The sequence below is a fragment of the Clarias gariepinus genome, chromosome 26, assembly GCF_024256425.1.
Source record: "Clarias gariepinus isolate MV-2021 ecotype Netherlands chromosome 26, CGAR_prim_01v2, whole genome shotgun sequence".
In the NCBI taxonomy this organism is placed as follows: domain Eukaryota; kingdom Metazoa; phylum Chordata; class Actinopteri; order Siluriformes; family Clariidae; genus Clarias; species Clarias gariepinus.
This window is the reverse complement of record NC_071125.1, coordinates 1,700,452-1,988,809: the sequence shown is the minus strand read 5'-3', so window position 1 is coordinate 1,988,809 and position 288,358 is coordinate 1,700,452. Positions and strand designations below refer to the sequence as shown.

Here is a 288,358-nt window from a genome sequence, read left to right as displayed (position 1 = left end):
TCATCCTAGATTTTTAAGACAAATCATTGAATCGGTTGGACCAGGCCTAGTGTCCTTTTTTAATAAATGTCTCTAATTTGAAAGTGGCTACTATCACTCCTCTCCTCAAGAAGCCCTCACTCGATCCGTCTGTTTTAAAAAATTATCGTCCTATCTCTGTTCTACCATTTGTGTCTAAGGTCCTAGAAAAGATTGTGTTTCTTGAACTCCAATCTTTTCTTGCTTTAAACAGCTTGTTTGAGCATTTTCAATCTGGTTTTAAGGCGGCCCACAGTACTGAATCAGCCCTCTTGAGAGTGTTAAACGACATCCTTTTAGCCACTGATACGGAGGATTCTGTGGTCCTTGTTCTTTTAGATTTATCAGCTGCTTTCGACACTATTAGTCAGTCAATTTTATTACATAAACTAGAGTCTTGGGTGGGTCTCTCTGGCATAGTTTTAAAGTGGTTTCAGTCATTTTTATCCGAAAGAAAATATGTGGTTAAGATAGGAGATTTTTCCTCATCGACTTCTTCTTTTCCCTGTGGTCTTCCACAAGGCTCTGTGTTGGCTCCTACTCTATTCTCATTGTACATGCTACCTCTGGCCTCCATATTTAGGAAACATGGTGTATCTTTCCACTTTTATGCTGACGACACGCAAATCTACTTACCTTTTAAGAAAAATGATGACCTGGCCATGACTACTTTGTTATCCTGCTTAGATGAAGTTAAATCTTGGTTATCTCATAATTTTTTATCCCTTAATGAAAAGAAAGCTGAGGTGATAGTCTTTGGCCCTTCGGAATACACGAAGGCCCCTGATCTTGATCTGGGTCCTCTATCAGCCTTTAGATCCTCTCAGGTTCGGAATTTAGGTTTCCTATTAGATGATTCATTAAACTTGAGAAACAAATCTCTACCGTGATTGTATCTAGCTTTTATCAACTCCGTACGCTCGCAAAGATTAGACCTTTTCTCACTGATAAAACTCTAGAGATGGCCATTCATGCTTTCGTTAGAACCCGCCTTGACTATTGTAACTCTCTCTATTATGGTATTTCTAAATCTCAAATCGCCCGTCTACAACTGGTCCAGAACGCCGCTGCTAAATTTATCTTGAAAAAGAAAAAAAGGGATCATGTGACTCCGCTTTTGAAAGCCCTTCATTGGCTGCCTGTTCACTTCCAAATTCATTTTAAAATTTTACTATTTGTGTTTAAATCGTTACACCAGCAAGCACCCATTTACTTATCTGAATTGCTGCACCACCATACCCCCCTGAGAAGTTTGAGATCCTGTGACCAAAACCTCCTCTTAATCCCACACTCCAGACTTAAGCGTAGAGGTGACTTTTAGCCTTTTTATGATGTGGATGTACAGCACTTTGGTCAGTCTCGCGGCTGTTTTAAATGTGCTATATAAATAAACTAAACCTAAACGTAAACCTAAAATTTTAAATTAAAGACTCCCTCTATACCTATTTTTGACTGTCTATGCCTCCTGAATCATACATTCAGCTTCAATTATCATGAAATAATTACGTCTAATTTTAATATTTTTTGTGTGTTTACTCTACTAATTTATGTAAACAGTTGCATAAAACATCTATTTTCTGTATTATTTGTAATTTTAGTAATTAAAAAAATAAGTTTTGTGTCTGTCCCTACGTTCTGGTCAACTCTGTTAACTCTGTTTCCTCTGATAAAAAAAAAGCATGTGACTTGCTTAAATTTGAAGTGTGTTCTATAAAAATAAAAAAGTTTAACATAAAAAGAAAATACTATTTTTTGTCTTCTTTTTCTATTTGAAATGTACCCGCAATTCTAGAATGACCCATATATATATATAGTTTATTTGCTGAATACAACACGACAGCACGCTTGGAGCCGAACACCCGTAGAACCCCCCAGTTACTGTAATGCCTCTTCTCAAAGTTATCAAACCGGTTTCCCTGATTCGGGAATTGGCTGAATTGGGGGTTTTGAAACAAAATAACAAGACCGAGCAGACGTCTCTGCCTATAATGTATTTTACCAGCAAAACATAAAAAATAGAAAATAAAATGTTAGATGGTACCAATTAAATCAGGCTTCACAGTTGGATTTGATACTTTGAGTATAATTCATACATTTACTGAATATATTCAAATTTTGTAAAATAACGAAATCTGATGTCTCCATTTCCTTCCTCCTTCCATTTGTCCACATCACCATTCTTTCATAATTTTTATCTGTGTATTTAAGTAAAATATTTACATTTACATTACATTTAGGCATTTGGCAGACGCTCTTATCCAGACAAAAAGTGCTTTAATGTTTACATCATTGGATACATACTTACACTGGGTTAACTAGTTTAACAACTAAGTGCCATTAGTCCAACACAACTGGGAAGAGGTGGTGGGTTTTTTTTGTCCAAGTACTGGAGAAACAGATGCGTCTTGAGTCGTCGTTTAAAGATAGTCAAAGTCTCTGCTGTACGGGCATCTAGAGGAAGTTCATTCCACCACCTAGGTGCCAGAACAGAAAAGAGCCTGGATGAATGCCGCCCTCGATTCCTAAGAGTTGGTGGGATGAGGCGAGCAGTGCTGGAGGATCGAAGGGAACGTGGTGCAGTGCGTGGTGTAATTAGCACAGAGAGGTAAGTGGGTGCTGGGCCATTTTTAGCTTTGTAGGCAAGCATCAGTGTTTTGAATTTGATGCGGGCAGCTACAGGAAGCCAGTTCAAGGAGCGGAGGAGTGGGGTGGTGTGGGAGAACTTGGGAAGGTTAAAAACGAGACGTGCTGCTGAATTCTGGATTTATAAACTGAATTTATAAACTGCATATATGGAATGAAACCTGAGATAGTTACATATACGCACTGAATGACGCATAGATAGTATGTGCGATCGCTTGCGCCATCTGCTGAAAGAAATGAGAATCCCAGGTTGGAAAAGGCAGGAAACGGCATGACCGGCACGCAGCTGTCAGTGATTTCACGTAAATAAGAGCAAAATGTTGAGATTTTTAAAAATGTAAGCATGCAGGGTGATTAAGCTCACAGATCTAGAAAAAGTCATGAAAGGAGGGTTTTTCTATTGTGAAGTATTTTTTTCCCCATTGCGGTCAAAATGACCGGTGCTCGGCGCTTTTAGTGTTAACCCTGGTAAGACCGAACTATACTCCTCTAACACACATACAATCAACACGGACTTTGGACATTTTCCACTCACTCGCACTCATACACATACCGTTTATTATATATAGTTTGTAAATATTGTTTATATCTTTGTTTGGTTGTGGTGCACCTTTATCATTTACTTTATTTAGTTTTGTATAATACACGTTTGCTTTATCTACTTGTTTGTGTTTGTCCTTTTTGCTTTTTTTGGCATGTACACACCTACAATAAACACAGACTTCGGACATTTTCCACTCACTAGCGTTCACATACACATACAGTTTATTATATGTAGTTTGTAAATATTGTTTATATCTTTTTTTGGTTGTTGTGCACCTTTTTCGTTTACTTTATTTAGTTTTGTATAATACACATTTGCTTTATCTAATTGTTTGTGTTCGTCCTTTCTGCTCACCGGCCTTTTAACGCAACATCCACACAAAGATAAAAGACCTCTCGATTTTTGTAGCCACAGTTAATATAAAATTAGCTGGTCGGTACACGGTAAAACCAACGCCATCTTTTCTATGTATTGACGGGTCTCCAGAGCCGTTGTTCAGTTATGGTAATGGGCGTTTCGTTTTCCGACACGCTTTAGCGGTATATATATAAATATATATAAGTATATATATAAATCACCGCGCCATCTGACCAATCACAGCAGTGAGGGCTCACGGAAAGGAGGGGTTTAGACTGACTGAATCTTTGAACTGCTTCACACGAGTCGTTTACGAATCATTTAGAAATGGGGTAAAATTTAATCTATTTTTAGAGAAAACTAAAGTGTTTTTTGACCTTGCATACATGTAAACCTGTTTTAAGAGACTAATTAAGCAATATTAGCAACCTTTAAAATGGCATAATTGGACCTCTTTAAGTGATCTCTATTCATAGTTTTTTTTATCCACATTTCTTCTACAAAGGTGACAGCACTCTTTTTCTAGGTTTTGATAATGTTTTGACCCTTCTGAAATGATGAGGGGTTTTTTTTCTAGTGCCTAATACTAAGCATACTGAGATTTTTTACTTTCATTTATATTATTTATATTACCTGTTTAAAGTAAATGTAAAATATGGTTATTAATTTAAAAAAAGATTTTCTTAAACCATGTCAAGGCTCTTTTGTTATTTATGGAATTGATTACTGGAATATTAAATAGAATAATACTGTATATTGATATGCCATCAGTAAGAACAATTCTTTTAAGTCATGTTATTGATTAATTGCATTTATTGATTAAATAACCTTTTAAATGATGTGTAAAAAGAAACAATTTCTAATTTATTTAAACAGTATTTTTATTAATCATGTTAAATACATGTTTATGTAATTTTACACAATACAGTTAATGTTATAATCTAATATGATCTTATCTGCACAAAATCTATATTTAATGTTATTTTCAATCTTTCCCTCCTTAGAGGCTAATGTGTTATAGTCAAGCTTTAATGCTTTGACCATCAGTCTAAGTTTCCATTATTAAGAGCTAATTACAGCAACAACAACAACAACAACAAAAAATGTTAAGACTTTGAGTGTTAATTAATAGAAGCCTGATGGATTTAAACTGAGTACATGGTGTAGACTCTGATTATCATCAGTAAATTCAGTTTGATCAAAATCCTATTATTCCGAGTAAATAAAAATGTGTGCTTTTTTGTCTGACTTAAAATAGTGGTCTGTATTGAAATTATTGGCTTCCTCCACTTTGTACCAGCGACTGACAACATGGACAAGACATTTGGGATGAGACTTGCAAAGAGACTCAGCCACAGATTCAACGTCACCTTTCTCTTTCTCTATTTGATCGGTTATCAGACTCATGTTGAGTGGTTTAGGTTTAGCAGTGAAAGACACCACAATCTTTTTTTTATTTTTGCTCAGAAACTCAAAATAATTGACACCACTGACGTGGTGCTGCTTGCCAAGGAAAAACTTCACAAGTTTCCAGTCTTCATGAATAAAGACCCTAACTGACCAGGAGACCCAGTAATACTTCTTGACAAGAATATCCAGTAGGGATTCGGGGCTCATTGTCTCATAATTTATCTTATCTAAATCCTCCCTGGCTTGCTCAGCAAACTCATTCACACATTTATCCACTGCCGCCTTCATGAGCTTCTCCACCTCCTCCATGCGACCATGCCATTTCTTCATCTTGTCCTCTTTAACAGGGCCTTCCGTTAGTGCATTGTAGCCCATCAATGCTACAACACCAACCAAAAACACCTTCTTTATGCTAGCACAGAACTCCTCCACTGCCTTCCTGCTCCTTTGCTCAGTGGTCAGGATCTTATCCAGTATTCTATCTCTAGTGATGGCATTGTACAAGCATTTAAGGTTCTTTTCTCTCTCATATTGCTCAAAGTAGATGAGGAACTCATTTATTTTCACCTTCTTAAACTCGGGTTTGGCTGTGAAAATATAGTTGAACATTTCATACTGTCCGATTATCTGTGAGTAGATTTTAAAGTACTCTATGTTCAATGAAGATCTCTCAATCAGCCGCTGTGTTTCTTCTAAATCACCTTGAAGCTTTTCCATTGTCTGGTTGACCTTTTCAAACTGTTTAGTGAGGAACTTAGCCTCTTTGCCCTCTGGGTTGCTAAGAAGCTTAGCTGAGATCCTAAAAACTGCCCCCAGGATGGGATGCAACTGGCCTACAGTGTCTGCCAGGATCGCACATCCTTGGCCTACGATCTCCACTGCCTTTTCAATTTGTTCTTTATTTTCAAGAATCCATACTCCCACATCAGTCACAGAGGATGTCAGGGAAGAAGTCATGACTTAATCTGTTAAGGAAGGCAAATTTTATTGATTACACACAAAATCATACACAGTATGACATTAAAAGTAAAATGTTTTTTAATGACTGTAAAGGTAAAATAATTTCAAAGGAAGGAAGAGAAAATATTAAACGTAACTATAATATTGTAGGAAATACACAAGATAGGTGGCAAAAAAAAAAGAACTGTCATGGAATAAAGTGCAGATACTCCATGTGCAGTTGAATGTGCAATACAATGCTATGCAACATGCAACTGAGGTAGTTTCAGTAAAATGTCTACCAATGTAATGTATATTAATACAGTACATGTGTGATATACTGTGTTGTGTTGACTGTCACCAACTTTCTTTATAAAAATTAAAGCACTTCATGTCTTCCCTATGGAAAAAAGGGTAATTTGTAAGAACTGTCATTCTAATCTTTCCCAAAAAAACAAGCAAATTGTCTTTGTATTAGTTTCTGTGCTCAACTTTGTAGTTCTATGTCAAATATTTGCATTCATGAAAAATATAAAAGTGGTTAAAAGACTTATGAAGCAAACTTATCTTAAAATGCATTTAATCCCTTTGAATTTTTAAAACTCTTAACCTAAACTTAAAAGTTGTAGTTGGTTATCACCATTGCCTTTAATTACTAGCTACAATGACAGTGCAGACAAATGTTATGCAGGTGAATATTTATTTAAGAATTTATACATTTACCTGTTTTGCAACCGTTCCATATTATATCTTACATAAACCAGAAATCACCAAATACAATCCATATTTATGCCATTGTTCATTGGACTTAAAAATGTGAAAATCAAACAAGCAAAAAGGGAAAGCAATTATCAAGGTGAAAGAAGTGAAAAAAGGTGAAAAAAGCTTACAGTAAGCTTACTTATAGAAATGTGCAGAGGTGTTCTCTGTGGTGTTCCAGTGAAGCCTATGTGTGCTGAAGAGCTGTAGGTTTAGTGGATTAGCACGTATTTATATTCCCGCTCCTTACGGCTGCCCCACATTGGATAGACTCCATCTCACACAAACATTCCTGGGAATTTTAAGAGCAATTGGTAGCATCCTGTAAACTTTGCCAATTTCATAGCCACTGATTGTTTTCCTCCAAAAAAAATGAGAAAAATATCAACAATAACAGTGATAATCATTTAATAATGAGAAAAGATAAAAGTTCTTCACATTATGCCAGTCTTTCATTGGTCTTTAGGGAGGTTCCATAAATCATCTTTATTTATCAGTATTACTTCCAAAGCTTTTGCACAACTTGCCACTCATTTTTAGAACAGTAAATCTAGACAAGTAGATTTTTTAGATTTAGGAACCTAGTTATTGGATTTCATAGGTTAAGAACAACAATGTTGATTAAAAACTAATTAGCAAGCAGTTTAAAGCTTAAATACAACATTGCATACTGTAAAAAAAGAAAAACATACAACAGAAACCAAAGCACTGCATCACAGAAGGTTCAAAGCAAAGATGGTAGAAGCAATTTGCTAAAAATATAATTGCTTAATGACATTGTATGGCACTGATTTTAATAAATTCTCAATTTCAGTAAATCAGTATTAATCTAAAAGTAACTAATACTGATTTGTTTGTAACTTTACGGTATATTTCTAATACATCTGAAGGCAGACAAGTTTGACGAGGTGTGAAATAAACGTGCCATTCCCAAGATGACTTGATCTTAAAAATATGATTTTCTATAAAAATGTTGCATTGCATATTGGCCCATAAGCTTGGTTACCATGGACTACAACTCACTAACATCATATAGTTTCTCATAGATACCTTTTATTTGGTTTAACTGGTTCTGATACTTTTTGTTGTTTTCTCGGCCTGATCTTGTTGATTTGTTTGTTGATCAACTGATCTTTACCTGTTTCCTGATCATGCAAACTTTATTTTTGTTGTGTCAATTTAACACTGCAATGCTAAAATAGGCAGAACCTGAGCCATGCCAAGTCTTGTCATATTGTCTTGACAAAAACTAGTAATTTTACTTCAACTTACCCAGACCAGACAACAGGGAAGTTTACCGAGGATATAAAGAGACACAGACTTCATGTCACAGTCACATAGCTCTTTAGGCTATGTCATGTCCTAAAGGCAGTCAACCCAGGTAATTCTAGAAGAAACTATCACACCAACATCCCTTTACACTGAAGGTGAACCCGCATATATTGTCAAAGCAATCTTAGATCGCGTAGAGAGGGCAAGCTTCTGCATGTTTTTTATTGGAAGGGCCATGGACCAAAGAAAAGATGCAGTTTGGATGGATTTCAGTCCATGATGTCCTTGACCCTCTGTGATTGCAGGAGTTACATTCTTTTTAACCAAATAATTCAGACTAAAATTAGGCCGATAAGGAACATCACTCCCAGACGTAGCCCTTTGGTGGGCATGTGTGTTGTGGAGGATATGTTATTTATACAACAATATGGAACTCCACATCCCTTGTCCTACAAACATGGCACCACACCATACCATGCACTACAACTCTCAGCCATTATAGACTGTTTTACTTTTACATGCACCTTATTACAGATTGCACACACTTGATTCCAATCACACTCACATTCACTTACAGTATAATGTGACTTTCACTGCTACAAATCATGTTTAACAGAATGTTTTTTATTCCTATTTTACCATTTTTTACTAGGCCAGGATTCTTCTTTTCTTCACAAAGTTAAGTTTCTCTTTTCATGATTTTGAACTTGTTTGTACCACTGGCCAAGTCCAATATATCCTTTAACCTGCTTTTCTGCTTTCATGAAGCACATGCTTGTTTACAGCACGGCTGTCGTTTTCCACAGAATAAGGATGTGTGTATAGTACATCCGTATTGTGGTTAATTATTTGTAATATGTTTTGTTCTTGTGTGTTTAATTTACATTTGTAAAAGGCACACCCAGCACAGATAACTTTGAATTCTAGTAATAATTTTTTTGTCATATTTTTCTCACAGTAGCTTTAACAGTACCACAGCTGCAACTCGCAGGTTTATTACAACACACTCTATTTAATGTTTTTTTTATTTTCTTTTTTTAAATCTCCTGATGTACACAGGAACTGGAGTGACTCTGATGAAATAGCTTTATTAATGATTAACTTCATAGAATATGTTGTAATGAAATAATAACTCTATCATACTATTCAGTGTTCCCTAGAAGAGATACTTAAACTGAAACCAGGCAATGGATATTTAAAATGCTTATCTTTTGTAGTATACAGTTTTAAAACAGTAATAATTCTTTAGTTAGTCATGATAGTCATTGATAATGGGTCACTGACTGGTGTGGTTTAAGGTTTGAAGATTAGTATTTTGTGAATATCTTTAAGTCGTAGCAAAGTACTTTTAGTTAAGATAGTTTATACTAGGTTGTATCAAAAAGTTTCGAGAAGTTTCTAGTTTTGTAAGATGCCAACAGATGGCAACACAAAGCTGCCTGCACAGTCACAGAGCGCACCGACCTTCATAAGTCAGTGCCAAAGAATTCTGGGAAATTTTGCCACAGAGACAACTGACATGAATCGGCAAGTTTACAGCGATGCTGCGCCCCCCCCCCCCCCCCCCAAAAAAAAACAATGTTTGTTTTGCCATTTATTGATGTGTCATATGGTACAGTCCAGATAATCCTTATGTCGACTTGATCATGCGCTGTGTTGCTGCAACATTTGTAACCAGGCTGCTGACCTGGGAGCAGTTGGAACATCGCATCGAAGTTTGGCAAGAAAAGAATGCCGAACGAAATGATAACGAAAACTTGTGTGTACGGGTATGACTATAAAAAAGGTGAGGAAGGTCAACCAAATGTATGTTTATTGTGTTTTTCGACATTCACGCCGTTGTCCATTGAGAATTTGTCACCAGGGTCTGGTCTGTCAATAGCAAATTTTATTGGAACTTGAAATCGAAAGCACTCGAAATTAGATGACACGTTTCTGTCGGGTGGCCGGGAGGGCAGGGCCTCAATGGCGCTCTCTCCCCTTTTTTCATCACGTGTTTTTCGTGTCATCGACTTTGATTTATTTGAATATCATTGATGCGGAAGCGCAGGGTTATATGATGATGCCCCAGATAGAAGAGACGCTTGCAGGTTATCTCTCTCCTGGGACATCATCCTACCTGAAAAAGCCAACACTTCCTTCCAACTGTGTAGACTTTTATCTTTCCTGGGGGGAAAAGCTTTTCAGGCAGCAGGTTAAGCTGGTGCTGCACTGCACACCATGGCGGTTTTTCAGGCTTACCAGGCTGACCTGCTAAAAGACTTGAGTACTGGCGGGGCTTTTGAGGATAGGGCGTTCTTGGAATTACGCCGAGCCACAGACTTGTCTCTTCGTGCAACAAAGTAGACGGCTCCTGCTATTGGCTTTTCTATCACTGCGATGGTTTCCGCAGAGAGGCACTTGTGGCTGAATCTCACAGGCATCAAGGATAAGGATCGTGCATTCCTCCTTGTTGCCCCCATCTCACCTTCCGGCCTGTTTGGCGACGCCGTTAACTCGACCGCCACTAGGTTTTGGGAGGCAAAGCTATACGACCAAGCCTTCAGGAAATACCTTCCCCGCCGTGTTCAAGAGACCAGGTCTGACTCTCATGAGGCGTGAAGCACAGAAGGAGAGTGTTTTGAGCCAGACACCCCCTCGTAAAGACTGGGGTGCGGTGCGCCGTGCTTCGTAATCCAACTCACAGAAGTCGGACCGGCGTACACTCGTGCCCCTTTTGGAGAAACTGGCAGCATGAAAGCTACTGCTAGGTATATCTCCTTGGGCATTAAAGACTATAGAGAGAGGCTACAATATTCTCGCACATCGCCCTCCACGTTCCACCGGCGTGGTCTCCACTTCCGTGAAACCGGAAAGGGCGCACTATCTGACTCTGGAATTGCAATGTTCCTGGAAAAACGGGGCCATAGAAGATGTTCCCCTACCAGACAGAGAGTCAGGCTACTACAGCTGGTATTTCTTGGTTTTAAGAAAAACAGGGGGGTTGCGTCCAATTTTAGATCTTCGCAGGCTTAACCGCTATCTGAAAAAGTACAGTTTCAAAATGTTGACTGTCAAAATGATTGTTCTCATATCCCACTAGGGGATTGGTTTGTGACAATCAATCTGAAGGACGCATATTTTCACATAGAAATATTGGCAAAACACAGGAAGTTCCTGAGGTTCGCTTTCAAGGGTGAAGCTTACCATTATCCGGTCCTTCCATTTGGCCTAGCTCTGTCACCCGCACATATACAAAATGCATCCATATTTTGTACGACATAGGCAACTGGCTGATTATGGCTCAGTCATAGAAGCTAGAGCTCTGACATAGGCATGTCGTCCTAGCTCATCATGATTCTTTAGGATTTAGACTCAGCGCCATAAAAACGTTCTCTTTCCTGCTCAGAACACAACATATTTGGGTGTCACATAGGATTCGATCGCAATGCAGGCACAGGTGTCTCCTGCACGTGTCGAAACCATTTCCAAAACCCTGAAGGAAACCAAGCTAGACCAGAAAGTGACTGTTCATCACTTTCAGAGATTTTTAGGTCTCATGGCAGCTGCATCCACAGTGATACCTTTGGGCCTTCTGCACATGAGATAGTTTAGTTGTGGCTGAAAGCAAGGGAATTTGCTCAAGGGTCAATCCCTGGAGGCAAATACGGGTTATGCGCCAGGTGGCTTCGTACCCTTTCTATGTGGTTCAGATCCCGATTTCTGACTTTGGGTCCCACTCTATGTGCGTTTAGTTGTCGCGAGACGCTAACGACATACGCCTCCCTCATGGGCTGGGGTGCAGTCTTAGATGGCTGTCCAGCCCAAGGGAGCTGGAAAGGCCATCTTCTTGCGTGGCACATCAATTGCCCCGAAATTATGGCTTTATTTTGGCCCTGAAACACCTCCTTCAGCAGGTGAGGCTACCATGTCCTAGTGCGGGTGGACAACACTTGTCTTGTACATTATCGACAGGGCGGACTGTGCTCACGCCGCTTGAATAAGCTAGCACACCAGGTTCTGCTTTGGGCACAGGAAAAGTTCCTGTCCCTCAAGGCGATTTTACATTCCAGGGCATATGAAGTTGGGAGCCCTGGAACTTACATGCACTAAAAGAACTAATGCCCACAAGGTGAGGGTATTTGAACGTGGTGCATGGTGAAACATGTAGACCCAGTCCACTGCCGAATTGTTTCAGTGCTGGAGTTCTGCAAGAAAAGTTGCCCTCAGGCTTATGCCCTAGTACCCTAAGAATGTACGTAGCCGCTATTTCGGCTTATGTTCTGACTGAAGGAGTCTGGTTGACACCCCTTCCAAACCACTAGAGTCAGCGCCTGTTTGGCTTTTGACCCTTAAGATAGTTTTTCTCATAGTTACTTCTTTCAAGAGAGATGCTATTGCCCTAGCCTATGGGGCGCGTGGTCACACTTTGCCTCTAGTAATCAGGGCTCATTCGTCCAGGGGGATTGCCTCATGTATTGCGCTGGCAAGAGGTGTCCCCTTGCAGCAAGTGTGTTATGCTCACAAAAGTTGGTCCTCTCCGGACACATTTGTTAGATTTAATAGTTTTTCTATAGTATTCTCATTCCCACAGCGTTTTCACGCAGCATCGAGTGTAGCTTTTGAAAGGGAACATGTCGGGTTACTTTGCTGTAACCCTGTTCCCTGAAAAAGTGGGAACGAGATGCTGCTCTCCAATGCCGCACATCCACTGAGGAATGTTTCCGGTTCACTCCTATTTATAACCTGCAGGTGCACTTCATCAGAAGACGTCACCTGTCCGAGGTTATTTACACATTTGCACATTTAAATTTATTCCATTTATGTATTTATTTTTATGCATGCGCTTGATTTACAAATTAGTGGTAATTGGAAACTGTAATTTTTTTATATTGATAACCTGCTGGTTTCGATGTGATAGACAGAGGTGAGTATAGACACTGACTGAGGTGGTGTTTGTCATGGCTCATCACTGTATGCTGTTATTTGATTTTTTTACATGTTCAATAAAACTTGTATATTTGTATGTATATATATATATATATATATATATATATATATATATATATTTATATATATATATATATTTTTTTTTTGTATATATATATATATATATATATATATATACACACAATAAACTTGTATATATATATACACACACTCACCTAAAGGATTATTAGGGACACCTGTTCAATTTCTCATTATTGCAATTATCTAATCAACCAATCACATGGCAGTTGCTTCAATGCATTTAGGGGTGTGGTCCTGGTCAAGACAATGTCAGAATGGGAAAGAAAGGTGATTTAAGCAATTTTGAGTGTGGCATGGTTGTTGGTGCCAGACGGGCCGGTCTGTGTATTTCGCAATCTGCTCAGTTACTGGGATTTTCACGCACAACCATTTCTAGGGTTTACAAAGATATGAAATTAATTGGGGTGCCAAAACCATTGCATTCATTTGTACCTGTGCAATAAACAAAACAAACAAAAAAATAAATGAATAAATAAAAGTTAGAATATTTAATATTATAATATTAAAAATATTTAATATTTTTTAACTATCCTAAACTTGTCATTTTTCACAGAGCTGTTTTTTTTAAGGAAAGAATATGGCAATTCATCTCTCCCTAGGCACTTCAACGCACTGTGTTTAAGTCTTTTGTGATTACAGTCTGTATCTATAATGTGGGTAGATTCTACAGAAAAGGTTCTCCAGACTTAATCGGAGTAATGGGCGTGTCGAAAAGGTTGGGTGTGCCGAAAGGTAGGGGGCGTACTGAAAGTTCTTTATGATTGGTTGCGCAAGTTGCCTGTTTAAAGACTAATAATAAACGCTATTGTTCTTTCTCATGCGTTTAAGTAATGCAGCCAACATAATCCTCTATATTAAAATTCCATTTTTTTCCTGTAAAATATCGATATGACAAATATTCCTTTCTAAACATTCTACTGCGTTTCCACGGGTTACTGACGTCATCCTCGCGCGTTTGAGTCATGGTCGTGGCTAAAAGGGATATATAGCTCCGACCGGAAAGTAACAATAAAATTAATTGTTATACCTATTGGATCATTTTTCACATCTAAAACTAATCCTTTCTGTAATAAAAAAAGTTTTATTGTTGTATAGTGAGATAAAAAACGTTAGATTGATGTGCGCATGCCCAATAGAGCTCGAGCTGTATTCCTTCTAGCCTTAACTGTATTAAACCCATAATTAAAATCAAATTACAATTATTTAAAAGAATATACAGTAGTACCACAAGCTGTTCATAACATTTTTTATGTAATTTTAATATTTTTGGAATACTATTAACTTTGTATTGGTTAAACAAGACCAAAAAAAGTTACAGAATTAGTAATTATGAATGTTTTGAACTGACAGTTGTTTTTTGTAGTTTTACTAAAAGTGCATAAAAACTAAAAACATTCTTGTTTATACTGTTTTATATTGCTCTTTATAATTTCACTTTAATCAACTAAAATAAGCACACTTGCACTATTCTTATTGCACTGTTCCGTTTTTCACCATATCAGCCTTCGGTGTTCTAAACTGAGAGATAACGAGAGAGATGATGAGAGAAACGTAATTTAATTCTCTATATGTATGCCCTGTACATGTAGCAGAATTGACAATAACGTTGACTTTGACATTGCCTGATAAGGACAAATTTGGTTCATAAAACACCACAATAAAGAGGAGGAGTACAGTTTAGTAACCTACACAATTTTAGCAAATAAAACATTTTCTTTAGAGGCAGAGCTGCTTTGTTTAAAAGTGTACTCCACCCAACCTTACGTCCATGATGAACTGCCCGAAGTCTATGGCCTTGTAAATGAGCAAGTGTCTTGTGTCTTTAAACCACAAAAGGCCTAAAAACATTGGTAGCGCAAAACGGACATCGATACAAACTGCCAACCCTTACTTCGAGGGAAAACCTGTCCGTGTTTTGTCTCACAGTAATATGTGTCTGTCGACATCAATTAAACGAACAATTAAATGACGAAAATAAAGGAAAAGAAATATTTATATTGACTAACCACACCAAGCCTTACCGCCGCCATGTTCTTCCACGCTAAAATAAAGGTACTTACATATAAAAAGGATTACCGCTGATTGGCCAACGCAGAAGCTCCTTTGACCAATGAGAAAGCTTTCAACACGCCCCCTACCTTTCGGCACACTGATTAGCCAACGCAGAAGCTCCATTCACCAATGAAAAACCTTTCGGCACACCCCTACCTTTCGACATGCCCCCTACCTTTCGGCACGCTCATTGGCCAACGCAAAAGCTCCATTCACCCACCAATACAACATTATAAGAACAGTTTAGAACCAGAAGCCATGGGTCGATAAAACCATTTCGCACTGCTCCCTACAATGCAGGACCTGCCTCTGGAAAGCAGAGCTCAAGGAGCAGAATGATGAACATGGACGCATCTCTGGTGGACGAGCTGACCACCTTCTACGGTCACTTCAAAGCTGCAGCAAAAAGCACTAGCGGTGCTCGCGATGGTAACAGTGCTAGAAGTGCTAATGGCAACAGACAATTTTATTTTAGTGTGGATTTGATTTGATTTAACTTACCTTACACTTTATTTTTAAAAGATTTTACTATATTTCCCTTTTCAGTCGTGTAAGAAGACATGTAGTTGTGTATGTGACAAATAAAATGTGAATCTGAAACATTGCGTTTGTAACAAGCTAAACGTCAATAAAAAAAAATAAACCTCTCAATTGATTTATTGATTTATTTTATTCATTTATTATTTTATTAAATTTTTTGTGGTTGATGGTAAAACTAAAAAATTTATTTTTGTGAAAACAATGAAACGGTATGGTCAGTAATTCAAATGAATAAGACATAATCATCATAAAATGCAAGTATGTTGATTTGAAATATATAGCTTTTACACTACATTCAGCAACACTTTAGATTTATGGAGTCATATACAATGTTGTATGATCTGTATTAAATGAGAAAAGATTAGAAGTGCTCATCTAATTAAAAGGCTTAGAAAAAATTAAGCAAAAAAACGTTCCAATTGCTCATAATTTTAATACAATTTGTTTAGTTGATCATTGGCTGCATTATTAACCTGCAGAAACTAAGGCAGTTGTGATTTAACAAATTTTCAGAGAGAACAAATTGGCATCGCTCCTACTCACTACATTTATCTAAGGCTTCTTTCATTTTAAATAGTGGCCCGAATGGTGTTAAAATTCTTGCTTCATTCTTCCATGAATTCATCCTTATTATCCTCAGCGATGACATAGTTGGCCATAGTAGATCAAATGATCGCATCTAGCCTTTTTAATTTTCTTATCACCTTTACACTCCTCTAGATAGACTTCTAACATTTTCCATGATGCCGTTACTGCACATCTTCAAATTCAGGTCGGCCCTGTTGTTTGATATAGATTTCCCTGAAATCCTTTCTATAACGCGCACCATTTTCTGATCCGTCCATTATTTTCTTGAAGGCTCTGTATTGATGCTAGACGTTCTTTTCCAAGACCAAGACCTGTCACCATGGTTTTTGTCGATCTCAGCCATTATGATTGCACTCAGAGATGTTCTCCAACTTGTCGTGAATCTGCTGGAAATTCTTGTACAGCTCATTGGCTACATCTCCCACTAGGCCTTTCCTCATTACATGAACCAATGAGGTGACGATGCCAAACATGGGGTTGAAGGTAGAGGGGAAGGAGAACACTTTCTCCACATAACCCAGCACCGTGGTTCTAGTTTGTTTAAATGCTCCCTGACTGCCATGGATAATGAGTTGTCACTAGTTTAAAGAAAAAAGAACAAAAGAAAAAATACACAAAAGACCTCCAGTTATAGTCACCTTATTCTTGGGAATTATATTACAGAAATCTTTACGGACACAACTCCCAGTAACTGAGTTTTGTGCTGAAAGTTGATTGTGTTTCATGGTTGTTTCCTAAATGAGAAGCCATAAAGGTAAATAGAACAACTGCAGGCAGTTATACATTAACTTGACCTGCAAGTGAATATCATAAAGCTAAATCTGATGATAAGGTATTACTTTATTACAAAATCAAAGAAGTCAGAAATTAAACTTGAAGCTCATAAGAACAATTCTCAGGTCATTCTGTCCAAATACTAATTACATTTATGTATTTATAATTTAGTTTCAAACTATAATTAAGAGTTATTCTATGGTAAGAATCAACTGATAGTTGATGAGCATATTCAGAAATAATTTTTCGAAGAAACTGAACCAAGGTAAACATATATAAGCTTTAAAATTTTTACAAATTGAGATTTACCTTCTTCCGGCAAATATTAGATCTGTATTTTTAATTTATATAAAAAATTGCTTAGACTGTCTATAAAGCTAAAGAAGGCATGGCTCATTACAAATTTCTATCTACATAATGTCAGGTGAAGTAAAGCTCCAGTTCCAATTTCAAAAGGTCTAACAAGAACTGACATTTGAATAGCTCAAAGTAGCTGACTGGAATGAGGCTCTCTAAAGTTATTTTTATTTGCACAAATTCACTGGGGGTTTTATGCAGGAAGTGTAGAATTGTTGTTTAACCCTGGATATGAGGTCTCAGAATGCAGGTCTAGTTTCTGCCCATGACCCAAAACAAAGAGCCACTGAAACTCACGTTCCTCCCTTCTATTGACCTAATTTTGTCATATTTTAAACTAAACTGTTTCAAAGCCTTATTTTTTTCTCCTTGATATGTAATATAGCATTTCACATCTTTATTTGGAAAATCTTTTCTGAACAGGCTCATTAAACTGTTTTGTAATTCATATGACAGACAAATTCTTCATTATAGTGTGGAACTGCATTGTAGACCAGATGACCTTAGCTTTGTTCTTTTTAACTTAACAATATTATATCATTTACTTTAAGGTCATTTTATGAAGACCTGGGATTGGTCATTTTTATTTTAGGTTTTTTGTTTTATAGCTGTGAGACAGAAATGATAAAAGAAAAAGCCTGGTTACATATTAATGAGAAATACACATATGATTACTTCAGCCTTTTAGCAGATTCCACTATTTGATGGGGAGTTTGTTTCACCAAAACTGAATCCACATTGACTGTTTTGCTGGAAATATTTTTTTTTTCTTACATACTGTACAGTTAAAAAGCAAAATATAGTCTATTGTCATTTCTAAAAGGAGTATAGTGTACTATACAGTACTATAGGCTTTACTATCATATTCTATAGCAATTATCTGACAACTGAATGCTGTTTTGTGTCTAGGTTTATGTCCACTCACTCCACCTGGACCAAGACCTGTAGACCTGGACCACTGCTCCACTGCTAAGTTGTTCTTTAAATCTCCTGCTGGAGAGGGGACTTACTGTGTCAGGGACATGCTCTCCAGTCTGATTTAGTGGCTATACCTTTAGGGAAACAGCAGTACCCATGGAAAGTAAATTGTTATAAAGCAGACACCAAGTGTGGGGCATTTTTTATGTCGTTTTTAATCAGTATGTCTCATGTGAAGTTATTTTGCTGATTGTTTTAGCTTTAAGCTAGCCAGTTCCACCTGATTGTAAACAAAGCTTTAATCTGAGTATTTGGTATCATGCACATGTTAAGAGGGTTAACTATGGCCAAGAATATCGATTTTTTTGCATGACTCTTAATAAAGATCTGGGTACAAGAAGCCAAGCTGTTTGGTGTAGAATTAACAGTCACACACTCATCGTCTATACTGTGTTATCCTGTATTCAGGATAACGGGGGGCCTGGAGCCTATTCCAGGAGACTTAGGGCACGAGGCGGGGTACAGACTGGACAGGATGCCAATCCAATGCAGGGCACACACATACACACACACACAGTAGGATTAACCAAATTACAAAAAGTAGTCAGGTGAAAGTGAAGATGAGAGAGTCTGTAACAGTAGAAAGATCGTAGTCCTGAGTCTACCTGGGTCATTTCTTAATACTATCTTAGTTTCTAATGATTTATTATAAAAACAAGTAAAACGTTTGACATTGTTGACATTTAGGTTACAATAAGATGCATTGTATAATAGCATTCATCAGTCCCTGATAAATATATATAAATTTCAGATGAAGTCCAGTACTGCATGTTATCAAGATGCATACCTCAAGATGCAAGATACAGTACTATATATATATTTTTTTTTTTATTTATTTATTTTTTTTTTTTTTAATATAGTTATAGTACATCTTTTTGGATAGTATGGTATATTTTGGGTATATCCTGACCTGTACTTTTCTAGATCACAATAGACACTATGGTCCCAATGCTGTTTGAAGTCACCCATCTAAAGTTGTGTATCCACAAACAAGCATAACCTAGAGACTGATTCGCATTATAAAAAATATTTTCGAATTAGGTTAACTCAGGATGGAGTGGATCTCTGAGCTTGGACATTTTTAAGGACCTACATTTTTTACCATAACATAAATTATTCCAATCAGAAAAAAACTAAGAGTGCTAACACAAACCACTGGGTACTGCCCGAAGCCCAGACTGAAACACAAACACTAATAGAACTAAACAACAGGCAAAGGAATACACTTGACATCATGTGACTATGAGGGGTGACGTGATGGAAATGGACTCGCGAAACGTATGTCATCATTTCCCTACAACACAAAAGTAAAAAAAAAAAAAAACTAATTTTTGGTGCTTTATATTCCAGTAGCTTTAATAAAAACAATTAAAATAAAGTAATTGAATGTAGTCATATTGGCAATATGAGTAAGGGGCTAACAGAAAGAATGGCAACTGATGTTAATACCCAAAAAATTATGCTGGCTTCATCTCTTGTAAGAGATATTATAACCATGATTAGATTGCACTTAAACAACACTACAATGTTGTAACTTCTGTACCAAAGGTCGAAAGCGTAATAAACTTTTGTACTCAAGTACAAGTACTGTTACTTCAGTGAAATTTTACTGAAGGACAAGTAAAATTGCCATTATAAAAACCTACTCAAGTAAAAGTAAAAAGCAGCTCATTAAAAATTTACTCAGAGTAAAAGTTACTGAGTTACTTTTTTTAACAGCGGGTGGGATGGGGGATTCTAGTGTAGTTCAAAAAAGACAAGAGGATATAAATCTCAGACTACTTGTTTTTAATTAAAGGAACACCTTTGCATAATAAAGCTTTTGCCTTTCTTGTGCTTGAAATCCAAGTGGTCGCTTAAGTATGATGTTACGCTTTGTGGCGGATAGCCGGGGGGGAAAAAAGAGTTTAGAGCCAAGAATAATGTTCAGGACAAAACTTTTATTAGTCTCTTTTAGCGACAAAATTATAATACAAATCATAAAGTAAAAGTAAAGAAAAGAGTAAAAGAGTAGAGCATTTTGGGGGTGAGCAGCACACCTGAGCTCCTACTCCGTTCTCTCCTTCTCACACACACACCTCTGCAGCGCACACACTGGGGTAGGGGCGGCAACTCTTAAAAGGGCAACATACATACTGTACATACATACATACTGTACATACATACATACATAGTAGTGGGCGTTACAATGGCCAGAGGTTTGCTTAATAAGAAATTTGATGGCAATTCGCTTTCAGTCAGATGGCAATCAAAAAACCAAAAGTGGTTTCCGGGGTGCAATTTTTTTTTTATTTCCCGTTGCATTATTTTTATTATTTTTCATTTTCATTTATATATTTTTTACTCAGTAGTGAATATGATTTCAAATGTAGCGAAGTACAATACTTCAAACAAAACATACAGTACTTAAGTAAAAGTAAAATTACACATTTTAAAAACTACTTGTAGAAGTACACAAAAAACTACTCAATTACAATAACGCGGGTCCACCTCTGTTAACTACCACTCAGGAGCTCTGAGTCCTTACTCAATAAAAAAATACACCTAATGACCCCAATGACCCTGAATATGAACATTAAAATGTGTGTACCAATATACAATGGTGTCCTTGTTGTTAAGGATATTGACAGTAAATCGTGTCCATGTAACAAATATGTGTGAATCAGTGGAAAGGAATCACTTGCACCTCCGGAGCACCTCCTGCATCCTCTCTTGAACCTTCTGCATCTTCTCAGCCCACTCCTCGCTCAGACCCTCTTCGTCATCACCGATGATGGCAGCGTAACCCATCAGAGCAATGAGGCCGATACAGAACAGGTAGGTGAGGCGTGTGCACAGGCGCTCCATCACCCTCCGATCTCCTTGAGAGTGAGTCATGTAGACCTCGAGGATGGGCCGGCTGAAGAGTTTGGGCTTGCCCATGACACCGTCGTAGAGTGTGTGCAGGTTCTGGTCGCCCAGGTCGTTGGCATAGCTTTCTTCGAAATCATCACGCTTGCGTTCCTTGTGCGCGGGCCGTGCCTCCACCACCTCCATGAACTTCCGGAACTGGTTGCGTAGGTTCTCCTCCACACGGCTGTACTGCCCGTCCAATGTCTCCTTCTTGATCTGAAGCAAAGTTCCACTGTTCTGCACTGAAAGCTCATCCAGGGCTCGGTTCACGCTGCCGAACTCACGGCGAAGAGTCTGAATCTCCTCATTATCCACGTGGTGCAGGACGACGCGGATCAGTGAGCCTGCCACGCCGAAGATGGGGTTCACCACAGCTGCTGCTGATGAGATGGTGGCTATGGCCTCCATCACCTTCACCAGGCCTCGCTTCAGCTTGTCTCGGTCCTCCAAGATCTCGACATCAGCCATGACCTAAAAGAGAAACGTTGGTCTGACGAGGAGAAGAAGGTATACTTTACCAAGTTATAAAGACCTTTACTCAGAGCACTCTGTTTTTAATCAAGTTAGATTCTGGATTAAACCATGATGCATAATATAAATATGTGGCACTTATTTCTTTTAAAATGTGACTACATGGAGGAATTCTCAAAGTCAAAAACATGGGGACAACAAAAGCAACAGCTTAAGTGAGAGAACTGATGCGAGAACTGATGCAGCTGTTTCTTCAACGGCTGAAACGGAAAAAGTTTCTCAATGTGGTGTGGAGGAAGTATAACCACAACGCTGTTTTGAGCTGCATGAAGTTAACTAGCTATGTCTTGGTGTCTAAGACCTCACAACAGTACAGACTAAATTTCTCACAGGTTGGTTACTTTTAGAGCTTATAAGCTTAGAATGATTTTGTAAATAAAATTGAGTTAATTTTTGTATTATTATTGTTATTATTATTATTTGCTTTGATTATTATTATTATTTTAGTTGCTTGTCCTTTTTACATGAAAGTTTGTTATTAAATTTACATTTTTATCTCAACCTTCTTGACTGGGACTCTTCTTCTGGTAAGGATGTTTATTTTTTAATCTTTGGGTTTACTTATTGTAAACTAATGAATAATAAGAAATACAATAAAATTCATAAACAGTAAAAGTTGGTTAACTGTTTATCAAATTTAATCTATTACTTATTATTATTATTGGCTTGGTCATTTAAACTTTTAATCTTTGTTTAATGGGCATACTGTAATACATTAAAGACGGAAAGAAATTATGGATTTCTTATGTGGATAGAGATTCATACTGTACTGTAGTGTGTTGGACCTTTTAGCTTTTTAAAAAGTAAATGCAGTAGACTACTAAATCACTTTTATCTATTTATTTAAGCTTTTTTTCCCTCCTAATCCTAAAGTCGAACTAATTAACAATTATATGTTTTTGTGCACATGGCTTATTCATGACCCAGAAATAAAAATGTAAAAAGTGATCGATTTATTCCTTAAATTTAAGTCATTGCATAAAATAGAGGCGGCGTCCTGCATTGTCAGTCTAAACTGGTTCGGTTAAAAGAAAAGACATCCTAAATGACGACTCACCCCATCAACTTGAGTATGAAAAATTCTTACACTCAAGGCTTTAAAGTGTGAACAGAAAATAATTAAAGTCAGTTTAAGGGCCTAAGGATTTTACTTACCTGCTTTAATGTCTGTAGGTTTTCTCTTCTTATGATCAGGGCGAGTGTTCGTCTCGTATCAGAGCAGTGCGCAAAAGGTTAGGGGGAGGACAAGGGAAGAAGTTCATCATTGTAGGGGAAGATACTGGCATATTTTATGTAACGGAAATATGCAAATGCTATGGAAAAGACATTTCATGTACAAGCTCTTCCCATTTATTTGAAATGGTTAAATACTAAATTATTTGAATTTAATTGTTTACAATGTAGTTGCAGGCCCTTATGCAGGCTTTCTATGTGTTATTAATCAGATGATACACCAGAGTCATCTTTATATTATTTTTGATTATTATTAAAAAATATTGAATTTTGTTTTGTCTGGGGTTTTTTTTGCCATTTTTTTAAAGATTGTTGATAAAAGTGTAATGATAAACCTTGCACCTCTGCTTAATCTATTTAGTTATTTTTAGTTCTTAAAATGACATTATGTTCTATTTAAAATTTGGTTTGTTCATGGATTCATAGGTTCTCTGTCTGTCTCCCTCTGTGGGACCCTATTAAAAGATACAAAAATTATATAGTTCCATTCAAAAAACTTTTTATTTTTTTTGACAGGGGTTACCCAAAGAAGTATATACTATATAGTATAGTTTTCTAAATATTCACTTTAATTTAAACACTAAAAACTCTGATGATGGTAACAAGTTCTACTGATATAGTAAGTGTCACTTCTATTACTAGCAGGAAAGCGGAAATGGCGGTGTTCACACACAAACCACAAGCATACATAAAAATGACTCCATGGATGGATTTTTAACTATGATTGTAAATGTGATTGTACCGCATTAATGAAGGTAAGATCACTAAAATAACTTTCTGTTGTTGTATAGTCTTAACAAACTGTAAGATTATTTCCAGAGAAATTGATAATAAATGTTGTATACGTAATACACAGTTTATGATCAATTAGCTCAATTAGAATGATACAATTGCTATCAATCCATCCGTTTAAGCCAACATCACTAAACAATGGTTTGCCCCAGTGACCTATGGCTTCTTTTTTTTCAGTTTGAAAATGTGAATCAGTCTACTTGAGCATATTGTTTGGACTGTGGAGGAAGCCACAGCACTCAGAGGAAACCCCCTTGAGAACATGGAAACTCTACACAGGTGCGGGGTGGTAGTGCTAACCACTAAGCCACCATACCACCCGGCTAATCATGCTGCTTTAATACAGAACCAAATTTTTTTATCCACCGTTTGAAGAATGGTTATTATTATTAGTATTGTAGCGTTTTTCACCGCCACGAAGGGATTAGGAGAGACGAGTGAGCTTCCTTGCTGCCCAATGCAAATGGCTGGGAGTATTTTATTCAGCATAGCACATAAACGGCACATTCAACAAGTCACACAATCACAAGACACACTTCTAACTCACACACACACACCCTGGCCGAAGCCACTAATCCAACCACCTTTCCTCGACAGGGTGAACACCTAACAACCCCTCCCGCAAAGCATGATGGTTACTAGTCCCAAAACCCCGCCCACGCCACAGTATTATTATTATTATTATTATTATTATTAGCTGCACTGTGGTTTATTGGTCACCTGGCACCTCCAAGTGTCAGGGTTCAATTTAAGATTTGGGGTCTGAGTTTGCATGTTCTCCTCAGGCTTGGTGGGTTTCCTTTGGTTACTCCTTTTTCCTCCCACAGTCCAAAGGTTAGGCTAATTCACATTCCCAAATTGCCTGTTGTGTGTGTGAAATTAAGTAAAAGAGAGTAAATAAGAATTATATAATAAAAATAATAACAATAATAATAATATTTATTATTATTATTATTATTATTATTATTATAACGATAATAATAATTATTATTATGATAATGGTGGTGGTAGGGTGAAGTAGGAGAATCAGCGCCCTCTGGTGGCTACTCGTTATTGCATGCCCGTTCACTGAAACCTCTGCAGCACTGAAACACAGCACCAGGAAGTCGACTGAAAAAGGTCAGTTAAGGATTCAAACATATTTTATTAACTTAAAAACAAAAGTTTAGTAATGTAAGAGAATCTTCTGGAAACAAGAGACATGCATGAATCGTCTGGAAATAACGCGATATGGCTTCCAATGCACTGTAAACAACATCAGTTTTCTGTAAAATGGAGTCGAAAAACCTAAGATAAAAGTCAGCAATATATATATATTTTTTTCATTTATTTACAGCCACACGTTGCTCGTTTTAACGCATAAAACATGGAGGTGTGTGTTTAATGGAGTTTTTGGACATGTGAAAATTCTAGTTAATGCGGACTAAAAACGCAGCTCTTTTTCATTTGTTTATAAATTAAACCTGCAAAAACATTATTATTTATATTTATGATCTAAAAGACACAGAATAAGATATGTATATATTACATTCATTATAACCTGAATAGCTTTAACTTAATTAATTGAGTTATTCCGTTCATTTAAAACAAACGGAACGAAACTGAAAATGGATGTGTTCCTGGAAATGACTGCTATACAGACGCCACCTAGTGGCCATGTAAGGTATTTTGTCCACAATTATTTCGCACTACAGTCGCCGCCTAGTGGCCATGTTTGGTATTAACTCGTTTATATGTTCATGTCATGCGCCACCCAGGGGAATGCAAGTTATTAACGCTGAAATACTGACGTTTGTTACTATATAATAATAATGATGATGATTAAATCTAATCTCTAATATTTGTTTGTTTTGTAGAGCTTCAGGAATGTCCCTGACGATCAGCAGGGCCGAAGGGGTGACGGTGTACACTGTTAACTCTGACACCAAAAGTAAATGGCCACTTTGTTGTCAGATCCTGGGCACCCTGTGCTACAGCCCCGTGTGCTCGGTGTCTCGGAGCCTGAAGCAGCAGTTCGGCTGTACTCTAACAGCACTGGCGGTTTGTTTTGCATTCAAACTATACACACAGCATTCAGATGTTTGATAAATCAGGACTTAACGTAGTGTAAGGGCGTTGAAGAGGATGAAGAGTGGAAAGGCTGTTGGTCCTGATGACATACCTGTGGAGGTATGGAAGTGCTTAGGAGAGGTGGCAGTAGAGTTTCTAACTAGTTTGTTTAACAAGATCTTGGAGAGTGAGAGGATTCCAGAAGAATGGAGGAGAAGTGTATTGGTGCCGAAAAAAAGCTAATGAGCCATACAATGAAACTGTGGGAAAGAGTAGTGGAAGCTAGGTTAAGGGCAGAGGTGAGCATTTGTGAGCAGCAATATGGTTTTATGCCTAGAAAGAGTACATCAGATGCAGTATTTGCTTTGAGGATGCTGGTGGAGAAGTACAGAGAAGGTAATAAAGAGTTGCATTGTGTCTTTGTAGATTTAGAGAAAGCGTACGACAGGGTGCCGAAAGAGAAGCTGTGGTGTTGTATGAGGAAGTCTGGAGTGGCAGAGAAGTATGTTAGAGTGGTGCAGGACATGTATAAGAGCTGTAAGACAGTGGTGAGATGTGCTGTAGGTGTGACAGAAGAGTTTAAGGTGGAGGTGGGTCTGCATCAAGGATCGGCTCTAAGCCCCTTTTTGTTTGCTCTGGTGATGGACAGGATGACAGATGAGGTTGACAGGAGTCTCCATGGACTATAATGTTTGCAGATGACATTGTGCTCTGTAGCGAGAGCAGGGAACAGGTGGAAGAAAATTTGGAGAGGTGGAAGTACGCTCTGGAAAGCAGAGGAATGAAGGTTAGCCGCAGCAAGACGGAATACATGTGTGTGAATGAGAGGAACCCAAGAGGAACGGTGAGGAGACAGGGAGCAGAGGTAAAGAAGGTGCAGGACTTTAAGTACTTAGGGTCAACGGTCCAGAGCAACGAAGAGTGTGGAAAGGAGGTGAAGAGGCGGGTACAGGCAGGTTGGAATGGGTGGAGAAAAGTTTCAGGTGTGTTATGTGACAAAAGAGTATCAGCGAGAATGAAAGGAAAGGTGTACAGGACAGTGGTGAGCCCAGCGATGCTCTACAGCTTAGAGACAGTGGCACTGAAGAAAAGACAGGAGGCAGAGTTGAAGGTAGCAGAGCTGAAGATGTTGAGGTTCTCCTTGGGAGTGACAAGGATGGATAGGATCAAGAATGAGTTCATCAGAGGGACAACCCATGTTAGATGTTTTGGAGATAAAAGTAGAGAGGCCAGATTGAGGTGGTTTGGACATGTTTAGAGGAGAGATGGTGAATATATCGGTAGAGGTTGGAACTGCCAGGCAACTGGTCTAGAGGAAGACCAAAGAGGAGATTTATGGATGCAGTGAGAGAGGACATGAAGTTAGTTGGGTGAGAAAAGAGGATGCAGAGGATAGGGTTAGATGGAGGCAGATGATTCGCTGTGGCGACCCCTGAAAGGGAACAGCCGAAAGAAGAAGAAGAAGGACTTAACGTAGTGTGACAAACGCAGATCATGGCATTTTTAAAAAAAAATTACAAATTACAGTGTGACCACAAAATAATATATTCATGCAGTTTGTCAGTGTTCTGTAAAGTCCACTCTGTAATAGTTCAGGACTAGAGTTAAGATGATGTCACACACACTATTGTAAAACGTTTAACTATTTTCTCCGGAGAGCCTGGGCCTAAATGATGACCACCTTCTCTCTTCCCACAGACTATCCAGATCATGGTTGGAATAATGACTCTGGGCTTCGGGGCTTTGATTACAGGGATTTTTACTCTTAGTAACCTGGAACTTGCTCCCTATTGGCTAGGAGGCATGGTAAGAATAATATTTCGTTAAAATGTAATTGTTTAAGTCAGATTAACCTAACCTTTTAATGGTTCTTGTAAGATGATTTATTACGGTGCAATAAGTGACTTTTTTTCATTTCAGTTTGTTGTAGTTGGATTCATGTGTATTCTAGCAGAAAAGTTTCCGAGCCAGTGTCTGGTGAGTTTCCTCTTTTCTTTCGAAACAAGCTCCTGCTGTACAAGCACAAGTCAACTCTCAAAAGGCCCTGTGCCATTTTATCTTAAAACTGGTTAATTCAAAATAAATAAAATGCATGCTGTTAATAAACAGGTACAAAAGGGTTAAAATGGTGACGTTTTCTCTGAGGAGGATTAACACCGTTGATTAGTTTACCACAAGAGTCAGTAATGATCATGAGCGTCTTCTCATTTTGTCTATACAGGTTGTCCTGACTGTGGTGATGAATATAGTGAGCGCTGGATTAGCTATAGCTGCCATCGTGCTTTATTCATTGGATTTGGCAGTACGGGGTAGTTACTGGTGTAGGGAACCTGAACCTCACCAGGAGAGGTATTCCTGGACAACTGCATCTCCTTCTAAAAAGGCTGAGTGGGATAAAATCTTTGAGAAACAACTAGAGAACTACACAGTTTGTAAGCAAAGCGCACTTATTCTGAAGGTAATTAGTTTTGCAATTTTCTGTTTTTGTACTCAATTTATTTAAATGTAAGCAACGTGATCCATGCCAAGGTTTGATTAATTGATTCTCTTTGTGTAATTTAACATTTTAAGTGAGACGGTTGTCTCTATAGTGACAATCAACTTACATTAGCAGTGCATATTTTAAATCTCCATCACCATGCTTTATCAGAGAGTTCGACTGAGGTCTGTCTGCATTAGATTTAAGTAATAAAAATAAAAGTTGCTGACCTGGAATGAAGGATTTCAACTAGTCAAAATTTCATCTGCGTGACCTAAACGAATCGTTTTCTACACCTAGACAGTCGCTGGAGGCATGGACGTCATGCTGATGGTGTTGGCTGTTCTTCAGCTCTGTGTCACTATCAGCTGGTCTGTCCTGAGCATTAAAGCATTATGCAAGAAGAAAGCCAAAGGACAGGTATATCCATTTTTAGATAAATATAATATATTATCTGATTTAAACTGCTTCAAGCTGACCTGTGTTTTATTTTTTCAGGATGTAGAGGATCCAGAACTTTACAGACCCCTCATAGATGAAGACCTTTCCAATCCTGAGTGTTAGAACACTAAAGACACTACACTACACTTAGACTAGTTCATATCAAGCACTTTCCTAATTGTCACATTTCCAAAGAAATAACCACAGTGTTGTTCTTAAAATAAGTGTTTACTATATTTACAGATTAATTATAATTACACAGTTTCAAATCACTAATAAAACATGCTCATCTGTTATACTCTATCAGCTACCATCATGTATATACCTGCAAAAAATCTAATGAATGTAAAGTAAATAAAAAACGGGACATTTTGTTCATATAGAGTCAGTTTTTATGTTCTGTTTGTGTTGAAGATTTTAAGTATATACTTAAACAGTTTATTTTAACAGTGGTGCTAAGAACGTGACATTAGCATTAATGATAATGTGTGGTAATGATTTATGATAAGCCTTTTGCGTAATTATGGGACGTTTACTGCTAGGATAACAAAAGAAAAGATCATCCCTAACGAATGCCTGAAAAAAAAAAATCAACCATTTTTATCAAGAGGTAATTGTGAAACACTTTTTTACTTTAAATATTAAATAAAATAAATCACGCTAACTATGTATTTTTTCCTACTTACTTTAAAAATATAGACACAACAGTGATGTGCATTACATATAGTTTTGTATAATGCAAATGCATTTTAACTGCAGAAATAATGAATTGCTGAAATAAGCAGTCTGCAGTTACTACTGTACTTTGTAAATAATAAATAACATTTGTGTTAATAGACTGTCTAAATCTAAGATCTAAGCAACATTCTTAATCGTTACTTACTTTTTATCTTCAAGTTTTGCTTCTATTAAGTCTATTCTGAACGTAGCGATGGATTTGTTCTCGGGCTTTGACCTTTCATGCGTTCTGAGATTCTCTACTGTTCACACAGAGCAGATATTTGGGTTACAGTAACCTTCCTGAAAAGCTCCAACCAGTTCACCTCGAGTCATTCACCTCTGTTGAACTTCTGTTTACTTGATGTCTTGTTGTTTTTTACAGAGAATGCAGGGTGTGAAAATCACACATTAGCAGTTTCTGAAATATGATTAATTTGACTTAAGAATATTTAGATAAAACGTTTTGATGAACTTTCTCCATACTGGTTGTTCAGTGTTCCAGTACAGTATTTTAGTAAAACTCATCATTAGTAAAGTCATCATCAGTTTTCCTCTAAAGAACCCTTTTAGTCTAAAATCTTTAGAGTTTTTTCCCCCCAAAACTGCATTCTCAAAAATGCTCATCATTTTTTTCAAGCTTTCTAGACTAGTACAGTCATCCACCACCAGATGGTGCTCAGAGAACTCCACTAATATTATAACTCTGTGCATTTCGAGAACACCGGGAGCCATTTTGAGAGAGAAATGCAGAGAAAATGAAGGCGGTGTTCCAGTAGTGGACTCCAGCAGAGCCTGTTTCCTGCCCGAACCCGTGGAGGTCGAGGCAACGCAACTGCAAAGTTCAGAAGCAGCGGAAATTAGAGGAAAGACATTTAGTCTGATGTAATTTAAATATAAATAAGAAATTAAGCTGTAAGGAAAAAATATAAAAAAGAAAATCTGATTTGATGTCTGTTATCTGCATGATGTGTCACAGCTTACTGGCCCTAAACCTAAATATTTAACAATTAAGCATATTCGAAAGTGTCTACATTTTAATGGCCCTAAAAAAGCAGAGAAATACACAAAAAAAAAATTCTGAATTATTCATCATGTAGGTGGCTTAGTGGTTATAATGTCGCCTTGCACTTCCAAGGTCCAGGTTCGATTCCTGCCTCGGGGTCTGTGTACATTGAGTTTGCATGGTCTCCCTGTGTTTGCTGGGTTTCCTTCCACAGTTCAAACACATGCTAATTGGCATTTCCATTGTGTATATGTGTGTGCCGTGCGATGGGCTGGAACCCTGACCAGGCTCCAGGCCCCCATGACCCTGTACACAGGGTAAAGCGGTATAATCGATGAGTAAGTGAGTAAATTAATATTCATCATACGTGGCTGTATTCAGATTGTGATGTAAGTGACAGATATTGCATTCTGTTGCGCAGGTACTCAGGTTAATTTTCTTGGATCCCCATTGAGATTATACATATTTTAATCATATATGTCTAAATAAGGTTTTAACCTTTGTCTTAAAAAAAAACCTTGATCCAGCTGACTAAAAAAACTATTTTTTGGAAGCTGCGGCTTTTTCTGTGTTTATTGTCATGGCAACCAGTTCTGGGTTGCTTGTTTGATAGTTATGCAATATATAAGGGCAGATCAAGTCAAACCAGGACTTTCGATTGCTCAAAATAACAGAGCACAGTTCTAAAAGTAAAAATGCCCTTTATTTCTCTATATAATTCCCGGCTACATTAATGCACTTAATGCACATAATCCCAGTGTTTCACTAGTGCTTGGATACCATCAAGATAGAAAGTTTTCTAAGTTTGCCAGAGCCATGATTGGACTGCCTACTTTTACGTCTGAAACGCTGACCTCCCAGGAACTCTAATAGGCCAAACATGTGAAAATGGCTTGTAGTAGAATTCATGGTTCCATCTATCACAGCAAGCCTTCCAGGTCCTGAAGCAGCAAAACAACCCCAAACCATCACACTACCACCACCATATTTTACTGTTGGTATGATGTTCTTTTTCTAAAATGCTGTGTTACTTTTACACCAGATGTAACGGGACACGCACCTTCCAAAAAGTTCAACTTTTGTCTCGTCGGTCCACAAGGTATTTTCCCAAAAGTCTTGGCAATCATTGAGATGTTTTTCTGCAAAATTGAGATGAGCCTTAATGTTCTTTTTGCTTAAAAGTGGTTTGCGCCTTGGAAATCTGCCATGCAGGCCGTTTTTGCCCAGTCTCTTTCTTATGGTGGAGTCGTGAACACTGACCTTAATTGAGGCAAGTGAGGCCTGCAGTTCTTTAGATGTTGTCCTGGGGTCTTTTGTGGCCTCTCGGATGAGTTGTCTCTGCGCTCTTGGGGTAATTTTGGTCGGCCGGCCACTCCTGGGAAGGTTCACCACTGTTCCATGTGTTTGCCATTTGTGGATAATGGCTCTCACTGTGGTTCGCTGGAGTCCCAAAGCTTTAGAAATGGCTTTATAACCTTTACCAGACTGATAGATCTCAATTACTTTTGTTCTCATTTGTTCCTGAATTTCTTTGGATCTTGGCATGATGTCTAGCTTTTGAGGTGCTTTTGGTCTACTTCTCTGAGTCAGGTAGCTCCTATTTAAGTGATTTCTTGATTGAAACAGGTGTGGCAGTAATCAGGCCTGGGGGTGACTACAGAAATTGAACTCAGGTGTGATAAACCACAGTTAAGTTATTTTTTAACAAGGGGGGCAATCACTTTTTCACACAGGGCCATGTAGATTTGGAGTTTTTTTTCTCCCTTAATAACGTAAACCTTCATTTAAAAACTGCATTTTGTGTTCAATTATGTTATCTTTGACTAATAGTTAACGGTTTTTGATGAGCAGAAACATTTAAGTGTGACAAACATGCAAAAGAATAAGAAATCAGGAAGGGGGCAAATAGTTTTTCACACCACTGTATAAACTATTACATATAATTATAAACTATCAAATGTTTATTAATTTGCATTTTTTAAAATGTTTTTTTAATACCAAACACCAACAAGCCACCATATTAAACGGGGGTCATAACGTATGCAAATAAAAAAATTAAATATGTATTAAAATAAGTGGGCATGAATTTGAAAGTAAAAGCTTGTGTAGTAAGTGGTGTAGAAGAACGGGGGGGAAACGGTTTCTATTAGAGCTGCTAGTTTCAGGGGGTTTGATACTGAGAATAAACAAGTGATTCGCAGACAAATGCAGATAACAGAAGTTTGTCTCATAATCCCGCAGGCATGTCTGTATTTTTGTATTCCATTGTTCACATTAGGTTTGTTCTTTCTCTCTACTTTACCTGGATTTGTTTTAGACTGAATCACTGGGTTTTTTAAAACCCTGCTTACATTAGGTGTGACTACTGTACAGTATATACCAGTCTAACCTGATATGAAAACCTGAAAATTGTTTGATTGTTCATTTGAAAGTATAGTAATATAAATGATGTCATCACATTTTGAGATGCAGCACCCTTACCCCTACCTTTACAAGTTTTTTTTGTTTGTTTGGTTCAGTACACCTTATATTCAAATAGTAAATTTTTTTTAGGGAAATTGAGAGATCCTCTTAACAAGACAGGTAATGTAATACTTAAATAAAGTTATACATCAATTAAAATAAAAATATATCAAGGAAACTGTGGTGTTGGCTTATATAATTTCTTCAATTCATTGCATAATTTCATACCATATGTGAAAAACCATATATTTTATAGTTTCTTTGCAAAAATTACATAGCGTGCTACAGTATAAAAAGATATGTTCTCTTTTCTCTGGTTACATCGGGTCCTGCTTAAAAGTCTGGTGGCCCTGCTCATGCATCACTGGAGCCAGTCATCCGATAAGAACCATCTTTTTCCTAGACTCTAAAATGAAATTATTTCCAAAGAGACCAAATTAAGCAGTAGACAGGGTAACATTTCGGGGATAAATGGCAGCATATAACGTATTCCTGCACCGCAAACAAAATGTCCCCATGCCACGTGGTGTTTTTCTGCGTTCCTGAGATCACCTGATGGGGCCGGACTCAATGCAGGGCTGTCTGACCAAATCATGTTTCTGGAAGAGTAATTCTGGTCAGATTTTTTTCTTTTTACTATTCTTAAGCTATTTATTTGGGTAACATGTCCAGGACAAACTCACACTTTGTGCAATAATTAAAAAAAATAATAATTTTCAAATTTTTAATGTTTACAAGATATTATTTATTGGCCATACACCAATCATCTATAATATTAAAACCACCTAGGTTTTGGGTACCCTATGTGCCACTAAGGCAGCTCCACAGGACCTCTGTTGTTGTTGTTTTTTTTTGTGGTGTGTGGCACCAGGACATTGGCATTGGATCCTTTGGGTGCTGTGGGTTGTGGTCTCCATGGATAAGACTTGTTTGTTCAGTGCATCCTCTGGGTACTCAATTGAATTGGGATCTGGGGAGTTGGGAGGCCAGTTTGGCGGCCTTGGGTCCTACTGTATGCCTGATGAGCCCCATGCATGGTGGGCCATGGTGCACTGGGTGTTCTTGTGCTATTCTTTTGTGGCCAGCATTGACTTTTCTGTGGGATTAGACCAGACAGGATGACCTTTGGTCCCTGTGGGCATTGGTGAGTCTTCGCTGGCCATGATCCTTTGACCAGTATATTGGTGTATAGTTGGCAATCAAGGTTGTTCATTTCCCCTGGCAATGGTGTTGATGTTATGACTGATGGGTGTATGATCACAAACACAGCTTTATGAGTTTAAAATAATGTAACTATATTTTAATTTTGTCTGTTTCTTAAAATCACACATTAGTTGTCGTACTGTAGATTGATATTTGAGGTAATAGTTGATGAAGAACATGGACTATAACGCTAGATTGTCATTGTATTTCTTGAACATATAAAGAATTTAGTTTTTCTTATGATTGTACAATGACATTTTTAATAATTATTCTTATGGTCAAAAACTGCAGCAGATTGCATTGCCTTCTGGAAAAACTAAACTTCTAAAATTTGCAGTTTTGCAATTTTTGATTCCTACAAAAGCTCCTTTCTTGCACTAATCTCAGTAATATAAATGAAATAAATTAAATACATAATATATAATAACAACATTTCTGAAAACATCCTGTCCGCCATTAGCATGCTTGAGTTTGTTGTATTGTCAGTCTCCACAGTTCACCGAAACAAGTTTTAGGAAGTTAGTGTTTTACAATGTTAAGATATGAACCTAAAAATGGTTTATTGTACAAGTTCTCTCAGGGTTAGTACAGAATGTGACTATTCCCACAAAAAAAGATGTAAGCATAAAATGCTAAACATTAACAATTTTAATGACATAAATTGTCAGTTACAAACTGTTTTACAAATTGTTTTCCAGATCTTAAATTAAAACTTATATTTTGATACCAGTGAAACATAAAATAAAATCATGTTTAACACCAAAATACATTATGTATTAATTTTATTATATATTGTTTTTTATATTATTTAATAATTTTCCTTAATACATATGAATGCATTTTGTTTTATCTGCTTTAACAAAAAAATGATTATTACACTAATAATGATAAAATCATCATGTGTCTGGCTAAATAATTTAGAATGTTTTACATGATTTTAGTAGATTCTGCTAGGGGGGGGGAACAAGCTGTAAATACTACTTAAAAAATAATATGGGTCTGGCTAAATAATTTAGGATTTTTTACATGATTTATTCAAGTAAATTCTTCTAAAAAAAAATCAAGCCTTAAAAAAAACTGCTTAAAAATAAAATGTGCAATATTGTTACCATTTTTTTAAGTAGATTTTTTCCAGTGTGTATTTTTTTAAACCTCTTCATAGATTCATTTAAAGTTGTAGAATGTTATTTAAGAAGTAATTTTCTAACGACTTTAGAGCACTGTAAAGCAGCTATAAACGGCCTTCCATGGTACTGATAACCACAAAGCGTACATTTCTTTTTCATGAAGATGTCAGAATATTTACATGTAAGTCGCAACTTTAACACTGGAGACACTGTTACACTGGAGATGTTACTGTATATATAAATGTATCAACAATATTTACACTTTTTATAACCAGGTTAAAGCAGGCTGTCCAGTTGTTCAGTAAGTACTGTGAAAACCTTTATAAAAGAGCATCTGTTAGTACATTATACTTCTTTATTTTTCACCTTTAATAAAACAGTAACACAAATTTTACACTCAAATATACAGTATATTCGCAAGTCCAGTTTACAAGATAGATTGGTTCTTTCAGCAAAATAGCTCATTCATTAGAATTTAAAATGGACCATAAGATAAAACATTTGTTTTTTGGTTGTGCTTTGATTTAATCCTTGCCTGTGTCTAAGCCTTGTTTTTAGTTATGATGTTTAACATTCATTTTAATGGTAATGTATTTTTACCTTTTTTTTTGTTTTGCATGCAGTGGATTGGAGCCTTATATAGAAACCTAACAGTCTGCTGTTCTGGTGCGTAATTACAGAGTAAGAAGGAAGGGTGTTTCGCTCAGTGCACAACCGCATCTATTTCTCCACTGAAGTGTGTCTATAACTCCTCAACTCCTCTACTAGTGTTACAATCTATGATCTGTGGGGAAAAAAAGAGGAACTTCCTTGCCTGTAACTTTCTTTTATGTGAAAAGTGCATATATAGTCATCTGCTGATTTATATGTTTGAAGTTAATTATGTCAGTTCCAGACAAAAAACAAAAAAAAAATATTTTTATGGACTGTGTATGTTTTTCTGCATTGACAATATAAAGTTTATATCGTAAAAAGAAATGACATGCTGACCCAGGTTAAAACAAATAACTGTGTCCACACACACATTCGCTTAGTTAAATTTAGATTGTGCCTTTTTTGTTGATGTGTAATAATAATAACAATAATAATCATAATAATCAGTGCAAATTAATTATACATGTTTAATAGAGACAGAGAGAAAAACAATACATAAACATTATGTATTGGCATAATGTTAAAAACATAACATAAGTTGGAAGTGTTGTCGTCTGGGTAATTAATCAAAGGTGCATTTCAGCTGTATAACCTGCTCAACCAGCTCAGATTGCTTGTATCTGACGTAAATAACGAACTGACACAGTAATCTTAAACTTAAACAAAATCCCAATTTACTTAGACATAAATTCTGTATTAGTCAAGAGACAAAAAAAATAAAATGCATGCTTACTGCTATAGTGTTATTATCAATTAAACATATAACTGAATAATAATGTATAATTTTGTAGTGAAATTAAAAGAAAGCACATCCTACACTGGGAGGCTTCAAATAAACTCTGCAGTACATTTTAACCAAAAGCCACATGACCATCATTTATCATTGTAAACTACTGAACAGTAACCAATTTTTTCATGTTGGAGTACAAATAAGAACTCTACCACTTTGCAGGATTTTTTTTTTTTTTTAATAAAACTAAAAGCATATTTTAAAAACTATTTAACTGGGAAAATATGTCAAAGTCCAACAGAATGGAAAGAGTTCATAAGGAAACAATTTCTTATCCGTTCATGATCCGACATGTTCAGACATGTCCAGCTTTAATGAATGTAGTAATTCAAGGTCTGATTTTGTCCTTAAGAACCCAACACACCATAACACACACAGGGACAAACAGCTGTAGATATGAAGTATTTCTACAATTTTACAACATAATGCAAAACAAGGCTGTAAAAACAAACCAGGAATTTGGCAGCATTATTGCATCCAGGCTGTTTTTGTTCAACTTCATTAGACTTACACCTTTTATAAAGCCTAACAGACATTCCCCTAGGACATACAAAATGATCCAAAGACACAAGTATGACAAGTCATAAGGCACATTTTAAAATTGCAAAGGTACAGTAATGTTTATAACTGACTAAGATTAATTCTAAAAACTCCCACAGCATTTGAAAATTTTAAAAAAAGAGAACTTGACTAATGGCTAATCAAAATAGTCAGTCATTGTTCCTGGTATCCAAAGATGTTTTGGTCTGTGACTTAAGAATAATGAACAAACAAGTAAAAGTTCTTAAACTCCTCAAAGAAATGAGACTCATCCTGAAAGCTCCACGAGTAAGACATGGGTTTGCATGACTTCTTCACAGCATGGACCACACACTTGGGGAACTTCTCAAAGACAAGCTCTGCCACTGTGACTTTCTTCTGCTCCTGGATTAACTGCTGGATCTGAGCTTTGTCTAGAGGTTCAGGAGAGGCGCTGTAGGAAACCACAACATTCAAATTCTCATCTGAAGGCACCTGAAACCTGCTCTTGCCTGTGGCGCACTGGTAGTCCTTCTTGCTGGTGAACAAGCCTTTTGGCGAGTTAAAGACGCGGACTGACCAGCTCACCCAGTCGTACTTCACTTTCAGGTTCTTGATGATCATGTCAGCCAGCTCCTGGTTGCTTTTGTCCTTGTGATCCCTGACCAGGCGCTTGATATCGAGCTCGGCCTGACTTGGGAAGCTGTTTATGCAGTCCTCGATGACCGCACTCATTTTTGACTGGACCACCTTCATCTTCTCAGCCCAATCTCTGAGCTGCTCCTCTTCATCATCAAAACCTTTCAGAGCTGTGTGGCCCATCAAAGCGATGAGACCTATGCAGAACAACTGCTTTAGTCTGGCGCAGAAGTCTTCCACGGGTCGCCGGCTTTTCTGTTCATAGTTAAGAGTGATTTCCAGGATGGACTCTCCTTTGAAGCTATCTCCGATTGCAGCACCGTAAAGCGTGTGCAAGTTTTTGTCTCCACCAGTTTTCATGAAATGCTCCAGGAATTGCTTCTTCTTGGCTTCCCGAAACTTTGGCTTGGCGTTTAGGATGTCCATGTACTTGCGGAACTGGTTGGTTATATTCTCCTCCACTGAGAAGTAAGCTTCGTCCATGCCGCTTTTTTTCACTTCGTCATTTATGCGCTGGATCTCCTCTGATATGACCTCCAGACGCTCACGGACTTTCTGAAACTGTTCCTTCATGTATTCTGCTTCCTTGCTTTCTACATTATCTAGTGCCAGCTTTACAATGGGAGCAGCGATGGAGAAAACAGGGAACAGATCTCCAGCGAAACTGGCCAACACCTCTGCTCCTTGCTCAAATACCTCCATTACATTCTCTACCACATCCTTCTTAGATGCAACAAGTTTCTGTAGATTTTCCGCCATTTTTTAATCTCTTTGGAAATCTGTGTGCAAAAGAAAGTAAAAATGGTCAGAATAAAAATGGTCATATTGCTGATACACTTAAACGAGTAACCAGGTGGCAAAGATCCCAAACATGAAATATTTGCAGACAAGCTTTAAGCCAGAAGGTGGTAAATATAGAACTTACACTTGGTTGTGTTTTATTTTCAGTCTGTTTGCTGTGCCGGAGTGGGAAAGGGTGAGATCACTGTGTGAGAAAAAGGAAGACAAGCGAATCAGCTTAGTTATCAGAGTAAGAACCGCTCAGTAACATCCCACCCATGAGCTAATGACTCAACAATGCACCAAGAATTCACACTGAGGGACAGAAATGACACTCCACAGGCCACATACCAAGGATAAATCGACATTTAACAGTGTCGCCTTCATCACTCACCATAATCCCACCTTCCCCAAATAAATAAATAAATAAATTAAATATATTACCACTGGCCTGTATAACAGGCAGCTTTATCTCTAAACTCAGGACTTTCCCTGTTCTAACACCAACACTGCAGCTTAAAACATAGATTAGGTACCATAGACACAATATTTAAAAAGCATATGAGCTTTTAGACTAGCCTTGGAAAGATCAGTTGCTGATCTTACAAACACAGGCTAAGTGATGACTGTAATTAAATTCAAAATTACAAATGAGATGTGGCTTATAGTGAACGGAAACATGATATCTTCATATAATTCATAAACCAGATAGAATTTGGGATATTCTTTCCATTTGCAGTGTGTGCAAGTGCCACTGTGGGCGGACAAACGGTTAATAAGGTAGTTCGACTCGCTGAGCAGGAGCACATTTTCCAAAGCAACCCTGACAGTTTCTATGGAAACCAGACAAAAGAAAAATGAGGCTGTCTGTTACACTTTGATGGAAAGCCTTCCCAGTTTACTTGCTGTTTACTTTTTTTAACAGCTTTCTTCCCCCAACCACATGCACAAAGAATTAGACTCTAAACAGAACTGATCTCCGTATCCATTTTGTTCTGTGAATGCATGACTTTACAGAATTTATTTTATTCATGTTACACCACGGTGCTAAATCACTCTGGATTCTGATTTTCTATAAAATGCTCATGCTGCTTATATTAATTCATAAATGTTCTAACGTTATCTTTTCTACACTAACCAGGATTCATTTGGTAGGTGCTTACTAAAATCTATGGTTTAATAATAAGCACATTTTTAAAAAGGTGTTGTTATTAAACTAAGGAAATAATTTAATAACTGGTATGGTAAAGCTTTCTTTAAACATACACTGATTCACTATTTATGAAAGGAGTCTCCAGTGTCAGAATTAAAACTAGAACTAAGCTTTCTAACCTAGCACTGTCCTATTTGTAACAAAATAAACTATATTAACTTAATGAAAGTGAGGGAACAACTGTACTGTAAGTGATAATAGAAACTAACTTCTAACTAACATTAAAAAATAATGTGCCATTAATAATACAATTAATGCAATTGTCAGCATAACGTTAAAATATTCTGGGTCATGCTGTTATACTTTAGTATTCTATTATATTTACTATATCTATAATATATTCTATATGTAAGAATATAATCAAGTCTAGGTTGTTTACAGTAACTGACTGATAATTACTAACTTCCTGATGTGGCAATTTAATAAAATATAATTATACTTTTACACTTGGCAATGTTTTTTTAAATTACCTGGATGTACAGCAAACACATTTATAAACAGTATTTATTTCAGTGCAACATTGTTAAAAGGTAGGTGTACATACTTTACATTACCCAATTTTTGGATTTTAATAAGCAAAACAGTTGAGATTTTGATTGGATAATTACTGCAGTGATTAGTACGTTTCAGCTGCAACAATTCTTTTAGTCCTTTGCTTTAGTTTCAGGTCTAGGCTCAGCAACCGTATGTTGTAATAAAATGAAGTCAGCTGACGACCTGACTGTACTGAATGAGCATGCTCAACTCTCCCATTGACATTAGTGTTAAGTTGCATGAGGTTGCTGGAACAATTCCATGGTGAATATGTCCCTCAATCAAAGCTAAAGGCCACCTTTTTGGCCAGGCAGTGTGCATTTCACATTTTAATGATTAGTCTAAATCCTGAATAAACATTTAGAGCTTACAAAATAACTGATTTATTTAATGAGTAACTAATAATCTATTGCGCTTTTCTACTGAAAAACTTCCTCCAAGGCTTTTTTCTGCACAAGACAGCATTAGAAGAGATTAGACAGAACATTACAGACTGCCTCATCCCTTTCCCTCCCCTGGGTTACTGCAGCACTTGAAAGAATCAGGAATTACAGTAAAACACACCACTAATGCAGTGTTAACATATCGGATAATGGTTGAGGTTTTAGACTTCTTAAATCCGAGGTCTAAAAATCATTATTTTGAAGTACAGACACTCCTGTAGATGTTCCCGCCTAAATACAGGAGCTCCACAGCGCAAGAAGCTAAAAGGCGGAATTAATAAAACAACTGACAGCTAAATGTCCAGAGAATGTGACCCAAATTCTTTTTACGGCAATAGCTGACCCTTACTAGAGCTTTCCACTAGAGCTCCTTTGTAAAAAATCACCACAGAAAAAAAATATTTGGATAATGTTCCATTTCCCTAACCCTTTCCCTACAGTTGTGTTTGGATCACATTGTACATTTATGCGGAGGTGTACAAGATATGGACACAGCTTAATAAAGTATCATCTTTACAGTTTTAATGTATAAAGCTGAGTGAAGTAATGCATACACCTACAATGCTTAAAAACAGATACATGATGCGCAGAGACACTGGAATTGACGTGTCTGTAATCTTAAGAGCCACAAAGATTTGATTCTCAATAATGTTAGGTCAGATACGCAGAGATGCGTAATCCTCTTTCCTCAATTTTTCGAACGATATAATACATATAATGTGAATGTAAATGCATTAACCTAAGTAAACTCTACAGTAGAGCTTAGTGAAGTATAACATATAGCTATAATGCACCTATACCGTACAATAATACAAGTATAAAGCCAGTGTGTATCTTTTAGTCCATATTGTCATGGCGCGAACTTGTGACGTGCATGTTCCTAAATGTTTTAGCCCCTCACTCCCTACATAGTCTGCTTCCCCTTCTGCAGGTATGTGAAAGGGCAGGGCTACTAGATTGGGCATGACTGGCGCAGGCTAAGTGGAATGGATCTGGGCGTGTGTCACTTAATAAAAGCAAGCGAGGAGCTTTGCTCGTGGTAGAGTTCAAAATTCAGAGTTTAAGGCTCAAAGGCGGTTAGACTGAACGAGACAGTCTTCGTGATCCAGCCGCCAAGAAGGAAAAGGCCACTGTGTTCGCTGGTAAGGCCCCTGTTTCCAGTAGGGGTAAGCCGCCTAGACGTCGGAAGTCACTAAGGGCTCATGCGTAAAGCCACACCAATGGGTGGCTGGGTGGGCCAGCTGATTGTGACAACAAGAGGAGCCGCTTAAAAAAACCCTGCAGGGACTGCTGTCCATGAGGATTTAACGCTGCCAACCTAAACACATTAATGACATGCGCCCTGGGTACTTCAAAAGGTAAGCACACATTGAAGGCGGGTAGATTGAATAACGCCATTGCAACAGCCTGAGCAAACTGTGCTCCCATTGCACCTGCCTAAGCTTACTTCACAAAGGCGAGTGGACTGTACACAGCTGATTCACCTGCTTGAGGTCACTTCACAAAGGCGAGTGAACTGAATACTTCCAATTGACCTGCCTGAGGTCATTTCATAAAGGCGAGTGGACCGTACACTGCCATTTCACCTGCCTGAAATGGTTCATGAGAGCAGCATGTAAGAAGGGTGATGCCACGCGGCCTGGGGACATCGAGGACGGATGCACTGAAAGCCGCCATTTAATCGACACTTTGGAAAAAGCAGTAAAAAGGCCTGCACAAGCCACAGTGGCACTATCACTTTTGCCGAATGTCAGCCTGTGCAATCCAGCTACCGAGAAGGAAAAAAAGCTGCTGTATTCGCCGCTACGGCCCCCGTTCCCAGGTGGGCAAGCTGCCCAACTGATGGACATCATCAGGATCCCGTCTGAGGTGGCCCAATGGATGGGTGGACGGGGCCGGTTAACTGTGTCTGTGGAAGCCGTATCAGCGTGCACACGTGCACAGCCTCACTACATTACTCCCTCCATCCTTTCAATTCCTTCTATTTATTCCTAAAAAAAACTACCCTTAAGACCTCCCCTTGTGGGTATACATACATACATACTGTACATACATACATACAGTGTGTTTACACACACATACACACTCACGTGTGTGTGTGTGCGTGTGCACTTTAGTAAATGTATAAAGAACACAGTTATGTCAAAGGTACAAAAAGTCAGTAAACAGAACACATATCCTTATTGGATAAGTAAAAAAAAAAAAAAAAAGGTTTAAGAAGCTCGCGCTCATAATATTTTTTTGTATAAAGGGCTCGCGCTGGTTGAGTTACTTCCTGGTTGGCCGAAGACCAGAAAGTAGAGTTTTCAGTGACTCTGTTTTGAGATATTAACATACTTTCAGCGAACTACGTGATCGAGAAAAGCTTTTGTAACTAGCCTAATACATCATGAAGTCGAAACAAGTTTAATTTGTGTTTAAAAAAAAAAAACCGTCGGGAATAACTTCCGGTTGTTTGGTTAAAGAGAGAGAGAGAGAGACGCCCTGGGTTTTACTAAACTTCTCTCCTACAACAAATTACTTTTCTGCATTCACACATCTTACGCTACACTGTTTGCTGCGATGTAATATCAGACTGACATTTATTCTATGACCAAAAACTCACCTTAAACTCGCGGTAGAGTGAAAGAAAGAGAGTCAGCTCTGTGTTTAAACCCGACTTCATCAACTGTAGTTTCCCTTTTTTTCAGCCGAGTGTCGGACACACCCATCTGTAAAGGCATGAAGTTTAATCTTCACCATTTTAACCCTTCCTGGGGTTATTACTGTGCTGAATTCACATTCACAGTTGAGTTCCAGCATTGTGTGGATAATAAACTTTTTATTTTTTATTATAATTATTAATAAATAGAATGACCTCTTTCTTGTAAACATTATGCTATTGTTTATTTTTGGGCAAAAACAGTATTGGTGCTAATTTTATTTATTTATATATACAGAAAATGTGTGTGCCAAAGAAGCTACATAGAACATTGAGAACATTTATGCAACATGGAAGTGACCAATCTTGCTTACCTTAAGTCAGTTTCTAACTTCAGATTATTTTTTATGTGCCCCAAAAAAAGCAATTTTTAGGGATATACTTTCTCGCTTTAAACAATAATAATTTCAAATGCAAATCATTATTTTTTTATAAGTATTCATTTTACAATTGGTGTAAGCTTTTTCAGTTTACACCATATGACGTATAACAAAAATCTGACCAAAAAATGGCTTAAATTAAAAAAAGAGAGAGAGATGGTTTTTGGTAAAAGCTTTCCATACCACCATATTAAATTTATGTTGCAACATCTACACAATTTTGCATTTTAAAATAAAACACTTTTTAAGGTTTATATCTTTTCATCTGGAATCTAAAGTGGCAAAGTTTCATTTGGATAAAAATTAGCATTTAAATTCGAAAACGTTAAAGACACTATATAAAAGGTGATAAAATTGTATTTAGCAAATGTGTTTCTTTTTATCTGATAAAAATATAAGACACTTTTTAGTCTTTTTTAATATGAGACAAAACTTTTAGCACCAATACCATGTTTCGGCAGTTGATTTTTGTATGGCTGAATGATACGAACACAACATGGGTTAATAAATCAACAGTTACCTAGACAGTAGTTTGAATATATTTTAATGTAATTGATCAGATGCTTAGGGTAATCATTTGTAATGATTCTACCAGCATATTCAACAGCATATGGTACAAATGACGCTCATAAACACGTCTTAACCATGAAAGACAGTATACAAAAGTGCTCAGGCACGTACAATATAGTACTTTTGATTAAACATGTTTGACTAAATTCATACATCTTTTCATAACATTTGGATTTTTACAGTTTACAAAGAACAAGTGGAATTAAAATAATAATAATAAAAGGAATTGGACGTTTCAGCACAGTTGCCATCATCGTGTAGTGTTAAGACAAAAGAAACTGGTGAGATATAAGACTGATTGCCATTGATATATTTGAGTTTGATTAAAATTTTACTACTCTGAGTGGATACAAATGTGTGCCCTTTTGTGGGCTGCATAATAATAGCACTCAGGGACGAAATTGTTAGCTTCCTCCACCCTCTTATAACGACTAACAGCATGCACAAGGCAGTTGGGAAGACTCTTGCAAAGAGACTCGGCCACAGATATCATGTCACCTTTCAGCTTCTCATTCTCTATTTGATCCTTGATCTGGACTTTGTTGAGGGGTTTAGGGTTTGCAGTGAAAGACACCACAATCCTTACTTTGTTGTCAGTCAACAGGTCAAAATAATTGATACCTCCTCCACTTCCATGGTATCGCTTGCCAGCCAGCCAATTCCAGAAAAAAATGCCACTATGATTAAACACTCTAACTGACCAGGAGACCCAGTCATACTTTTTAGCAAGAGAATCTAGGAGGAATTTAGTAAACTCAGGGTCAACACTGCTCTGCCTCTCCACGAGCTTGTGTTCTACATCCTTCTTAGCTTGTTCAGGAAAGTTGTTCACACATTCATCCACCGCCGCCTTCATACGCTTCTCCACGTCCTCCATGCGGCCTTGCCATTTCTTCACCATGTCCTCTCCAACAGTGCCTTCCTTTAGTGCAGTGTAGCCCATCACTGCTATGATCCCAACTACAAACAGCTTCTTTAGGCGAGCGCAGAATTCCTCCACTGCCCTCCTGCTCATCTGCTCGGTGACCAGTATCGTGTCCAGCATCGCATCTCCAGAGGTGTTCTCTCCAGTGACGGCGTTATACAAGCCATCGAGGTTAACATCACGGTCAGTGTTCTCGTAGTGGCTTAGAAACTTTTCCTTCTTCTTCTCCTTGAACTTCGGTTTGGCGATGACAAACTCTTGAAACTTTTCATACTGACTGATCATCTGAGCCTCGCGGTCAAAGTTTTGCTTGTTCAGAGACGTTCTCTGCAACTCCAGAGCTAATTTTTCAATCTCATCCTGTATCCCTTCCAACTTCTGGTTGACCCTTTCAAACTGCTCGGCGAGATACTTAGCCTCTTTGCCTTCTGGGTTGCTAAGGAGCTCAGCTGAGGCCACAAAAACTGCCTCCAGGATGGGATGGAACTGGCCAACAGTGGCTGCAAGGACCTCACAGCCTTGGCTCATGATCTCCACTCCCTTTTCAATCTTATCCTTGTTCTCCAGAACCCATTCTTCCACTCGACTCATATTGGATGCCGGGAAAGAGGTCCTGTCTTAATCCTTTAAGGGAGGCAAGTGCTCTCTCTCTGTAACATAGTAAGATAAGTCATTTAAAAACCCTTTCTTAGCCAAGTAATACTAAAATCAATGCCAGAATTAATGCGGCCACCTTTAAAGGTCACATTTATTTCCCCAACATAAGTTTTTTGATGCAACCCGAGAACAAAAAGCAGACATTTTGATCACAGAGCTCAAACAAGTGTAGGTGTTTTACTGTTCACCAGTTCAGTCAGTTCAGTTTTTCAGGTTCCTTATAACCTGAAGCCAGCATATTGTGGGAAAGTTAAAAGCTGGACATGTACAAACATGCCCGGAGTCATAATACACCACACCTTCTGATTGCGGAGCTTGGGAACGATCAGGTGTCTCTCAGCATTGAATGAGAATAAACATGCAGAAAGTTTACCCCTGTTCAAAGTAAACATCTGGGGGGGGGGGTAAGTAATGAGTGTGTCTCAGTTGTGAAATGATGCCAGACAATAATGGGGGTAATTCCAGCACTAGTGGGGGAAAAGTATAAAACATCTGTTTCCAACATGCGTTTGCTGGGAAAAGATGTTTAAATGGACAAGCTGTTGAACATTTCATGGTATTTCTGGGTAGTTTCATTACACGGGGGAGATGAGCTCACACATATATCTCATTTCCCAAGACCCTGCGTATTCTACTACGGCAAAAAAAGGCACACCCAGATCTGAGAAAATGTGTATCCGTTTCACTTGTTCAGCAATGTACAACACAGGATTTGGACTACCCCAAAATAAAAAAAATAAAAACACAAGACTGTAACCAAAAGTAAAATTATGCAACATGCAAATGAAGACAAAATCAAATCCTTGGTTAATGCAAATAAAGTGCAAACAGCCCCCTTAGTACATTGTTTTTAATATTTCAAATAAAAAAAGGCTTAGTGGAATTAAAATGTACTCACGACGTCTAATGATTATAATGATGAAGTTCCGTTTAAAAGAATCCATTTGTGAGTCAACACTCATGACTCAATTTGCCTCATCAAAGCACAGCTATTTTAGCATACATTTAAAATAAGATTCTGACCATTTTTCATATTTATTTTATACAACATGTATGAAAACATTATGTTTTTCTAATTACAGGTCCATTCCATATTTAAATTAGATAAATCTGGGAGGAAATAATCTGTTTTATCAATAGTTCTGATTCATTTAGTAGAAAAGTAAAAGAAAAATGTGAGCACCAAGACCATATTATTATTATTAAGGCACATACAGTATGTAGGCAATAGGATGAATTGCCTTTGATCATTTTTATATAATATAGTCTTTTTTCCCCCTCTCTCCCTCTATCTCAAAACCACATCCTTGGTTACTAATCCTGCTACACTGACATAGCAGAAAAAGTCTTATTCAGGTCAATATTTACTTAAGCACAAGATCCGGCCATCTCACACTGCGTCAAAAGAACCTTTATCTTATTGTATGTATTATAAGCCAGGACTTACAAATACAATCCAGATCCAAAGATCATTTAGTTTTTTAATATCTCATTCTGTTTTATGTCAGTGTTCACTGAAGTTACTTTTGTGTGTTAAAAATAGCTGAGCAAATAAAAAGCACAAAAGAAGAAGAAGCAAAGTGAAAAACCATTAAAAAGAGAGAGAGAAAAGAAAAGAAATCATCAAAGGCTGAGAGGAGAAAAGGGCTTACAGTTAGTCGGTGAAATGTGCAGAGGTGCCCTCTGTGGTGTTCCAGTGAAGCCCAGCTGTGCTGAAGAGCTGCAGCCTCTGTGGCACGACGTGTATTTATAGCCTCTCTTCTTCGCGACACTCCCCCTTTGGATGTGCTCCATCTCCTGCGAGCATTCCTAGGAGCCCACTCTGGGAGGGATGGGTAACATCCTGTAAACATTGCCCTTTTTATCATTTCATAAAGTTCTACTTTGATTAGTGAAATGATTTTAGACAGCACTAGATTACCAAAAAAGTAGGCATGCTAATTTAAGTACAGTATCACAGTCTGCGTTGGGAAAAACTGAGAAAGTTAAAATAGATCAAATTAGAGCTTTTCGTGGTGTATCACAAGACCAAGCGTGATACATGTGGTGTGAACGCTGTCTTTGAGCCTTTACACATTTTGAGTGAGACTGTTCAACAATGGAGTGAAAGGCTCCTCTGTTTTCCCCAGCGGCCTCTGTCAGGGAGGCTGACCGGGAGCCTTTGTGCTCTTCTTGTGACCCGCTTTGCTAGAGGCGCCTACTGAATGAAAAAGAAAGCAGACTTCGGTTATCCCCGGAGATCCGAACCATATCAGAAGCCAGCTAATGTGCCAACATGATGCTGTGTCGTGTCGCTACTAGATCTCGCACTATGCTAACCTGAAACAAGAAGGCTCTCACAGAACCACACTCATATGCGGCGTGATGGGTAGAGAAAGTTTGCACTACAGTTGCACAACCTAATAGGTTGTCTTTGGCTTCCTATTGCATTTGTAGTCTTTAAAGCTCAGAGCATTTTAGACATTAATTGTTTTGCTGTTTCTTTTTTTTTCTAAATATATATATAGGGTTCATGGTTTTGAGAGATGTTAAGAGAGTGATGTATCCTTCTTTTCAGTACAACTTATGATGGCTATATGTACAACTTATACTGTATAAGTTACATGAATGAGCAAAAAGATTTTAAGATTTTAAGGGTCAGATTGGCAAAGAAATAGCACAGATACTAATGATTATGTGTCTTTATTGTTTTCAGTTGTTTTAATGACCAAATAATAATAATAATAATAATAATAATAATAATATGCCTATTTTAAGAGTTCTACATTTTTGCGACATCATTCCCATATCCCATATCCCATTTTGTTCTACCTGAAATATCCGAAAACCCAAATACATGTATACACTTTGAAGTCTAAAGTCCCACCAGTAACACACACCAGCAAGACTTTCTTATAAGCATTTTTTTTAATCGTCATTTGCCCATGCTGTATTGCCGGTAAGCATCTGTGCTGTCTGAGTTTTAAGGGTTTTAAACTGGATTCGAAGACTCTTATTATCCGTATTGTAAAATCACTCACTCTTACTCTCGTCTGTACCGCTTTATCCTGTAAACAGGGTTTATTCTGTATCCCCGGAGCCTTAAGCACAAGGTAAGTTATGGGCAATTTGGGAACTCAAGTTAGCCTAATCTGCATGTCTTTTAACTGTGGAAGGAAACCGGAGTACCCTAAGGAAACTCATCAGGCACAGGGAGAACATGCAAATTCCATGCAAACAGAAGTGAGAATCGAACCAGACCGGAAATCAAACCCAGACCCTGAAGGTGCAAGGCAACATGGCTAACCACTAAGGCGCCTTATTGTAAATCACCTTACACCAAGTAAAAAATTATTTAGATGGTGCATGCCAATCAGAAACAGCATACAGTACAGTGTAAAGTTTTATGTGTCCTTTCTATTAAAAAAAGCATATTTTTTAACTAGACTATAACATATATAAGCTGAAAAAGAAAACCAAGCTTTGATGCTAGAACAAGGTTTATAGAGCAGCTTCATTAGCAGCATTCTTTCTTATTATATCCCTACAATGGAAAAGCTTTTACTCTAATTGTTTCCAGATTAGCAAGGTGCGCCAAACAAGCAAGTGTGCCCGTTTGTCTGTTGGAGCCTGGTTTCTCTGGTATTTAGTATAAGAACCCAATTGAAAGCCAATTGTGCTAATTTGTGCATAAGATCTAACAGGTAAAATATTTCCTGAAGTGCTATAATAAAGGATAAACTGGAACATGGCACTAGTTAATGCACTGAAGATAAGAAGGTAGCAGAATTTCAATAATAAATAAAAAAAACTAGTATTTTAATGAAGAAAATCCGTCAGTAGCAAAAGTAAAAGTTGCTGATGCATCGTGTATTGATCACAAACAGCCTCCAGCGCTTGACCTCGAGCCCTCTATTACTTAAGTACATTATTAATTACTATTTTAAATCACCTTTGCATTCCTGTTGAGATTTCAGATCAAATACAGTACATTAAATGCAATTTTTAGTTACAGATGAGCAAGTAGTGACTGTGCACATGAGGAGTTTTTTCAGGCTGATGTGGAATAAGTCATGCTGTAGATCTGAGCTATATCTGACTGCAGACGGGCACCGACAGGACTCACATGAAGGAAGTGTCATTTTGTAATTGTGGCGTTAGAGAGTTAGCTTCGGGACATTTATATATCAATCAGACAGGTTTGTCTTGTCTAGGAGATAATTAGTCAGTATGTATTTCAGTTTCACATCGGGGAACCGACTTTGTTTTTTCCAACTCCAGCCGTCTTCCAGAGAGAAAAAAAAAAGATGTTACTTCAGTTTTGTTATGCTCGGTCTTCAAAATATGAAATTCTAAGGAAATAAAAGCTGCTATGCAAAAGTGTATTCATAAGCTAATAAATAAAGTAATGCAACAGATAAAGAAAACAAACATTTGAAATACAATGCCTAAAGGCTAAAACATTGTGATTTATTTGAAGACTGAATTTTTTAATTAGTGTGTACTGTATATTTGATGTGGTTAAAATAATCACAGACTTAAAAAGAACTATATAAAAAAAGTTGTGTGTGTTAATTGAGAAAATCTGTATAATAGAACTTCAGGACATGTTGTTACAGAATAAGATTATCAGCTCTAAGGTGATACTTTAACACTACGTCCACTTCTTTACACCACTCTGTCACTGATCATTTTACTAATCAAATTATATTGCAGTTTAGTTTTAATCAAACTATTCCCAGACTGGATGTTGACTTAACTCAAAACATGGAACTGATAAAGCATGACGTGGTTCTGAGATAAGAAATAGAAACCTCGTGTCACAGAATTCCTGTGTCAGTTTGGTTCACCATTACCAAATTATACTGAACAATTAACAAGAATAATAATCTTCTAAAGCAAACTTTGCCATGGACATTTAGCTGAAACTGAGCTTACATCCTGGAAACTTGTTCAGTTATAAACAGACACTGTGATGTGCAGTCGTTTCCGGTGCACTGAATCAGAACACGGCTCATGGCAAATCGGGGGAAGCGAGGTCAAACACACTCACACTCCAGAGAAATGCAGATTTAATGACAGATGTGAATTTTAAAGCTTCCTGTGGTTCAGTTGTATTGCAAAGAGGAATAAGTTACTAAAGTCAGTTTCATATACATGCTTTTTATGCTTTGCACACTCCTGTTTACAAAATTGTAAGATTGTTAAAATGACAAAAGATCCTAAATGACAAACAAGAGTTTGGTCTAAAAAACATGTAAAGTTTAAAGAACTAACCAAGGTTCCAATACACCCGAAAACAGACAAGATGTTTATTTAATAAAAAAATATATATAATAAAAAAAACTCTGTCTTGTACAAAAACAATAAATCTTGGAACAAGGCTTGTTTGCAAACACACAATTACACTTCTAAGTGCTTTATATACAGTAGTGTGTCCCTGTTTAAGCATGTATGGTTGAGTCCAGGTGGAAACAGTCAACAATCAGGTGAGTTGGAACCTGATGGTTCAGCTGAGCGCTGGGAGAGTCTGTACAGTCCTTGCCGGCCATGTTGGAAGGCCACGGGGCATTTGGTTAACACGACATACTGTACAGGTATTACTTGTCACACAGTCACAGTTCTGTTGATAAATACCTTATCTTCTTGATCCTTCAACAGAATTTAAACATTGCTTTGAAGCAGTTTAATAAGCAATATCCAATCTGGTTAGTCCAGTTTTGATACAAATCATACCGAGTTCATTTATTTTATAATTCTGCACTGCTGGCAAAGATGTTTTTAAGGGAAATTCTGGTTGTCAAAATGAAGCTGAGGGTTCCCTATTTCTCACACTTTCCCTTACATAATCCTCATTTAAATATTCTAAAAATAGGATTTCAACCGATTTTTACAAGGAAGCTCCTCATAAACCAACTCGCACTGGCCATATCTCTGCAAACAATCATGATACAGTGTACAATAATAACCTTGATATCAAAACGGAGCTTATTGAACCAGGAATCTAAAAATATGCATACATGCAACTTAAATCACACAAAATGCAGCTTATTTGGATTTGTATGCATGCTAGTCTACTTTGGTTACCACTTTGGGTTTAAATTAATTAATGAATCTAAATTTCACACGGTTCTCATAAAGTCAAATATCACCTCAAATGTCACCTCAACTATTAACACAATCTTAACAGATGAACTTTTCTGTTTTCTGTCGTGTTTAAGGTTAAACTTGTCTAATTTAACATTTTGTTTTAAATGTGATTTTTTTTTCTAACTTAATTCTTCTTAACTAAATAGGTTACAAGGGTCATGTTTTTAATGATAAACCAATTATTAGGCTTAGCTAGGTTTGGAACGAGGATGTGGGTGGAGTTTTTTTTCTTTCCTGGCCTAGTTCAAAACTAGACCAGTTCTGCCATGATCATGTTAGATAGCCGTTTTAGAAGCCAGATAGCCATTTCCAAGGCTGTACATTTGAGACTCATCCTTCATACTCATGTGCATAAACACGCACGTGCACATACAGTAAATGAGACTAAAGAGTTTACGTTGCGCAGTTGGCATAGCAAATAGGTTACTGTTAGGTCACTGCTTGACACAATTTTAATTTAAGTTAAAACGGACTAAAATTTAAATGCTTTAAGTAACCTGGATAAAATCTGTATTACTTAATGTATTTATTTATTTTTTATTATTATTTTTTTTAAGTATGTTTTTTTATCATCTCCAAAAATTAATTTCTATCTTGTGATTTTGAATAGGAACGTGCTTGTTTTAATTCATGAATATTTGATTATAAACATAGAAAATACTTTTAGAACACTTTTTATGGACTTTGTTAAATTGTAACAAAAACTAAGACATGATATTACAGTAATCATGCAAATACATTCAAACATGTGTGTGTGTGTGTGTGTGTGTGTGTGTGTGTCTCTGTGGCTTGACATGTTTCTGTGCACTCAACAGAAAAATGCAGTTTTGATGATAGATGTGATTTTCCAGATTCCTCTGCTTTAAAGCGGAACAGAAACGTTACTTACTGCGCTGCAGGACAGTCTTCCTTCCAGTTTCCTTCTGCAAATTTAGTAAAAACCCCGGAAATCACTGTTGAATCTCTAGGCTGAAAAGTTTCCCTCTTAATGTAAAATGCTTACTGTCTCACTGTGACTTAACAAATCTGTCTGAAATGTGGTAAAACTGTCATTTCTAATGATTTGATATCATTCATTACATGAACAAGCAAAATTCCCAAGTGTGTGTAAATGTCCTGGGTATTATCCCCATGTTCGACTTTAATGACAAAAATGTCTCTGTTGGTGACGAGAAATCCTATGGACAAGATGCTAATAATTTTATTTATTTAGTTAGTTGGTTGGTTTATTAGTTAGTTTGTTTGTTTTAACACTAGAAGCGCCGCGCCAGTGTCAACTACTAATAACGCGGTTCAGCGGTCATTTGACCGCCTATTGTTTTGAATGGGAAGCTGCTGCTGACACACAATGATCGCTAGATGGCGCTTTCACCCAAAGCAAATAGTTTAGCTCCAAGATCAACTTGCACTTGGACAATGCGCCATTCATTCCCGCGTTGATAATCAGCTGTATCTTTTTTTCATATTCAACTGAGAAAACCTACTACAGAGTCTCTAAGGGGACAAAGGAAAAGGGGGAAAACGGCAGAAAAAAGCCATGTTTTGCATTATAACCGAAAGTGTTTGGCATGACATTTTTCTGTCGTTTTTTCTCCTCCTTTGTCCATCTAGGGGCTTCGTACTATAACAAAAAGGAAAGCTCTACTTAATTTTATATCGTATGGAGAAAATTTATTAGTTTGTTCATTCTATTTGAAGCTTCTGAACGTCTCGGAGCAGCGATTTAGTTCTGAACTCGCTTCCGTGAAATTATCGCTAAAACAATATTAAATTTGAATAAATTAGATCTACTACAGCAAATAATAAACTATGCTATGTCATAACCGAAGCAAACACCACGATTATGCCTCGTTTCATTCAGTGTTGCTAGGCAACGGACCACGCGCCTAATCGGCGGCAACGTGGTTCACTTGGCCGCGGTGTATTATAAACCTGCGGGATGTTTCACTGTTTATGTTCATGTAATAAAAGCGAGGGAAATGTGGAAGTGATGTGTGGCCACTGAATGAGAACTAAACCAAAGATTTCGATAACTACACTGAGTGTAACATCTGCATAGTGACACTAAACAGCTGAACAACTTCACTTTTCCGTTTACCTCTGAGAAAAAAAGCTGTATTTTGTTTGTTTATATTTAAACAAAAAGGTACACGAAGTAGGCGTGCACGCGCACACACACACACCTCCCCTGAGCCCTCGGTCAACATCTAATGACCGTCGGAGTCAAGACGTAGCCTAACGTGGTGTCGTGTCGGATTACAGCGGTCACGGAGTGGAAAGACTTTGAAGCAGTTGCAGCGGTTTTTCAGTTACAACAAGCACAGCGATGAGTCCACGTTGTTTCACTGGTTATGACATAGTGACACTAAACAGCTAAACAACTTCACTTTTCCGTTTACCTCTGAGAAAAAAAGCTGTATTTTGTTTGTTTATATTCAGAGTAACACCTTCCAACCACCTCTCATAGTCTATTGTTAGATTTAATGATTTGGCAGAAACTAATTATCACTACATAAGTACCCCAACACCACTGATCATGAGTTTCAGCTGAAACTAATTCTATACATGCAACACGTGTGCACGCTATATTCAGGGGCAAGAGGGGCAGCGCCCCCTCAACTAAATGTCTGCAAATGTTAATATATTCCTAAAATTAATATATTACAAGTTGATAAACTGATCTGCGTTAGCAGAAAAATCCGCTGAAAAAGGGACACTACACAATACGGTATTAGATGTCCCTCATGTCTCTGTTCTCGGCTGTGCGTATTCATTCACAGGCTGCAGCGCGCGCACGCGCACACACACACCTCCCCTGAAGCAGTTGCAGCGTTTTTTCAGTTACAACACAGGCCCATAGCCAGGGGGGGTTCGGGTGGTTCGAACGACCCACCCCTCATTGCCAAAGGTCCAGAATTTTTTGTTATTATTATTATTTAATTTTTTTATTTTTTGAGACATTAAATTTATTAAATTATTCTATTAACCATAGGCGATGCTGTCTAGTGTCTATATGCGGTGTAGACAGCATTCGAATGAAGTTTATTATGATTAATTGTTACATAAAACATAAAATAAGCCCACAAAAAATAATTTTTATCCATCCCACAGTCTTGTAAGTACATTAACTGATCGTCTTTTCCCCGTAATATTTGTATATTATTATTATTAGATAATTATTGGTAATATTTTTATATTTGTTTATATTCCTCATTTCAATCTCTTTACTTCACGTTCTGAATGTAAATGATAGTCTACTGTAAATGCTCGACATGCTTATAAAGATTGAATTGTGCTATATGACTGGGATTTTAAAGGTTGAATTTAACATATTTTATTATATTTCGCCTAATTAATATACTATATAAATAACAATTCGTTGAATATTAAATATATTTTATACAAGTTCAATAAAGTGAAGAGGCAAAGACAAAGAAATGAGAGAGCATGTTGATGAGAGAAGTTGAGTTTGTAGTTTAATAATATTCCAGTAAAAATTCCTTAAATGTATTCTGTTGTTAGTGTGGTTTTTAAACTTTTGAACACTGAGTGTGTGTGTGTGTGTGGGGGTGTGCTTTTGAAGTGAAAAAAGTCGCACGTGATCTTAATAAGCAATTTGACAACATTGTAGTAAATATTTTTGGTGCATCAAAAGCATGCACATTATGATACCAGCAGACAAGCTAATCCAGCACATGTCACTAAAATGCAGTATTTAAACCTCAAAATTAAATACAAAATGAGTAAAAACTCAAATACAAAATACTGAGAAAAAAGGTCCACTTTTTTTAAAAAAAAAGAACCCCCCGTTGCACTAGGCTAGTGTTCTTGTATAGAATAAATAAATTAATATCACATTCCAACCACCTCTCAAGAGAGTGCCATAGTTTTGCAAAAATACTTGCAAAACATCAGCATACATTGGAGGGAACTTCTGAGGTGGTCAGTGATTGATGGCACGGTCGTTCGGAGGGGGTTGTGATCACACCTACAGTTCTTTTGTTCTAAGCTGTCGGTCAAATATCTCTCCACTTGAAATGGAAGCACAAAATTGAGGGGCAACATGCAAGGGATTTCAGCATCTCGACGCACAGTATACTAAGCTGTTTATAAAGAAGACACTGTTTGTTTTTTCATTTTGTAATCTTTCTCGTGTTTACCTTGTACTGTACAATGTATATATATATATATATATATATATATATATTTTTTTTTTTTTTTTCCAGATAAAATTGCTATTACTTGACCCTGAAGTTTAGTTTAGCACAAAAAAAAAAATGAAACGTCCTTTCTGGTAAATCAATTGCATATGTAGTTTATTTACAGCAATTCTTTAAAAAAAAAAATATATATATATATATATATATATATATATATATATATATATATATATATATATATATATGAGTCTGGATACAGACCAAATATATAGCATGCATCTTTATACATTTGGAATCTGCATCTACATTTTCTGTTGCATGTATAGAATTAGTTTCAGCTGAAACTCATGATCAGTGGTGTTGGGGTACTTATGTAGTGATAATTAGTTTCTGCCAAATCACTAAAATTAACAAAAGACTGTGAGAGGTGGTTGGAAATATATACAAACTAAAATACAGCTTTTTTTCTCAGAGGTAAACGGAAAAGTGAAGTTGTTCAGCTGTTTAGTGTCACTATGTCATAACCAGTGAAACAACGTGGACTCATCGCTGTGCTTGTTGTAACTGAAAAACCGCTGCAATTGCTTCAAAGTCTTTCCACTCCGTGACCGCTGTAATCCGACACGACACCACGTTAGGCTACGTCTAGACTCATTTGCATACCGACGGTCATTAGATGTTGACAGAGGGCTCAGGGGAGGTGTGTGTGTGTGTGTGCGCGCGTGCCTACTTCGTGTACTTTTATAAACATTCTAAATATAAACAAACAAAATACAGCTTTTTTTCTCAGAGGTAAACGGGAAAGTGAAGTTGTTTAGCTGTTTAGTGTCACTATGCAGATGTTACACTCAGTGTAGTTACCGAAATCTTTGGTTTAGTTCTCATTCAGTGGCCACACATCACTTCCACATTTCCCTCGCTTTTATGACATGAACATAAGCAGTGAAACAGTTCGCAGGTTTATAATACACTGCGGACATATGTAATGACCCCTCCTGAGTATATACAGTAAAGCCTTATTTTTGAATTTGAATAATTCAGATCTACTACAGCAGATAATAAACTATGCAGCTGTCAGCGATTTCACGTAAATAAGAGCAAAATAGCTTTATACTGGCTTTTACTGGTGCGATTTTAAAAATGTAAGCATACAAGGTGATTAACCTCACAGAACTAGGAAAAGTCATGAAAGGAGGGTCCTGGAATCTGATCGAGTGTGAAGTATTTTTTTTTTTTAACCCCCTTGCGGTCAAATGACCGCTGCTCGGCGCTTCTAGTGTTAAATGTACAGTAAGTGCCAGAGAATAGTAAGAAATTAAAATAGAGTTTTTTCTTTTACAGATGACCTCCCAAGATTAATGTCTCACCCATTTAGTTTCTTTTGGGGGATTTTAAGCATGGCGTCTTGCTAATTCACAAATTGAATAAGTAAAAGTAATAGCTACCAGAAACAAATCACTTTCACATTCACTTTTCATACTAACTGCTATTTAATTTAAGAAAATATCCAGGAAAACCTGTGCTGATCAGTATTCTCCTCGTCTCTGTGGTGGGATGAAACAGACAGACCAGCCATCGACCATGCAATCATAATATCGATGCATGCACTGGAAAATACAATACAAATAAATAAAAATGCCCAGGGATTTATTCTGGACTGTGTACTGATTTCACTTCTGATTTTATTTCGATCTGAACAAATGTTTTAACCCCTGAAAATCCCATTTCCCTTCAGGAATCTCAAACTGACTGATTCAGAGACGCTGATTCAAAGTGAAAGCTTTGACTTTTTTTTATTCATAATTAAATGCCACCTTTCTCTGAGCAGTGTAGGTCAGTGTGATTTATCACTGTCTGTCATCTAGGCATAGCTTGTTGATATTCAGTATTCTCCTCTACAGTTGCTCTAAGAATAACAAATGCAGTTTGTTTAAAAAAAATGTCTGTGTTGTGACTGCACGCGTCAGTCTGGAGGACGTTTCTTGGGTTCTTGTGTTTAGTGGAAGGCCAAGGTCATGAGTGTGTACTCCTGGACATATGAGAATATTTTACTAAGTAACAGACAAATTATTTATCACTTGTGCTGGGAAGATTAATTTTCCAAGTGTTAAAAATCTCACAGAATGTATTAGACACCCCAGTAAAAGAAATAAGGAATAAAGTAAGAGCAGATCCCAGTGTTTGATTTCTTTTATACTGTTGCCATTTAATAATTTTTTTTTTATTTATGAACATGTTGTACATTTTATCATTTTTTTTTTGTTATGTTTAATGTTGTAGAACATTCACAAAACAAATGAATGTCTTTCCAGTTGTGGAAAAGTCAATGTCACACTTTTATTTCTGACTGTTAAAACACTCACGCTAGAGACTTCTGAGGTCGAAGATCTCACACGCGTGCTGATATTCAGCACAACAGCATAACCTTTTCTTTTATAAAATAAGGTACACTACCGTTCAAAAGTTTTAGAACACTTTCTAACTCCATGATGGTTCCTGATTTTTATTTCTTTCTACATTGTAAAGGAATGCTGAAGGCGTCCAAAAAATGCATTAATTTTCTTTTGAACAGTTAATGGTGAGATGTTTCTGCTACTTCTGCTCTGTAAAGACTTCATAACGCCTCTAATCTGAGGTGCTGTTAATTGGTCATTTTTCAGGCTGATAACTCTAAATGAACTTCTCGTCTGAGGCAGAGGTAGGTTTTGGTCTCGCCCTCCTGGGACGGCCTTCATGAGAGCCAGTTTCATTATGGTGCTTGACGGATTTTGCAAATGCACTTGACGATACTGTTCTTGCAAGAACTATTACAGAAAGGCTGACCTCTGTGTCTTAAAATAACAACTAACTGTTGTTTTTCTTGTTGTTACGTAATTACCTAATTCCATATGAGTTATTTTATAGTTTTGAAATCCCCAGTATTGTTGTAGAATGTAGAAAATAAATCACTAAACCAAAAAAAAAAAGGAATTTGCAAGTGTTCTACTTTTGAACGGTAGTGTATATTAAGGTATTTGGTTTATTATCAAAGATTATGATTTGTTTCTTTATTTAACCAGATATTTAGCTCCAACAACACATGCTTCCACGACTGGTGTAATTAACTAACTGCGGCTGGTGAAGGCTGGTATATTTCCACTTATTCTGCTTTAGAATATCAACTCTGTTAACTTCCTAGATCTGGAGTCGAAACCCAAAAAACTGGCGTCTAGTGCACTATGTACAGTAGGGTGTTCCACACACCAAGTAGGGCCCTTGATCAGGGGTTATAAAGGGATTTGGGATTCAGCTTTGTGTTAGAATCTAGTCAGCCTTAGCTGTAAACAGGACAACAATGGTTCAGAGGCGATTCAGAATGACTAGGAAGCAATTATTAAAGAGACGGCGTGTTGTTTAAGACGACATAACGTTATCAGATGTGTGTTCTTGCTGAACGGTTGTGAATGTGGGTTTTGGCAGGCAGCTGCTCTCTCCGCAGTACTGCGGACCGTACAGACCTACAGTACTCTCACCCACACTAAAACCCACGGTTAGTGTCATTAATGATCATTAAAACACCTGTGAAATGACCTGTGGAATGATACAGATAGGTAAATTGTCCAATCAGATTACTCGGTCAGAACTAACGTTTGTATAATAAACATTAACTTACAAAAACTTTTTTTTTTAAATCTGTATATCTGACACATCTGTCACAGATCTTTTATTTGCAGCTGCTACTGTCAGAGCTGCTGCTACAGAAAATTAATCACAATCATCTGACCAATTAGATTAGAGGATTCAACAGCCATTTGGTTTTAAAAATGTGCAGCAAAACATTTTAAGTATAAAGAAGAACTACTTCAAAGTGTATGTTGCTTTGTTGTTGTTTTTTTTGCCTTTTTTCCTCTTTGGTTCAGACAAGATGAAATCTCTCTCTCTCTCTCTCTCTCTCTCTCCTTAATACACACACACACACACACACACACATCTATTCAGGGTTTACTGTCTAGAAATAAGCCACAAGTAAAAAGTTAATACTCATGAGATGATCCAAGATGGCTCCCAGTTTGGCACAGAGTGCATTACTTAGCATGTAAAAGCCATTAGTTCATGCCCTGTGCACTTTACTGCACTTTATAGTGAGGCATGAAATTAATCAATCTATATCGCTATCAGCCATGGCTCCACTCTGTTTATTTCTGGTGCATCACTCGCTAGTGGCTTTATTACTAGTCCACACCAACTAAAATGATAAAAACATTACTCAACCCAAATACTTACTGTTATGCTTCCTGACTTTCACTTCCTTCCTTCCTTTTCTCCTTCCTTCCTTCTCTCTCTCTCCCTCTGTCTCTCACTCCTCAGCCAGTCTCATGCACTTTCACCGCACAGTGCCTCTGGGGCTCAGAGAGTGGAGCAGTCTTAATTAAATGTCCTTGGAACAGTTTACCTAATTTGCTGCCTCATTTGGTGGCAGATCACCTTCAGGGTTAACTACGGCTCTGCTAAGCTGAAATCATATTTGTCACCATGATAAGCCTGTTTTGATTGTGGCATGTGGCATAGATTGTCTAAATCATTCAATTTCTTATTGGGAAACCAAAAAAAAAAAAAAATTGGATGTCTACATGAAAAATCGAACATCAGTAAAAATCGAATGTGCGTGATAGACTAGGTGTGGTATATGACGTAAAACAAAGCAAAGCTATAAGGCAAACAAACCAAACAAATGGAGAGTATAGTTGCTCGGGCGGGAGGGACAGTGGACGATGGCAGGCGGGGATGGGGCGAGCTCCACATTTTCACATTGATGGATTGAAAGAGATTGTGCTGTGGGAAATTATGGTGTGTAAGATTAGCAAAGATTAGCACACCCTGATATATTGCAGAAGACATTCACTGTGTTTGTAGTCGAGACAAGGGTAGAGGGGGGGCTTATCTCATCGTGAGAATGCGTGGGTGTGGGAGGCAGGGAGAGAGAGAGAGAGATTCCTGTGTGCTGACGTGGTCGAGGAGACAGACAGTGAATGATAATGAGACTGCTGAGGGAGAAGACTGCAAGCGTATGCACACAGCGTCAGTCTATATCACCATTCTGTGGTCTGCTAAACTGCATCGTGACACCTTTTTCCAGTTCACTACCACTGCTAGCAAGATATACTGTATGTCAGATTGACTCTGACCTTCTCTTTTAAGCTTAATTTAATAGAAATTGAGTTGATTCATTTTTTTTTATCTAGTATTTAGTGTCTTGATATACACAAAACTATTTATTCCATCCATCCAGCAGCCTAGTCCAACTAGGGACTTTGGAGGCCAATGGTCAACATTGTATCTATTCCCATTTGTACGACCGTAGTAGGACCTCCACATTCACACACCACGAGCAAACAGCAATTAGCATAATCCGCATGTCTTTGGACAGTGGAAGAAAACCGACCAAGCACGGGAAGAACATGCAAGCTTTATGCACGCAGGCCCGTCATGAGAATCAAACCTAGGACCTGAAGGTGCAAGGCGACAGTGCTAACCACTAAGCCACCAACTATATATTACAAATAGCAAAAAGTTATTTCATGTACTGTATGTCTCACAGACTATATAAAAATAAGTGTATGCTATTAGCTATTGAATTCTGCCTGGCCAAAAAAAAAGGTCACTTTTTCAGAAGGGTCAAATTATTGTCCTGAACCAAACAAAGAAAACAACTAAGGAGATCTAAAATGTCAGAAATTGGTTGAAAATCGTGCTGAACCCTCAACTCCATAGTAGAATTGTAGTCCGAAAAAAAATCATGACATGGGATCACTTAAACGCCTGAAGTTGCATAGAAAAAAAAATGTACAGTAGAATTCAAACCTATTTTTAATTACATTTTTTGTTGTTGTTTTTTTGTCAAACTAAGAGCATTACTCATACAATGTGACATGAACTCAAAGGATTGGGACTAAACAGCTGTGTGTCCATAAGAAAACCACTTGTTAGTGAGACTCATCAGAAAGAAGAAAAGGCTCGAGCTTTTTAGGGAACATAGTTATTGGTCTTTGGAGCAAAGGCCATATGGTCAGATGAGTCCAGATTAACCCTATTCCAGAATAATGTGCGCATCAGGGTAAGAAGGGAAGCACATGACGTGATCCACCGATCATATCAAGTTAAGTCAAGTGGAGTAGGCTGTTATTGTCATTTCAACCATATACAGTTCAGTAAACAGTGAAATTAAACAACATTCCTCCAGGACCAAGGTGCTACATCCAACATCCAGCAACTAAACGAAACTAGCCAAGATAAAACTTAACTAGCTAGGACAACTAAGTAACACTATAAATTAACAAAACTGTATAAAAAGACAACACAAACATTTTGCATTGGTCACTGTACAAGCCTCTGGAGACTTGAGTGTTATGATCACGGGTTGTTTCAGTTGGTCAGGTCGAGACTCAGCAATGAAATGAAGTCAGCTGACGACCTGAATGTACTGAATTACCAGGTTAACACACTTGTGAAGTTTTTCTTCCCTGATGGCGCGGACATATTTCAGGACTCGTATTATGAAAGAATGGCATGAGGAATATAACACGCATGGACTGGACACCATATTGTCCTATATATTTGTCGCCTAAGCCATATTAGCAAATACAATTTTAAAGTTTAATGTTAAAATTAAACTTACTTTGTGATGTTAATATTAATACTAATGAAAAAATTTACTTTGACTAAAAGACCTTAATAAATATTGGGATGAATATGAAAGTTAGAGTGACAAGGTATAATTTTAAAATATTTATTAATAATAATAATAATAATAATGAAACAAATATATCCTATGCCCAAAAATACTGCCAGACATCTTAAAGCCAATCTATACAGCTGTTCGCGGTGAGCTGCTGTGTGTCACTGAACAAATGTTTTAATGCTTTTTATCAGATCAGGCCACTTAGGGAGTAGTGAGTGGGTCGATGGTCCACTCTGACTGATGGGTAATATCATTAGCTCTGGCTGCGATTGGCAGATGTAGCCGGACTGAGGCATCCTGGGATTGATCGAGCTCCTCCTGCAGTGCTCTAAACCTAGTCGACATAAAATCACTCATTTGTTTATGAAATATTGATATTGGCTGAAATCTCTTCCTGGAGGAGGCCGGGCTCATCAAAGAGTCTGTATACAGATCTGGAGATTCTTTCCTTTTCTGTGCTCTGTGTTACAGTATATCTTTCATATCTTGCTAAATAATTTAAATATGAACGTGTGCGCTTAGAGGCAGTAGTCAAGCCAGGGAATCAAACACACACACACACACTTACACACACAAACACATAGAGAGATAGAGATAGATAGATAGATAGAAAGAGAGAGAGAGAGAGAGAGAGAGAGAGAGAGAGCTTTTTCTGCAATAAATGTGTGACTAGCGCCATCTGCCACCTGAACACGCACACTTACAGACGCATAACGGAGAAAGGAGGATGTTTAACGGTCGACCAGGTGGTTTAGAGAAGCGCAGGTTCTCCGGCTGTGACACTGAGGCTTGAAGGAAGCCACAGTAAAACCTTTATCAGAGATAATAGCTTTCCAGATCAATAACATTAACCAGGACAAAAGCCACTCAACCACTAATGAATACAAGAGTTTCCACTGGCTGCGCTTTGGGTTTCTTAGCAGAAACAGTTTCACATTCTAATACAGTAACACAGGGTTTGTGTGCGTAGAAATAAACCACACACATCACACGGTTCTGATGTTAAAGTCATACTTTTGTTCATATTAATTTACTATCATGCTGCTAGCCTGAGCGTTTATTATAGCTCCTTTTCTCTGGTGGAAATGATGGATGGTTCCCTAGCTCACCATCCCAGCAAGCGTAATGTCCAGTTTTTATTGAGCTGACTTCAGCATTCTAGGCCTCGTCTTCTCTGCACCAACAAACCTGCACAGTGGGAAATGCTGACTTACGTGCAAATCCCGTAATTAAATTAAACGTGGCTTTGAGTGGTGTACGTGTCCGCTGCACAGACTTTAACAGCAATCGACGTCAGCTCGCGGTTTGTAAATCGTGATATTGTGTAACAACAGGATGCAGAAAATGTGATTATGTGAACGATACATCGTTCCGATGTAAACTGACAGCAGATCCGTTTCTGAAGTTGTGCTCTTTAAATTAGACTAATGATAAAATTGTATGTAGGAGGTGCAAGTCCTCAGGATTTAGTTTAATGCTTATAATTAGGTCAGGGTTCTGCAGGAGAACAAAGATGTAGGAGTTTGGACTCAAATTGTGATCTGCTGGATCTGGATTCATAGCTGACATCTTTTATTCTCTCGTTCAGGTCTGGGCAGGCCATCCTGAGACAGCAGTCTTGCACAGAATTAATAGGGCAGCACTTTGGCACGCACATGTAATGCCTAAAGCTATGTTTCTTGCCATATTGTTCAGCAAAATCGATATTCATGGCGCTTAGTCTGCAAGATGTTCTAAACTGCAGTATCTGCGAAATATAGGGTCAAAAATAGGCAACTGCACTGCAATACATAACTGCCAAAATTTATATATGTAGCCTAGTACAAGATCCTTATAATGCACCAAGCCCTTTAAGCACAAGGGGCATTCAAGTCCAATTAGGAATTGTTTAGACATTTCTCATGAATTAAGGTTAACTTTAAGCTGTCAGTGCGGTGATGAGACTTTTAGCCACAGTAAAAAAAAAAATCTGAATGGTGCAAACTTTTTAAAGAAGGCCATAATTCCATGAAGGATGATCTTGGTGACTCGGAGCACACTGCAGTTGTTTTGAGCATTTAAACATTCAGATATTGGAACACCTGATCCTTGAAAATCAACAGATAACTTGTCACCAACTTGCCATCTGTTCGTGGGGACTGTACACACAATCATTCACCAACAACAATTGCATGTTATAGGAACTCGGCTGGTAGCGATAGTCACATCCCCCATATACAGTCATGACCTTGCTCTAAGCCACATGTTTGCACCTGAGTTTTAGATGAGATCCAGGCAGTCCTATCACGTCTCCGGCGTCCTTTGGGAAGGTTCTACTTTGATGGTATCCAAGCATTAGTGAAACACTAGGATAAGTGCATTAGTGCAGCAGGAGATTATATAGAGAAATAAAGGGAGTTTTTACTCTTAGAACTGTGTTCTGGTAATCTGTACAATCAAAAGTCCCGATTTGACTTGAACACCCTTTGTGTGATGTCAGATTTCTAGTTCAATCTAGAACATCTGGTACTTTTTCATTTATAAACCCGTCCACTTTCTCAGGAAGGTACTTGACTCTGCAAATGGTCATACATGTTTACTTACCAATTTGAGTAAAAAAAAAAAAAAAAAACATCAGACCGCATGAACTGTTTGGTTTTAACAAAGTGCACAAAGAGCATATTTTACGATGATGAAGTGTGAAGAAAGGCTTGCAAAAATTAGACTGACGCTAAGACTAGGTGACCTGCATAGCTTTTAATGGGCAAAAGGCAAGACTCGATCAAATGACTGGGTCAAGATTTTCTAGTATCGTGATATCCGTTCCTCTAATTCCTGTGCTACAATATGCTAGCATGACATTTGTAACATAGCAAGTAAGATTTAGCGGATTCCAATCTTTAAGAAGTCTTTTGTTGTTGTTTTTCAATAATGCCAAAGTGCATGCTGTGGTTAACTCCTTTATCTACTTAATGAGGATTATGACTTTGGTATTAAGCCCTGTCCTGGACATTAAGACAAAACAGTGATTATGAATATTATGATTATGAAACCTCTTGGATTGCCATATACAACCATGTATGGATCAATTATTTGTCTTTTATACTTATGATTAAAAGTGTCCAGTTTATAATGACCATAAATCAATAAGGCATCTCATTTAAGCTCTTGACCTGGCAGCTAATCTGAATGCACACAGAGAGCCACAGTCTTGCCCTTCTTGGCCATCTCCCAATAATGACATTCTTCTGGAAAGTTCCAAGCCGCAAAGCTCTGTTTATGGCAGCTGACAGCGTGGACCATAAAACCAGACAGATGCTTTTCCAGGTTCTCCACCACAGCTTTCGCATCTCCCTTCTTTGTCAGACCGTCCATCAACTGCTGGATGTTATCTTTGGGAACAGGCTGTGGATTGCTGCAGTAAGACACGACTACGTTGGTGTCGTTTACCTGCAGCACATCAAACCATTTCTGTCCTGTAACGGACTGGAAGTTGTCTCCAGCACGCCAGTTGCGGTAGCTGCTTCCTGAGTGGTTAATAATGCGAACAGACCACCTGACCCAATCATACTTCCTCACCAGGAAATTGAGCAGTTCCTGAGCTGTGTCTTCGAGACTCCCTGCCTCTTTGTCTTGGACCAGCCTCTGGACATCCAGACGTGCCTGCTCTGCAAATGAAGTCACACATTCTTCAATGACTGCCTTCATCTTGGTTTCAACCTCTTGGATTCTCTCGCTCCATTCAGAGATCTTCTCCTGCTCTATATCCTCACCTTGAGTGAGGGAACAATGACCCAGCAAGACGATCAACCCAAGGCAGAAGAGTTCTTTCATACGGACACAGAAGTCTTCAAGGACCCTCCTGTTCTTAGCTTCATATCTCACCACCACCTCCAGGATGGACTGGCCAAAAGTGTTTGTGCCCATCAGGGCATCGTACAGTACATAGAGGTTCCTCTCTCCTCCTGTCTTGCTGAAATGATCCAAGAACAAACGTTTCTTGACCTCCCGAAACTCTGGCTTGGCATTCAAGATGTCGAGATATTTGCGGAACTGGTTGCGTAGGTTCTCCTCCACGGAAAAGTATTGCGAATCGACACGCCCCTTCTGTATCTCATGGTTGATGTCTTCGAGCTGCGACGAGATCACGTCAAGCCTATTCCTCACGACTAAGAACTGCTCCTTGACATAGAACACCTCCTTGCTTTCAACGTTGTCCAAAGCAAGCTTCAGGACGGGCGCAGCGGCTTCACACAGCGGGAAAATCTCCCCGACGGTGCTAGCCAGGACCTCGGCTCCTTTCTCGAACAGCTCCATCACAGCCTCGATGGCCTCCTTCTTCTGTGCCACCACTTTCTCCAATGGACTGGGCATGGCTGAAATCAACAACCAAGCAAAGGATATTAGGAACATGCAGTCTTGTTCATCTGGAATCATTATTACAGTGATAAATACATTTCTTTCTTTTTTTTAAGAAAGATACTCAGTAGTTTATGCGATGGTAAGTTAGATGCGATGATAAAGCACTTAAGAAAGGGACAAAAGGAAAGAAATATCTACAAGTCAGATTTATGTTTAGGATGCTATTTTGTGATATGATGTATAAATAAAAAATCAAAAGCATGACGCATCAGCTGAACTTTCGAGGAATAATAGGTTTTCCAAATAAAACAAAAAGATTTATTTATAGACAAATAAATAAATAATGACGCATGGAAATGCCACCTTTCATGTAGGCTGGGAAATGTGCTATTTTTAGCTCGCCCTATTTAAAAAAAAAATTCAATGAAAACCAATATTTAAAAAAATGAGTTGGTTACATTTGTTGCACTTCTTCTTCTTCTTCTTTTTTTTTTTTTTTTAAATATCCTTAGAAGTAAAAACAATTCTAGGGCCCTTTCAAAGAGACACACCTTAAAATCCCCTCAGCTGCAGGGACGATATGAATATAAGAACAGAAGGAGAGATGGCATTACCTGATGAAGAGTCACAAATCCAAATGTTTCAGCAGGAACAAATCCTTCTTTAAAGAAAGGAAATAAGGAAGGTCCCTTAAGTTTTCCAGGTTTAGTCGTGTGTTAAGGGGGAAGCATCCGGAGAGGAATGGTGCGTATGGAAAAGAGGGAGAGAGAGAGAGAGAGAGAGAGGGGAAGAGAGAGAGAGAGAGAGAGAGTCGTGCGCACTGAGCCATGAGCCATTTTTGGGAAGCTCTTCGTGACAGTCGGGTAAAACCTCTCTCTGCTTTAATCACACCTCACTAACACACCGTGTCTTTCATTGCTTTTTTTAAAGTCTGAATTTGTTTGCTTTTTGTTTTTCTGTTTGAAACACTTGTCTTTGAGCTGTGTCGTGATCCTTGGAGAGGAGGATATTTACGCATGGTGCGCAGCATTTCTCCGATCCACCGGCCACACGCATTCCATTGATAATTCTCCCACCAGCACACACAAAAAAGGTAGGTGCTTGATGAATTATTGATGGAGAAATATCAGATAACTGATGTCATAATTTCTAGGATGCTTTTTCACACTGTTGGGAATAATGGTGATACTCAGGATATTTGGAAAGATTGTAGACTGGATACACACGAGACTTGCCTTTTCTCTTTTGATGAGCTGAGAATCGATCAGTAGGAATTAAAAAAAAAAAAGTATTGAAATTTATATGTAAACATTGTTTCCACATAAAGGTCACGCCTCAATTATTTATTCAACCTGCGACAGGAGCTGGGCTCACCACCCTGACCTCGACAGGATCACAAGCATCTAATTTAAAGAATTGTAGATAGATATGAAATTGCAATATTAGGTCTGATATGTCAGTGTTTTGGCCTTTAATGGAATAAATACATCTTAAAGCGTATGAGTCTTGCCATGTACAATAGAGTATAAATGATACATAATGCTTCACCTACTATCATACTATAAGTGTTTTTTCTTATTTTTTATTTTATTACACTACTTGATGTTTCGGTATTCCCTTTAGAAGCTAAATAGGCAGAGGGATTTTACATGTCTCCTTTTTTTATAGTGATTATGGGTTAACATCAATAAATCAGCATTCAGGCATGTTCTGTGTAACCTTCCTCAAACGCAGGCCCCCAAACCTGTTTTACTGGCCTTGAGAGGAATGTCAGAGGGGTTTTAAAGTGTGTTTCTGACTTAGGGGAATGTATTGCATTGTTGTCTTTTGAAATCCTACACTTTGTGATTTTTGAGTACATTGTGTAATTAACTTGGCAAATTGTCAGGTTTCAGAAAAAATAAATCCGTTCCTCAAAACTTTATATATTCATATCTAACTAACCAGCTTTAGGAAAAAAGGAAGCTAACGTTGCTTCAGTTTTTTTTTTTTTAAGGCAGGAAATAATAAATTATTCATCTGTCTTGGGGAGCACGGTGGCTTAGTGGTTAGCACTGTGGCTTCGTACCTCCAGGGTCCGGGTTTGATTCCCACCTCAAGGTCTGTGTGCGTTGAGTTTGCATTTTCTCCCCGCGCTCGGTGGGTTTCCTCCAGGTTATCCGGTTTCATCCCACTGTCCAAAGACATGCAGATTAGGCTAATTTGCATTCCCAGATTGCCCGTAGTGTGTGAGTGAGCATATAGGTGTATGGATGTGTGTGCCCTGCGATGGATTGGCACCCTGTCCTGGGTGTACCCCGCCTCGTGCCCTACGTCTCCGGGGATAGGCTGTAGGACCCTGCATACAGGATGAAGCGGTATAGACGATGAGTAAAGTATAGTGGTATAGTGAGTGAGTAAGTGAGAGTCAGTAATCATTCTGGTTAGCACCACAAATAAGCTTTTTACGCATTCATAAGAACTCTATTATTTCTATCAAAGAATGCAGATTCTATCAAGTGTTCAGATAAACAAACATTAGTGATCAGTAATTGGTCTTTTGAAACAACTATGATTAATGAGTATTGATTAGTTACTGATAACAAAAATGATCTGTGATTGGTCAGTCCTAACAAATTGTGATGTGTGATTGGTCACTGGGAACAATAGTCATCGGTGATTTGTGATCAAAGCTTGGTCATTGGGAAGAATAATGATCCGCGTTTCTTGGTGGGGAACAAAACTGTGATTGGTTATTTGGACCAGTAGTGATCTGTAATTTATCATCAGTTCTTGTTCATTAGGGACAAAACTGATCTTTGATTGGGTTGTTCGAGCAGTGATGATCAGTGATTGGCCATTTGGAACGATACTGATGTGCCATCGGTCATGAATAACGGGTGCGGTGTAATGCTATGCATATTCATATTTGTACTGTTGGAACATGACGTTCAGTCTGGTGCAGGCTGTGGTTTAAGCGAATACAGTCCAGCTTTAAGTAGCGCCCGGTAATTTTTTCTATTAAGTTAGTTAATTGGAATTAATGTTTGAACTTATTTTATATACATTTTAAATTAGATTGTATATGATAATATAAATGTGTATTTTAAAAAAAAAATCATGTTTAACAATTTAAACCAATATAAAGAAAAAAAAAACAGCCAAGATAAACAACCAGTGTGTCACTGAGGACCATATATTTAAATATCATTTCAGATATATGGAATTTACAGGTTTGTAAAGACAGATGAACAGGTTTATGTGAAATATAATGCTGTAATTTGTCAGGTGTCATTTTTTGACCTAGACATGTTCAAAAGACAAAGCGGGAAACTGAATGCCTCAAGCTAATATAACATCTTTCAAATATTAAGATATAGATATAGCTAGTGTTACTGTTCCTAAACAATATCATTCACCAAGATACCTAGACATATGGTTTTTGTTTGTTTGTTTTTTTTAAGAAAGAGATAATTTTTGGAGCCTTTGGTGCATTCTTTATGTGTTTAGGAAATGATGGCCAGTTTGCAACTGTTTACAAGTGATTATAAGTTTATATTTGTACATAAAGTCATAATGAATTAAGTTTCAGTTCTTTACTCTGCTTAAAACATATTTATCCATGCTGAACGTGACTTCTAAACCGAGGTTGGTACTGAACCGTGATGTTTGGATGCCATTACACCCTCTAGTGATCAGTGATTAGTTGTTGTTTCACAAGTGCAACTCAGACAGGCTTATGCGCTGGTCTTGAGTCGAGTGACCTAGTTCTTTTAATTTGTCCAACCAGAAGCTGTGATGCACAATATCAGGACAAACACTTCTCTCTCACCTCTTTTCTGTAGTATTTGCCAGAAGGGTCAATACATTTAGAGGTCAGGTTTCTACACTGGTGTGACACTATACACATTTTTACACTAATTTATCCCACCATCCCTCGCACAAGGGTGGGCCTTGTTGCTGAACCACTGAAAGGTATTAATTAAACTACTGAAGTGTCACTGAAGACAATCCAGTAATGCATTGTGTATGGGGTTTTTTTGCACTTTATTTATAACCATGTAAAATTCTTTTGTGTAAAAACTTTCTTAGTAATGTCATGAAAAATTGGGAAGTATTTACTCAGAAAGCTCCATGGCCTTAAATTGATTGACATACAGTATGTATACAAAGTACTAAAGTATTTAAAGGTGGCATGGTACTTACCAAACCTTGTGGTTTTGACTGTATAACTTGAGAGATTTCCTTACTAAATATTTTTTTAAGTTCGCTTACACAGTGAAAGAGAGAACAAACTTGATAGAGAGAACAAACCTTTTATACACACTGCCCTGACCAAAAAAAAAAAAGTTGATCATGTGGTTAAGGTCATGAGGAATCATTTTCACACATGAACTGACCCCCACTTTATGTGCTGCAATCAGAACTTAAGGTGACTGTGTGAATTCATAGATTGTGCGATTTTTTTTATTATTTATTTATTGCTGTCATTCCAAATTGTAACAGATGGAGCATGTTGAATTTCTTGTAGCAGTAATTGAATATACTTTAAAGTCTGTAATTTTGGAGTCAAGTCAGAACGTATGTCCAAAAATAAAAATGTCTATTAAAAGGCCTTCGTCCTACCAATATGGGTTAGTAAACGGCTTGTTTTGTTTTATACACCTGCAGGTTTTTTGTTTATTTTATTTATTCATTGATTTTTTTTCATTCGTTTTCTTAATTCTGTCCTGCAATTCAGTAAAGGCAAAATATTTAAAGCAGTTTATTACAGTAGTAATAATAAGTAATGGCAAAGAGCTGTAACCATAGATTGACACTAGAGGTCACTGTGGGGTCAGTACAGAGTGCTAGATTTCCTCTAAAAATGTAACTGCTTTCAGAAATACTTTTTTAATTTTTTATTTTTTTTTATTATTGAAAATGCAGATAACCTATTAAAGGCCCGGTTTTCTCCCATTTTAGCCCCAGGATTTTTTTTCATGTCTTTGGTTAGTCATATCTAACCATATGTTTAGTTTCCTTCTTAATGAATAACACTTTGTCAGCGTCTGTACATACTGTTTTTATATAATTAAAAGCACTGTGTTAATATTTGCTAATATAGGAAGACACTTTGAATTTTTACTTTAAAAAATGCTGTAAAACACATTTGGACTAATAATGTGACTAATAGGACATTAATGTTTTATTCCTGTTTTAGAACAGTATATTAATGCTCATTACAATTATAAAATACAAATAATTATAACTAAAATATCTGGTACATGAGTACAGGATGCCACATTTCATTCTGAACTTGAGTTAATTTAACTATTACTTATTTTAGTAATTGTGATGTGTAATATTTACTATTTTTGTAAAAATCATAAAAATCTCCTTATGTTGAAACTTTTTAGAAAATTCTTTGTTAATTAAAGAGCATCAAACAAACAAAACCTAAACAAACAAAGTTACTGTAAGAGGGACTTCTTACACTGTATGTCCCAATTAGCTTTCTCCTGGTCAGGGCACGCTGAGTCTGGGGCCAATTTGTTCAACACTGGGTCCAAGACGAATAAGACACCTGTCCATAGCATGTCACCATTCACACTTACAATTTAAAGTAATCAGTCTACCTACAAGAATGTTTCTCTTGAGTAAACTAATATAAATATTAGAGAATTATGACAGTAACCTGATCTCCGGACCAAGCCTCAGACTGTGAAATTGTCTGGACCTTTTTCTGCATTTCTGTTATTTCTTTGAGAATTAATAAGGATCCATTTTTATCTTTTTTAGCTATCAATCTTTGTCATCTTTACTGACCTCTAGTGCTAGAAAGATTCATTAGTGGCTCAGCATAAGGGAAAGGTGGCAAACATGCTGACGTTAATTTTACGCAATTTTATCTGTTTGCTAATGACCCCACATTTTTAGAGGTAGTGTTAAAGGTTGTTGTTCTTTCGGCTGCTTCCGGCAAGGGGTCGCCACAGCAGAATATCCAGTCCGCACAACAACTTGGCACAGGTTTTACGCCTTTAATTAATTATTTGTAGCAACTATTAATTTAATTACTTTTTTTATGAACTGGTAAAGTGTTAAGCTTGGCAGCACGGTGGATAAGCGATTAGCACTTTTACTTTGCACCTCCAGGGTCTGGGTTCAGTTCCCGCCTTGGTTCTGTGTGCATGTTTTCCCAATGCTTGTTAGGTTTCCTCCAAGAACTCCGGTTTCCTCCCACAGTCCAAAAGCATGTAGATTAGGCTAATTAGCTTCTAAAAGCTAAGCTTAACACAAAAAAAATGAATGTGTTAAATATATTAAATAAGACTACTGGCTGTAGGAGCAGTGCTGAAAAATCATGATGCATTATTAAGAAATATAATGCTGTATGTTTACACTACAGGGTGGAAATTTGTATTTTTTTTTTAAATGATTTAACCCTTGCATGTCATAAAAAGTGTACAGTATCTCGTTTTATATGTACAGTACATTACTCTATATGCCTTGGCATATGATGCAGACTTGTGGTTGAAAAGACAATGGCGGCATCTAGTGGCAGTAGGTGGAATTGTACGGCTTGTTTGACGTCACACGTTGCAATTTAATGCTGAGTCACGATTCACAGTATTACACTTCATTGTTCCAAAACAAAATGTAAGCTTTAAATTCAACCAAAATTGATTACAGAGAGAATAAACGATAAACGATCATTTTAATGTGTACTTGTGGAAAATAATCCAAGCCATTTTCTGCATTCGTACATCCATATCTTTATTGGTAGTGCATAACTTTTTTTTTTTCATGTACATCTTTGATCAGCAACTAAAAAAAATCTTTAAACAAAAGGAAAAACAGGAAAGCATCTTCATTTTTACAATGCCTTTCATTGTTTCTGGTCCAGAGACAATGAATTGTTTATTAAAAAAAAAAAAAAGATCTATAACCTTCTCTTATTTTATAAGTGCGTCTGTAGATTTCAGTAACGTATATAAGCTTGACAAAGTTATCTACAAATTGTTCAATATGTACGTGCACAGACGAGTAAAGGCAGTAATAGATTTATAAAAGAAAGTGAAAGCTGATATAAGGAACAGTGTAATATATGCAGGAGGCACTAATGGCAGGGTTCAGTAAATGGACCAGGGAAGATGATCATGTACTTTAAGCAGGTTGATCTAAATCGATGCTGCAGATATATAATGCAAGTATAAGTACAGTTATGAGCAAGACACTGGAGCACAAATCTGAAAAAGAATACATATTTCTGTAACAATAGGCTTAAACGTTCTTTCCTGAAGTTTTTAGATTTTCTTATTTAATTGTTTGGTCCTTGTCAAGAAACTATGAGGATTGTGTTTGAGGCCAAACGTAAAAAAAAAAAAAAAAAAGCCTCAGACTTTTAAACCTCTCAATATTATTCCACTGTTGCAGCATTAAGAACAAGTCTGGGACCATTACCTCATGTACTACCTCATGTAGTGTAGCCAACGCAAAGTAAAATCACATAGAATGCCATACTGATACAGTAACGCAAGACTGCAATGGGTTTAAAGAAAAACATGTACTTGGGATGTTTGTAGTGTTTAGTCTCATAAGGCTTTAGTGTTTTTACATGTTAACATGAGCAAAGGCATGCTGTAAACCAGAAGCGTGTAGTGTAAGCTGTGAGTGTTCCTCCGTAATCCAACATTGAAACCAAAGTTTTAAACCTAAGTAGTGTTCAGATTATTTAAATAAAAAAATAAAAAGAAGAAGAAGAAGTAGTTAGTGTTCACAATACCAGATGCACGACATTCTTCATTCTAGATTGTTTAAAAGCTGTAGTAGAACCACAGGAAGTACAGGAAGTTCTGTTGAATGGATGAATCTCAAACAGCTGGATGTGGATGTGACAATACACACACACACACACACACACACACAATCGGTAAAGAGTGACATTGTTTTTGGTTTAGTGATATAAGATTTGAAATATAGTATACTGTATGTTGGTGTAAATTGGGCAAATACAGTCCTATATTAAGCTTGAAGTTCTGGCATCATCATCATACTCCTTTTACAATGTCCATAAAGCTGAAAGTGCAAGATTCTATGTAAGGCCTAGGCTTTGTTTATAATATTAAACATTAACTAACGGGAAATATTGGCTTTCAAAAATCGGTCTCTTAATAGCCACAGTCACACATATGGCTATTTCTTAAAAAAAAGGGGGGGGGGGGGTACCCCTAAAAAAAAATATATATATATATATAGTTTGTGTTTTTTAAAAATATAAATATATATATATATATATATATATATATATATATATATATATATTTATATATATATATATTTATATTTTTAAAAAACACAAACTATTTGAAAATGCTCACATGAGCAATCCAGCCCAGTTGATAGATGTGATGATAAAACAAGGTCAGGTTATCAAGCTTAATCACATGAGAAATGAATATGATCTCATAACTAAAATTTATATGCAGATGGGGATTTAATCAAAATGGTGTATAACCCTCCAAGGACACTGTAGATCAATCAAATCTCAATCAATCAGCAGTTGGCTGTCAAACCCTTACCACTTCGATAAGAAATCTTTGGCTTTAAAGTATTCTTTAAACAATAAAGAAAAAATCCTCAGGTGGAATGAGTGAGACTGTATGTACTATATGTATGAGAATGTACCAAATAAATGAACTATCATGTTCTTACACCAGGGGGCAGTGTATGTGACAGCATCTAAGAAAACAGAGGGGATGATAAGGAGAGTGAGTTAAAAAAAAAAAAAAAAAAAGAAACACCATGAGGAACAGCAGTGAAGCCCTAGAGAATATCGAATACATGACAAAGAGAAGTGAGTGGAGAAGACCTAATCAGACACAGCATAGACTTCTATGAACTACATAAGGAGTCCTCTGTTTCTTTCGATCAGGGAAAAAAAATCACTTGCACCTCCGGAGCACCTCCTGCATCCTCTCTTGAACGTTTTCCATCTTCTCAGCCCACTCCTCGCTCAGACCCTCTTCGTCATCACCGATGATGGCAGCGTAACCCATCAGAGCAATGAGGCCGATACAGAACAGGTAGGTGAGGCGTGTGCACAGGCGCTCCATCACCCTCCGATCTCCTTGAGAGTGAGTCATGTAGACCTCGAGGATGGGCCGGCTGAAGAGCTTGGGCTTGCCCATGACACCGTCGTAGAGCGTGTGCAGGTTCTGGTCGCCCAGGTCGTTGGCATAGCTTTCTTCGAAATCATCGCGCTTGCGCTCCTTGTGCGCGGGCCGTGCCTCCACCACCTCCATGAACTTACGGAACTGGTTGCGTAGGTTCTCCTCCACACGGCTGTACTGCCCGTCCAATGTCTCCTTCTTGATCTGGAGCAATGTGCCACGGTTCTGCACTGAAAGCTCATCCAGGGCTCGGTTCACGCTGCCGAACTCACGTCGAAGAGTCTGAATCTCCTCATCATCCACGTGGTGCAGGACGACGCGGATCAGTGAGCCTGCCACACCGAAGATGGGGTTCACCACAGCTGCTGCTGAGGAGATGGTGGCTACACACTCCAGCACCTTCACCAGGCCTCGCTTCAGCTTGTCTCGGTCCTCCAAGATCTCAATGTCAGCCATGACCTAAAAGAGAAACGTTGGCCTGACGAGGAGAAGAAGATATACTTTAACCATGTTATACCTTTATTCAGGCGCAGTCTGTTTCAAAACAGGTGATGTACTGCAAATACAAACCATACAAAGTAAATTGTAGTAGAACATATTTGGTTCTATGAGAAGTACAGAATTCAGAGATTTTTTTAATGTAATGTCATATAATGTAATTCCTGTTAAACCTATTTCTCCAGACAAAAGTTCATGGGGTGAATATTTATGTATATGCCAAGAGCCTGGAAACGCCTTAGGGTTATTTCTTATAGAGATCCACTTAGATATACTGCAGTGACACTAACGCAATCCTTTGTAAAGCCTGCAGCTTTCAGTATCCGACTGAATGCAAAACACTCATTTGCATTCTGCTCCATGGCGAGTATCTGAAATGCTCAGTGAGCTACATTCCCTTAAAATATATCAAAACGTATTCTTAGACTTTTACAACAACTACATTAATAGACGAACTAAGATAATAATCAATCAAACAAAAGGCAGAATTTTTACTTGGAAAAGACAAATATTTATTTCTGCACAGTATGGTCCACAGTTACAATGTATTGGAAACAGTCAGGCAAAGTGAAGAAATTAAAAAAATGAAATACACGAGTCCAGCTTGCATGACTATCCATTCAGCAACACCTAACATTTATATATCATGTAACAGTTCTTGCATAACCTCCTCAAAGTGAATAAAAAATGATTGGAATTTTAAGTGCTAAGCCAAAAAAAGGCATCAAAAACAATACAAGAATAGAAAGAAACTGTTTTCTTATTGCCTATAATATAAATAGCATTGATTGTTTATAATTGTCTCCATTATAAAGCAGTAGAAACTAAGACAGCTGTGGTTTAACAACCTTTCAGTGCATTTGGCATGACTCCTACTAGTTACACTCGTCCAGGGCTTCTTGCATCTTGGCCTGAATGTCGAGGACCCTTTGAGTCCACTTATCCCTGACTTCATCCTCATCATCCTCCGTGACTGCGTAGTAGGCCATCAGTGCCATGAGACCGATTTGGAAAAGGTGAGCCAGTTGACCGCATTTAGCCTCCATGACCCTTCTTTCCCTGTCGCAGTGCTCTAAATAAACGTCCAGAATTGGCCTCGCAAAAAGATTCTTCTTTCCAGTGATGCCTCGATAGAATACGTCCAAGCCCAGGTCGCTTTTGTCCTTTTCATAAGTATCCTTAAATTCTTCCATGTAGTGCTCGGCATTGTCAGGGTGCGTCCTGACCCGTTCGACCATTTTGTTGAAGGCACCGTATTGGTGCTTGATGTACTCCTCGTACTTGCCAAAAGTTTCGTTGATTTCTTGGATGCGGATTTGGCGGAGCATGTGCTTGTTCTGCTGAGAGATGCTCTCCAGTTTGGCATGAATCTTCTTAAAGTCCTTGTCTAGCTCATGGGCTTCCTCTTCGACCAGGCCTTTCCTCACTACACCAACCAGCGAGGTCACGATGCCAAACAGGGGATCGATGGAGGAGGCGAAGGAGGACACTTTCTCCACATAACCTAGCACCTTGGCCGCAGTTTGTTTAATTTGCTCCTTGTCTGCCATGGATGCAGAGGGGTCGCTGGCTTTTTGATGTCTAACGAGCCCTTGGTCCCCTGGAAAAGGAAAAAAAAAGAAGGAAACATGAGTTAAAAACCCCAATGAGAATTGCACAACCACTGACTTCTAATATTAATTATCGAAATCTGAGCCATAATTCACTACACACGTTAGATATTTCAATAATCATGTTCATAATCTAACTATCTACTTCTGTTACCATCCATCCAGATGGAGAAGGTTGCTGTCCAGTTCTGAAACAACCGTGGACAGAAGCGGAGAATGTGCCAAAAAATACACTCATAATTACGGATCAGCTTTGAGAGCCAAGATTTGATCCGAGATTCGATCATTATTAGAGTACATACTGGAGTTGTTCATGGAAAATCTAACTCTAAACCATCAGGGAAGTCTATATAGATTTATTCCAAACCAGATTTAAATAAAGCATCATATAGGCTACTGGAGGCCAGTTGGCTTTCTTTCCTGAAGTGTAAACAGAGTCTACTTTAATGTCATATATGATTGATTTTCATTCAACAGTGAATCATAGACTGTATCGCTTGTAATCCCAAACCACAAACAATTAGCTGGCCTTCTTCTACCCACTGTTTTAACATGTGACAGACATTCGGAGAAAGAACTGCCATATGAGAATGACGCCCTTAGAATATATTTATACATAGCTCCATGAATTAGGTTACCTAATCTAGAGTCTATGCTGCACTGAAGCACTGCCCAATGTCAGGCTTAGCTGGTTAGCTCAAAATGAAAACAACCCTGATGCTCACGCTCTCAACCCCAATCACGAAGCTCGATCAGTAACAACAAACTGACTTAACACGAGGCATGCTGATTAAACAGTGAACAGGAAAACAGAAAACGGGCCCAAGCTAAGGATCTTACCTGCTTTAACGTCTGTAGCTGTTCCCTTCCTAATGGTGCTGCTGTGTTTTTCGTGCAGGCAGCCACTATCTCAGCCTCTGGCTGGAGAGACCGCCCCTGCCTCTCTGCTATATATGGCCAGGGTGAGGGAGTGACGCATATCTGAGCAATGCTCATTGGGTTAGGGCGGGGAGGAAGAGAAGGAGGAAGGGGGGGGTTAAAAATGCAGCCGTTCCGCAGTCCTTTCTTACAGCTCAGGAAATGGCTGCCACACTCCGCGCTGCAATTGGTTAGCAGCGATTCAGAAGTATGTATTCGCTTTTTAGACCTGTGCGTAATGAGAAAGGAGCAGTCTAGAGAAAAATGTTCAGGAAATGGATGCCATTGTTGGATGAGGCATTGAGAGGAAACTAGAATGTCCAGATACCGACATAAAAAAAGAAAGTGCGGTGTGAATAGATAAGTAAACAAAGAGCTGACGGTTGGGGAATGTGGTGCGAATACTTTAACACTGTTCACATTGTCACGGCAGCTGCTGGACAGCTGTTCACACTGCAATCGAATTCTGTGCAGCTGCCCACCAGAACAACTGTGACAAGCTCTAAAGACAGAGTCTGTCCCCGGCTGCTGTTTAGACAAACTCTAGGTTTTAAGTATTATTAATGAGGTTTTAATGCTTGGATTGTAGGTACAGTATGGCAACCTGTATGACCTGCTGTACTATATGTGCAGCTAGAATTTGTGGACAGATAAAAACTGTGATTCTCTTCTTCTTTTTTATAAGACTTTTTATTCATTTATTTATTTATTTAATTTTTTTCATCGTGGTATATTATTAGAACTTCACCTTTTTAAAGATGATGTAATTACATGACATTGCACTGTGGTAGCACTTTGAGTAATGGTGGAAGATTTCAAAACAGATTCTAAATGTCGTATAAAAGAGGAACTGACATGATGACATTTTGACATAATTATTCACAAATCCATTGCTTAGGGTGGAAACTGTAGCATTTTAATCACTATTCTAATTATCCATACTGTTTGGAATATGGCAGATTCTATGATGAGGCCTATTTAATTGTTTTTAAAAATCTTAAAATTAAAAAAAGAATGCGTCGTCGTCTTTATTCTTTTGGCAGAAGAAGACTTTGTTTTAATCGCTGATCATTGGCTTCTCTGCAATTTACAAAGGTTGTCTTTAACAACTTTCAAACTAATTATCTGAATTATAAGAGTAGTCATTCCTAATTCTTTAATTAGCCCTTCTTTCATTTAATAATACACTAATAATTACCTCTTCAAGGCCATCAGTCAACACCCTACATTCGACATTCTACTAGAGCTTGTGAATCCAGATAAAACAAAAGCCAACACCTTAACAAGAAATTCCTACATCATGGGGTGAAGAGAGTAAAGTCAAATCCACGTGACTGCTCAAAGCATCAGCAGTAAATGAACAGCATCACTTAATATCACTTTTAATAAAGTTATTCTCCCTGTACTAGAATTTACTTTAGATCAGGCAAAATATAGGCATGTTTGCATTTTACCTCTATTACATGGACTAGTAGTGAAGCGAATCACCAATGGGTTGCTCGATACCATATTATCACGAGACCTGGGTGCTGATTTGATTTGTATTTCCATTCTATAATTATCATGATTTTATGAATACCCCGATTCAATATTAATTTCTAAGTTCTAAACTAACTTGGCAATTATTTTATTCCCAGTTTAGAGTGCACCACCTGCAGGATTATACAGGAACAGCAGCACTTTCCCACCTCAAATGCAAACATATAAATTTAAATAATAATTTATATAAAAATACATTAGTTGCCACACAGACAAATTGTGATACGCAGCTCAATTAATTGAGGAGGTAATTAAGACAAACATAAGGGCATGCACAATTTTTTCCCCTTCAAGTTTGTAGCGATGCACGCAAGTCAAAAAAACTGTTTTATTCTTAGCTCTCGCATCCTACATTGAATAAAGAGTATGATTTTTAATTAGGTTTTTAATTAATCTGACATTTCTTTGATCTCATCTGAAATTCTTAAGGCAGTGGTTTGGGGGTGTGTGTATGATTACCATTCCTGACCTTCATAAAGCATGTGTCTGTGGTATAATATATACAAAAGGTGTTAATTATGGGCTTGTCTGAATATTTTCCAAGGAAATAGAAAAGAAACTGAAATGGAATTTTAATTATCATTATTAACTCATAAATAATATCAATTACTATTATTTTTTTATGTATTTTTTTAAGCCTAAAATAAACATGACTCCCCTTTATAGTCTGGTTTAAATATTCATAATGTGGAAATAAGGCATTTCATTAAGGTGTTAATGCATGGATTAGTGATACGGTACAATAAAAGTGACCCTCAGTGACAATCCAGAAGTGATTTGCATTTTTCTTTTTTTTTAAATACTGTAACCCTAAAATAAATAGCCCTTGAACCATAATTTGTCTAAATGTAGAGGAGGTTTTAGACATGATTTTGTCATGGACATTTGCGATTATGGTGGACTGCAAGACTCGTTCAAGTCAAAGCGAGACTTTTGATTGTGCAGAATAACAGAACACAGTTCTGAGAGTAAAAATAACCCCCTTTATTTCTCTATATAATCCCCTGCGTTAAACATGCAGGTATCGTCCCACTGCACTCATCCCAGTGTTTCACTGATGTTTGGATACAGTGTAGAAGGTTTTGTCAGTATGCTAGAGCCATGATCAGACTGACTGCATCACATCTGAAACACCGGCCTCCCAGGGACTCCTTTAATGGCCCAAACATGTGGACATGGCTAGACAGATGACTCTCTTCTGCGAGTTGATGACAAGTTATTTACTTGCTTAATGTTTATAGTAACGACTGCAGTGGGCTCTAAGCCTCGGATGGGATCGTCATTAAAGTGTTTGCACTATTCAAATGATTTACTGCAGCTAAGAGACTCATCACTCCACTATTTATTATTTATTGTAAATGTCAATCAGGTTTCATTACAAGTCCCGGTTTGACTTGAACACATCTCAATTTTTTTGTTAAGTGCTTTATGGGAATAAGGTGTAATATAGTTTATTTACTACATAGTGATGTATGTATCTTGTGGATCAGTTGGGTATATGGATGCCTTACAACCTGACAGCCGTTACAGCATTAATCTGATACCGAGCACCAGTATGAGGGAGGACGATACCTGCATGTTTAACGCTGTGAGTGCCAGTTATTTTCTACCTGACATAAATAATTTACATTTGGCAGACGAGCTCATCCAAAGAAACTTACAAAAGTGCTTAAGTTTCCGTCACTGGATAGATCCTTACACTCGGATAGTAGGTTATTAACTGTGTAACATCAGTCAAACACTGTTGGGATGGGGTTTTAGGGGTTAACTAAAGTGCTGAAGAAACAGTATGTTTTAAGTTGTCATTTAAAGACACAAACATTCAAAACTCTTTTGATTTCTTATGAGTATGTCAATATTTTAATATGTTATGTATATTTTTCATATGTATAAAGATCAAACTTCTGTATTGCATTAAAACTTTGACAGGAAATGGGACTGATTTGGCCCTGAGTTTCGGTTAGTGAAAAGTTGGTCCTTACGTTGCAGTCTTCTCTGGGGAGTGTGTGTTCACAGGAAATTCCAAAAGTAATAGTGTCTTTTCACGTAAGAAGAATTCCTGCAAGAAAACAAAAAGAGGTTACTTAAGGTCATGTTATAACTAATAGCCAGTTAAAGTGTTATTATATATTTATGTTCAAAAATGGACATGGCAGAATGAAGATTAAACTCAACCTCTGAATATCTTAAACAGTACAGTACAAACTTTAGTGAGTAACAACAGTAAAAAAAAAAAAAAAAACTACTATACATAAATCAGTAATATACTAGTAGTGTTTTTTTCTTTTCTTTTTTAAATAAAAATTTAGATTAAAGTTTATATGACCAATCAGAAATTGACATCTCTGTGTGTAAGGGGTTTATAAATCCAGATTATACAAGTGTGCCTTGGAACACACACTACACGTTTACTTTGTATGTAATGTCTCTGTTTAAAAATCAATAAAAACATTGTTGAATCGAAATTGACATATCAAGAACATACCATTAACATTAAGTGCATCGAAATCCTTGATATTGCTTTTTAGTTGTTTTGTTTTTAATAAAATTATAAAATTAAAAAATTTTAAAGAAAACTTTTTGTAATATAAATGCAAATGCATTAGATGGCATGAAAAATGTATTTGTATATTTCTATATGAAGTACATCATCACTGACTCACAGTAGAGAAAGCAGAAACCCGAAGTTAAAATGCCCAGCCTGGGGGTTTTAAATAATAAAGACCCATCAATTATAAGACTGATCATCATTAAAATATGTTCATTAGCTCTCTCACTACTTTCACCAAAATGCCTGGTATGATTCTGGCATTCTTGTGAGGTGGTGAACTTCTGCACATGTTTGTGTAATTGCACACACATCCGGGCCTTTATAAAGGCTTTTTCTCTGGTATTAGTGACAGGTGTTTCCAAAGAAACAGAAATGAAACTTAAATTCTTAAAAACATCATACTTTACAGTATGCATACCAAAGGTGAAAGTATTATTGTGAAAGTCAGTTTAATTATTAAAGAATTGGGTTTATCGACCTACCAACAGCAAAAACAGCCAAAGTGAAAAACTAGTACTAGTGAAAAGCAATAAATAAATAAATAAATAAATAAATTCAGCAGACACCCTTATCCAGAACGACTTACTTTATTATTGTTATTATTACCATACATCAGAGCAGTAGAAGGTTGAGGGGCCTTGCTCAGGGGCCCAACAGTGGAAACTTGGTGGTGCTGAGGATTGAACTTTGGACCTTCCAAATCAATAGTCCAGGGCTTTAACCACAGAGATCCCTCTGATTCAATGTGTGCTTATGGTTAAAATCCAACACTGTCAAAATGGTTGTTGCTCACACCTAATCACTTACTCACTGAGGACACACACGTGACACACTATTCTTTTTTTCTTTTTTGGCTAAAATCTGTTCACGCCACCATACAGCTTTGGCAACAAAGCCAGTTCTCTAAGCAAACCATAGGGGGCGGTGATTTACATTTTCTCAATTTATGACCAAACTGTCACACAAACACAAAAGACACTGTGCCTTAAGGCCTGAGCTCAAATTTAACCCTTTACTTCCCAGACACTTTTAGCCACCAAGTAAAAATTAGATCCAGTGATGCACAAATGCAGCTCTCGTAAATACCAGTGGATTAATGTGACTTACAAACATGGAAACAATATTTTTTGCCTGAATAGATTTTTTATTTTCTATTTAATTTTCTATATCTGCTTCTTTTAAAGGTTTTGTTCTCAGATTAACCCTTTCATTGCACTGAATACAGTTTAGGATGAATGTTGTGGTGTCAATTTAGCCTTTGTCTTAAATGAATGAACGATCACCAAGTTTATTACTTCTTTTGTTTATTACTTCTTTTTTTTATTTTTGTTTTATATTTGTGTGTGTTCAGCTAAAATGAAGTTTTATAACTCTGTAGTCGTAGGAATTTCCTGTTTTCCTTCAGGTTTTCCTGTTTTATAACAACCAATCATGATTGCTAGGTGAGGAAAGGGTTAATAGTTAAAAAAAATGTAAGTTTAATTAAAAAATATATATATTTATATAAATATATAAAAGAGGACATAATATTCTTTGAAAAAGGAATCTGCATCACCAAAGCAAACGTATATAATATTTAAACTGTTCTTTAAAGCCTTTTTTTTTGGGAGGGGGGGGGGGGGGGGTGTAGGAAGATAATGCAAAAGAATAATATTAATATTATATAAAAGTGATTAAAAAACATTCATTTTTAATAATACTTAATGATCACTACAGCATTACATTTTGCAGACTAGATAATAGATTATTTGTGTGTTTACATGCATGTGAAACCTTAAAACCACACACTCTAGACCAAGGTGTACACTACTGCCCCCCCCCCCACATACACACACACACACCCACACCGCACACACCCAGTCTGTCAAAATCAACTCACAAACAAGTTTTTCGTCTGTACAATAAGTTCAATAGGTTTAAATACACAATCTCCCTGCCTTAAATATGTGCATTATTCCTTATATAATCAATTAATTTATTGTTTTCGGTGCACGTTTTTTAACCCTCAACCTTGAGGCCGCTGTTAAACTCGGCATGAATGAGTCAGGAAGTAAGCAACCTCGGATACTTTCACTCCTCAGAGAGCGGCCATCTTTAAAAGCTCTCTGTCAACACACACACTGGGAGTAAATACCATCTATTTGACAAGCAAAGTTACACAAAGTGCACATGAGACATTATTTGCATTGATATATTCCATGTGAGAGTCTCTCCTTCTTTATGTAGTACTTTTTTAACGGTTTTATCTCCTTCTTTTACAGAGCATAGCCTGGCTGCTAATATTAGCCATTGCATTGGCCAGAAGACCTCAGACCAAGAAATAAAAACTGGAATAACTTCTTCACTATGCATTTACAACACACTACAAGGCTTTCCTGTCTGTATTTAACAATGTGAGTATTGAAAATGGCCCACATATTCTCCACAGCACAGCAGCCACCCAGCCTATCTCATAGCTCAGCTATAGCTCCCCCTAGCAGCCATTCCATATTTCCTTGTTTGTGCCCAGCCTAATGTTCTTTACTTTTATTTTCAACCCATAATAATCCAATATAACACATCCACAGACATAAATATGAGCCATAACACCTTCCAATAACCCCATCCATCCACTGGTGGCCTATGGATTGGCCAAGACAGCTCTTCTTACCTTTGTAGAGGGCTACCTTCCTCTCCAAGGTCCAAATCTCGACTGTAGTTCTTCTTCCCAGCAATCCTTGCAAAAGGGCCACTTCCATGTCAGATCTCTGTGTAGGGGTGTTCACATTGGACCATACCATTTTCTTGCCCTATGGAAAACCCTGGTGGGTCCAAATGGTCCCATTAGGCACCACAGGCACACAAGCTACTACTTGCCCCCCAAAAATGGTACATGTACAACCATTTATTATGCAGCCCCTTCCTCAGACTACCCACATTCTCCCCTAGTGACATTCAAATATTCCAGCCTCCCAACATTCAAATAGCCCTTACAGAGAAGCAGCTGACTCTATGGAGACAGCTGTAGGCGCACAGAGTGTAAAAAGGGTTATTGAGAGCTTGCCAGATGCTGCCACTTGCTCCAAAGAGTCAGGTTTTAATAAAGGGGGGAAAATTAACTTTAGAGTGGGGTATATATGTAGAAATTAATTAAATAAACCAAAGGGAAAAGTTAAAGAAATTGAGGATATCCACAAAGAGCGCAGGAGCTTCTTGACGCACAGGCGCGCCTCTCTCCAAACGTGCAGGTGTGTATCCACAAACAAGGACCTAATTATTACCCAAAACAAGCACAGCACAAGGATTTTTCTTTAGTAGAAAAATTTTACAATGTTTTTTAGACTTACCAGAAGAGAGATTTTGGGTGTCTGATCTGTTCTGGGCTTATAAATTATTTATTTATAGGTATTTTTATATGGTATTCAGTTAGTGTGATTTTGTTAGGTTAGGATTTACAGCAGTGAGCTGACCAAAAATCATGATTAAATATATTATTAATTTAAAAAATCTAAATTAGGAAGAAAAAAAGTCGTCTGGATGTGTTACTTAGGCTATTTAGCAGGATTAATTATGCGTTATGGGGAGATCAGCTGTGATGGTAACGTACCCAAAAAGAACGCGCTTAAACCTTCTGCGTTTTTTGTGCACAGCTTTTAATTGCGTATATATGTATATATTATATTATTTGTAATTTTTTTTTCTTTTGCCTATTTAGCCTATTGTTTTTCCGGGAAGCTGCACGCGTATTACTTGTATTAGAATTAAGAAAGAATGAATAATGAAGAAAGGCGCATTACAGTATAACGCATCATGGCGCGCGTCGTGATCCAGACCAAACCCTTTCTCAGGAGTATTTTATTTTTATTTTTTTACATTTAAATGCAAGTAAAAAAAAAAAAAAACACCACACAGACATTTTCTGCACGTGGAATTCCAAGGATGGTCTACATCTGAGGGGGAAAACGTGCGAGTCTGGACACGTCCTCCAGGCTATACGTCCCTAAAGACTCCCCTCACCGCAGCCACTTAAACATAGTAAACACACAAATGGGTTAAACTTCAAATTGCAAGCTCCAACCTGGTTGTTTGTGCAGTGTGCATGGACATCCGAGCTGGAGGAATATAAAGCGCGTTATTCTGGTGAGTAATTGGCATAATAATAAAACAAAAAACGCCCAATTATGTTATGGTGTATAGCATATATCCATTAATACTGGGCATAAAACAGACAAGACCAGGACAACACAAAGGGGAGCAGGTGCGTGCGCAGCTCCCGAGGAACCACGTGCGCAACGCAAGCGCATCCTAACACGCGCATCATGAGTCGTGCAATCTGTCGATTAGATGCGTCGATAACGAACACGTGCACAAGAGAATATTCCCTCATCAGTATTACAGCAGACATCAAAAAGCCAAACCACGAGGTCAGTGCTCACGTGACCGTGAGACGCGCGTTCACGATTACTGCGTTACAGCTGCGCGAGATTTACAGTAATAACAGATGATCAGATGTGGCCTTAAAGGAAAACGTTTATTATATGTAATGTGTGTGTGTGATCATAGAAACCATTAGACCTTTTTGTAGATAATAACATTAGGGGAGAAATCACGAAAATAGATAATAAAAATACAGATTTTTTTTAGATATTTTATCCTAATTGCAATCTTTCTATCTATTTTTATGTTTTATTAAAATACAGTTTAATGCTATCAATATATATATATATATATATATATATATATATATATATATATATATAATTTTTTTTATAAATAAATAAATAGTTATTATTATTAATAATAATTCCATCTCTCCATTTATCGAGGAATCTCTGTAGTCCAGCTAGGGACAATGGTGATTACCAGTGTATTTATTCCAATTTTTACGGCCGGTCAACATTCACACATTACGGGCCATTTGGAAATAACAAATTATCCTATCCTGCATGTCTTTGGACTGTGGGAGGAAACCCACCAAGCATGAGGAGAACATGCAAACTCCATGCACATACAGTAGACCTGAGGCGGGATTCGAAGCAAGACCCTATAGGTGCAAGGCGACAGTGCTAAACACTAAACCACTGTCCATCCATCTAGGAAGCTCTGTAAGATCTGTGATCATACAATGTATGGCCATTATATTCATTCCCATTTTTATCATCGTGGTAAGACCTTTGGTCAACACTCACACACTATGGGCAAACACCAATTAGCCTAATCTGCATGTCTTTGGACTGTGGGATTAAACCCGGATCACCCAGAGGAAACCCTTCAAGCATGTGGAGAGCAGGCAAACTCCATGCACCCGAGGCAGGAAGGTGGAGGTGCAAGGCAACAGTGCTAACCACTAAGCCATCATGCCACTACTACTACTACTATTATTATTATTATTATTATTGTTATTATTCCCTTTTTGGGATACTGGTGGAGGATCCTATCCTAGGGAGGGCACAAGGCGCAGGTACAGACACACTCATACGTTATGTGCAATTTGTAACATTAATCAATCAATGCAACATGTGTCCTTGAACATTGATGGACACCTAGAAAACACACCAAGCATGCAAACTCCACACACACAGGCTGGAGGATAAATTTAAACCCTCAACTTTAGAGGTTCAAGGCAACAACACTAATCATTATAATAAGCCCCATGTTTACTTACTCTGCTGTGTGCAAATCGTATCCCTAGGTTTTATACTTACCCTGCTGGTTTAACCAATTCATGAACCGTTAGCAAGATGCAAATTAACTTCCTAAAATAAAGGCAGCATGGTGTTTACATCACTCTGTAGATGTCATGCTTACTAAACTGTATGAGTTTTATTCGGAAATGAATTATTTTTTTACACCTCAGTGCAGCATTGCAGTAAATACTCTATTTCAGCATTTCTCCTGACCAAATTTTAATGATAAGTTTTACAACTGAGAATATTTCCAAGCGTAGCAAATACAAATTATAATTTCTTTAAACTGGTTAATCAACCTCAGCTCAAAAACACCTGGCCACCTGTCCAAAGCATCCTGGCATTGTTAGGCTTTATGCAAATAAAAAAAAAAAAAAAACGAATAAGGGAACAACCTGTAACCAGTACATTTCTTATCCTGCTATATTAAGCTAATTTATTATTCTATTACCTTTTAACATTATTATACTGCAACCTAAATGTAATGTTTACGTCAAATTGGGAAAGAAAACTAGGCTGATCAAATGAATGTAAGGATGACAATCTGTCACAATCTTGACATATGCACAAGTTTTGTTGTAAAATTAAACTGCTACAATAAAAAGGAACCGAAAAGAACAATGATAAATTAGAGAAAATAAAATATGTGATAAAAATCTTTTATCAAATAAAAATTATGATTTTTTTTTTAATACAAGTGTGTAAGTAAAAAAAGAAGTTTTTAGATGGTAGTGCTGATTAGATCAGGATCAGGATTTTATAGTATACACAGTAGATTTTAATTCTGCATCAATACGAGTGGATAGTTAAACAATAAATCGCTTGAGTAAATTAATATGTTGTACATATGGTATATACACTCACCTAAAGGATTATTAGGAACACCATACTAATACGGTGTTTGACCCCCTTTCGCCTTCAGAACTGCCTTAATTCTACATGGCATTAATTCAACAAGGTGCTGAAAGCATTCTTTAGAAATGTTGGCCCATATTGATAGAATAGCATCTTGCAGTTGATGGAGATTTGTGGGATGCACATCCAGGGCATGAAGCTCCCGTTCCACCAGATCCCAAAGATGCTCTATTGGGTTGGGACCTGGTGACTGTGGGGGCCATTTTAGTACAGTGAACTCATTGTCATGTTCAAGAAACCAATTTGAAATGATTTGAGTTCTGTGACATGGTGCATTATCCTGCTGGAAGTAGCCATCAGAGGATGGGTACATGGTGGTCATAAAGGGATGGACATGGTCAGAAACCATGCTCAGGTAGCCTGTGGCATTTAAACGATGCCCAATTGGCACTAAGGGGCCTAAAGTGTGACAAGAAAACATCCCCCACACCATTACACCACCACCACCATTCTGTTTACGTCAAAAAAAAATTTACCATTTGAATGTCTCAACAGAAATCGAGACTCTTTAAACCAGGCAACATTTTTCCAGTCTTCAACTGTCCAATTTTGGTGAGCTCGTGCAAATTGTAGCCTCTTTTTCCTATTTGTAGTGGAGATGAGTGGTACCCGGTTGGGTCTTCTGCTGTTGTAGCCCATCCGCCTCAAGGTTGTGCGTGTTGTGGCTTCACAAATGCTTTGCTGCATACCTCGGTTGTAACGAGTGGTTATTTCAGTCAAAGTTGCTCTTCTATCAGCTTGAATCAGTCGGCCCATTCTCCTCTGACCTCTAGCATCAACAAGGCATTTTCGCCCACAGGACTGACGCATACTGGATGTTTTTCCCTTTTCACACAATTCTTTTTAAACCCTAGAAATGGTTGTGCGTGAAAATCCCAGTAACTGGGCAGATTGTGAAATACTCAGACCGGCCCGTCTGGCACCAACAACCATGCCATGCTCAAAATTGTTTAAATCACCTTTCTTTCCCATTCTGACATTCAGTTTGGAGTTCAGGAGATTGTCTTGACCAGGACCACACCCCTAAATGCATTTAAACAACTGCCATGTGATTGGTTGATTAGATAACTGCATTAATGAGAAATTGAACAGGTGTTCCTAATAATCCTTTAGGTGAGTGTATTTAACCGTTTGTTCTTGAAATGAAATGATTATTCCAGGTTCTTTGGGCAGCACGGTGCTGTAGTGGTTAGCATTGTCGCCTTGCACCTCCAGGGTCTGTGTTTGATTCCCGTTTCTGTGGAGTTCGCATGTTCTCCCCGTGCTTGGTGGGTTTCCTCCGGGTACTCGGGTTTCCTCCCACAGTCCAAAGACATGCAGATTAGGCTAATTGGCATTCCCGAATTGCCGTAGTGTGTGAGTGAGTGTATGTGTGTGTGCCCTGCTATGGATTGGCGCCCTGTCCAGGGTGTATCCCTCCTCGTGCCCTAAGCCTCCTGTGATAGGCTCCAGGCCCCCGCGACCCTGAATACAGGATAAAGCGGTATAGATGATGAGTGAGTGAGAACAGGTTCTTTGGAACTTCTTTTACTCTCCAAGGCAGTCAAATATTCTGGTTTCATCCACAGTCCCTGGTCAAGCTTTTTAGACAATTTTTCAGTGCAAAATTAGATATCTCCAATTGGGAACTTTTGAGGAAAATGTGAGAAAAAAACTGTTAAATATTTTGTGCATGGTTTTCATGAGTCACAACATTGTTAGAAAGCATAAATGTCAAAATGTCCGGTCACAATTGTTGGGTTATAACAGATTCGCTTAGTGTTGTAGCTTAATTTTCTTTTGTAAATACTGCAATGCATCATGGCTCCAAATCCAGGAAAATGCTAATAATAGTTAAAAGATTTTAAAAAAGGAAATATAGAATATATTTCAGCAAAAATACTTTGTTATAGATGATCCTGTGTGCATGCAAATAAAATTTAAGTCAGAAAAGTTAATCAAAGTCAGAAAAACGGTGTTTATCTGTTAATACAGACATTGTATCTGCTATAACTTAAACCTTCTGTTTACATGATGGCGAATGTGTACTTAAATAAACCAACAACTCGATCAACAACAAAGGCTCCATGTAGGTCGATTGTTTTTCATAAATCTGATACTGTAGTTAATTGAACTTAATTCCACTCTCTACAGCTCCAACAGCACGTCATGCTGATCACCATAACGGACCCGGTCCTGATCACAGCCTCGGGTGTTTATGAGATGGACATGGGATGAGAAAAACAAGAGGGAATGAGGGAACGCCTTTCCTCGAAGGAACACCTCTTAAGGTTTTAATGTCGGGTTAAGAAAATGGACAATCCTGGCCCGAGGGTGTTTTTAACAGGAATGTGCTCTCAAGATATTTACAAAACTATGTTTGCTTAATTTGGATAAGTGATGTCTAGCTTGTGTGCTTCTTGAATCATGTTTGTGTCTTTGTATTTCCATTTAGGTGGACTTCCAAAGAAAGCGCCGTGGAGCGATGCTGATCGAGGTAGAGTCGATTCAGATGAAATGATCTCATTCTGTATTGCTCACATAGCTGTTTATTAATATAGCTATATATAACAAATAACAGACTAGCTCATATAGATTGATGTACTGTCATTATCAGATATGAATTATTTGAAATAAAAGAAAAAAAAAAGTGTACCCTAAATTAAGATGCTGCACTTAGCTGCATCTATATCACCTTTCTTATTTTCTTTTATCATGTCTTTGTATATAAGGAAGTAAAATGCGTAACATGCTTTTTAGCTAAATGTCCTGTCAGTAGATCAATAAAAGCATTAAAACATGTTACTGTACTTTCTTTTTTATTGCATGACAGATCAAATAAACAAATCTATTTCTCTATAAAGAATGAAGAAAATCCTTTATTTCATGTGCTTTAGTGCAATCTTGACCTGTTCAGTAAACCATCATCACATGCTTAAATGAGTAGAACAGACAAATTAACATAATACCATTAACAGTGCTGTTTGTCTTTTAAAAAATAAATAATAATAATCAAATACTTGTCCTGAATGACTTGAAATGAAAGTTTTCACACTTCATGGTTATGGTGGAAATACAGTACACATTACATATACGTATAGAAACGAGGGCACCGAGATTACAGACTGGAACATAAATAAATATAGCGTGTCGTCATGGGTTGAGCGATTGCGTCAGGTTGGGGGACGCGATCGTCGTTTGTGACATCTTCCGTGCGCGGTGTCGCCTCGTGGCTTCCCGCCAGGCTTTCCTTTGCTGCTTCTGCATGGCTTCGGGGAGATCCTGGATTCTTTTTCTCCTGCGGAAAGACCTGGAGGGTAGCAGGCTCTCAAAATACACATCACATAAATTTGAAAAACAAAAAAAAAAAGTTTGTGCTCATATTATTTTAAGATGGCTGTAGAACTGGCGCATTATGGGCAATATTATCTTTTTATTAGCAGAAATCCGTACAGGCTAAAGGTTTACACACTTTAATCGTAAGAGTGTTAGTCTTTTTAGACTTCTGAGTGAGGAAACCACTGAGTTTGCTAGCCAAAAAATAGATTTTCTCGAGATTAAGATCCTGAATTCTCAAGACTGTCACACCTGAAGATCTACAGCACCTCCTCCATTCTCCATCCCACTCTCTTAAACGTAATTACAGTGGAAATGTTTACTAACGCATACAAGCGCAGAAGGTTTTTTTTTTTGTCCAGACGATGTAATCTTCACGGGTCGGTCGTCTGGATGACGTGTGTAGCAGCGGTTTGAACCTGCTTTCTAGCACGATCCCGTCTCTTAGCCTCTCTCCATGCCTTCCTCTTCAGCTTCTTCATGGGTTCAGACAGATCGTTTATGGTCTTTCTCTTCTGCTGATACCTGGACGGCGGCAAGATTTCAAACACTCGTGTCAAAGAGCTGCTTCTGTCCACTTCGACAAGCTTTTGGTTATACTGCATTCTGAATGATAATATCATTCTGATATACTAATAAATGTATGGGCAAGATTGTATCATGGCAGGTTAAACCTAGAAATCTAAGGTGACTAAACCTCTTTTAAACAATGCATGGTCATAGTGCCACATTGTGATTGGTTTCCTCACTCAGTAACGGATGGAAAACAAACAAAAAAACAACGGGACAACATTTAAAGTCTGACTCCTGATAAAGTCAAAGAATCCCTTATAGCAGTGCTGGTCTATTAACATTAATTTTTACTAATATGATAACACACTTTATTGCCCAATGCCCAGGTCTAATCCTCATTAATCCTAATCACAATAAGTGTACTATAAAGACCTACATACCTCAAGCGCTCCTTCTCTTTCCAGGCCAGATACTTTTCTGGGTCAGCACGGATCCTTTCTCTGTATCTTCTCACACATTCTCTGCTTTTCAATCTCCCTGAAAGAGTATCACCAGGAACCCACCTGCACATCCACATGAGCAAAAAAATAAATAAATAAATTGTTTATTTGCCTTTTGAGATTACACCGACCTGTGCTTAAAGACAGAGAGCGATCTGTAGCAGTTTATTCCTGGTGTTACATGATGATGTTAATGTGATTGACTACACTCCTCATCAATCCTGAAATCTGTTGCACTGTTGTATTCTGGACATTTCCAAGCCAATTTTATCAAACAAACATTAAAAAAATTTTTTTAATCCTTTGGCTTGGAAAAAACATAGACGTCCAAAGGAACTTCTAATATTTACACTAATATTTACACCTCATTTGTATTTGTATAGAATTACGTAAAACAAAGGTTAATGTTAATTGAAAAATTGTACTTTTTACAGAAGGAAACTGCACATCAAGTATAATTGAATGCAAAGGCCAATGTTTTTCCCACCCGAAGTTTGAATTATAATATATACTGATTGTTTGAAGATTTATTGGCCTACATTTTTTTATTATTAGCAAGACTTATCTGATGTAGCCTTGACTAATGTAGCTTCAAGTCCTCTTGAACGTTTTATTAATTTCACTCTTTGAATTAAAATAAGTCATAATGTACCAAAGACCGAATGCAACACAGCGTTTCCCACAAGATATATCTTATTGGAACATGTACCAAACGTGTCAACATCAACGGAGACAATTTTAACGGTTTTTGTGCAGAAGATCAAATACGACAAACTTTTTAGGGACTCATGAGGCACATTTAATTAGAGAAATTTTAAAATTGGAATTGTAAGTACACAAACAGTTCTGAGAACAGTTTTAAATTGGCGCGTTATCGATTGAACCTATTGTGCATTTATAGAACTGTTCTCCAGACATTTTCCACTTAAACATCTATGAATTCTAATTCAAGCGGCAAAGTAGCGTAGTGATTAGCACTGTGGTGTCACACCTTAAGGGTCAAGAATACAAGGCATAGAAGGCATTTGAATGTCGATTTCAATCGTTTCAATTATTCTCTGTTCTTTTGCACATGATTAAATGTTTTTACAAAAATCATTTCTGGTATGTGTGCACCATCTACAGTGACGTGTAAAAGTATTTGCCTCCTTTCTGAATCTTTAATATATATTTTTTGCATATATGTCACTCTTATATAATCATTAATCATGTATAATCTCATTAAAAATTTATATTTATATAATCAAATAATCATTTAGCCTCACGTAGGTGAAAAAGTGAATTTTTATACTGGATCATATAACACCATCTTATCTCCTGATCCACTTATATTTTAAGCAGATAAAGAGAAACACATTTGCTAAATACAATTTTATGCCCTTTTATAGTAATACTGTAGTATAGTCTGTAGTGTCCTTTAATTTTTTTTTTTTTTTTTTTAATCTTTCAACGATCTTAACTGTCATTCAAAGGAAACTCGGCCAAATCAGATTTCACATGAAAAGACATGAAGCTGAAAAAGTGTATTACTCTAAAAAGCAAAATAGTTAAGATATCGCAACATGAATTTGACATGGTTACACTACACTACAGATTTTTTGCTTTTTAAGCTTTTACAATTTTTTTATTTTTTTTATTTAAGCAACTGTTTTACACAGCAAATCCTTCTAGAAATATGAATAATTAGCATTTTAAATGATTATTGTTTGAAGCGAGCCATTTTTGGGGCACATATAAAATCATCTCTCCAAAACGGCTTAAGTTAACAACCTGGAATTTTTAGGGAAGCGAGATTGGTCACTTCCATGTTGCCTAAACTTCAGAAGGGTTTATTTGGCTTATTTGGGGCGCGCATACACACACACACACACACATTTTCTGGAATATATATACAGGTACGTATAACATCAAAAAATGTATATAAAATCAGCACCAGTACTGTGTTTTGGCCAGAAGAAAACAGTCATACTTCTCTGAAGTCTGGTTCATGTCGGATCTTGATGAACTGAAGCTCTGAACACTCCACATCTCTACACCTGGAGCCTGCTGGCACATCTGGACTTCCTGAACCACTGGATAACCAGACTGTCCTTCATAAGTCTCGTCTGCCATCTCAGACTTCAGACACATCGTGCTGTCTGAGGAACACGGCTCTTCCTTGATCACCAGGCTGCCCTGGCTCTGCGCACACGCCGCCGGCTCCTCGGGCGCCTCCTGCCTCAGGGTCACCTCAGCTGAGATTGTGTAATTATCAGAGATCTGCCGTAAAGTCTGGAGCTCCAGCTCGGCCGCGTTGAGCTGAAACCTGAGCGCTGCGTTTTCTCTCTCAGCCTCGGCTAACTTCGCCTCGTAGCAGTGCGATCTCTTCTCATTCACCTCGCAGAAGACCTGCAGGATGGACCGGACCGCCGTCCTGACCGCCGCCTCGACAACAGAGGCTTCGTCTGCGCTCAGGAAGCTCCTGTCTCTGCCCGAGGAAGGGTTCATTGTAGTATCCAAGCAACCGAGGTGGAAACTGTATAGCGTGCAGTGTGTTTGTGTTTATAGTCTCTGGTTTAAATACTGACACACCGACTTTTTTTCCCTTTAAAACCACCCACTAAAATATATTTTCCTTTTAAAATAGTTACGCTATACTTTAATAAATAAATATGAGCATATTTCAGAGAGCCCAGTTCATACGTTTAAATGGTTCTGTTTACTTCCGTGTTCTTCTTCTTCTTCGTTTACGCATTCTGCTGCGTTTTCTTCTTCTTCTCGGTTGGCAGCCACCTTATACGTACATTACCCCCACTTGCTGGACTGGAGTGCAATAACATTAACAGCTTGGAAAAAACACAAAGAACAAACAAATAAATAAAAAACATAGCTGCAAAGCGATGATGATCGGGCCCAAGCACCCGTTAGAACCACACAACCTGTGTGTTTTTGAGCATGTTAAGACAAAAAAAAAAGCATCCAACTATGATGTAACTCATGAAGTTAATACTTACTTTTCAGAAAAATTTTTAAGGCATAGTGTTTGGGCCCTAAAAACTTTAATTCGATACTAACTATTAAACCGTTTAGTTTCGTTTAGATACTTAATCAGGCTATAACATATTCTCCTCTCATGTCATATTTCATTTTTGTGCTCTTTAATGATTTTCTTCACTCCTGCTTTACTGACTGAGATTTTTATTTGGACATTTTCTGGTGTGACGCCCATTAGCAAAAATACTCGTGCTCAAACACTGATTTCAAAGTATAAAACAATTAAATACATACATACATATCAGTTATATTATTAAATGAAAATAAACAATTTATTAACATAATAACAGTGCTACATTTTTGTAATTAATTAATAAATCGTTCGAAGTAATATTTCAGTAGAGAGGATTTAATTTTTTTTTAGAAACATATATTTATTTTAGACATAGTCAAATGCTCTTATTCTTGTGTAATAATTTATAATTTAAAGAAATGGTTCAATTGGCACCTTTCAAACCCCCACCCCAACATTTGTGGAGTTTTTTAATCATTCATGGCTCATTTGTGTGTACTATGATGTTTATTTATATAACACATTTAAAAATAAATTCTACATTTATTCACTTCCAGTAAATTAGAATTACTTCTCCTAATGAAGCACAGACTTCTAAATACTAATACATGGAACAAATGTGTGCTTATTGGTCACACATTTTCGTATCACCTTGCTGATAGGGTTCTACAAAAATGCTGTGCTGTAATTTTATTTGGTTTATTAGAATAAAAAAGGGTGGTTTTTTTTTTACAAAACAATATTAATAATGAAAGCAGGATTGTTTAAAGAAGATCAATCACTATTTTTACACTGCACAGGTATTACTGTTAAACTGATTTGATAAAAACTAAGATGAAGACATCAGATTGACAGACGTTACTTTATTAGCGTTGTCTTTACGTGCACTGGAGCATAAATCACAAAACCTAAGACATGATTTAAGAAGTCATGCGGCATTTCTCAGAATTATTTATTACCCAATGAGTCTGTATTATGAGCACCTAAGTATATATTTAAATTCAACTTAATTACACAATTATTCATAAATACGCATATAAAAACAGGGGGCACTAGCGAGCATAGAGTCCAAAAGGAAAAAAACTATCCTGGTCACAGACTGGGAGGTTGTGGGATGGATGTGGAAGAAAGAGCAGCTTGAGCCAGCTTTTTTGCACGATGTCGTCTTGTAGCTTCTCTCCAAGCCTTCCTCTGCAGATTCTTCATGGGCTCGGGAAGTTCATTAATGGTCTTTCTGTGTTGCAGATACCTGCATGGTTTACAAATAAATACACGTCAAAGAAGTATATACTTCTCATTTCCTTGCTTTTTAGCTCCTCCCTCTGAGGATGCAAGGGAAGGAAATAAGGACAGGACAATACAAGGATGAGCACGTTCGCCAAATCGGAAATCCTTCTTCATTGAAGTGTCACTCTAAAGCAACTTACTGATGAAAAGATTCCCCGAGGTATTGCGCTTTAACAAATCTAAATGTTTTTGGAAAGTCATTACAATAAGAGAGGAGGAAAAAAACCTCAGGATGTGATGTCATTGGAAAACAATCAAGTGTACAGTGGTAACAGTAACTCATTAATTATTTTCCTACACCACCACAGCAAAAAGTGTTTTTATTTCTGAACAAACATCCAATTCTGGAATTGTACCTTACTTGTGGAAGCACTAGAGAATTAATTCTACTGTAAAAACCTCGTACCTCAGGTGGTTCTTCTCTTTCCAGGCGAGGTATTTCTCAGGATCAGCCCGAATCCTTTCTCTGTACCGTCTCACATTCTCGTACCGGGTCAGTCTTCCTGCAGACGAGCACAGGAAGACGTGTCTGATATGTGCTGTAACAACTTTGTGAGCAAATGTGTCAGAATCTTGAGTCGCAACATCCTTATTGACTTTCCACACTCTGTATTTCTATAACGTAAACCTTTTTAACAAACTTACAGTAATCAAGCAACAAAATGAGGAGAAAACCTGGACACCTCTATAAAAGCGTGTCTTTTATCTAGCCATTAGTGCTTCATAAATACTTTTTCAAAAACAGTGAATTGAACTAGCTGAAGTGTTTATCTGAATTGGAAAAATTGATTGTGAAGGTATGAACAAGCAAGTTGCAGAAATAGAAGTTATTTTAGATTTTTGCTTGTAAACGTTCATGGCTTGAACCTGAAGTATTGCAAAAGATTAAAAAATTTATGTAAATTTATGGAACGTGTGTGCAAAAATAAAGACCATTTAAGGCCATCTTTCCAACTGTCAATTAAAGTGTTTTGTGCCACTTTACATCTCTTCTTTGCAGAAACTGTTAAAATGTGCGTCCCAATTGCCTAGTAGTTCCCTGCGAAATGTTCTGCACAGGGTATTCAACCATGTTACCATGAAAACTGTAAATGGTGTAGGGAACAAGTGAAAAATGTGTCTTAACTTCACCAGATGTGGACATGAAAAATTTCCCATCAGTCCTTGCACGAAAAAAATATATATATATTTTAAGTGATTTATGTATCTATTAACATTTTTATAGCAGACAACATAAAATTAAAAGGACACAAATTAAAATTGAATTGGATCAATGAATCCTTATTTTTTATTATATAGGCTAGTAATCTGTAAAAAAAAAGGCACAATAATATTTTCACTCTACATCTTGTAAAATAATCAAATAATTTACTTACACGCTATACACAATTTAAGAGTACACATTTTACGAGGGTATCACGTTTTGTTTTAACTAATATTGCGATATTTAATTTCTGTAGTGTAAAATTTTCACAGTAGTAGCAACAGGTGTCATATGTTACCATGGTAATGCACGGAGGAAGTGACGTCTGCGCTGGTGATGTTGCAGGGTGTTTCGAATGGTGGAATTTTGTCGAGGGGTGGAACAGTTCCAAGAACTAAAAGGCGTAGAAGGCAATGTTAAAAAAATTTTAGATCAGCGAAGAAAGCACTTTTATTTATTTTAGGAAGACTGGACTGAAATGTCGGCTTCAAAAAAGACAGGGAAGCTAAAGAGAGAGAGAGAGAGAGAGAGAGAGAGAGAGAGAGAGACCTATAGGTGGCGGTGATGCAACTTACAGAATTCCAACTAAAGATGTTGAGTTGTACTAAACGTGTCGAGAAGAGTGTGTGAAAGTGCCGCATAAAGCAGACGAAGAGTTCAAGACGCTAAACAAGACAAGACAACATCAGGGAAGGAACCATTAGACGTTTTAAGGAAGGCTGGCTGCAGTTGGTGGTAATGTGACCAACCTACTGGATTCCAACTGCCGTTAAGCAACAAAAAGTGAAAGGGCGGGAAGTTCCCTTAACTGACATACCCTGCACAGGGAGCACACTTTTAAGTACACTGTGGGAACGAACCTCAGCCACTGTTTGCATTGTTTCAGCTTTGTGTCTTCCTCTTCTTAGTTGATTGGTTACATTACCGCCAACTGTATGTCTCACTCTCTGTCATCTTCCCAGTCTTTTAAAGACCAGCCTTCCTTAAAACATTTACTGCATCCTTCCCTGATCTTGTCTTGACTTATTCTGTGTCTTTATTGGGTACTTCCACATACGATGTTTCCTCTTAGTACCACTCTGCGTCTAGCTGATGTTCTGTGGGTTGCATCCCCGTCACCTATAGATCTCACTCTCTCCTCAGCTTCCTCATCCTTTAAATCAGACATTCCAATCCAGTCTTCCTGAGGAAAAAACAAAACAAAAAACATTTAATACTTTCCTGATCAGAGTGCAAAAAAGCTGACCCATTCTAAAAGACTCTTAACTGTCCTTTCTACTCTCCCCAGTTGAAGGAGCTGAGACACCATATCAAGCCTCTCCTGCAAATATTTTCTGCACAAGAGCAATACATGCTCAACAGTCTCACTTGCCTGGCATTCCTCACAGAGTCCCATTGTGTGTTTAGCTATGATAAATAGAGTGGTATTAAAAGTAATGTGATCAATCCTTATTCTGCTAATTAATTCTTCCTCTTTCTGATTTGTCCTCTCATTACCACATCTACTTTGTCCTGTATTGAATGCATCATTATCCCATTCGTGTTGCCCTTATTTTTTTGCCTTTCTCCACATTATACACTGATCAGACATAACAATACGACAACCCGCCTTATATTAAGTAGGTGGAAGTGAAGGTGGGTGGGATATACTCTATTAGGCAGCAAGTGAAGCGTTTTCTTTGAGTTGATATGCAGAAAAAATGGGCAGCACAATGATCTGAGTGACTGTGAGATTGTCATGGCTAGAGGACCAGTATTCGGCGCATCTCTGAATGGTAGTAGTAGCCTTGGTGCCCTAATGGTGGTTGTGAATTGGACTTGACTAAATTAGGGAGAAAATCTGAAAATTAGGGAGAAAACCCCTCCGCAAAACATAATAATAGAAAAACTGCAGTTCTTGTGGGATGTTCCTGGTCTGCAGTGGTCAGGATTTGCCAAAAGTAATCAGAGAAAGGAAAACCAGTGAAATGATGACAGGGTCATGTGTGACCAAGGCTCACTGATGCACATGGGGACTGAAGGCTGGCCTGTGTAGTCCGATCCAACAGAAGAGCTACGGTAGATCGAATTAATGAAAAGGTTGATGCTGGTTGTGATAGAACACACAATGCATCACTGTAATGGGGGCAAAATAGGGGACCTGCTCAGTATTCAGCAGGTGGTTGTAATGTTAGGGATAATCTGTGTACCTTTACCCTTTGACTTTGTTATTTGACTTAAGCTCAACGTCCGTGTTTTTGCTTGCTTATTTTGACAACTCATCTGCTCTCCAGTTCCCACAGGAAAGACATTTTTCTTGTCTAATCTAACTATTCTTAAGTTAGCTAACAAAAATGTCATGGTGGCTTCTGGCTGTACCTGTATTAATGATTGTAAGTAAGCTTGTAAGTGTTCTGTTTCTTCCTCAGTCATGATATTGAGCCCTAGTCACTTAATCTGAATGTTTCATTCAGCCATTAAGATGCTTATACACACTTCTGGTGATTCTTTGAGGTAAAATATGAAGCCTATAACCTTGCGCATGCGTACTTCTCTCTGAACCGGCTGAGGCCGGATCTTGGTAACCATGGTGATTATGGGGGCTGCTGTACGTCTCGTGCGTCGCGCTTTCGTTCACGTGATATTCACAGTTCCCCGCAGGATATTCCTCAGTCACTTCACTCTTTATAAACACCTCGCCGGGGTAAAACGCCTCCTCTTCCTTCAGCTCCAGCACCGCGGCGCTCTCTGAGGAGTTTTCTAGAGCCGCCGGTTCGTGTCCTGTTTTTTCCTCAGCGCTGAAAGTCACCTCAGCTGAGATTGTGTAATTATCAGAGATCTGCCGTAAAGTCTGGAGCTCCAGCTCGGCCGCGTTGAGCTGAAACCTGAGCGCTGCGTTTTCTCTCTCAGCCTCGGCTAACTTCGCCTCGTAGCAGTGCGATCTCTTCTCATTCACCTCGCAGAAGACCTGCAGGATGGACCGGACCGCCGTCCTGACCGCCGCCTCGACAACGGAGGCTTCGTCTGCGCTCAGGAAGCTCCTGTCTCTGCCCGAGGAAGGGTTCATTGTAGTATCCGAGGAGCGAATAATACTCACTCTCAATTATCCGCTTTAGTCCAAAACCGGCTACTTAAATGAATATATAACTGTTTTAATGATGAATTCCGACGAAATCTGTTTTACGCTCTTCATGTAAACCAACTCCCACCTGACAGTTGAATAGGTTTGTTTACTTCCGTCGGTCAAAGGTCATTGACTGGGCTACACTTCCGCCGCGGCGCCCTCTAGTGTACACCTTCAGTTCAAAACTTAATTAAACAACCCTGATGTAGCTTAGGCTAACCACTGAGCCACTTTGTCGCTTCTAACATCTTCCTTGCAAACCTACAGTATACACCAATCACCCACAACATTAAAACCACTGACAGTTAAAGTTAATATCATTGACTGTATCAATACAATCACCTGACAAGGACAGGGACTGGGACATACACTGCCTGATTAAAAAAAAAAGATAATGTGATAAAAAATGTAATAACCTGGTGATTCAGTACATTCACATGGGCAGCTGACTTCATTTTATTGCGCCATAATGTTACTGAGTCTAAACCTGAGCAACTGAACAACCCCAGATCATAACACTGTCTCCAGAGGCTTGTACAGTGGACACTATGCATGATGGGAGCATTGCTTCCCTTCTTACCCTGACACGCCCATCACTCTGGAGTAGGCTCAATCTGGACTCATCAGGTCACATGACCTTTTCGCATCGCTCCAAAGTCCAGTCTTTATGCTCCTGAGCTCTCAAACTGATGAGTCTCACCTACAAGTGGTTTTCTGATGGACACACAGCTGTTTAGTCCCAATCCTCTGTGTGTGTATGAAAATGCTCTTACTTTCACAATTAAACATGGATAGGGTTTTTACTGTTGATTTTTTTTTAAACATGTAGCGTCATCTCTGTTCTTGTTTTTAACTTCTTTCACAAAGTTGACAGTTCAGCACATTCCAGGTTTGGGTAAAGTGTTGAACCCAGTTTCAGTCATTCAAAATCTCAACAGAAAAAAAAGTTTTATTTGCTTGGTTCAGCCCAATATTTTAACCGTTCAGAAATGACCACTTTCTTTGTGGGAGGTAGTGTATTAGGCAGCGGGTGAACAGTCAGTTCTTAAGGTTGACGTGTTGGAAGCAGGAAAAATGGGCAAGTATGAGGATCTGAGTTACTTCACCCAGGAGACTGGGTCAGAGCATCTCCAAAACATCAGGTCTGCAATGGTCCAAGAAAGGACAACCAGTGAACAGGGGACATGGTCATGAGCATGCAGGACTCACTTATGCACAAGAGGAGCGAAGGCTAGCCCATCAAGGCCAATCCCACAGAAGAGCTGCTGAAAAAGTGGATGCTGGTTTTGATAAAAAAGTGTCAGAACACACAGTGAATCAAAGTTTCTTGCATCCAGGGCTGTGTAGCTGCAGACTAGGGCCCATGCTGACCTGTGTCCCACACCAAAACTCCTACAATGGACGTGTTTATATTGATATGCATATCATCCAGTGTCTTCCAGTATCATTTATTTATTTATTTATTTATTTATTTATTGTCATATCGCCCATCCCCAGTCCTCTCTATGAATAAACTTGCCAGATACTGGTGGGGATTTTACACCAGTAGGGTTGCATTATTTTATATTTACCTAATATTTTAAAATATTCTGTTTTTATTTTTTAAATTATTTTTTATTCATTTTAGTTAGTTTTCTATCTTTATTTTAAATTACATTTTATTTATTTTAAAAGTTTTATTATATTTTAAATCAAATTTAACATTTTCTTCAAAAAAATTAATTGCTATTATTTTCTATTTAATTTTATGATTATTTTCTTTTCTTTTATGTAAAGCACTTTGAATTACCATTGTGTATGAAATGTGCTATACAAATAAACTTGCCTTGTCTTGCCTTGCCTTTGTCCTTTAGAGGGCGCTATTTGACAGTTAAGGAAAAGCAGGCTTCAAACATGGGCTGTTCATCTGGTCATGAATGACATGGAATTATAGATTACAGATTTTTTTAAATTTTATTTTACATTTCTTTTCTATAGATCTGAATAATAGAATGTAAAATAATAAAGGAAATAAAAGTTACATTAAGTCGTTTTACGAGAATCAAATGTTGAGTTGTTTAGGGCAAAACACTTTTACACATGAGAGCAAGAAGGTGTAATCCAGTACCATGTAATAAATCCTGAATAATTATATAAAATGATATGCATTTGGTTCTGGCATTAATGCTCTCTCTCTCTCTCTCTCTCTCTCTCTCTCTGTCTCACATGCACTTTTCTGAGTGACACCCGTGGATGTGATCCCTTTATCAGCTGCATTCTGAGGGCTTCGACCCTCTTGAGGCTACTTTGCCAAGTTGTTCAGTGAAGTGACCTGAATTGTAAAGCGAAGTGGGGAAGGTGTCGTGGAATGGGAACAAGCGTGTGTGTGTCAATGTGTGCGTTGGGCGGGGTGGGGGTGGGGGGGGGGGGGTGATTTGTCCGTTGAGCGTAGATAGAAAGGGAAGGAGGAGGACGGGCATGGCATGTTGCAGCTGTGTGTGTGTTCGTATGTATGTGTATGTGGGTGATTATTGGAGTGCTGGTGGAGGGAAAAACAGTTCAAAAGTGTTGGAGCAGAAAATCTCTCGCTTTCTGTCCTCTGCCGTTTTGTCTTTCCCTCCCTCGTTCGCCAGGGCCAGACGTAAAGCAGGAGCAATTTGTGCGATTTCACAGCTCACCGGCTCCTAAAAACCTCTGACAGCCTTCCACTGAGAGAGAGAGAGAGAGCGAGAGATAGAAAGAAAGAAAGAAAGAGAAAAAGTGAAAGAAAAGAAGAGACAGAGAATTGGATAATGAATGGATGGTACAAAGTGGCTACGGCACAAATGGTGGAGGATTTAAAGAAGAGATGAGTGAAAGAATAAATAAAATATCAGTATCCATTGAATTGCTCCAGATAAGATAAGAATTGCTTTCAGAAAACAAATGTATACTGTATATAGTAATGTTGTATAAACATATTTCATTTATATTCCGAGTCACTTTTACTTAGACATATACGTCCATATTTGTCCTTTGTTTCCTGTATGGAACTTAATACACGTCTGAGAACTAGCGGAAAACAGTTAAGTTCTAAATCTAACCCTGAATAGCACCTAATCCCTCCATCTCGGCATGCGGTTCCTTCGCTCGGTAGGGTTCCGTTTGGGTGGCCTGGCCTCTCTTGTGCAAAATGTTGATTTAAAGTCGCCTTAGGAATGTTCTGGAGCGAGCCGGACTCGCAAACGCTTTGCCTTTACAGCTCAGATTTCTAAAATGATTATAAATGGAGCGCAACTCATCGCTCAAATCCGGTTGGTCAAAATGCATCGATTCATTTTCCGTAACATCAGCTCTGACAGACGTTCCAGCTGCGAGAGTTAAATTAATGAAGTCATTCTAATACGTTTCAGTATGCTTTGGAACAGTTGTTGTACTTTTTAGGGAACGTCTTTCCTTTTGATTAGGCAATCAGAGGCCCTCGAGTTAAGAAGTGCCACCTGAAGGTTTTGTTTCGAGCAGCGCAGGACATCTGGCCGGCCTTTGAAGGTCAGCCATGGGACAAAAATCTCCTTTAATCCATCCAGCTGTAAGCAAAGACAGATTTCCTCCCCAGCTTAAACCATTTCCGAAAAAAAATATCAAACAACATCTGATCACAGCCCCGCGTCAGGTTCTAATTTTTACAACATGATCTTTATATATTGCCTCGTTAAGTTCTTTTATTGTTGCTGCTGTTTGTACGTAGGAACCCATGTGGAATATTGGCCCAAATGAAGCAGTATATGAAGGTATAAAGGTCAGAAAGGAACACAGTCATGATTAAGTGCTGGCCTTGAAAGCATTTGGTGTGGCCTCTTTTCCGTCACATGACTGCTGAATTAACATACAGGGTTGAGGGGTCAAGTGAAGGTGGCTTCCCCAACCAGCCAACTGGAAAGCTCGGGGTTCAGAGGTCATGGAAAAGCTGCCCCATTGGTTGACTTTTTATACAAATCAAATTAACCAAGCGCTGTCCTGCCTTTCAAGTGAACCTGCGTATTAACAGAGGATGAAAAAACAGGACATCTTACATATAACATGAATTTATATATTAAAAAAAAATGCAACGATATTTTAGTAAGCTGCTTCGTTGCATTCGTAAGCGTATACTTACAATGACTCGCGAAACTACCCATTCACTTTCTAACCCCTAAATTCCATATTATATGTAATATACTGTTGCTCTGCATTCTGAAGCCTTATAGAGAAATTAAGAATATGATGTGTATAGTGTGTAGCACATCAAGTACCAACTCATTATGTTCATATAATTTGATTTCTTATTCTCCGACACTGACCTTCCCTGCGCAGCAGTCATTTGCAACACTGTGATTTATTGTAGAATAAATCTGTCGGCTGCACTGAAATGTATTTAAGGCCAGGGTCAGTCTCCGGGTCAGACACGGCGGCCAATAAACTAAGAGAAAAAAAAACGTCGGGGGTCAGGCGCTAAAAAGTGTGTATTATTCATTACAGACACAGGGCATGTTAGATTGTGATGAAACCAACATTCACAAATATTGATTCTTTAAATCTTCAAAAACGTTTGTCCTAAACAAAGCCTCTGTGCATGCGAGCGTCTTTAGGGTCCACTTAAAGGAGTTCATACATGCGTTATAAAATATATGGAGAGAAAATAAATATGTGGTCACTTTGTTTAAAGTGTAGATCACTTTACATTCGAATAAACAGACAAAAGTCAGTCACATAATAATTAACACTTGTATGTGTTCGTGTCAAACTGGGACTTCTGAGAATAACAGAACACAATTATAATATTAAAACCTCCCATTATTCCTCTATATAATCTCTTGATACACTAATGCACTTATCTTAGCGTTTCACTAGTGTTTAGACACCATTAAAGTAGAACGTTTTGTTAGTACGCCGGAGCCATAATTCTATTGCATGTCTGATGCACATCTCAAACGCCGGCCTCCCAGGAACTCCCTAAATGGCTTCAACATGTGGAATGTACAAGTAGCGTTGGTGAATGATTGTGTGTACAGTTCCCACAGACAGGTCCGCCTCTTTTTCCAACAAGTTGGCGACAAGTTATCTGTCAGTTTTCATGGATCAAGCGCCGAGTCACCTCGGCTTTTACTGACGTATGGTCTTATTTAACACATTTGCAGAGTTCAAATGTTATTATCAATTTGTCACTGTATTGGACTTGTTTTTTTTGTGTAAAAAGTTATGAAAAGTCCCAGTTTGACTTGAACGGTTCTTATAACGTGATCGAAACTGGTAACTAGCCTGCTTCACAACATTAAATGTAACTTTACTAAACATGAAAACCGTTCTCCGGTGTGTAAATCCACCATGTCGATTTGCACGTCACCATCTATGCAAAAAAAATATATATAGCTATGGTTATGGAACAGGGAAGCAAACGGTCATGTGGTACGCAGTGGTCCCAGCAGATCGTGTCGTCATGGGAAAATATTGGAGGGAAAAAAAATCCTGGAAGATGAACCAGATGTCTCCATTAATGAGGTTTAATCACTAATCGGACATCCTGCTGATATCAGCCCTGTTGATAATTTACCAGAATATGCATCTGCAAGAGCTTCACAAACAAGAATAAAAATGGACTTTGAAGGGTTTTTTTTTGTTTAGCTGTGTTTTTTTTTTTTGCTCCAAAATTCTGGTAAGACGAGTCAAATGGGCTTTTATACACTAGACTGCTGATGAATGTCACTGATAAACGTGTCACAGCTGGAAGGTCAAACACGAGAAAGGGACAGTTAAACTGGTTAAACTGGTCACATTTAGTACTTCATTGAGTATTTATAATGGTATTGTTCAATTATACTTTCCAACTAGGACGGTTCAAATCAAAATTCAAATTCAAATTTTATTTGTCACATACACAGTACGATATGCAGTGAAATGTTTATACGACCGCTAGTGACCTTAAAAAATAAATTCTTACAGATTAGAAATAAATATAAATAAAAAGAAAATAGAATTTTTTTTTAACTAGGATAAATATAAAAATATACTGTACAAATAAGGACATTCACAATATAGCAAAATACAGTATTAAAAATATAGAAGAAAAAATAGAAATTTGTAAAAAGTAAAAAATTTAGTGTAAAAAAACAAGAAGTAAAAACTGGGGTTGTGCAAATATGCATAAAAAGTGTCTAATTAAGTTAGTGGTTTAATATGAGATGAGAGTATAACACCTGAACCTGGTGTCTATGCAAAGGTTATTTAATCCAACCAAGTGGTATTTAAAGTGTTTATATTGTATAATACTGTACAGTATGTATGATGTGTTAAGTGAATCCGGGTTCTCTACCTGTATTATTCATGTATAATGGATCAAGTCTCTCTGATGTCACAGGATGACCCTGTTGTTGCTAGGACAAGTCATGTTGGTATTTAATTGGAAAAAACAAAGTACAAATTACCATAAGTGATAACAAAAGAGTAAGAGCTTCTTCTCTCACCCACAGTAATTTATTAGTAAAAATTGTTTTCCAGCAACGCCTCACGTGATATTAATAAGAAAACTAGAAGAAGAGATGGGGGCCGGTGCTGGGGTCCGAATTTCCTAATTAAACAAAATGATGTAGTTTTAATGAACGCAATGAAACAAGAATTTTACTGCAACAGGCTGCAAAGTGTCCAAATATACCATAGTTGTTTATGTAACAATCTCAGCAGCAACCTCATTTCCCCTCTCGTTTGTTCCAGTCATTCAGCATCAGCAGTACACTAATCACCGCCTGATCATCTGTCATCATCTGCACCTGTTTCTCACTGGGTCAGGCCTTAGGTTAGATGCTTTTTATACTTGAATGATTCATGATCTGCATGATCTCTGCACTGGCCCCAAGATCTCAGGATTTATTATCAATATGTGTACATGTGGCTAAACAAGCCAAAAATGCCATTGTTCCAGTCCATACGTCAACTCTTTTAAACATCTTCACTCTGGACAGATTTTTCCAGGACAAACTTGGACAGTTTCCGTTTATACAAAAGGGAAAAATGCATAAAACTCCCTAATTTTTAGACATACCCATTGGACTCTTGTGGTCTTGCGACCTCCCCTCCATGTCTTCATATTTTGCCCAAATGCAAACTTGTGGGAGCGTTTGCTGCATGCGCCGTATCAGGCGTATTCAGGCCTCTGCTTGGTCATCATCTGCTTAATCATTAGCAGTTGAAGATTTTAAAAGCACACTGCTTTTAGGTGGGATAAAGGAACACATCCCTCTGCACTGCTATCAGTGGGTAGCTGTGTTAAAGAAAAACCTTTTAAATGAATTAGGAAAGAATTCATTTCATTTAAAAAGATTGCACACTGATTATAAACAAAATACAGTAGATCTTGTTCCGGATGGGTTTTTATCTGGAGTATAAGAGAGCAGCGCGGTGGAAAGCAGGTGCTTGCGCTATGATTATGATGCTTGACTGCTGCTATATTCTCAGCCGTTTCCTTGCCCTTGGCCATGGAGTCGTCTGCAGGTCAGTGTCTGGCTGAACTCAAGTCGGCATTCTCCATTCATCTCACCTAATGTGGCGGAGTCAGTGTAGTGAAAAGCTGTCAGGGCCACGTTCCACTTACCGTCCCCTTTGTCCCTACACAACTTTCAATTAGACGTCTCAAGCGAAACTATCATCTGACTCAGGGACACCCTGTCTTAATTCTATTTATCCGTAAGATAAATACAAGCCACCTTGCTTTATGTATTGATTAGAGTCAGGGTTAAAAGTGTCGCAGACGGTGGCTGGGGTGCGAGTTGCCCAGCAACAGCCCCTCGACCCCAGACTGCGCCCTTGATGTCTCTCCCTAAAGCCTGGGCCTTGATTCACCACCCCCCCCCCCCCCATCCGTGATTAAATGCTGCCCCTTTCCGTGTCACCCCGACCTTAACCCTGCACCTCTCTGCTCCCGGATCACTTAACCTTGAACCCAATTACAAGATAAGGTTGCTTAAAGGTGACCCTCACTTTGCTTCATTCGGCTAATAGGACGGCGGAGAAAAGGGCCGGCGCAGCTGATATGCTTCTAGTTAATTCACGGGGGGTGACAGAAGGTCGGATCGCGAGCATAAAGAACAGCTTCGATCCCTCATGCAAAACGAAATTCAGCAATACGCGCACGCCGACGTCCGGACCAAAGCGCCAAGTCTGCAGCCTCTTATTCAAATGAGATGGGTCAGGTGCACTGCAATCAGCCACGGGTTAATCTTTCAGTGTTAACATCTGCAGCGTTGCGTGTTAGCCGGTAAGCCGGCGCGGGCGCTTTTCATGAATGAAAATGCAGCAGTGACATCGGCTCAGTTATCGAATCAATCCAGTTCCATTTTCATCATCCAATTTTGCCTCGAGAGCAATTCAGTCTAGCCTTAAGTGCTTTAAGAACATGAATCATAAGTGGAGCAAGTGAATGATAATAAGTCTGAAAATGGCGCTGGATCATAAAGGTGCTTTTAAACACAAGATTTTACACAATATGACTTTTGTTTGCCCTTTACTGTAGTTCACAAGATGCTGGATTGAACAGCTTAATAGGCAATATTTATATTAAAGCCTTAAATGCATTAGACTCTCAATTTACATTTGTTTACAATGTGTGTACTGGAGTGTCATAGGTTTAAAGGAATGATTATAAATACACAGAAGTAGAGAAGAATAGTATTTACACTTTTAACAATATTTTGACTGATTCATGTCACATTTTGCATCGTGAGTAAACACTGTAGGCGTCCTGTGAACCAAGCGCTCCATACTGAGGACTGAAACAAAGCTGATCGAGAGGGTACAGTAAGTCGTAATTGTATTTGAATCTAATTCACAGTATAATGATAATAAAGGCTGCATGTGCACAAACACCTGGATGATGCAACTCGCTTAAACCGTGAAAATTAATCAGCGGTGTTGGTTGTAATGGATCGGAGTTACCACCAATTGTTACTACTACAGGGGACGTTCAAGTCAAACTGAGACTTGCGGAGAAATTTCTGCTGAATTAAGGCGAAAAGGTGATTGAAGACTTCAGGCACAGTACGGTGATGAGACTCTGAGCCGCAGTAAAACATTTAAATGGTGCAAAAGTTTTAAAGAAGGCCGACGTCCGTGAATGACCATCCTGGCCGAGGTGGCTCAGAGCCCGGGGCAGTCGCTCCTATGAACGTTCAGCACCTGATCTTTGAAAATCAATGCATGTGGAAGAGACGCATCTGTCTGTGTGAACTGTACTCACAATCATTCACCAACACCACCTGGACGTTACAGGAACTCAGCTGGGAGTTATATCCACATCCACCGTACAGTCCTGACCTCACTCCGAGCCAGGGAGTTCCTGGGGGGCCAGCGTGTCAGACGTTAAGCAGGCAGTCTGATACCGAGAAAGGGGGTTATACAGAGACATAAAGGGAGTTTTTACTCTCAGAACACAACCAGAAGTCCCACTTTGACTCGAACGCCCCTCCTACAGTCCGTTTCCGTTTAATGTTGGTGGAACTTCTACGAAGCGGTCCAGTTCCTGTTATTATGTGTTGCTGCAGCAGTTTCTGCGCTAGCGTCTCTTTATTATTCTCTCATCACCAATGTTCTGTAGATTGAAAAGCGCTGACGCTGGAGACTCCTTCCAAACGTAGATAAACCAAAAGTCGTCTTACGAACATGCACGTTTTATTTGTTCCTGAAGAAAGAATAAGGTGTCAGAATGGGAGTGTTGATATAAACCCGGATTTGCAGCTTCACTACTATTAGGAACGGTGTTATAGCAACAGAACCAGACTGGAGAATCCAAGAGGTTTAGGACATCAAGCCACAAAAGTCTGATGTGATTATTACCAGATGAAAATGTAGTTCTAGGTCTAGAAATATGTCAATGTGTGTGTGTGTGTGTGTCGGTGAGAGCGAGAAAGCGGTCAATATGATACAAAATTGTTGATATGAAGAAGAATGTGTTTGTTTGGATTACGCTGAATTGAATCATTCTCTCTATTGTGTCCTCACACAGCTTACTATAAGGGGGAAGAAAACAGGAATTGGATTAAACATTGTATGTGTATGAGTGTGTGTGTGTGTGTGTGTGTGTGTGTGAGACGGCCATCCACATGACTGACGGATGATGTAACCATCTAAAATGCTGGTGCAGCACAAAAGCGTGTAGAGGAAAATGTGTTTTTAGACCTGTAGTCAAAAATAAGCAGTGTGCTTTTGCTAAACACATGAAGGGGAAAAAGGAAGCGTAAGATAGACAGAGAGAGAGGAAGAGAGAAAGAGAGAGAGAGAGAGAGCGCTGGGAGCAGCTTGGAGTGCTGACTGGAGTTTGAACCTCCTTCTGAACTGGCGATGAACTCTCAACTTGAACATCGACCGTCACAGATCTCCCTGGGAGCTTGAAACAGGGGCAGCCAATCCTGAGAGCAACACAAAGGCACGTAATACACACTTACAAACACTGTGCACACACACACACACACACACATATACACACACACACACTTACTCGCTCATTCTCACATGTCTGCAAAATCAAAGTCTCATCTGCAGCTTTGAAGGTCGAGTATGGCTGTTCCTTCGTTGGCATACACCCCATAGTAGCCTGAGGTGTGTGTGTGTGTGTGTGTGTGTCAAACATATACACACACATGCCCAAAAGCATGTGTAACATAAATACCATAGCAGAGTGCAAATACACATACACCAAAGCATATATTGTCTCTCATTCCCACACACACACACACACACACACAACCGACATGCAACAGCGCTTAACAACTTACTCCGTCACACCCTTCGGGACAAGTGTAAAGTGCAGCCCAGGGGTCACTGACGGGTCAGTATTGAAAATTCCTGCCCCATCCCTGCTTGGCATCCAGCTCCAAAATGCCATCAGGAAGGAGATTAGTCCACATATAACACACACACACACACACACACACACACACACATTACATACTGTACTAATGCATAGAGAAAGCAGAAGAGGATATTTCCACCGTAAAGCCTTAGGTGAATCCCCTACACAAGGTTTCCCCTACATACTGTACGATGTCCTGGTATATTTAGAAAGAAAGTTTCTTTTATTTATATTGTACTTCAAAAAAAAAAAAAACTCCGCCAAGGCCGAAACTTCTGCAAATGACGTCAAACCAACTGTAAATAAAGTATCACTTCATCACTACGTTAAATAGGTGTTCAAGTCAAACCGAGACTTTTGATTGTACAGAATAACAGAACAGTTATGAGAGTAAAAACTCCCTCGATGATCAGACTGCCTTATTCACAGCTGAAACCCCGGCCTCCCAGGAACTCCATTAATATCCCAAACCTGTGGAAATGTCCTGGAGCGAGGTCAGGACTGTACGGTGGGTGTGGCGATTACTTCCAGCCGAGTCCCTGCAATGTGAAAGTGGTGCTGGTGAATCATTGTGTGTACAGTTCACACAGACAGATCTCTTCATACCACAAGTTGGTGATTTTCACTCGATGTTCACGGGAACGACTGTGGTGGTGTCCTCAGCCAGGATCGTCCTTCATGGGCATACAGCCTTCTTTAAACCGTCTGCACCGTTCACATGTTTTCCTCCGGAGTCTCCTGAGAGTCTCATCACCATATGGTGCTTGACGTTTTGTCAATCAGACTTTTACGCCTGAAATTTCATCACAAGTCCCAGTTTGACTCGAACACGCCTCGTAAATTGCATAATTTGTAACATCTCAAAAGTTTGTCCCTTAATCAAAATGAAGTGAAGCAACATAATGATGCCTCGTTGCTTGGTTAGCTGTGAGCTGTGTAATGACACGAGCAGCTCTTAGAGACAGGAAAGTCAATAATAAATCAATTATTATACAAACAGATCAATTTTTTACTATTTATATACTATACTAAAAATGTCACTATTTATATACTATACCAGGGCATTAAACCAATACCACACTCATGAATACAAACCTAACCCAAGCATAAACATGCTAACATCACAAAACACATTTTTAATTAAAAGAGGTAAATAAAAGAAATAATTAATCATTTATTAATTCTTCCTTTATACCACTCATTCTGAGTTTATGGTCGCGGGGTCCCTGAAGTCTATCCCAGGAGACATTGGGCATGAGGAAAGGTATACCCTGGACAGGGTGTCAATTCATCACAGGGCACACACACACACACACACACACACACACACACACACACACACACACACACACACACACACACTACGAGCAATTTTGGAACCCCAATAAGCCTACACAGACCCCGAGGTGCGAATCAAACCCCAACCCTGGAGACGCGAGGCTACAGTGCTAACCACTACACCACCATGTCGCCTTCATTAATAATATCAAATGTTTATAAAATAATATCCATGTTAATAAAATAAATATTGATACTATATTTGATTACATATAACTATTACATGACTACATTTTTGTTAAATTTCACATTCATTTTCGGGGAGGGTGTACTTTGTAACGTGTCAGAGTACTTGGATTACTTTTTTGATGTAACGAGTAAACTAACGCGTTAGGTCCGCCATTTAACTACTCAGTTATTTAGTTACTTTTTCAAAAATGTAATCCGTTATTCAGACAATTTCTGCAATCTGTGAGCCAGACAGCAGTCATTCCCAATCCGTTATTGTTTGTGTGTGTGAAAGTCGTCCTATGAACCCCGTGCACGATAATCCGCCTTATATAAATAACGTATATAACTAAGCATGGGCATACTGCAAGCATATGAGAAACAATACGGCTAAAAGATGTGTCAAAACATTTCAATTATAGGCATCACAATGTTGTTATTGGTGTAAAACAATATGTCGATATGTTGTAAAGATGAATTTACAACTCGTTTGCTCAGTATGTTGGCAAGTTAGCTAGACTGCTTCTAATCTTACCTTGAACCCGTTCAAGAGACTTGAAAAAGGAGCCGAAAGAATCCGCAGCCCAGAGACCGAGTGGGTGGCGTCCGTTGCCCAGGTAACCATCCATCACTTTGATGTGTTAACCAGTCTGCGCTTTTATAATGACCTGCCAGTCATTTCTGTAAACTTGACCTGGAATTGTTTTGTTTCTGTACGTCCCACGTGGGGTGGAGCTCAGTCGCGATATGATGTGAGTGACAGCACAAGAGCTTATGTTTAGATAAAAAACTCAATACACTTTTGTGCGATCGTTGGCTGGAAAGTAACGAGTCCCTGATTAAAAATGGAGGAAGTAAAAGTACAGGTTTTTCATTAGAAATAGCAAAGAGTAGAAGTTAAAAGTATCGCAAACGGAAACTGTTGTACAGTACTGTACTTGCCATCCCTGCTGCCTGTTTATCCAAAATAGTTATTATAATTATTGATTATACAAAAGAATAATAAGTTTGCAGTTGAACACAAGAGCATGATTATTGTACTTTATGAATCAGCTGGAGTCAGAAGGAGGCTTTCTTATCGTCCCTCTCTCCTAGCCTGGACCCCATCACACTGATGTATAAAAAGCTTTCCCACATCGAAGACCCTTTCGGACAAAACAAGCTTCTCTGCATGGAGCTGTGTGTTCTCTGTGTACGAGTCAAAGGTTCACGCTGGAGGCCTCGTGAGAGTGCAGGCATGTTCCTACACTTCCCATAGAGGAATGTCTGCCTTTTTTTTTTTTTAAACCCGGTTAAACTCAAAACTGTGCTGCCATTGTCGTGATCAAAGACTCGGCCTGTCTTTTTTTGGTGTAAAAGGGGACTTTCCTGGTTGTAACTTTGACTTTTGGATGGTTGATATCCCGGCTCTGCAAAAGTTGTCGTATGCTATGCTATACTTGGTTTCATGTTAAAGCATGCTAAATTAAGATTAGCTTTAAACACAGTTTTTATTTTTTATTTTATATAAATCTAAATCTTTTACAAACTGAATATGGATGTTTCCTCTATACTGATTATCTTGTGCAAGGTCACGGAGTCTATCCCAGGAGACTTCGAGCATAAGACGGGGTACACTTTGGACATGGTGCCAATCTGTTGCAGGGCACACATGCACACACACTCTGGGTAATTTGGGAACGCGAATTAGCCTACTTTACACATCTTTGTTGCACAGTTGCACAGCTCCCGGTGTACACAGGATGATGTCTTTTGGCACACTGACTTATGAAGGTCGGTGCTCTCTGTGACGGTGCGCGCAGACTTGTGCTGCCATCTGTTGGTCCGTTACATAACTAGTCTCGAAACTTTCTGATACCAAATTTGATCACTTATTGCAACTTCAGCGTCCTACAATATTGTCAACAAAGCCTTTGTAAAGCGATATACAGTGTACAATACACAGTCAGAATAATCCAATGTTTAATTAATTCAATTAGTCTCAGTTATTTGACAAAAGTTTGAATGTAGAATTCATAAGTTTTATTTTAAATGATTACTTACTTAAATATCAACCTTTTGTCAACACTGGTGTATTTATGTAACATTTCAACAAACATGGATTAATACAGCTGTTAACATCATTTACCAATATAATGTAATCTATAATATAATACAGTAAATATTATTAGTTTAGAGCTTATTGATGTAATAACTCGCACAAGTAATAAGTATTTCATACAGATAAGAAGCTGAGAAGTAATATATTTAAAATAAGTAAAAAAGTAGTAATATATTTCCACTGCATTGGTCAGTATATTAAAGATGTATTTCTTGTTAATGTATTTCTAATGTTCTTTTTTTTTTTACCCGAGTGAAATGACTACGCTGGAGATGTGCATGGTAAAACATAAAAAATTTCATATCTAATAAAAAAAAATTAAAAAAAAGGAAGTACATTATCTCAAAATATTTATTAAAAAGAAGAAAATACATAGAAATTTAGGATGTGTACTGAGATTTAAATAGATTAAGTGTGCAATCTTTCATCTTTATTTACGATACTGTATGTAATCTACTGTTATACTTCACCTACTGTAACCCCCCGTATATTCACATCATACATACATACTATACTTTGTACGCACTACACTCTGTAGTATAAAATTAGTATGTTGTGGCACTTTACATGTTTGAGCAGCCGTCTCAGTTACTTTAGAAGTGACCTTATCACCGGACAAAGCCCTGTAAATCATTATGTCCTCGCTGCATGCTAAAGCTTCGGAGAGCGGAGATGTCCTGCTCGCTGTAGAAACGAGCGGAGCAACAGCTGGGGGCCGGAGTGGCCATGAGATTGGAACAGGTGGGTAAGGGCCGAGCGACACACACACACACACACACACATATGTATACACATATAGTGTATATACACACTTACACACAGCTCTACGGGGAATGGCGGTGGGACAGGTGGAGGAGCCGACAGAGGCTGTGGCGTGCCTCAGAATCAGGTTTCAGATCCGCCCGTGGGGATGTGGGGGGGTGGGGGGTGGAGGGCGACGGGTGGGAGAGGTACCACGACACTCACAGCCTTGAGAGGTAAGGATGATTTACAGATAGACACAATGGAGGACACGCGTGTATTTGTGTCAGGAACAAGAAGAGAGCAAGTGTTTAGGTGGTTCTCTATCAAGCTACACACCTTCTCCTCCTCCTATTATTATTAATACTACAAGATCTCCTCCTCCTCCTCCTCATACTACTATAATTAATACTACTGTATCTCCTCCTTCTAGTACTATTAATACTACTTCATCTTCTCCTACAACTACTACTTTTATTAATACTACAGTACTTCTCCTCCTCCTCCTCCTATTAGTTCTCCTCCTGTTACTCCTATCACTATTAATCCCATGTTTAATCCTTCTGCTTCAACTCCAATTACTGTTACTTTTCTTTTTTCTACTACTATTATTAATACTTCTCCTCCTATTATTATTAATACTACTATACCTCCTCCTCCTCCTCCTCCTCCTCCTTCTTTAACTCCAATTACTCCTTCCTCCTTCTACTGCTATTATTAATACTTCTCTTCCTCATTTTTCTCCTCCTATCAATCCTACCTTTTCTCCTCCTCCTCCTTCTCCCACTACTACTACAGTAGTAATACCAATACTCCCAACTCCTCCTTATCCTCCTCCTCCTAATGGTTCTCCTACTACTGCGACTACAACTATTACTCCCCCTCCCCTACTATTCGTTCTTCTCGTACTTTTCCTTCTTTCCTTCTTCTTCTTCCTCGAACTCCTACTCATTCTCCTCCTCCTCCTTCTCCAACTACTACTCCTCCTTTTTCTTTTAATTAATAGTTATATTATTATTATTATTATTATTATTATTATTATTATTATTATAAAAGATGGAAGTGTAAATTTAAAAAATGTTACTTCTGATTTAGAAGATGGTGATAAAGAGGACATCTTGGAGAGCTTTACATCACTGGTGAGATGTATTATTCTAAAGACAGACATGGTATGTACAGTATAATGTCAATAATTATCTCTATTGTTCTGTGCAACTCAAATGAAGATGCAGTAAATATAACTAACGCAGCTGGAGGTTTAATTTATTTTCCCATTCTGTCAACAGGGACAGTTTTGTTCTGCAGCACAGATGCCACTTACTATTATGCAGTACTACACACCAATATATGCATTCACCCGCACATAACACATCTACCCACACACACTCACACAAACACACACAGAGCACATAAAAAAAATAAATAAATGCTGAGAATCATGCAGCTGCAGCACCCCGCGCCATTTAACACTCTTGTGACCTGACACGTCCGGGTCAGTGAATTCAGCCGGGAAACAAAGACAAAGCTGGTCCCAGAATGCGAGTCCCCAATTACCCTTCATACAGATCTGCAGGCCACAATGCTGCAGGTGAGAAGTTGGATTGGAGCTTTATGGTCAGGCTCTGATACACACATAAACACAATGAAAGGGCATAGGAAGGCCTCACGTCTGCAACGAAAAACAAGATCTAATCCCATCATGTGAGTGAGAAATACAGGAAAGTCATCTGCGATGCTGTGGTACGATGAAGCGGTTTATTCGTCTCATACCACAACACATCTTTGTACATTTGTTCAATTTATACGTTTCATCCTGGAATGTTTGCAAAAAAATATTCGTTTCTGTGACTACTGTAACCATACCCCCACCCCCCTCTTTATCTCTTAGACATAAAGTGCATTCACTATTCCACAAATATCATATCATATCTCATACATAAGCCTGGACCACACAAGCTCCTTGTTAATAACTTCAGAAATTATACAGTATTAGAGTAAGTGCATCAATATTAACCTGGGATTTTAAAATGTGTTGGTGCAGAAAATGAACCGACAAATTCTGGCCAATCAGAATGGAGGATTTTGCATCACCGTGATATTAAAGATGATACTGCTAGTTACACAGTGACGAGCCATGAGGCAGACAGACAGACTCAAATGTGAGTCACTTCCCCAGTGAGATAACATTAATGTCATTTCCTTTAGCTTGAGCTCGAACTTGAGATAAGGCTATCAATAATAAAATGTTCACTTTTTCACCACTAGGGGTGCTGTGTATCAAGTGTTCCTCAGTACAGTACTCTTTGTGCGAACGTGCACCGTGCCTGATTAAACGTGTCAAAGAGACCTGAATGCCGAACACAACTGTATAGATCTAGAATCAGCTCACAGGATGAACAAGCCTGGCTACGGAAACAAAACACAAGAGCAGAAACCTGTGTGTGTGTGGTTTATTTATAAGAGCGTGTGTAATTAGGTACAGGTGAGGCCCATTACCAGCCCTGATGATGAATGGGATCATTTGACAGGTCATGATTTGTGTTTTGGAGTTCATGGGAATTATGAGACTTGGATTCTTCCTCATTATCTGGCTAAGTGGTTAGCAATGCCGCCTCGCACCTCCAGGGTCCGGGTTTGAGACCCGCCTCGGGGTCTGTGTGCATGGAGTTTTCCATGTTCTCCCTGTGCGTGCTGGTTTCCTCCAAAACCATGCAGATTATGCCCATAATGTGTGAAAAATAATAAATTGTCGCTTATTTATATATTTACGAGATTAAAAAGTCGCGAGTCTCTAATTTGAAAGAACATTGCTATAAATTAGTGGAAATAAATCACCAAATTTAGCTAGTATTCAGATCTACCTAGGTAATGTTCCCTATCTGCTGCTACAGTATATACACATTTTATATTGTGCCAGTTTGTATTAGGACAAAACAGCCAGACCGTGTCGCAGATACCTGGTCTACTAGAGATACGAAGGGTTTCTTATGTTTACTATCATGGCAACAAATTGGGCATTGGTGGCTCAGTAGACGGTTTCTTGCTCGCCAGGTAGACGGCCCAGGTTCGATTCCCGGCCGAAACCCAGTCAAAGGATGCAGCGCTGGTCCCAGGTCTAGATAAAATGAAAGGGCTGCATCAGGAAGTCCAGTTAATTCTGGATTGCTTGTGTGACAGATATGGAAATCTGAACATTAATCATACAGATAGTTTATATGGTCAGAGTTATTAGCCTGCTACCTATTATTTGTGAATCTTTCTCATACGTTTATGTTCACGTTTAAATTTTTCACGTTTTCTATACATTTATATTTATATTATACATACTCGCCAAGCTGTACATACTTCAGCACACATTTACTGTAGATCACTGGCTGCTTTTGTACTTGACTGAAGAATTCTTGTATATTTGGCACACGGTTAATACCACAGGCTTTAGCACATGAGCCTGATTTAACTGCAGTATTCTGAAAACACCATCTGTCAGTCAAGCTGCTACGGATTTGTTTTTCTTTTTATTCGTCTTGGTTTTTCTTTACAATGAAGTCCGTATCTAATGTGCTTAAATGTACGCAGCAAAAATTTGAATGTCCTCTCTTTTTTGTTGTTCTTGTTGTTTGTTATTGTATGAGGTCGCTGATTTTTGTGTCGATGTTCCGGCTCTCCATCTGTACACCACTGACACCACTGCGGGCCATGACTTAGTAGGTCAAATGGTGCCTTAGGACATAACAGACAGAGAGAGGGAGGGGAGAGAGAGAGAGAGAGAGAGAGAGAGATGCAGGCCACACAGGAGGAGAACATACACTAAGTGGAAACAGACGTGCCTAAAAATAACACCATCTGAAATATCTAACGTTCTGACCCAGAAACAAGCGCAGGGTGATCGTATTGGTGCTCCAGCAGAGGCCATGATATGATTAGTCACACAGTCACGCACAGCAACTGCCTGTATGCTCATATACACACACACACACACACACACACACACACACATGAATAAATGCAATATGTAAGTATTTATTTGTTTTCAATAAAATCTTTGAGGAGCTTAAGTGATCTATCTATCTATCTATCTATCTATACAAAGTCAGAGTCTATACAGAATCAGCCAAAAATGTATTGCTATAAATTATATATGATAATTAAATGATAATATTGTTAATATTATATCAATCTAATATACATCATATTTATTTCTTTTACCATTTTCTCTCTCTCTCTCTCTCTCTCTCTCTCTCTCTGTATATTATTTTAGCACTGGTTCACACTGTGGCCTCGCACCTCCCTGGCCCGGGTTTGATTCCAGCTCTGGGGTCTGTGTGCACGGAGTTTGTATGCTCTCCCCCGTGCTTGGTGGGTTTCCAGTGGTACTCTGGTTTCCTCCCACAGCCCAAAGGCGTGCAGATTAGGCTAATTGGTGTTCCCAAATTGCCCGTAGTGTGTGAATGAGTGTGTGCACTGTGATGGATTGGCAGCCCGTCCAGGGTGTACCCCGCCAAATCATGCCCTAAGTCTCCTGGGATATGATCCAAGCCCTCCTGTATACAGGATAAAGAGATATAAATGAGTGAGTGAGTGATAATTTTTAACTGGTTTAGGATTTAGCTCTTGTATGTTACCAGGTTGTCTCATTTCTACTTATTATTTTTTATTTCATTTTCAATAAAAATGGGTACATACTGTATGTGCACTGTGTGTTTTTAATATTCCGAACAGAAACTCAGAGCACGGTTTAAGATTTATATAGGTGTGTAAAGACGATTGCTTTCATTTCACTCTTGTCTGTTTTTATTTTAGCTTTAAAAATAATATTTGAGGTTTTTAAGTCAGGCTTTGTGGTATAATCTTGTGAAATGTAATCTCTCTCTCTATATATATATAAATAAATAAAACTCTATTATATCTCATTTAGCCACGATTTTATTTAAAACCTCACATTAAATTCTATAAAAACACTCAGATTAAAGTCAGATTAAGGATTAAGCGTTGTTTGTTTGTTTGTTTGTTTGTTTGTTTGTTTGTTTTCTGGAACCAATGCCCTGTGTGAATTCCAGTAGGTGGCAGGAACACAGCACAGCACATCAATATTGATGCAGTGAGGTTTAACTGGCTTCGGAGGAACTTTCTCCCACGTTAATATTGATGTGGTGGCCAGATATTGGACTCAGACCCTCTCTTAAAGGTTTTATAGCTGGAGAAGCCGGGTGGTGTTATGTTTTATATATTTTTTGAAATACATCTATTAAAATGCAGTGGAATTTGGGTTTCTTAACGTTGTATTTGGGAGTTCCCGTTACTCTGGCGTCGGGGCTCTTTTCCCCGTGTTTGCCATGGGATTGGGAAAGGTTTGGAATTCCCATGAGGAAAGCTGAGCACAAGAAGAAGCGCACGAGGCATGCCCTCATCTTGAAAAGTCGGATTAGTCTGTCATCGTTCAGCCTTGTGTGCCCTGGAACGTGAAATGGCTTTTGGTTAGAGGGAAAAAAGCCGGAAGGCTTTTCCACAAACAGCCTGCTTTTGGATGCTGAGAAGACGGATGCTAATTCGGCCCGAACTGGTGTTTGCAGTAAACACGGGCAACAAAAATCCCCAACGGCCTGCGTTCATTATGCTGCGTACATTGTTTAATGCATGCATGTACAGTGTAACCGCATGTCTGTTGAATGCTGCATTCTGATTGGTCAGAAGGTAATGGTGAATTTTTTAGAGGTTTAATATTCGTTATTGTTTTCTCCAGTGTCAGATTGTTTCACGATCCAGAGATAAAGCTATAATTTTAAAGACGATCTACTATGCATAATTTGTTTTCAGTCATTTTTTGACTTAGATTTAAATGGTTCTCCAGTGTGTGTGTGTGTGTGTTTAGTATTTTTGTGTTTACTGGGTCTTAAACAAGCCAATTAGATTTTTCCTACTATGACCTCATATAAGAAGATCCCCTCCCCCGGCTTGTTGCTCAGCCTTGCTGGTATCCGGAGGGGCGTGGCTCAGCAGTGGCTCATTTGCATAGACACTGAAATGGGGTGTTTGGAAGAGGAGTGAAAAAGGAAGGAGACTGATGGGAATTATAACAAACACTGTTGGGGAAGCTCCGAGTTCTGTGTTAAGTTCTTAAAGAAGTAAGAAAATATTGGACCTTTAAGTTTACAACTATAGAAACTGGCTTAATTTATGGTTAAAAATGTGGTGCTTCATTTTGAATTGCTGGCATTGTGATTATTATCGTTATCCCTGTATCAGTATATCAATAAATGTATCTGTCTATAGCGTAAATAAGAGAGCACAGAAAAAAAAAACACTGCTCTGTCCCAGCTGGCTTTTTGACAGTCAGCCAGAAAAGTGGGTCCCCTTACGGACAAACTGTGACCTCAATTCAATTTATCTATCGATCTGGACACTGCGACGTGGCGAGTTCAGTCGAGGTGCCTTGCCCTTGCGGCTAGAATTCCCGTCTAAAAAGCAACAGCCACGGGGCGTCTTCATTCATCCACTTAGTAGTATACAGAACGCCCTCCTCCCCCTGAGTCACGTCAGTCTACCCGCATTTCTTGGCAAATTGAAACCGTGTCATAACAGATTGAGGTGTCGGGGTTAAACAGGAGTGACTCTTTAGTCAGGGGGCAAATGCAGCAATCTGTTTGTCTGTGATAGTGGAGTCTGCGTCTATTAATGCCAAGTATGAATGATTTATAGGCAGAGATACTGGATTTGTCATTTCAGCCGTGGCCCGGCACCTGCTCGGGCCTCTTTTAACAATCCGAATGCACCTCGGTGAATAACTTGTACGTCAAGTTATCGATTCAGATTCCCATAAATGTTGATGGCACACGGATCGAAAGGAAGATACACGCCGGACTATCAGGTGACATTTCAGACCCATACACACTCTTTCACATAAGTAGCGCACCACATGTGGTTTATATTCATGGGAAGCTCGTGGGATCGGAGGGAGTGGAGAGGTCACCGTGTCCGGTTGGGACTGACAGCTCTGAAATAGAGACATAAGTCATTTTTATATAAGCTGTTCAAGAAGAAGAGAGGCGTGATAGAAAAGTGGGGGAGGACAGAAACCGGACAGCGTACCCTTTCTTTCTTAAGGTCGGCTCTGGGTTATCGGTGTATGTCAAACAAGCGATACAAAACCAAAGTACTAACACGTGTCTTTGGGGTAGCATTACTAAGATGAACGTAATTAGGGACGAAGATGAAGAGTGTAACCCTTATAATTAGTTACAGTATGCACCACTAAATATTTATAAAGCCTAAAAACCCTAAATATTCCATACAAACTTTGCAAAAGCGTCTCTGATTTTATTACTATTTAATCGTTTGATGAAGAAAGCCAGTAACTTGTAAATTATCAAGCATGTTTCCACAGCTGATGTTCATTTAGCAACGCCCACCAGACTCCATAAAGGACAAAGGGAGTGAAAAAAATCAACAAAATGACGAGGAAAAAGGTGAAAGAGCGCCTCCTAAGCGGGGCCGCGCTGTAAGGTAGACGTAAATGTGCCTCATTATACATAAATTTACTCAAGAAATTCAGGAGCAAGCGCAGCATATGAACCTTCACCCAACTAAGCGGATTTTAATGAGTACCACATTCTCTGGGCAAATGCTCATCTGAATAATTTATGAATTAATTTGTTCATGTCCAAGTTGATAAATGAAGCCCAGCGTGGGAGCAGCAAACACTACATCAACTCTATAACTAACAATGTTATGAAATTTATTTAGAACACATTTTCCACAATTGTTTTCCTAGAAATCAAAAGGCTTATACTTCAAATATTTAATGACGATGGACGTTCAAGTCAAACCAGGACTGAGTCACACTGATAAAATTTCTGGTGAATGAAGGCATAAAAGCGATTGACATTTACAGAAGACCTTAAGCGCAGAACGCAGAGCACAGAAGCTCGTCACAGCACGCAGTATAAGATGTTAAAGAAGGCCACGTGAACGACAACGCTGTTCAAGGTGGCACTGAGCCCACTGCAGTTATTCCTGTTAACTTTCAGCGAGTGAAACACCTGATCCTTGAAAATCGATGAATAACCCGTCAACTCACCAACACCATTTGAACATTATAGGAACTCCCCTGTACAGTCCATTAAGGGGTTCCTGGGAGGCCAGTGTTTCAGAAATGAAGCAGATCGTGGCTTTGGCGTATTGAGAAAACTGTCTACCTTGACGGTGTCCAAGCAGTAGTGAAACACTGGGATAAGTGCATTAGTGTAGCAGCGGATTATATAGAGAATTCCAGGGAGTTTTTACTCTCATACGTACAGGTGTTCTGTTATTCTGCACAATCAAAAGTCCCGGTCTGACCCGAACGCCCATCATATATCAAGATTGAACTGTATCATTTTTAAGCAGTGCCATCTCATCAATAATACTTCGACTACACAAACAAAGAAAAAATATCTAAAAGACACATTTTATTTCAAGGACTCATTTATTTTCATCAAACCTAAAATACATGAAAGGAAAACTCTTATAGAAATATTCTGTGAACTAATATAACAGGTCATGCTTTCCTAGGCCGCTTGGTTTCAAAATCCGAACGTTGCCTTCGAAAGCTGTAGTGCCATGTTACAACAGTGACGTACTGAAACATACTGCTAGAAGAATCATGAAATACTTGATATCTGCTGCGACGTGCAGCATAGCCGAGGTCCTGATTTTTGTTGATATACTCTTCAGTGTTTTCTTTGCTCCATGAAAGAAAATGAATCTCTATACACTGACCTTACATGGCAACTACAGAAAGTCTATCTAGCTGTGCTGAATTTTTGGTGGTAGCTGAAAAGAGCGTAGAGAAAAAAGGAAGGGTGCCCGGCTGGTTTCATATATGAAGTGCCTCTTTCACATCTTCGAAACTCCTTCAGATACTCAAATTGACATTGAGACGAACCACAATAAAGTTTTTTTTGTTTTTTTTCACCAACTCATACAGTTCACCATTTGCCGTTCGTGTTTTGGCAGTGGCATTAGCATATTCAGTCTTACTGGCCTCTTTTTTTTTCCAACAATTTTTCCACTCGGACATACAGAGTTTCTCTTAAAGCCCTGGTAAAGTCCGGACTATAATTTTATTTCTCAAAGTTCCAAAACAAAAACAAAACAAAACAAAAAAAGACACCCACTTTGGTATCAGCTTTAATGGCTTCTGGCTTGTTTGAAAATCAGTGGACTGGAATGGACTTTGCCCTTTTGAGTTGACGTGATGCAGTCAAGTACTCGGTCGTGATGTCCGTAAACACGCCGGAGCGACTGCGGAAGAATTCATGGCACGAGAATATCGCAAGAGTTCCATTCCCGACAACAGACTGGCGAATTAGGTGCTGATGGGTTCTACATGAGGTGGCTTTAGCGTCTGTGGATGGTGTCAAGGCCCGTTCTCATTGTAGTGGAGCGAGAGGGGTCGGTCTCTCTGCACAGGCATGTAGGGCCAGTTGTAACTGGAGCCGGACAGCAGCATGTCCCTGAGTAGTGTTTCGATGGGCGTCTTGCCCACCAGGCGCACGAAGAAGAGCTGCTCGATCACTGGCGACGAGACGATGCGCAGCGACGGAAGGCGCAACAAGAGCCGTCCGAAACGGTTGGGCTGATTGGGGTACTGGTTCCTTACATACTCCTCCAGGGCGCACTGAGACTTTTCCTGGATGCTTTCCACATGGGCCACATCTGACAAGCCCATGGCATCTGGAAGAGGAGCAGAGAGGATGTGGTTAGTTTATATTGTGCACCCTGGGATTGAGGGACAAAACATTGTTTAAGATTAGATTAAATTAGATTAGATTAAATTCAACTTTATTGTCATTGTGCATGTACAGAGCCAATAAAATGCGCTTAAGAAATAAAACAAGAACGTTAAGGTCGTACGCAAAGGAATAAAAAGTCGATCCTACACACATTGATCGGCTATAACATTATGCCCACTGCCAGGTGAAGAGAATAGCATTGATTATCTCGTCACAGGGGAAACTAGAAGTGGGTGGGATATACCAAACAGCAAACCAACATTTCGTCCCTGAAGTTGATGTATTAGAATCTGAAAAAAGGGGCTGGTGCATGAGGGAAACAGGCTGGCCCGTGTAGTCCGATCCAATAGAAGAGCTACTGTAGCTCAAATGTACACCCTATCATGGAAACTGTATTCCCTGATAGCAGTGTCCTCTTTCAGCAGCATAATGCGCCCTGCCACACTGCGATAGATGGAGCAAGAATGGTTTGAGGAACATGACAAAGAGTTTGAGGTGTTAACTCAGCCTCCAAATCCTATAGATCTCAATCTGATCGGGCGTCTTTTGAATGTGCTGGAAAAACAAGAGCGTTCCATGGAGGCCCCTCCTCACCGGCTTGGTGCCAGATACCACACACACACACACACACACACACCCTTCAGAGGTCTAGTAGAGTCCGGGTCCGAGCTCTTTCCAGGGTTCCTAATTAAAATTAGCAGAGTGCTCATATTGTTCTGGCTGATTACTGTATGTTTAATTACTGGTTGTGAATCTGGTGCTAATTTGAGTTCGGTTGGTGCAGTATTAGAAGTTAGAGGTTATGCGTCGCAGGAGTACATTGTAAAGATGTTTAACTGATGCAAAAGTTTAACTGGTGGTCATTAAAAAACAACAAAAGCGCATGAGTGACCTTTCTCACAATTTTCAGTGATCGTCAAGGTCATATTAATGAGAAATCCGATGCAGCTACACGATCCATTTGCAACACAGACTCAGCTCGTTAACTAAGAGGTGACGAAAATGACGGAAGTCACGCTGGCGTGTCAGACTAACTGACCAAAGTGCTGCTGCATCGCTTGCTTTAGATCCCATCCAGGGTAGCTCATAATAATGCTAAAGATTCGAAAAAGACGTGGACGGCCCTCATAGAGACCAGGACAAGTCCAGGATTCTTCTGTTCACTTTAGAGCTTTGTATTTTTTCTTATCGAATTTGGCTACACTAACTTTTTTCCTCGCTCATGAATGAAAAATGATTTCAACCCATGCTTCTCATCTTCATTCGCTCCGTCAGCTTACACATTACTAATAAGTTGTCATGCTGAGTTTTAGTTTGGAGGAACAAAAGATTAACTGCTTCATATTTCTCTGGGGGTAAAAAAAAAATAAAAATCCACCCCCACCGTTTCCCTGCTGCACGGAGGGACACAACTGTCACATTTGACCTTGTCACATTAGGGCATATAAAGACATCATCAGTCACTGTACCCAGTGCTTTGAGGCAACTGGGTGATGCATCCGTCTTGGGAATAATGTCAGCACTGACAAGACTTGCGTGCCTGGGCGCAGTTTCCCATGAGGTTGCCTATACTGGAGTAGGTGCTCTCTCGTTCCCTTTGTGTCTCACAGTGAGAGGACGCATGGGGAAGCCCCCTACCACTGCGAAACCAGGCACAAAGATGAAGCACCAACGGCATTCGCCTCCAGTTGGGAGATTGGGGGCAATATAGACGGGGTAGAAACCCCTCTGGGAAAGGAGACAGCGAGTTATGTAGGTCAGCCCGCGTCAAACCCTCTCACTGTAACTCGGCATACATAATTCAGGCATGCTGGTGGGAGAAAGGGGGAGGGGCAAGAGATCGCCCGGCTGGTTTCAATAATAGATGGAGGCTTGAAAAAACAAGGGAACCATTTGGGAGAGTGTAGATCATATTTTAGGACTGGGAAGGTGTTTCTGGGGTTCAAAAGCGAATGAAAAGTAGGTGTGCGGGAAACTTTAGAGACTTGAAGCGTCACTGGTGACCTATCGCGATGTACACACATGCCACAGGAGTAACTGGGTCTGCAGGGCATGATGCTCGGACGGTATTCCGAGCGACTCTGTATGTTTTTTCCCAACCACTGCTTTTTTTTTCTTTCTGAGCAAATTCAAAAAGTGCATCAATGCTGCATCTGCGTACAGCCGAGCTATTTATCTGACTTTAACCAAGACTTTTGACATTTAACTCATTACCTAATTAGTAACCCCTTCCTGTGTAGCATCAGGTGTGTCAGAGCAGCTGCCTTATCTTTTATCCCTTCCAGATCCCCCTGCATTCCAGTGCACCATAGTGAACTTTACCGCTACATTCAAACTACGGAAAGGTTTGCAGCTCTTGGAGAACTTGGAAAGCACTTCTTTTTTTTTGAAGGACAGAAATGCTAGCTTTTTTTCTATAAAAAGATCATAAATGTAGCATTAGCCCTTAAGGCTGGATCGTGTTACTAACCAGCAGCAGATGATAAAGCAGCACGCCTCACTCTGCTCTGTGCTAGAGGTGTGGACCGGGATTGGGTTCCAACAAGACCCAAGAACAATGCCAGAAGAATAGATGGATTTACTTTCGTTATGAGATTGCAAGTACAGCACGGGAGCTTATCGGACACGGTGCACTGGGCAGGGTAATTATAATTGAAACAGCATTCTGCTATTTGTTTATATTTTTTGTGGTGTACACTAGGTTCATGTTGCAGGTGGGTACAAGAAGGAATCCTGTGCGCGAGTGGGCGGGACTGGATAGGATTCCTGCAAGATTCCTTTGGTGGGAGTGGGATTGAATAAACACACACCTCTAGTCTGTGGAACAACATTTCAAGCTTTGTCCATGATGCATTAGAATTAAATTCTAAATTTAGCTCTTACTAGTTTTACACATTGATATGCGCTGTTAAAAGACTCTACGTGATCAAGAACATTCAAGACCGCATGAAACTAGTGGAACCTGGGAATCATGTAACGTTTCGAAAGACATCACACTCAAATCAGTCAGCTTATTCTGTAGACGCTTCCTACCTGAAGTGAAGAGCACAATGGATTTCAGGCAGGAATACTCGGCTGTGTCGACCTGCAGAGCCTTCAGCTTCTCCACCTGCTCCTGGAACACACGGATATGGTCCATGAAGGCCACCACGCGCTCGGCTGACATCGGGGAGGCGTGGAGACCGGCGGCAGCCAGAAGTGGCGCAACATGCAGGGGCATGGAACACTGTGCTGCATTCAGCACAAACAGCTCACTCCATGACATGCGCAACAGCGCCACCTAGGAGATGAAAACATCATAATAAAGATCAGTGATTATGGTTCAGTTTATGATTTCATTTATTTACAAATATACCTCCATATTGTTTCGCTAAAATGCTTTTTAACTTAATTTAATCAGCTAGTTATTTATTTTATCACAATAGCAGGGGTTTACTAGTCTTTAAATGCTTCACCTGGTCCATGAGCTGTAGGTCTGGAAAGAATGGGATGTTCTTGGCCCATTCTACAGCACTGAAGAGAAGACGCGCTGCCAGCTCGCAAATGTTCTCGATGCCCATCAGGTTGTTTGACTGCATGCACTGGGCACCGTAGCGCGACGTTGGGTATGGCTCCGCCCGTAGAAGTAGAGAGATGAAGCCCGATAGATATGGTTGCCCATTGTAGGGGTCGTTGCCATTGGGCAGGTACTGGCCTGGACTGGTCTGAGAGCTGGACATGCGTCCTCGCTGGACGGCTGAGAAAGAAAGGAGAACACATAAGCGTTGTAGAATGCTCAAAGCTGATAGCAAAGGGTGGCTTGTTTAATATTAGTGCAATCGGATTCTTAAAGCAAACGCAAATTTAGTATTTATTCTTAGTCTTTAAAAATAAGTGACTTTGTTAAGTAATCCTATACAGGTTTGACTTCTTCTTTATAGTTTTGAAGTAGTGACCTACTCAAATCATATTGCCTAATGAATATCGAAAACACGGCACACTTTACTAGATTATACTTTAGGCCTGAATAAAACACTGGTTGAGTGTTCGTTGCATATCTATGGAGCCCATCAGAGAGAAGAATCCTTTGCGCTCCATCAATGAGTAATGAGTGAATAGATAGTGCTTAAAGCGGAATGGTTTTTCACACCTCCCCTTGACAAATGGCTCAGCAGAGGCCAAGGGCCAAACAGAGGCCATTTTTGCCACCATGCCCCTCAAAGCCCATTTGGAAAACACCTGTTCAGCCATGCCGCTGTCTGACTAATAACTCCATCTACTGTTACATACGACGACCATGTGCACGACAGAACAGACAGAGTGAGGTGTGTTAAAGATGGAAAGAAAAGCCAGCGTCTCCTGCGCTTAGAATAGAACAGCTGTGTTACTACAGGACTGTAAAGTATGGCAAGGGTCATGACCTTCTCCTTAATCAACATGGATATTATCCTTAATCATGTTTTACCCTCGGATATTGTGGGCTTTAATTGAGATGAGCTGTAGCAAAATGAAAAACCCAATCTGGATGACCAAATCCCCTTGTAATGACACTGTGCATGTAGTCTATATACAAAGTATTCAGACTACAGGGAACTTCTTTTCCCAGGGTTATATTGTTTACTGGCGGCACGGTGGTGTAGTGGTTAGCACTGTCCCCTTGTACCTCCAGGATCTGGGTTTGATTCCCAGCCAGGCTTGCTTGATTGTCGTTTCTGTGCATTCCCCCTCAAAGTGATCCAACTGACAATCAATTATTAAGCCACATATTAGCTGGCCTACATAAGTTCAGGGATAAGACTCCAAGACTAGCATTGAATGCCATTTGGCTACAGACTCAAACCTACTAGATACAGAAACCCAAAGAACTAAAATATATCTTTACTTGTCATATATAAGTTAACGCAAAGTGTTTTTTTCTTTGCATATCCAAACTTGTTGGGAAGATGTGGTCAGAAACATGATACAGCATGGCTAATCCCCATCCCCAACCTTTGAGCAGAGAGGCTTAAGGACCTTGCTTAAGGAACCAACTGTGGCATCTTGATGGTACAAGAGCTTGAACCCCCATTCTTTCAATCAGCAACCAAGAGCCTTAACTATTTGAGCCACCACTGTCCATCATAACTAACAGGCCAGAGTTCTGGTTTGTACCTGAATGACTCCACCCGGAGATCCCTGAACCATGCTCTAGAGTAGGGCCTACAGGGAGGAGTAAAAACAAAGAACCATGAATAAGTAGCCAGGGATAGAACCAGTGAGTTATAAGACTCTGGAAAGGGGACATTGGGACAGGACAGTGCATGGGGAAGACTCAAGGATAACCTCAACAAAGCGACTAGCATTAGAGCAGAAACAGGACCTCTGGTGCAGTAACTACGAGGCAGAACTAGACCTTGTGGTTGGAAATATGGTACAAGTGCAACAAATCATTAACAAGCACTGAGTGATAATACAAAAAAGGAAAATTCAATATACTAATCAACTAAAAATAGCATTCTGGTGGGAGTGATTAGGTCTGTGGCCTCACACCTCCAGGGTTAAGGGGTCAATTCCTGCCTCGGGTCTGTGTGCATGGAGTGTGCATGTTTTCCTCATGCTCGGTGGGTTTCCTGCTTGTAGTCCAGTTTCCCTCAGTCCAAAGACATGCAACTTAGCATAATTGGCATTCCCAAATTGCCCGTAGCATGTGAATCAGTGTGTAAGTGAGTCCCCTGCAATGGACTGGCACCCCATCCAGGGTGTACCCCGCCTCGTGCCCTGAGTCTCCTGGGAAAGGCTCCTGGCCTTATGCAACCCTGTACAAGCGCTATGTAGAAATAAACTAGAGTCTTTCGTTTCAAAAAGGTGTACAGATACGTATAATGTGACAAGCTAAACAGATTAGAAATCTAAGGTTGTGACTTTTTAAGAAATTATTCGTATGGCTTATTCAAAGGTTAATAAAGGTTCATGATTTGAAGGTTCCTCATTCACTGTAAGGAAATCATTTCACTGTAAACTCTTTCTCATATCTCTATAACACAAATGATGATTTGTTAAGCAAAACAGCTTCAACTCTACATGAAACGAGTCCGCAATATGTTAGTGTGCCTTTTTAGAGGGCAAAAGCCTTGCACCGTGTTTACAACAGGCCTTTAGAATGTGGACCTTGGCTCAGAACGAAAGTGGGGAATGGGTCAAAGGGTACATGGAGGAAGAAAAAGAGAATACGAAAAAGAGTCTGACTGAGAGAGAGGGAGCGAATGTAGAAGTAGCTGGCTGGGATCCAGGATCGGCTGTGGGTGGCCAGTGGAACAAGGCTTCTAAGCTGAGCAAGACGCCTCTTACTGGGAACTTTAGAGGAAGTGACTACACTGAACCGAGTTGTGTATGTCATGGCAACAGACTTCAATACAGCTGGCTATAGTGTGAGCCTTGTCTTGACCCTAGCATGGCAGATAATACTCTGAAATGATTATTTTACCGAACTGCTATCGTATTCAGGTGACCTAAACCTTGAAAAATTCCTGTAAACATGATGTCACTCCTGCTTTGAATTCCCCTCTGCCAGTCGCTGAACAAAGACCGGTGAGTCATAACAGGACTGACCCTGAGCACCAGCCGTGTTGACAGTTCACTATCACCCGATCCCTGACCCGACGCTTCATTCGACATCCACGTGAACAGTCGAACGAAAGTAGGGAAAAGGATGTCCGTGCCATGTACAAAACAAACACTTCTTCTTACCTTTAGTGCTACTTTGTCCAGTACTAAAAAGGTGCACGTTTGCAACCAGCCAGAGAAGCGCTGGGTCTTGTGGATCTTGTGAAATTAGCAGCTTTTGACATGCTAAATCTATTATGGCCGGAGGAACAGGAAGAGTCCTTCACACATCCCATAATAGCTCCAGTCACATGGCCCTGATGAATTAATAAGGGAATATGCTAAACACATGGTAGGGAGTTGGAAGAAATCTATTGCTATCGGTCAAGTGTCATAGCAGCTGGATTTCCCCATCTTTCCAACTCGCTGTGTTTCTTGTCATGTGTAATATATCAAAACTTGGAGAACTTTTCCAGTTCCGAACGCTCTCCAGGCCAAAAGAAAGATTGAGTGGTTCATATGTGCCATAAAGAAAAACAAGGGTGATAATGCAAACATATTAGAACAGTTATATCTGCCAAACATACTTCAGCCCTGAAGGAACGTTTAAAAAACAGACTACGGCAGTGCCACGGTAAACCTGGGAGAAGTCATTTATGCTAATAACTCCCTACAGTTAGTTTTCCGCTTTTCAAGTTTTGCAGGTCTTGTGATTATGGTATAGGCGAAATCACTTAAGAGGGAACAAAACCAAATGCAATCTCATTTTGCCTCTTCAAAAGTGCGTAATGAAAGGAGAAAGCGTTCACTTTTTTTTTTTTTTTTGTGCACGTAGAACATGCAAGATAAGAGTTAGCCAAGTGCACGAGCAGCAAGCTGATATTTACCCAAACCCTGCTGAGACCTGTCACATTTGGACTTTGTCTTTAACCTGTCTAATATTAATGTTTACCTTTCAGTGACCTATATTTCACCCTTTGTTACGGGTCACGGGACGAGGCTCCGGTATGTGTGTGCCTGCTCAGATTCCTGCGGCAGCGTGCAGCGTGTGCGCATGCTGCTGGGAGTCTTAGCGCTTAGCCTGAGCGCGTTCGCCCGGGGAACTGAGACCTGAAATATTTCACACCGTTCAGGAGATTCGATACGCTGTTTACGGGTGAACGGACATCTTTGTGTGGACGACGGAGATAATGAGTGAAATCTCGAGTGTATGTGTGTGTGTGTGTGTGAGTGTGTGAGTGTGTGTGTGGGTGCCAGTGTTCTTGCCGTGTCTATATCTATCCATTTCGTGCCTTAACAAAGGTCACGGCAGTGCAGGCAGGACATTCCGGCAATCACACACATACGCAGAACTGGTGTCAGTCAGTCACATTTGCCTTTTCTCCATCATATGAGCTCTTTTGTCTAGGCCAGAATGCCACTCATGTCAAGAGGAGCCTAAGGTGAGAAAACAGGTAGAGCAGTTGCACGGGTTTGGCTCGGTGCCAGAAGGGAAACATGAGCTTTCGCAAAGTCAGCAGACCTTTGACCTATTTACACAAAATTTAAAAATGGTTCAAGCGCATTTGGGGTTCGGTCCGCCTTGTCCCAAAGAAAAAAAAAAAAGTCCCTGATTTCAAAATACTATCAGAAAATGGCGTTCCAGGAAAAAGCATGAACTGAGGGTCTTTGTAAAGCACAATGGAGACTGCGTCACACTCCGGCCTCATTCACCGACGAACACGTGACGCGTCAGTAGGAGTAGTGAGTGGGATTTCTGAGCACTCCACATCACAAAGAGCTCGATGAAATTAGCCGCTTCAGAGACACTCATAAACGACACGAAAAAGGCTTTCTTTTTTCCTCTCTCTCTCTCTCGAGGACGTCTCTTTATCAGACAAGACGTCCTTTTTCATGTGCCATTAATCATATCTATTGATGTCAACACCTCCGTCTTCGACTCGGGCAAGCGGTATTATTTACACATGTTAGGTTAGATTAGATAAATGGGGTTACGAATGAGGTTAAACCTTGCACACATACATACTTACACACACACACACACACAAGAGAGAGAGAGAGAAAGAAGGGGGGAAGGTTTTGGCTTGTTATCAATAAAGTCACAGTCTGCACTTTTATGTTCTATTAATAATCACCAACCGTGCTAGTATTAAAACCAGATTTATTACCTATTATTTCTTAAATCATATAAATAAGGAGCTGGCCTACCAAGCAATCCTGTAACATTTCTCTCAAGTTCCTAAGATATCATAACCGAATTTAAAACACACACCTCGACACCCCAAAAAAACAAGCCGCTCTCTCTCTCTTTTTTTTTTTTTTAAATACGCCAAGTTGAACAAAATGTCAATAAGATAAACATCGAATTTGTCTCGAAGTCTTAGACGTGCCTTTACAGGATGGTAGAATTTGACCTACCAGTCACGGTAATGGCTGGTTTAGCGGCGTCTACAACACAGTTACCATAGCACAGTAACCCAGAACACGGCTCACTTAGTCCTGCATGGATACAATGCGCTTCTCTATCTGTTTCTCGTCGGGAAACGTTGCATAATTCAAAAGATCGCTTCACTTATGTATGAACTCGAAGATGAAGCGAGAAGGATATGGTGTATCCCTCTGTGTGTGAGTGTGTGTATGTGTGTGTGAAGTGGATGGGTAGAGTTTTAAGGTATGCGTAAGGAGAAAATATATTCTAATACAAAAACAAATATGTTATAATGTGTGTGTGTGTCATGTTGCTAAGATTATTAAGATCAGAGTGGGTGAATTATTTTTATAGAGTAACACACCAATGAACCGATATCTCGTATGCATGAATTAACTGTGTGACACTAAATTGGGTTGTCACATCCTATTTAGAAAAATATTTTAAAAATCCCTAATTCTTGAATAAGTGTCCATGAATTAATGTGCTTAATGGAACTTGCAATGCAGTGCAAGTTTTTGCATCCGATCGCATAAACAACCCGAACCACTTTGTGACATTGATAGATTTCAGTAATTCATATAATGTAATAAACAGACTATAGACGCCAATCATGTTCACAAGCTCTACACGTTATTACTTACATGCACATATTAGACTCTACGCATGTTTACATGTAACCTGAATTAATATGGATTAGTGCAGCAGCATCCTGCAAACAAAAATGTGACGCATAATAAAACTACATTTATGATTTATATCTCAGTTTGTTCTTCTACTTTCTATTTAAGGCAACAAGATATTTAAATAAATTTCAAAGATTTTTTTTTTGTTTTTTTTTATTTAACTCTAAAGCATATTTTCCGAACAGTCTGGTCAGCTGCTCTGGCATTAAGACTGAACTAAAGAAATTTGGACGAAGGTCAACGGACAAATTAAGAGAAGTTTGAGGATTTCTGTGGGACGTTAACCCTCTGGCTGGAAATACAGCTGACTCAAAAAAAAAAAAAGAAGACGTTTTATGATGATAAGCAAATTCTGCTTGAACAAAATGCACAATGCTTACATTTTATCTAACATTTGTGTAAAGTTTGAACGCTATAATACTATAAGAGAGCTTTCTCCATACCGGTGATTGTAGAGTTTCAGGAGCACTTTTGTGCAAACTGCAAACACATTTGCAATCATGTGCATGTAAGCAAAACTCCAACATATAGGATTCAGCACTGTTGATACATCGTGCATGTAAATGCTATGTTTTATACTACTTTGAACTCTTTATTCTTTTCTATATTAATCTTATTTTACTAACAGTTACTTATGCCCAATACACCGTGCATGCATGAAAGTGCTGCTGAATGTTAATGTTTCTCGCTAATGTTGCTTGGCTTTTTGTTTTTTAATTAAACCTAGCTTGACTATTTTTCCACACCTGGTTGCTTGTATATTGTTGTATAATCTTGTTTCAATTTCCTTTACGGATTAATAAAGAACTTTATATCTAATATAAGGATCTGTTTCAGATAAACTAAACAGTAAACACGTTTACTACTTTCCCTAATAAATAGTTGTGGCGCATTTAATCAAATCATCATGTGTCTTTAAAAGTGGATATTAGGTTAAAGTAATAATTAATCTAATAATAATATGGACTGTGTTTGGAAAATTAACAACCTTAAGATTTGGCAACAATCAAAAATAAATTCCATCCAAAATGTTCTGGTGTGTGCATGTTTTTTTCTTTCTTTTGCCTAAAATCGATATGGATTATTAAGAAACTAAAAACTGCTCCTTGCAGATGATGTGTGTCTCTTTTATTCCAACTGAGCCATCCATAATACACATAACACAATAAATGGAGCCCGCTGGGGCACTTTGGTAGCAGCTGGAGTGTCAGAAGAGCAAAACACCATAATTAATGAGAAAACAAAAGGGTTCCCTGGGTAAGAAGCATGCTTTTTCACGGTTTCAAAGTAACTTTTACAGTCAGATCCATATAAAGTCGACATAACTTGTGGCTTGTGGAGACGGAGATTTGACCTGACAGACACTTTTAGTGACATTTACCTCCACTTAGTCAGCGCAGAGTGCTTTTTCTTTCCATCTAAACCTTACAGATATATATATATATAAAAAAAAAAAATATATATATATATATATATATATATATATATATATATTTGCAAGATATAATGCAGTATGTTCAGTATGATTCAGTACATTAGACTCTATATTAGAAACCGTTCGATGGGCAGATATCCATGTATAGTGGATATTCTTTTAAAAATTTAAATCAGGGAAAGCCTTGTTTTAAGAACTCATTTGTGAATTCTTGAATTATATATCACATAGGTAAAATGTATTTTGCATTAGTTGTAATATAATATAATGGATCTTGCATTATAAATTTTTTTCATTATAGATAAAAAATATAAAAGCCTATGAGTCATACAAATTAATTTAAATAACATATAAGATTGTTAAGTATGAAAATGCAAAATGATCTCTGTTTATTAATTAATGATCTTGTAAAATGTAATTTGCTTATCTTAACATTATGAGATCTTTAACAGGAAGTATAAAAAAAGTGATAGTTTTTGCTATTCAGTCCTCACTGATGAACATAATTCGAAGACGTGTTTCTACTTCTTCTTTTTTTTTAGAAGGTTAAAACAGTTTAAACCATCTTTCGGTGTTGGGAACTTAGACATAACTGACATTCTCTAACAATTCGGGAAGTAAATGTTGTGTGAAGTCTGATTTGTTAGAAAGTTCACTGAGAAACTGTTTTTATTTTTTATTATTGTCATTAAATATTATAAGAATTCTGAATGAAACCTGATTAATGATGATGATTATTCAGAAGCAGCATGTGTGTGTGTGTGTGTGTGTGTGATTTATTTACTTTACTTTAATTTAATTTGTTTATTAGACTTTAAATATACTGTGCAGGAATGATGAGTGGGTCTGGGCAGCACTCACCCTCTCTCCTCATGCCGACCTTGAGGCATTTCTTCAGGCGGCAGTACTGGCACTGGTTGCGGTGGTGCTGATCCACGGGACAGTCTCGGTTCCCCCGGCAGCTGTAGGTCAGGTTGCGGCGCACGGAGCGCTTGAAGAAGCTCTTGCAGCCCTCGCAGGTGAACTGGCCGTAGTGCTTGCCGCTTGACTTGTCCCCGCACACCATGCAGTCCACGCTGGCCAGCTTGTCCGCGCCGAGCGCGTCGTTCCCCGGCGTGGACCCGGACGGGGTTGCCGGTGCGCCCCCGGGCTCCTGGCCGCACAGCTGCAGCTGAGAGCCGGGATCGGCTGCGATGCTCTCCTGCCACTGGTTTACTACCATTGCCATGCTATCCAGTAGAGCAGGGGTGGTGTTAAAAAAGATCAGATGCGCGTCTCCGTCTGGGTGAAACTCCTTTACGCACGGAGAGAACAATCCGTCCCTCTGGGATTTAAATCCACAACTTTAAAACCAAACACAAGATACAATGTATCTTTCTTTTTGTTATTGTTCCTATTTGTTTCGCTTTGATTATTTGTTAAGACGTTTGAAGTTCACGCGCAACGGTGACATGATCGAAGTGTGCTCGAGCTCCGTGCGGGCAAATCACGGAGATCAAAGCCTGCTCTTGCGCAAAAAAAGTTTCACGGATTCTCAGTTCAAACTCGAGTCACTTATAGACGCTTACAGGAATCACGGCACACACAGCGGCGGACGAGCTGAACCCGAAACAGCAGCTAAACACCAACATGCATGCATGCATGAGAAAAGTAGGAAAAGAAAGAAAGCAGCAGGTAATTAAATTCACATGTGCGCTCCTGGGAATGTTCTCCGACGCGTGGATAAAAGAAGAAGAAGAAGAAGAAGAAGAAAACACCACACACACAGAGATCATTCAGTCCAGATCAAATCGTGAATGCTGGAATGGAAACATCCGTTATTGGTGATTAATATTCTGCGTGTGTGGAACGAGAAGCTGGTCGCAGGAGCAGGAGCGGAGCGGCTCATCCGCCAGCTGTCAGTTCGGTTCAGCTCTCTCGCAGATCCGAGTTTGGTGAAAGTGACACTAAACTGCAGGGGCTGTCCGAGCTCCGCCCACTGCGCTCCAAATAAGGACGCGCTCTCCATATTAGGGATTTACGCCCGCGTTTAAGGGCGGGGTCTGACACAGGAGGCGTGCGCTATTGGTTGGTGGAGGTGGAATTGTCCAATTGGACAGCGGCGGCTTTCTAAAGTTCAGTTAATAAGATTAGATGGGGAAAATAACAGGCCAGGTGAGAGGTATATATATATATATATATATATATATATATAGAGAGAGAGAAAGAGGTCTCACCACGGTTGTTGTAAAATACAATAGTAATCACATCCTTAGTTACACTATATATATATGTACACTTCAAGTTATAAATGTCTTTTTCCTATTTTTTAAATTGAATTATGGCAACAATGTGCAGTATTATGTTTACTCTAAAGGTGTCAGTAGTCGCACCATTTGATGTTTATATAAATGTAGCAACACAAATTCTATGTATATATTTGAAGTGTTTGAAGTGTTTTTGAAGTGTGTATACATGGGCTCGAACTGGCTGTTGTAACATTACAATTTCCCTTTGGGGTTAATAAAGTAATCTATCTATCTATCTATCTATCTATCTATCTATCTATCTATCTAATATAAGGATCAATTTCAGTTAAACAGCTAAAAATCTCAATATCTCTCTCTCTCTCTCTCTCTCTATAGCTCGCGTTGCTTTTTATAAACTACTTTAAAACTTAGTATTCTCCTTTTGTAATCAAGTCACGTGATTGTGTCGGACTTATTCTAAAATCACCCCCCCCCCTCCCCCCCCTTGATTTATTCTCATTTATTTAGGTGAAAAGGTAATCTCCTGCTGCCAAAAGCACTTGTTTGTGTACCGCAGGCTCTGCTTTGACCAAACGGAGGTGAATAAACCTTTCTCCCTGGGAGACTGGAGCCTGACAGGAGTCAAAAACCCCTCTTGCTGGATTTGTCAGTAAATTTAGAGAATTTTAGTCAACAAAAGGCTCGCTGTTAGGAGAGACACGCCAGTTAATGAAGAACTAATAAATAATAAACCTAGAATATATAAAGAACACACTTTGGAGACTGTGAGAAATTTAGGAGGGAAAATTGATTGCCACGTTGTAAACCTGTTACCTAATAATTATCACACAGCCCTGAATTTACACCTAAACTGCAGAAAGCATGGCTCAGATTTCTATTAGCACTGGATCTTAGGAAGAATAACCCAACATTACTTTTGGAGTTTTCTAGTCTTTGCTTTAAGATAAATCTTATATACAGTTATGAAAATTATGTTCACTTAACCTAAATGGCAAATATTCATAATGTGAGAAGTGTGTCAATTAAGTTTAAATTTAATTTAGGTTTAAGTAAGTGGCCTGCATTTAGGCAAACTTTATATACACACACACACACACACATAAAACAAAGAGTCTATTATAGAATTATAGTGTCAGGGAAAACGTCAAGTGAAGTCATTTGGGACAAAATGATTAATGCAGCCAAAAGAAATGTTTAATCCTCCAAAATTTATGTCACAACAAATTCTGTTAACTATGTACAGCAAATAAAGAACAAATTATGTTTTTAACAGTGTAAATCACTGGAAAGGAAAGTTCCAAGAACCATGTACTTTTCGCCTGCTTTCTTTTTTCTCCACTTTTTAATACATTTAATACTATTTTAGTCAACATGGTGAATTCACAGGAAATGTCAACATGTATTTATTACAATTGTCACAAGGTTGGAAGTTTACAAATCAAACAACAACGAAAAACAGAGAGCTAAATGTTTGTATAAATGAAGGAAAATAAATAACCGAATCATGCGAATGGAACGTACAGGCCCAAGTTAAGGAGTGAAAGAAGGGGAAAAATGTCACTTTACGACTGCCCCTGTTGAGCGCTCAGCTTTTAGTGCCAGAGGCCATATTGTTGGCCTTTAGCTTGACTTAATTGTTGTCACATGTAACCCTACCTGTTGTCCAATTAGCCCCTTGACTTGCTATTAGGTCGTTCCACAGGCTGTGCTCGTACTGACTAAGGGCATTATTTTAGCCGAGGCCAGTGATTAAGCTGTAATTCTATACAGTGCAAGCTGCTAAGATCGCCAAAAATAAATTCTGATTGATTTTTTTCCTGACATCTAATACATATTGAGTCATTGTTATGTACGGCGAGTAGTGTAAGTGTAATCTTTTGCACACAATCAATTATCAGGAACATTTATTGCCAGAAGGAATAAAAAAAAAACCTCAGTCTTGTACTGAGTGATGCAATGGTGTAGTCAATTCAGAGGGATTATTTTGTGCACTTTGCCAGCAATAACAGGTTTATTTGTTAAACAACGCATCATTTTTTCATTTTTTTTATACATTTTTCATTGCATTTAAAGTTGTTGAACATCTAAGAAGTTTGTTCCTGTAATCATTTATGTTATAGCAGCTGTAAACACTCATCCCTCAACAGCATCACATTTTCTACAACATTCCTATGTTAAAAGTTACAGCTTTAACCCAGAAACTGGAGCCTCCTTCCGTAAATATGAAATAAACATCTTACAAATAAACAATCTGATTATTTTAATCTCTGTTCATGACGTATTACTATAGAAATGATAAGATACATTAGATACATGCATTATAATATTAATAATATAAAAATCAACAAAACAGAGTGAGATGGAATGTTTTCTGACTGAATCTCATCGTCCTGAAGAATCAGAAGTGCGTCTCAGGCCGAGGTCGGCGGCGTGATGATGAATGAATCAGGAAGAGCAGTTAGTACCTGCAGGGTGACGGATGACCACAGCAACTGGCACGCTGATGCTAAGAATGGGGTCAGGGAGTAAACGTGGACACAGAGCGGCCTAGAAAATGCAAAGGCCACTAGTTTTCTGGATAATTTATGGAGCCTTTGACATCGCATGACACACAAGTCACAGCTCGCGCTCCTGAAACACATGATCCAGTTAGGCAAAATCATTGTGGCACAAAGTTCGTCCTTCTGGATTTGTTCCTCTTAACAAATCAAAGTTAATGACTATGAACTATGGAGCTGGTGCTATTCAGGGCACAGTCCTGTTCATCTCTCAGTAGAAAAATGGGCAAATTCTAACATTCTAACTGCAATAATATAAGTGTAACAGTAAGTAACAAGCCATTTTTGAATCCTTTTGCTGAACGACATGAGCTCAGTAAGAGTGGACGTTGGAATAAACAATAAAAACGTCTTATTTGCTGTCCGAGTCTGCTGTCGTTGTGATTAATAGCAGCTAATCGCTTTGTGTGAGTGTTTGCGTCAGCTTTTTCTTTCTTTACCATCTGGTCCATGCAACCACTGCAGCATTCTATCAGTTCGTTTCCATGAGCAGATTATAGTTCAAAATTAGGGTTAGGGTTAAAACAAAATAAAATAAAACAGCTCAAATTGTTAGACCAATGTCAATAAGTCTTGAATTCTGCTGTACAAATCATAAAAGTGTAGCTTATTCGTTTTTTTCTCGAGGATGTACTGTATCTACTTTGAAAAAGCCATAAAAGCGACACACACTGTATAACCTCAACAGCGTCGCTCTTTACTCTATCAGCTGTAACCGATGCGTGTTCAAGGCAGAAATGTTCCATTCTGGTGTAATTAGGATCTTTTGAATGTTTTTTTTTTTTTTTTTCAAATTAAAGAAACAAAGCAAAAGTTCTGAATGAAAGTTCACAGTGTACTTTTTAAGACACACTACGCCTCGACAATTTTTTGTGCTCCTTCCTTTGTTCAACTGGGGTTGATTAAGAGGTTAAACACTGAGAATCATGGCGTCTTTAACTGAGATTTATCTGTTCCTGTACTGACCTCCTGTAGAGTTGCTAACCTCAAGCCAGAAAACGCCAGATTTATTTAGTTATTTGTTTGTGTATTCAGAGGGGTCTTGCTTTCGGGTTAGGGGGCTTCCCTTAATTTTTTCAAAGATTCCTGTTTATGCATGCAAATCTGTAATATTTCATGGCAGGAGTGGATATGACACTGATGCTGATTAAGCTAAAGCAATGGCAAAAACAACATGGCCACCACGCAGGAGGTCCGTCAGGATGTCTTTATATTGCAAAATGTATAAAAAAAGGAATTGATAAAGAATTAAAAATCTGGTGCATTTTTTTCAAAAAGTAAAAAAATGAAAAATGTAAACATTTTTATATAAAAAAAATTTTTATCTACAATTTTTGTTGGATATTTGATAGAAAAATGCAATGTTCAACAGAAATCTCAAAGCATAAGCAAGCAAATGACAAAATGCTAATAAAACACAAACAAAAAAAAGTATTTTATCCCTTTTATACCATGGCAATTTGCCGATCTTCTTGTCATATTTTGTTTCATTTATAGGTATTTAAAAAGGTCTGTAAAACAGGTTTGGTCCTGTTTTCCTATAACCCAGCCTTCTTATAGTTGCAGTTAAGGTTTGCTCCAGTTACGATATAGCAGCTATAGACAGTCACTCCTTCACCAGTCTTTCCGTTTCTCTTTTTCTTGAAAGTAATGACACCAAATATGCAACTTGTCTTGTTACTAAAAAACCAAAAATGTTAAATCCCTCTGTCCTGAAAGAACCAAAAAAATTCTGATTGATACAAAGTGCTGACACTGGAGACTCCTTCCATAAAACAAAAACAATAAAGTTAAATTGGTAATAAAGAAATAAGATCTTAACAGAACGAACGCATTGATATTTGAACGAGTGCTATGATTCGGGAAAGCCAGTTCAATCATTAACCATTAAAACTTAATACAAAGTTAATGGCGAAACGGGAAGTTGTTAAAGAAATATCTAATGGTTTAAGCGCTCAAATTAAAAATGTTTCACTGACCCGGTGACACTAAAGTGCTCTTAACGTGTTGTTGTAAATGCGTGCACTGATAGCTCGGGTAAAGGCGTGGACTCTGGGCGTTTTTAGGACTAAACAGGGAGCGGTACAGCATGTGGCTAGCATGACCTAACATGTCTCTGAAGCTGGAGGGGGTCTTGACCTTTGCTCCCAGGCTCCAAAACTAGGAAGATGATAAAAAGGGGGCTTTGGATGGGAGGGTGGCTCCTAAACAAGAGCTTCTGTTTCAGCCAAGCCAGGAATGTCAGCTCCATAAAAAGATGCCTACAGAGACAGCTAGGAGCGGGTGAACGAAAGAAGAGAGATAAATGGTGGAGGTTATTACTTTTGTTAAATAAGATCTTGAAGTCACATATTGGACTCATTAGCTGGACTGTCGGGTGATGGTTCCCACAGAGTTGTGAAAAGTTTCACTCGACACTGAATGTTTTGTGTTTTTTTTTTTTTTATCTCAATAGAATAGCAGTATATGTGCTTAAGTGCATTCGATTTTCCTTAAGCAAACTAAAAAGGTTTGTAACCACAAGCAGGCCGCAAGAGCAAAAACATACCATTATAAGTCATCGTGCAAGACGACTGTGACCAATGAGCTTAACAAGGAAGAATACTGGGCTGTAACGGATTTGCTTTCTCCCCCTCCTCCCTCACTATAATGCGGTGTTTATGGCATTTTTACCCGAGGACTCCAGTCATGCGATCAGGCTGTAAATTTCTCCGGCAGGTCTGCCAGAGGGCGAAAGCCTTGTGACTATGGCACTGCAGCAGTAGTAGTGAAGAGTCGCAACACAGAGCTAGGGTCAGGTCTGCTGATAACTTCTTGTTTTCCTCACTGTTGGAAGTGCACCAAGGGCTGGACCGTCGCTAACACGTAGCACCGATACATCTTAAGGAACATCGCTTAGGTGGTGTCATCCTTGTATCCAGCAGGAGATAACAAGTCCAAGAGCAGGAAATGAGTTTGAATGTGAATACAATGGGGAAGAATGATTTTTAGTGCTCATCACTGGAATCTGAGATGTGCGATTCTTTCTGGGTCATGTTTATCTTTTAATAATATTATGCAATCTGTGATTGAAGACCAGAAGAGCATTACTGTTAGAAGACCATGACTCGATCCGAATAAATCAGCACACGACAACCAAAAGCAATGCAGTGATTAGTCACAGAGCTAGTGTGAGGTATGAGACTAGGTGTGTTTCGAACACCAGGGAACAAATGAAGGGATGAAGCCAAATTTCTGATGGTTCAGTGTTGTACTGATCTGGACTTAACTTGGTGAGCGAAGGGCGAGGCGAAATTCCCTGCAGTTAAATTCTCAGACGGTGGTCCTAAACATATTCTCCCTCCCTTGCTCCTGCTCCCTCTCCATCCCAATAAAAATCTTCTGACCACCGGTTGACCTTTTGCCGTTCTCCCCCTTTCCAATGTTCGTTCCAATGTTCTCTCAGTCTTTCTCTTGCTCTCTGTACTGTGGAGGCTGGTGGGGGCCAGCAGCTGTGGGAGAGGCAAGGGGGAGAGGTCAGATAGGTCATGGTACTGGTAAAGTCATCATGGAGGCTCCAATGTGGGGCATCATTTCCCCCTTCAAAGGGAGTCCTGACGTCCGTGGGGGCCGACCCGATGGCCCCGCTGTTCCCGAGCGTTCAGGGGTCGCGATGGACGAGGGGTTAATAAAGTGATACCAGGTGTTGGCCAGAGAAATCCACCAAACCGGGGCCTCCTTTCCCACTATACAGGCCTTGTTGAGCTATTGCAACTCAACAAATATGACTTGCATTCTCTTACACAAGCTAAACACTGCTAAACATTGGTACCTGTTTAGCAATTCATGTTCCTACGCATTGTGAAGCTGGTCATGTGAGCGGCAACAAATAGCATCAAAGGAAGCAGGTCAAGTCAGAGGAAAAGTCGAGGGGGTTAACCAAACTGACAAAACGCTGAATTACGGTGCACAAGATTTTGCGCAAACGATGCTACCCAGCTGAGGAGAAACACAAACAGAGATGATGGTACAATGGCTTCGGGGGGTTGGGATCTAAGCCCAAAAACAAAGACTAAAAGGTGACCCCTTGAATGGTTGCGAAGATCAAACCTGTCGAATGGAAGTCAGTGTGGTGAAAGCAAATTGCCTCTGACAATGAGAGCAGTGCAAACAGAGGGACGCTGTCAGATGACAATCCGCCACTGAAGCTGTGGCTTTGGTGCTAAATAGAGTGACCAGTATAAAAGGTCCACCATGAAACAAACACACTGGAAAAAAAACAGCCCCACGGAGAAAAATACAGTGTATTCGAAACCCTAATTAACACCAATTACCATCAATGACAAGCAAGAGGCCATTAGTCCAGCTAATCCATGGTTTACACTTCCCTCCTGGAACTATGCTGGCCAAATCTCACCCCAATCACAGAAAGAACGTGTTGTTAAATAGACCAGGATCAAAGCTTTGCACTTCCACAAAGTGTCCTCTTAGTTAGCGAGCTTAGAATCTTCTTGGATTTTAGTGAGAGGCCACTAATTCCTCAACAGTTAGTCTTTAATGACCCGTAGCCATGTAAAGAGCAGATGGCCAATGAAAGACGCCGAAGACGGAATACTGTAAACGGCTCATTATACAGACTGTACACTGGCGGTACATGTCTGCCATGGTGTGTGTAAGTGAGTGTGTGTGTGTGTGTGTAGGCATGCACTGGCTAAGTAAGGTAGCAAAGTATGAATGTAGAGATCATTTGGAGGTGAGTCAAAAATAAGGTCCTGTTTTTACAGTCAGGTTGCACTTTTCTCCAAGGATTAATTTCTTTAAAAAAGTCTTTAACATAACACTGTTATGAATTTCTACTGATATCATTAGCAAGACCCAGGTGGAACCCATCCTAGAATGGGGGAAGCAATGTCTTTTCCATATAAAAACAAAAAAAAAGTTTTTTTATTCTTTTTTTTAATGAGCCACAAACTAAATCGCATTAAAGTTAATCAAAGCAGCGGACAAAAAGTAAAGAAGAGTTAAGGTTAGGACAGGGGGAGGTGTAGGGCATGTAGCTTTTCATTCAGTTAATTTAGTGTGAAATCCTATAAAACCACCATCAGTCATTATAATTCTTCAAGAGTTCAGCTTGGGGGTTTCCTGCCTCTACAGGGCAGCCCTGTTTTGGTCAAAACATACAGCAGGTCTGAACCATGTAACCGTGCTCCTTATTCCTTAAAATGAATAAGGGTTAACAAGCAAAATTAATCCCATTAACGCTTTAATATTTGACAGATTTAGGAATAAGAAACAGCTTGTTTTTTAAACATTAACACACTCGAGGTTTATATAGTTTTAACATAAATTCATATATTGATTCAAAGTTAAAAAGTTTCTCAAGGTCAAATTTTTTCAAAACAGTTGTAATAACTGTTCAGTAAGTTGTAGTAACTCCAACTCCGTGGAGTAAATCAGGACCGAATTTTATGCATCAAGAGATATACTGTACAAGACCACTTTGCAGTAGAAATAAACCCCTTTGTGTAGATTTTATCCTATCCTAGGATAAAATCCTAATGCTATCCTACATGCATTATGAGTTGTACTAAACTGCTACCCAATCCGTGTTAACATGTTCAAAGTTTCTGAGTTTTATTTGTACAAAGTATTGTACAAACTTGTGTTTTCACAGGTAATACCAGCCCTAGTAACTTTATGCCTTGCGAAGAAAGAAAGAAAGTAGAAGAAAAAAAAAAAAAAACCCAAACCCTTTCGCAACTTCAAGTGAAACCTCAGAAGTCTCCAGATCACGGAGATGCCTTAAACAAAAAAGCTGTTGGGACAAGCTCACACATACACAGGCACCTATCCCTTTAGGGCAGATCCCTCCCCACCCCCGTCGCTGAAATCTGATCTGTCGGCATGCAGCTTGGAATTCTTCAATCGCCCTGACATTTGACCTCTGGCCTTTTTGGCAGCACAGAGAAGAGAAGATGAAGTGTCCGAGCCTCTCTTTCTCTAACACAAAAAATCTCCTGTTCTTGTGAACCCTCCCTCCTACGCACCCACACACAAACTCTCTCTGGACCGCTTCTACCCATGTACACCCTGGTTCCTGTGAGACTCACACGGCATAATTACTCATAATATCTGGGTAATAGTCTGTGACATCAAGGGAGCACTTTAAAATCATTGTCCCCCCTTTGCTCTCTATTCAGCTACCCCGCTGTCCAGCGCAACTTAAAAGCCTCTTAAAAGGCTTTATGAACCGTTGGACTATTACTGCCAGTGCATGCTGGCCACTCTGTCATTTTCTTCTTTGATAGCGAGATTACAATGTTATATGTGTTCGGGAAGCCTGAAAAGGCCTGTTGTAAAGGCTCGGAGAAGTTCCTACTTAACCGCCGCACGCTGCGTTTTTAATTCCATTCATGTCCTCGACAACACATTGACTGTTGAGGAAGTGTCAAGCAACTTGATATACTGCGTCATCGCATCGTGGTGGCCGTTTTTTTTTTTTTTTCCTCTTTTGCGGCTTCTCCATGTATCGCTTGGAATTATTACGGTCAGGACCTCGTAGTGTCTTCCAGCTGGATTTTGGCATATATATATATATATATATATATATATATATATATATATATAAAAGCGTCATTATTTTTTATCACTCCATCACCACGAGCGCTCTCATGCAGAAGAAGAATTCCTGAGCAGAAACATGCGAGGACCACCATGTGGTTTGACTTATTTTTGCGGTTTAGGGATGTCCTTTCAAGCCAGGTACCGCAGAGTGGTGGATTCTTAACTGTAACAAATCAATGAGAGGAAGGCCCCCCTGATCCTTTTCCCTAAAACCCTGACCGTGTCCGATTCGATAAAGCCGATTTCTACGCCCGCGATAACGGAGCCGCGGTCTGAATGGAGTCTCGGAGACAAACCGCAGTGAGCCGTCGCTCCTGCAGCCTGGGGGCAGAGTGTGAAATAACCCAGAAACGCGGTTAGTGCCAGGAAAACACACATGAGCCGTTGCACTCAAGCACGTGCAAGTCTAATGTACCCGCACCTGGCCGGACACACACATCGTCAGATTGGCATAACCCAATTGCTGTGTGGGTGTGGAGGTGGGATGAGACCGCCTGAGCCCATGTCTTCTAACAATAAGAGCGTCAGGTTCTTGCCTGACGCCCTCCCAGGGGAATCCTGGGAAAGAACCGGGGAAAGGGGAAGCCTCTGCATCTGCCTCCCGCCTGGAGGGAGAGGACCATGGCATTCCTTCAGAGAGAGAAGGGCAGCTTTATGAAGCCATCCATCACCGCATCAATGGTGCGGTGGCCCAAAACAGCCACCCTAGGAGACGCTGAATAGGAGAGGGTGGAGCAGGGAGCCACGGCCGCCTAGCCCTGCTGCTAACGCTGTGATCTTTCACTCTGGCTCATGAGAAAGCAGTGGGGAAAGTGATTAGCCTCCGCCTGCACAGCCGTCCTCTATTTATTGCTGTTCTTTTTTAACAAGGCTGTCGGATGCAGCTTTAGCTAGGGAGTGTAAGTAGGAGTATGATAACCACAAAGTCTTTTCTTCCATTTTGCATTCTTGTCCCCGTACTCATTAACAAGGTCTGTGTAACGCTGACTTCGTCCTCAATTTGTCATCCAGTTATTCATCTACTAAACACTCCCATTAATGATAAACACCAGAAGGACACGAGACTCGCTCTCTCTTTATTATCGTTCACACTAAAACTGCTGTATGAGCTTTTGATGACTTAAGGTCTTTTATTCAAAAACCCTGGGTCCTGGTGATCGGGATCCGACTCAGCATGCACTTTATTGTGCTCCTCGACCCATTAGAGCGCCAGCGCCGGGCGAAAGCCTTCTAATGGAGTCACTAATTGTCCAAATAGGTTTATGGCCTATTCAGGTAGAGCTGGAGAGTGTTAAGTTGTCACAAACCCATGTGAGCCTGCGAGGTTCCCAGCAGAGACAGATTAGGAGACCTTTTCTTGACCTTTGCATCTTTTTTAGAAAACGCTGAAAAGCAGGTTAATGTAACGTTTCGCAATTTTAAAGACAACAAACGCTGCACGGCATTACCATCTCGCTGAGGAGCATTTCCTGATATGCAGAGGTCACGGGTATTGTTGGGATGTTACTGCACAAATCAGCCTTTTAATGAGATTTGTTTTAATTTAATTTATAATCTGGTTCAGAATTACTGGAATCCTGTAAAAAACAAATATGGAAACAAAAAAGCTTTTGTAGGTAATGGGCAATGAAAAATAAATAAATAAATAAATAAATAAATAAATAAATTAGCTGGCTAATAAATAAATTAGAGGCTCCTGAGCAAAAAGAAATATCTTAAATATAGTTAAACAAATCATGTATTATATACTATGCATTCACCATAAACATATATGATTATAAAACCTATTTTCTCCTTTTTTTTTTACAGCATTTATTTTTAGGAATAAAAAATATCTGTGTATAGAAAAGGACATTTTAATCTAAAACTTATATCTAAATCTTCTATTTGAAAAAAAAACAGTAGAAAATTAAATAGTTTTCCCCTAATAATAACAATAATAATAATAATAATAATTATAATGATTATTATTATTATTATTATTATTATTATAGGACAAAATCTAAGGATCAATTAAAGTAGCATTTCTACAGAATCATCTAAAAAGCCTGTGATCAAAAAAATACAGAGTGAGAAATCTAAAACCGCTGTTCCTCAGGGTCCTAGTAAACAATCTATATAAATATATTGTGTTCTCAGAAAACGTTTGATCGCACAGTTTTTTGTCACATGGGATAACATGGTGCAAAAACATCCCCCCGTCCTGAGTTAATATTCAGACACGGCGAACAAAGTAAAAAGTGGACACAAGGTGAGTTAAACACTAACAGGTGGTTTAAGCTGATCAGTGTCCTCCAAAAAAGGAATCCTGTCATGCTTACACACTCAAAAAAAAGGTGGCGTTCAAGTTAATCCGGGACTTCTGATTCTGCAGAATAACAGAACAGAGCTCTGAGATTGAAAACTTCCTTTATTTCTCTATATCATCCCCTGCTGCACTAATGCACTTATACCTTTTAGAGAAAGTTTTCTGAGGACGCCTGAGACATGATCGCACTGCAGATGTTTCTTATCCGAAACGCCGGCCTACCAGGAACCCTTTTAGTGGATCAAAAATATGGAAATGTCTTGAAAAGAGGTCAGGACTGTATGGGGTGGATGTGGCGATAACTCCCAGGTGAGTTCCTGAAACATGCAAGCGGTGTTGGTGAATGGTGGTGTGTACAGTTCACAAAAACAGATTCGTCTCTTCCGCAAGTTGTAAACAAGTTATCCATCTTTATTTAAGGAGCAGGCGTTCCACTTACTGAATGTTCACGGAAACGACTGCATCGTGCTCCAAGTCACCTCGGCCGGGATCATCACAGACTGTGTGTGAAATATTCTGGAAATGACAATCCCTTTTACTCCTTGGTTTATCCGGAATTTCATCCCAAGTCCCAGTTTGACTTGAGCGGCCTTTGCAGTATGTTTAAGATGACCTTGTAAAAAAAATGTTTTACAGTATTATTGGATTAATACAAATCACTAGAAGGCATAGAAGTAAAAAAAAGCAGTTTATTTACAGCTGATGGATAAGTAAGGAGTAACACACTCCATGTTGTGTTGTTATAAGAAAATAATCAAAAGTGGAAAGTTGTAATCAAGCACAGTTACTGCAACCAACCAAAGTTTATTGTTTTCCTCTAACAGCACACCCCTGAAGGGTTTCGTTCCTCTTATGTCACAGCCTTTAGTACAGGTAAATACTTGGCGTTTTTTTTTTTTTGCAAGGATTATTTCATGCATTCCATTTCAGTGGAAATTTTGTGCATATCTTTTTGCCCCCCCCCCCCCCCCACCTCCCCCCATCCCCACCCCCCCTTCCATCGGCCAAACCTGACACCTACAAATCTGATCCTGATGGCGGGAATTTATCACTCTGTTATCAGCAGTCACTGAGTGAAAGTCACTCTGTAATCCGTCAAGTAATGATTCAAAGATCAAAGCTTGCAATACACACTTACCAAGAGCCTATTCACATCTGCACTGTGTACCACTATTGATTTTCTTTTCCCTTCAAAGTTTTTCATAGTTTTAAAATGGGACAATCAAAGATTTAAAGATATAAAGTTTTTGTCACAATGTGGTGACCTTTATATCCTTCCGAGTTGTCACTTTATCCTTGAACAATAGGACGGTTGAAGGTGCCTTAAGGAGAAGCTTAAATGTGGAACAAGTGAATTCAGTCCTTTTTTAAGAAAAACTGAGCTGATCCCCCCCGCCACACACACACACACACACACCGCCACCCCCAGGATGGCTCGTCTCAGAGACTTTCTATGACCGGTTCTGGGTGAGCTGTCGAGAAAGAAAGAACAACAAGAGATGAAAATAAAATTAAACAAAAAAAAATAAAAAGGGATCCTGGATCCCCTGCCAGCGCCCATCCCCGCTGCTGACTGCTGTTTCAGCCACCCCCCTTTCACCCCTGCCTTTTCAGCTCGGGACAATGCAGCAAGCCGTGTTATTTAAGACCTTAAAGAGCTGGCCCTCCTCTCTGTCCTGCGACAATAGCCACCCTACAGAGGGCTTTCTTCATTTAACCTTCCTAATGACAGGTTTCATCCTCTTTCTCTGGAGTTAAAGGAGGAGCAGCTTCTACCCACCATCTTTCCCCCGCCGACTCCCTCTTTTCACGCTCTCTTTGGCTTCGCCGCTAAGGGAAAAAAAACAAAACAGAAATGCTGGCTCATGTGCTGGCGTTGACTGGAGGACTGACAGCTCCTTTTGCACTAAATGACTTGGTCGGTACTTCCTGTTTTTTTTTTTCCCACTCAAAATACAAACTGGTTTCCTTAAATAAGAATTTTTGCATTTGTCTGCCATTTTTTCAGAGATGCTGATGTTACTAAGATCATTAGTCTTCATTTATAGACATAATCAACATCCCGGTTATACTTCACTACGTACATTTTCAACGAGCATCTACCTGTCATGGTGCTTTGTATCTATACTAGCTAGCTATATATCACATGGACTAAACTAGCTTAGACCATTAGCATGGTTTGTAGCTAATATTGACCATAAATAATATAATATAATATAATAAATAATTTGCTAGTCTAAGTGTACATAGACAATTATAAGCACTTTGTTGAAGAACATTTTGACAAATGTGAGTAATTTTAGCTTTAGCGTTTAGCTTATCTGCTCATTCCATGTGCTGCAACAGTGGTGGCTCAGTGTGTTAAGCACTCTGACCCCCCCCCCCCCCCCCACAATATAAATTCGGATTCAATTACAGTACACGCATCAGAAAAGTCATGTGACTGTTACCAACTTCTAATTCAACAATTTGACTGTGAAATTGGTGTTTCAAAGCTTTTTACACCTTTGCTTTAGTGTTTTAAACACCAATATGAGAACAAAATAAAAAATAAAAAAAAAATAATAATAATCATTAGCCTACTGATCAGAAGGTCCCAGGTTCAAATCTCAGCACTACCAAGTTGCCAAGATTGGGCCCTTAAGCAAGGCCCCTAAACCTAAACTGCTCAAATGCATAAGTCTTGGCCAATAAAATGATCCTGAGACTCCGACAGTAAATGATTTTTTTTTGCATTGCATTCCCTTAGTGGATAAAAAAAAAAATTCTAGTTTATTCTTTCGGAAGAGGTGTAATCTGTGCAGATGGATTAAGTTCTTCCTGCTGCAACTTCTTCATCCCTAACAGTACAACATTTTCACTCTTTAGGCACTAAGTGTTTCATGAAGAAATACCTCAATCACTACCGAGAAGGATTTCACCACACACTTAAAGGATTCGATCGCTCACGGTGCGATGTCACCACTATTTCTTGAGTAATTAAAGTTTTGCAGCTGGTCCCTTCCTCCCAAAGTGTCACTCAGCACCTCCTGGGTGAAACTGGCACCCACTGAAGCAATTAAGCAAACACTGTTGACATCTGACATGCAGGGTCGACACGTCTATCCGCCCCGTCCGCCGTATGAGGACCGCCCCTCTCCACTTCCATCCTCAGCGTGAGGGGTCTGTTATGAGATGATACAGTAGGTACATTCTGACTCTGCCTGAGTACCTGACATCATGATGCCATCGACAAAAGTGTGTGTGAGCTGGAGAGAGAGAGAGAGAGAGAGAGGAAGCGAGAGAGAGAATCCTGGCTGTGTGTGTGTGTGTGTGAGCGTGTGAGGGAGATTTTACGGTTGACCTTCTCCTCACGCTCTCGTGAGTCTCTTCACCTCATGTCGATTCTCTTGACCTACTTGGTCGTGCCGGAGCAAGGCACTTAAAGCAGAGAGATGTCATTCCACAGCACACCGTCTCTCGCAGCCGGCGACTCAGGGACGCAAAGGGGTTGGTAAAGATCTTGGGGGTGAAAGGAGGTTAAAATCTGCAGCAGGAACTGTAAGAAGTTGGGAAAGTGTGAAGTAATTGGAGAAAGCTCTCAGGGACTAGGGGCAAAAAAAAAAAAAAAATGAAGGAATGCGCTGATTGGTTGGTGGAGAAAAAAATGTAATTCAGTGGAAATTATGAAAAATTGTATAATAATAATAATAATAATACTTTAAGTTTTTTAAATTAATTTATTATTGTTATTATTGAATTTATTATTGTTATTATTATTATTATTATTATTATTATTATTATTTAGTACAAACTTTAAAGTCAGAATATCACTAAATAGGACAAATAATGGAAAATATGAATGTAAGATATTTTATACTGTATATACTTTATTATACAGTATTTGCTGAGTGAGAGGTAAGAAGTTTTATTTATTTATTTATTTTATATAAAGATTATATGTAATGCAGTTTTTCTTCATGGGAAAAAAAGAACAGTACAAATGTTACAGATTTTAAGAAATAAAATAAAATGAAAAAATTCAATACAATTTCCTTACAATAAAGGGACTTGGAATAAAGAATAAAAAATAGACAATTGCGTCAATGAGGGAAAAACTATGCATTTGGACAACAGAGAATTTTCCACAAAACAAATTCAATCCTGGGATGTAAACTTGTCCTTTATTGATAAAACATGCTAAGTTTAAAGAAAATTCAAAAACAAAGAATATTGATAATCTTTTTATTTTTGTTTTTTGCTTGTTCTAAATTTGCATGTTTTCCCACAAAGCCTTGCTGTACACATGAGACGGCAGCCAGCGTTGGGTTTGCACGTGTAAACGGTTAAAGATCCGCTCCTGCTGCATGATACAGGACGTTTTCTGCACAAACGAGTCTAAACAAAGAGGATGTAAGAGTAGGGAGGTGTGTGTGTGTGTGTGTCAGAGAGAGAGAGGGAGGGAGGAAGTGTCTGAGGTGAGATGTGTGTGTGTGTATGTGTGTCTCTGAGAAAGCTTGTTGGTGTGTTTAGTAAACACTCGGAGCCTGACCCCAGAGATTCCTGATGTGAGTGTGAATAGAGCCGGAGAGAGGCATCCGAACCACAGGAGCGATGGAGCATAGCGACGAGGTGCCTGGTTACTGCGCGGGACAGGAAACGCTCTCCAGAGGCCTGCAGGGAATTAAAAGCCCGAGACGTAGCTCTTTATTGTGTGTAGAGCACGGGATTGCATGGCGTGCAAGAACCGCTCGGGCGCCAGGAATCAGATTCGAACAATGTTTTCATCCAGACTGAAGAACTTCTGGCTGGGACAAAAGCGTGATCTATCTAATATTCAGAGCTGACTTTTAAATCCTACATTCTGATTGGTCAGAAGGAGGCGATTAATTGTTTTTAAAGCAGTTTGGACTGTAATGCTAATTTGTCACTTGCAAAACCATACACGGTACTTGTGCAGCGACACGCTTACCCCATAGAAAAATAAAAATAAAGTGTATTTAAATCAAATCCATACAGAAATAATCCTGAATTTTGCAAACAGAAACAGAAAAATGAACAAAATGTACAAAAGTTAATCAAATAAAAATGTGAAAGTGAAAAACGAGATTTACAGGAATTTTTAAAGGTGTTTATTTAACATCGATGGAAGGAGTCTCCAGTGTCAGCACTGTGTAACAGTCAGAGGTAAAGCGGTAACCTTCAGGACAGAGGAATTTCAGTCTGGTAAAGGAAAGATGGTTTATAGCTGCAATAAATTAGCTTTCTTTAAGAAAACTCCATGATGTTTAATGTAACTGAAATGTTTGTAAGATAGATAGATAGATAGATAGATAGAGTATGATGTTTAATAACAATTAAACTCTTTGGAGAACTGCACTGAAATGAACAAAACGCTCCATTTTTTATCGAGCCATTATGGGAAAAGAATCAGCGTTTGGGGTGATAAGAGTAACTGAACCTCATCACACTATTATGTGGACGATTATTTTCCTTAAACACTATCTTTCCTTTAACAGAGTGGCTTGAGAGTGGGCGAGGCTGAAACCAAAAATGTACAATTCCCATTTTCTGCTCTTTTGGTTTTAAATGAAATAATATCTGCGTGTCACAGAGGTAATAATCATTATTGTGGAATTGCCAGGAATTTATGAATTTCTTCTATTCACTCTGAAGCCTCTTGGTAATTTCTTGACTATTGTGTAGAATTCTCTGCTTCCCTAAATGTTTTATTTCCTTCCTGAATACTCCCTGTGTGTAGAAGAAGATGGGTCGGGATGACGGGAGAAACACGCCAGTGACGATGATGTGAAGAAATGAACAGCTTAAGTGAAATCACATGAGCTTGATGTTAGCAAACACACCGTGTGTGCAGGCTCAGTCAGGGGTCGCTGCATCACCCCGAGTTCACGCTCTGTCTTCTATCAGACGACAGCTAGGCAGCTAGCATGGGGGGGGGGGGGTGTATTACACCCAAATCATTTTATACACATTCAAATCATTTGGCTAATCATGCATAAGTTTGTATACAAGATGCTTTCAGAATACGCTCATGGATTTCGCTACGTAGAGTCCGAACCCACTCATCAGGGACGGTCTAATCCGAATGAGAGGCACGCTTGATCCCTGACCACGGCGAAATGAGCTAAAGCGTAAAAACCGCCGTAAACCCTCAGACGACCTCGTCTTTCCTCAGCGCCGATGTTTTATTTGCCTCCTAATCGCCGTATTAAGGCGTTCTTTGGTTTCTCCGCGGCCCTCTCCAAAGCCTCGTTTCAAAGGCCTAATGAAAATAAACTGGAGGGCCCCTGACGCTTTATTTTGAAAAAGAACACAGCAGCGGCGGGTTCAGGGCGAGGTGGAAAAACAGGGGGCATCTGGAACAAAGACCAGAAGAGTGTGAGGTCAAACAGCCCGCTGTCCGCACCATCTCCGGCAGACGCAGCATGGGAGGAGAACGATGGCGCTTATATAACCGCCGATCCGTTTTTGTCCCGCGTGCGTAGGATAGAATATATCACACGGCCTGACAGAGGAAACAATAGATCACGCTTTTGTCCGAGCCAAAGTGGGCTCTTTTCAGCAGATCATGCATCTGGACTACAGGAGATTAAGCCTCGGTTTGCGGTCCAGCTTTCGGGGGTGACCTTTGACCCCTCTCGGCTCAGGAACACTGAACCCACACGAGTTACAGGTGAACAAGTGATTAATGAGCGGCTCTTAATTTAACTTCAAGTCACTTTCAGCATAAATTTGCATATATTTGCATACATTGATTATGAGCGCTGTCCAATAATAGAAATAGTTTTTTTTTTTAATAACGTTTAAAGATGATTACTTATTGTTTGCCAGGAAAAGTTCTTAAAATATATATTTTTTATATATAAAAAAAACTTATCACCCACTGTGACTATTTTTTTTTTTTTTAGTACCCAGTTAAGATTTAATTATTACTGTGTTAATTAATTCATTATTAATTAATGTTAGACCCATTTATTCCATTAAATTAAACATTTGTATTTTATATAGTTCAATTTCATGCAACTGATTTGCTTGGCACAAATTTTGACAAACTAATTAATTATTTAATCATTTAAATGATTCGTTAAAATTATATATTTTTATTTTAATTAGAATATTTGTTATACTGTAAGTATCCACATATACACAAAATGTTTTTTTTCTTTCTTTTTTTAAAATCAATTTACATTTAAACATTTCATATAGGTCTGGAAAAAAAAACAGCCTCTTTTTTGCCCCTGCACTGATTTAATATGTTACAAGTTGCATAAGAGTGTGTGTATAACAGTTTTATAAGTGTTTGTGTAGTAGAGAGTGATCAGCCATAACAATAAAACCACCTGCCTAATATTACTGTATGTTCTTTAAAAACTTTCATGAATGATTTTGCAGCGTGTCAGGGCACGTTATCCTACTGATGGCACAAAAAACATCCAGATGAATGCCAGAACCCAGGGGTTTTCAGCAGAACTTCACTTAGAGCATCACGACACTGCCTCTGCCAGCTCACCTTCTTCCCGTAGTGTATCTCCTGCCCAGGACCATCCTGACTATCCACCTGATCATAAAAGAAAACATGAGACATCAGACCAGGCCACCTCCTTCCATTGCTCCGGGGTCCAGTCCTGACGCTCACGTGCCAGTTGGAGAAGCTTTCAGCAGTGGACAGGGTTTAACATGGGCACTCTGACCAGTCTGTGGCTTTACCCGCCCACACGCAGCAAGCTGTGATGCACTGTGGGTTCTGACGCCTCCCTGTCACAACCAGAAATAACTTCTTTTAGCAAATTGTAGCTCTTCTGTGGGATCGGTCCAAACTGGCTAGACTTTGATTTCCATGCGGATTAATGACCCTTGGATGCCCATGTCTCTGTCACCAGTTCACCTTGGACTACTTTTGGTACTTTTGCAAACAAGGAACATCACAGAAGACTTGGTGTTTCTGTAGACGCTCCAACCCAGGACAGAGTGGCCCATGTTAAAGTCTCCTTATGTGCTTGCCCATTTTTCCTGCTTCTAGCACATCAGCTTCAAAAACAGATTTTTCACTTGCTGCCTGATACAATGGGGCAAAAATGTATTTACTCAGCTACCAATTGTGCAGGTTCTCCCACTTAAAAAGATTCTTTCTCTTACAAAAAACGACATGTTGATTCGGTTTCATCTGACCATATGACACTCACCCAATCCTCTTCTGGATCATTTAAATGCTCTCTAGTAAACGTCAGACGGGCCTGGACATGAAATGGCTTAAGCAGGGGGACACGTCTGGCACTGCAGGATCAGAGTCCCTGGCGGCGAAGTGTGTTACTGATGGTAGCCTTTGGTACTTTGGTCCCAGCTCTCTGCAGGTCATTCACTAGGTCCCTCCGTGAGGGTCTGGGATTTTTGCTCAAGGTCTTGTGATCATTTTGACCCAACGGAGTGAGATCTTGCATGGAGCCCCAGATGGAGGGAGATTATCAGTGGTCTTGTATGTCTTCCATTTTCCAATAATTGCTCCAGCAGTTGATTTCTTCACACCATGCTGCTTAGCTATTGCAGATTCAGTCTTCCCAGACTGGTGCAGGTCTACAATTTTGTTTCTGGAGACCGAATACTTATTTTGCCGAGGAATTTACCAATTAATTCATTAAAAATCCTACAATGTGATTTTCTGGATTTTTTTTTCTTCTTATTTTGTCTCTTGTAGTTGAGGTATACCTATGATGAAAACTACTCTCATCTTTCGAAGTGGGAGAACCTGCACAATTGGTGGCTGACGAAAAACTTTTTTGCCCCACTGTATATCCCACCCCCCGCCAGGCGTCAATATACAGTAAGAAGATAATCTATGTCACCTGTCAGTGTATATACTGTATGTGATGGTGTGTGTATGAGATTCATCACTCCACTGTGTCCTGAACAAGGTAGGAGTGTGACGTGTGACTCCTCCACCCTGCACCTGTGTGGACTTTGCCCCTAATCCTCTCTGATCCTCTCTCTGCTTTGAATACTCAGACTACTGAGTGTAACTAATTCTCCCACACAAGGACATTGTCTCAGCCCCTTTCTCCTTTGTCTTCCTCCTCGCGGCCTCGTATTCAGGCGCTGCGTTCGTTAGCCGACCCGGGAGAAAGCCCTTCAGTCCATAGCACTTAATGAGCTGTTTCCATCACCTTCACTCTGATTGTTTTCTTTGATTGCAAAGAGACAAAACAGATAAACACCCATGCTGATAAATACCCCAATCCCACCCCCGCTGTGAATACTGCTGTTATTTTCATCAGAATGTAATCATTTCAGTCACAAAGAATCTCACGCGGGTTTGGTTCAACTGATCGCTCCGTACAAACACAACAGATCCGTCCCCGATCCCACACAGGAACCATTTGTGACCCGCTGAGCGACAAACTGGTTTTGCAGTGAAGAGCACAATCGCGCCGATTGAAGGTTTATGATTCAGCAAATGTTGAGGCCGTCGGCCCACCAGAGTACGCACGCAGCACATGTGACCGAGGAAAGTTACAGACGTCAATTCCGTGGAGACGGCCCGGGCCCTAGAGGGGCTTTTTTCAGACAGCCATTTGGTGCCCTTCAACCCCCCAGTCTCTAACCTTTTGACTCCTGAACCTGGAGGTCAGCGATGCTTGGGGAGCCGTGATCCAGCAGCACGGCCTGTAAATCAGTGCGCTCACGGGAACGGCGCAGCGCGCAGGATCCCAGCCCTGGCACCATCACTCTGCCCGCTCTGACGCACCAGAGCCCTGGGTTCCCATCCGGAGCGCTTTATTTCATTTACGCAAAAGCTCCAGGGCAAGACTCCGCTTACACAGAAACTGAAACATGGGACACAAGTGGCAACAATAACAGCGCACTTTAAAGAAAAGGTTTCAGGAACGATGCTGTTAATTATCCTCACAGAGGCCTTACAGAGTGAACCAAGTATCAGCGCGCTGTAGCTCGTATTTAATTGACGGGTTCGAGTTACTAAACATAAAGAGCAATAGTCGGTGGAACACATTCACTCAGGTAATCCAGAAAAAAAAGGTTCTTCAATGAATCATCCAATAAACGGTTCTCCCTGGACACGGCTCGGAGAGGAAAACCCTTCAACTGCAGGTTTATACACACAACCTTTAATGCTTTTAAATGCTTTTAATGCCTTTGACCAGAGCGATCACCAAAGAACACAGAACGGATCGGAGTGCGTTTTTTTTTTTAATTTTTATTATTATTATTCATTATTTGATTTTTAACCTTTAACCTAGAACCTCAGTTATTCTGTCTGGATCCCCTGGTCCACCCTTACAGCCGTACTCACAGTACAGTACACTTCAGGGCTCTCGCCAAAAGGGTTCTGTCCGGAATCAGCTGTGGAAGATCAGTCCTACAAGGGGGTAAAGTTAGGAGAGTAAACAAACAAACAAGACCGACAATACAAATGCAAAAAACAAACAAACGAATAAATAAACAAAAAAAGAAAATAGTCGAAGGGGGAAAGTAAATAAACAACTAAATGAATAAAATTCATTGTTTAAAAAACAAACTGATAAACTAATGAAAAAACAAATACATACTTGAGCAAGTGAATGAATAAATTGATGAATAAATAAACAAATTATTAAATAAACTAAATAAATAAAGAAAGAAAGAAATGAAGAAAAAAGAAATGAGGAAGTAATTAAATAAATAAATTGGTTAACAGATAAGTAAAATAATTGAAGGATTAAATAACTAAATAGATAAATAACATAAATAGATTTGTAAATAAACAAACAAGATCAATAGAAAGATAAAGAGATAGACATTAAGGGAGTAAATAAATAAACAAACAAATGAATGCTTCAGTAAATAAAAACATAAACAATCAAAAAAACATAATCAGTGAGATCCTGAATAAAATCAGTGGATATAAATGAATAATGAATAAAATGATTAATGGAATGAAAGAATTAATGAACAAGAAGAATCTGATGAAAGAGTGAGTGAATCAATAATGAACCATATACACAAATCAGCAAATATTCCAATCGTTTAACTACACCAATGAATTTATAAATAAATAAATGAATGAATGAATGAGTGCGCGCAGAGCCTCGGCCCCGGTGTGACCCCTCAGCCGGCTGTACGGACCCTCGGGGCAGTAAAACTCGCCCACCTGTGTGTAAAGCTCTGGACTCTGTCACCCAGATGGAGCGTTCAGAAGCACCTGGACACCACATACACAAATCAGACAGTTTTTCTGAAGGGGAGTGAAGTGTCTGCTCATGGTTCCCTGCTTTGACCTGTCAGCTCGGCCCCAGGCCCCTGGTGATCTCCCTCTCTCTCTCTAACACACACACACACACACACACACACACACACACGTACACTAATGAACAGAGCCGTAAAATGGTCACAATGCTGTATTTCTAGCCAGGCCACCACACCAGTTGTTGCTCTCCGGCTCTGACAGATGACAGTTCACACGCTCTGATTTTACACACACACACACACACACACTAATATATCTCAACATATTAAACATAAATTAATGGTTCGATTTAAATTCTTATTAAATAAATATTTCATGTACTGCTTGGTGTAGTTTAGAGGGTGAGGTATTGGACTGCTGATCAGAAGGTTCTGGGTTCAAGCCCCACAGTGGGGCGGCTCACAGGGTTAAGGCACTGAGTTAGTGGTGGTTCGAGCCCTAGCTCCACCAGATTGCCATCGTTGGGCCCTTGAGCAAGGCCCTTAACCATATCTGTATCAGTAACGCTGTATCGTGGCTGACCCTGAGCTCTGACCCCAGGTACGCTGGGATACGCAAAGAAAGAATTTCACTGTGCAGTAACGTGTGTGTGACGAATAAAGGCATAATTTAACCAGAAAGTTGCCCCTGTTGGGCCCTTGAGCAAGGCCCTTAACTACTCAGATGTGTAATGAGATTAAAATGTAAGGGTGTCTGCTAAATGTAAATGTACTTAAGGTCCTTTCTTTGTACAAAACACAGAGTACTGAGTCAGTCTGGCAGTTTTAATCGGCACTAAAAGTTTCTCTTGTGAGTCAACCTTAGAGTCTGTTAGGATTTGATTTGATTTTTTAAACCTAACAGACTTCCATTCTACACCAAACTGTTTTATCCATACTAGAATAAATGAGCTTCTGCAGACTTTATCTTATCAAATAATGCTTTAATGCAGCGCTCTCCAATATTTTTCTTCCCACTTGTCCTTTAATCCAGGGTGCTTGGTATCCGTGTGCTGAAAGTTTTAAAGGCTTCATAGCCTCACTTGCTGGCCTGGCACCACATGTTATACAGAGCAGGCTTGGTGCGTGAGAATCACCTGTAGCCATAAACCCATATTTGAAGGTCCTGATAACCCGATGAAGTCGTAGACTCTTCTTTGCCCTTTATGAAGAAGCTTTCCTCCAAATCATTTTAGATGTCACGTGATCAAGACAGGTCTTTTTTTGTTTTTTTTAAAGGAAAAATTTTTTAGACTCTGATAATTATTATTATTTTTTAAAATTTAATGAGTATTTCCGTGTGGCCCAGTACCAAACGACCCACTGTGTGTGTTTACTTTGTGTTTTGGCGCTAAATGACTATGCAACATCACAGACTGTCGAGTTCCCGTAAGAATCTGGAATTTAACTTGATTCTTTGTCAAAGAAACATAATTAAAACTTAAATAAAAAAAACAACTTATGAAGCTAAAACTTATAAAGCTAAAGTGTTTGGGCCCCTTTTTGCTCAGCGTGTAACATTAGCACATGTCACCCCCTGGTGGAGAAAGAAAAAAAACACACCAGCAAGTTGATTTAAAATCACTATTTAGCACTTTTTTGTCTTTTTGTCCGGCATTAAACAATAATTTAACCTTAAACAATAAATATTACACAAAACTGGTTATATGCCACATTCATCAAATGCTCGTTAAAGGGTTAGTGTTGTTTAGTTTACTCGTCATTCATAATAACATGGACGGTTGCTACTATTTTAAGCACATAATCACAAGGAAAAGCAGGAAAACCAGAAGTGCATACATTTATTCTTTTATTAAGTAGATTGGGTTTAAAGTCTAACAAAAACATGGACACACACCCACACAAAAAATGTAAATGCTACTAAAGAGCTCCACACTGCTCTCCAAACAGCATTAAATACAGAAGGAACGTTCTTGTCTCTCGGTCAGATCAGTCCAGCCCCGTTTTGAGCTTCTGCGCCACCGTGCTGTCGTGTTTGGATCCTCCGAGGCATGGCGGGCTCTTGGCCAGGCTCGGGTCGCTGCTCCACTGCTGCGGCGTCTTGGCCTGGATGGCGAGAGCGTGGACGCTGGTGCTCAGCTCGTGACTCAGGGTCTCGTTGACCAGGCGGTGGCGCTGCAGCAGGGACAAACCCTCGAAGCGAGAGCTCACCACGAGCACCCTGAAGTGGGACTCGGAGCCCGGAGGCACCGCGTGCATGTGGCTCTCGTTCAGCACCTCCAGGTGATCTGGACCGAAAGCCTGAGCGAGTTTGGTGCGAATGGAAGCCTCGACCGGTCGACCGGAAGCAGCGTCCATGAGACGAGATGGAACTGTGGATGAGGAACTGATGAACCGGCGAACACAGGAGAGCATCAGGAACACAGAAGCAAGAGGATGGCTACAGGAACCCTGCAGGGATAATAACGATCGATTATAAAGAGAAAAAATGTGAAGAGAGTTTATTCCCGGATATCCAAAAGTTTATTTAAAAGCAAAAAAATGTTATCATAATCACTTTAAATGATTTGCATCGTGATGTTTATAATAACCACCTGAGCTCCACTGGCATCCAAAATGTACAGTGGAGGAAATAAGTATTTGATCCCCTACAGATTTTTTAAGTTTGCCCACTTACAAAGAAATGAAGGGTCTATAATTTTTATTATAGGTTTATGGTAAAGGATTGAGACAGAATATCAAGCAAAAATCCAGAAAAAGCACATGATACAAATGTTAGGAATTAAGTTGCATTTCAATGAGGGAAATAAGTATTTGATCCCCTACCAACCAACAATAGTTTTGCCTCTCACAGACTTCCTGCTCTTGTGGTACACATATCAATTTAAGAATGTGCTCTTAACAATAATGCGGTATGTGTACAAAAGCCACCTGTCCACAAAATCTCTATCTTCCATTCAAATCTCATTAATATCCCCAAGACCAAACGGGTATCAAAAGAAGGCAGGGACAAGACTGTAGACCTGCACAAGGCTGGAATGGGCTACAAGACCATCAGCTAGAAGCTTGGTGAGAAGGAGACAACTGCTGGAGCGATTATTTACAAATGGAACAAATACAAAGTAACCACTAATGGCCCTATATGCAAGATTTCACTTCATGGGGTAAGAATAATCATGAGAAAAATGATCAGTGCAGGACTACAAGGAGAAGCAGGTGAATGATCTCATGGCAGTTAAGACCACAGTCACCAAACAAACCACTGGTAACATGATATGCTGCCAAGGATTGAAATCAGTGCAGCAAGGCTTCCCTTCCATCTGAAGTTTGCCAATAAACAGAAGGATTAGGATAAAATGAGACCAAAATTGACACTCCGTTTTTGGAGGAAAAAAATGCTGACTATGACCCCTAGAACACCATCCCTACAGTCAAGCACAGAGGTGGAAACATCATGCTTTAGGGCTGGTTTCATGCTAAAGGTACAGACTGACTCTGCTGCATTGAGGGGTTAATGGACAGGCCATGTATTGTAACACTTTGGACGAGAACCTCCTGAAGATGGGTTGTGGATGGGTCTTCCAGCATGACAATGACCCCAAACATACTGCCAAGGCAACACAGGAGTGGCTCAAGAAGAATCAAATTAAGGTTATAGAGTGGCCTAGCCAGTCCTCAGACCATAATCCTATAGAAAATTTCTCGAGAGAGCCGAAACTTTGAATTTCCAAGCAGCTGGCAAGAAATCTTAAAAAGTAAGAGGAAATCTGTAAAGAACAGTGGATCAAAATGTGTCCTGAGATGTGTGCAAACCTGGTCACCAACTACAAGAAAAGTCTTACCTGTGCTTGCAAACAAGTGTTTCTCCAGCACTTACTAAGTCATGTTTCATCTAAGGATCAAATACTTATTTCCCTCATTAAAATGCAAATCAATGTATAACATTTGTATCATGTGCTTTTTGTTGGATTTTTGCTTGATATTCTGTCTCTATACTGTACCATAAACCTATGATAAAATGATTAAACCCTTTATTTTTTTGTAAGCGGGCAAACTTACAAAATCTGCAGGGGATCAAATACTTATTTCCCCTCACTGTATTCATAAAATTTGCAGACTATTTTGACTTTAGTTTCCTGCATTACCCAGAATGCTGTTCTGCATGACTGATCTCTATTGAAGGACGGCAATGCATCAGCATTTTAGTACTAAGAAGTAAAAAGTTAAAAATAATCTGATGATCTTTAATGTAATCAGTGATATTATTATTATTATTATTATTTGAGGTTGAAGCCCACGTACACGTCTGTCTGTCTGTCTCTCTGTACAGCAGAACTCTCTGTCTAACTTATTAATACAAAGAAATCACATTCTGTAAGGTTGAGTATCTTACGCCTTGTTTACACTAAGTTGTCCTTCTTTGGTGCTCAGACAAATACACTCCCTGTTCGGTAATCGGAGAGTGAATCACAGATGAGAAATGGAAAAAGGAGATCAAAGGATAAAGATGAAGTTTTGTCTTAAAACCACTCCAGCGTGTTAAAATTCACTTATACCACTTCAGCGCTGTTATTTTAGCCAAAGTGAAAATATGAACTAATCCCAGTCAAAATATTCACTTTATCTTTTCTAATTAATATCTATTGGTGCAGGTGTTTGTTTACATTAAGCGAGTAGCGCATTAGTAGATTATTATAAAGTAGATTATTAATAAGTAGTAATTATTAAGTAGATCACTTTTACTCAACATTTTAATTTCACTAATGGTGCAGGTTAAACGTCAGGCAGAGATCTAAAGTGCCAAAAAAATTTTTGGTCCTCCAATGTATGAAACGATCAATGTACAGATAAAACCTGTCTAACATTTATATCGATACACTCTGCTCAAACACACTTTTGACTTTTATCCTCATACTTGTCGAACCTCTGCTCATATTGCTGCAATGCATTATGGGACTCTGAGTCTGACCTTTGCCCCAACACCTCCACTATTATGTTCCTACGCTGGAAGAAATATACACTAACAAGAATATGTTTTAGCCAACTGCGAAACCTGACTGTTATCCCTTAGGCTTGTGTTAAGGAACTGTGTTAGGAATGACAGGGTCGTCCTATATGACGTCAGAGCAGGACATTAACCTTCCTCCAAACATTAACATCTAATAGGAATATGAATAAGCAAAATAGGCAAACAACCGACAGATCTGCATCAGAATAGTTAAATACAGAGATTATAAGAGTTTAATGAGTCTGTGGGTGAAGCTGTCCTTTAATAAGGTTATAATGCGTGAAAAAAAACCAGAACATTTTATTCGTCACAGCCGCCTCAAAGACCTACTTTTAACTTCTAGGTTTCAGTTTCGAAAGAACTGAATTGACAAAATGAAGAAATTATTAAACATCCTAAATATTTACATAAAGCATCAGTTTCTCACCCACATTGATACTCTTCTTCTTCTTCTTCTTGAGCTTCTTTGCACATGCGCAAGAGACGCAGCTCTTCTTCGCCTCTGTTAGTGCGGAGCCAGGGGGAAAAAAAACCTACACTGCCCTCTAGTGTCAATAAGATAGTACTAAAATTCTATAAATTGTAAGTCATAAATAGTAAATGGGATATAATTTGTAATACAGTTAAATTCAATATCTTATGAAATAATTATAATCGTGTTCTGTTCTTGCTATTGTTTCAAATATATTGGCAATTTTGTTGTTAATGCAATTTGTTGTTTTCCTGGCCTTTTTTAATTTTTTTTATAAAAGATTACCTAACTACACACTGATGAGCCATATAATTATGACCACTTGTTGAGTATTACGTAGATCACCCTTTCGCCACCAAAACAATACTGATTTGTGTGTTCTGAAATCTTACTATTGGAACCAGCATTAACCATTTCCTCTATTTGATCTACACTAGCACTTCTATTCGTTTGGATTACACGGGCCATCCTTCACTCCGCATGTGCATCAGTGAGCCTTGGACACTCATGATCCTGTATGGCTGGACCACTGAGTCAGAGCAACTCCAAAACTGTGGCTTGTGTGAGATGATCCATGCTGCAGTGGTCAGGACCTACCAAAAGTGCTCCAATGAGAAAAAACAGTGAAATCTTTGGGATGTGCAGAAGAAGACTTTACGCAGCAGGCCGACTGTGCCATCATCAGTACAAGATCTTGGAAAGAAAGTAATGCAACTCTGGATGTAATGTGGCATTGGTTATCAAAACGATGGCACGACAAATCTGCGGGAGGGCTGTCTTTCTTTTAGATTTAACAAGTTGAGCATTAAAAGTTGCATTTCTGCTTATCACAGTTGTAAGATGTGATTATTAAAGTTCCCTTTAAATTCCCTGCCAGCTTGATCCTGCTTTCTTCAGGATTGTCCGCCAGTTTTCTATCGGGTTTGGATCTGCAGATAACCCGGGCCACGTCTCCACAAACAGAACACCATCATTACATACACAGTGGCCCGTGTTTTTCAGTTCTTTTGTAGTTTGATTTAACTCTTCATATACTGCCTTAATACTTTTGGCCGTTGCAAAAAAATCTGTGAGTCACGAAACATTTCTCTTGAGACTGTTTTAAACCTTTGTATCAAGTCAATAAGAACAAATCATTTAATCTCCATGACATAGGTTTATTTTTCATCATACTTATGTTTTCATTTCATTTCACTGCCTAACTGCAGTAAAATTCTCAGCACGACTGAAAAAGTCTCTCTCTCACACACACACACACACACGCACACACACACACATTAACACACACACACCTTAATACACAACCATTTTGGCGTAACATTGAAATAGTCTCCATATTAAATGATAACGTCAATGTCTTTACGTCAATGTCATTCTCATGTACAAAAAGAAAAAATTAATAATCAAACGAAGCACAAAATGAACAACATACATCACACCAGCACTCTAGTTCTCATGTTACACTGTTTTTTGTGTTTTTTTATTATTATTATTATTATTATTATTATGATTGTTATTATTGTTTCACACATTTATACTTTTACATACAAACAACTACAACCTCTACAGCACGGTACGATGATAAGGTGATAAACTCCGTCACATTGAAATCATGGCGATACATTTGAATTCGACACAAAAATAAATAAATTATTAAATAAATAAAGCATCAAAAGACCTTTTGTACTGTATAATTGCAGAACGATAGACACCGGCCTCGTACAGGCGAGATTTATACAGCGAGATTTCATAACGGCAGATTGATTTCACTACGCATCTCGTTTCGATGCAAAATAAATAAGTAAATAAAGATTTTTTAACGTGCTCGCGGTAATCCCAATGTGAACAAAAGGGGGCAGAGCCAAGAAACACACCAGTCGTTTATTGCTTTGATTTCTTTTTGCGCGCGCATACACACACACACACACACACAGGATCGATCTGTGACTTGTAGCGAGCGCTTTCAGAAAATAAATAAATAAATAAATAAATAAATAAAAAGACCCTGTAACGTAAGACATTCCAAAAATAAATCAATTCAAACAAATAACAATCCAAACGGGCAAAAATTCACAATTTTTTTTTAAACGTACAAATGTCACGTGACGTCACTGAGATCGAACAAATTCAGCAATTCGACGGCAACATTGTGGAGCTCGACGGGCGGCAAGAAAACACGGCAAAGACGTGACGCTTTAGAGATACACGCTGTACAGGAAGCTTTCCGTGCGTTCGCGGACACGTCGGTGACCGAAGCACTAACGTGGATGTCGTGAATGTGCTTCTCTCACGGAAAAGAGTCACGTGTGCTTCATATGGAGGTCTTTTTTTTTTATATCTTTCACACACTGTCCATTTGTACTACGTTTTTTATGTGATTTCTCAGACATCTAATTCGATTTTCTCACGTTATATGATGTCATTTATATGATGTCGCAGAATGATGTCATCACTCCGGTGATGTCACTTGAATATAATTCCCTTTCAGCACACACGACCTTATAAAACCTTGTGTTTTTATTTTATTTTCTTTTTCAGTACGAGTTTTTTTTTTATCTCAAATCATGTTAATTGGATTCCCTGATCAGTTTAAACACACACACACACACACACACACACTTGGGTTGTTGCTCTTGTGAATGTGGATAAGAAGATTGTGCGGAGATTTACTTGATTTTTCACTTTTTTTTTTTTAAGTAGATTGAATGGAAAATATTCAGCTTTAAGATCGGTTCATGTTTTTCTCGATCAGACTCCTACATACAGTTCGGGTTATTATACACTTTTATTACCAGTTAAACTATAAACAAACGAGTCCTTGACCCTGACCAGGACGATGCACTGAGAACTAATGAATTAATGTTGTAAACGTGCAGCGCTTCAGAAGCACTCCAGAATCAAGGGTGCGTTCCTTGTGGAACCCTGAAGAACCTTTAATATGTAGCGTTTACCTAGAAATGTCCTTGTAGTTCACCTTTAAAAGCTTTACTTATTACTAAAAAAATGAATTGTGAACTGTGCAAAAGTCTTGACCCACCTATTTCTTTATATTTTAATTAAAATTTTCTATTCTTCAAGAATTGATCTCCAGGCTTCCTGCAGGACTTTTTTGGTGACTCTTTTGACATTCATAGTGACTTATAAATGATTCAAGCATTAAAAAAAAAACATCTAACTTGAGGCATGAGCCAGTGGGAAACAGATGGGGACGATGACAGATGATCAGGTTGGTGATTAATATACTTGGATGGTTGACGAGAGGGGAAATGAGGGTGCTGCTGAGGTTGTTTCATAAACAACCAATTTTTAAATTGTTACTTCAGGCGCTTTGCAGGCCGTCGCAGTAAAACATTTGTTCAAATTGCTTTATTTTAATCTATATCTTTTAATTTAATTACATTGAATATGGAAAAATGGGGGGGGGGGGGTCAAGACTTTCGCACAATACTGTGCTCAAGGTAGCGTTTAGTACCATTTGTTTCGTCCTGGAAGCTTCATATCTATAATTTGAACATTATCACGGTTTCCTCTAAAAGTTCACACCGCCATTTTTATTTCTTAAAGTTTTTTTTCATTGCACCAAGTGAAGGAGATCGCAGACTCGGCTGGTCGAAAGCAGTGGACTGGAGATGACAGATTGTGCTTCGTAATTGTTTGCGATGACGTCCACTATTAGCGGGAAAAAATAGAGATCCTCATACTTTCCTCTTAGACTGTACGTGTTTTAGTGTTTATTTCTTTTATCTTTATACACTGATTGCATTAAGAATATGGCTGCTATCCTACAAAATGGCAGTAAAGACGTGTCACCTGCAAACAGAAGCTTCTTATCTAACTGTATTTTTTGCTAAACCATCTGTAGAGTCGACGAAAAAAGGCAGTTGTTAACAGGAAATCTTTAAACGGAACTCGTTTAGATTTAGAATCAGAAGATTGTTTTGTTTTGTTATGTGTGTGTGCTCTTCGCTCTTACCCAGATATTATTATTTAAAAAAATGTATCATTAAAATCTCTCAGCGTCTAATAATCGCATTTCATTTTCCGTAGTTGTGACGACGATAAAAACTTCACCCTGCATGTGAGACACTACTGACATCCAAAGTAAAAAATACTATAAAATCAAGCTCTCGTATAAATAAATCGTTAAATAAATACAAATCCGTGGAACAACTCAACGGTTCACGTGCAAGCACATTTTTACACACAAACACACCTACAGGTACTGCATCATCATCATCATCATCGTCGTGAGAACAGAAAAGTTGAGCGGACGCCTCACTGATGTCACCATGATGTCACCATGATGTCACCGTGATGTCACCGTGATGTCACCGTGATGTCGCCGTGATGTCGCCGCGATGCACAGATTGCATTTCTGAATATGTCTCGTTAAAAACATTACCTTAACAAACTGATAAATATTTACAGACAGCGAGGAGAACCTATCTAAGACATATGGTACTATTTCACTGGAAACTGAAAGTTCATTTCAGGATTTTTTTTCTTTATATATTTATATAATCGTATATTGATTATGAGCTATTAGTGCGTTCAGGACAAACAGATTAAACTGTATATTTATATTCATTACAGCATTTACATCATCACTTTTTAAAATAAATCTTAACCTTGTTTTGATAGTCTTCTTAAACCATCTTGTGCTTGATATGGTTTTTCCCCCTCATATTATTCCGTCATATTTTTCCCCTAAAAGATTTGTGCCTATGGAAGAAGAAACATAACTTTTCGTTCCTTTAATTTTTTCATCAAAGAGAATTTGTGAATGTGTGTTGAAGGAACACAAAGGAAGGAACGATGCGTTGTAACTACTGAACCACTGTGAATGCACACGAAGACGTTACATCGTGGACTGAAGATGCGAATGGGGAGCACTTATTTTTTCACACTGTCACTTCTAATCTTCATTCCAGATGTTATGTACAGTGCTTCCAGTTAAACCGATACTAAAGCATGCCTTTCTGTTGCTATGATCTTAAAATTTTATTATTATTATTATTGTTATTATTATTATTTTAAATTCACGTTAAACTTTTTTGTACAATTTCAATAACTGCTCAAAAAAATAAAACTCTCATGACATCGTGAGTGGAAAACAACAACAACAACAACAACCAACAACAACCAGAACCACACTAAGAGCAAACACTGTCCGTGCAGAAAAGATCTACCAACTGACTGACGACACGCTCTCACCTCGCCTCGCCTCGCCTCGCCTCACCGCGATGCTGTGGACCAAGATTAAAGGGCAAACTCATCACTGGCCAGTTAACATGTTCAAACAACAAAACAACCTGGAATGTGTCTAAAATGGCAGTTGTTCAATAGGCGCATACATAAACACACACACACACACACACACACACACATCTGTCCTCCCTGTAGAGATGCTCATTATAGTTGTCAGGACTGCGCCACTCATGAATGTACAGATATGTAAAATAACACGTGATGTTAAATTTTGCATGGACTGATGCTGAGGATGAGTGATGAGATTTTCTCGTATCTCACCAACGAATCATCTAAAAAAATGAAGGGGATATATTTATACCATCTAAAATTCCAAATCTGACAAAATGTGTTTTGTTTGAGGGATCGGGATCAGACTGCAGAATGATTCTGCCTAATTCAACACTGCCACCTGCTGGCACGGAGGCTACACTATTGTAGCACCTGCCCCCTTGTCTCCGGGAGCTTTAGCGCCAAAAAGCTCCCGGCCGCCAGCGCGCCAGACGCAAACAGGATGGGCACGGCTTTGGTGATGCCAACGAAGGACTGGAAGATGCTTATTCCCAGGACGGCGGCGAGCTTGCACAGGGCGTTCAGGAACCCGAAAGCTGTGGTTCTGTGGAAAAAAGATAAATAAGAAATAGCAGTGTGAGCTAGCATTTGGAATTAAATTTACAGATGTCTGAAAACATCTGCAAAGACAGTAACCATTAATGCATTTAATCAAGCCAAGGGTTTCAACTGAAAGATTCTTTCAGATGGAGAAGCATGAAATATTTTCAGTTTCGGTTTATTTGATAAAAGTTAGTAAAACTTACTAAAACTGTTAATCAGTAATCCTGTTAGGTTAGGCATCTGCAATTATCAGTGTATATTTATAAATCTGACTTTACACACGTAGATACAGTGGTTGCTCAGCATACGACTCAAGAAATTAGCTTAAGCATACAAAGCATTTGAAACAAACCTAGCCGAACCGAACACCAGCTAAGTCGTGTGTACGTCCAGAAGCCGTTCAAAGCTTGTTTGCATCAGTGGAAAGTCAAGCGAAAAGAGTTTAGATTTTTTTTTTTTTTTTAAGCATTTTGTCCAAGATTTAGTGACGACATGGAACCATCTGTCCCAAAAACGTTAGCAAGGATGGTAGAAAAAGAAAAGGGTGTCACTTTCAGTTTATTTTAAGCAGCCGATGCCAAGAGGTTAAGTTAAATAAAATAAATTAAGGTTAAGTGTGTTTATTTACATATCTTTTCTAAATGTTTTGATTGTTTTTAAATACAATGTATGATTATACGTACATTACAATCATATTTAAAATTCCTCTCAGGAATAGCTTGTTCTAGCTAGCTGGCACATTTAAGAGGTGAGCTAGCTTGCTAGGATTTGCAGCATCTAAAACCTGTCAGGGTAGCGTACAGGAAATTAGCAGTGTAGATAACCAACATTTATGAAAACTTATTTAAAAATTCCTCTCAGTATTCCTGTCAGACTAGCTTGTATTAGCACTATCTGTGACTGAAAGCTAGCAGAATTTACCTATCTGGCTAAGATTAGCAATTAAAGTAAGACCTAAAATTCCTCTCAGGAATAGCTTGTTCTAGCTAGCTGGCACATTTTAGAGGTGAGGGATATTTATGAATTAAGACCCAGTTATGTGAGTTCATGTTTATGTTTTCTGAGATGATAAAGTCCTCAACAGACAGAGGAGGTTATGTTTTGCAGTTTTGCAGTAATCTCCTGTAAAACTGTGATAAAGGCTAGCAAGGAAACAATAAAGATTAATAGCTGTTCAAAAAGTTTTGAGAGTTTTGTAACATGCCAACAGACGCACTCACAGGGAGCACCAACCTTCATACAGTAAGTCAGTGTGCCAAAAGACATCATCCTGTGTACACTAGGAGCTGTGCAACTGGTGCTATTTTGACCACATGCGATATTTCATCATGGACAGCAAGTTAGAACAAGGAGCGAACATGAAATTCTGCGTGAATCTGAGCAGATCTGCCACAGAGACGTTTGACATGATTCGTCTAGTTTACAGCGATACTGCAATGAGTCACTCGAGGTCATTTGAGTGGCACGTGCACTTCAAGAGCGGCAGAACATTACTAAAAGATGATACAAGATCAGGAAGAACTTCAACGAGCTCAACCCCAAAAAAAGTCAAAACCATTTGTCAATTTGTGCATGGTGATCGTCGGAGAACAATCCACCCTGCTGCTATTGTCGGTGTGTCATACGGAATAGTTCAGGCAATAATCACGTGTGATTTAAACATGTGCCGTGTTGGTGCCAAGTTCGTCCTTAGGATGCTGACCTAGGAGCAGCATGAATATCGCGTCGAAGTCTGCCAAGGAACTCCGTCAGCAAAACTTGGTTGCATGGATACGACCCTGAGATGAAGCCTTTACAGTAGAAGAGCCCGTCACCTCCAAGTGAGGCAGGTCCACGGCTCGATGAAGTGCTGGCTCAATGTCTTTGAGGCCGTATGGCAAAAGCGACCAGATCTGTGCCATGTGGCATTACTGCAAATTGTATCACACGTAATGTTTCACATTTAATATAAAAGGATAATGGAAATGTTTTTGCAGTATTAAAATTTTTTTTGAAAATATAGCTAGACTGATCGGGTCAAGGCAGAAAAGATCAGATCAAGAGAATCAGTCTATTTTCACTGACAATGTATCTGTTTTTGTTACACAAACCCAATGAGTGACCTGGTTACAGTTGTTTTCTTAGGAATTAACTAAACACATCATACAATGTGTTATATTGCATCGATTATATCTAATGAGTTTAATAAAATAATTAGAAATTATTATTCATAAACGTTTTGGCCACAAGGGGGTGCTGTATGACACACGGCAGAAGGCACCGTAAGTCATTGCACATCTTCACATAAATAATGTCTGCTACTCAGTGCCAGGCCTGCTGGGATTTCAGATGGTTTGAATGAGAATTTTCAGACATTCCCCCAAAGAGCTGTGAAGACGAGGCCATGCTGCAGCGCCAATGCAGCAAACCTACTGCGAAGGAATCAGAGCACAAACACTCCTTCGCTTGTTCTAGAACATACCTAATTAAAAGCTTGTAACATTTTGGAAACCCATTCACATGTATTAAATTATAAGCTGCATACTATTATGATGCACGATTCAAATCAATTAATTTCATACAGGCATTTTACAAACAAATGTACCTCTTGTCAGATGGGAACAGTTCCACAGTGAGTACGTCCAGGGCATTCCACGAGGCGATGCTGATTCCCCCAAACAGACAGAGCAGGGCTATCATGGCCGACTCGCTGTTCCCAAAAGACAGGAAGAAACAGCTGACGCAGGAGATCACGCTGGAGCCGGCTGCAGGAGAGCAGAAAGTTAGTTAACATCCACAGCATGCTGCTAAAGCGGCACATTTCTGAAACTTTCTCGACTCACCCAGCATCCTCAGACGTCCGATTTTGTCCATGAGCAGAGCGGACACGATGTTCCCAGGCAGGACAGCCAGCGTGCCGAGGAAACTGACGAAGTAGATCATGTAGGCGTTGTTCTCGTCGCTGACGTCCAGCAGGCAGCCCTCTTTGTTATGCAGGAAGGTGCTGTTGATGAGGTGGCTGTTGATCAGCCTGTACTTGAACAGATCTGAAAAGAAGAAAGGAGCCGTATTAGACGAGCAATGATTTGGCAATAAACATCTGTCGAGGGCAATAAATGAAAGCGGATCTCAGTGGTGATGAGCTTTCATGGCCTGTTAGACAGCAGAGGTTTGAAGATTTCCTTGGTCATTTGAACTTTATATAGTGACCTTGGGTTCGAGAAATGAGTATCACAGATCTAATAAACTAAAGTGCACCGATATTAAAAGCTGTAGCCAAACACTTCAGAACAAATCTGGGCGAATGGATGTATAAATATTATTAATGTCTTTGATTAAGTAATTTACTTTTTTTTTTTTTTAGAACTGTACACATTGTACTTATTAAAATAAGCTACATTAAAAAAAATCATCTCTTAAAGCAAAAAGAAGGTTTTTTTGTCCATCAAAAAATATGCCGATATGCACTATTAAGAGACACATTTTTATTACAGGTGCTGATTAGTGTGATTTGATATTTAAAAAAAAAATCTATATAACAATTTTAAAAAAAAGAAGCAAATTCCCACTGCTGTGTGCGTGTTTTCTATTATGGCTCAAGTAAACTAAGCAAATGTCTCACAATTAGTTATTGTACTTACGATAAGCTCAAACCTATTTTTTCTTACTTAATAATTTATTTAGCTATTAGCTGATGGTCAACTGTATACTGAAACCAGTTGTAAAGGTTTATAAATAAAATGCATATATATACAGTGGGTGCCAAGAAAAAAAAAGATCACATTCTCTTATTTTTTATTTTTAAATAATGAAAGTAAACTTAATAGGAATCAGTTGTTATTTTCTGCAATAAAATTGCTATACAACAATAAATATTTAGTAGGAAGTCCTTTATCTTATAAAACCGTCTGGAAAAAAAAAATTGTCTGCAGTGTCACTCGCTGCTTGATGGCTTCCGGTAGATCATGTACAAAGGAACGTTTCTTGCCAGCTCCTGCTTCCTTGACTATTGTCAATCATTTTTATATTGGGTTTACATTTACATTTAGGCATTTGGGAGACGCTCTTATCCAGACAAGTTTTTCAGTTAATTAATAGTCAGATAGGCAAAAACTAATTGATGACATTATCTGTTTTAGTGCACAGGCAGAACTATAATACACCACATAAGCTGTATTAACTAATATTATTGGGCACCACTGTACTTAAGGATTTTTTTGAGCAACGTTAACTGCATGATTAGGTAAAAATGTGTGTCTTTGATGATGAAAATGCTTTCAAAATCTGTCCATGTTTTCTCAGTGGAAAATCAAAAAGCAATTTTCTTTCACATTCCTTAACAGACCCTGAACGAGGCAGTGTTGCTAGGATACCTGAAACCTTTCCCTACACGGTTCCACTGAATGAGGTCATTCTGACTGATGCATTCCTCACATTTCTCCAACCTCTATTCAATGATTATAAACCTCAGAGATTAAGGTCTGCTTCTACCAGTCTGTATGATATTACAGCAGAGTGAGTGAGATTTAGGATACAGAGTGGAATACGCCAGAGTGGATGTGCTTGGGCCAAAAAATAAAGGCCTTGTTCTGACCTGTGTTGTAGAAGAGGGTAGCGATGAAGGTGCAGTTCTTGAAGAAGGTGTTGGTGGAGGTGATGTCCTCGAAGTAACACTCTTCAAAAAGGGAGTCCTCGAATATCATGGACTTCATCTTGAGATTCAAAAACCTATGATAAAGCCAGAAGACCGTCTCAGTGCGCCAGAGAACTCCTTAGACTTTTCGAACATGTATGAATCTTTGCTAAATGCAACAATTATGTGAACCATTTCGAAGTCCATGCCTAGTCAGTCTGGGTCGAGTTTATTGGAAATGATCAATGTCTGGTGTCTGACATTTTGAAGTGCTTACTTGGTGTTGAAGTACTCTCCCTGACGATGAATCTGGTTCTCCAAGGTGAAGTTGAAGGTCATATGCTCCACTTTCTGCTTGATAAAGACCTTGGTGCGCGAGTTGTACTCCTGCTTTTGCAGATATTTGATCATGTCAGGGAACCAGACGGTCAGGCCGTAGTAGCTGAGAGGGGAGACGGGGGAGTGATGCATGAGTCACAATTATACAAGTGAATGATTCAAGTCAATAGTAGTATAGCATAGTAAAGCTCAGCTAGCTTTAGTGAACAAAATAACAAAATAAAAAGCGAAAGCTACGTGCAAACTAGCGAAGCATTAAAAAAACTGTTAGTGTTGTCGTATTTGCACATTAATCTAGCTCTGCTAGGTTTTAATAACTTTTAACATTATTGAGTTGCAGTTTGGATGTTTATGGTAAACTCATCCATCCATCTACAGTAGGAACCTCTATAGTCTAACTTGCAACCGTGGAGGTCAATGGTGGCTATTGTGTTTATTCCTGTTTTAACAACGTGGTAGGACCTCCGATCAACATTCATCATCTCATTTACACATTACGGGCAATTTGGGAACACAATTGACCTAATCTGCATGTCTTTGTGGGAGGAAACCAGAAAACCCGGAAGAAGCCCACTAAATTTCTTTTCATTTTTGTGATGCTGCTTTGAGACAATGACCATTGTTAAATGTGCTATATAAATAAAAATTGAATTGAATTGAATGATGCAAAAGAGCATGCACACTCCACGCACACACCAAGTGCCCGAGGCAGCAATCGAACCCGGACCCAGGAGGTGCAGGGTGACAGTGCTAACCACTAAGCCTCCATGCTTATAGTAAACTCTGAAACACTGAATCTACTGTCATGGAAGTGCAGACAGGTACATTCTTAACATAAGTCTGAAAATTTCTACCTGAACGACATGGAGAACCAGACAGCCATCAACATGTAGGTGACACGGCGGTACTCTGGATTGAAAACAGTCAGGAAGTTGCTCCAAACCTGCACAAGCACAATGGCGTGACATCAGGTTGTGTTGCTATATAAAAAACCACTAATGTTTGTGCTGACGATTCAAAATAACTAGCCAGCTTGTAGAATACACCTATAATAGATGTAACTAAATGGAACTATGAGGATGAGTGAAAAATTATCCGATTTATTTTATTTAACTTTTAGACAAGACAGATTCATAATAATTTGACATAATTGGCCTGCAGATACCATCATCCCCACAACAGCACTACACAACTAAGGAAAACCTTTAACCCTTTAAATAATGCCACCAGTCACCATGGTAACTTTTAAACTCATTACCCTCATCCCCACTACGGTGATTGAGGATATACCCGTTCCATATTCTGCTGTTTACTTTCAGACTCGTGGTAATGATTCCGTGTTTTGTCATCGGTAATGATTCTCTTAAAGAAACTATATCCTTCCTTAGAGTATCGCCCCAAATTTTGTTTGCAGATATCCAGATACACTTCTGTTAATGCTCGTATGTAAGTTGTTTCGGCACCAGGGACATCCACAGACCACAAAAAAAAATAAAAAATCACTGCTCATCTTTCATGCACATCACAAGTGGAGCATTAGAAATGAATTGATGTAACACGTTCACACCTGCACAGCAGTGACTGGGGGGACAGTAGCCTTGAATGGAAAGAAAGCGCTGATAAGACCAACAGAAGCTTTAGTATAACTGGAGTGCGGATAATTTTTGACTCACCCTCATATATATATATATATATATATATATATATATATATATATATATATATATTGGGGTTATATAATTTTATTAACAATAGATAAATAGTGACTATACAATTCACAGGGTGGTAAGGTACTTGTTCAAACTCTTTGCTGGTTCTTTAAAAACATCTTGTATGAAGGACTACAAACATTTGTGGAAAACACATCTATACACGCTGTTTTCATTTGTAGGTATAATACATAGCTTATTATCATATTGCTGTACCTGATGAAACAGATTAATGAGCTTGAGCTTCCAGCGCTGGTACCAGGCGGTGGTATCATCTCCCATATCCACCAATTCATCCAACTGCTTCACGGTCTTAATGGTGGTCACCTGGGGGTACAACAGTGTTCCATACTGAATTACTCAAAATAACCCTTTATGAATAAGTGCACTTCATAAGTGCATAAGCCTCCGCAACACCACAAAGTAACAGTAACCATGGCAACACAAAGAAAACTCCAGATCAAACAACAGTTTGATTATCTAACACGTATATAACCCATTTAAATGTACATAGCACTTTGGTTCTTTGATCTCCACCACTGTTATAGGAGATAAATGGAACCTTATTAGCATTAATTTACAATGAATAATAATTAAAACCATTTAAAGTCCCCCAATAATGTATTCTCTGGAAATGTCCCTGGTACTTACAGAGAAGACCCTCTCTGGGTAGCCCTTAGCCCTCATGTTGGTGTCATGGACTTGTTTCAGGATCATCCAGGCTTCGTCATGTTTCCCATTCTAGTATAAAAAGATGGTTGTTACATTTATTTCGCTCATTTTATGCCACATGGCCTGCCGAATGGGTTAAAACATAATCACTTATCTTCACGTTATATATATATATATATATATATTTTATGATTCTGATTCTGAGGACACCTGCTCTTTTCAGTTCTACCCAGCGCTTTTACATACTGTAAATGCGAGGTTATTTTTGGAATTAAAATACGCTGAGTCACTGACCTCCAGGTAGAAGCGTGGACTCTCAGGCATTGTGTTGAGAGCAGCGATGGCAGCCACCGAGGGGAAAGCGCACACCAGAACAAACACTCTCCAGCTGTGGAACTGATAAGCCGAGCCCATCTGGAAGCTCCAGCCTGATGGAAGTCATGAAGAAAAGTTTAGGTGCTACTGTAACGGTGGATAACTGCGAGGCTGTGAGGAGGGTGAGTGATGGATTGTTACTCTACTGGATTAAAATGATTACTGTACAGGATTGTACTGCGGATAAATGAAGGACATTCCTTGTTTTCACCAAGATACATTGCAAGTGGCTTCTCAAAGGTATGATAACCAATTTTGAGGTCTATAGGTGTACCCAAGATGGGTCTTAATGTATTCTACCTCCAATATGTCCTTTATGTTAAGGTACAAAACAAGTACTACAGTGTTACCATAATTTGGGTTTTGGCAGTCACCATAATGAAGGAAGATGACATTTAAACGATTTTGATGGTTTCCATGATGGTACAGGACGTAAAAAGGGGTTTTAATAGTCACCACAGCAGGAGGTGATGGTAAATAAAGGCTTTTCATGGTGACCATAGTGGGGGATGACGGTATCTAAACAGTTTAGATAATTACCATGTTGGGGGGGCGGGTGGGTGATCGTACATACAGGGATTTGATGGTCACCATGGTGCGAGGTGATGGTATTTAAAAACGTTCGATGGTCATTATACTGGCGGATAATTGTATTTAAAGGGTGTCATTAGTCAAAATAATGGAGGATGATTATTTTTTATAGTGGGTTTAATAGGTACCACATGGATAGCTCAGTGGTTAAGATGTTGGGCTACAGCACCACCAACCTTCCACTGTTGGACCCTAGAGCTTAGATGTACAATGAGAGTAATGTAAGTTTCCCTGGATAAAGGCTTCTAACAAATGCCGTAGAAGTAATGTGTAAGGGTTTTCATGGTCACCATGGTGGTGGGGTGATGGTTACCATAGTGGGGATGAGGGTATGTGAACAAGATACCCTAGTCCTGTCAACAGTAGAGGGTGGTGCCATTTGAATGAGTTTGTTAGTTACCATAGTGACTGGTGACATTATTTAAAGGGTTAAAGGGTTTCCTTAGTCGTGTAGTACTGTTGTGGGGATGATGGTCAGGCCAAAATGGGAAATTATGTAGGAATAGACAACCATAATGGTGGTATTAAAACAAATTTTAATAGTTACCATAGTGGGGATGATGTTATTTACAGGGTTTTGAGAGTTCTCATAGTGAGAACTTATGTATGTAAACATGTTTGATAATCACCACAGTGGGTGATGATGGCATTGTTAAGGGTTTATGCATTTCGCGTACAGGAGTTGATGCGAATTGTAGTGGTTTTGATAGTTACCATAATGGGGGATGATGGCCCAGGCCATGGCTGAAGCATAGATTCCTCCAATCATCCAGAACATGCAGAGCCAGCTCAAATGTTCTCCACGCTTCTCCTGAGCCAAAAACTCTGAATAGTATGAGAAGACTATAGGGATGGACCCTCCAATCCTATAGTCAGGAGGGAAAAAAATAGAATAGAGAAACGGTTTTAACCTTGGTATACTTACATAAATTCTAAAATAAAAAATAAGAAAAGATATTTCGGTTGCTGTATATTTACCCAACACCGGAGAGCAGGCGGCAGAACAGGAAGGAGCTGTATCCTTGGACGAAGGAGGAGAAGAAAGCAAAGACGCTGTTGATTGAGAGAGAGATGAGCAGAGTCTGCCTGCGGCCGATCCGATCAGCCAGACCGCCCCACACAAAAGCGCCCACCATCATGCCCAGGTACACAATGAGTCCTGAGAGACAGAGGCAGAGAGAGAGGGGGGGGATATATTAAAGATAACAGAACGTTTCCTAGCAACCTATATAACCATTAACCTCCCTTCCTAAGAAGGAGGCCATGACACAGCTATCGTACCAAGCTGACTGTCTTACAACTGACCTGTATGTCCATATCATAAAGAATCAGTGAGTGAGACATAAATACACTACAGTAAGATCTTATGATCTGAGTACGGCTGGTTCTGTGATGACGTATTTAATAAGGAACTTCCAAGTTTTACTCGTCAATGTTAATGGAGAAAAAGTTAAACACCAGGTCCACTTCAGAAAAAAAAAAAATCATAGTAGGCTTGGGTGGCTGCTGATGGCGTGATGACCAGCAATGAGTCACACAGGCAACAGCCGAGAAGTCATGGAGTTGGCAGCGCTTCCATTGACATAGTGTCACCATTCCTAACAGATACTTCCTCTCTGGCTGAGTGTATTATTGATTGTCTTGCTGCCTTTAAACCATTCGTCTATGTCAGGTTCTCTCTGCAGAGCATCATTTTACTTAAATATAACTATAAATAGGTAGACAGTATGACCTGTTCCTAGTTAATAAATTTGAGAAAGGGTTTTTGAGATGATGTAGTAAGGGTAACTATATATGTGCAAACAAAAAAAAGCAACAAAAATGCACATTTTACTGCTATAAATTACCCCTTTGTTTAAATAAATGTAAAGTGTTCTTTAGATTACTAAAAAAAAATGTAAGTAGGTACTAGATGTAATGAATTTAAAAAGGGAAACTCTTTGGGGTGCAAGTGCACACTTTATTTAAACACTAACATTGATTTATTATATAATACATTAGATAACAAGTTTATATATAAATGCAGTACAGAAAGGCTTAAGTGTGGCTTTGAGACTGTTGTTGTCTGAGAGTTTCAGGGAGAATCATGAAGGTGACTCAGGCCTTTGAAGTTGGGATTCGTCTGGCATGGCAGCTGACCATATTGTCATTCCCTCACCTTGGCCACGAGAGCCGGGGATGACAAGAGAATGGAGATAGCCATCACCGCAATGCAGCAAAGCGGCATTTTCTCTCAGATAAGGCTCAATAAGGCTCAATAAGGCTCAGTAAGCTGTTGTTGATGCTCTCTGTGGTTTTGACAGGCGTTGCCTCGATACCCTTCTGTCAGGAGTCACGGTGCAGATCTGAACCTATAGATATGTCCGAGCGATCTTCCTCAGTGCCTTATGCTATGAGCTATTCTGATGATGTACTCGGTTACTGATTGCACACCATCCATCTTTAACAGACAACAGGTTTAATTTTTTGGGGGGCTTTTCTTTATCAAAATTATCAAAAAGAGTTATTCCAACATTTGGCGACATGGTGGCTTAGTAGTTAGCACTGTCGCCTTGCACCTCCTGGATTCGAGTTCAAATCCTGACTCGTGTGCATGGGGTTTGCATGTTCTCCCCATACTAGGTGGGTTTCCTCCGGATACTCCGGTTTCTACCCACAGTCCAAAGACATGCAGATTAGGCTAATTGGCGTTTCGAAATTGCCCGTTGTGTGTGAATAAGTGTAAATGTGTGTATGTGTGCGCGCACTGTGATGGATTGGCACCCCATCCAGGGTGTATCCCACCTCATGCCCGAAGTCTCCCGTGACCCTAAATAAAAGTGGTATACTATAGATGATGAGTGAGGAAGTGGGATTCTAATATATACTGTAAATACACCTACTTAGTTCATTAAAGAAGAGTTGCTGAAAGATCAGAAACATCCTCAAATTTGCCAAGTTTCGAGGTCATGTGACTCCCAGTTATATAAAAAAATTTGCTTCTTTGAGGCAACAATAATCAGGTTTGTCGTTGGATCTCATTGGATTGACAAACACACGGGAAACTCCAGAATTATAGCCATTTTTGCTGGAAGAAGACCCAAACCATCACCCTCAGCTGAGAAGAAATTGCTTCTGATGGTTAGGAACATCCCAGGAACCAGAAAGTGGAAGCTGCTGGAACACCAGTCTACAGTCAAGCAAGATGTACATGACCATGGACTGAAAGGCTGCCCTTTAAGAAAGAAGCACCTGCTCCAAAATCAACATCTTCAACCTTGACTAAAGTTTGCAGCCGACCACATGGACAAAGAAAATCCTTAAGGAGGATAGTTTTCCAAAGTAAAAGTGAGCCATTCAACCCCAAGAACACTGGAGAAGCTGTTAAGCATGGTTGTGGTAGCATCTCGCTTTGGGGCTGCTTTGACCTCAGTGGCACTGCACAAAGTGTATCTATGTGGAAACCACATGATACATGTTATTCTGTCCTATAAAACACCAGTTAAACAAATTTATTGCAAGCCCAGCACTGCCATGACATTCATGTTCATCGTGAGTGTATGCAAATTTTTGACCATGACAGCCCGGGAAATCAAACATTTTACTAGATATTTTAAATTCCGTGCATATTGTAGTTGGAAAAACTAACACAAAGGCAAGACTTCTTTAAGACATAAAAATCCTGGCTTATTATTTAGTTATTTAATGCATGTCATTCATATGAACAATAGCAGTCTGATTTAAAGGACAGATTAATTGCTGCGTTTAGACAGACTGTAATCCTTTAAAATCAAACTTTATTGTTCGGTTATTCACCTTAATGCATGTTATTCTGAAACTATTAATAGGAAAGGAGTACAATCTGGATTTAACAGCATGTCAAGAACCCACTGTACAGATTGCCTGTATGCATGTTCGATAATTTATTTTTTAATGACCTCCAGAAAAACTATTTCAAGAGAATGGAAATATACATCATATACAGTATATTATAATATATAGCAACAGACTCACTTTTTCAAGATGTGTATCATATCCCTAATAATTACACACCCATCACGCTATCTTAGCGCTTATATTTTCAAAAAAAATCATGCTGTAAAATTATGAAACATTGCATTCTGTATATTCTGCATGTCCATGTTGGTTTCCGAAACTGAAATACGAAAGAAAAAAGAAACAATACCTGGTTCATTAACTACGATGACGCTAATGCTTCGGGCAACACATTTATACACTGACGCCATCTAAACAGCCAATCAGAGCCCAGCTGCTCGGTAACAAACAACTGGGCGGGGCTACTCCCATCATTGCGAGGAAAGGGGAGGAGGAGGCCAAGGAGACGGACGAGCTTCCAGTGTCGGAAGAAAAGGAAGAGAGTGAGACAGAGAACGTGTGAGAGAGGAAAGGAGAGCGAGAGAGAGATGGGGGTTGGGGATGAGAGACAACCACAGAATACTGAAGAGGCTTCAGGCTGAGAAAGTGAAAATGAGGGAGAGAGAGAGAGGGTGAGATATAGATGGCGAGAGGAGGGTGTGAGGTTATTTATAGTGTGTCTTTTTCTCCATCCTGCTAATGCTCTCTCGCTCTTTCCTCTATCTCTCTATCTATCTATCTATCTATCACACACAGGGAAATCTTCGCAGCTGAGGAGACAGCTCAGTGAACTCTAGCAGCTCCTCCATCTTTCTGTCTCCTCCACCTCTATAAGATTACTCGTTCATGGAGAAAACCAACAGAACAAACCGTCCAAAGCTCTACAGTACACCGTCACCGCCTCACTGCGCCGTGCTCGCCGGGAAAAAGCGTGAAGATAAAAATGTGCTTAATAATGAGAATTCCTAGAAATCCTCGAGCTGTCATACGCACAGTGGTGCAAATAATCAACGAGGACAGAGTCGCTGTTACCTGGAGTTCCTTTAACGATCCATCCTGAAGTGTTTTACTGTTCCCGTGTCACAAAGGCTTACGATTTATCTTCCTAGAGTTACCTTTAAACAGATAACTATAGCGGGTTTCTCTTTTCACTTATGTTAGAGCAGCTGAAAACAGCTAAATCACAAATGTCATTCCCCTCACTAACCTCGCTTACTCTCTCTCCTGAACTGCATACAAAAAAACTTAAGAACGTAGCTTTAGAAACCAAATAATATCTGCCCTGAACACATACAAGCGTAAATCTTCATTAGAAAACGAGAAGCATCCGTCGTACAGAAACCCTGTCTCTTTTACGTTCATATTGATCGTATTTTTATTCCTCTAATTTCTACATGGCGATTTATCTAAAACATTTAGGCACCATGCATTTCAGTAGATCATTAACATACAATAGATACACATCCTACGGTCCATAATGGATAAAAATGTTAATGCATTTTATAAGCAGTAATTTATCATACTGGTTTTTAATAATTCATTTTTATAGAGAATTTATTTATAATTGCATTTTGGAGGTATGAATTAATCGTGAATTGAATCATGAGAATTTAATTTGCTTTAAATGGACCGCTAAACAACATGAACTCGTAATAAACAAGCTCGCTGCTCGATGCGGTCAAACTGTCGGTTAGTCTGATTGGACGGCATCATGGGGCGACAGCTTTATGCACTACATCTATTCACCTCTCACCTGAGTATTGCTTCGCCAACACCTGATCTTTACCATGGGACAACCTCCAGTTCTGAAAAATGAAGCCAGTGCCGAGGTGCCAGAAGGTGCAGTTCTTCAAATGTCCAATGGGGGCTGGTTCCAAAACAGAGTCCATCCCAACAGCACCCATGTTAAAATAACCAACTTTATACTAGCAATAAATGTTTTCAGCCTGGTACAAAGACAGTTTTGGTTTCATTTTTTTAATGTAATTCATTAGTTAAAGTTATATTAAGCCATAAATGTATGCATAATTAAGGGTGTGGCCGATTTGATTGACAGCTGCATTGCTAGCTGTCTGCTACGCATCACTTTAGCTAACAAGCTAAGTGGAATTGTTGTAGTTTAACTTAACAGAAGAAATGAAGTAATTGACACAGGACGATGTGTAGAGTATGGATGATAGAGTTCAATCGAATGCATTAGCATATAAATTGCCGCCCTAGTAGGCATGTTCCAACCAGTAGCCAGGCTCCGTTCCTTCAACCCTTTCTCCCATTTTTGGATTAACCAAGGTTTGCGTGGAGTCAACTTCTACCAAGATGGCGGCGACCACGGCTCCAACAGTTGAGCTTCAAAACCTTTGTCTTCAGAAAACCTATGGCTGACGTAATGGAGGGTTTGTCCAGTTCTTTTTATACAGTCTATGGTCCTTACCTTCTTTGTAAATGAACTGTTGTAACATGGCATCTACACCATCCAGGTTTCACACACTGTGTGTCGAGATGCTTTTCTAGCTCACCATGTGTGTACGTTGTGGTTATCCGAGTTATCACAGCCTTCCTGTTAGCTCTGGACGTTCTCTTAGGATCTCTCCCATCAACAACATTGCAAAACTGACACTCACTGGATGTTTTCTTAAAGCTGCTTTCAGCACCATTCTTATTTCTGTGGAAACTCTAGAGACTGTTACAGTACGTGTGAAAATTCCCAGAACATTTTCCAAAATACTCAAACCACCAGCCCATCTGTCATCCTCAGCCATGCCAAAGTCACTGAGATCACGTTTCCTACTGTTCTGATGTCCGATTGATTGGTTAAACCTGGGAATGTTCAGGTGTACATGTGCTCTACATACCACTGTATATATGGATTATGAAGCTTAATGGGTGAAATGAGGAGAATTACAGGATGGTTTCCACCCAGATAACCACATCTGAGCTCCGTCAATGCTGCTTTCGTGATTGTGAAAGGTGTTTATAACAATAGCATGCTCACGCTGCCTTCTTATGAATAATATATTACGATAGTGATGATCTTGTACAAGGCACATAAACATAAGGAAATGTAAATTTCTCAACGGAAACACACGCCTATTCATATGTTCTCGCTGAATGAGAGTGAAGCACTGAACCGTTACTGTTTAATTATACAGTAATGGAGGACGTTAACTAAATAATCTCCATTTTCTCTTACTGCAGCACCGTGGCACTGTGAAACGTTTCCTTTTCTGCCGGTTAATTATAGCTCCGAATGCGTCATCGCATTGTGGAGGAGAGCGAGCGGTCATGTGCTTCGCTGTGTGTTCTCCCCTCAATGGAGCTGACAGATGGTGTACTGGGCGTGAAATGGGAACGGACATCAGCCTGCAGGAATATACCATCAACTAGGGGTTGAGATCTCAGCTGGCACAGGAGCGATAAATAAATACGCATGGGTATAGATGTCTTACCAACAGCCTGATAAAAACAATTGCTGTAGGAAATGTACTTACTTTCCATTTTGCTAATGAAAAGACTTAAAGTACTGATGAATTACATGCTAATGATGTTACGCTTATTAAAATCAGATCATTTTTTCCCTACGAGCTACTACAGATTTTAATCAGCGTTTTGGCCGGACTAGTTAAATACGAACAGTTGTTATTCACATAAAATGTAACAGTCCCATTTATCCAGACTTTTATTGAGACAGTAATTTCTTTTAACAGATTTCCATTTGTCCGCATACTTGGCGTGTTTAGCTTAGGACACAGCCCTTTACTACACCAGCACATCTTTAAAATCGTATGCTACATTTTAAAAACCTTCCAAAAACATTTTTACACCATTGACCTCATTAAAAATACCAGAATCTATGAATATTCATTACTATGACATTTGGAAACACCCCATAGTTTCCTTATATATATTTTATAGCTAGTCATCTTGCTAGGTGCTAGTCACCTTTAAACCAATATATAGCCATTATAATTTGTCATGACGCCCAAACTCTGACCAAACAACAAACTAATTTACCATAACAAGCACATTCTAACCAAACTATGACCGAATTTACCATAACAACAATGTTTTAACTAAATTACGACCAAACTTATGTTCTAACCAAAATACGATCAAGTTTATCTTAACAATGGAGCAAGGTTCTAACCAAATACAACCAAACTTACCATAACAGCAATGTTCTAAACAAGATACATCCAAAGTGACCACATCCACCACATTCTGACCAATATGCAACCAAAGATACCATAATAACGTTTTAACAAAAATATGACTGAATCTACAACTACAATCCGACCAATAAAATATAAATATAATCTTGCCATAACAACCACTCATTTCGTTTATAGCAAAATCTCCTCGAAGGTAGCTTATATGCTTCTTCAAGCCTCCCTGATTGTTTTGCCGTAACAACATGAAAATGTTTTATTCTTATATGTGTGTGATTTATGTTTGTAATCCTGTTGTTGTTTTTAATCATACTGTCTTTCTTTGTGCCATTGCTGAAAGCGAACTCTTAAATGAGCTGACAGATGACTTACCCAGCATGCCTTTATTAGGCTCCGACAGGCACATGTCCTTCTCAGCACTGGGTAACACGAAGCCAACCACGAAGATCTCCACGCCGTCGGCCATGAGTGCCAGCCCCAGCACGAAGTACAGCGTCCACTGGAAACGTCCATGACCGCACTCCTGGAGGATGGTCTCGTATTGCTGCGCCAGCTCCTCCTGATCCTTACGCCTCTCGCCCTCGAGCTGTGCTAGATCGCGTTGCTGCGCCCGTGCCGCGCCCGCCTGCCCGTCCACCTTGCCTGCTGACGAGTCCTGTCTCGGGATGCCTTGGTACTCGCCCTCGTAGATCTCATCGTCCTCATCGTGGCCCTCTGTGGAATCACTGTGTGCACCGTCATCATCGTCGTTGGCGCGGCTGTTGCTGCGGTAGTAGCTCCCGTCCTGGGCCTGCACTGGGTAATCATCATCGTCGTCGTCCTCCTCGAAACGTGTGTATGAGCGCTTGGTGTACTCGTCAGCCATGCGGTCCACGTGGCGGCCCACCTTCTTCCCTGCATGCCGCTTCACTTCCTTGGCGATGTCCTTGGCGCCCTTGATGAAGGCTGTTCGGTCTCGGTATCCCTCTTCCATGTTGATGAGATATGTGCTGGAGTAAACACTTGTTGTTGTGGTGGGAAGTCAGTGAAGGACACTTAGCATGTAGCAGAGAGATTTCTGGGGTTTAAAACCTTTTGGAGCTTGGGCACCTGCAGCACAACAACACAGTGTGTTATGATTACAATTTTAAAACACAGACAAAATCTATTGAAACAGATAAACCAAACAGTGATGGCTAAAATATGGGGAAAATCTGATGCCAATTGACAGAATCGTTAACATTTACAGTTTAGCCGAGTCTCTAATGATTTATGACACCTGAGAACGATGCTTTCTCTGCTGTTTCAGATGAGGCTCCTAATTATTAGATATAGCTGACACCAGACATTTGCCTTAAACATATGGTAGCGTTATTGTAAAGGACATTTTCTGTTTTGTCTGCCACCATTTTCTTGTTAGCAGTACTGCTATCTCTGCGAAGCAATCTCTTTTTTTGGAGGGGGCCAATTTCTTTTCAGCATTTGATTGCTAGGAATAAAACATGGTCATATGCTCCATAAGTCATGTTGATGTTTTTAAAAAAAAAATCAACACAATTTTTCCACACATGCACACTTTTAATAGCAGGAAGCCAACAAATTGCTAGCTGCAAGTAGTTAACAAGAGTTAGCATAATTATAATTAAATTCACAATTATTTGTCACATGCAACTTGTGGCACAGTGAAATGGTTTTCTCGCATATCCCAGTTGGGAAGCCAGGGCCAGCGCCCCTGGAGCAGATTGGGTTAAGGGCCTTGCTCAAGAACTCAACAGTGGCAGCTTGGCAGGGCTGGGGCTTGAACCCCCAACCTTCTGATCAGTAACCCAGTAAACCACAGCCTTAACCGTTTAAGTCATCAATGTAATTTACTGTATATTTGTAATTCTCGTACAAAATTATATTATGGTATTGGTACTGGTATTTCTGACTGAGCCATGATACCTATTTCCTGATATACAGTAGTACATTTTTCTATCTTGGTGCAGACTAAGGTACAACAGTACTTGTACAGTACTATGGTACTACAGAAAACATGCCAGGATGCTGTCAAACATATGTTATACATGTTGATGAACCATAATGGTAATATTCATATAGTAACCTCTGCAGTGCCACTTTAGCTGTTACTGTAACCTCCAAAGGTTAATACTTTGGTGAACACCGTGGTAATTATCGGGTATCACACTGGCTACCAAGGTTCAGCAGCTATCTAATATGGTACTGGCTGTACTATACCATACTAGTAGAACTGTATGTACCAACACACCATATTAGATACCTGCTGAACTTGGGTAATCGCCGTGGTACCAAGTAAGTACCATGGTATTCGCCAAAGTATGGTGGTACACACTGTAGCACTACAAAGGTATCCATTGAAGTGCCATAGTTTCTACCCTGGTACTCTATAAAGGCTTGCTGTTTCTTCCAGGATAGTGTCTGAAGTACCACTAAAATACTATGGTATATTATGCTACAGTATGCACTACCACTGTAACATTTCCTTTGAGGGCGGATGATGCACGCTTCACACATGTGAGGCTGCGCCATTATCGATTACACTAAATAGTAATTAATTAAATGGCCATTCATTAGCAAGGCTGTTTATGATGACAAACTGGTATCTGTGTAACAACATCCTGCAGGACTTCATGTTCAGGAGCAACGTTTCCAGCTACTGTGTAAAACCCACGATGATTTTGGTGAAATAAAAGGTCACGGTTATTATTGGAACTGATGGATCGTCGTGTCTGTGTTGGTTATTAGGGTGCTGCGAGCTGTGGAAACAAATCTCTGAGGGACATTGCTCTAATCCAACATAATTATTCAGAGGACCATCATCTAAGAGTGTTCTTTTGCTTCACGCCGAAACCCTGCATGTGACCTTGGTCTCTGGCTCTCTGTGATTTTAGTATTTAAAGGAACGTGCTGTGAATCTGACAGCTACATCATGAACAACCACAGCAATTAAAAAGCTCCCAGCGGGAGTTTATACGTTCATAGTCGGTGTTGTTATTGTGGTATAGATAATTACGCCGCATCAGCGGAACAGTCGAGTAAATATTCCTAGAAAAACTTTTCAGAGAACGACACAGCACAGGCCTTATACGGAACACCTCCTTCTGTTGCTCCATTCTCTGGTTCTCTGTCTTTTTTGTTCTTTCTCTCGTCACCAGAGGTAATTGCTTTGCGGGATGGCCTCGCTGTTGTGTTCCTCTCCACAAATAGACCTCATCAACTTGGCCGAGCATGCTGGGCTTTCTCCTCTCACCTTTCTCACCACACCGCCTCCCAGGAGATAACAAGGCAGCCAAATGATCGCCTCGTCCATCTCAGGGAGAAAAGGACAATCTGAAGCACTGCTCTCTTTACCACGTGTGTTTGAGTAGCAGATGCCTCACTAAGCTAGCTCCCTCAGTGTCGTTTCACTGATAACCGAACACACAGCAGCACTTTGCTTTTATTAAACGCGGGTCATAAATGTGTCGGCGTTTATTTAAGAGGAAACAGCAGAGCAAACCAAACAAGGTGGTATAACATCATTGGCGATTGTAACTAGCCAAATACTGTCGTGCTTTTGACAACTCGAGTAAATCTACTTAAACTGATTTGTTTCATTATTAATTAACAATAGTTTAATAATAATAAACAATAAACTAATTATAAAATCCCTCTTAAATCCTCTTAAATATATATATATATATATATATATATATAGTTTTAATTTCCTTCAACCCAATACCAGCAAATTACATTAAAAAAAAAGAAAAGCATAAAATCTTTCTAAAGAGTTACGGTTTTATTCATTCATAATGGCAACCTAAAGAAGTGAATAAAGACAAGTAAGAATATTTTACTAAAAGAAATACAAGATAAAAAAATTTTGTTTAGCTAAGGGAAATGTTTACTTAAAATTAACTAAATTCTATTTATAATAAATATATTATGTTTACAAAACCTAAACAAAACAAAATACAATAATGTCTTTACTGCAAAAACAGCTTAACAATTTTACAAATGTGAAAACATTATTCATTTTGGTGATATTTAGAATAATATAAAATATGTATATATATATATATATATATATATATATATATATATATATATATAAAATATATATAAAATTTAAATGGCTTTAGCCATTGTATTTTAAGACATGAATTGTTCAAAACAATTAAAAAAATTTAAATATATGTTGGTTTAATAAAGTTTTAGTTATTTGCAATATGTTTTGCATATTTAAAAATAGCTAAAAATAGCTATATTTATTAATAATAATCTCTACCTTAATGAGAATTTTGGATGCAAATTGTTTTACTTGCAAAGATATATCATGAGGTTTACACACAGAGACAAATCAATAATCCTTTTAATGGTACTTTTTTACGCTCATATTCATGTTTGCTGTCAGATTTTCTCCACCATTTATGGTTTTCTCGATTATAACCAATTAAAAAAAAGATGTGTGCATGCGATTTATTTTTCCCTTAATGAAAATGTATATTTTGATATAAACTGCACCTTGTAGTAATAAATATATAAAATGCTACTCATATTGATTGACGCTCCATGCTCAGAGAGAAAGTTCTGATTATGAATAATTGATTAGCAAGTCCTGTTTGCTGTTTGGTTTTCCTCCCCCATAACCCCCTCGGGCTGTGGTGCAGACGTCATGTCCGGCTCTCCACACACTGATTCCTTTCAGGTTAATGTTTGTTTTCCATCTTGTCACCTGTCACAGGTGTGACGCGCGCTGCAGCTGCTAACAGCTACTGCAGGGTTGTGATGTATTCCTGAGACAGCTAATGTACACATACACACACAAACACACACACACACACACACACACACACAAACCCTCACAAATAATCATGTGATTACAGACATTTAAAGCATAGTTAGCTACATCTTGTCTATTTCTACCTTAAACTACATACAAGCTACTAAAAGCTATGCTAATGTCACCAACTAAGTGATAATCCTTCACTAGTACCTAACAACATTAGCAGTTTCACTAGTAGCTATCAAGCTAGGGAATTACAACCAAAACACCAGCAGGCTATTAGCATTGGGTTATATATTGTAAAACAGTAGCCAATGCTAACAATAGCTATGTTAAAAAAAAGTTATACAGCTGTGCTAGCAAGTTAATTAATAAGGGGGTGAGTTAAACTGTGTAAAACAAAAGCTAAATTTATTAGTCAACAACAGGTTTGCTAGCGAGCTAGCTAGAACTATGTTAAGTTATACTGAGTAAACTAATAGCCAAATGTATTAGCTAACTTTATGTAATGACACCAATTGTCCAGGTTACTTAGCATTGTAGTTACCCTGCTATGTTATATTGTGTGTGATATCTAACATTCAGCTAAATGAAAATGTCACAGCTGTATTTATCCAAAATATATGCTATTAGCTTCATATTATTATGTGTATTACAAATTTGGAATATGTAGGTTGTCTGAACAATTTGAGTTTGTGCAGTTTTAGCGAGGAAGTGAGGACACGTGTCCCAACTGAAACTACGTCCTATTTTGGACTTTAAACTCATAAGGTAGAAAATTTACTGGAGGAAGCAAATATTATCGTGCTAACCTTAGCATGAATTACATTACATTTTCCTTTTATTGTGTAAAGCTGCTTTACAACAATAACCAGTGTGTAAATAAAATTGAGATGAGAACATCAAAACAACCTTTAGTTGGAGCAACACACATTCGCACAACGTTAAACTGCATCCATGGCCCCTTGAATTTATAAACATATATACATTAGAATTCTGGTCAGAAATTGGGACGGACACAATGGCCTCCTACATGCAGGGTGTAATGTTACGTCGCTGTTTCATTTTTTTTTTAGAAATATTACCGTGAGTGTGTCTTCGCTCCCAAATTACTCTGCTGTAAAAATGTAAAAATATAAAAATGAATGAATTAAATAATGGCAACTAAGCATTAATGGTGTTTGTAGCGCTGGTTGTTATGTACGTGCATTTGCTAGCATCAGCAGTATGCCCCCTAGTGGTCCTTTAGTAAACACAAAGTGCTCTTACTGCAGCAACCAGAGTTTGTGTCGCGCTCAGACCCTCAGTGTGGAATTTATATTGTTCTGAAGTCTTTTTCGTAACATTTTTTTAAAAGGATATGTTGAATTCGTTTATTCCATTGTTATTTAGTCAACGTTGTTTCAACATCATTTCATCAATGCTAATACCAGCATTTTTGCTAATACCAAATTAACAACACCACAAACCTATGCTAACTAACTAAATTGATGGGGAAACAAACTACTGTATTTACGGCACTTTGCTCCCTTATACCTACGTAGGTGGCAAGCTAATTACTGCAGTCAATAAGTCTTAAATGTATGTACTTCTAAATATAATCATTAGACCATTTGTGGCCATAGTAAATGATTCTGGGAAGAATTTTTAGCGCCTGCTATTAAATCGCTCATCGGGTTTTGTGTATGCAGGGCGATCCTCGTATTGATTCTCCTCAATGTCCTGCAAAGTCAAACCAGCGACTGATCTATAAACCAAATACATTATGGATCATTATTGACTGAGGTCTGATGATGTGAAACCTTAAACGTGTGTCATTCTGAGAATGCACTCATCTGAGAAGGGCTTCATCTGTGTGACAGTGCGGAGGGAGAGTACTGCGCTTGTGACCGCTTCACCAACATTCTCTTTGCTAATGACTCAGCAGGGAGCAGTACTCTTTCCTCTGCACCAAGCGCTTACATTTCAATTAGATTCACATCACCGCTGCTAAGTAAAAGCTTGAGGTTAACCAGAACTGCTGTACGCCAATGCTGGAGAATTAAAGATTGCAGCTTTTCCACACGAATCCTGACCCCAGTTTTGGCAGTTTTGTGGTGCAATCAGCCAGCGGTGATGAGAACAAACGGGAGTGTACCAAACTGGCCGGGTGTCCGTCAGCAGTGATAGAGAGCATCTCCTGCTTGCATCCTCATTAGTAGTGACTCGACTCTGAAACTGCGATTGTGTTGGGGTGGGTAAGTGCCAGCGCTTGTTTAGCACTGATGAAAGACCCATTTATGTAATCTAATTTTTTCAAGCGGCATTGATGGTGCCACTGGGAACGCTGCATTTCTCTGAAACTCTGAGGCTACAAAAGAACAATATGACATCTGCAATTCAGGATGCAAAAGACAGGAAAGGGTGTGTGGGGGTTGGGGATTGGGGGTTGTCACTGCACCAAAGTCTGCATCAATCAGCTGCGGCTGGTGCTGAAAAATCCCAGAGGAGCTCGCTCGTGAGCAGACGAGAAGGGAATACCCGATTGGAAAGAGACGGAGCGATCGTATAACCCAGGGTTCTTACAGTCCTAATTGTCCGAGAGAGATACGTGAATCAGGATCAAGTTGAAGGATTAGGGGATCACTAAACCATGACATCTAGAGCAGGCAGGAGCAAGCTGAGACAACCTATTAACAAAACGCTTGGTATAAAGGAAGAAAGAACACTTTAAATACTGTGGCTGTGTGATTGAGTCCAGGTCCGTTCTAGTGATCTGGTTATCGTGATCATGAAAGGTCACAGCAGCCATGTTTGTAAGCCATGCTGTACTCATGAAGACATGATGCTCAAAAAGGACACTGTAACAGAAATCTTGAAAAAAAAAACGTATATAATGAAACACATGAAAGACAAACGTACATACTGTAAGACATGTGTGAGAACTGAGAACACGGAGCCAAAGCTAAACAAAAGATGCTGATTTGGCAAAAGTACGAAGATACATGAAGGCGCTTTCCATGCTGCAGGTTTGATTTGAAGAAAAATCCATCAAAGCGTGATGTTTCAGAGCTGCCGTGAGTCACACTAGATTGGCTTTAACGCTAATTTATACTCAGAGCTGCAGAGTCTCATTCTGTGGCTGCACATGTCTCAGGGGAAGCACGTGTTAACCCTCACCCTCTGGTTGTTAGCTGTCGTCCACCAGGGGAGAAGTAGTAGGTGGGAAATTGGAAGAAGATGAGGTGCAAATGTAAAAAAAAAAATAAAATGTGATTGATAAAAAAGGCATGAGAAGTACAGATAGTATGTAGGAAATTTTGTTGGGCAGATGGATGGAACCCAGAGGGAGAGTTCCCGTTTAGTCACGTTTATCCAAGCTAAATTCAGTGCTTTAAAAACAGATCAGAAAACAATCATTAAAAATGACATGTTTACGAGGTGTGTTCAAGTCAAACTGGGACTTTTGATAAACTTTCTGGAGAATGAAGGCGTAAAAGCGAGTGACGTTTAGCCGCAGAGACTCCTAGCCGCAGTAAAACGTGAACGGTGCAAACACTTTAAAGGAGTGGAAACGCCTGATCCTTGAATATCGATGGACAGCTTGACAACTAGGGGAAGAGACGCATCTTTCTGTAGGAAGTGTACACACAATCACTCACCAACATGAACTTGGCTGGGAATTATTGGCACACTACTGTCCTCGCTCCAAGCCATTTCCACACGTTTGTGGCATTAAAGGAGTTCCTGGGAGGCCAGAGTTTCAGATGTGACGCAGGAATTCCGATCATGGCTCTGTTTTACCGGAGAAATTTCGTACCTTGATGGTGTCCAAGCACTAGTGAAACACTGGGAAAAGTGCATCAGTGTAGCAGGGGATAAGGGAAGAGTTTTTTAATTCTTCTGCACAATCAAAAGTCCCAGTTTTAGATTTGCATCTCGTTTGCCATTTGGTACAGTATAAAAGATGTAAAGGTCTCCATAGGCGCCATAAATGTCAAACATGATAATCCTAAAAGGGTAAAGAGCTTAACCTGGTCTGATACGCCTTTCGCTTTGAACTTGCTAATCATACTGATAATCCGTCTGCTGGAGAGTTACAGATTTACAGGTTTACGATGTGGATGTAGTGGTTCATGGTCCTGCACAGAGATAACGGAGAGCAACCCCAACAACCACTGCACCAGATTTAAGGTGTAGGTGGATGAGTCAGACTAATTAACCACAAGGAGAAAAGAAGATGCTTGCGGCTTTATGGAAATATTGTTCTAATGAATGATCGTGGCGAGGCTCATTTGTAACTATGCAGCCTTTTCCATTAGACAGCGTCGTATTAGCGGCCCTGATGACTCACAGCATCCCTGCTCCGAACGCTATCATCTCCCACTGTCAGCTCCACATCACCCACCCACACACACCACCTGATGTCTACTGTACCTTCCATCCAGATCATCCTTCAGTCCTTCTCTATAATCACAGCTGGACTACAGCGGCGCGACGTCCATTTCAACGCTCCTGTGCTAAGCAGAAGTCTTTTTCTGTGTCATTATTAAAATAGATGGGGTGAAAACCAACAGATTTTGGATTCTGACTGGTCAGAAGGTGTTGAGTAATGTGCCATTCAACAGCTCCGACAGCTGCAAAACACAGCTTTGTGTTAATATTCATATCAATGCGCTCGTTTTAATAGAATCTATCGTTTCTATAGTAACGGCTTATTCTCATAATCACAGCGTCTTTCTTTGTATAACAAAGAAATGCATAATTGTTCTCTAAGGAGAAATGTGTTTCTTTAACACTGCTGGAAGGAGTCTCCAGTAACAGTCAGAACTGAAGGTTTAGCATTAAATGGAATAGAAATTTGGGAAAGTTCAATCAGAGGACGCTCTGGTCTGTGCCAGTAAACCATGTGAACATGAGCGTCTGTCTGTGTTGACGAAACCCGACAGGATCTATCTTCTTCTACGGATCTTCACGCTACATTATCGTCCTGGTGCTATACACACGTCTGTGCGTCAAGCTGTAATGATAAAAAAAAACATAAATCTCTGTCCAAGAAACACAACAGGAGAAGTCCTGCCAGTGTGTGTCAACATGGAAGCTTCGAATGTCAAACCGTGCATTTTTTTCGATGTTAAGTGTTCAGATACGTCATGTAGAAAGAAAATTATCATTACTTTTAAAACCAGAATATGGAAATGAAATGGAAAACTTTTGAGCCCAAAAATGTTTTTTTTTAAAACAACTGATAATAACCATAAAAAACATGTAACCATATACGTCTGTGGCATTGCTTTGTCTATGTGACCCATATTTATTCTCAGTCACGGGGTTATAGTTGGTTCAAATGAAATAAAATTACTTTCATCATATTGTCATAACGGCACTGTGGCTTAGAACTGTCACCTTGCACCTGCAGGGTCCGGGTTCGATTCCCGCCTCCAGTCTGTGTGCATGGAGTTTGCATGTTCTCCCCGTACTTGGTGGGTTTCCTCCGGGTACTCCGGTTTCCTCCACAGTCACACAGTGTGTGTGTGTGTGTGTGTGTGTGTGCGCCCAGTGAGGGATTGGCACCCACTCCCTGCCTTGTGCCCTACTGTACGTCTACTGGGATAGGCTTCAAGCCCACAATGACCCTGTATACAGGATAAAGCGGTATAGACAATGAGTGGGTGAGTGTTATTGCCTGGGTTGTGCTGAAATAATTATATAACACACTCTATGTTGCACAATCCTGAAGTATGTACTGTATATATTCGTTAAAACATAGCAATGCAAAAAAAAAAAAAAAAAGCTCCGGGTTTCATGTTTTGTGATAACAGCACAATGGAATGTTTTATTAGTTACTAGTTGCACATTCACTCATATACACTTTTATTAAGAGGTTTGAAACACATTGTTCTCCTAATCATGCACTTTCCAGCCGCTTGCGCTTATAAACAGACTGGATTCCGATTTTACAAGCTACGCCTCTGCTATCTGTATTAACAGCTCCAGTCCTGTTCCTAGTGTCTTAAAATAGTCCCTGTCCATTCCAGCCCACTCTTTTACTGTCTAGGTGTGTGACGCAGGTAGAGCTGACTGTTATTTACCTGATTACGTCCAAAATAATCCCATAATCCAACCACGTCTTAATAATCTTAATAATAATATAATATTCGATTAAGAATGTTATTTGTTCTTAATCGGATGAGAGGTGTTATATTGGTGTAATGACCCTGTGATGCCGCTCAGGCTGTTTTTAAAATTTAGGACGACTTTGATAAAATCATGTTGAGATAACGTTGTATGAACGCCCCAATCATAACGTCAATACAACAAATTGTAACCTTTATTTGGAACGTTTATGCGGATTAACATCCACTCGCCCAAAGCACTTTGACGTGATGCCACCTTTAAATCACCATAACAGGGTTTAGAATCCGGATCAGAGATTGGCACTGACACAACACTTCCTGTACACAGCGTGTGTATCTCCCATCATGCACCTCTCAGTCTTGTAATATCTGATTCCAATCTGATTCATTTTCACCGATCAGCCATAACATTATCAGTCAGTAGCACTGATTATCTCGAAGTAGGAGGGATTTACTAGGCAGCCAGGGAACATGATGTGTTGGAAGCAGGACAAAATGTGCAAGCGTAAGGATTTGAGTGACTTTGACAAGAGCAACTTTAACACTGCAGCTCTTGTGGGATGTTCCCAGCCTGCAGTCAGGACCTACCAAAAGTGCTCCAAGGAAGGAAAACTGGTGAACCAACAACAGGCTCATGATCAGCCAAGGCTCAGTGATGCACATAGGAAGCGAGGGCTGGCCCGTGTTGTCCGATCCAGTAGACCTTTATGATAGAGCATCGATACGGAGGTTATAATCCAATACCGTGCTCATCAAATGATACGCTTATCAAAGTGTTTTTAAAACAATCATCCGAATCCAAGAAACACTAAACCTCCAATATGATGAATATCTTGAAAATCAGGCAAGATAATGCTTTTATTTCTGTTCAAATCTACAAAATATTAGGAAGAACAATGACAGGGAAGGCCAGTGGGATGTTACTGGTGTCCAGGGTGGGATGAGACGTCTGGCATCTTCGAGCTACATAAATAAGATAATACTGATCAAATTGGTCAGTTTACTTCTGCGAGCACTGAACACTGAGACGAGACGCAACTCCCGACTGCTATACTGTAGCTCTGGTCACGCTCACACTCTCCAAATAACCTGTGAACATAAAACCCATCCTGAGGAGTTCGTCACGAGCAGCACACAACAAAATAAATCAAATGTTTCATGACTTCCCTAATTAAAAAAAAAAAAACTCCCACGTGAATGTTTCTCGTTATTAGTAAAGAAGCGTCCCAAAAGTGCATTCCTTCTTCTGCACCGTACATGTTGTCGCTCATGTAAACCTTAATAGAAATACACTGCGTGCAATTAATCAAAAGACAATAAGGGCCGGTTTGCATTAGTAAAGGTCGTGACATCATTATTAGGCGCATTAGCATTTTTAGTTGCCTTATTGCTTTAATCTGGACGAGATGAAGAGCCGCTGGAGACGCAACAATGACGCTTTACAAACGACACACAATAGAAGCTGTTTGCTGTTTGTCCGCGGCATGAATAGCTCCAGAATGAGGCACGTCTGGATTCGTTCAGGGGATAAAACAGAAAGCAAAGGCACCGTTTAAAATTCGGAGCTGTTTTTGTCTTCCAGAGCTCACTGTACAGTACATTCACTTCATCTTTAAATAATGATTATTTCAGCGTTAATGTGAGAATCCATGATATACTTCACAGACTCATAAGACTCATCGGAATCAAACCGAAACGAGAAAACGAAATTCCTTATTTCTTCAGTGATCCATCTGATATTGACTGATTGTGACATGTGACATTTTGCTCTCTGTTTCATTTCTCTCTGTTTGTTTAAGGTGTTCAGGCCTTACGAGATAATCCGCTAGATTTTGGGAAGACCTTGAGTAGCATGAAATCTAGCAAGCTTTCATGGAGAGAGGACAATTATCAGAGCCAGCACTTATCTCTGCTCGCTCTCTGCACTCGCTGTCACCATGGACACACTCGCTCCATCATCCTGACTACAGCTCGTCCATTCGCAACTCGGCGCGAGCCAGGAAACTCTCACCTCCCCGAGGTCTCTCTGTTTGGATTCAGCTCGGTCTATTCCAGTGACCTAGACTAGCTTTCAATCACAAATTCCACAAAAATTCTAATCAGAGGATGAGAGGCCTGTGATTTTCGGTCACGGAGGTGAACAGTGAGCGGTGTAAAGCGGTGTGGGTGAAAAGAAACGTCTGTTAGTGAGTGAATACGAGGAGATAGACTGTAGATGGAAAGGAAATATTTTCCAACATAGCTATAAACACAGTGTGTGTGATGTGGTTTTATACCTTAAGGCTCAGTCTTGATTTAAATCAAGCAACCTCATCGTCACCAGCACTAAACCAATCTGTGTATCACTGATAATAACTAATCTAGTCTCGAGATGAAGCTAGGAGAGTTAGTTATAAATCACGAGCATGTTTTGGGTGAACTGATTTTTTTTTTTTTGCTTAATTAAAGCAGCACAAAATTTTTTATGTACTACACTATTTAAATTCATTTTGCATTTAATTCAGTTGCATTCAGTTTTGAATCGTTTTGATTTCCTCCCAGAACGACTCTTTCACACTCCGAGTCCTGGATTAAGGCCGAGCCTTAATCCAGATAACCTTGTGATAACCTGGTGCTTCAGTACAGTCAGGTGGTCAGCTGACTTCGTTTTATTGCCCCATAACGTTACTGAGTCTCGACCTGAGTAACTGATCAACCCCAGATCATAACACTGTCTCCAGAGGCTTGTACAGTGGACACTATGCATGATGGGAGCATCGCTTCGTGTCCTTCCCTTCTTACCCTGACACGCCCATCACTCTGGAATAGGCTCAGTCTGGACTCATCAGGTCACATGACCCTTTTCCATCGCTCCAAAGTCCAGTGTTTATGCTCTCTAGGAAACTGACGCCCTTTTGTCTGATGAGTCTCAATAACAAGTGGTTTTCTTACGGACACACATCTGTTTAGTCCCAGTCTTGTGAGTCCTCATCGCATTGTGTGTGTGTGTATGGAAATGCTCCTACTTTCAGCATAATGCTTCCAGGTTTTAATAGTCTGCTGGCCAGGTGGTCTCAGTAATCCCCTTAGTTGTTTTCTTCGCTTGATGCATTATATTAATTTGACTTCTGAAACTGTGATTTTTTTTTTATGCCAAGGTAGTGTATAAGGATAAAGCAACTCAAACTGCAACATACAGTACTTTTAAACGGAATGAATTTCACAAAATACAATAAAAGTTTACTGAATCACAAAAACATCATATGATTTTGCATAAATTTTAGAGACACGCTCAGAAAATAGATTAAATACTTAATAAAAAAAACGTTTCACTTAACTTCGACATTAATGTATACTCTCGTAATGACATTTTTCATATTTACGTGATTATTTATAGCAGTTAACATAATTCTGTAATAAAACATGATCTAAAACAGTTAAGGTTAGCGTTAGGAATGAGTGTTAGTGCTTATTTGTTTTTCTATATGTTTACGACTTGCTTAATGTTTAACAGAATCCCTCTCTCCCTCTCTCTCTCTTTCTCCCTCTCTCTCTTAACTCCACCCTGTTCCTATTAATATGCCTGACTCAGGTACTTAATAATACATTTCAAGCTAGACGATAAAAAAAAAAATCCTAAATATTAAGCTTGAATACCAGATCTATACCTTATCCTTACAGCAGTTATTTACTTTCTAAACAAAGACACACAAAAGGCTTTCCTGTGTGTGTCAGGGATCCTGCCGTCGGCAGGTGTGTGTGCACAGGTGGGGGTGGAAATAAACGCTGGAGGAAATGTGACTGAGACCCAAATCACCTTCCACTGTTATAATAACAAAATCCAGACATTTTGTCCTACTTTTATTTCTCGTAATTGCTCTAAGACTAAATAGACTATGTTGTGAACTTGGTGATACAAACATGAAGACTGGAACTGCTTTAAAGGTTCGGCTTATCAGATATTCTGGAACGGTAGTGATATTATTTAATAGAGCATTAATCAGTGATAAGGTCACAATTTGTTGCAAATGTCCTCATAATGCATCAACTCCACCCCTAATCCTTTTAGAAATTATTAATCCTAATCTTTTTAGGTCCCATATTACAAATATTACAATATCACATTGCATTGTGATATTCTATCTAATTAGATTTTCAAATTATTCTGTAATTTGCTTTAAGCTGTAATAGTTATTATAGGTTCTTACAAGTATTAAATCTTTTTTTTAAGTATTTAATAAAGTTTACGTGTTGTTTACTTTGTTGACTAATGTTGACTTTAAATTTTATGTTCCATACAAAGCAATATTTCTTTTCCTGCAAAAAATGTTGCTCCACACTCCAGACCACTAGGTGGCAATATTGCACCAACAGCACATAAATTCAAAAGAAGAAGTGATCAAGAAACGAGTATTTTTTAAGTAGTTTTGGGAAATGGCCAAGTCTGTTGTATACTTTTAAAGAAATTACCAATTTTAGACAATTTAACGTTAAATTGAAAAATGAGTTTTGGGATTAAATGAATCGAATCAACCTTAATCGGTTTAATCGCACAGCTCTACTTAGTACCTAGTAATTTATTTTAACCCATCTCCAAAAATATTGTGTTCATAAAGTTTACGTTATGAGAAAGTTTCACATCCTGTTCGTCATTCACAATAAAATCTGCGACTTGTTTCCAGAGATTCAGCTACGAATTAAAATTTTCTTTTCGAATCACACATTAAAGATTCCAGCAGCTTTATTTAATTTGAAAGCCGACCAGATAAAGGAAACAGGAGATTCATAGGACGGTTTTGTGCTCTGTTTATACAAACCTCACTCACTCACTCATCATCTACACCGCTTTATCCTCCTTTATCCCAGTAGACTTACAGTAGGACACCCTGGATGTGGTGCCAACCATCGCAGGGCACACACACACACTACGGGCAATTTGGGACACCAATTAGCCTAATTTACATGTCTTTGGACGGTGGGAGGAAACCAGAGTTCCCAGAGGAAACCCACCAAACTCCATGCACATGAGGTGGGAATCGAACCTGGCTGGGAATCGAACACAGACCCTGAAGGTGCAGGGAGACAGTGCTGACCACTGAGCCACCGTGTCCTGTGCGATGTCCGGTTCGCCGTTGGTTGTTGTGATGAAAGCCGATGTGTGTGGTGCAGCAGGTCGTGGGATTTGAAGCAACAAGTAACTCGAAAGCAAGTTTGTTCAAATATACACCCCAAATAAAAAAATTAAAAAAAGAGCAATAATGAGCAGGGTTTTATCTTTCCACACTGGTGACTCCCTGTCTACTGAGGCTAGTAATCCTCTAAGAAAATGAATACCAGCTAATAGCCTGGACACGTAATCTGCTTATCCCTGCTGCCCAGGCTACTGATTTATTCCTCATTTCCTGCACATTTAGTCCTGCAATTGCTACGAACTTTCTTTGGAAGTTATTGACGAAATCGACAGCATTGTGAAGACGAGACAGTTTGCTGTGCTTAGAGGCACCACAAAAAGCTTTTGAGGTGCCTTAAAATACTCGAGTTTTTCCTAGAGGTTTTCGTGACCGCTTTTGTCTGTGCGTTTGTGTTTATGCATTCAAAACTACTTATTCGAAATACTCCGGTGCAGCACATTTCGCCCACATGGGCAGCATTTCCTCGCAGGGATCAGAATAAAAAGGGAGACTTCTAAAGCTTTCCTCGTCCTCACGACCTGCCTGATTCATCTTAATGCTCTGCATCTGCTTGGAGCTTCTGTGCTTCTGGTTCTGCACCTCCTGCTTCAAAAGGTTTAACAAACGGATGCCTGGATGCTGTAGATTTGTTACCGCTGTAATCATAATGATCGTCAGGTGCGTTGAGACAATGTCTAGTTCTAAAAACGTTACATGCTGTAAGTATAATCTGTAGGCGTGAAATCGACTCTCCAGCCGTGTGCGTTACGTGAGAATAGAGCAGAAGGTCAACAGTACTAGAAAGATCCCTCTGATATTTGGTGAAAAATAGGTTCAAAGCACAAAGACCAGATCCCAAACCAATGGCGCCATTTTAACATCCAGCTAATGAGCTTGTCTACAAATCCGATCAAACCCTTTATGATCACGTCTCCAGACGTAACCCAGAGCACGACATAATTAGCTTAAATAAAAAGCCGACTCAAGGAGTGTCACGTGATCTCCAGGATCCTCCTGGAAGACGCAATAAGTCTAAAAGAAGCACTTTCTGCCTGCGAAGGCTTTCTACGACCGCCCAGTACCTCCAGATGGCTCCTCCGAGGGTTCCTCTCAAGGTTAGACGGTCGAGAGCAAAGGAGGAAAAGCTTTGCAAAAAACAAGCACGAGAATGGAGATTATTAATGAAACATCTTGAAAAGGGGTCCTGTGGACCAGAAGGAGACGAGCAAGCGAGCAGGCAGATGAAGCTGCTGAACGGGTGGACGCTTCTGTTCGCTAACAGCCCATTAGATCAGTGTTTGGAACAAGTGATCAGTAGGAGCATGTGTAATGTGACTGAGGATTCATATCCGGGAAAATTAGCATCGGTTCTGATCACGGTAATGAACATTAAGAAGTGTGAACTAAGCTAGAACCAAGCTTGCTGAGAACGTGGGTTTTGGTGGAAAAAGCAAGTCTGCCAGTTTTAGGGATAGTTTTAAAATAGTTCGAGATGTTCTTAATTAAAAATTTAAAAGAATCTAAATTAAACGCGATCCATTTCCACAAAACATGGGCTCGGGTAATGTACATCCGGGAGCCGTTCAAAACTTTGCGTTTGTGTCAGTGGAAAGCAAAGCGAAATGAATTTACATATTTTTTGTAGTTTTTTTTTTTTTTTTTTTGCATTTTGTGCAAGATTTAGTGAAGACATAGCACCAAGTGTCCCAAGAATGTTATCAATGACGGCAGCAAGAAGAAAACGGAGACACTTTTCAGTTTAGGTTTTTAAAGCAGCTGGTGCCAAGAGGAATCATAAATTAAGGTTAAGTGAGGTTTAATGTCTATTTCGTTTGTATTTTACTTCATTAACATGTATTCTCTAAATGTTTAGATAATATGATTGTAGTGTTGGAAATTGGTAATATTGGTCATTTGTTTTTGGGTGGCTGGAACAGATTATCTGCATTTGGATTTTTTTTTTTGGAAAATGCGTTTTACAATACAGAATTTCGCCTGAAACGAATTACATCCGTATGTTAAGGTACCGCTGTATTAGGAACTATACATCCTCGAGTCAATGACAGCACACTAAACCAGAATAATGTGTTCATACTTCATCAGTTGCGTGATTGCATGAACTAGGTACGTGATTTGGGAAAAAATAATAATCTATCCAAAAAATTTTAACAATACAATCTTATGAAAGCGATTCAACGATGCAATTAATTCATTTGTTTTCCTTAAATACAGAAAGCTAAAACATCATGTTATGTCAAAAAATTAAAATAATAAATAATTGCAATATAGAACGGTTCTCTTATATACCGGCAACATTTTTTGGACTTCTTTTTTCCCTAATACAATCTCAACTAAATTCTCTAACATGATCATCTTTTTTTTCATTATTCGACGACAGCCCCTCCGGCAATAGATCTGTGATTAATTATATTAACTATGTTATGTCTTACATCATCAATCAGCGTGATCTGTGAGTTCTAATGTGTGGAAAACACATGAAAAATATGTGGCAACTAAATCCATTAGCGCGTTTTTCTTTGCGTTCCGCTGTAGCTACTAGCGTACCTGTACCCGCCCCATTTGTCTGCTGTTCTCCTATTGGTGGATTCTAAATGAGCGTTGGAGCAGCGATCACACTCTGAGATTTCAATCGGAACTTTGTCGATGGCTCGGCATTAAACTGGCAGCCGATCATGTCTCGAAATGTCTCGAAGAAGATGTCTCAAAGATCTCACAATGAAGGAAATTTTAAAACCGCGTGAGCCTGCGTTATGATGTATTGTATCTTTAGGAGACAGAGATTAGATGTTCCATTTAGATTGGAAGGAAAGCTGCAAATCTAAGTGATTTGTAGTCGATTTATGGGAAACCATTATGGTTTGAGTGAAATCTGTGTGCCGTTTCATCACTGGGTGGTATTTCATGTCACATGATGAAGACAATCACCATTATTCACACGCTGTGCACACGCCAAATCCATTGGTGTGTTATTCATCCTCCAATCTGCTGCTGAATCGTGACTCGTGAATCTACACAGCTCTACTCCAGCTCTATAAGCCATGCATACACACATGCAAAATAAATAAATAAATAAATAAAATGCATATAGGAAGAAAATCCATCCTGTCATCTTCATCATCCTCATCATAATTTTTTTTCATTTTTTTATTCCTTTTTCCTTCCCTTTGCTGCTGCTTGTGCTGCAAGGTCATTGCTCGCGTCATGACGACAATCCAAAGGAGAAAAAAAGCCGCATTTTCCAGCATGACACACACACACATACACACAGAGACAGACAGCTCTGATCAACGACGCGTTATAACGTCTTTATAACGTGCTCACACATGCAGACACAGAAAAAGGGCATCAGTTGAAGGGTTTCAGCTCGACATTGTGCCCCGGCACGAAGGTGAAGCAAGGGGCGAGGCTCAGGCTTGTGTCCAATTAATGTCAGAAAGCAACCTGCTCAATTAATCTCCTAATCAGAAACGTGTGCGAAGAGAAAACAATCATTCCAGCTCTGAAATGGATTGCAATTGGGAAGAAATCGAGCTTGTAGATGACACATGGAGAATTATTATGATCATTATTCATCTTTTGCATCATCGGTACTACGATAGAGTTCAGAAATGAGATGAATCAATTAATACGAGCTCTACATCCCGACTACACGTCTCATCCATACGGTAGATTATTATTCATCTTTTTCGTCTGGATCATCATCATTACTACAGACTCAGGAAAATCTGATCAATTAATTCATAAGAGATTTATATCTTTAATACACTTCTAATCCATAGAGTACATCATTATTATTATTATTATTATTATTATTATTATTATTAATAATAATATTTTTTGCATCTTCAGTACTAGACAACCTATAATAAAAAATCCCCTCCAAAAATCAGATCAATCATTTAATAAGAGCTTTACAGACCCAATACACTTCTCATCTATAGAGTAGAATGTTTATAGTTATAATTATGGTTAATAATAATAATAATAATGATAATGATGATAATAATAATGCTGCTGATGTTATTGTTACATTGTCAGATGATTCCTTTCATGTTCATCACTCAGCCTCTCAGTAACACTCACCTGCCTCTTTGATCTCGTTTTTCTCTCCTTTAGAGTTGATTTGCTCGGAAACGCAGTGTTTTCTGTATATTATTCGAAAGAAATAAACACCAAGAGTAATAATGATGATGATAATTGTGCGATGTCTGATTAACAGCTCGGTTTCCCGGTGTAACAGGAGGACTCAGCTCTCTCTCCTCTACTACACCGAGACTCAGCTCCCCCCTCCCCCCTCTGTTCCAGCGCGCGCGACCGGACCATTCTCACCCCGAGCGCAGGGACACACACACACACACACACACACACACCAAACACTATAGCCACTTCATTATTATTATTATTATGATGATGATGATTATTGTACACTATCCGATGACGTCATCCCCATCCTCCGCTCTCGGTCCTGTAGAAGTGATCACACTGATGGAGTGAGTTGGTGCCGCCCTGGTGACGTCCTGCACTAACATACTCCACTACAATATAGCATGTAACGTGTGTGTGTGTGTGTGTGTGGTTCGACGTAACATTCTCTCCACATGCACACTAATCCGCACGCGCCCTCCGCAGCCATCACCGACTGCCTAGTGCACATCATCATCATCATCATCATCATCATGGTCCTGACAAAAAAAATGTTTTTACTGATAATTAGCAGGTGCACGAGACAGAGAGAGAGAGAGAGAGAGAGAGAGAGAGAGAGCATGCATAGGATACAAGGATAGATGATAATAAGAAAATTGTGATTATGGCTTACAGCTATAGTATCATCTGATTGGATATATATATATACTTTAGCTTTAGAGTATACTTTATATATATATATATATATATATATATATATATATATATATATATACAGGTGCAATAGTAATATTCTAAAATAGTAACATAATAAAATATTAATATTCAAATTTTGTGAGATAATGAATTTTGGGTTATTTTTAGCTGTAAGCCAAATTAAAATAAATAAACACTTAAAAAATATCAATATAATAATTATATTTATAATTACTATATTATATAATGATTCAATAATTATAATAATTATATTATCATATTATGAATCTATATAATAGATATGCAAGTTTCACTTTTTGAATTTAATTACTGAAATAAATAAATAAATAAATAAATATATACTGTATATTTAGGTATATGTGTGTGTATATATATATACACACACACACACACATACACACTGCTGTACCTCAGGGTGCTGAAATATGTAAGAAGGTCTGGTCTATTAAATATTCTTCGATTTTTTATCAAATTTCATATTTGTGTTTGGATTCAGATTGCAGTTTTAATACGTGGTCATTGAACACCTAAGCTTGTTTTATAATATCTACTGCACTTGAATAATATTTACAACAAAAGTAAACAACACTGCATGGAGTTTGCATGTTCTCCCCGTGATTGGTGGGTTTCCTTCAGGTACTCTGGTTTCCTCCCACAGTCCAAAGACATGCAGGTTAGATTAACTGCCGTCCCCACAATTGCCCATAGTGTGTGAATGAGTGTGTGAGTGTGTGTATGTGTGTGTGCCCTGCGATGGATTGGCACCCTGTCCAGGGTGTACCCTGCCTCGTGCCCTAAGTCTTCTGAGATAGACTCTGTGACCCTGCAACCCTGAATACAGGAGATATATATATATATATATAATAGCATAATCAACAAAATGATTTTAAATAACAGCAACGTTTTCAACAGCAGTAACATTATTTTTTTCAGTATTACAGCTTCTGCATTAACAACCACCACAGCTACAATGTTTTGAATATCATCACCAACAATTTTCTACATTAACAACCACGCTGTTAAATATCATCAACAACAATAAAAATTTCAATATCAACAATCAACACAACATTTACAATAGCAACAACAACTACTACTACGACTAAATAATAATAATAATAATAATAATAATAATAATAATAAATAATAAGAATGTTCAAACATTTACAACAGCAACATTGTTTTTCAACATAATTTTGAGCAACGACAGTAACAGTAACATTATCATCATCATGAACAACATTCTTAACATCAAAGACACTTTCAATATATTATACACTACTCACAATAAGTTCGGGATATTGTGAGAGACTTAGTGGATGTCATACATACGGTGTTTGTTTCACTTAGGGAGGCAATTGTATTGGGGTGATAGACACACCTCATTTTGTGTTTTCCATGTAATGGTCTCATTGTGTACAGGTGTGGGGCCAATCCCAAAAGACAACCTTTTTCAATGTGGCATCAATTTCAACATTCCAGTTCCGCCACCTTTCTGTTCATGGATGATAATGCTCCCTCACATCGTGGCAGGATTGTCACAGCTCGACTTCAGGAAGTTGGAGTTCCTCATATGGTATGACCATCAATGTCCCCTGACCTGAACCCCATAGAACACGTCTGGGACCAGTTGAAGCGGAGACTGGATGATCGTACCCCACCCCAACGTGACCTGGCAGAACTGTGTGTAGCACTTGTGGAAGAGTGGAACGCATTGCCTCAGAACAACATCATGAGGCTAGTGAGGAGCATGAGACGTCGCTGTCCAGCTGTCATCGCGGCAAATGGTGGAAACACCCGCTACTGACATTGTCAGTGTTTGTTATTTGGGGCTAACCCTGTTATTGTCTACATTTTGGGGGTCATAAATATTAAACTAATGAAAATGGTGTTTCTTCTCATACATCATTAGTCATATCAAAGGGAACTTTTACTTATTTAATTCAAATTCTGAGCAAATTGGCAAAGCATGCATGTAAATAACAATATCCCTAACTTATTGTGAGTAGTGTAAATATTTGTAGAATACCTTTACCATCAAAATCTTCAACATTAACAACTGTCACGTCAACACCATTTGCAACAGCAACAATATTTTCCACAATAACAACAACATTCACATCAACATTTACATCAACATTTTCAACAGTACCAATATTCAAAACAGAAACAATATTTTTCATGTCAGCAGAAGCAATCATTCTCAACATGAGCAACAATACTTGTTGAATGATTGTTAATATAAACAACAGCAAAACATTTTCAACAAACAACAACCACGACAAGATGTCAAAACGATCATCATCATTTTCAACAATAACATTTACATGAAGAACGTCTTCAGAAACAATGATGTTTTTAATGTTAATAACAACATCAATAACATTTTAAATACAAACACAAATACTGTAGAAGTAGCAGTGGGATGTTAGTTAGTTAGTTAGTAATTGATTAGTTGGTTAGTTAGTTGGTTGGTTAGTTAGTTAGTCGGTTGTTTAGTTAGTCAGTTGATTGGTTAGTTAGTTAGTTGGTAAGTTGGCTGGTTGGTTAGTTAGTTGGTTAGTTGATTGGTTAGTTAGTTAGTTAGTTAGTTAGTTAGTTAGTTAGTTAGTTAGTTAGTTAGTTAGTTAGTTAGTTAACCCACCATAATGTTTGTTAAATCTCAGTTTTTCAATGATTCTTTTTTATTTTAACAGATTGTCAGTGACAATAATATTATTTATCAAATAATATTTTTTTGGTTATTTATTTATTAGTTGTCTGGCAGATTTTTGTTTTGTTTGTTTGTTTGTTTGTTTGTTTGTTTGTTTTTGTCACGCCTAACATGTGCTCTCACAGATGTTGCAGCTTGAGCAGAATAATAACGAGAGATTCTGTGAGTGCGTTTAAAAGCAGGCTGATTTTTAGCCATGACCCATCACACATCCTCCAATTGTGTCATTATTCCTTCATCTCTGGTGTGTGTGTGTGTGTGTGTGTGTGTGTGTGTGTGTGTGTGTGTGTGTGTGTGTGTGTGATCACATATCACATCAGCACTAACAGCAGACTGTTGAGTTCTGTGCACATTTACATGAATTTAACTGCATGCATTTAAACTGGATTATGAATGATAAATGATTAGCAGTGAAGAGGATTAGATTTTAAATCCTGATCAGGTTTCTCCGTCTGCTTCATGTGAAACAGGGTGAAGTTCCAGGACTGAGAGGAACAGCTGAATGCTGCACACCTCGGCTCTGAATCACACACCGCTCCTGCTCTCATGCACTGCTTAGCAACAGGCTGTGAGATGATGTGACCGGGTTTCAAATGAGGCTTCATGCATGTCACTGCTGCATCACTCACACCTGACATCATCGCAGGCTCTGGAATGCGACGCTAAGGAATTCCTTTCTGTTAATACGAAGATATTAAAACACAAATCTAATGTTTAGATCAACAACACAATAATTATCACCTCTCATCTGTAAAACACACATAAACACACACACACACACACACACACACACACACACACACACAAACTCTCAGGTGACAGTTTATTAAATACCAGATAGGTGTAGTGCACTGGCTGTCTACGCCTGAGTGCAAAAGTTTACACACCCCAAACATGCAGGGACAAAAAATGAGATTTTATTTTTATTTAAGGACAATAATCCAGAATCCAGAGGTTTACCCTGAGCTTCTGTTTCTCTATCTAGCATTTCATTGCTGTTGTTTAAATTCTATTTAGAATAAAAGTTTAGCAACAGATCAATTCCCATCCATCCTCATGTAAAGATCTTATAATGCTTTATATCAATATATATATATACCCTCAAATGAGAGCAGAGAGGTGTTCAGACGCTAGAGAGTAGAACAACAGACATTGTCTTGTTGGGACAGTCTTATCATTTCAAGGCCTACACATTCACATTTCATAAAAACTTCAATAATTCTTTTGATTGCGTAAAGCTGATTTGCGACAATGACAATGGTTAAAAGTGTTGTACAAATAAAATTGAATTGAATTGAAGATACATTTTAACAGATATGTCAAGTTTTATTCAAGATTTTTACACTATTCATTTATTCACCGGCATGATTTTTGCTTTTTCTTTTCTTCATCATCTTTATTTTGTTCTAAGGTTGTACAAACTTTTACACCCAACTGCAGCCAGATATCTCCAGTCACATCCACGTACAGTCACGTACAGCTCCACATGCTGTACAAGCTGCTAATGTTAACTGTGCGATAATCTTTACTGCACATACAGATGTTTAATACCCTGAACAGCTGGATTAAGCAAAACTTCAGAGACAGAATCAAAGTCCAGTAAAGTTTCCAGGCAAAACATTTGCATGGAGCCCCAGGAGCTCGCTGCAAGCCCAGAACACTTGTCTTTGTGTCCATCACTTATCACATCTACAGCAATTACACACGTCGTCTCCACCGACTCCCTGGATTCCCCAGATTTATTGAGTACAGTGAACGTGCTGTCAGACTCATTAAGGATGATGAGTGACCCTAAGGAGGGGTCTAGATGGAGCAAGCTTTCGCCCTAAAATGGAAACTTTGCATTTTATAGACATAACATCAATCACAGTCATGTATTATGTTAGTAAATAAATAAATAAATAAATAAATAAATAAATAAATAACTTGGGTCCCATCCTACAGTAGTTCCAAGTACAGAATGAGTTTATTTCGCCTAGTGTTCATGAGTTTACACACGAGTATGCTGCTCATTACACATGCATGTGTGTGTAAATATTGACATTGCTGTACAAACGTCTTGGAGGGAATTGTTTTTTGTTTTTTTTGTATCTGAGTCCAGGAAGTAGATGAGTTTTTAGATAAAAGTGAAACATTCTGCACTGATCAAAGGCAGAGTTGTGTGTGTGTGTGTGTGTGTGTGTGAGAGAGAGAGAGAGAGAGAGAGAGAGAGAGAATCAAAGGTCCCTGAGAGGCATTTATTAGGAAATGCTATAGATAGATAATTATTGTCCGCATTCCACTCTAAAAAGTCACACCAATTCTCTCAGGTACACCTACTGTGTTATTTTTGTGCTGTATCTGATAAAATTCTTCTAGATAATTTATCACACACACACACACACACACACACACACACACCTCTGTGCCTTTGATCAGTGCAGAATGTTTCACTTTTATCTAAAAACTCATCTACTTCCTGGTCTCAGATACAAAAAAACAAGAACAAAAAAAAAACATTTCTCGTTTAAGAAATAATATATTTTTTTAAAAGTAAGAAACTTAAAACAGCCCCTGATCATAAATATTAAAATCAGCAGTTGCAGTTCCCATGATAAACAGCAGATGGAGCTGCAACCTCAATTAAAGAGTATAAATAGGTCATTGGCTGTTTCTTCTGCTGTTTTTTTTTTTTTTTTTTTACAGAAATCAACCTTATTATTTACATAAATAAATAAATAAATAAATAGTATACTCATTTGCATACTGCCATGTGACTGGATGTTAAACAGAGTAGATTTAATCACAACTAGAGAAGCAAGAAGTTTATTGAGACATGTCAGTACCAGTTCTTCTGCATTTCTGTTTCTTGGGTTTCTTTCCTTATCACTTCAGCTGTGTGTGTGTGTGTGTGTGTGTGTGTGTGCACTCTGTAGCAGTAATGTTGTTGTTTTTTTTTTCTCGACACTCGACATTACACCAAGTTTGATTGTAAGAAGTTGCTGAGTGCAAAACTATTGGCACCCTCCCAAACAACTGTGTCAGGGTGAGTCGCTAATAGTCAAACACGATGATTCACTTTTCCATTACAGAACTACTTCCTTTTGTACTATTAATAATGTGTAAGTCTTATGAGAGGAACCACAGAGTGATTAGTAACTCTGTTCTGGGACTTTTTCTTTCTGTTTAAAGAAAAGGGTACGAAAAGGGTACTTTTTCCACCTACAGTGTGAATCCTTAAGCTGGAAATGTGCATTTAAACCTTTGGTCTAAAAATGTAAAGTTTTGTATTTTATAGAGATTGCATCAGTCACAGTCATGTTTTAAAGGTAAACAAATAAATAGAAACATGGCTCCCATCCTATAGTACTCCCAGGGATCTTTAAGTATCTTTTAGAGTTTAGTACACCTTGTGTTCTGACCAGATAAGAGCTTACACACGAGTGTTCTGCTCATTACACATGCATGTGTGTGTAAATATTAAAATTACTGTACAAACCTCTTGAAAGGGAATTGTTGTTGTTTTGTTTGTTTGTTTGTTTGCTTGTTTTTGTATCTGAGTCCAGGAAGTAGATGAGTTTATAGATAAAAGTGAAACATTCTGCACTGATCAAAGGCAGATTTATCAGATACAGGACAAAAATAATACAGTGGGTGAACCTGAGAGAATTGGTGTGACCTTTTAGAGTGGAATGCGGACAATAATTATCTCTAGCATTTCTTAATGAATCATAATGGTTCTGTCTCAATCACTTTTGATTCACACTCACACACACACACACACACACACACACACATGAATACACATAGACATAGAACTAATTATGTATTATATTTAGCACCAATACTGAGACACATGCATGAGAGCACACACACACACACGCACACACAGAGAGGTGGGTGTGTTGCCCCACACACACACACACACACACACACAGAGGTGGGTGTGTTGCCCCACACACACACACACACACACACACTTGCATGCTGTACACACTGGTCAGTAAGGGACGTAAGAGGAAGTGGAGGCGCCGCTCGGCTCGTGTGTCAGTTGTTGCGCCACAGACGCGGCTGCTGGTTGTGAAACACTCGGCTGGTGGAACAGGTTCCTCTCGTGCTGTAGAGTCGAGAACGAGAGCGCGCGCGCGCGAAAGAGATAAAAATACCTCGGTGGTGGGCGCGCGCTGCCGAATCAGGTCGGCTCTGGACGCAGCGCTCGTGCGCAAATGGGTCTGCGCTGCGTCTCGGAGCGCGTAATTCAGACAGCGGGCGCGTTCCCGTCGTGCGGTTGCCATGGCTACGCATCCTCCGGCACACAGGACAGACAGATGAAGGATGAGACCAGACCCTTCTGGTGAGCATATTTTTGGAAATCGGGAAAGTCTTCGCTGCGTGACGATAACAGTGATGATGATGATGATGATGATGATGAGTGCAGGATAGAGACACCGACACGCTCGAGCCTTTCAGCGCGAAGAGGAACTTTCAGCGCGTGCGTTTCCTGTCTAGTGGAATTTAACATTAGAGAGACAGAGAGACAGACAGAGAGACACAGACAGGACCGAGTTCCGGCATCTCGGCCCCTCTCGAGGTGGAATCCGGATTTCTCTCTCTACAGTCTGTCTGTATCTGTGAACTGATTGTTTTCCCTCCACGAGCTGTGTGTGTGTGTGTGTGTGCGTGTGTTTTTTTCTCTTTTATCCCCTGGTGCATTCTGTAATCAAACGGGGGCTAGGCCACATCTGTATGCAGGAACAGCTGGAGCTGGAACCGGAGAGCAGGGATTCTTCGCTGTGATGAGAGAAGGAGGCATGGCCATGTTTTGGAGGATTCTCTCCGCGCTCAGCTTCGACTGTCTGAAGAGCACGCCGGCTTCATCTCAGAGGTGAGCGCGCGCTTCACGTCCGATCCCACGGTTAGAAATCAGACAATCAGACAGGTTCATAACGACATGTCTGCAACTGGGTTACTCTATTCCTCTCTCTCTCTCTCTCTCTCTCAGTTTCTATGGTGATGATGAAGATCAAACTATAAGACTCTTGGAAATATAATTTCATTTTTTTTCCTCCCAAAAGCTTAACAATTACTATACAAAAATAAAAAGCAGTCCCATAAGAGCCAGGCTTTCTCACACTGATAGTAGATATGGAAGAATTAAAAATCACAAGTGATCAGTGTAATCCTAGCAGTCTTTACAAACATCCCTCAGAACTACAGAGACCACAGATGAACATATTGATTTGAAATGCTGAAATTTGATTGCCTGATGCCGTCCATGTTTTTCATCTAACCCAGTTGTCCTTTACGCAACATCACACGGGAGGTCGTGCTGTTGTAATGAATATCAGAACTGATTGTGTGATTAGTGTGATTTTGCTTTTACATATGTACAACAGTTAATACCATCATTTATCATAAACAGATTATGATACGTCTGTTTATTTAACCAGTTATTTTGCTCCACCATCACATATCCGTCCACGACTAATCACGACTGGCCGAGCTGGTGACCTTCAGTTATTCTGATTAACAGGAGCGAAAATAGTTTTCAATTCTTACTACGTAGCAAAAATGTAAGGGGAATAAACCATGGACAGTCCTATAAATGTCATACGTGTCTTTTTATTTTCCACTTGTTAATATCGGCTCTGTTAACTTCTGGGTTCTGGAGTTGAATCTCAAACAGCATTTAATGGGAAGGTAGTGCACTAAGTAGGGTGTAAAATCCCTTGCTCCTCACACCTAGTAGTGCCCTTGATTAGGGGCTAGAGAGGGATATGGGATTCAGCCTATAATTATCTTTGTAGCTGTAAATAAAACAACACAAGGTGATTAAGATTGATTTAGACGCAATTACTAAATGGACAGCGTGTTGTATAAGACGACATAACGTTATCAGATGCGTGTTGTTGCTGAAAGTGCTTCTGTGACTGGTTGTGAATGTGGGTTTTGGCAGGCAGCTGCTCTCTCCTCAGTACTGCGGACCATACAGACCTACTCTCACCCACGCTGTGTAATCAATTAGTGTAATTAACCATCATTAGAACACAGATCAGCACACTCTTAGTGTCGGTCTCAAGCCTCGATTAAAAAAGGCAAGAGGTTTTTTTCAGGCATGAAAAACGTACCAGAAGCAAACAGATCAGCAGAATGATCCAGCACACCAAACTTCAGCACAAACAGAAAGCATTTCATTTTCTGAGAAACATAACTCCACACTCTTCTTATTAATGACCACACCTCAGTTTTTGCACGCAAAAAATTGGGACTGCTATTATCCAGTCCTAAGTTTAAGCTGTTTGAGTAAAACACTAGATCTGATGGGAATGTGGCGGCCATGTCGTTTACAAATCTCACGACCCCTAATAAACACTCACTCACTCACACATCTTCTATACCACTTTATCCTGTATTCAGGGTCGCGTGGACCTGGAGCCTATCCCAGGAGGCTTAGGGCACGAGGCAGGGTACACCCTGGAAAGGGTGCCAATCCATCGCAGGGCACATACACACACTCATTCACACACTACAGGCAAATTGAAATTAATTGGGAACGACAATTAGCCTAACCTGCAGGTCTTTGGACTGTGGAAGGAAACCGGAGTACCCGGAGGAAACCCACCCTAATAAACAAATAAACCAAAATTGGCTGTTGAAGCAAACTGGAGTTTCCGGCACTTGGTCTTTTCTCTTTTCTGGACGGAAGGCTCATATAGGTCAGCTTTGAGCACGTCTTGGGTCTGTGATTGGTTATATAGAAGCTCATTAGCCAAGTTTATTCATTAAATGTACAATAACAGACTGACTCGTCTTCCCAGCCAGTGAGTGTAATTGCAGGAGGTTTCTTGATCATTGGTGTTCATCACTGATGTACAATGACAGCTGTCGTAGTTCTACACCCAGTTGCCGATTTACCTTGGTCTAGATCTTTCAGATCTATCAGTTTAAATAATTATTTATGAAATAGTTTTGAAATTGGTGCTCAGGTTTCCCTCTGCTGCCTCACGGTATCTGTGTGTGTGTGTAATGTAGTTTGGATCTGTTTAACGATAGGTCCAGGTAAAAAGCCATTACTATTGTGTTCCTCCTTCTGAAACATTGCTCTAACTTTCTTTAACCTGTGACAATCATCATAATAAAACTCTTCCATCCTCAGATCATCCATGAGGCTGGGATCGAGCCAGGCGTCAAGTGCCGAGAGCAGCTCTCTGACCGGAAGCCTCTCTCCAGGCTCGGACCTACAACCTCACTGCCAGAGCTGCATCTCCTACGGCGCCCGCCTCAGACGCCTCTCCTGCAACCACCTGTACTGCGAGCCCTGCATCATCCGGATTGTCAACATGGCCTTCGAGGACATCGAGGGTCTGGCTGACTACCCCTGCCCCGTCTGCAAGTCCCTACGCCACCTCAGCGGCTTTGACTACTCACCGCTCGGGAGCCAAAGACAGCTGATCGACGAGAAAGACTAAACGTTCACGTCATCAAGCAGGAATGTGGCGTTTTGTTTTTTGTTTTGAAAACGGACAGGCATTTATGAAGAAGAACGGACAAACTGTAATTATTTCACAATCCTGAATGTCCTATGGGGTACTTCCTGGGAAGCTAACAGTGGGATTTGATTACTAGTGGAACATTTTCTAAGATATCTACTGCCATGAAGCGTGTCCACTTTATGATTTGTGATTGCCAAAGTGAACACCATACGCTAAGGGTGTTGGATATCAGAGTTCAAGAATCAGACTGTGTATATGTCTCTTGTATGTGAGAAAGTAAAGGTAAAAAAAAAAAAAAAAAAAAAAAACAGGTTTATAGCTGCTGTCGCTTGCGGGCATCCCACATTAAATGTCACTCTACATGGATAAAAAGGATGCTATCTAGTTTGTTAACAAATGCCAACTTTAAGCATCGATAAATCCGTCACTGTTGTTAAAGATAGACGAGTAAACTTTTCAGGAAATGCTGTTACAGGAAAATAATTCCAGCTGGAGCCGGTAACTCGGCTTCTTCACATCACTATATCATGGATTATTTTCCTACAACAGCACGAGCCGGTGTTTTATTCCATACTTACACTCTACCGCATTCTTGGTGTTTTATTTGTTTTTTTTTAGCTGCCTGATTTCCATAAACTGAAGACTTTAGTTTGTTTTCAGCGTGCACTGTTTGAGCTTGTTTCTGTATTCCGTGTCGTTTAAGACCGTATTGCGTACATTTGCACTGAAAACATTGACCTCATGCTTCTTGTAAAAGTGATGGTGTAAATATTTATTTTCATACAAATGTAAAAATCGTCACAAATCTCATCATGTGGTCTGTTTTCATTTCTACAAAATCCATCATCAGTTTAGCTTTTTAAGTGAAACGCACTTTGTTTTGAGCCGAGATGTGGACTTATTCGTGTGAGACCGAGCCAGGCTGATACACATCAGAGAAAAAGAGGAAATGAGTTTCTCCTTCCTGTAGCACCGGGGATAAACAAACCGGCTCGAGCATGTGGGAACGCCGCACAATACAACCGCAGTAACTCGCTCTCTGGCTTTCAGGCTGCGAATAATGATAAAAAAAAAAACCTGCTGCTGAAGATCAATTAGGAGGAACATGCACTCGGTCATTTCCTCCAAGAGGAAGCTGGGTGCGGACGCTCAGGCGTCTGATAAAACTATGCTTTGAAAAAGAAAAAATAAAGGCGTGGTTGTAAATAAACGTAGGCAGACTCAGTCTTGGTTCAAGGGTGCTGTGTATTTTAGATTCGATCTACATTGTTTGCCGAGTACCTTTTCTTCTGGAGTTCAAATACAACACGTGTAACTCTCAAATTAACATAACACAGGGCTGATGTGAGACAGGTTTTTACATATACACAGCATTTTAAACAACCATCATCATCATCATCAATACAAAGGTACGTCTTTAATGTAGGCTGCAGTGTGATCCAGAAGTCTGAGAGGGCCAGTGAAAATACTTCCATTATGCATTAATTTTATTTAATTTGATCATTTCCGTGAACTTTAGACATAAACAGGATTTCCTAATTTCTTAGTGTTTAGTTCTTCCACCTTTTGCTTTGTGTAGCATTAAATTCATCCTCAGTAAACGAGGTTTAAGAAATGTTTCATCTTTTGCACATGATTAATAGCTTACATTTCATCAAACTTAACTAGTGACCTAGAAATCATTCTAAAAATCACCCAATACTCATCTTTTTGTTTGTTTAAACATTTGTTTGTTTTCTGTTCGGTCTCAGACTCCTGAAGTACTCTGCACACACACGAGGAACATGGTAGGTCTTGACCCTGAAAGAAGTACCGAAGATTCATTGCATACGTACATACATACACAAATATAAAAACGACAAAAATAAACAAGCCATTAAATATTACTGTCCGTACACACCATCTCATCGCCGTGGTATGATCATAAGACTCGTTCTCGTTAAACCATAACTGGTAAAACGTCTAATGGGAATGTTATAAATAATTTAAATGATCCAAAACTTGTGTTTTAATTCTTCATACTTAATACTGGACCTCAAGTATATATATATATATATATATATATATATATAAACCATACACACCTTATATATTGTACCTCATGTATACACACTCCTCCTCCTTCTGTCACCTGTTAATCCTAATCCAAACCAATGACTTGTATACACACTGTTGCCATCTACTGAAGATGAGGGGGAAAAAACCTCTTTCATCTTTTTTTTTTTGGAGGATTGGAAATAGCTATTTGGCATGAACTACACAATTATTTTTTGTTGGAAGGGTTTGTTTACCCAATCAGACAATCAACACAATAAACACAACAGTCATGAGGAATTAGGATTAAATCCTGCGTGTCTCCATTTGGACCCTTTTACATCCTATTGTGCATTCGTGAGTGTAAATGTGCTTGAAATATTGCAATACGTCAGTAATCACTTCCAATATTACTATTACAGTGCCTTGCATAAATTCTCACCCCCTTTAACTTTATACTTCATGGCCCATAATTGCTATGTAGAACACTTTCTTGTGAAATGTGCAATTAAAGCGTCACATGGTCTGATTATAAATATAAAGATACCCAAACTAGCAGCGCCATAAAGACCAAAGAGTAATCTAAGAAAACGTTATGGAAAACTATGAATCAGGGTTTAGTTATAAGATGATCGCACATTTTGGACGTTAGTAATTATTACTATTTTTTTTTATATATAAAGAAAAAATATGGCACGACCTTGATACCACTCATCCTAGAAAAGGCTGTTCACCAAAAGTAAAAAGGGATTTGGAACAAACCCAAGAGGCCAAGGGTTATTTTTAAACATGATGCTAACACCACCATGCTTCAAACTAGAGTCTATTTCTGGTTTGTGTCTGAACACAAAAAAACAATGTGGAAAAGTTGACCAGGGATTTAATACTTATGCAAGGCACTGTATGCTACGTACTACTACTAGTAGTAGTACACACTAATAAGTACTATACAAATATAAGTAACGTTGTTTGAAACACTTAGGATAAAGGAATGCTGTGCTTTTGAGTTTTTACCCCATGGCTGAGATGTGTGCTGATTATGGAAAGGAAAGTGCTTTGTAGTCAGTGAAACAGAGCGAATATTTCTAACATTTGGTCCTTAATCCCACGTGCATGTGTTAACTCTAAAGCTCAGCGAGGCTTGTGCCCCAGTGAGCCGCTACTCTTGGGCAGTTTGGCACTAGAACTCGAAGTGGACCGACCGAACAGGAACGTGTGTTTGGGTCCGTCGCTGCAGCCGGAACGTCCCGAAACGCGGCCCGGGCTCTCCTGATGAGAGCTCCTGGATGAGGAGGAAGATGAGGAAGAGGAGGAGGAGGAGGAAGAGGAAGAAGAAGAGGAGGAAGAGGAAAAAAGGAATGTGCCGTTGTTGGTGTTCTGATTGAGGTTGGAGCCGAGGCGGCGGTGTTCCTGTCTCTTGCGGTTCTGAGGACGGCCCGTGGAGGCCTGGGCCAAACGTTCTCGCAGGTTCTCCACCTCCCACGCCAGCTGTTCCACCGGGTGCCTCGTGTTAGACGACATCGGGTACGTGAAAGCCTGAAAACAGACATCTTACTTATGTGCAAGGTGTTTTGCATAATTATCACGAACCAAAAACACAGAAACATAAAACGAATTTTAAAAAACCCTGATAAACTTAAAAATTAATTCAGGTTGACATTTCTTAATTTTGTGCCTCATTTCTATACTTGATCACTCTTATTACATTTTATTCTTAACAGATTATTCTTTTGTTATCTAAACCCTTTAAAATGGGTGAACTATTTCCCCGCATGCAGCCATTATAAATAAAATTATGTATTTTATTTATTTTTTTATTTATTTACTGTATTTTTTTTTTTTATCTGTTACATTCTCTAAAATGTAAACTGGAATTCTGACGTATTTGTGTCCAGGTTCGCAAATGCCTTGAATAATACATGCATTAGATTATTGCATCTTTATTGCACTTAAAAACTTCTCCTACCAACGTGAAGTGGCTTTAACAGAGTATGAAGCTAAAAATCTTTTCACACAACCTAAATACAGTAGCTTTCAAATTAACTAATATAATACTGCCTGGATTATATTTAGAAATTGATTCAAAGTCACTAAATAAGGTCTCTTTTTTTATTTCAAATAAAGTATAAAGAAATTACCTGCGCATGCAGCGCCCCTCTCAGGTAGCAGTTCTTCCAGATGTGCACGCAGGGCCCCAGGAGCAGGGGCAGCAGAGGCCCGTGGGCTTTGTGGAGGCTGGAGGGTAACGGTTCAGCTCTGATAAGTCGCTCCAGCGCAGGAAGGCCCTCGCAGGATGGAGCCCTGGTGTGACTCTTTTTGTAAGAACCTCCGCTTCTCCACGGCAGCAGGTTGGAAGGACAAGAAAAGACACCACGCGAGAGCAGGAACACTGAGCCGACAGAGCTGTCACTCTGAGCAGGGACAAAAGGGAAGGGGGAAGCAAGAGTGAGAAAGAGAGAGAGAGAAAAGAGTGAGGTACTGAAAGGCTACTTTATACTCTATGAACTAGGAAATGAGGTGCTCTAATCAGGCTGAGAATTTAATTAGGAGAGGGAATTGAATTTGGCACAGTTGTTTTTTTTTTAAGCTGGCCTGGTTTGAAAAGAGCACCTTTGCACAAGTAGGACAGTTTAAATATTTTAATTAGCATCCAATGACTCAACACAAGCAATAATGACCCAGATTTCCTCCTTGTACCCAACTACATGCCGGTTCACTGGCCCACCTGTATCCCTCACACATTGCCCACTCAGATGCCCCCTACATGTTCATCTGCATCTTAAACATGCATACTTACCCACATGCCTACTGTATCCTCAACCTCATGTCCTCCCATATGCCTCGTGTTTCCTTACAGACATACTCTATGTATCCTCAACCACAAGCCCACCTCTATGAACCTGTATCCTCAACCACAAGCCCACCTTCTATACCCCAGTATCCTCAACCACAAACCCACCTTCAATACCCCAGTATCCTCAACCACAAGCCCACCTCTATACCCCCAGTATCCTCAACCACAAGCCCACCTCTATACCCCCAGTATCCTCAACCACAAGCCCACCTCTATTCCCCCTTCCTGGCCAACTGTCAGCGAGAGCGATGCCGCCGATCACAGGTACACACACACTCTATCCCCCCCCCAGTATCCTTAACCATAAGCCCATCTCTATACTCCCTGTATCCTCAACCACAAACCTACCTATTTCCTCAACCACAAGCCCACCTATATACCCCCTGTATCCTTAACCACAAGCCCACATATGTCCCCTGTATCCTCAACCACAAGCCTTCCGATTCCCTCAATTACAAACCTACCTACTCAACTCAACTTTATTAGTATAGCTACGGTATATACCCCCTCAACCACAAACCCACCTATATCCTCAACCACAAGCCTGCGTATATTCCGCCTGTATCCTCAACCCACAGCCTGCCTATATACCGCCTGTATCCTAAACCACAAGTCTGCCTATATCCCATCTGTATCCTTAAACACAAGCCCGCCAATATGCCCCCCGGTATCCTCACGCAAAGGCCCCCCCCCGGTATCCTGACGCAAAGGCACCCCCCCCTGTATCCTCATCCAGGTGGCCCCTATATGAAATCCTTCATTGTTAACTAAATGTCCACCCACATTCCACACTACATGCTCTTTGTATCCTCAACACGATTGCCCACCAGTCTCCATAGCCACACTCACCAGTCTTTTCTTTACCTATGTGCCCTTCCATATACTTACCCACTCTGGCTGCAGGTTGGTGTTAAGGTTGCCGTTGAGGACAGGTGCAGGGGAAACGGGTCGGCACACAGGCTGGGTGAACAGGGCCCGTCTCTTACTGCTATACTGCAGGGCCCAGTCCCATACAGAGGGGTAGGGAGGGTCCACTGGCTCTTCGGCTGAGCCTCTGGGTAACTCTCTTAGCCCGTTTACTGGAGTGTAGCTCGGTGACAAGTGCTGCACAAAAAAAAAACACATTAAATCGAGTATTAAATATGAAGAGAGGTATAGAAGACCACAGTGTACTGTATATCAGTTAAGTAAAGGGGCTTTTTGCAATTCTTATCTCTTTAGCATTGATTCTACCAGTCCCTGTGATGAGCTGTTACTAGCAAAAATCAATTAACACCTTCTGAACAAAAATCAAGAATTTAAAATCTGTGGTATTTAAAAAAAAAACAACTCAATCCCGAGTGTGTAGATGACCCGGTTTAGAGGGAATTAGTGTGTGTGTGTACCTGTGATCGGCGACATCGCTCTCGCTGACAATTGGCCAGGAAGGTGTTGAACAGAGGCAGCTGCAGGCTGTCATGAAGGGCCAGCAGGTAGGACTCAGTCAGCTGGAAACGGGCCGGAAACTGAGCCCACAGCTGCCACACACAGTCCAGGAAGAGCAGGAAGATCGGAGCCTGAACACATTAAACACAGAACACCAAACACGCGTTGTATATCACCTTGAGCACATGGACATATTTTTAGACCGCAATTCAGACCACGCATGGACAACCCATTTAAGAAATACAGTAAAAGGATATACTGTAGAAAAATCTTAACCCAGTGTTTCCCGCCCAATATATTGACGACCGCTGGAGAATTTTTGGACACAGTTAACCTCCTGGCAGAGGTGCTGATGTACATCTTTAAAAAAATATCTGCACTCTGACCTCCTCTTTGTCGCTGTCCCGGTGGTAGTTGATGCGGCTGAGGAACCGGTGTCCCGCCATGACCCACTCCTTCTGCACCAGGCTCTGGAAGCCTGCAATGGTACGGCAGTGCGGGTCACACATCACCTGCACCAGACTGGACACCACGCAGTTCATGTCCCGGTCCTCTGGCTCTGCGGGGACAACACCGATGAGCACAGAGTCAACAACACAAAGGGAACAAATTTCCAAGAATAACAGCACCACTACAATCAATCAGTGATAATAATAGTGATAAAAATCCTGTCCTGCTCATTGATATTTGAGTTTTTTTGAGTCACCAAATTGTTGCACAGTTAACATTTATGAGACAGGTTGTATTTATCGTGACTCATACACATTCAGTAAGGCATTACACAAAAAAATCCTGTTCATTCTGAAAGATGTTTATATTCTACTTGTGCTTTTAAGAGTGTAGGACTAACAAATGTTTTTAATGGAGTTCAGTAGTTGACATCATCTGGAGCGACTTATAGAAGAACTATCTTTTGTATGACTCTTAAATAGTTTTGTTAATTTGTTCTTTGCTAGTCGGCTAATTAGGCGCGTTAGCTAACTAGTTTTGTTAATTAATGTTGTATGTAGCACCTTAGCCCTGAAGAAACATCATTTCGTTTCACTGTGAACTGAGCGGTATATGGTAGAAATGACAATGAAAGCCTACTTAACTTAACTTGACTTAATAAACTTTGGTTAGAGAAACATCCTCATGCTAGTGCGCTAGATCAGGGACTAAGAACTGAACCCGTAAATTTAGACATCACAAACCTAATTGTTCCGTTATGATATAATGGTCACAAAATGCAAAAGCGAGAGAAAAAGCAGTACAACAGTCCCTCTTGTAGCACTGCGCCCTCTTGTGGTTGCACTGGGCTTCAGGTCTTATTTATTTCACCCCTTCACAACACATCTACTGAGAACCACCACACACTCATTTCCCCTGTTATTCTCTGCTATTTCTAGAAGTCACCTGAATCGTTGTTGGTAAAGAGTGCTAAAAAATGTACACCCCATCAACTGATCTATTAATTATCGTTACATGATTTTCCGCATGTTTTAAATTAGCGTTGCGTATGATGTAGAGCATGAGTCAGGTTTTCACACGTACAGGTCAGCATCAACCTACATGTTCATAATGTAGTCGTCATGCTTATTCATCTCACCCTGCCGGGTATTTTTAGCAGTGGTTGAGTCACTGAGTGGAAGAGACGAGGCTGCGTTTTAAAGGTTTTTCTTTGCGCTGGTGGTGAAAAAATAAATACTCTGGTGATAAAGACGCACCTTGTAGAACGACGGTTAATTGACCTCTCTGGAGCAAGCAGGTCACTTCTGCGGCTTTTCTCAGGCAGCATCTAATGCGCGCGCACACACACACAACTCAGTTAAAAGAAATAATAATAATAATACATTTAATAATAATCATAATAAATAATAATAAAATAATAAAAATACAGTTTCCCAAGTTAGCCATGTGACAACATAGCTGAAGTTGCCATTTGGGAGAAAATCGATTCCGTTACACATCATGATTCTTTTTGTGGTAAAATTTTTTTTTTTTATAAATGGTTTTCTTTTTATTTATACATGTTTCTGTTTGAGGTGGTATATTGCTGCAGTTCCTCTATAATCCTACAGGTGGCAGCACAGCATTATTTTGCCAAATTTGTCTAAAATTGTAACAAAATCTGAAAACAAAACAATTTACATCGAATCTGCATATTTATAAAATCGTTTTACTTACAGAACCGCTATTCAAATTTTATCACCACCTAGGTATCGTGATATTGTACCCATGAAGTTTCTCATCCATAATAAATACTGTATTGTCTGTATACAAGTGAATAATGGGCGGAGCTAAAGACTAGTCTGTTTCGAGGTACCTGAATGAAGGGAATGCTCTGAATCGAGTATGACCATGTGTTTCTTGCTATCTTACAACATAGCTAACGAACATAACAGTGGTTGTCATGGTAACATCATACTGTGTTAATAACTGTCCTGCAAAAATATTGATACCCCTTGAACTTTTTCACGTTTTGTCACGTTACAACCAAACTTTTATTGGGATTTGAGGTGATGGATGTGAGAGACCAAAACAAGCGAAGTGGCACATAATTGTGAAGTGGAAGAAAAATGATAAATGGTTTTTAAAATCTTTTACAAATAAGCATCTAAAAAGTGTGATCAGAGAAAAGAATCCTCAAGAATAACAGCACCATCACAATCAAAATACATTTTTATTGTTATTTACGTCACCAAATTTCTAGAATGCGATGCACAAAGGTTGTCGTTGATGGCCCTTACCAAAATCCAAAAATGGCAAGTGGAAGCCATTGCCTTCAGAAGTCACTACTGGATTTCATTTAGGGGTATCAGAGTAAAGGGGGGTTGAATACAAATGCACGTCACATTTTTTTAGAAATTTTGAAACTGATTTATAATTTTACTTCCACTTCACAATTATGAGCCACTTTGTGTTGGTCTGTCACATAAAACCCCAATAAACTACATTTACAATTCAATTCATGCACATTCATAGAGCCTGGGGTTTGAAATTTTTATGGGCCATTTTTAAGAATTTATGGTGTATTATACAATTTATTAATCATCAAAATATAATATTTTCATATAAGGTTTTAAATGACAGGCTCAGACCAGGTTTTATATTAATAAAAGGGAATCAGTTCAATTTATTCAGCTCACATTATTAGTAAGCAGATTGAAATGTAATGAGTTTACACGAGCAGTTTATGGAAAACTGTTCCATCGGGGGGTATCTGGCTTTTCATTCCCTAATCCGGTTAGCGACTCGAGTCGATAAACACGAGCAGAAATTAATAACCAGAAACTCATTTAATTCTGCAAAGTGAAAGTGTCCTCATAAACTCAGATGATTTGTTTTTTTACAGCGAAGGGAGTCGGAGCCTAGTGATGAGTGGCGGCGGTACCTGGTGTAATCCAGCCAGTGAGTTCCCTCCAGAGTGGAAAGCCACTTATCATCCGGCACGGACATGGAGGACGAAATATCTGGAGGAATAGATACAAGATCCTGTCGAGTTAAATAGTCATTTTCTTTGACAGTGAATAAGATTTTTTTTAGAGGTATCTGGGCGCAAAGTACTGTGCAAAAGTCTTGACTCCCTCTTTTCATCATAATTTGTTTAAAAGAATTTAAAAAAGCGGAACTTATTAGTTTACTGATTAGTATACTGCTGATGCTGAGTGGTTGGAACAGACGAGAGGGGAAATGAGGCTGCTGAGGTTTTACAAAAAATTTTTTTTTATATTCTTAAAAATTCTTTAGATACTTTGCAGCCTGTTGAAGTAAAACATTTGTTCCCATTTCTTTTATTTAATCTAATACAAAGGAAAAATGGGTCAGGACTTTTGCACAGTAAGTACTGTACATTAAGTGCTCAAACACTCACACAAGATTCGGTGACAATTATATATAAGAATTCAACAAAACACACCGTTCTGGATAAACCTGAGAGTCATGATCACGTTTCTGATCTGGAGCTGAAAGAACCCTCCAGCCCTGAAGGACCATGTCACAGATTTCTACATCTCTATCCACTGAGGTCATTCTTTCTTTACACTCTTCACATCTTTATCATGTCTATGTATAGTACCCGGCTCGAGTGCTGGAATTTCCCACCCCTCTATAGAGTCTTGTATGATCTTGTGAACGCAGGCTGTGTCGGTTTAAGGCTCGGAGTGTTAAATTCCTCACCTCCGAGGCACAGGGAGCGGAGCCGTGTGTGTGCGAGCTGCACGTCTGCGGCCGGAGGCATTTCGTCGCTCAGATCCATCACCACACACTGCGTCTGGCCACCGAACAGGATCAGCTCCAGGTTCCTGCCCATGACAGCACTGTTAGAAAACTTATTACTGACTGCGTGGGCACTGGACTACTATATTACAGTACTGTATAGTCCATCAATACAGCGACCTCATGAGACCTCTGTGTGGCAAACCAGTGGAAAATGTAAACTTTTTGTTTTTATACCCATTCGAAATAAAACACCCCGTGTCGAGTTATTATAGTAACACAATCAGTGACAAACAGCTTGTCATACTGGATGTACGAAAAAACCTAACCTCCTCCGTCCTGAAGCTAAATTCACAGCTTTATTCTGACTGTTACACAGCTCTGACACTGGAGACTCCTTCTGTAAATAAATAAATAAATAACCAGCTCCTTACAAAAAAAAAGCACCTAATAATCTAACAATATATTAAAATAAGTGCATTAATAAAAACCTGTGATTTGTAGATGTTCTATCGTCATAAAATAATGAATTAACCCCTGACCAATCAGAAGCCAGAATTCAAGAGCGCTGTGGTACATTAGCATGAAATAATACGTACTGTATATATGTTTCATCTATGACTAGATATATCCATATATTTTAAGGTATATTTTGAAAGTGAAATATTTTTAGGGTGTTTTCACTCTAGTAGTTCATCCTGGTCCTGGTTCACTTGGCGTTCACACTAGCGTTTTTTTAAAATCAGACCAAAAGACAGAACAGAAGGAATGTGGATTATACAGGATATCATCATCATCATCATCTAGAGAGTTTCTTTAAGTCAGTAAATGAACTCCAGTGCTTTGCACCAAGTGTTTCTAACATGTTTCCAACAACATAGCTAATGAACATACAGTACTGTAACTGCGAATAATCACGATGTAATTCTAAGCTCTAGAACATTTCTGTTCATTTGTGCATTTCGCTTCATGATTATCGTGAGCTAGTTTACTAGCCAGCTAACTTGTGTTTGCTAAGGATTGCTAAGTAAAATTAACATGAGCTGAATATCGGTTTAATTTGGCAACCAGCTTTAATCCAGACAGTCACAGGTGCCAACCGTCTCCCACATAAAAGCAAATAAAAAAAATAAAAGACAAGCGGCGATATGTTCTCCTTGCTGGACTCTCCACGCTCCTGCGTCTGCCTGCCGCGCGAGAGCACGAAAAACACAAGATATTTCATCAGACTCTTCAACTGGTGTACATTCGTAAACACTTAAGAGCTATCACTTGCGCGGCTGCACTTTAGTGCGCTATCGATAGTGAATGTTCTTGGATGGTCATTAAATGTAGTATTCGATCTGGTGGTGTTAAACTTATAAATTGTGTTATATTTATATTTTGTCCCTTTTTTATTTCAGCAGCTTTTAAAACCAATCCAGTGCCATGCAAAGCAGACTTTGTCGACTACATGTCCGCATCTTTGGTCCGTGGTGCGTTCACATTTCAATCGAACCGCACCAGAATTCATTCGGAAGTGGACCCTCCTTTTCAAGCAGTCTCGCTTCACACTTGTTCAATTGATCCACACGAACAAAACAACCTCATAAAAGTTCGTTTTTATCGAACCAAACACGTCACACTTACATAAAAATACATTTTAGTTCTTACACTACATTAAATGTAAATTTTTAAAATGCAACTGGATATAAACTTCTCGGTAAACAAGCTGCAAATGTGAAAGTAAAAAAAAAAAAGGATACACACCGGATGTCGTCTTTCTCGTGATAGATGTTGTTCTGAAAGCTGGCCATGCGGAGCAGGTCGCTGCCGCGTGGATGCCGCCAACACCAGCGCTGCGGAGGACGGGCCGGATAAGACTTCACACTGACATACACGCAGTTTTACTGTCAAGTCTTGCACACCCCCTTGTACTCACCGGGATCCGGCCCTCGTTAAAATGCGCAAATGTTTTCTTCAGCTCGGTGTCCAGGACCTTCTGAGGAACCACGTTAAACCTGGACAGACTGGAGAGCAGAAAGAGAAAAGAGAAAATAAATAAGCAAGTAAAAATTCCTCAAGCAATCCGGATAAATCTGTTGTCCAAATAAAAAAGGAGGGATTTGATATAAAAAATCATCAGGACTAATTAATTAGTGAACAGTAAAACTTTTCTCTGTATTCTCCTTTTTAGTTAATATACACGAATAAGCGTAATGTGAATAAAGTTTCCTACATATATGAATAATTTGTTACATTAATACAGAACTTATAGCTGATTTTTTCCCCAAAATAATGTGTGGTGTTGATTTTGAAGGAAAGCTGGTTATACTCGGCCAGGCCTTGTCCCCCAAGCCCCCTTCCTGTGACCCTGAATACAGGATAAAGCGGTATAGAAGATAAGTGAGTGAGTGAGCTGGTTCTACTGTAATACTGTAATTCACCTGACAGACAGCAGGTGGTGCTAAAGCCCAAACATCACACTTCTTTTAAAAAAAAAAAAAAACTTATTCTGTTTATATCTCATGTAAACTGGAATTCCTCTGGACTTGTTAAAGGTCAGTTGTGTGTGTGTGTGTGTTACCTGGTGGACATTTCGAAGCGGTCGTTGACGGCGCTGATCCTCCAGCCGGTGGCTCCGGTCCTTTCCAGTTCCTGCTCCCAGTCCGCTGCGCTCTCGAACCAGTTCATGCTCGGGTCACGCCTCCGGTTGCTCAGGAACTGCTTCATTTCTGCAAATGGAGATGGACCGAGTCTGAATGTGAAATCTATTCGATGAGCTGGTGATATTATGGAGGCACTAGTGCGACCACACACACACACTTGCACGGCTTGCAAGGGTTGAGTAAAGGCCAGGAGGTCAGGTTACTCTGCATTATTCAGCAGGTTAACGGCCGCTCAGGGGAGAGCTTCTCGGCTCACATTCCTTCAAATGATTTTGTTTGCGTAGTAAATGTTAGGATGCGGATGATGACGAGGACAATCAGTGCACACTCGCGACGTGCAGATGCTCCTCTCGGAGCGCGGCTAGAACACAGACTGTTCTGATTGTTTATAGACCGAACAAAGAAACAAAGAAGTCTTTCTTAATTAAAAGCGAGTTTGTGTAAACGTTACGTCAGTTTGTGTAAACGCAGCGTCAGAAACATTACTCACGTGACTAGGGTTCACTCACCGATACTTCCCAAGGCTGCGTTCTGGAAGGACAGGATGGTCCCTGGTTTGAGCGGCTGGTACGTCTTGGCGATGGTGTACGTGATCTACAAATGAACAAACTCACATCTGAATACGTCACCAATCAGTAAAATCTCTCGCTTCCTTATTCGATCATAAATACTGACATTTAATACATTTTTATAAAATTGTATACAGGTTACAGGAACTCAATATGATGTGCAATGTTGTGACGTTATTCAATGCATATATGATCTTGAACATTATATATTTGAACGGATCATCTGCATTTACATTATTTTCTGTAGGAAAATGCGTTTCACAATACGAAATTCATCGTGCCTAGCGACACGACTTAACATCACGTATGTTGTTTTGCGTACAATCTCTCACACACCTCCACAGCCTGGGCGTCAGGAGTGAGTCGGTCGAACAGGAAGCAGAGGACGCGCAGGTCTCTGCAGTACAGCACCAGTTCCTCGGGAGTGAACTTCAGCGAGGAGTTCGGCGTCACCAGTTTGGTTCGAGACGGCCCCACTGCAACAGAGAACACACCGGGACGTTACCACCGCTGAGGGGCGCTCCGACTCGGATCCTGGGCGGCGTGAAGTCCTTACCTGCCACGACCTTCTCGATGGAGGCCAGAGCGACGTCGTGGTCCCCGAGCAGCACAGGATCGGCATTATCCTTAACAAAAGAGGAAAAAGAAAAGCGGGTAAAGAGCGGACCGTATGCAAAACGGACAAACTGCGTTATCTGAGCCGGATACTTCATCAGAGATGTGGAGTCAGGATAACACGCAAAGGCGGTTAGGAAGATCGCGGATTCATCCTCGTTCGTGACCTACTGTAGGCCGGTATATCTCGCGCTAGTCACGCAACCTCGTTTCTGATGATGATGAGGATGAGGATGATAAATCTCCATTTGAATCGCCAATTGATTTTAAATGTTTTAGATTATGACTTTTTTTTTTTTTTATTGTTTTAATGTCATTTATTACTCAAACTTTTGTTTGAATTTGAGGGACTAAAAAGGACTATATAAATAAATGCATTATTATTATTATTATTATTATTATTATTATTTTGATGATGATGGTGATGATGGTGACTGGTCTGCACTTAGCCACACAACAGAAGCGACTCACGTCTGGTCTCGGGCCATCCTCAGGCACGAACGCCACTCGGAAATGGGTGCAGAACAGAGTGCCCGACAGCCAACCTCCTCCTTCTTTAGGCGAGAGCTTCTTCCTCACCAGGATGGCCCTCTGCAGCACACACTCCCCTAAAACGGAAGAGGAAAAAAGAGAGCGGGTAAAGAGCGGGCCGAATGCAAAACGCACAAACTGCGTTATCTGAGCCGGATACTTCATCAGAGATGAAACAGTCAAATCAGGGATGCACAGCAATCAATACTGCTGTCTCTATGGGAGTGGTCTGTTCCCGGAGTGACTCCGCCCACACCCACAAAGCACAAGGGCTCAATCGGGTGACTTAAGTGTTCTCCAAATCAGTCACATGACCTGAGGTTGACCTGTAAAAGAAGTGAAACCATGAAAGTTTTTTTTTTAAAATCTGTGTGTGTGTGTGTGTGTGAGACTGAAAGTTCTTGAGACTGAAGACACTTCCTGGAGTGTCTTCATCATGAACACAGGAAGGAACACACTCTTTACCTCTATATCAGTTCAGACTGAAACATCTGAAACGTGCCTCGCGGTTATTTCTACTTTCATACGGAGTGAATTTTTACACACAAACTGTACAAATAATCCCAGGAAAATAAATAAATAAATAAATGCACTAACATGATTGACTGGGACAGGAAAACAATCGCAGAGACGCTCCTACGCTAAACCTGTCTGTATAGTCTGGACTTCTCTCTATTCTGAGTCTGAGGAAGCTCAGCAGTCGAGCCCATTAACGCTACGACCGGCTCGTGTTTATCCCGCGCTGCTCCACCAGCTTCCTGTGCAAACTCTCATGGGGTCTCATAGGGGAACAGCTGTAGAAAAAAGAAACCTGTTCTTCTTAAGTGGACAACACACACACACACACACACACACACACACACACACACACACACACATACAAGATTAAAGTTCATTTCCTCTGAACGAACCCATCATGTATTCCTGTTAATCATCATCTCAACCATGTGCCGAGTTTACACCCTGAAAGTCATGTTTTAAATCCAGCCACGCCTTGGTCACGTTATAAATATCGCAATATGTCTCTCTGGAAATCATATTTGTTGGTAAAATATCAAAACAGTCCACTAACTGCTTTGGAAAATACCCTGGAATTCACTCGACCCTGTACCCTTTTACCTCTGTGACATCAGACAATCAGAAGTCACATGATCAACAGCAAGTTGCCTAATCCAAATTTCCCAAGAATCAATAATAAGAAAAAATTAGCTCACTCTCTCTCTCACACACACACACACACACACACACACACACACACACACACACACACACTCCAATAAGGGGTCAAAGTACAGGAGACCGTTGAATTACTACCATAATTCGCTCCAGAAGCATGCTCATATTCCAAAACACTCGTAAACCAAATTAAATTTTCCCAGAAGAAATAGTGGAAACTTAAATTATTCGTTCCACAGCCCAAAAAAAAATAATACATAAAAATAATTAACACAAAATATTTAGTAAAAATAAAACAAATTAACCTGTACTTTACCTTTTAAAAAAAACCTTAAAATAAATCCTGAGAGATAAGTGGTTACGTTTGTGCTGTGTGTGTGTGTTTGTGTGTGTGTAAATCTAAAGTAAGCTCTCCTCTCCCCCTCCTCGTTTTACAGTTACCCTTCCTTCACTCTTTTCACACACAAATAACAGAAACACTGTTTTATCAGACAAATTAACAAGAAATCTCTCTAATCACACTCGACTGAGCGACACACTAACAAAATCACTGAGCAGGAAGAAAAAATGGATCTTTAACCTCTCTAAGGAAACTTACTTTTGCTCTACACGTGCACTGTACACACACGCATACAAACACAAAATAAAATATGTTTTATCTACACACGTGGTCACAGTGTTATAGTAAACAATACATGCGAGCACGGATGTTGATTATACCAGTAAGAGACGAGCACTAAGACCCAGCAGAAGAGACGATTCCCCACGATTCCGCACCACAAGAGAGAAAAACTGTTCAAGTTCAGTTGTGATCACGTGACGCTCTGCGTCAAAACAAGAAGCGCATGCGTGATACATGATACTCGATACTCGTAAACCAAGACTTGTTCTTTTTCCAAGTCAAAATGTATTTAAAATCTTTGCTTATCTTGCTGTCTCACTTAAATAAAGACTCATAATTTTAAATGATTACTGTTTAATGAGTATTGATACTAAAACTAGTATAAGCTTCTTGATGGCCTGTTAAAAATCTGTAGTGTCTGTAACCATGTCAAATTCATGTTGTATGATCTCTGAACAATTTAGCATTTTAGAATAATACACTTTTTCAGGTTTATGTCTTTTTTTTATGTCAAATCTAAATTGGCCGAGTTTCATCTGAGTGACAGTTAAGATCGCTGAAAGATTTAAATTCAAAAAACTAACAGACACTAAAACATAAAAGGGCATGAAACTGTATTTAGCAAAAGAGTTTCTTTTTGTTTTATAAAAATATCAATGTGTTTGTATATTTAAAAAAAATGAAGCAGGGATTGTAAAATAAAAAATTAATAATTTTTTTAAAAAGGTGTTATATGATCCTATCTGAAAATTCACTTGTTTGAGAGTGAGTTTAGCATCGATACCATGTTTTGGCCGTATTTTTATATAAATTCTAAACAGTCTAACCATTATTAAAGTTCAAAAGGTCATCACGGAATCACCCACAACGTATTAGTCGCATTAAGTCTTACATAAGGTTGTAATATAAAGTATAATAGTTGGAAATCTGGTTTCTGCCTAACATGTGGAAATATTTTACCGTAGAATCCACCACCGAGAGCCAAATAAACAGCAGTGTTCTCCAGACAGATGCAGCTGTACTTAGGAGTGCAGTTCAGAAGCGCAACGTAACCAAACAGGTTTCGGCCCGATTGCGCACGTGGAAAACTCCAACCTCGCTTCCTTAAAGGGAAATTCCCGGTCATTTTTTCCTCGCATTAATTGGATGCCATCGCTACGATCAATGAGACAAGTTTTCCCCCCATTTAACAAACCACCCTCATAAAAGAACAAAAATAGAAATCCAGAAATTCTGTTTCTGACACGCCTTCCCTCAAAGGGAATAACTTTATTTATTTTTTTTAAATCATAATAAATAAATAAATAAATGAATAAATAAATCCTGCGCCATCTGTGGAGACTGGAAAAAGATTCTTGGTTCGTTTTCAAAAAAAACCCAGACTGAAGGTGTTCGGAGAATATGTAGCACTTCAAAGAGCTTTCAAGGCCAAAGAATCAAAAGGAAAAAACATTTATTTTCTGAAATGTTCCTTGAAGTTCATGGCTATTGCAAAGCTCAAGACATTCCATGGGCATCCTGGGACGCAGATGCGGGGCGGACCGAAGGAAACGAGGAACAGCGAGGGAGGAATCTGGATACTCTGGGTAAGAGGAAAAATTTGGATGCATTAATAATAGGGATGGGAATCACCACTGGCCGTCTGATATGATATTATCACAATCCCTACGTTGCGATTCTTGATACTGTAAACTGATAATTAAAGGGCTGCATAAGAAGGTTAAGTTAAATTAAAGTGCGCTAATAAAATGCTCCAATCTCTCATTGATTGAGGAATTACATCAAATAAAACAGCAAAAACTTGGTGCTTTAAATACGCCCCCGAGCTCAAACATACTTCAGGTTCAACACCGTTTCTGAAGTTCAAACTTCTCCCACTCCAAGGTGCTCACATGCTCCACATTTCCCGTTTGCTTTTTTTTCCTATCCATATTGTTCTCCACTTAAAAAGAGAGTAGCATGCTCTTTCACGCTCTTATGTCCCCGTTCTGCAGCCGGCCTGTTTATTCAGCTTTTACAGCCTTCACTGTGCGTCTGCTGAACGTCACATGACAGTCAAAACAAACGCAGCTGATTCTCTGTCCACAGCAGCCAAACTCCATCAACACCTCGTCTGCGGATTTACTGAAGCGGAAGTGAGGGCGGTGACAAAGTGCTCGAGATATCCAGGAAAAAAGAAAGACAAACCGACAAAAAGCTTTGATGACAATCCAAAGAAAAAGTAGAGTAACAGAGTGTGTGTGTGTATGTGTGTGTGTGTGAGAGAGAGAGAGTGATGATGTAAAAGGATCAGATGACTGTACACAAGCTGTAGCCTCTGCTCTGTGAGCAGGCTCCCTTTCTGGTGTTTGTGTGAAAGGATCGAGTATGGAGTAAATGCTCCAGCCCCTTCGTGATCCGTTAACCTCCAGCGGCTGATTGGGTTTCTGCCCTTCTGTGTTACGTGAGATAAGAACAAACGCCAGCGGACTTTAACACGCTGTAAGGTCTGGGCAATGTGAGCGCTATCGCTTAGCCACTTTCACTAGTGTGTGTGTGTGTGTGTGTGTGTGTGAGTGAGTGAGAGAGAGAGTGAGAGAGAGAGTTTTAACTACAAACAAAAATTTAATTAAATAAAAAAACAAAGGCATATGATAAAAAAACATTTAAACATTTCATAACGTTAAATGTTTAAAAAACTTTATAAAACTTAAATTTTTGTTTATGTACTGTAATAAATATTTAATATTAAGTAATTTAATTATAAGAGACAAGAACTCAAGAAAAAGCCAAAGCCACACCCACTCCATTATGACTGACAGGTACAAGGACACACTTTCGCAAAGTGCAGTCTGCAAGAGTGACATAAGGAAAGCCACACCCCCTCCTCCGAGCACCGTCTGCATTAGGCCACACCCCCTCCTCCGAGCACCGTCTGCATTAGGCCACACCTCTTCCTCCGAGCACCGTCTGCATTAGGCCACACCTCTTCCTCCGAGCACCGTCTGCATTAGGCCACACCTCCTCCTCCGAGCACCGTCTGCATTAGGCCACACCTCCTCCTCCGAGCACCGTCTGCATTAGGCCACACCTCCTCCTCCGAGCACCGTCTGCATTAGGCCACACCTCCTCCTCCGAGCACCGTCTGCATTAGGCCACACCTCCTCCTCCGAGCACCGTCTGCATTAGGCCACACCCCCTCTTCTGAGCACCATCTGCATTAGCCACACCTCTTCCTCCGAGCACCGTCTGCATTAGGCCACACCTCCTCCTCCGAGCACCGTCTGCATTAGGCCACACCTCCTCCTCCGAGCACCGTCTGCATTAGGCCACACCTCCTCCTCCGAGCACCGTCTGCATTAGGACACACCCCCTCTTCTGAGCACCGTCTGCATTAGGACACACCCCCTCTTCTGAGCACCGTCTGCATTAGCCACACCTCTTCCTCCGAGCACCGTCTGCATTAGGCCACACCTCCTCCTCCGAGCACCGTCTGCATTAGGCCACACCTCCTCCTCCGAGCACCGTCTGCATTAGGCCACACCTCCTCCTCCGAGCACCGTCTGCATTAGGCCACACCTCCTCCTCCGAGCACCGTCTGCATTAGGCCACACCTCCTCCTCCGAGCACCGTCTGCATTAGGCCACACCTCCTCCTCCGAGCACCGTCTGCATTAGGCCACACCTCCTCCTCCGAGCACCGTCTGCATTAGGCCACACCTCCTCCTCCGAGCACCGTCTGCATTAGGCCACACCTCCTCCTCCGAGCACCGTCTGCATTAGGCCACACCTCCTCCTCCGAGCACCGTCTGCATTAGGCCACACCTCCTCCTCCGAGCACCGTCTGCATTAGGACACACCCCCTCTTCTGAGCACCATCTGCATTAGCCACACCTCTTTCTCTGAGCACCATCTGCATTAGGCCACACCCCCTCCTCTGAGCACCATCTGCATTAGGCCACACCTCTTCCATTAAGACTGACAGCCAGAAGGCCACACCTCCTTTATTAACACTAACCGGTAGAAGGCCACACCTCTTCCATTAAGACTGGCAGGAAGAAGACATTACGTCCTTTATTAACACTGACAGGCAGAAGGACACACCTCTTCCACTGAGACTGGCAGGCAGAAGGCCACGCCTTCTCTGAGCACCATCTGCATTAGACCACACCTTCTCCATTAAGACTGACAGGCAGAAACCCACACCTCCCTCATTAAACTTAACATAAGGAAGGCTACACCTCCTCCATTAACACCGCCACAAGGAAGGCCACACCTCCATCTGAGCACCGCCTGCATTAGGCCACGCCTCCCACAGCTCCAGTTATCAAATATGGATGTATTAAAATGTCCTAAAACTTGCCACAAACCTTTACAGTATAAACCTCCAAACACACAAACCCTCGTTTTAACCAAAGACTTATTGAGCTGAACAAGAGCGAGAAAGCGAGAGTGAGAGAGAGTGTGTGTGTGTGAGTCAGTGAGTGAGAGGGAGTGTGTGTGAGTCAGTGAGTGAGTGAGTGAGAGAGAGTGTGAGAAGTGAATTATTGGTGTTGAAGGTTAAAGATTAACTCAGCAGGGTCGTAACTGTGACCTGCATTCCTCTGTAAACCTCCTGATGAGGTCTCTCACGCTCTCTCTCACAAATCATGAATGTTTTTTTGGAACTTATTCTTAAATTCCAAGGAAATAAATAGGGAACAAATAAATCTGATTTGATTATGTAGGTTCTAGGTTCTACTCCCACCCTGTTTAATTCCCCTGAACCCCCACCCCGTGCTGAGTAATAAGGTGTGAAAGGGGCGTGGCCGTGAGTCTCACCTGGTAAACAGCACAGACCGAACATGTCTCTGCCTCGGGCCTGGTGAGCGCTCGGGTTCATGATCCTGTCCTGTACACAAAGCACACAGTCCATCATCAACCCGCGATTCATAAACACACAGTGTGTGACGCAACAAATACATTTATTCATAGTTTACATCAACTATTTTATAAATTATTTAAAATATCTATATTAATTTTGCTTCTTTAGATCTTTTCTTAGTTGAAACTGCATGACGTACAGTGGGACTGTAAAACTGTAAAACTGAAATATATAAATAAAACATTTGTGTTCATGAGTCTACAGTATGTAACAGATTGAATAAGGAGGGAGTTCATGGCAGGAGACCATAAAGGAAGCCTGCTCAGTAAAAAACACACCTAAGGTTTGTGAAAGAGCACATTAACACTCCACAGCCGAATCGGCAAAATGTTTTGTTTACGAAAATTGAACTATTTGGGAAGAACACGCAGGACTTCATCTGGTGTCAAAAGGGCACGGCGTGTCGTCATGCAAACATCATCCCAACCCAAAGTATGGTGTAGGAAACCTCATGATCTGGTCCTGCTCTGCTGCATCAAGCGTGGCCAAGCTTACGGTCATAGTAAGTGAGAATGTCTGTACGTTAGCTGAAACTCTGTAGAAGTCGAATGATGCAACAGGACAATGGAGCAAGTCCACAACTGAACGACTGAACAGAGACACAAAATCCCATTTGTTTCCAAAGAATATGACGGAGCTAAAGCAGTTCTGCCGGGAAGAATGGGCTAAAATTCCTCCAGAACGATGTGCAGGTCTGATCCAGGACGAACCTGGTTGAAGGTTATTGCTGCCAAGCGGAGGAGGCGGGGTCAACCAGTTATTAATCCCAAGGGTTTCAGTTATGTTTTTTTTTACTACTATTTTCAATGTTGAATGAGTGTGTGAATTCAATAAAGACATAAAAGATCAGATTTTTTGTGTTATTATTTTAGTCACATTATATTTGTCAATACTCTTGATTTAGATGATCAGATCACATTTTATGATAAATTAAGGCAGAAAACCATACTTTTTCTTGACGCTGTATAATATGTAGCAATATTATTAACAATTAAACAAAAATGAATTTTTTAAATAAATCTAAGACATTTGGTGGAGTCGGGTTATACTGTATTGGAGACGATTATAATGACAGTCTAGACAAAATTAATTCAAGTGTCATCTGGAGATGATTATTTTTTTTATATACAAAGTTGACACTCTGTATTGCACACACGGATGAGAACGTTCAGCAGGTAACGCGTCGTAAGGACGCGCTGTAAGGACGCGTCGTTTAATCGCTCCTCGCCACGTGCGGTTGCTTTTGCACTCGGCTCGGAGAGAACGCCGGATCGTCTCCACACCCCCATTACTTCATATTTCCATAAAGTCTCAGGTTCTTGTTCTCCAGCCAGCCTCCGAGTTACGACCGAGTTCCACAGAAGCCGCTGAACCGAGCGAACATGTGGCTCCACTTAGCGGTTCAGATCCTGATGCCCCCCTGCCTCCGAGGATTCCAGCTACGCGAAAAAAAAAAACCCTTAAGAAGCAGAAAGCTCGGCAGGGAAAAAGAAAACGACAGAGACAAGCTCTTTTCTGTTTTGGAAAAAGTCGTCAGGAAGACATTTCAAAGCCCGGCTTTCATGAGGGGGCGATTCTGCTGGAGAAGCTCTTCCTTCTGCTCCTCCTCCTCTTCCTCCTCTCACACTGAGAGCTCGAACAATGAGAGCTTCATGCGGCGTGAGAACGATGGACTCATTCATGCTCTGTTTAACGTCCCGCTGCACGAACCAGCGTCTCGAAAAAACAATCACGTGTGCGTGCGTGTGTGTGATTGATCACATGATGCATCACAACATATGCACTGCAGCGCTGTTGAATTCTCCAAACTGACATGTGATAATGTTCATGGAAGGAGTCTCCAGTGTCGGAGGTACTGCTGTAACGTTACCCTAAAACACGTCATAAATATATAAAACGGTTGTTGATTATTTTCCCCTAACAACAGGCCACCGTGTGCTTCTGCACGTCAGACGTCAGGTCTGCGGGGGCTCGGTCACATGATCGCCGCTTTGTCTTCGTCTCCGCCGTCTCCTAGAGCGTAGTCCGTGTTCCAGCTTCTGTGGTGAGAGAATGCCTTCCTTACGTCCTCACTCTCTCCTCCTCCTCCTCTGGGAAAAACTGAGTGTGTGGAACTCAGCAGGTCGACAGACTGAAGCTCACACTGTTACTTTATTACTCTGCCACTATGACGCACAATAGGCCTCTGTGCTGGGAGACGGTAAAGGGCCGGCGCAGACGGGACTTTGTTGTGCTTTATTTTCTCCGTGGTTGATGAAGGACAGAGGTGTGACCTCAACACCATTTATTAGTAATTATTTTAGGATCAATAAAACACGCCATGAATATTATTATTATTATTATTATTATAATCCTCGCAAATTCCGCACTACAGAATGTTCACGGACACCAGGGGAAGCGTTCTGTAGGAAAAGGGAAACCAGCATTGAAAACAAACCAGTCGGGTTTGATGATGCTGTAAACGCCTGGCTCGTACTTTTGCAAAGAAGAAGATTTTCTCTAACAAAAAGTTACGCCCAGTTGTGCATTAGTTTTGGTACTGCCCTGCATTTATACCAAGATATCACAGTGTTTTAGGAAATCGTGGCATAATCCAGCACATCGAAGTCGCAGCCTCAGCTGTTCGTGGATTTTTTTAATGGCTTTTCTTGTGGGAATATACAGCATCTTTTTTTTTTAAATGCTAAACTATTGAGAACCATATTTGACTCATTTTGTAACATAAATATTGATGTAAATTCAGATAAATTTCCATTTAAAATATAATACTGTGTAAATCTTTGTAGCACTGTAAAGAGAACACACCGCGACCGTAGAGGAAAACACAGCTTGTGATGGTGAATTATTACCGTATTTATCCTACAGTACTCAAACCAAAGAAACCCGCTTGCATGAATTACAGTACATACAGAGGGGTAACATGGGGGTTTTACATTCAAGCACTGCGGGAGACTCAACAGTGTACAGTACTGTACAGTATACGGGTTTACCTTCACCCAATATTATTTTATTAATGGTAACGTACTTAACCTGAGTTTAAAAAGTGTTTTGGGGGCATGTTTTGGGATTAAACTATAAAAATAGGCATTCAGAATTTGTTATTTTTAAAGACCAAATTCCCCTTTTTATTGCACCAGAAACATAACTCCGCCTATTTTTCAAATCGACTGGATTACGTCCTCATCGTCACATGACTCTGCTGTCAGCAATCTTTTACCGAACTTAAACATACAGGAATCATGGTTTAATTCGAAGAGGATTAAAGGTGATAAAAAAAAAAGCTCTTTAAACTTCATTGTAAAATGTCCGTCCTGTGTCAGCGCTGAGCTTCGAACAGCTCAGGAACAGAATTCACAACGTCTACAATGAATTTGTCATTTTTGGGGATCAGTAACTAAGTGTAAGTAAGTGATCTGACTCGAGTTTAAATGAGAATGCTACGACAGATGAGTTCAAACAATGACCTCCTAACACACACACACACAAGGCTTTGATCACAGCACTGGAACTCGTTTGTTCCTTTGATGGTGGCACGGTGCTCGAGTCTTCTTTGTCTCTCCGACCTTTACCCGCCCATTGTGTCGTTATAAAACAATAACCTGCTGGACGTCGTTCTTCCGGAGCCGAATTCACAAATCCCTGCTCACTCTCTCTCATTTTGCAGCACTTAAAACCTGAAACATCTGTTTGTCACTATCGTCAACGCTAATATTTATCTTTTACGTCAACTAAGAGACTGCTTAGCATACCGAAAGGCCTGAACTTCTCCTCGGAACGCGAGCTACTGGAGTTCTGAACAGGGCTGGTGGTGAGGGACGTTTAACGCTTGATGCTGTTGAGGAGCAAGCTAGCACTTTCTTCAATAAAAAAGCAGAAATGGACAAGTAGATTAAATCCTATTCATTATAATTAAATATAAGCATAATTACACAACTAATAATCTCAATCTATGTAGAGAAAGTTTCCCGCGTCATCTAATTTTTCCGTTTCATTTCAGTCAGAGACAGACACAAATGCTTCTGCTTCTTCCTGATCTCTTGAAGTTAGAGTAAAAAACTTTTTTTAAACAAAATTTCACTTTCTATTCCTTTTCTCACCACAAGAGGCAGCGTTGCAAACAACTGATTGTAAAAGTTTTCCGCTCATCTATTATCAGTGCACGTACTCGACTTGTCCAAGCGGGTCTAACTTAACAGATCGGTTCAAACTATTTTTCCAGTCGACAGATCATGAGACGTCAGACGGGTACGGGCTCACCTCTCTATCGACGTCACATTACCTTGAACACACATCCTTCTAGTTTATACTTTAAGAGCAATGATACTGCGCCAGGCGAACACTAGAAATACCAACGAGCATGTGTTCACCACCACCATTGACCCAGTCTGTTTATTGTTTCGCACTGTGCTATTTGGTTTTTAAAAATCATGACTGCCCCCTGCTGGACCGGAGCCCTAAGAAGCAGCCGAGAATAACACAAAAGCTAATCTGTTTTGAAGTGCGCTACTGACTGATGCTCAAATCCCCGGAGAAGCTTTACACTCCATGCTGTTTCAGTTTCGCAGGATTATTCAGTCACTTGGCTGTTCTTCTCTCTCTCTCTCTCTCTCTCTCTCTGACTATGTTGTGCCTGGCAGGCATAGAAGAGAAAAGTTCCAAGACCATAAAACCCCATAAACAGTAACAGAAGCCTTTAAAGAGACGATCTTGAAGGTGTGCCGGGGCCTCATCACGCTGCGATCGCTTTCTCGACGCACCTGGATCGAATGTAAACCCTGCTTTACGCTGCCGTCTAAATATTTCAAATATGGCTCGATCGTTGTAGAGGACAGAAACAGCTGTAGAAGGAATTCATGACTTTACAAGAGTTTGCAGTCGTGTCCACTCATTTCAGAAGAAATTCGTCACTCGGTCACGGGTTCTGATCTCAGTATGATTCTTTTGTGCAGATCGGAAGGATCATAAATAAAACCAAAAACAACAGTGAGGCAAGGTGAAAGCCTGCTCTCAGGTCAGACGTTACGGCTCTCAGGGTGAGGGTGTGTGTGTGTGTCTCACATTTAGACCAGTAGCTTTTCTCAGCCTTGATCTCCCGCCACAAAGTCGGGCCAAACCGAGGCACAGGCTAACACTCTGCTCGTACACAGCCATGCGAAAACAGTGCGTGCTTGCAGACACTCAATACCCTGGAACATATGAAATATCGCGACAGCCTTCCATGAGCCAGACGTTATGTAGTTCATGCCCTTCGTGTCTGATTTATACGAGGTGATGACCTCCTTCACACACTCACAACGCCACAGCTACTGTACGTGTACGGCGTGTGAGCGTACGTATGAGGAAGACGTCTTCCCTTATAGCACGGCTTCACACGTCAAAGTGGATGAACGTCTTGGCCTGGTTGTTAGCCGGTAAATGATGAAGGAGAGGCCCCAGCAAATTAGGAAAGTAAAAACGGCGGGATCAAAACTCAAACAGTGAAAGATCAGTACGCCACACAAAAGAATCATGAGAGAGCGTCGAATCGATTGTGCGTCCTTGTTAGTCACTAAACAATCCAATACCAGGTGTCGCACGGTCTGATCAGATCGGGACGTGTTCTTACGCTACAACTGAACCGATAAAATATTTTTACAGCTTTGAAACAGAGAGGGCAAGGACGGCCGACCTGATCGTAATCAGTGGTTGTGGTCATTAACAATTGAGTGCGTCCGTCAGGGAGGAGTTCCCTTCAGTGAGCACCGAGGCGTGTTGCTTCTCTAGTGTTTCCATATTTAAATGGAACATTCCACAAGTACCTGTCACTGAAATACTTTAAAGGTTAAAGTTAAAAAATAATCTGCTGATCTTTAATGTAATCAGTGATATTATTATGATTTAAGGTTGAAGCCCACGTTCACGTCTGTCTGTCTGTCTTTCTGTACAGCAGAACTCTCTGTCTAACTTATTAATACAAAGAAATAAGACAAATACACTCCCTGTTCGGTAATCGGAGAGTGAATCACAGATGAGAAATGGAAAAAGTAGATAAAAGGATAAAGATGAAGTTTTGTCTTAAAACCACTCCAGCGTGTTAAAATTCACTTATACCACTTCAGCGTTGTTATTTCAGCCAAAGTGAAAATATGAACTAATCCCAGTAAAAATATTCACTTTATCTTTTCTAATTAATATCTATTGGTGCAGGTGTTTGTTTACATTGAGACAGTAGCGCATTAGTAGATTATTTTAAAGTAGATTATTAAACCCCACACATAACTGTTCATAACATCACTTTTACTCCACATTTTGATTTGGGCGCATCACACTGCGCTCTCAGTTCAGGTATTTTACACCTCTGACTCTGGAGATGTGGACACGTTTGCTCTAATGACTCTAATGACCCGTGTTTTCTCTCATAGCGGTGCTTCACATGACTGCTTGTTATTAGCACCGCAGTTTCGGAATATATGAGACAAACTGGTTTTAAACTACCTGCAGGAAAAATAAACATACATTGATTTGTCCATTCATCTTAGAGGTTGAGTTTTCATAGTCTACATTTCCTTGATGCATTACTAACGTTTGTGTCTTCTGCATACTTTATGTTCTGTTAAATGACGCGTATCGCCACGCCCACCCTGAGGGAAAAGGCACCACATTCGTCCAAAAAAAAAAAGAAAAAAAAGCACCAGATGCTATGACACAATCTGGCACATAACTGCTCATAACGTCCCTTCTACTCTACATTTGGATTTCATTTATGGCGCAGGTTTAACTTTAGAAAAATCTTCTCCCGTGTGGTCTGTCTAGGAGGCATGTGGTGACTGGGGACGGTTCCACTTTACCATGAAGACAGTCCTGTCCTCGGCTGATGCAGACAGCTGTTCTCTGAGGACTCGTTATCGCAGTCATTCGATAGTTCAGGACTGTTCAGGAGTTTCCAACAGTCTACCTGACCCTGCAATAACGAACTTCATATTAACTTAAATCATCTCCTGTTATACTGAACTTCCAGCCTCCTTGAAAGCTGCTTTGCGACAATAACAATTGTTAAAAACACTACACAAAAAAAAATTCTGAGACTGGTTTCGGTTCCTCCAGTGTATGAAACGTAATGCTCTCATTGAAAGAGCGAGTTCTGTCCAATGTACAGAGAAAGCCATTCTTTATAAATATTCATACATACACTATATTCACATGTATATTTAAAAGTCCTCACTGTGTCCATTTCCAAAACACGTTTGCTATTAATGACTGTCTGGTCTCCAAAGTGTAAAACCACTCGACTATGTCTATGATCTAGGCAGCGACCCCTCGCCTGAAACCCCCCCCCGCCAGTGTGAACACACTTACACAAACAGCACAACAGCTTTCAGTTCCTCTTCTTAGGCTACCTAAGAAACACTTCTAGACCACACGGAGCTGCTCGACAACATTCACAGCCGCTCGGTGCGACAGAGAGAGACCTCGACCGCAGACCCCAAAGTGACCAAAAATACAACGAGAGACTTCGATAGACGTCGCCGCTCAACCGACACTTCCGTGCACTTCTGTAGGTTCACCACCAAGGTGTGATTTTTCGTGAGCTAGCTCTTCTCTGTGCTAAGGGAAGAAAAAAAAAAAGCAAAGGACATTTTAAAAAAATCAGTCAAGTAAAGATCATTACACTGTGTATCGTGGTGACGCGTTCTGATGAAGAGGAGTTTCAGTGAGTTTTATTCATCACGTTTGAAATGTCCACTTGGGAAGTTCAACACCTCCTCTTCGGACCAATCAGAATCCAGTACACGGCGCACTTTTCTTCTTTTTCGTTCATTCTGTTCTGCCAGAAAAACGACACGCATTCCTCAATTCGGGTTTCTAAACTCGGCACGCGCTGACTTTTATCCTAGAAATGGATGGAGCTGGCAGGATACTGCAGCAGAGGAAGGAAAATAATTCACTTCTGTGTGAACTTCAGTTTTATCCTCTATCCAACAAAATCACACACACACACACACACATCCACACAAGCAAGCAGGGATTCCTTTTTAACATCCATACGCATAGCTGTGGTAAAACCAACGCATCACGTGCTCCCCATCTTTTTTCTCTCTTTTGACTGCGGTTGCCATGGAAACAGCCAGATGTTGAGACCATCAAGGCCTTTCGTGCAAGTGTTAAACGAGGAGGGTGAGGGGTTTTCTTAAAATAACCAGAGAGAGGAATAGAAAGAGGAAGAGCGAGAGAGCGAGACAATGTTATCTCTCTAGGTTCTACTGAAAGTTCTAGGATGAGAGAGATCAGAGAACTTCATTTCGGGTTTTATTCGTAGACAGACATCATGACTTAATGCGCTCATAGAAATCCCAAGGTCGATTTTAGGTCTCCATGGCAACAGTGGTGTGGGAAGGGACCGTAAAACACCCGGACTCTAACCGCACACGAGCAAGCAGCAAAGCGGCATTTTATTTTCCAAGTGAAACGGAGCCACAATGAATTTTTGTTCTCGTGATTATTTCAAACATTAAATTTAAATAAAACTGTCCAATGCAACTTTTAACACACTCACTCACACACTATGTGTAATTTGGAAAAACCCATTAGCTTGATCTGCATGTCTTTGGACTGTAGGAGAAAACCCGGAGAACCCGGAGGAAACACGCCAAGCACGGGGAGAACCTACAAACTCCATGCACACAGACCTGAACTGAGCCTGGACTCGAACCCTTGACCCTGGAGGTGCAAGACTAATCTGTTTATTACCCCCATAATAAATTAAAGGCTTATGCAAATAAATAATAGCACAGGTGCGTATCGGGATTTTAATTTGCGCGCATGTAATAGTGTAGCGCTAATTTAAAGTTGATGGAAGGAGTCTCCAGTGTCAGCACTTTCACTTTTAAATTCAAACCACGATTCCTCAGACCGACCCCACAGCACCTTAAATTTTAGGGAGAAAAAAGACGCCCCTGCTGAGTATGGAGCTATTAGCAGGATTGCGAATCTAATCGAAGAATGAAGCTTTATATATAAAACTACTTCAACAGTTCTCATTGGAACTGAAACAACAAAACACTACACAGGCCACACCCACAAGCAGGATTAGTGATTTGTAACCCACTAGCACACAAAAGTACATCTCAGACACAGTTTCCATGAGTGTAGCAAATAACACAACAAACTCGGTTTTGTTTTTTCACCGAAGCACTCGGCGAGCAGGAATTCAGGTTAACCCTCGAGACGAAAGATTACAGGCTCTAAATAAAGCAGACGTTTAGTGGCACTGTACGTGGCAGGAACGTCACCCTAACCTCGGGGTCTGAGCTTCCTAATTACTGTTACTGCACAGGCAAAATAACACACAATAAACACTCCTCTCTAAACTCTGAAAAACAAAGAGGTTTTGAAAAGAAATAAAACATAAATATACACCAGAGAATTCGAAATAAAGACTATAAAAGAAGAAAAACAACAATCATGCAATTGAAAAATGTTTTTTTTTTTTACCGCTCAACCACATCAAGCTTGTTGGGCTTTGGTTAAAAAAAAAAAAAAAAATATATATATATATATATATATATATATATATATATATATATATATATATATATATATATACATACACACACATACATACAAATAGAAAAAAGTTTCTTAAAGAAATAAATCTGGTTTAAATAAAAAAATATATATTTTTTTGTACTAAAATGTTTAAATGAACTTGATTTTATGTTTAAACTTTTAATTAACCTGCATGAACAAATTAGTTTATATATTATAATTGGGTATTTATATTTGTGGTTAAATTTAAGCAAGCATCATTTATTTATTTATTTATTTATCTGTAATAAAGATTTTTTAACAAAAAAAATATATAACTTCAATAAAAAATAAAATAACATTGGAAAATCATAACCTACGAATTAAAAATGTAAAATATATATATTTTTAAAAATGGATATAATGCAACCTGCTCACAGTTTCAGCTTACAGTTTACTGAGAAAAAAATAAAATAAATTTAACAAAAGTCTGTCATTTGTAAAAAAATCTTCATTAAAGATTTCGTGAGCGCCACTACGACACAGCCAGGACACAATAGTACAGTAAGCATCACACAATATTCTAAAATATTAAAAAACAATTCTGGTGTTTATGGTCACACTGACTGATGACACAAATGCGAGAAAAGAAATGTCATCGTCATTAGCTTTAAATCACAGATCTATCAGACGAGATTTGATTTTGACAGCGTGCTTAATGCTGATCTTAGAAGGTGTGGAATTGGGGAAAATCTACCAGACATCGTAAACGTCTCGAGTGATTAATGACATGCGGCGGAAAAGGAACGGTGCGTAAACATAACTCCAGCTCACATGACTCACCTGTGATATTTTGACCCAAATTATATATATTTTTTATAACGATAAATTTTAAAAACCAGACTAATCCTAAACCATTTCTTGAATCAGCTATTCAGGCTAATAAAGAAATATAAAATGATAACAGTTTCGATTTTTATTTTATCCATTAAGTACATCACTCACTCCCTGTCTATACCTCTTTATCCTGTGTACAGGGTCGCGGGGGCCTGGAGCCTATCCCAGGAGATTTAGGGCATGAGGTAGGGTACACCCTGGATGGGGTGTGAATTCCCACACATTACTATCCTAATCTGTATGTCTTTGAACTGTGGGAGGAAACCAGAGTCCCCGGAGGAAACCCAAAAAGCACGGGGACAACATGCAGACAGACCCCGAGACGGGAATCGAACCCTCGACCCTGGAGGTGCGAGGTGACCATGCTAACCTGTAACCACCGCACCACCATAAGTTAATCACGATAAATAAAAAACGATATATTGTTCAAGTCTGTAGAGATTTTTTTTAAAAAAAGCTAAAAATATATCTTAAACTGTTTCAACATTTTGTTCAAGTTGAAACAAACTGTACACATTTCAGCCATAAACTTTTTGAAATATTTTAATAATTTAAGGTCTAACAAGAATGTGCTCGTGCATAAAAAAAACATAATAATAAAATTTTAATTCCTGTATAAAAAGCAGCATTGTTTATAAAAACTACAAACAATCAAGAGAATTCTCATGATATTATTTACAGAGGCAAAAAACAAACAAAAGAAAAAGCTGAACACTTGTCTGTGTTTATACATCACCTTATATTTATTGTTTTTAAATTGACTTTGTCGTTTTTAAGGGTTGTCTTACATCTATTTATTTAAAAAACAGGATTTATTTATGTTGTAAACAAAAGGTCTTACCTTCAGGTCGGGCATCTGCCTCACTTTAAAGGTCGTTTTAGATCCAGTCAGCATTTTCCCCCAGGATTAATTATAACACTCAGATACAGGATTAACACAAAATATTCCGGATTAAGCGAGTAAATGTGAAGAATATGAGTGTAAATGTGTTACACTCTGCTCCATCTCTCTCTCTCTCTCTCTGTTTATAGAGTAAACCTAGAAAACAAGCTCTTTAACGCTTTAACTCCTGCTCCTCGGCTCGGTCAAGCAGCTGCTTCTTTCTCTAAGCTCCATTTTTTCTGTTCTTAACAACAAAAACCTCCAGACAAGAGTTTCAGGATTAAATAAACCTAAGGAAATGATCTACGGAGGCAGAGCTCTCGGTGTCTCTGCGCCTGCGCCATGGTGAGAATGCCCCGCGCGCGTTACATTGTAACCAGAAAAGAGAGAAGAAAGGGGGCTCGTGCGCGCGCGCCTCTCGCGCTCTTAAAGGGCCAGCGCGCGCGACGGACACGACAGTTCATTCAATGAGTCGATTCACTTCAAACGATTCACTGGTTCGGAATCGTTTAACAGTTTATTCGGGATTTTGTCAACACAAACAAATAAACAAACAAACAAACAAACAAAAAAAAACAATTTGGCTTAATTTATCGAGATAACCTTAATGAAATAAGACAGATATAATACCCATTGGGGCTGTAAACCTACACAATAAATACCACACATACATATATTAAAGATGTATTTATTTTTCCAAATGTGCACGAGACGGCATGCACGCGAACCAGGAAGTGTTTAGGAATATTAATATACATAAATATTAATAATATTACAGCTGCAATATATTAAAATTTTGCAAGAAGTCTGCATCGACATACAGAGCGTTTTTGGTAAACGAACAAACTGAACCACTGCGTCAGTGGAAAACCAAGCGAAGCTAGTTTTTTGTGTTTTTTTTGTTTTAGTTTTTTGCATTTTTGCAAGATTAATAAAGACAAAATTAAAGAAAGTTTGCAAGGATGGTAGCCAGAAGAAAAGAGAGCCACTTTCAGTAAAATTAACAAATAAATTATTGCTAAAAAGCAGCGGGTGCAAAGAGGAATCATACATTAAGGTTAAGTGAGCTTTAATGTCTATTTATTTCATATTATCTTCATTTATATGCCTTTTCTAAATGTTTTGATTGTTTTTATATGCAGAAATATGATTATAGTGGTCTAAATTGGTAATATCAGTAATACTTTTGGGTGGCAGGAACGGATTATCTGCATAATCATTATTACCTAAGGGACAATGCGTCTCGCAATACAAAATTTCAACATGAGAACTCGCCTCCGGAATGGATTAGGTTGGTATGCCGAGGTTCCGCTGTAAATTAATTTAAAATATTTATAAAATTGTACTTGAGAGAGGATTTCCCATGGTATAGATGCGGTATTGGTTTAACTAAATACATATTTAAATTATTTAAAAACATTGAACTGTTTGACTTTACATTTATTGCGATTTTGTGAGGGAAAATATTGACCTTGTCAATGCAAGCACACACACATGGTACATCCCAAAGTGCTTTATTCCACTTATACCATCACATCATTATCGACACGTCAGTGTAAGTTTTTTTTCTATTAAAATCGTAGTGTGTGCGCCTTGCTATCACTCGTCTAGAATCCACCAACAGGAGGACGGCCGATAGCCGACAGTAGCTTCGCTTCATCACACCACCCCAGTGTCCATTATTTTACAATTATAGGACAAAAAAAAGAGAGTTTCATGCAGCGGTAAAAGTGCTCACCGCAATTACCTAGAGAGCGGCAGTTTGATTCCCGGGTGATGCTACAGCCTCCGTAACTGGGAGTCAAGAGAGAGCAGATTGATCATAGCGACGTTAGGCAATCACAGGTGTCTGTGAGCTCACGCAAGTGGAAGGGTTTGGATAGCACTTGCCTCCGGGCGTGTTACGCTACTTGCTAGCTCTAAAGGATGCTAGCTGTGAGAGAACACAATTATAAATAAAATGGGGGGAAATGGAAATTAAATTCTACAGTTTCACAAATTCTACAAATAAATACATATATATACAATTACATTTGTATAAAAAGTGAAGAATTTAAAGTATTTTTTAAGCCATTTAAACGTTAAGAATAAAAAAAATTACCATTTTATTTGACATTTTCCAAAATAGCTACTTCATGACACGCCTAAACAACTACCTTAACACTTCCTTCACCTCATAATTCTCGCGCTCCTACATTCTCATAACCTTCTCATAACCAAAACCGTATTTTCACAGATAATTGCGCAGAACCGATAACCTTTTTACCTTTTCACGGCTGTTGCACGGAACCGTAGATGTTCTGCGAGTCCTCCTGAGCGATACAGCTTCAGCAGCCGTCCAGATCCGGCCCGATCTGATCTGACGTGCCGTGAGCTCAGGACTCTGTCAGCCCTCCACTGAAACGGATACCTGCAAAGCCAAAAAGAAATGAAAACCGACCCCGAAGCCATCAGTGCCCGCATGACTAATTTATCACACTCTCGCTGAGAATTTATTATGGTTGATAAAATTCCAGTGCTGGTATTCTGGAGCGAAGCCAATTTAACCACCCAAGAGCGATGATTATACAAGAACGGGGATTTTACACCGAGTCCAGCTGCGACGATAATAATGAAATGTGGATCAGTGGAAAAGTTACAACTTCTAGTCCTGCTCCATTATAGGGCTTTAAATCATGTGATCAATGCATGAGCCTCCCTCAGTCTCTCCTGGTGCCGGAGAGGAGTGTTTATTTATTTATTTATTTATTTATTCCTGCATCATTTTATTCCACAACTTGACTGTGATCTGGTTATGGAATAATTTTATTTGACTTGACGACTGATGAAAGCAGATAAAGGATACAGATATGAGGTTTAAAGGAAGAAATGACTGAACACCACTTCTACACACTGCATTCAAGTGCAGCTGCAAATCAGATTCATATACAGATTAAAGGGCACCTTTTAATGCAAACTTTTCAGGATGGAGGAGTTTTTTCATATTTTGTCTTAATAAATTCAAGAAATTAAATGAATAGAGAGTATAAATGTTTGTCGGCGCTGAGAAAATGTCTCAGTTTTTTATAATCCTTCAGGTGTCACTTTAAACTAATCCCATGTGGAAGGAGTGAATTTTTTTTTTATAGTTTAGAGATAACAACTATAGCTGATGACATAAATAGCTTTGCTCAGTTACAATGTTAAATGTTAAACTCTTATATTTTAAGTTAGCATGTATTGTTTAAATGCTAAAACTATATAAGCTATAAGGAACGAGATATATTTAATTACTCGTGGTCAGTTCAGATGTGAAGGTTTACAACTAATGAGTTAGGACAAGTTTCAAGATCTTAAAATGGTCATTTATACAATCGTGATTAATATATTAATATTGTGACTGGACTGGACATTTTAGTATATCTTCTCTATATATAAGAAGATACTATAGAAATAAAACTTGGATATATTTTAGGGTCGTCAATGTGCAGCTTGTATAACAGTGCAGATTTACTGACCTCTGTAAAATAACTCAACATACAGTATACATTACTGTCAAAATAGCTGGCGACAAAAGTAAGTACACCCCAAGTGATAACAGCTGTACAGTACATCTTTAACTGTGCAAAGTCACGTGACCCATTTATTATGTCCATGTGTTTGTCAGTGGACGAGTTTGTCGCCAGACCAACAATCCAGCATCTGACATCCAGCAGCTCCGTGATATCATTATGGAGGAGTGGAAGAGGATCCCAGGAAAACATGTGCAGCTCTGGTGATTAATCCAGGCCCAGGAGGATTAAGGTCGTGATAGATAACAATGGTGCTCACACTAAATATTGACACTTTAGACACAGTTTTGACATGTTCACTTAGGGTGTAGTCATTTCTCTTAATAGTTACTTAGACAATACACCTAAAAGTAAATGTTGCGTTATTGTTAGAGGGCAGTAAATCTGTACTGATATACAAGCTGTACACTGACTAAAGTATAGACAATGTTCATTTCTATAGTACTAGCCTGAAATGTGAGGAGTGTACTTAATTCTGTGAGATATTGTATATAATAATCATTATATATCTATAATTAAAAACAAACCACACTGTTTAAATACAATGAGAATTTTTATTCAAACGGTGCAAAAGGAAAAAAAACAAAACAAAAACAACATAAAAACCAGATGTTTTTTCCATCTAGATTGCAATGTCACAGCCTGCGCCTGCCTCGTAACAAACAGAGAATGATCAACAACAACAAAAAAAAAAAAAACTCGTATACGCCAGATTAACCAGAATACACGAGTAGTCTCGTTGAATGAATTGCATCTGTACATGCAACAGTGTCAGTCTCATGCAAACCGCTCGTCACCCGCTGCTCGGTCACGCACGTGAGAAAACATGGTATGAACAAAAATAAAAATAAAAATCACGGCGAAACGAATCCCGCCGAGTCGAAACAAAAGCCCTGGAGGCGTGTCAGCGACACCGAGCCGAGACAAAACATCCTAGTTTTGGAAGGAAGAGAGGAAGAAACAAAGAACGACCTTCAGGAAAAAAAAAAATCTTATTATAAATATATAGATATATTTTTTCAAATCATAGCATTTTAGGTCTTTTAGAAGAAATTAGTGTTTGCACAAGAGCCCAAGAGAGTGGAAGAGGCTCCTGGTGGTCAGCCTGAAATCTCCCACACCTGCACACGCGCACACACACACACACACACACACACACACACACACACACACACACACACACACACAAATACTGAGTTCTTCATTCCGTCGCCTTCCTCAGGTCAGTGTCCTGCAAACGGCGTACATTCTCATTGTTAAAAACACTGCTTTCACTTTACAAAAATAACTCAAACTTATATCTTACAACTGTTGCTTTTTTGTTTTAAATTTCTATATAGGAAAAATAAAAGTTTGCTGATTGTGTCGTGTTCGCTCTGAAGATGAATAAACAAAACAACAACTAAATAAAGACTAAACAGCTGGCTTGCTTTTCTTTGCAGAGGGGTGAATTTAAACCGTAATACTTTAAAGAGGACAGTATAATCTCTCTTACACACACGCACACACACACACACACACACACGGTAGGGATGCACCAAATCTGATCATAAAGCTTAAATTGCATGTTGTTGGGGATCAGACTGGAATCGGAAAACAATCCGTCTGATCTGTAGTGCTTTAAGAAATATCAACCAGCATCGCAGCTGTTAATTTTAAAGGATCCGAATAAATTAGACTAGCAAGACGAGGCGATGAATTTTATTTAATCAAAGCCAGTAACGCATCATCTAGATAATGTAACGATTAACCTGTACACGAGTGCTGCGGAAAGAGATCAACGTGACACGTGATGCCTTTTCTCAGGTGCGCAGGACGTATAAAAATCCTCTCCACGCCCACAAAACTCCACAGGAAGGAAAACGGAGCTTTAAGTCGTTCCATTACTTTTGTCCTAATTCAACAGCTAGCTTTGTTTTCTGTAAACATAATTATTGGGGATGGGGTACAAGGGAAACAAAAAAAAAAAACGATTCAATTACGTATCACGATTCTTTTGTATGTTACACTGACTAGAAAAATCTATTTTTTTTCCATTGAGTTTTGAATGTATATACAGTACGTTTGCATTTAAGGTGGGAAAATGTTGCAATTCCTCAATAACCCTGCTCTCTAAACTGGTCACACTTTGGTAGTCAACATAGCATCCTGTGCGGTACTAGCAAATTATTTGCTATGTTTGTTTCGAATTTTATAAAAACCTATAAAAAAAAATATACATCTCATATCGTATCTGGACATCGCAATACCGATCCAATCACCGCCTGAGTGTCGGCTCGTCTGGAACGACTAACGTGCATGACCTCGCAGTAGCTTATTAACAATTCTACAATCTTATAATGTGAAGCGAGTTTAAATGTACGTTCACTTTTTTAAAAAAAATTTGCTTTGTTTGATTTGCCTTATAAAATAAACAGATCTATTACCAATTCAACTAAACAAATAAAACAGCTAAGATTTGCTTGTAAATTATTTAGGTAGAACACTTTGGAATTCTCATAGGATCCTAGCTCAGAGTGTTTCTCAAGCAGAACCCTTAAAGAACCCTTGCTTCTCCGATTGTATGCTTATTATGTTTGTATTTTTTAAAGATGACAAGACATACAAGGAAAGATTTGTTGGGAAACAAAAGTATCTACTGACCTGTAACAAAAAAAACCTTGTAATCAGATAATACTCGTACACACATGATGTACACGTGTGTAATCTATTACCAGAAAGTAACGGGCTTGAAGAAAGAATAAATATATGACTTAATGAATAAAACACACTCTTAGATGCTATAAGGACAAACATTACTGTTGTTCTATGCTGATGAATGGATTTGTTTTTATATCCTGGATGAAAGTCAGTGCATCCCTCGTTAGCTGTTAATTATTCTGATATTTCGCCACACTGTTATTATTATTATTATTACACCCTGTCCTCGGTTATTATCGATTAGTGATACTGTTGGTCTTTGCTCATTCGTGTAACAAACCAAAATACTGAAGGACTATACAACTGCGCCCTCCACTGGACAAGTCAGTGAACGACGTTAAAGGAACAAACACCCTGTACCTCAGCTCACACTCACAGTGCACAAACATACGCCCGGGTGCCAGTTTAAGGGGTTGCACACAGAAAAAAAACAAAAAAAAAACATGACGACTGATATACAGCGTGTCTCTCAGTTTTTGGTCAAGTGAACATTGAATTATTGCGTTCCTCATAGCGCTGCAGGAGAAGATTTCCACAACTTCAGCGGCGCGGAAGCGTAGTTCGTAGATCAAAACCAGTGTACTAAGAGTGTGTTGGGTTTTGCAGTACAACAGACAATGTTACACACTGTACGATACAGGGGATCATACCGAGGAACCATAGTACAGTCTTTACACTCGTTCGTTAGGCCTGAAACGAATTGGTTACGAGAACTTGGTGTAGTGCGAAAAAATAACGGCAGTCTCGTGTTCTGTATTGACTACAGCATTCGGCTTGAACTCGACACCTTTTTAAATAACGGAAGGTGTTTTTTTTTTCGTTTAAATGTTTGAAATTAATCTGTACCTTGTGAACAGGCACAATGTTTTTTAAATAATTTACTAGTTAGCTGTGTATTGTCGCATTTTAGTATATTACTAGCTTTTTTTTTACTTTAACTTTTACTTACATGTAAATTCTTTTAAATATGTTGTTTGAAATGATAATGAACAATATAAACACAATCATTTAATCCAAGAAACAAACAATGCATGGGTGTTGGCGCTATCCCGGAGTGAGTTGGAATGAGATAGGAAAGGCAACTGGAAAACGGCACGGTCGAGCCAAATTCGAGCTGATCTTCTTCCAAGAAGTCTGACGGTAAACATAACAGTCTGGTGTCATCATCATCATCATCATCATCATCATCATCATCATCAGAGCAAAGAAAACCCACGCAATGTCAGGATATGAGAAAAGTGCTTGACTTTGTGCAGAAAAAACGTCCACTGACCCATCTGTTACTAATCGGGGAGAAAAAAAAAGCGCACATCTTACTATTTCTACTCGAAAAAATTCCCCAAAACCTTTTAGTATTTTAGAACATTTTTTTAGAAGGTTATAACATCTGAAGATTTCAGCAGACGATTACAGCAGGATGAAGATTAAAGACTCTAGTGTCTTTAAGTAATATAAATTAATACGGCATCTTAGACAAAGTATCTTGTTGACTTGGACACTTGGTGTTGACCGCGCTCCGTACCTGCTAGATTCGCTCTTCACCTAAAACGAGTAAGACCTTAAAGTGTCTTAAAAAAAAAAAAAAAAAAAAAAAGTGTTGCCCCATGATTTGTAGATACCACACAAGCAAAGGGTCAAAGAAAGAATCCTGTTAGGACATGGCTTTGGGGTGGAGCTTAAACATTGGGTTATTTGGGTTACAAAAAAAGAAGAAAAAAAAAAGATCATATGACAAAATGAGTCTTTGTTATTAAATTTCTTGCCAACATGCCTCGAAGAGTCACTGAAAGTCCTGTAAATGTCAAGCTGTACAAGTGTGCATCTTCCGGTTGTGCTTCATGTCATATATGTTTTGCAGGTAATGTCTTCATGCGACGCAGGACACGTCGGTGCCACCCCGGACCGGAAAAACAACCCTGCCTCGACACCCTCGTCACAATCGAGAAGCGTTGCAATGGCAACATAGCGAGAAAGAACGGCAACGACGCTGCCGATGACAAATCTACCGCCTAAAATCCACTGCAAAAGTAACGGGGGTAAGGACTCCCGACTCTGCACCCATCCTGTCAGTGTCGACTAAGTGTAGCCCCCCCCCCTCCCTCACACCGGCAAGGCCTGCTCAAATTCTGTAGCAAGATCCTGCGTGAGACCTGCTGGGTCTCATGTGGAGAAGAAGACGGCACTATGGGGTACCAGTTGAATACTGTGCCAGTTTAGAACCTGTGCATGGCCGTGTCAGTTTCTCTTCTCTTCAGCTCCTCCCTGTAGCAGTATGAGCAGTAGTTGCAGGTTTCCGGGTGTCCGTAATAGTTACAGCTCGGTGTTCGGCATCGGCTCGACTGCAGGTTCGCCAGTCCACCGGCGCTGCCCAGGGAATAGTGCCTGACCGGGGGAGGGCCACCTCGGCTGTCCAGTCCCGGCAGTAAGCCGTTGGCATACGTGCCGCTAACCGTCTCACTGCGGAAGTCAGGCAAATCCTGCTGATGTGTGTAGGAGGGCGAGAAGCAGGGAGCCGCGCAGGCAGGGGCGGGTGGGTGATAATGAGCGTGAGCATGGACAGGGCCTTGGCTTAAGGGGCAACTCCGGGGCAGAGTGGCGTAAGACGGGAGGCCTGGGTAGGTGGAGGATGACCCGCCGGCTAGTTGGCGCCGGGCGTCCATGTAGCCGGGAATGTGAAGGTGCTGGGGGAGGGGCGTAGGGGAGTGTTCGAGGAAGGTGGATCTGGGAATGGGCACGACTCCTGTATAAAGCGGTGGCGTAAAAGACTGCGATTTGAGGGTGTTATAATGGGGATGTGGCGCTTCCGTCACATCCTCCTTTCCGTCAAAGCCGCGGAAACCAGGCTCCGATGGCTCCTTCTTGGGCTGGGCTCCGTTGATCACTGCTTTGCGCTCAGCCTCCCGTTTCTGCTCCTGCTCCGCACGAAAACGTTCCTCGGCATCCACCAGGTAGCGTTGAATCATCTCTTCTTGGTAGGGCTGTCGGTCGCTGGTAGTCAGAAGGCCAGCAAAGATGTAGCGCCTTTCGCCCTGCATAGCTGCTCGCAGGATGCTCAGACTCGCCTTTACGTCAGCGCTGTACTTGTACGAGTCACCTTCAGAAGAGCTATTCCCATTCTGCGAGGACGGAGAACCCTTGCCCGAGTCCTCAGACCCGGGCTGAGCAGATGGAGAGCCGTCTTTGCCGTCCTTGCTGTCTTTTCGTCCTCTGAGAGACCCTTTTTTCTTCTCCACACCTTCGGGTTTGCCTGAACCACCTGTTCCGGCTTTTCCTGTCATCAGACCTCCTACGTTCTTCTTCAGCTTGCTGCCCAAACTCTTTCCGAAGCTGCCGAGCTTGTTGGCCACTGAGTCGGCCCTCTTTTTGTCTTTATCCTTGTCCTTTTCTTTGTCCTTCTTGTTCTTCTCTTTGCCCATCGTTCCAGTTGAGCCACTGCTGGACGAACTCGAGGAGCTGGACGATTTACCTGCCGTCCCGCTGCTGCTTCCTGTTGCGCTGCTGTCACCATTCCCGTTAGAGCTGCTGCTTACAGACTCTTTGTCGGACTCACCAGAGTCAGGGGGCGTGCGTGCATCCTCGCCGGCCGAGGCAGTCGGAGACTCGGGCTGGGCCAGAGGTGCTTGCTGTAGGGGGCAAGAACAACCAAGTCACATAAAATGAGGTGGTGATTTAATGATCAAAAATACTTAGTTCACTTATCCGGTGAACAAAAATGACTTCGGCTGAGTGTAATATCGTGTCATGTAAGTGGCTCACCTGTACCTCACACGGCAGAGGAAGCCACGTTACGTTCATGTAGGTGTGTAGTAGGTGGAGCTTCGCCTCCAAAGACAGTGTTACACTTAAAAAATTAAATAAAAATCTCAGAGCAGAAAACATATACAGTAGATTTAATAAATAACTAATATTAAGTAATATAATCAATAAAAAAACCTATGACAGTTCCGGCTATGGTTCAACTGCATTCAATTTTCTAGCAAGCAATTAAATATAATCTCTGTTAGTGACCATGCTAAAGTGTTGCAGACCCGGTGTGTGTACGCGCTAGTCCCTGAATTTAATTCCGCCAATCCTGAATCTATAAAGCATCTTATGATAGATATTTAAAAAGAGATTCCTGTTCATCAGACTTTTGCTAATGTCATAAACATTGATCTGGCAACGAAACTCCAGTGCTATAGAACTGTATTTACTACACACAAACAGCCTCACACAAACACCTCCAATTTATATATTTAATGTCATTTGGCATTTAGTTGGTTTGCCTTAAAGTCTTGAGTGCTGATATGGGAACAGTTCACGGGGTGAATGCTGAGATGTTATCATGTGATGGAGATAAAGCGGGAGACAATTCAAAAATCACAAGTGAAAAACTATAACGCGAAGTGAAGCCGGTACCTGGCGAGCATCACGTTGTCCACGTCATCTTTACCCCACTCCCAGTCCTTGCCTGGGTCCACGGCGAAGTGCACGGGAAGCATTTTATAGTCCGAGTCAGTCAGAGGAATCACCACTGCAGGGGAGCGGATGTTTAAATCAATACAACATCTTTAAGTGCACTCACCTCATGGCTCGCATTTACAAAGTTACAGTGTTTCAGATCGCAGTTTTATTAACTCTAATACATTTAATTATTTCAAACAAAGATGTCCATCTAGCTTTATAGCCGCTGAATAACGGATAATGCCTTGTCTCTAGACTTCATTAAAAACACAGGCACTGCTGAATCGCTTCCCTTTCGCCGCCCACGGCAGAGCTGCTCTGACTGAACACCGTATTGTGTGTTGGGATGATATTCGTCATCTTTTTTTTGGGGGGAGGCATAGTATGGTGATTAACAGTTACTCAGTCAGTTATAAAATAAGCTAACCTTGCTCTTTGGAGCCGTCCTTCTGCTCCATGGAAACCAGAGCGGAGAAATGCGCCTGGTCGTAGGCCAGGACCAGCGGCGAGCGGTGACACTTGTGAGCCTGGACCTCCAGGGGGAGATAAATCCCACCGAAGGGGATCGGAGCGAAGGCTGGAACACACGTTAAAGGCAAATTTACAGTAAGCAGCTGGATTTTAGTTCATGGCTGTTTTGTTTTGTTTATTGGTTAGTTTGCTTTTCTAATTTGTTTGTAAGTTGTTTTTTATTGACTTATTGTGATGGTTGGCTTACAGGAAGCATTGTCGATTGGTTGGTCGGTTTGTTATTTTTTGTTGGTTTGTTTGTTTATTTGCCAGATGGTCAGTTTGTGTTTTTGCTGTTTGAGTCATTGTTTGATGTCTTTACCTCTTGGTTGGATATATATTTTGTTGCTTGGATGGTTCGGATGGTCTGTGCTTTTAGTGGTTAGTCGTTTGGTTTCTTTTTTTATTTGTTGGTTTATTTACTGCTTGCATTGCTAGTTTTTTTTTTTTGGTTGGTGTTTGTCTTTGTGCCTGAGTTTCTTTCTTGGCTTTTGTTTTTGTGTCCTACTTGGTGTATTTCTTTGTTGCTTTATGTCCTATATGCAGAAGTGAGCAAAGTGAACAAATCCTATACCTGAGTAAAAGTCCTCCGTGTACCTGAGTAAAAGTACAGAAGTAGTCACCTTCAAATTTACTTAAGCATCACATGTACAGGGCTTGTATTTGCTAACTATAATAAAAAAAATAAATAAATAAATCCCTGCTTACGGATTGTGAACGTGAGCTGGTCGCGCTTTTGATTTCAAACACCTGATACATTATTCGCCGTGTCTCAAGGGAAAGGAAAGTCTTACAATTATGCTTGATGTGAAATTTCGGCTTTAAATATTACAAACCACTGTGGTTATGTAACACAACACCAGGCAGAAATGGTAGACCAGGCAGTTTTGTAAAAGTATGTACAGTGGAACCTCAGATTGAGAGAAACGCTGTTTGCGAGTACCCTGTATCATGTATGATACGTTAGATGAGGCTTCCACATGATGGTCTGCCGGCTAATACTCAAACTCTACTCCTCTTCAGAACACCGGTAAGCCAGTTTTGTGACCCATTCCTCATCACTGAAATGTGCTTTTCTGAGAGAAAGTTTTGCAGCGGCTCTTGTAATGGCGTGCAAGATGTAACCGAGAGAATAATCCGGTCATTTTTTTTAAATAAAAGGTTTTTTAAAATACAATATCGTTCAGACTCAGATACAATGAAACCTCGGATTACGAGTAACACGGTTTGCGAGTGTTCAGCAAGATGAGCAATTTTAAGAGTACCGAGTATCATGTATAATATATGCGCTTCTTGTTTTGTGATCACAACTGAGCCAACAGTTTTTCTTTCTCTTGTGCTGTGGAATTGTGGGTAATCGTCTCCCCTGCTGGGTCTTAGTCTGGGTCTCATTGTTCTCTCACTGGTATAATCAATATCCGTGCATGCGTGTACTGTTTACTATGACACTGTGACCACGTGTCTGTGCGAAAACATCTTTTATTTTGTGTTTGTAAGTGTGTGTACTGTTTCTTATAACATACGTGTATTTGACACCGTGCCAGGTCACACACTCTCTTGCCTTCATTGTGTGTGTGTGTGAAGCACCCCATCTCTGCTACACACACACACACACTCTGCTCTACACAGAAACACTGGTCTGTCGCGATTCTTTTCAAAAGTAAAGTGCAGGTTCATTTGTTTGTTTTACTTTACAGCAGTTATTACGTTATTAAGCGCTCACACGAGCATCATTAGCGATGTTCCTTGCTAAGTTTTTCTTTCCGTTATGTGTGTTTATGTGAAATTCACATTTAAAAAAATCCATTTTCTCCCTCAGCCTCTCTCATGTGTGCGCGCGTGCGTAATTTGACGCTGTGCCGGTTCACATACTCTCTCGGGACACGTGGGGCTTTACACACACACACACACACATACACACACACACACACACACACATACACACACACACACACATCACGGAAATAAACGCAAACACTAACCTGTCAGGATTTATTTTTACTTTTTTTTTTTTTTAAATGCAGGTTTTTTTTTTTACTTTATATTTTGTGTTAATTAGTTTTATGTACTCATTTTTTTAAGCTGTGGAATGAATAATTTGAGTTTTCATTATTTCTTATGGGAAAATTAAATTTGGTTTACGAGTGTTTTGGAATACGAGTCCGCTTCCGGGAAACAAATTATGCTAGTAATCCAAGGTTCCACTGTAATACATGAAACAGAAATAATGAATTATTTATTGTGCGGCCCAGTACTACTTGCTCCACGGACCGGTACCGGTCCGCGGCCCGGGGGTTGGGGACCACGGTCCTATATGATGTTGTTCTTTGTTAGTTTGTGTTTTTGCCCACCAATTGGCTTGTTGCTTGTGTTCAGAATGATTTAAAATGCAACGTATAATAGGGATTATTGCAGTATCTTAGAGTGTGTGTGTGTGTGTGTGTGTGTGTGTGTGTGTGTGTGTGTGCGTGTGTGTGCGTGTGTGTGCGTGTGTGTGCGTGCGTGTGCGTGCGTGTGTGTGTGAAACTCCTACCCTCTCCTCCCGAGTCTCTCAGCATGGTGTCAGCCACCACTACTATCGGCCTGCGGAGCACATGAGCCAGTGCGAACACGTGGAACTCCTCCAAACTCTCGTACACCGGCTCCTCCTGCGACTCTGCGCTGCTCGACGCAAACACACACACACACACACAAAACAGGAAGTCATTTTCAGATTCTTTATCTTGTGACGTGTGACGGTGGGGGACAGACAGATCGTTAAACGGAGGTGTTGAAGGAGAACGAACCCGTTGGTGCCGTTGGTGCTGTAGTGTATCCTGGGTTCACTGGAGGCCAACTTCAACAGCTCGTTCCACTCCTTCTGCCACTCCTCCTCGGTGTACACCAGCCCAGACTGCAGATAAACACAGAGAGAGAGAGAGAGAGAGAGAGACACGACAGCAGTCAGCCTAGATTCTTTTGCTGGCTGTTTATCACGGCTGACTCACAGCTTTGCGCAACATCATGACGCTGCAGTTAGATCCTGGAGTCAGCAGGCTGCGCCGTTCTCACTCAAGCCTCACACAAACACTTACACACACCTCTTTGTTCTGCATGGTCTGCTGCCACCTCCACCTGCGCTTCAGCGCCTCTCTCTCCTGCCCGTGGTCCATCAGGGCGTACAGAGACTTCCGCAGCATCAGGTCTCGATCATGGAAGCCCCACATGCCTGCACATCGTCATGTTCAAACAACAACACGTTAACTGCAGTGTATATTATCACATATTAACACGTGACAACACCTTCAGAATGGAGATTTCTTTTTAATCAGCGCACACACTAACCCAGAGAGGCGGCGTGAAGAAGGCAGTTTCCATCTCCGCTGGTCGCCAGAGGCAACAGACTCTGACATCCCGACCCCAGCTTCGTCCACCAATTGAGTCGACCTGCACGCGTCCACAACATGTCGGACGTTGCACTTTAGACTCACTTGAAATATCCCTGCTAAGTCTAAGAGAGTTTTTTTTTTCTTTTCCACACTCACCCGCATGCTCGAGGGCCACCATCATGGACTGCTCGATCAGGTCGCGCTCGATGAAGCCGCGGAAATCGTCGCGGTACACGGTGAGGTCCGGGAGCTGGAATGTGCAGACCGGGGTGTCCAGGAGCATCTCGGGGCCGATGCCGCTACCTCCGACGGTGGACACGTGCGAGCGAGCCAAAGACACAATGGTGGAACTGGCGTGCGAGATCCCTCGGGATAGACGCTTCTCATTGGCTGCTGGGAGACACAGAATCACATTCATTTATTTTTAAATAATCAGGGAAAAAATAAACAAACCCACACGTCATACTGTTTATGCGCGACACAGAGGACTTATTAGAGCCCGTAGCACTACTTTACATCATCTCTGGTAATTGCGGCGGCGCTTTATTCCTTCTTTACATTCACAGATCAGATTCAATCAACTTTCACGAAGGTTGTTCTGTAGATCAATAACTAGATGACGCATCTGGTTCCTGTACAGTAGCTGCACGGCATTCTGGGACACTGATTCCAGCTAAATATCTACTGAACATGAAAGACGCTTTTTTGTTAGGAGCTAATCTGTTATTACTTATTAAAGACGTTGTTAAAACATCCGATTAGCTTTTACAAAAGAGACTGTAGTAAGTCATGATATGAATAAAGTTTTGTTTTCAGAACGACATCATTACAGGTTTGCTTTTCTTTCCAGAAAGCTAGAAAATTACTGCTGTGACAAGACCCGCCTCCGGAAATCACAACCTCACCACCTGATTGGATGGAAAATTTTTATAAAATAATTAATATTAATTAAAAAGATCACACGTTTTAAAAACATTACCAAGTCATTTTTTAAGCTTTTGTGTGCTGATTTGTAAGACTCCAGTCGGCCCGTTGTCTCCAAACTCTCTAAGCAAATTTCTCTCGAACCCATTTATTACACACACTTAACGAAAACATTAAAAACTTTTTGGTTTCTTTATAATCCTACAGATAAACTATTTACACATTTTCATCACAATTATTTGCCAAGTTTGTTTAGAAATAATAATTACAGCGGATGACAGAGATACGCGCTGCTAAGTTAAATGTTAAACTCTTGTATTTGAAGTAAGTTTGTAGTGTTTAAATGCGCTTATTTAGTAAGAAAAAAAGCTATAATGTATAAATGTATATATATGTATATATAATGTATAAAGCTATAATGTAACCCTAACCCAGGGGTAGCTCAGTGGTTAAGGCATTGGACTACGGTTCGGAAGATCCCAGGTTCAAATCCCACAACCACCAAGTTGCCACTGTTGGGCCCTTGAGCGCGGCCCTTAACCTTCAACTGCTCAGATGTGTAATGAGATAAAAATGTAAGTCGCTCTGGATAAGATCGTCTGCCAAGTGACTAAATGTAAAAGTAATGTTATAAGTAACGTGATGTATTTAATAAATCATTAAACCTTTTTAAAATTGTAATGAAACTGGTGTGAAAATTTAACATTGAATCCGGACATTTATTTTAATTGAATCTGCACCTAAGAATCATCTTGATACTGTATCAGGTGGTGAGTGCTGATTCCCTGCCCTGATATTTAGGGTCCAAGCACTAAGATTAGGATTAGATTTAGTGGAATATTTTCATTGGGCCTTTTGGAGGTCAATTAGCGCACAGGCCCAAATCTGCTGCCTTTAGGATGCCTGAGAGTTTGAACAAATTTGCTCAAACTTTATGTGACATCATACTGAGCGGCGCCATAGTGAGTGACGTCATAGTGAGTGACGTCATAGTGTGATGCTTGTTTTCCAGCACTTGGGGCTTTTTGAAGGTCTTGACATAAAATTCCCCATTCTAAAATCGAGTCATAATGGTATTGGTACTTCCTCTTTAAATGCGTGTTAACATTGCTTTGTGTTTGGTCCCGATCATCGTTGCATGCGACTATATATATTTAAAAATATATATTTTTAAATTATTTATCTTTTATAAATACTAAATATTAATTATCTTTACAGATAACACAATCCCAAACTGTAAGGAGAATTCTTTTTATTAATTTCTTATGTAAAAATGTTGATAACTTAAACTTAAACATAATTACTGAGATTTTTTTTGTATAAAAGGTTTTTTATGATAAATCAGGGGTTGTGTTTGTTTGTAATTTTTATAATTGGGTGTATTTTATTTGTTTAAACCCAAGAAAAAAATCTGAGAATTTTCCATTACTGAAGATTAATTAGAATTAATTTCCCGTATAATTGTTTTAAAAGTTTAATATAATAATATATATAAAGACCAAAAACGCAGAAAATGGTCTTAGACTCCTGTTAATCCACAGTGTCTGTTTTATTTAAGCTCCTACACCAACATCCCTGCCCTGGTATTTGCAACCGATCGACGCTCTTTTTGATGTCATTACGCTACACCCCAGGCTCCTCCCCCTCACACACCAGCATGCGTTTCTGATTCTCTGTTTATAAACCGACGTAAATCTCAGGAGGTGTGAGGTCCGAGTGCAGCGCGGCTTCACCTTGGACCACGTCGTCCTGCCGGTGCAGTAGGGGCCGTCCCACCCTCGTCATGTCTTTGTGATCCGTCAGTGTCTGCTGCCTGTCCTGTGGATACGAGTAGGACAGACTCCCAGCATGCACCTGCCTCAGCTGCTCGAAATCGCTCAGGGCGGCCGTCAGGTCCCAGTTCTTACCTGAGGAGGTGTGAGAACAGAACCGGTGAGCGGGAAAGAAAATAATAAAAATGTCCCGTTGGGAATGGATGGACATCCTGTCGCTTCTGTGTGGGCAAAATATTTTTAAACACATGCTTATCGGTGAGCGGCGTTGCCTAGCAACACCAGTGTACGTTCAGTTCACACGACTTATTTATTTATTTTAATGATGAGTCAGAGAGCTTATCTAAACTTCTCTCAGAAAATCAGGGAGTCTTGGTGTGACTGTCAAGCTGATCTACAGCTCCTTGTGTGATTTTAATTTTTCCCCCAAAAAAGATAAGAGCACTTGATTTCAGGCTGTGACACGTCAGAGAGAGAGAGAAATAGAGAGAGTGTGAGTTAAACGATTCACACACAGACACCGAATACTTCAAAGCTCATCTTAATGCATTTATTAACAAAGATTTATTTATTTTTTATATATGTTGAAACATTGTAGGATGATAGTGATGATACCATTCTCACGATTCTTTGGGTCAGACCAATGAGTTCTACAGATACCATTGTTTTTTTCCATACAAATTTTCTTAAACCGAACTTAACATGTTTCTCAGAATAGTTCAGAGCGCAAAGAAACGTGACCAAACAGGAAGTCAGAGAATGTCTTACTGATGGTGGGATCTAATCCCAGCAAAGATTCATACAAGATTGTTACAAAATGTTTGGTCTAAATAAACCGTCAGGTGGTGGTATATATTTTTACAAATTAGTTTGTTCTTTCTCCTGGTTGCTGGATAAAACATCACCGGTGTACAGAATCATGAGTCCAAGCCAACGATCCTGAAAACTGACACCAGCAAGGAAGATCCAAATCAGTTACTCTGTTTCTATGTCCACTCCAAATCCTCACAGGGCCTCAAGTTAAAATGCTGAACTTTACAACAGGAATAAACTTATTTACATCCAGGTCCAAAAAAATTAATAAAAACATTTTGGTGCCCATGGCTAGACTTGCACAGGGGGTGAATTCTTATGCAACTCATTAGATAAAATTACATTAAGCCACAAAGTTATGCATAATTAGCCTCATGGTTAATTTGAGTGACGGCTCCACTGCAGTCGTCAAACTGCTTCGTATCACGTTCGCTAACCAGCGAACTAGCTTCAACTTACCATGAGAAATGTAGGAGTCGACACAGGATGGTGTGTGTAGAGTTCAATCAAATGTATAAGCATACCAGATTTTGTTAGCCATCATAGCATTTTATCTAAGCTAAAGCTAAGCTAAATCTAGCTTGTGGGTGGTAACTGAGTTAAATAGGCATACTCCAAACAACAGCCAGGCTCTGTTAGCTCCGCCCGTTTGTCCATTTATTGATTAACCTGGTTGAGGGCGGAGTCAGTTCCAAATAAAATGATGACGAACAGATCTCCGCCAGTTGAGCCCCGAAACCGTTCTAATGCTAGAGTGTTTACTCTGCACTTTTTATACAGTCTACGGTCCGACCGGAAGAAAACGCATTACACATTTTGTGTGTGTGTGAGAGAGGGACGAACTCGTCCATGTGAGAGCGACGTTGCTGGACAGGAAGTGAGGTTGTTTCTCAGCAACACTTTTAAATATGAGCACACATACGTTAAGTGACATCATGTCATATCCACAAACAGGTTCAGAGTTCATTTAAAATAAATAAATAAATAAAAAAACAGGAAGTGAGGCAATCTCTGGAAGACATTCATAAGTGCCAAGACATCACCAGATAATGTCTTACCTTCCAGTAGGTCTCTGGCCAGTCCGGGTTCGGCTCCAGTAGAGCGGACAAAGTCGGACAGGACTGCGTCCATATCCAGGGTCATGTGATCATGAAGCAACGGCGCTGCAGGGGGACATCGGGGGGCAGCGGAAACGACCCGGAGAGAGAAAAACTCTCCTACGGCCCTCGATCACGACTACAGTTACAGCAACACGGCTAGAGAGAGAGAGAGAGAGACAGAGAGACAGAGAGAGATTAGTGAAAAGAACAAACAAGAAAATGTCATCAATATAATCATATTTTAAATAAATATCGAAAGCAAGACTTGTGCGAGTGTGAAAAGGGAAGTGAGGTGTGTGTGTTGTTGGACCTTTTATTATTTACAAAGGGTGCCAATAGTTTTGGAGCTGATGACACAACGTTTTTTGCTCCATCGTATCCTGTAAGAGCTGCGTTCTCGCTGTAAGGTCACACGGCTCGATGTTTAATCGTTAACGCGGTGACTTTGCGGATCGATACGAGCTCTGACGGAGCGCTTGCTAAATCAATCGTCTCCTCGGGCACCGGGGATAAACCCGAATGCAAACAGACAGACAGACAGACAGAGAGAGAGAGAGAGAGAGGCAGAGAGACTATGGCGTCGGGTTACACCCCGGAGTGACGGCGTCGTTTATGAGATCAGGGAGGTTCGCATGCTGGTCCCACCCGGGCTCGTTAGTGCTTTTTAATCGCAGCGCAGGCCGACGAGTCCTGACTCATAACGCGTCATCTGAGATTGGGGAGAAGAGTGCAGCAGGCTTGAGTGTGAGGCGATTAGAGAAAAAAAGGAAAAAAGAAAAAAAAGAGGACAGGAATAAAACACAATAAGGGGCTTTTGAGAGAGAAAGGGAACATTTTTAGGCGGTGACTTCAGAGGGAGAGAAAAGTGTAGCTGCTGCCAGATCAGTGCCAGTGCTTCTGTGTGTGTCTGTGTGTGTGTGTGTGTGTGTGTAAGAGAGAGAGAGAGAGAGACACACACACCCTGCTCTGAATCAGTCCTGTGGGTGGAATGAGGAGGATGAATGAACACGGGTGTTGGTCTGTTGGTCGAGGATAACGGACGAAAAAAGAAAAGTCTGATTTGCATGAAACCGGTTTTATTAAGTGATTAAGAGGAGTGGAAAGGACGAATTATTGAAAACTAAAAAAAAAAAAAGTAAAGAATAAAAGTAGCAAAGATATTAACTTTATGCAAAATTTGCCCTTCAAATCTGACACTGTCGCTTTAAAATGTACAGAAAAACTGAGAAATATTTAATCCAGACATCTGTTTTTTTTCTCCATAATGGCTGGTGTGTGTGTGTGTGTGTGTGTGTGTGTGTGTATTCGGTGCTTATGTAAAATAGATCAACACACTGATTTAAACAGCAACTATTAAAATAAATCGATGCAGCAACCAGAAATAATTGATCGTTAATGAAACATTGAGGAGGTGTTTAAAAAATTTGGAATTTTTTGCTCCAGGAATAAAAACGTGATGAACTCGAAAAGTTTAAGCCGCGAGTGCTGCTGTGTCCTTTCTAACGTGTCTGTGCGGTGGGGCTTTGTGGTAGAGATAAGGATGAGAGCAGGGTTAGAGGGGAAAATACAAAACAAACAACAAATACAAACTAATGTTAGAGAGGGGATTTTTTTTTTTTTTTTATCTTCCCCAAAAATGTGATCTTTCACTGTGTGAGCTAAACGTTAGTGTCTTAACGATAATCTCTTGGATTCAGAGTCTCTGAATCGATCCATTGTAAAATAGCCTTAAAAGAACACGTCGTTTTTTTCCTGCGCCTCCGTCGTTACCTCTTGTCTCTGTTCACCGAGTCTGAGATACGCGACACGGTGTTATTAGCGTTAACGATGCTGATTAGCGGACGCGCAGGCTAAGTAAAGACGGATCTTTAAGCGAGCAGCCGTCCCTGTACTTTAGCGCTGTGCTAATGAGGCCAGCTGGTAGCGGCTGCCAAACCGCGCACACACACACACACACACAGAAAGTGCCAGGCCAGGACTTGTCGACTCATTCTCAACACGGCACTTAGTCACCCGATGGAAGCTGCATCTGTCATTTCATCCCGTCAGGAGGTCCGACCCGCCCAACACTACCCATCCCCCCCCCCGTCCCACTGGTGCCTTGACGTTCCTCGCCCTAACGTCTACATCCTCCGATACAGCAGGTGGTAGTATGCGTGTAAAGTAAAACACACCGATCCCAAGCTGAGATATGAGGGACGTGACGAGGACGAGGCTTAAGGACACTGGATGCGCCTTAAGGTCAAGACATTCCAACCAATTGGATTCGTATTTCATGTCCTTCGGTGCGTTTCTGGGCAGGTAGTAAGCGCGCACACACACACGTTTATATAGAACTGTATACACAAACAGACACACCGTTCGAAACTGGGCCGAGCTCTAATACGGGCCAGTGGAGCCGAAGAGAGCCCCCAGGGGCCCGGGACCTGCCGTCCAGCAGCACCGGGCCGCTCCACATCCGTTTGCTTACTGCCTCCCTCTTAAAGGGGACGAGCTCACACGTCTCAGACGGAAAGCTTGCTGATTAACCACCCCTGTGATCAGAGAGACAAACACACGGCCAAGATCGATCTTCTTGTGAAAAGCTGCCACACGGCGCCAATACTTTTAAGCGCATTTGGAGTTTTTCCGTAGCGACAAAGAACAAACATCGCTCGGCTTGCGTTTTTATATGATGCGCTATAGAAGCCCGTGTCCCGGGGAAATGTACTCGAGCAGGTATTATGGTCACATGTTACAGAAGAAAAACAAAAACAAACAAGATAATAATAATAATAATAATAATAATATACTTAGAATGATTTGACACACACACTCTGCTACCTTCTTCGAATGCCTGAAGCACTTTAAGTAGGTCAGCATATCTCACACACACACACGCACAAACACACACACCCACACCCCCGTATACACTATATACCCAGTGATCAGCCATAACAATAAAATTGCACACTAACAGAGTTTCAGTTCCCCCTGCGTCACCAAAAACAGCTCTGACCCTTTGAAACCGAGACTACACTAGACCCCTGAAGGTGTGATGTGTCGTCTCGGGGAATGATCTGTTCTGTCCAGGGATTAGTTCATCTGTTTCCAGTCTTCGTGTTTCCCCCGAGTTTGTTGTCACGTGACGGCACCATAATCTCAAGCTGTGATGGACGAGCTACTCAAACCCGTGCTAACTGTAGTAGACTAAAGACTCAGGTTATTAATGAATTATTCATTTATTTTTCTTATAAATTTACTATATATTTTTGTCTTGTTTGTTGCGTGATCAATGATTTGTAGGGGAGTTATTTACATTTTGCAAAAATAAACGAAAAAAAATGATTTGCTGAATGAAACTCAAAGATCAGAGACGGTAAAATCCAAACTTCCCATCACTACCCTAAAGGTGTGTGTGTGTGTGTGTGTGTGTGTGTGTGTATATATATATATATATATATATGTATGCGCTATCTGGCACTAAGCCCAGGTGTGAAAAAAAACAAAAACATAATCCATCAAACCTGCTTCTAGCACATCAGCTTTGAAAACCGAGTGTTCACTTGCTGCCTGATACCCATCGTCACATCCCGCCCGGTGACGGGCGTCGATTTAAAGAGATAATCAACAGCACTCTTACCGTCACACACACCTGTCAGTCATTTATAATGCTACGTCTGATCTGTGCATATATACACACACCATTTAAAAACTCTGTGTGTGTGTGCATGTGTGTGTTGAGTTTCAGTCATGAGGGCATTTGAAAAAAAACCTTCGCGAGACTTTATTAGCGGGAGCGTGAAGAGGGAAAACCCCAGCTAATTCGAGACGAGGCCGTGAGTAATGTCTGACTGGAACAGGATCAGGAGCAGAGCGAGGTCTGAGACACAACACGCCGTCCGCTTAAAGTGGCACCTTGACATTGTCTCTCTCTCTCTCTCCTAGACACAAACGTAATGCACGTCCAAGTAGTGTAACTTTTAAAGAGATATCGGACATCAAATAAAAAATAGAGTTGCAAGCACGATGAGCGGGTCCAAGCACCTAGCGCCATCGCCACCTGGGAACACCACACTGTGATCTGTCTTACATCCGCGTCTAAAAATCCCCCTTGCCTTTGATGCAGTTTTGTAGCTGAGCGTGAAGACCGAGACGTCTGATTGGTCCTGAGGCCTAATTTGATAATAAAGAGAGTCAGATCTTTTCCTCTGTTTTTTTTTTTAACCGTGAGGTCTCGGAGTAAAATTTTTCACTATGTGGGTAAAAAAATTAGGATGAACAGAATTCCACATCACCCCGATGACCCAGTCTCTCTGTGATCTTCGGTTAAGCTCTTTATGAGCATCGTGCAAAGTTCAAAAAATCCTCGTCAACATCCTGAAATAGCCTGAGACTAAAAATACCGACGTGTGAGGCAAAGTCTAAAAAAGGGAGAAGAGAAGAGAGAGGAACAGACAGAGCTGCGGGCGGATTTACACCGGCCGCTCGGCGTTCGGGGATTTATATTAATAAGCGCGACAGAACAGTAATGCGTCTCCATCAGGAGATCCTGAACATGGTGTCCGTCACGTCTCCACATCAGCCGGGTCACGTCCGGCGAGGCTCTCCTCTGTCTCTCTTCAAACTTTCCACAAAAACAGACCTGTGACGAGGTTAAAAAAGTGAAGCGAGAGGCAACTGGAACCAACAGGAACCGCGCATATGTGTGTGTGTGTGTGTGTGTGTGTGTGTGTGTGTGTGTGTGACTCTAAACATGGCCTGCTGTGTTATTACAGTGAGAGTGGTGTTTGCTTTGCGGTGGTGACCTGCATGTCACGGCGTTACAGCCAAACAAAACCCCGAGCTGAACGCAGTAGAGACACAGGACGGTTCACTCCATATGGACTGGACGTCCCCTGCGCTCCCCACACACCAGGCTGTCAACAGGAACTGAGTCATGTCTGTCCGCCTCTCTGTCTGTCTGTCTGTCTAACTGGGTGGATGCGCATGTGTTTCTCTATCCATCAGCCACTCTTTGTCCCTCCATGTCACCTCATACTGTACATATATTAATGTTTGTCTTTTTACGTCACCCGGCGTCCTGTCTGCATTTTTACAACTGTCACAATACAGAGACAGACAGACAGAGAGAGAGAGAGACAGCGAGACATTTGTAGAGCTGCAGATATAAAGACAGAGATGGATGGAGAAATGCTTTCAGAGAGAAACCGTATACAACTGTCTCTGTCCTTCTAACTGCGCCTCTCCAACCATCCATCTATTATTATTATTATTAACTTTAAACACTTTCTCTCTGAATGGACTTCTTCCTCTGTTTCTTTGTCTCATGGTCCGTCTGTGTTTATCTCCGTCACTCTCTCTTTCCCAATCACTCTCTCTCTCTCTCTCAGATAGTCTGTCTGTCTCTCTCTCGCTCGCTGTCTCCATTAGTCGGTTGTTCCCCCTCTCTCTCTCTCTCCGTCTCTTGCTGCACGATTAACAGCTGATTTATTGCATTTTTTTTGTGCCAAAACTCTGGTACACACTTTGGAGTCTGAGAAAAATTTCAGAAATAAATACACAGGAACATATTTGCATGTACATTACATATTGTATGTGTAAACATCCACATACACAAACTTTCTCTCTCTCCCTCTCTCTCTCGAACCCTGTTTAGAGCCCCGCGCCTCCTCACCTCTGTAATCCTTGCGAGTCCTCTGCGTGTGGTGTGTGTGTGCTGTGACGTGTGGGACATTGTTGAGTTTACAGCAGCTTTTTATCAGCGTGACTAACCGCAGGACCGGGGTCGTGTCCTCAGCAGCTCCGCCCACACGCTAGCAAAACAAACACACGCGCACTGGATTGGAGTCACTCATTAACACCGACAGTTCGTTCTCCTTTACATTCATCCTCCAGCACTCCCTCTCTCTCTCTTACACACACACGACTCTGGATCGGAGCAAAACTCATTCTTTTGGTTCGTCTTCAACTCGGACAGAAGCACAAAAGCATTCTTTCTGTTCTCTTCACAGTTTCTTGAATCAGACTTATGATTAAAAAAAAATACAGAAGAAAAATAAAATGAAAAAAAAATAATAATAAAGATAAAGCAGTGTTTTCTTGAGTATCCTTGGGCGGGGACACCCAAGTATGTTTGCGCTCCCTTATTTAAAAAATCTGCCGTCCACAATCGATTATCTAGTAGTGGATTACCAGTTCCCTTTTGTCATACCAGAATAAACAGGTACATTTTTATATTATATATTTATATATACACACACACACACACACACATGTATGATATACATTATATTAATATAATATAATAATATTAACATATTATCACATCATATATCTAAATCAGATCTCTAGTTTTTTTTTTTATCATACTTTTAAAATTATTTATTTTCTATGGAGGTGCCCACTAAATGACCCATTATTACAGTTTTTTTTTTTTTTTTTTTTACATATTCAAGACATGATGAACATTTCCGTATTCTACATATCGAACTATATACAGTAAACGCACACTATACTGCCAAAAGTATTCGCTCGCCTGCCTTCACATGCATATGAACTTGAGTTACTCCGATTCTTAATCCATAGGGTTTAATATTATGTTGGCCCCGCCCCCTTTATGCTATAACAGCTTAAACTCTTCTGTGAAGGCTTTCCACAAGGTTTAGGAGCGTGTTTGTGTCTGTTCTTCCAGAAGCACCTCTGTGAGGTCAGACACTGACGTTGGACTTGTAGGCCTGGCAAATTCATCCCAAAGGTGATCTATCGGGTTGAGGTCAGGACGCCAGTCCAGTTCTTTCACACCAAAATCGCTCATGGACGTTGCTTTGTGCACCATTACGTAGTCATGTTGGAACGGGAAGGGGCCGTCCTGAAACTGTTCCCAAAACGTTGCGAGCATGAAATTGTCCAAAATGTCCCAAAAGCATTAAGATTTCCTTTCACTGGAAGTAAGAGGCCGAGCCCAACTCCTGAGAAACAACCTCACACCAGTTCCAACAAGCCTTCGCGTCAGTTGAAGCTGTTACAGCTGCAAAGGGGGCGGGGCCAACATTACATTACACCCTATGGATAAAGAATTAGATGTTACCCAGGTTCATATGCATGTGAAGGCAGGCGAGCAGTATAGTGTGTATATTGCAGTGTCAGTTTTTTCCAATATTGAGCCGCCCTAGCTCAATGTTTTTTGTTTCATCATACAAGCACATCCTGTAAGTCACACCGCTAAAGACGGGACAGGAAAAAAAAGTTTGTGACGAGTCGATTGTGGCTTAAAAGTGAGGACAAGAACGCCAGAAAGTTGGAATGTACAGAAGTTGAAGCATCTGTATTGGAATCTGCGCGAATGCTTCCTCGCTCGGTTTACGTAACTGGTGACATTTAATGAGACTTTCGCTTCCTTGTTGCCTCCCTTCAGGTAAAACACACTCAGTTTAATTACTACAAACACCACCAGCAGGAGAAATATTTCTTTTCTTCGTAAAACAAAAACAGAAAGCCGGCTGCGTGAGAGTCACGAGTAGAGGGAGTCTCCGCTTTACCACGTACAGGATCGATCTGGAGACCCTTTAACAATACGCGAGTGTGAGCAGCGACTGTGCATGCTGGGTAAACTAGCGCAGGACTCGGGTTTCTGGAGCTCTCCCTCTCTCGGAGTTCGAGCGCGAGACTTTCACTGGCGTCACATCCCTCTGGCCGAGGTCCAGCTCGCCTTATTAACCGGCGTCTGAGCAGCGAGGAGGTGCTGAGATCAGACACTTGTCATCACTTTTCAGCATTCGGGGAGAAAAAAAAAAAAAAAAAAAAGAGTAGCGAGATGGAGAGAGAAAGAGAGAACAAGGGAAGAAGAAAAGTGAGAGAAAGATTGACAGAGAGGGAAAGGAAATGAGGGAGAGGAACAGAGAGTGACAGTGTGTGACACAATGAGACAAAGAAAGAGAAAGAGCGTTTGGGATGTGAGAGAAGAGAAAAAGAGACAAGAAGTTGAGGCGAGGGGGAAAGGGAGACTGAAAGACGGGAACAGAGACTGTTTTATTTGAGTGTGGACTACAAAAACCACAGCGTATCAGACTGGGTTTGTGTGTGTCAGTTCATCTGAAGCTGCATCACTGTCAGAGCTGCTATAAGAAAAAACTAATCAACAACTTCTGACCAATCGGAATGCAGCGCTCATGCTGAGCAGGTCACCCTGCCCTTAGTGAGGGACAACCTAATACAGGCGGCACGTTGAGTGTGTGCAGTGTGATGAACAAACACAGCGGTCTGACTGCAGAGAGAGAGAGAGAGAGAGAGATTAAGGAGCTGTGCCTTGAGTGGGTCAATTGGTTCACTCTCACATACACTCTCACTCACACACGCACTCACGCACAAGGTGGATGAGTGGAGGTCCTGCTGGGACTAAAGTGTGTGTAAGGAGTGTTAGGGAAGTGTTTAGTCAGAGCAGCCAAAATGTGCGATTCTCTGACTCAAGCTGACTCAAATTCAGAAGAGTATAACGTCAGTGACCGATAGTGTCTTCAATGTCTCTTTAACTATCGCTGATTTAGATCCGGGGTCCTCACTTTTCTTTCTGACTCTCGCTGCTCCAGGCTGGGGGACTACACAGTCTCCTCGACTCTCTCTACCTTAGATACAGATCATGGATCAAATTCAGGGTTTACACTGCCTCTGACTCTCACTGTCTTAAATCCAGGGTCTTCACTGTCTTTTTGACTCTCCCTGTCTTAAATCCAGGGTCTTCACTGTCTCTCTGACTCTCCCTGTCTTAAATTCAGGGTCTTCACTGTCTCTCTGACTCTCCCTGCTTCAAATCCAGGGTCTTCACTGTCCTGCTGACTCTCGCTGCCTCTGGGCCAGGGTCTCATCCAGTATTTATCAGGATGGTGTATTGTAGAACAGACGACTCCTAAGGGAATTTGTTGGCTTGGGTTCGAGCCGTCGCTCTGTAAGCGATATGGGGTCGCACTTACTCAGCAGCTGTTCACAGGAACTGGAGGAGATGGAGCACCAAGTTACACTTTAATACCCGCTCAACGCATGGACGAGAGAGACAGAACGAGAGAGAGAGAGACAGAGAGAGCCACGCTGAATCAGTTGTAAGTAAGACAAAGAGAGAGAAACAGGGAGACACAGAAAGAGAGGGACACACAGAGAAAGAGAGTCTTGCTGAATCAGCTTGGAGTCTGCTACCACTGACAGAAAGAGTGAGAGAGGAAGAAAAAGAGAGAGAAGTAAATAAACAGAAACGGAGACAAGAGAGAAATAGGAGCAGAATGAGAGAAAAATATTGAGAGACAGAAAGAGAGAAAATGTTTTTCCTTTGTCTGTACTTAATAATAATAATAATAATAATATATTTTACAGAAGAAGAAGAAATATTCTACCGAAGAGTAAAAGATGCAGAGACACCAGAAGAGAGACAGTAAAAGAGAGATACAGAGAGAGGGAGAGGGAAATACTGGAGCTTCTCAGAGACATCATTAGCGAGTCAGTGATTGATGTAATCAGACGCATTAACAACGTTTCCTCAGGGTCACATGACCGAGCACTACCCTTAACAGGAAGTAGATCTGACACGACCCTCTCTCTTTATCTTACCCTCACAAACCATCAACCTACATGAAATACTAAAAACCTCTTCTTCAGGATCATCAACACAAACCATATCTTTTGCCCAAATCCTCCTCATCACTCTTCCTCCTCAATCTGGGGCATGACTCCCGAACTCTGCCTCCTTCACCAGGCCGAAGTGCAGCTCGAACCCAAACCAGGGCTGGATATCAGCTGCGAAGTGTTTCCATCAAAAACACACGGGGGGAAACATCGAGGCCGTGCATGCCTTAAAAAGGAAAATAAAAACCTCGCTCTTGTTTGCTTGCCCTACTTTCATGCTCAGGGTTTGGCTGGACGAGCTGAACAAGAGGCGAACAAAAGCGCCTGTAAATGAAGAGCTGAATAATTCAGGGGTCCGGTGTAACCCAACTCGATGCGGCAAAAGGTAATCCCAAAGTGTTTCCACGAGCACTCGTACCTGGCCTGCTGGCTTGGGGTGAGGAATGTACCACAACACACATGCACACACACGCACACACACAGGCCAGGGAAAAGTACAGGTGTTAGGTTGCAAGGAATAAAAAAAATAAATTTATAACGAGTTGTGTATGATTACACCGTGTGTGTGTGTGTGTGTGTGTGTGTAGCTTGGTCGCTGAACTCATGGCACAGATCATAAGATCACCATGAGTCACAGAGTATGAGCTCAACTTAACTACCCCAGCTATAGCACATTTTACCACCTACAAATTTTTCCCCTAAATGTCACACCGGCGTAGGATCAGGCGCTCAGATCAGTTACTTTACCGACTTTTATCCGATTTGTCCCGATGCAAACCTGTGACCCTGACGGCGGTACCAACCGTCAAACCTTTTACAGAACATGCGCAAAACATCAACAGCACAATTGCGGCTTATCCTGGATTACAACAGTCAATTCCAGAAAAACCCAGTTCCTACCCGCCGTTGACGATAAGAAATAATGATCTGATCATCTTTAATGTAATCAGTGATAATGGACACATGTACATGTCTGTGCGTCTTTCTTTACAGCAGAACTCTCTGTCTAACTTACAAAGAAATCACATTCTGTAAAGTTGAGTATTTTACGCTTTGTCTACGCTAAGTTGTACTTCTTCTGTTGTCACTCAAATACACTCCCCGTTCGGTAATCGGAAAAAAAAAGTGAATCACAGATGAGAAATGGAAAAGGTAGATCGGATAAAGAAGTTTTGTCTTAAAATTCGCTTATACCACTTCAGCACTTTTATTTCAACAAAAATAAAAATATTCAGTTTAGCTTTTCTAATTAATATCTATTGGTGCGGGTGTTTGTTTACAATGAGCAAGTAGCGCATTAGTATCTTATTTTAAAGCAGATTATTAAATCTGGAGTATATTATAACTGTTCATACCATCATTTTTTCTCAACATTTAGATTTCACTCATAGTGCAAGTTAAATTTCAGGCAGGTATCTAAGTGCTGCAGTTTTGCATGATGCTGTGACACAATCCGTCATAACTTCACTCAACTTTTTGATTTTAGTGCATAACACTGCGCTCTCAGTTCAGGTATTTTACGCGTCCTCACCTCGGACTGCTGCAAACTTGTTTGCTATAACTGGCCGGTCAGTCTCTAGTGTTTTACTTCGTAGTGATGCTTCACATTACTGCTTAACACCATGTATTTAGAACATGCAGTGTTAGACAAACTGGTTTTAAACGTCCTGCAGGAAGAATAAACATACATTGATCTCGCAAAAAAAATCGTTAAAGGTTAAATATTCATAGGCTCCTTTTTTTGGAGTGAGTCGTGCTGTGTCGTTTGTGTTTCTTGAGGATTTTGCTTGTATGTGCACTACTCTCGTTTCTGTGCCTTCCACAGACTCTTGTGTATTTACTGTAAAATACCAAGTCGACTGGTTTTGTATAGCCACGCCCACCTCGAGGGGTAAAGTATTATATGGGGGGGGGGGTCAAGTCACAGCAGATGCTGTGACACAGTATGGCACATAACTTCTCATGACTTTTTGACATTTTAATTACAGCACAGGTTTAACTTCAGGCAGGTATCCAAGTACTGCAAAAGTTTCATTCAATTCTGTCCAGACAGTTTTGAGTGATGCTGTGACAAGGTCTGACTGAACAGACACATGGACAATTTCTGATCCTCCAATGTATAAAAGATAAGCATATCATTGAAAGAGCGAGTTCTGACCAAAGTACAGACAAAACTTTCTTTTATTAATATAAATATCGCGATATATCGTGTAATATCGCAATATACTGTTGACTACAAATTATCTTCTGCTTTAACCCCGAAGTTTCCTCACCTAGCTGTTCTAACGGTTGATATAGTACAGCCTGAGATTTGTGTGGAATGTTCTAGAATGTTCTCGCGCGCTGTAAGTTTGCAGAATGAACCGTTGGTCAGATTAACCGGTCAGTCAGAATGGACGGGATTAGCTAGCACCGAGCTAGCAAAGAGAAGAACAACTTGTGCTAAGTTCTTGAGTTATCAAACACAACGAATTTTTACTTTACCTTTACAAGCTGTCCTGTTCAGTACGTTATATTTTATCTAAAACAGGGTCGACTGGTTTGACTCAGAGTTAGACTCAGCTAGCCGGTCAGTCTCTAACGTTTTTAGCTGCGATGCTAATCGAGCTAGCCTAGCCTCCTCCGTTGTCTGTTGCTTTACCTTCAGCTCGGCCTCGCAGCACAAATCTCCTCCTCACCGTCCCATCCCAGGGCTCGTTCTCGCTCTCCTCCTCTCTCAGTTTCTCAGTCTCTTTTCTCAAAATCCGCACTGAAACTGGCTCCTTCTCCGCGGCGTTAATCCCGAAGCCCGCAGCTCAGTCCTGACGCTCCGCTTTAAACTCCATTCCGACTCCCACAACAACAACAATGTCAACCGAGGCACTATACACAATCCGCCCCATCTCTGAGAAACTCCAGCGTCCCGGCTCAGCCAATCACAACTCGAGGTTCGTCAGACGGACACACGGTGAGACCAATCAAAGCAGGCGTATGACAGTCGACGCGCCCCGTGATTGGCTGGTCGTCTGCCTAAAAAGGGCGGGGTTTGGAATTTAATAAACCTATGGCTTTTCTTTGTGAGTGAGTTTTTTTTCTTTTGGGGACCAACTTAGTCATGACGTCATGCGCGAGGACGCGAAGGAGGAGGGGGAGTTTAAGAATTTGATGTTAAAATCAAAGATTTAAACAAACAAACAAACAAACAAATAAATAAACAAATTCAGAATGAGATGAACACTAGCCTGAAGTTGCTCCCTTTAGTTAGCATTCACCTCAGTTTTGTATAAAATTTTGTCTGTCTTTTAAAATCAACCTTATGTACTAATGTACAGTATATAAATATAGAAAAGACAAGATATCATGAAAATTATTAAGATATAAAAGTTTCAACATATGAGGTATTAAAAGAGTCAGCCAAAAATGTATACACATTTCAGGAAAAGAAAAATAGTATGGTTTATATTATGTTCTTTTCCTGAAGTGTGTATACATTTTTATGTTTGAGTAAAATTCAGTATTGGCAGTCTGGCCCCTGGGGATAAATTCTCGATGCAAAATGACAAGAATGTTGAAAAAGACGATAAGCATGCATCTGGCTGAGCTGCGGACCTGCCTCGCCTTTTTCATTGGTGGAGGTGACGGGCTCTTCCACTACAAAGACTGTTGCTTCATCTCAGGGTCACACTCGTACACCAAAGTTTCGCCAAATTTCGGTAATGATCCTCAACATGAAGGACAGATCACCCACAGTACGCTAACAAAGTTCTCCGCAGACTACGACGCAATGTTCCTTCTGCTCCTGGATCAGCAGCCAGGGGTGCATGTTCAAATCACATGTGAGGATCGTCTGGACTGTTCCGTATGACACCAACAACGGCAGCAGTTTTGTGGATTGTTCTTCGAACTCCATCATA

At 39.7% G+C, this 288,358-nt stretch overlaps 14 protein-coding genes and 1 long non-coding RNA gene across 29 annotated transcripts; 2 read left to right on the top strand and 13 right to left on the bottom strand.

The window, feature by feature from the left end:
* Nucleotides 1–4,519: 4,519 nt before the first annotated feature.
* On the bottom strand, nucleotides 4,520–6,866 carry LOC128514395 (uncharacterized). Its single transcript, XM_053488237.1, has 2 exons — nucleotides 6,813–6,866; nucleotides 4,520–5,937 (listed from the first exon to the last, which is right to left on the bottom strand). Exon 2 carries the CDS (start codon nucleotides 5,927–5,929, stop codon nucleotides 4,772–4,774), a length of 1,158 nt encoding a protein of 385 aa, XP_053344212.1. The 5' UTR covers nucleotides 5,930–5,937; nucleotides 6,813–6,866; the 3' UTR covers nucleotides 4,520–4,771.
* Nucleotides 6,867–20,161: 13,295 nt separating this feature from the next.
* On the bottom strand, nucleotides 20,162–29,592 carry LOC128514221 (protein rapunzel-like). Of its 3 annotated transcripts, none has more exons than XM_053487972.1 (2): nucleotides 29,542–29,592; nucleotides 20,162–21,604 (listed from the first exon to the last, which is right to left on the bottom strand). In XM_053487972.1, exon 2 carries the CDS (start codon nucleotides 21,599–21,601, stop codon nucleotides 20,918–20,920), a length of 684 nt encoding a protein of 227 aa, XP_053343947.1. In that variant the 5' UTR covers nucleotides 21,602–21,604; nucleotides 29,542–29,592; the 3' UTR covers nucleotides 20,162–20,917. The 3 variants fall into 3 exon arrangements, with proteins under 3 accessions (XP_053343947.1, XP_053343946.1, XP_053343945.1); XM_053487971.1 differs by lacking the exon at nucleotides 29,542–29,592 and adding an exon at nucleotides 22,820–22,989; XM_053487970.1 differs by lacking the exon at nucleotides 29,542–29,592 and adding an exon at nucleotides 22,820–22,982 and having other exon boundaries at nucleotides 20,162–21,623.
* On the top strand, nucleotides 21,966–29,036 carry LOC128514220 (uncharacterized). Its single transcript, XM_053487969.1, has 9 exons — nucleotides 21,966–22,191; nucleotides 23,414–23,652; nucleotides 24,701–24,808; nucleotides 25,546–25,729; nucleotides 27,437–27,544; nucleotides 27,659–27,715; nucleotides 27,960–28,196; nucleotides 28,518–28,637; nucleotides 28,716–29,036. The coding sequence occupies exons 4-9, from the start codon at nucleotides 25,556–25,558 to the stop codon at nucleotides 28,779–28,781; spliced, it is 762 nt and encodes a 253-aa protein (XP_053343944.1). The 5' UTR covers nucleotides 21,966–22,191; nucleotides 23,414–23,652; nucleotides 24,701–24,808; nucleotides 25,546–25,555; the 3' UTR covers nucleotides 28,782–29,036.
* Nucleotides 29,593–35,511: 5,919 nt separating the features above from the next.
* rpz4 (rapunzel 4) lies at nucleotides 35,512–43,443 on the bottom strand. The gene is made up of 3 exons (XM_053487801.1): nucleotides 43,352–43,443; nucleotides 38,702–38,761; nucleotides 35,512–38,555 (listed from the first exon to the last, which is right to left on the bottom strand). Exon 3 carries the CDS (start codon nucleotides 38,533–38,535, stop codon nucleotides 37,372–37,374), a length of 1,164 nt encoding a protein of 387 aa, XP_053343776.1. The 5' UTR covers nucleotides 38,536–38,555; nucleotides 38,702–38,761; nucleotides 43,352–43,443; the 3' UTR covers nucleotides 35,512–37,371.
* A 911-nt stretch (nucleotides 43,444–44,354) lies between these two features.
* On the bottom strand, nucleotides 44,355–47,727 carry rpz5 (rapunzel 5). The gene is made up of 2 exons (XM_053487800.1): nucleotides 47,632–47,727; nucleotides 44,355–45,972 (listed from the first exon to the last, which is right to left on the bottom strand). The coding sequence occupies exon 2, from the start codon at nucleotides 45,911–45,913 to the stop codon at nucleotides 44,732–44,734; it is 1,182 nt and encodes a 393-aa protein (XP_053343775.1). The 5' UTR covers nucleotides 45,914–45,972; nucleotides 47,632–47,727; the 3' UTR covers nucleotides 44,355–44,731.
* A 17,949-nt stretch (nucleotides 47,728–65,676) lies between these two features.
* Nucleotides 65,677–68,063, bottom strand: LOC128514379 (protein rapunzel-like). Its single transcript, XM_053488213.1, has 2 exons — nucleotides 67,942–68,063; nucleotides 65,677–67,341 (listed from the first exon to the last, which is right to left on the bottom strand). The coding sequence occupies exon 2, from the start codon at nucleotides 67,337–67,339 to the stop codon at nucleotides 66,146–66,148; it is 1,194 nt and encodes a 397-aa protein (XP_053344188.1). The 5' UTR covers nucleotides 67,340–67,341; nucleotides 67,942–68,063; the 3' UTR covers nucleotides 65,677–66,145.
* Nucleotides 68,064–68,179: 116 nt separating this feature from the next.
* LOC128514031 (uncharacterized) lies at nucleotides 68,180–92,801 on the top strand. Its single transcript, XR_008356428.1, has 3 exons — nucleotides 68,180–68,420; nucleotides 85,836–85,967; nucleotides 92,289–92,801. It is a non-coding gene; the product is annotated as an uncharacterized LOC128514031 (long non-coding RNA).
* Nucleotides 75,648–86,797, bottom strand: rpz (rapunzel). 3 transcript variants are annotated; one of them, XM_053487668.1, is made up of 3 exons: nucleotides 86,225–86,797; nucleotides 83,006–83,082; nucleotides 75,648–76,936 (listed from the first exon to the last, which is right to left on the bottom strand). In XM_053487668.1, the coding sequence occupies exon 3, from the start codon at nucleotides 76,912–76,914 to the stop codon at nucleotides 76,231–76,233; it is 684 nt and encodes a 227-aa protein (XP_053343643.1). In that variant the 5' UTR covers nucleotides 76,915–76,936; nucleotides 83,006–83,082; nucleotides 86,225–86,797; the 3' UTR covers nucleotides 75,648–76,230. The 3 variants fall into 3 exon arrangements, with proteins under 3 accessions (XP_053343643.1, XP_053343645.1, XP_053343644.1); XM_053487670.1 differs by lacking the exon at nucleotides 75,648–76,936 and adding an exon at nucleotides 77,445–78,556 and having other exon boundaries at nucleotides 86,225–86,773; XM_053487669.1 differs by lacking the exons at nucleotides 75,648–76,936; nucleotides 83,006–83,082; nucleotides 86,225–86,797 and adding exons at nucleotides 77,445–78,556; nucleotides 79,407–80,168.
* Nucleotides 92,802–92,936: 135 nt separating the features above from the next.
* LOC128514029 (uncharacterized) lies at nucleotides 92,937–97,190 on the bottom strand. Of its 4 annotated transcripts, none has more exons than XM_053487665.1 (3): nucleotides 96,453–97,190; nucleotides 94,424–94,546; nucleotides 92,937–93,461 (listed from the first exon to the last, which is right to left on the bottom strand). In XM_053487665.1, exons 1-3 carry the CDS (start codon nucleotides 96,968–96,970, stop codon nucleotides 93,308–93,310), a joined length of 795 nt encoding a protein of 264 aa, XP_053343640.1. In that variant the 5' UTR covers nucleotides 96,971–97,190; the 3' UTR covers nucleotides 92,937–93,307. The 4 variants fall into 4 exon arrangements, with proteins under 4 accessions (XP_053343640.1, XP_053343637.1, XP_053343642.1 ...); XM_053487662.1 differs by having other exon boundaries at nucleotides 92,937–93,444; XM_053487667.1 differs by having other exon boundaries at nucleotides 92,937–93,432.
* Nucleotides 97,191–98,372: 1,182 nt separating this feature from the next.
* On the bottom strand, nucleotides 98,373–103,333 carry LOC128513937 (uncharacterized). Of its 2 annotated transcripts, none has more exons than XM_053487509.1 (4): nucleotides 102,550–103,333; nucleotides 100,319–100,414; nucleotides 99,223–99,319; nucleotides 98,373–98,778 (listed from the first exon to the last, which is right to left on the bottom strand). In XM_053487509.1, the coding sequence occupies exons 1-4, from the start codon at nucleotides 103,064–103,066 to the stop codon at nucleotides 98,622–98,624; spliced, it is 867 nt and encodes a 288-aa protein (XP_053343484.1). In that variant the 5' UTR covers nucleotides 103,067–103,333; the 3' UTR covers nucleotides 98,373–98,621. The 2 variants fall into 2 exon arrangements, with proteins under 2 accessions (XP_053343484.1, XP_053343483.1); XM_053487508.1 differs by having other exon boundaries at nucleotides 102,535–103,331.
* A 23,414-nt stretch (nucleotides 103,334–126,747) lies between these two features.
* nr2f5 (nuclear receptor subfamily 2, group F, member 5) lies at nucleotides 126,748–141,092 on the bottom strand. Its single transcript, XM_053488148.1, has 4 exons — nucleotides 140,047–141,092; nucleotides 131,531–131,811; nucleotides 131,109–131,355; nucleotides 126,748–128,016 (listed from the first exon to the last, which is right to left on the bottom strand). The coding sequence occupies exons 1-4, from the start codon at nucleotides 140,411–140,413 to the stop codon at nucleotides 127,700–127,702; spliced, it is 1,212 nt and encodes a 403-aa protein (XP_053344123.1). The 5' UTR covers nucleotides 140,414–141,092; the 3' UTR covers nucleotides 126,748–127,699.
* A 24,818-nt stretch (nucleotides 141,093–165,910) lies between these two features.
* bola1 (bolA family member 1) lies at nucleotides 165,911–169,574 on the bottom strand. Of its 3 annotated transcripts, none has more exons than XM_053488105.1 (2): nucleotides 169,518–169,574; nucleotides 165,911–166,529 (listed from the first exon to the last, which is right to left on the bottom strand). In XM_053488105.1, exon 2 carries the CDS (start codon nucleotides 166,491–166,493, stop codon nucleotides 166,068–166,070), a length of 426 nt encoding a protein of 141 aa, XP_053344080.1. In that variant the 5' UTR covers nucleotides 166,494–166,529; nucleotides 169,518–169,574; the 3' UTR covers nucleotides 165,911–166,067. The 3 variants fall into 3 exon arrangements, with proteins under 3 accessions (XP_053344080.1, XP_053344079.1, XP_053344077.1); XM_053488104.1 differs by having other exon boundaries at nucleotides 169,514–169,549; XM_053488102.1 differs by lacking the exon at nucleotides 169,518–169,574 and adding an exon at nucleotides 169,494–169,517.
* A 1,120-nt stretch (nucleotides 169,575–170,694) lies between these two features.
* On the bottom strand, nucleotides 170,695–212,046 carry sv2a (synaptic vesicle glycoprotein 2A). Its single transcript, XM_053488243.1, has 13 exons — nucleotides 211,875–212,046; nucleotides 192,112–192,828; nucleotides 184,697–184,877; nucleotides 184,433–184,584; nucleotides 183,047–183,180; nucleotides 182,732–182,821; nucleotides 182,297–182,407; nucleotides 181,226–181,314; nucleotides 180,310–180,474; nucleotides 179,994–180,127; nucleotides 178,243–178,446; nucleotides 178,005–178,164; nucleotides 170,695–175,421 (listed from the first exon to the last, which is right to left on the bottom strand). Exons 2-13 carry the CDS (start codon nucleotides 192,710–192,712, stop codon nucleotides 175,238–175,240), a joined length of 2,205 nt encoding a protein of 734 aa, XP_053344218.1. The 5' UTR covers nucleotides 192,713–192,828; nucleotides 211,875–212,046; the 3' UTR covers nucleotides 170,695–175,237.
* Nucleotides 212,047–224,063: 12,017 nt separating this feature from the next.
* Nucleotides 224,064–256,052, bottom strand: mtmr11 (myotubularin related protein 11). Its single transcript, XM_053487912.1, has 17 exons — nucleotides 255,652–256,052; nucleotides 244,307–244,376; nucleotides 237,650–237,786; nucleotides 237,120–237,189; nucleotides 236,900–237,039; nucleotides 236,504–236,588; nucleotides 235,913–236,060; nucleotides 235,268–235,355; nucleotides 235,096–235,184; nucleotides 233,308–233,432; nucleotides 232,523–232,601; nucleotides 230,856–230,926; nucleotides 229,536–229,708; nucleotides 229,110–229,280; nucleotides 228,613–228,828; nucleotides 227,009–227,281; nucleotides 224,064–226,406 (listed from the first exon to the last, which is right to left on the bottom strand). Exons 1-17 carry the CDS (start codon nucleotides 255,703–255,705, stop codon nucleotides 226,002–226,004), a joined length of 2,394 nt encoding a protein of 797 aa, XP_053343887.1. The 5' UTR covers nucleotides 255,706–256,052; the 3' UTR covers nucleotides 224,064–226,001.
* A 7,073-nt stretch (nucleotides 256,053–263,125) lies between these two features.
* Nucleotides 263,126–287,337, bottom strand: otud7b (OTU deubiquitinase 7B). Of its 5 annotated transcripts, none has more exons than XM_053487897.1 (12): nucleotides 287,107–287,337; nucleotides 274,833–275,030; nucleotides 272,923–273,096; nucleotides 270,422–270,658; nucleotides 270,222–270,323; nucleotides 269,978–270,105; nucleotides 269,684–269,790; nucleotides 269,431–269,558; nucleotides 266,815–266,964; nucleotides 266,343–266,457; nucleotides 265,701–265,785; nucleotides 263,126–265,567 (listed from the first exon to the last, which is right to left on the bottom strand). In XM_053487897.1, the coding sequence occupies exons 2-12, from the start codon at nucleotides 274,915–274,917 to the stop codon at nucleotides 264,158–264,160; spliced, it is 2,721 nt and encodes a 906-aa protein (XP_053343872.1). In that variant the 5' UTR covers nucleotides 274,918–275,030; nucleotides 287,107–287,337; the 3' UTR covers nucleotides 263,126–264,157. The 5 variants fall into 5 exon arrangements, with proteins under 5 accessions (XP_053343872.1, XP_053343874.1, XP_053343873.1 ...); XM_053487899.1 differs by having other exon boundaries at nucleotides 265,707–265,785; XM_053487898.1 differs by having other exon boundaries at nucleotides 270,422–270,655.
* Nucleotides 287,338–288,358: the final 1,021 nt, after the last annotated feature.

What these genes read in the sequence shown, in the direction of transcription:
- LOC128514395 (XM_053488237.1), bottom strand. Translation starts at nt 5,929, where the DNA reads ATGACTTCTTCCCTGACATCCTCTGTGACTGATGTGGGAGTATGGATT.
- LOC128514221 (XM_053487972.1), bottom strand. Translation starts at nt 21,601, where the DNA reads ATGGCTGATGTCGAGATCTTGGAGGACCGAGACAAGCTGAAGCGAGGC.
- LOC128514220 (XM_053487969.1), top strand. Translation starts at nt 25,556, where the DNA reads ATGTCCCTGACGATCAGCAGGGCCGAAGGGGTGACGGTGTACACTGTT. An exon ending in CCTATTGGCTAGGAGGCATG is followed by an intron (nt 27,545 to 27,658) that starts GTAAGAATAATA and finishes TTTTCATTTCAG; the next exon opens with TTTGTTGTAGTTGGATTCAT. An exon ending in AAAGCGCACTTATTCTGAAG is followed by an intron (nt 28,197 to 28,517) that starts GTAATTAGTTTT and finishes TTCTACACCTAG; the next exon opens with ACAGTCGCTGGAGGCATGGA.
- rpz4 (XM_053487801.1), bottom strand. Translation starts at nt 38,535, where the DNA reads ATGGCGGAAAATCTACAGAAACTTGTTGCATCTAAGAAGGATGTGGTA.
- rpz5 (XM_053487800.1), bottom strand. Translation starts at nt 45,913, where the DNA reads ATGAGTCGAGTGGAAGAATGGGTTCTGGAGAACAAGGATAAGATTGAA.
- LOC128514379 (XM_053488213.1), bottom strand. Translation starts at nt 67,339, where the DNA reads ATGCCCAGTCCATTGGAGAAAGTGGTGGCACAGAAGAAGGAGGCCATC.
- rpz (XM_053487668.1), bottom strand. Translation starts at nt 76,914, where the DNA reads ATGGCTGACATTGAGATCTTGGAGGACCGAGACAAGCTGAAGCGAGGC.
- LOC128514029 (XM_053487662.1), bottom strand. Translation starts at nt 96,970, where the DNA reads ATGAACCCTTCCTCGGGCAGAGACAGGAGCTTCCTGAGCGCAGACGAA. An exon ending in ATGAACCAGACTTCAGAGAA is followed by an intron (nt 94,547 to 96,452) that starts GTATGACTGTTT and finishes GTGGATGTGCAG; the next exon opens with GTGGGTTCCTGGTGATACTC. An exon ending in AAAGAGAAGGAGCGCTTGAG is followed by an intron (nt 93,445 to 94,423) that starts GTATGTAGGTCT and finishes GCTACCCTCCAG; the next exon opens with GTCTTTCCGCAGGAGAAAAA.
- LOC128513937 (XM_053487508.1), bottom strand. Translation starts at nt 103,066, where the DNA reads ATGAACCCTTCCTCGGGCAGAGACAGGAGCTTCCTGAGCGCAGACGAA. An exon ending in GAGAAGTACGCATGCGCAAG is followed by an intron (nt 100,415 to 102,534) that starts GTTATAGGCTTC and finishes TACGCCTTTTAG; the next exon opens with TTCTTGGAACTGTTCCACCC. An exon ending in TTCCTCCGTGCATTACCATG is followed by an intron (nt 99,320 to 100,318) that starts GTAACATATGAC and finishes GCTCGTCTGCAG; the next exon opens with GAAGACTGACCCGGTACGAG.
- nr2f5 (XM_053488148.1), bottom strand. Translation starts at nt 140,413, where the DNA reads ATGGCAATGGTAGTAAACCAGTGGCAGGAGAGCATCGCAGCCGATCCC. An exon ending in GGTCGGCATGAGGAGAGAGG is followed by an intron (nt 131,812 to 140,046) that starts GTGAGTGCTGCC and finishes TTTCTTTCTCAG; the next exon opens with CCGTCCAGCGAGGACGCATG. An exon ending in ACCTACAGCTCATGGACCAG is followed by an intron (nt 131,356 to 131,530) that starts GTGAAGCATTTA and finishes TTCATCTCCTAG; the next exon opens with GTGGCGCTGTTGCGCATGTC.
- sv2a (XM_053488243.1), bottom strand. Translation starts at nt 192,712, where the DNA reads ATGGAAGAGGGATACCGAGACCGAACAGCCTTCATCAAGGGCGCCAAG. An exon ending in GTCCACGCTTCTACCTGGAG is followed by an intron (nt 182,822 to 183,046) that starts GTCAGTGACTCA and finishes TTTTTATACTAG; the next exon opens with AATGGGAAACATGACGAAGC. An exon ending in TCATTAATCTGTTTCATCAG is followed by an intron (nt 181,315 to 182,296) that starts GTACAGCAATAT and finishes GTGCTTGTGCAG; the next exon opens with GTTTGGAGCAACTTCCTGAC.
- mtmr11 (XM_053487912.1), bottom strand. Translation starts at nt 255,705, where the DNA reads ATGCTGACTGGATCTAAAACGACCTTTAAAGTGAGGCAGATGCCCGAC. An exon ending in GGCAGATGCCCGACCTGAAG is followed by an intron (nt 244,377 to 255,651) that starts GTAAGACCTTTT and finishes CTTTGTGTACAG; the next exon opens with GACAGGATCATGAACCCGAG. An exon ending in CACGAGAAAGACGACATCCG is followed by an intron (nt 233,433 to 235,095) that starts GTGTGTATCCTT and finishes TGTCATGGGCAG; the next exon opens with GAACCTGGAGCTGATCCTGT.
- otud7b (XM_053487897.1), bottom strand. Translation starts at nt 274,917, where the DNA reads ATGACCCTGGATATGGACGCAGTCCTGTCCGACTTTGTCCGCTCTACT. An exon ending in TCTTCACGCCGCCTCTCTGG is followed by an intron (nt 270,106 to 270,221) that starts GTTAGTGTGTGC and finishes GACGATGTGCAG; the next exon opens with GCATGTGGGGCTTCCATGAT. An exon ending in GACAACGTGATGCTCGCCAG is followed by an intron (nt 265,786 to 266,342) that starts GTACCGGCTTCA and finishes TAATTTTTTAAG; the next exon opens with TGTAACACTGTCTTTGGAGG.